The 203913-nt window shown below is 42.2% G+C and overlaps 7 protein-coding genes and 2 long non-coding RNA genes across 10 annotated transcripts; 4 read left to right on the top strand and 5 right to left on the bottom strand.

Moving 5' to 3' along the window:
• Nucleotides 1-2807: 2807 nt before the first annotated feature.
• Nucleotides 2808-58903, top strand: CDK17 (cyclin dependent kinase 17). Its single transcript, XM_081928510.1, has 17 exons — nt 2808-3055; nt 6779-6927; nt 13164-13328; nt 18157-18290; nt 26820-26945; nt 43258-43314; nt 45202-45316; nt 46207-46301; nt 48596-48658; nt 51430-51553; nt 52523-52643; nt 53138-53235; nt 53496-53601; nt 55270-55312; nt 56220-56310; nt 56873-56950; nt 57292-58903. Exons 2-17 carry the CDS (start codon nt 6810-6812, stop codon nt 57327-57329), a joined length of 1572 nt encoding a protein of 523 aa, XP_081784636.1. The 5' UTR covers nt 2808-3055; nt 6779-6809; the 3' UTR covers nt 57330-58903.
• LOC309379404 lies at nt 45361-51407 on the bottom strand. The gene is made up of 3 exons (XR_014172480.1): nt 49868-51407; nt 46299-46351; nt 45361-45748 (listed from the first exon to the last, which is right to left on the bottom strand). It is a non-coding gene; the product is annotated as an uncharacterized lncRNA (long non-coding RNA).
• A 3670-nt stretch (nt 58904-62573) lies between the features above and the next one.
• ELK3 (ETS transcription factor ELK3) lies at nt 62574-108850 on the bottom strand. The gene is made up of 5 exons (XM_081928511.1): nt 108412-108850; nt 77194-77402; nt 75387-76181; nt 70492-70614; nt 62574-65843 (listed from the first exon to the last, which is right to left on the bottom strand). Exons 2-5 carry the CDS (start codon nt 77398-77400, stop codon nt 65745-65747), a joined length of 1224 nt encoding a protein of 407 aa, XP_081784637.1. The 5' UTR covers nt 77401-77402; nt 108412-108850; the 3' UTR covers nt 62574-65744.
• A 23371-nt stretch (nt 108851-132221) lies between these two features.
• Nucleotides 132222-133453, bottom strand: LOC309379771. Its single transcript, XR_014172640.1, has 2 exons — nt 133330-133453; nt 132222-132374 (listed from the first exon to the last, which is right to left on the bottom strand). It is a non-coding gene; the product is annotated as an uncharacterized lncRNA (long non-coding RNA).
• A 187-nt stretch (nt 133454-133640) lies between these two features.
• On the top strand, nt 133641-150648 carry LTA4H (leukotriene A4 hydrolase; the record flags this gene model as incomplete). The annotated part of the gene is made up of 19 exons (XM_081929211.1): nt 133641-133793; nt 135444-135574; nt 136109-136229; nt 137597-137665; nt 141399-141503; nt 141649-141701; nt 142729-142801; nt 143519-143659; nt 143865-143888; nt 144809-144879; nt 144997-145108; nt 145589-145733; nt 145824-145927; nt 146559-146629; nt 147504-147558; nt 148291-148386; nt 149243-149325; nt 149925-150029; nt 150193-150648. The coding sequence occupies 19 exons, from the start codon at nt 133641-133643 to the stop codon at nt 150335-150337; spliced, it is 1857 nt and encodes a 618-aa protein (XP_081785337.1). The 3' UTR covers nt 150338-150648.
• Nucleotides 150649-153539: 2891 nt separating this feature from the next.
• On the top strand, nt 153540-167446 carry HAL (histidine ammonia-lyase). Its single transcript, XM_081929078.1, has 20 exons — nt 153540-153855; nt 154973-155033; nt 155195-155222; nt 155662-155736; nt 155984-156056; nt 156205-156271; nt 156486-156523; nt 156602-156727; nt 157214-157353; nt 158693-158740; nt 159579-159726; nt 160476-160571; nt 161156-161214; nt 161457-161537; nt 162283-162348; nt 162444-162609; nt 163663-163797; nt 165349-165457; nt 165574-165643; nt 167162-167446. The coding sequence occupies exons 1-20, from the start codon at nt 153609-153611 to the stop codon at nt 167318-167320; spliced, it is 1992 nt and encodes a 663-aa protein (XP_081785204.1). The 5' UTR covers nt 153540-153608; the 3' UTR covers nt 167321-167446.
• An 861-nt stretch (nt 167447-168307) lies between these two features.
• AMDHD1 (amidohydrolase domain containing 1) lies at nt 168308-178520 on the bottom strand. 2 transcript variants are annotated; one of them, XM_081929079.1, is made up of 9 exons: nt 178259-178507; nt 177361-177467; nt 175837-175901; nt 174344-174621; nt 172959-173184; nt 171430-171554; nt 170919-171012; nt 170067-170227; nt 168308-168649 (listed from the first exon to the last, which is right to left on the bottom strand). In XM_081929079.1, exons 1-9 carry the CDS (start codon nt 178393-178395, stop codon nt 168544-168546), a joined length of 1299 nt encoding a protein of 432 aa, XP_081785205.1. In that variant the 5' UTR covers nt 178396-178507; the 3' UTR covers nt 168308-168543. The 2 variants fall into 2 exon arrangements, with proteins under 2 accessions (XP_081785205.1, XP_081785206.1); XM_081929080.1 differs by lacking the exon at nt 170067-170227 and having other exon boundaries at nt 178259-178520.
• A 1271-nt stretch (nt 178521-179791) lies between these two features.
• CCDC38 (coiled-coil domain containing 38) lies at nt 179792-196389 on the top strand. Its single transcript, XM_081926638.1, has 16 exons — nt 179792-179948; nt 181460-181526; nt 183376-183458; nt 184664-184832; nt 185534-185601; nt 186228-186391; nt 187471-187551; nt 188235-188449; nt 189402-189512; nt 191192-191279; nt 191824-191896; nt 192461-192612; nt 193992-194127; nt 195028-195242; nt 195939-196032; nt 196250-196389. Exons 2-16 carry the CDS (start codon nt 181481-181483, stop codon nt 196355-196357), a joined length of 1803 nt encoding a protein of 600 aa, XP_081782764.1. The 5' UTR covers nt 179792-179948; nt 181460-181480; the 3' UTR covers nt 196358-196389.
• Nucleotides 196390-196514: 125 nt separating this feature from the next.
• Nucleotides 196515-202650, bottom strand: SNRPF (small nuclear ribonucleoprotein polypeptide F). The gene is made up of 4 exons (XM_081926647.1): nt 202506-202650; nt 201894-202019; nt 198003-198067; nt 196515-196764 (listed from the first exon to the last, which is right to left on the bottom strand). The coding sequence occupies exons 1-4, from the start codon at nt 202506-202508 to the stop codon at nt 196698-196700; spliced, it is 261 nt and encodes an 86-aa protein (XP_081782773.1). The 5' UTR covers nt 202509-202650; the 3' UTR covers nt 196515-196697.
• Nucleotides 202651-203913: the final 1263 nt, after the last annotated feature.

Raw genomic sequence — 203913 nt, 5'->3', positions numbered from 1 at the left:
ATGTGTTTTTGCGGGGTTAGACTTTATTGATAGTCATGTAACCCAAAGTACTGTAGCTAAAAAGAAACAGCAGCACTATGCATCTTTTATTCATTAGAAATCTGTAATATGTGTGTACATTGCTGTGAATGTCCAAAATATGGTGAACTGTGACGTTTTCAAGTATGAGTCCTGACAATTCCAGATGGCTAATGTTGACAGTGATCTAAATTTAATTTGCCAACTTGTGTATATCCAAAACAGCAGTTGGGGCGCTGTCAGTATTTCATAGATTCACTTGGACATTCACACAAACCAGTTGGGATTGTCAGAATTCACATGTGGAAGTCAATGTTCACTGTGATGTAGTATTTGTACGCAAGAGTAAACCAACGCAAAACAAGATAAAATGGTTCTCCTGCAGAACAAGTTAATAGAAAACTGAGTGGTAAAGAATAATAAGCACTTCTATGGATCTTTAAAGAAATGCCTCGGTTGGATTTGTTTCAGACTTGCATTGAATCTGGGAAGCAGTAAGTAGATACCAGAGGAAAATGTGCCGTAATGTGTAGGTTCTCTTTCAGCAAATCAGTTTTGCAACTAATTGCCTTTACATTTAAGTTACCATGAATACAAGTAGATTTCAAATTGCAGCTTTTTACCAAGCTGTGAAGTCTTGGAGCCAGAGCTTTAAACGAGCCCTTATGCTGTCCTAAAACTCAGTTTGCCTCTGGTGACTAGCCAATGTAAAGTTTGCAGAGTAGGCATGATATACTCAGACCAATAAGTAAACATGCTGCCTCCAATAGTGGCAGGTCTTAAGATCCCAACCTAATGCAAAACAAGTTAATAATCAAATCTTTCACAGGATTTTCATAGGTTTAATGGAAAGTGTGCAGTGGAGAACTGTTGTAAAGTAAGCAAGGACCTTATTTATTAGACTTGCCTGTCTTAGGTAGTTTGAAAGTGACCAATTTCCTATTATTAGTAACCTCTGCTAGCTGTAAAGAAGTAGTGATAGTTGGACAGCTAGATGAACGAGTCCCATTCTCAATAGATTTTAGCATGTATTCTCTGGTTTCTGTTTTTTCCTGAAGTTAGTTCAATCTTTTCGTTTAAAAGGGAATTGGTGGTAACTCTTAACAGCAGCTAAACCCTTTTTTGCATATATGTGCTACTAGAAGTTTTGGATTCCCCATGAATATTGAGGGAGAACTTACCTTTGCATTTTCTGGGTCTGCCTTTAAGAGACAGAATTTGTCTCATAGGGAGAATAGATGATCAAACAGATTTGCTGATTAGATCTGTCACACTTTGTTCTGCCCTTTGTGCAGACCAAATACCAAATTTAAGCAAAGTATGGAGCAATTAAGGGCACTTGGTGTCTGATCTCACAGCTTCTGGCACTGAATGGTAGGCAGAGGCATACGTAGGGATTGGCGAAACTGGCCCCACTGGGGACGCAAGCCGGCCCCCCCTACAAAGAACAGTCACCATTGGAGATTGACTGGGAAAGGAAGTGACTCTAGACCCCTTTTGGATTCTGCATCACCCGGCAACAGAGGGTGGGAGTCTACTCTGCTGGGAGGCTGGAAGTGCCATTGTTCTCTTCACTTCCCTCCCTCCCCTGCCACCAAGGCCACCTTTCAGCCAAAGCTAGTGAGTTGACAAAGCTCAGCAGTTGCAGCAATGAGCTCAAACAACAGTTCTCAGCTAAGCCTGAACCTCAGCAGTGCTACAGTGCCATTGCACTATGGGTCTTACTGTTGGGGTTTAGAGCTGCTAGGTAAGTAGGATTCAGTAGCTTTGAACTCAAGCTGTGAAGTCAAGGGTTTTATTTACCTTTACCTTTCAACAGTGTACAGGAGATTTTGAGTGGGAAGTTGGATTCAAGGAGCCTGTGCGTCATGTTGCACAGCCTGGAATCAATTCAACTCCTTCTATAATATTTTTAAGCAGTACTACTTACTCTTAGAAACTTTTTCGCCTTTATAGAAGCTTAAAGAGTCCCTGGAAGGATGATTAATTAGGATTGCATAATTACTTTTCTAATTAATTCCAGAACCCCCACCCAGAATTCATTTAACTTCAAAGAGCTCAAAGTCCTTGAAAGTTTATAGCATCCTGGTGTCGGGGTGGGGGGAGAATTATGGTCTTGGAATGCATTTAAATTGTTGGAGGTCCTGTCAGGTCAGAAGTTTCCCAAATCTGTTTACCTCTCCATACATTTCTGGACATATACTCTCCTTTTCCTCTTCCTCTTGGAGGGCAATAAGCATGTTTCACTGGACTATCAAGTTTGATATTAGCAGAAGTGAAATGATGATCAAGCTCACGTTTTATACATTGTCTCTCTCCACCTCTTTATATTGGGAATATGCACATCTCTTCAAGTACTAGGGCTTATATACAAAAACTTGCAGGTGGGCTCTGTCTAGAAGGCTACTGCCTCCCAAAAAGTTGCTGTTGATATCTAGGGGTTCTTGAGAGCAGCATACTGTGGCCTCAGGAAGTTGCAGTGGATGCAAGGTGTAGGAGGAAATCAGAGAGGCCATTTTGTGCCATCCGCTTGAAAAAGGGTGCCTTTGGTTCCAAGTGTGTGATTTTAGGGGTGGGAACCATGTTGCCATAGTTTCTTCTCATAATCCCATCAGATCTGGCAGCACACTAGTCATCTGCTGAAAATATGCTATTTGTTGCCTGGAAAGAACTTCCACACTCTGTTGGAACTGTGACATCATTAGAGGTGTGTGTCTGCTTTTACTGGTCATGGGTTTTCAAGTGTTCTGTTGCTGCCTCTGGTCATTTCTGTTGCTTTATACAGATGGCATGGCTTTCATTTACTAATTACAAGTTCTTCTCCTGTTTATTGTCACAGGCAGACATTAATACCCATAATTTTGTTGTTCTTCCTAGGACTGTTGTGTTAGGGGGTCTGATTTGTCACATGTATCAGAAATCTTCGTATCATCCATGCCTCCAGAAATGCATTGGACTGCCCATTTATCCTTGTTGATTTTTATATTGGTGTAAATTGTTGCACCCATGTTACTTCAGAGAGTCAGAGATCAGCCGGGTGAGTGAGAAGCAGGTGGAAGCAGGCTTATTTTGGCATAGAAATATAAAGGCTTTGCGCCAGACAGAACTGTGTCTGGCAGCAGGGACCATCCTGATTATTACCATTTTTGTTTTTTGTCTAAGGCTCTTCCTTTTTTAAATTTGAAAGCTGAACACTATGCCAGCAAGATGTGCTACCCCTCCCCGCAAAAAGTGTGATCGCTCCTGTAATGAAAGACAGCAGAGCTGAACATGGGCATAGCCAGGGGAGGCAGGGATGGGCACTTTCCCACCCCCAAATCAATAAAAATACATAGTAAACTGAGGTTCTGCCCCCCTAACAAAAGGACTGGCTACACCCATGGAGTTGAACTCTGTATCACTCTTTAGTTTACCCTGCTGTCTTTTTTCTGTTCAGAGGCAGCTATGCACTGCTCTGAAAATGGTGTGCGTGTGATTATTATAAAACTGTCCACTAAAGAGAGGGTACAAATACAGTACAAATACAGTGGTACCTTGTGTTATGTACCGTCCTGCTTACGAATCCTGCAGGTTATGCGCTCCGCTAACCTGGAAGTAGATGCCCCTTGTTGCGACCTTTGCCCCGGGATGCGAGCGGAAGTTGCGCTCTGGCTGCGCGGCAGCAGCAGGAGGCGCCATCAGCGAAAGGGCGCCTCATGTTACGAGCGGTTTCCTGTTACGAACGGACCTCTGGAACGGATTGAGTACGTAACACAGGGTACCACTGTAAAGCTGACAACATAACTGCCCATCAGCTAACATCATAATTGTATCACTGCAGGCCCTAAAAAATTGAGTACAGTTATCACATGCTGCCGATAGCTGTGGATGCCGTGTTAATGAAGCTTTGTCTGAAATTACAGCTGCCTCTCTTCGTATTTGATACCATAACTATTTGTGCTAAGAATGACTTGCTTTGTTAATTTTCGACAGCTTTGCAAGTAGGGAGAATGAAAGCCCTGCAGAAGAAGGCAAACACTTCCATGTAAAAGTGCACTGACTTGCATGACCCCGTCCTTTGCAGCCTGTTGACGCCAAGCATGAATATTGAAAGTGGCTCAGGTTGGGATGTACAAAAACACCGCAGTATCTTCATATGAGCTTTCTTTTGCTGTCTTCCAGCTTCTGGAGCTAGAAGTTGGCCAAGTCATTGTGGGAGAGAGGAGCATCTACATTGTGGGGATAGCTCAATAATCATTGCCACATGAGGTTGAGGCAATGGTAGCATGCAATCAGAGCTTCACAGAAAAGCGGCTATCAAAGTCAGATTAGAGTGTGGAATTTAGTGGGTTATATCCAGTGTTCATTGTGAGTTTTAAAGTTGCACAACAAAGGAATACAGCAGTTGTGCTAGCAGGAACTGGTTTTCCAACAGATTCTGCAAGCTGTTGCACAAAATCAGCAACAGCCAGCTTATGCTTTTTCTATCTTTTTGTGCACAGAATTTAGCTGGTGCAGAACATTTCACCAGTGGAACAAGTATACCTCTGCCTGACTTCAGCTTGTCGCTACATTGCACACAACCTTTTATGTTGGGTTTTGTGTTTGGTTTTTGGCAGTGAACCTTAAACTTTAGCCAGCAACAGTACCATTTACTATTGTATTGTGCCTAGAAATGGAATTAGTTTCCACTAGAAAGCAAATACATCTATCAATGTCTTAATATAATGAAGGGCATTCATTTTCAGGTTACTAGCAGGGGATGGTTCTTGGATATTACATTTGATTTTTGCTTAAATTTCCAGTCTTCAGCAGCATATGCCTGAAAAAACTCAGATGTAAAATGCTGCATTAGTTCAGTTCTGAGCTGCATTTGTTTATTTATTAAATTTATATCCCTACCCTTCCTCCCAAAGGAGCCCAGAATGGATTCAAAGCTATTCTTAAGCAATACATTTCGCTTGCCAAATTCTAATTCTTTTAGTTTGTGTTGGCATACCAGTGGAACAAATGTATCTTTGCCAGATTAGCAGCGTGTTTTTTGGGGGGAGGGGGAGCGGGTTGCCTGTAGTAGTCTTTTTATATTGCCATTCAGACTTTTGCAGAAAGGAGTATAATTTGTATGTGGTTATATCTACCTAAACATTATGGGTCCTTTGGACTAAAAACTATATGTACTCAGCCCATGTTCTGTGCATCAAAAACAATTGCAACTCAGAAATAGAATAGGTTTCCCCCTTGGTTGAAAGTGCCAGGTAAGGAAAGTAAATATGTCTTGCCTTCCCATTTCATCTCTGGGTTTCAAATGTTATTGCAGCAACATGGGAAACTAACAGAAGGGAGTAGCAACCATTCCTCTCCTCTAATGCAACACTTGGGTCTGAAGATGGCAGGATTCATAAATCAATCCTTAAAATACTTAAACTGGCCACAACACATGAATCGGATACTTTTCTGAAGTCTGTTTGCCAACACTATGAGACTCACACAGAACATCCCTCTGGACTTAATTTACCCCTTGGTTTTAGAATGCTGTCTTGCGCATTGATAGGAAGTAAGGAATAAGTCATACATTCCGTTGGTTCTGATGTGGAAGATGTTTCCACGTCATTGTACTTTAGTCCCAAAGATTTTCCATAATTGATGGCTCATCTTAAGCACAAGAACATTAACTAAACAGAAAAATCTTCCTGTTTTACTATTTTATAAAATAAAAATTTTAAAAATAACTTTTTATTGTAGTTCCTTATTTACTTTGCCTTCATATTTCTACCACTTCTGTTTGAAACATGGTCCAGTTTTGAACAGATCAGTCAAAAAGTGAGCAAATAGTTTGGAGAAGCTGGCCCAGCCTGCTCTCAATAGGATGTCGTATTATCTCCCCCCCTTTTTTTCCTTACCATGTTATTCTAATTGCTTTATTTGCTTTCCTACCACCCTGAGAGATCTCCCACCCAGCCTGCTTGTGTAGGAGAGAGGGATCTCACTGGAAAATTGTGAAAGGTGTATTCTGATTTTGCTGCAGAAGGCTGTTGCATGAAGTTTATCTAATACAGCAGCGGTGAACCTTTGTCTCTCCAGATCTTGCTGAACTACAGTTCCCATCATCCATTGCAAGCATGGTCAGTGGTCAGGGATGATGGGAATTGTAGTTCAACAACATTTGGAGAGCTGAAAGTTCACCACTTAAAGTTCCTTCTAATGTGAAGGAGCTTTAATTCACTTGCAATTAATCCAGTCCCAACAGAATTGTGTATAAAAATTCTCCTCCAAACCCAGCTTCCACACAGTCAGTTCTCCCAGGAAGTGCTTCTATTGGTTAGACCTCCCTTAAATTTCATCATAACCCATAAGGTGTACCTTTTTAAAATTACACCATCTACATATGAAGTTGGACAGCAGGAACACATAGATGAAGAATATTCTAGTTGGCCACAACACAGTTGTGGAACTACCATTTTCTAAAGATTTGTCAGTCTAAGCCTGTAAAACTTTGGTTGGTTTTAAAAAGTGGAGACTCTGGGTGTGTTATAATAAATGTGGAGTGTCTGTTAATGGGGTATTTTATTTTGTTACAACTTACCCACCACAAGCCGAGATAAGCCAGAATAGAACTGAGATAAACATTAAGCTGTATTAAATTCACAATTTCAAAACTTAGCTCTTTTGTTAAAATGACCTTACAAAGTTTAGATTGATACCGTATAAGCAATCAGCACTAAACACATTTTTCTTACGGTTGAAACAAGTGTTTAAAATAACAACTTTCTTATTTTAATAGGCTTCCGTGAGCCAGACGTATTACAGATAGAATGAAAAAGTTCAAGAGGAGACTTTCCCTAACGTTGCGTGGGAGCCAGACGATTGATGAGTCACTTTCTGAACTGGCCGAACAAATGACTATTGAAGAAAACAGCAGTAAAGATAACGGTAAAAATAACCGCTTTGCTTAAATTTTATCAAGTATTTATGAAAATGGTATTCTTTTAATGATAAAAGTTACTTGCTGCAAGAGTGATGAATTTAAATTGTTTTGATGTTTTAGTTTAGAATAACAAGTGTGTATCTTTACTTTTGGGAAGTAATTGCAAGTACAGTCATACCTCAGGTTACAGACGTTTCAGGTTGCGTTTTTTCGGGTTATGGACCCACCAAAACCCGGAAGTACCGGAATGGGTTACTTCCAGGTTTGGAGGGTCGCGCATGCACAGAAGCACCAAATCGCGCTTTGTGCATACGCAGAAGCACCGAATCGCAACCTGCATGTGTGCAGACGTGCTGCTGCGGGTTGTGAATGCTGCAGGTTGCGAACATGCACCCCTCATGGATCACGTTCGCAACCCAAGCGTCCACTGTAATATATGTTAAGCTCGAGTTACTACAGATTTGATGGGAATGCTTCAAAAATGCCTTTGCGTCTAGCCTTGTATTATTAACATATTAAGCTGCAAAAATATGGTATCATTTCATACTTAACTAGCAGAATTGCCACTTCTGTACTGTTCCAATTTACTGCCTTGTAAATTATGATATTCAGTATTGTGTTTATAACATTGCTTTCAATTTATTTATTTTTGCAGCTGTGTAAAATATCAGCTGATGCGTTGTTTAGAAAGCATAAGCTGAGTTCCCAAACTCATGGCTTCTGAAAAGCACTGAACAGTGTGCATGGCTTGTCCAATAGTGGTGTTTTGCAGTATAACAGATGAGATTGGTTGCACAACATCTCATTGATGATCATATGAATTGGGGCAGCAGGAATTGGTAGTCCAAGAATATTGGAAGGGACTCTAGTGTCTTACTGCTAGGAAGATTTCAGTATTTCAAATTTCTTTGCCAAGGTAATCCAAATTCTTCACACACCCCCCCCCCGGAATCCATACATGCTTCCTTGATTGATTTATATTTCTTTAAATTGCATCATATGGCAGAAGGACTGTCTCTCAGTGGTGCATTGCATTCATAAGGTCCCAGATCCTGTTTTTTGTGCAACTGGTTAACTGGCTTAGAGTGACATCTGCCTGGGATCCTGGCAAGTAACTGTTGATCAATAGCTTAGAAGAAGCAATGATGAAGATAATCTAATAGATTGAGCAATATATACAGTGGTACCTCGGGTTACAAACACCTCGGGTTACAAAAACTTTGGGTTAGAGACTCTGCTAACCCGGAAGTAGTACCTTGAGTTAAGAACTTTATCTCAGGATGAGAACAGAAATCGCACGGTGGTGGCAGTGGGAGGCTCCATTAGCTAAAGTGGTACCTCAGGTTAAGAACAGACCTCCAGAACGAATTAAGTTTGTAACTAGAGGTACCACTGTAATTATCTTGGTTTAGTTACTCATGGGGAGGAGGTGCTGAAACCCTATTTTGTGACCATTCAAAATTCTACGTGGCCCTTTCCCTCCTCTAGATTTGGATGCAGGAATTTATTTGCAAATAAGAGAACAGCTACTATTCAGCTAGAGGTTTGTTGGAGCCTCTTCTGCTGTTGTTCAGTACAGTGGTATCTCGGGTTATGAACTTAACTCGTTCCGGAGATCCGTTCTTAACCGAAACTGTTCTTAACCTGTGGTGTGCTTTCGCTAATGGGGCCTCCTGCTGTTGCCGCCGCTGTGATTTCTGTTCGCATCCTGGGGCAAAGTTTGTAACCCGAGGTATTACTTCCAGGTTAGCGGAGTTTGTAACCCGAAGTGTTTGCAACCCGAGGTGTTTGTAACCCAAGATACCACTGTATAAGAAATAGTTTACCTCTATAGGAGTAGAAGCTGCGGCAAACAATGTCAACAAAACTTTAGCGGTGTTTGTGGTTCCCTTAATTTCATGCAAATTATTTATTTGAGTAGTGGTCACAGTTCCTATGCATGTGGGAAAGCTATTTGTGATGCGTTATATGGAAAAGGAGAAGTTGCATAAAGGTGGGGCGTGCCTTCTTCAGACCTGAGAATGAGTCAAATTGTACAGTTCACTATCCAAAGGACTGTTTCTTAAGGCATGGCTTAACTTCTCAGACTGTATTATTCTGATATACATAATATCCTAAGCATTAAGTATAGGTGTGTGTGTGTTCAGAGCAGAATATCCTTCCTTGCTCACACGCTGCGTTTCCTCTTGCAACAATTCAGAATGAATAATATTGACTTGCCATTACGCAGCCAAATCCTGGCCCACATGTGTGCTTGTCTTGCTGTGTATCCGCCTCTAAGGAAAGTGAACTCTTATGTTTATTGCTGCTGTGTAAAAGGCATTCATGAAGTCATGGTTAGAACTGTCACCTCAGGCCTTCGAGAACAGAACCCTGCTGCTAACTCTCATTTTTAAGTAACTGTATGTATAGAGAAAGCAAAGCTTTGTGGGAAGAAGGAACAAATAGTAGCAGAAGGGAAGAGAACATTATGTGTGGGGCGGAAGAGTGTGTAGGAAGGGGGAGGAGCATCGCAAAGTACTGCAAGGAAATCATGAACAAGAGGGGCAAAGGACAGTGTACTCTTGGTGTTGTTTTTTTAGTTAGATAGGAAGTGGAGTAGATTTAACCCTGGCAAATGAGATTCTACATCACCGGTCCTATTGACTATGTGGCCTTTTAAGCCTTTTTCAAGTATACTGTTTATATTTACATATTTGGGAAGCTTCAAGCTGCACTGACCATCTGCGAAAAGCTGGTGAAGGGAGCGGAGGATACATTCCATAAATTTTAGGGATATAACTTACTGTTGGCATCTGTCTGTCTCAAGGGACAATGAAGTGCGCCTCCGGGGTGCAATCAAACCGCTGCTAACAGCACCAAAGTGACCTCCCCAGGGCACTGGTGCTAAGGCACCAGTAAGGACCAGTTTTGCTATTTCCAGTTTGGACTGAAGCCTTTGCTTATAGATCTTGAACTGTTGGCTTCTTCATGGTAAAGCATGCAACATAAAGCTTGCCTTGTTGTTGATACAAAGTCCAACACGCATATTGTACACAGCTAGATATAAATCCATATGACTACAGTTGAACATCACACCAGAGAGTTTCTTTGTCCCTTGGCTGCCAAGCATCTTGCTATATGAAATGCTTCCTGATTCTGTTCCTAAGCAACTGCTTCGTTCTGTATTTAGAGAGTGCACTTCTGTTTTTCTGGAAGTCATTGTTTATACTGCTTCCATCATCTACAAAGAAACTTAGAGCTGTGTTAATACCTGTCCATTTCCCCTTCTGAGATCTGCCACTGTTTAATTTAAGGCTCCTGCAAGTCATCTTGAATTGATTTCTCTTAGAGTATCCTAGCTGTTTTCTGAACAGATGCAAATTGTGGGTAGACATCACCCTCCTTTAGAGGACCAGAATATCCTGCTGTGGTGAACAGTTGCAAAGGAAAGGCTCTTGACACACAGAAATAAAGCTTATGACCATTCCCTTGATGGCTAGGTTCCAGAATATGTAAATCTTAATAATCTAGAGATGCTTTTGTGGGATCTGTGGGAAAGTAGTAAAATGATTTCATCATAAGAAGCAGCTCACCAAATATCAACAAGGGAGTTAAATATATACCAGTATGCTTGTGGGATTGCCTTAGCCCATATATGCCTATTTAGTCTGCAAAACTGGCACTGTTACAAGAGCTACAAAATGCTCATTGCGCACTTGTAAGAAATTGATCTTTTAGTGTGCAGTGCAGGAATCTTTTGCCCAACGTGGGGCACGAACCCACAATCCTGCAATTAAGAGTCTTGTGCTCTGGTGTTGGCATCTGTCTCGAGAGAGACAAAATTCTACTGAATGAGCCACTCAGCTTTGCTTCAGAGAAGCAAAGGGAAACCATGGACATGATTATTTAATGAGCACAAATGGATTGTGGTTGAGCAACAGGATGTTCCTTTTTATAAAAACCCCTGTTAACGTCCATCTAGCCGTCGGAAGCTTTTCACTATGGTCTGGAAGTGGTTGAGCGTAGGTGTTCACCCTGTCTTACAGGGCTGTTATGTAGAAGAGACAACACGAAGTAACGGTGTTAACTTTCGATTCCCTGTGCGTTACTCACAGCTTCTGAAAATATAGCTAGGCAAGCACAACTGCTCCAGTGTCTGCGCTGTGCATAAGTACGTGATAGCGCTGGAGACTTAGGAGGAATCGTAATAAGTGGAGAACAAAGGCCAGAGAGGTTGGCTGCCCTCGGTTCCTGCTGCCCCACATACCCCCTTCCCATGCTAAGTTGCCTTTCTCCTTTCTCTTTCCCTTGGTCCCTCTCCCTCCCCTGCCCTTTGACCCTGCTCCTTTTGTTCTTCCAGCTTGCTCCCCCTCCTTTGGGCTCTCTCGCCACTCAGTCAGTCCTCTCAGACATTTTCTATCAGCTTGAAGATTGTGCCTTTAAGCTTGGAAGGTTTTCTGTGGCCTGGCTTTGGACAGTGTGGTGCTTAAGAACCTCTACAACAGTGACAGTGCCTTTGCCTTCTTCCCAGCCTGCAGGAGGCCCTGCTTTCTGGAGGCAGAGAGGTGCTAATAAGTATATGATACCTTCAAGGACAATAAAGAATGGTTTGTTGCTTGGGTAGTGCTATTCAAGAGGGTAATATGTTTCATCCAGTCGCGCAACCTGTTTCATCCAGTCACATAGCTTAAAGTTACTTGGATTGTTTCTCAGGAAAGAGAAATGAATAGGTCTGTAAAAAACATTTCACATTCCTAGTTGCCATTATCACATTCCTAGGATGTGAGGGTCCTGGGCACAAGGTTAAACAATAATTGTTCCTGTGTAGAGAATTGTAATGAAGTGAGCTGCCCTCTGTTTAACTCAAAATAGAGAGTAGGTCGGTTCATAGGAATTATTTGTTACAGTTTTCTCGTTGTAGAAAAGGACACGTGATTTCAATACAACTATGTGTATATATTGCTGAAAGTAAACAGATCACACTTATGTGTTCCTACATGAGAGTAAAAATGTAATCAACGAAGTGATACAAAGCTATGCTTGCATTTTAGCACATAAACACTTTGCAGTTTAAAAAGTTCTTTTTTTCCTCATTGAGGAAATTTGGCTACTTATTTTAATTACGTTATGGATCCAAAATTCACAAAAGCTCGTAAACTTTCCACACATAGGATTGGACTTCTCACTGTTTTGGTCTAATAGAAGAAGAGAACTTGACAGTGGGATTACTTTGGAACAATCTGTTTCTTGCAGATTTGTTTAGTTTTAATCAAAGGTACTTCATGAATATCTTAAGGCTTTTTAACAGACAGTGTCGGCTCTTTGATGTATTAATTGAATAAATTTATGTAATTCAGTATCATCTGAGGCCATTTAGTTTTCTTACCACTTCATGTTTTCTCTATGGGTTTTTTTTAAAGGTACTTGATGATATATTTATTATGCTCTGCTTATGTTGGTGTATTCTAAATTCACAAAATGGAATATTACCCTTTCTGCATATATATGAGCTGTCTTAAGGATGGAACCTTTTCAGATGAGTCCATTAGGTAGCACTTTCAAAGAATGTGATTCCCTCAGCTTCCCAGCCACATTGTCTGAGGGATGATACACCGGGCTGCAAGTACCCTGCATTAAAAATGTGAATTGCCTGAGCACATAATTTTAACATTATTCGTCAGGAAAAGCTGGTGCAACCTGTTTAAATTTATGCAGATTCAGTAAAAATACAGATTTCTTTTTCACTGTGGACTCTATACTGTGATGGCTTTGCACTACCCCTGAAAGGAAGGACATCTGGTTATTTTTTTTTTGTTCACCTACTTATTGTTGCTGTCTTCAACCCTCTGCAGCAGCTGCTTTCTCTCCTTTAGCGATGAGCCAGAGGTGTCAGTCTGTACAAGACCTTGATGATATCGGGGTGAATTGCCTGCCTGTCTCTTGTACCAGCTCAGTGATTGCTGCATGCCTGCTAGGTTATACAATATTCTGGCTCTCAGCTATGCTTAGGGAGTTTCTCTGGCTCAGCTTCTGTGCACAGGGGGGAGTGAAAGCAAACATTTTTGTTATGCATTTTCTTTCGTGTGATGTGCTTCACCATTGATGATCTACCTTCCAGGTTTCAAATATTTTGAACCTCATTCAAATACTGCAGTAAGCAGACCGTGTGGTAACTCTGTTCTTTTTCTCTCTCTCTCTCTCAACATGTTCCTGAATTTCCTGCTTGTGGGATGAATTGGTTGGTGTTGGCAAATTTCAGAGCCTATTGTGAAGAATGGCAGACCTCCAACATCCCATAGTATGCACTCATTCCTTCACCAGTACACGGGATCCTTCAAAAAGCCTCCGCTACGAAGACCACACAGTGTTATCGGTGGCAGCCTTGGCTCTTTCATGGCAATGCCAAGGAACGGGAGCAGATTGGGTAATATGTCCTTATATTATCAATTTGTTATGTTATTCTATGGCTTCTGCACTCCAGAGTATCAGTAAGGCAATCATATTTCTAATATAGTAATAGAAATAAAACTGGTGGACACCATCTGTGTAGGATGGCATCCTAGTTAGTTGGATGCAAAACAAGAACAACAACTGTCAGCGGTAAACAAATCCAAACTGTAAGTATTAATTTATAAAACATTTCCATGTGAATGGCTAACACCTAGGAAGGTAGACTGTATCCCTCACGTAGACCACAATCCAAATTGTTTGCCGCTGCCGCCGAAATTCTGGAGTCATGGAGGTACCACCACATCCACAGCCTGGCTCCTCAGAGTGGCGGCAACAGAAAGGAGGTGTGGAACTGGGCTGATCAGGCTTGATCCCTGCACCTGCATGAGGCTGGCACAGCAATTGGGAACAAATCAGTCCTGATGCCTACCAGCTGTGAGAGCAGCTCAGCATCCTGCAAATCCCAGACTGATGTCACCTTCACTCCATTTCATTGCTATCCACTGGACTGTGTTGGGGATACCATTGGCGGCCTTCTGCCCACATGGCCCGTGGAGCAGCACATGTACCACTTTATTGGCAGCAGTTGACAGAAGCCCAGAATCGTGTATTTAAAGGCCGCTAAGATTGCAGTGCTATGCATACTTATGTGCGAGTGAGTCCCATTAAACTCAATGTGACTTACTTGTGAGTAGACATGAATAGGATGGCGCTGTAAAGCCTTATTTGGGTGTTCACGCCCCACGATTCAAGGGATACTGTCACCCTTCCAGAAAGGCCCAGTTAATCCAGACCAGAGTGTGCCACAAAGCATGTACACAGTGTTATGGTGCTTCACAAAAGAAGGCTTCGAGAAATCTCAAAGGTATACATCCTTCTGTATACTTACTCATTCTAAATGGAAACTGCAGTTATTGCCATCTTCTTGTCGGCTTCCTTCTTAAATGAAGCTTAAGATAGCAGTAACGTTTGGTGGTTGAAGCAATCAAAATTAAGGTGGAGTGTAAATAATGAGTCCCCATGATGAAACATTTGGGACTGACTGTTCTAAGTTGGTGGTGGTAGGAAGATGATAGTGCCAGACTTCAGCTCATTGGCTAGAGATGACAGCTGTGAAAAAACGTTTGCACAAGATTCATAACCAATCCATTCTTTACAGTCTCCTTCCTAAGTCTTATGGTGATCTCTCCTCCTGCAATTATTTTGTTGTCTGAATCAATTACATGCTTTTATGTTACTGAATCCTTGGAATATTGCTTAAATATTCATGAGTGCAGGTTCCCCTCCCCTCTTTATACGGAAATTAACTGGCAGGCTTGCCAGTTCTTTGTGTCTGCAGATGTGAATTAGGTTTCCCAGAGGTGTAATTTTATGTCAATAAGCTCAAGATATAGAAATCATTCCTATGAACAGAGTGCAGCATTGTCTGATAAGCAGAAGGGGACTTCAGTTGGTATAGTCAGTTTCCTGCATTTGCCACTACTTCACCCAGTCAATTGTATTAAATTCATTCTTTTGCATAATGGGAATAACATCTACCATGCATGACTTTTTAATTAATATAAAGTGCATTTTTTGTTTTATTTTCAAGTAGATACAAGAATATTTAGGGCTATAAAAATAAATTTCTGCAAACAAAAGCTACTCCAGCTTAGCAAACTGCAACAGTCATTATACCTAGCTTCTACTGAATTGGAAGCTTAAGCACTGTAATTGCCAAAATGGATGCCATTACTCACAGAAGAATCTTTCGTATTCATAACAGTGGAGTGATAGAATATTTTGTTGTCTGATATCAACCATTCTGCAACTAACTACTTAATCTGCAGATGGCATTTTTCAATAAAGCCTTCACCTTCCTCATCAGTCATTTTCCATATAATTTATTTAAAGCATGTATGTGACAATACACATACAAACATGTTTTGTTGTATCAAAGGCCTATTTATAAACCCTGTACCTGGATTTGATTTGATTTAATTCCTTTTCTTTAGTTGACAGTACTGGAATACATAATGGGAAATTTTAGAACCTCCTTTATTAGATCATTATTGGATAATTATTTTTAAAATAATCTATACACTATTAGTGTATAGTGCTAGAATCTAGGCTTTGTAGCATCAGGTTTATTTAATTAGTTATCCATTTCTGTTATGGGAGCATAGTGCTAAAGTAGCATTTATTGGGGGGCGGGGAATCAAATAACAAAGTAAATGTTTAAAATGGCACAAAGCCTATAGTGTCAGCAGGTGATTGCATCACCCTTGTCACCTAAACCTGAGTCAACATGCGTTGGATACGATACATAATGGATGCACTTGCACATAGTCTAATGTTGCTTTTGCATAACTAGGCCTATGTTGATTGGACTTATGTACGTACACAACAGTTTAGATGCACAGGTGGAACAGGTGTAGTCTTTCTCCTCTCCCACACATTGATTACACATGATTTGCCTAGAACATAAAGCATCCTGTAACCCCATACTAAAGGAAATTAGCTTCTGTCAAAATCAAATATATGTATGCATTTCCATAGTGGGTTAGATAATCTTCAGTAAACCCGAGCAAGGCATTTGATTTGTGTACTCCACCCCACTCTCCATCTGTGCAGCTGGGAGAATGCCTGACTAGTTTTACTTTCAATTTCAAAGAATCTTGACTTAGAGGAATCCTGTTTTAAAGCAAACAATAGTTAAACCTCGAGTGGGCAAAAGATCAGCCAGGTTCTGGCTGATTTGCAGTAGATCAGTAATTGCGGCAGGCAATATTTTTTCTGAATCCAAATATGTTAAAGAATAGCAGCAACAAAATGACTCTTCCCACCTTGATTTTGAGATTCAGTTTTGCATGGCTGTGAACTCAGCTCAGTTTTTGTACTCGACAGAGCCAGCACAAGATGTTCTGCTGCCTGAGGCAGAGCCTATAGTGTACGTGTCCCAAGTCTCTTCAGGGCCTCCAACCAGCAATGCCTCGCTTTAACAAAGTTTCCTAGGGAACATAGGGTCCTTCCAGAATGAGGCATTGTGGGTGAGGTTGCCCTGCAGCTGCTTTGCTGTGACAGCAGCAGTGAGTATTATTTAAAGTTTTGAGAAAACTATTAGACTTTAAACACTTTGTAACTTACGGTTTGGAGTTTGGAGATTGGATTTGATCCCCTGCTTTATCACTACCCTAAGGAGTCTCAAAGCGGCCAACAATCTCCTTTCCCTTCCTCCCCCACAACAAACACTCTGTGAGGTGAGTGGGGCTGAGAGACTTCAGAGAAGTGTGACTGGCCCAAGGTCACCCAGCAGCTTCATGTGGAGAAGCGGAGACGCGAACCCGGTTCCCCAGATTACAAGTCCACCACTCTTAACCACTACACCACACCGTGGATTGAAGTTGTCTTGTTAGCAGTTAACCTTTGTTTTAACCAGTATTCCAGGATTGCACATAACTCTAAGCTGAGTTTCTTTGAAACTGTAATTTTTCTTGGCATAAGTCTTGACTGTATGAGAGGAGAAGGGAGAGAGCATCACGCAAAGCCCCACCCCCTTCTTAAACTCACTGAGGCTTCTCTGTGTTGCAGTAAACCATGGTTTCATTTTACAAATGAACCAGACCATTGTGTTGCTGGATTATTTCTTCTAGGACAGTTTGTTTGGTTGTAGACTTGTGCCTTATTATGATATTTTTCATCCAGAGAAGTATGCACTCCCCCATTTTTGAAAAGGAATCTGTTAAATACTATGCAGCATGACAAGAGAATTCACACCGCTGAATTCTTCAGAATGGCCTAGATATGCCTTTTATCTTGCAGTCTTATGTTTCATCAAGAAAGTACTCCTTGTTTACTTTGAAAATCATAGATTTGGTGTCCCTAAGAAAAATAGTCTGTTCACATTTCCTTCACTGGAATATATTGGCAAAAGCATTGTTAAGCTCTCTTAACCCAACGTCTTTAAAAACAACAACAACTAGACATTTTCCTATTTTTCCTTCATAAAGTTGTCATTAGAGGTAAATAATACAAATCTCAATGTAATTTAGTCATCACTAGTTGTGGGTTCTTGTATGTTTTTCTCATTTCCTACTATCTTTTAAGAACACTAAAAAATACATGTAAATGTTGCATTCACAATTTGACATTTACTATTGCATATGCAAGGAGCTGATTTGCACTGCTACCCATTTCAAGAACACAGTGCCAATACTTGAAGTAGTTTGATAATTGAATATTACTCTCGCTTGAAATGTTCTTTCTTAGCAGCTTTTAAATAAAGCATCCTCTTAAATGTATCCTTAATATGAAGCTGTATGACTTTACAGAAGATTTTGACCATACAGTGGCATAGCGTGGGGGGTGCAGGGGGGGCTGGCTGCACCGGGCGCAACATCTGGGGGTTAGGGTTAGGGGGCGCACATCCATGGGTTAAGGGGCGCAAATCCACGGGTTAGGGGGTGCAAATTACTTGCCTTGCCCCGGGTGCTGACAACCCACACTACGCCACTGTGACCATACACATTCTAAACTCATTTTTCCTGCTATCTCAACTGCATATTGGTAGCCTTGGTATTCAAAGACAAACAAATTGAAGAAGTTTCAATTAAAAAAATAGAAACTCAAGTCAATAAGACTTGTTGGACCAAAATGGTGTCGTTTTATGTTTAGAAAGAACAATCATGTCGTGGGCACAATCTTATTGATAAAATGAGCACTACATTAGTTTCCTCCAATGCCTTTGGTTGGCAATAAAGGCATAGTGCTTGCTTAACTGAGAGACAGTAATGTGAAGTAATGGCTGGTTTTCTTTGATTTAGATATTGTACATGAAAATCTGAAAATGGGATCAGATGGTGAAAGTGATCAAGCTTCCGGAACGTCGTCTGATGAAGTCCAATCCCCTACAGGTGTTTGCCTCAGAAACCGGATACACAGAAGGATTTCCATGGAGGTAATACTCCCCCATGGGAAACTATATTATGTTAACAAGAGACTTGGGATCTGTTTGCCTGGTTTTAACTACTTCCTTTCTTGTCAGTTAGTTTTAGAGTAAATTCATTGATGTTCACTATAATTAGCTGGTAGTTACTGAAGTAGCAATTAACTTTTTTCATGCTTTTTCCAAATTATCTTTGATAGTGTTGTGAGAACTTCTTGTAAATAAATCATCTAACCCTTTAGAGAGTTGGTATGCGAATATGTCAAAGTGTACAGTGATTAACTCTCCTTGTCTGAAGGCTGGGCCAGTGTACTTTAATTTACCCTTCCAGAGAAGAATGGTCAACCAACTTGAATGGCCACGTTTAGTTCCTGAGTCTGCCCTTTTAAGGAGAATGATTGTTTTGCATGTCAGCTTAATTTTTAAGACTGTCTATTTTTTTTAAATAGCTTCGCTTTCAGTTTTCTCCTGTTCTCCTTAAGTTTTCCCTCCTTTTAGTTTGTTTGAATTAATGTAGTTTTTCCAGGGCTTATCAGTGCCCATAGAGCTCCTGTTCCTTTGCCCCCTAAATGGGTAGCATGCCCCCATCATAAGAATGCAGGAAGAGTCCTCCTGAAAGGATAGGTTTTCCTGATCTTTGAATTCAGATTCCTTCTATTCTTGCTGTACTGCAAGAGGCGTGAAATGAGTCGATGGAAGCATGGTCATTGACACCTTAAATCCTGGAATTGTCCAGCCATTCTGGCCATCCCAATGTCCCTCTGAGTTCCCTGGACTTGACAAAGGGCACCTCAAACAATCATAACCCTCAGAATTTACTTGGGGTTCCTGGACAAAGTCTAGGAAGTTTAAGCACCTTCTGGTGCCCCTCTTGGAGGAACTGAAGTTGGCAGGGAAAGGAGGTCGCAACATGACTGTAAATGCTTCTGCTCTGAGCGGGAAGAGATTTCCTCAGCTACACCTGTCTCCAAGATTGGAAGGGAATTTCTCTCTGGAAGGAAATATTGAAGTTGGTTCAATATTGAAGGTCTCTGTCTGGAGGCACCCACAGCTTTCCTGTTGCACAACAAAAGGCCACTTTTCTATTGGTAAACGTATTTACCTCCAGTGACTTGGTGAGTGTAATTAAACTGGGAGCAAGTGGGAGGCTAACTTCCAATGTTGTAATTCCAATCCTAAATGAGACATCTGCTGCTGGTGGAGAGAGCGTGGGGGGGGGGGGGAGGAGAATCCCAAGCACATTTAGTTTGACCCAAAGAGACATGGTGTTGAAAATTCCAGATGCTCAAAATTGCCCAGAAGCATCGTGAAATAAAAACATGTGAAAGATGTAAACATAATATAGGCCTGGGGGGGTGGTATTGATGATATATGTGGGTCCATTCCAAATCTATATCTGTGAGGTTAGAAGCTACGAGAGTAAACCTGGTCAGACCATAGGTCTTTTTCCACATCGTCTGGGTGAATGCCACATCATCCTAGGATGGAGAAGTATAGGTCAGGGGCTAGTTTGTGTGTGAGTTTTTGCCTGGGTGGAAACTAGACAGAAAAGCTTGGCTTTCCTGTGGACTGACTCCAAATCTATGGCTTTGAGAACTGCCCAGTTGGAGTGATAACACTGTGAGCCCTGGAGTCTCTTGCTGCTCGGAGACAGGGGTGTCTGATTTTGGTACCAGGGCATTTTAAATAAATATTCTCAGATTTTGTGCTGTGAAGAGCACCAAATGTTGCTGGGGGGAAAGCACTACACCCTAGTGTGGCCAGATTTTGGAACTTTCTTCAGGAGTTTGTTTTGCCCTCGTCAACTTTCATTTCCTGGCATGCAGACTCTTGAGCAAAGATGGGGAACTTGCGGCCTTCAGGATGTTGTTGGACTACAACATGTAATTAGCAGGACATGAGTTAACTGTTGACCATATAGTGATGGCCACAGATTCCCTTCCCTTGCCGCTTACTAATCTGCATAACACTTCAGAAACTAAACACAATGGGAGAGTTCTAGACTCAGCTTTTCAGTCTTCCTGTTTAACAAACGGAATCTTGTATGATGGTAAACAAAGGGAGGAAAGAATACTTAATTTCCTTCATTTATAAGGCTTTGTATGCATGCCAGCCATCCTACCTGGAGAAAAATTGCAGCAAAACTGAGATGTAACTAGTTGATATTTTTAATATACTAGGGCAAAACTTACTTTAAAGTCAACTTCTTTATTGTAGAACCTTACAAAGTTGTTGCCCAAAAGAAAGTCCAAAAGAACTTTGACAAATATAATTTTGCTTTTTGGATTCAATTCAGGACACATTTTTCCTATTGATTTGTGCGGCAACTTGCCCATTTCACCTGTTTGAGTTTATGTACTAAGAATGCAAAAAGCAGCCTTGACATTCACTTTAGTTATTTCCCTCCAAATTAAGTATCCAGACTGAAAGCCTTTTACATTTAGCAGTTTGAAAATGATGCACATAATTCTCATAATTAAGTTCATCAGATAAACTTTGGAAACATTTTCCTCACAGACTGTCGGTTCTTCCATTTCTTCCCTCCGCTACCAAATTCAAAATACGTGTTTCTAATGCCATTGAAATTAGAATGACATGATTTAATTACACGTCTGTTGGCAAGCACAATCAATGATGTCAGTGCTGGCAAGATGTCTGGGTACTCTGAAAAATGAGGCTGTTGATAACAAGTTAGAGATTGCAAGGATAAGTTTGGACAATATCTACTTTTCAGAATTATTTTATTGTATAATAGATGAGACCACTTGAGTGGTGACTCCTCTTATTGAACTGGAATGTCTTTAAATTGTGATGCCAGTAGCATGTATAGCAGTTAAAAGATTCTGCTGGGGTTATTACAGCAGCTTTCTGCAACCTGGTGCTCTCCAGATTTTTGGCTTACAACTCCCATCAGCCCCCAGCACTGGTTGTAGTCAAGAACATCTGAAGGACTGAAGGTTGGAGAAACCTGTTTTGTCTGTCCTACACAGACAGTAGTACATATACTATATGCTAAATAGATTGCTCACTGGGACAAGACAGTTTGAGCATATTACACTGATTCTGGTCTGACCAATCAGTTTCTGGACCCAATTCAAGGTGCTGGTTTTGACCTATAAAGCCTTAAACGGCTCAGGTCTGTAGTACTCCCTCTCTCCATGTGAACCTACCAGAACCTTAGGTCTATAAGGTCCTTCTTTGTGTGCCTCCTCCATGAGAGGTCCGAAGGGGGCAACACAATAATGGGCCTTTTCTGTAGTGGCACCTTCATTATACACCTTTAGGCACCAGGCGAAAACACTCTTCTTCAACTAGGCCTTTGGTTGATTGACATCCACTGCCCTTTTAAATGTGTTGTGGGAGGGAGGATTATTGGTTTGTTTTTGTTTTTATTTTGTATTTTGTTAGTTTTTATATTGTAATTTTATGTTGTGAACCACCCTGAGATCTATGGTTGAAGGGCGGTATACAAATTTATTTATTTATTTAATAATAATAATAATAACCAGTAACTTTTGTTCTAATCTCCATACTCCCCTTCATTCCATGAGCAACATACTGTCTAAGAAGGGTGTTCAGTCAGACTATGATCTTCTTTTCTCTTATATAGAACATAATTTTTCAAATGTGTAATCTTTTTCACATATCCACTAAGCACATTTTTTATTTAAAAAACAAACTAATTACAACTTAGTTTAAAAAATGTCTGTATTAAATTGTTAGGTTTTCATTCACAGTTTTGAGTTCTCTTACAGTTTGAAGATCTTATTATATTTAGCTTTCTGTCCATTTATGAGGTAATGATTTCTCCATGAGTGTGTTTGGAGTGTTCCGAAGTTGAGCTCTTAATGCTTACTGACCTTTCTGAGATGTGTTCTGCTTCAGATGTGTTAGAAAATTTAATTTATGCAAAATAGATTTGCTGGAGAAGGCTGTGTGGTTTAAAGTGGCTCCCATGTCTGTGAATGACATGATTAACTTGATAGGCAATGTGTTCCTTTGATCAGCAGTTTTCAGATTGTGTGGTGAGCCTGGGGATGAGGTAGTGAACATAAGACGCTTGGAAATGGAGTGAAGTTGAAAGGAGGGAAAGGATCCTTGAGCACATAGAACCTGAGGCACTTTACTGCCCAGCAGAAGCTATTTAGCAGTGCCTAGGGAGCGGGTGGTGCTGTGCTTTAAACCACTGAGCCTCCTGGGCTTGCTGATCAGAAGGTCGGTAGTTCGAAGCCCCGCGACAGGGTGAGCTCCTGTTGCTCTGTCCTAGCTTCTGCCAACCTAGCAATTCAAAAGCACACCAGTGCAAGTAGATAAATAGGTACCGCTGCAGCGGGAAGGTAAACGGTGTTCCCGTGCACTCTTTGTTTCTGTCATGGTGTCCCGTTCTGTCAGAAGCAGTATAGTCATGCTGGCCACATGACCCGGAAAGCTGTCTGTGGACAAACGCCGACTCCCTCGACCTGAAGCGAGATGAACGCCTCACCTCATAGTCACCCTTGACTGGAGTTAACCATCCGGGGGTCCTTTACCTTTTTTGCCTTACCTATTTAGCAGTGCAGCAGCCCAACCCACTGTGACATCCACTGTAAAGAGGAAGGGAACAGAGCTAAGTGTCAGCTTCTCCCCTCTCATGCCTTCTTCCTTGGCTGGCTGGAGCATGGGATATACTCTTCTCATGCTTATGTTACATAAGTGTCCCAAACCACTGATCTTTATCATGCAGCAGTGGACTTGCACATGTCTTGCGTGCCAAAGAAATAATGGGTGGTGTGTTCCAGGGCTTCAGTAACACAGAAAACAACTGTATCAATTTTTTACTGTGAAGTTAAGCTGGAAAGGTTCTTAGGACCCCTTAGTTGAACCCAATTGTAAATGAAAGCAATTTTGGGAAGATCAGTTGTCATCCACTATAAAAAATAGTAGAGGTGCACACTTATGGGAAGTTCAATGCAGCCTTTTTACATAAGGTGCTCAGGTGTGAAAAAGGCCAGAGGCTCTTGTACCTTTAATAGTTGCACAGAAGAGGCAGTTTCGCTGTGCATGGCAAGTCACAGTCGCTGAAAACACCTCTTCTACACATCTATTAAAGATGCATAAGCCCCTGTTTTCTTTTGGCATCTGCAAGACCAGAGAAGTTTGAGGAGCCCCATGCTATTTAATTGGCATGACCATTATTACTCTTTGTAGTATTTAATCCTCTCTTTTAAATTTTAGTAGAGCCCTTCATTTTTTAAAATTCAGCAGAACATTAAACAAGCAAGTGCAATAAACATTGTGATGTCAGCCACTCACAAGTCATTTTGTGCTGCAGAAAAATTGACTTCCTTCATGAGGGAAGTATTACTCATTGCCATTAGCTGAGTGTGTTCCTGACATGGCATGATACAGTAAAACAACAAAATGGTGCTCCATGATTCATGTTTGAAAATTGTCTGGTGCCTACACATAGATTAGTGTCATGGCCTATATGCCTTTATTTGGGCATCCTGATCTTTTGCTATTTTATTTACCTTACACGTTACCTTTGCAACAAAACAAATAATGTTTACGGTCCTTAAAACCCACAGTTGTTTGGGATCTGAAGGTTTCTTCTGCTCATACAGTTGCCATTTTACACCTTGCTCTGAAGTCTTGAGCAAAGTAAGTGAAAGCAACCCAACATTACTTTCAACAGTACAAGATTTTGTGTGTCTGCAAGTATCCTGAGAAAGGGCTAAGTTGTGGAAGTTACAATCCTTATATTTCAAAGACGGTAGAAGTTACTGTTCTTATGGTACAGTACTTTAATTTGTGCATCCAGTTCACTGCAAGTGTTCCAGTTCTGTCATGTTACAAAAATGCAATGTGATAAGTTAGCTTGGAAAAATACTGAGAGAAAGGAGAGCTCATGCTCTATAATAGTACATACAGTAATACAAAAACAGTAAGAAAAGTGGACCCATGTGTATGGCATGGACTCATAGTTTCTTGCCATGTTGGAAGACGCAATTAAATATTTACATACTATGTATGCTCTTATTTGTAAGGCTGTGGGGCCTTTAGGGTCAGCTTATCAGGAAATTAAACGGCAGAGCAAACAGCATCGTGGAACAAACAAGGCATATTAAATCCTCTTTGCTGAGCAGCAGCAGTGTAACTTATTAGCAAGCAGCTTGTGGCTGTTGCTGACATGATGTCTTCCTGATGCTAGTTGAAACTGGTGAGATGGCTGATTCAGTCTGATACTTACACAAGAGAGCAAATCACTTTCATTTGACCTATAATGGATTCTCTGGGCAATCAAGCTGACATCTACAAACTTTGAAGCTCAATCTTTACCCCCTCTTCTCATTGGTAATGTTACGGGATCCTGATGACCATGGCATGTGGGCATTCGCTTTCCATTTATTCTCTCTCTCTCTCTGTGATAGCATTGCAGTAGCAAGGACAATACTATAGTTAGAGTCAAATAATTAAGTGCCTGTCCTCATGATTTATTATGTGCTTCTCAGCTACTGTAATAAGGAAGATTTGGGAACCTGAAGCAATTATTTTAGGCTTCTAGCCTCTTTGCCAGTTGTTTAATAATTTATCTTTTTGTGCTTTCTGTCCAGTGAGGTGCACCTATATTATTAAAGCTTACATTGCACTTTTCTGGAAAGTGTATCCTCTTCTTTGCCTTCAGTCCTCATCTCTCTTTTACTTTCTGCTTCTATTCTTTCACATCTCTTCTTTCTTTATAACTTACTTTGCTGCTTCTTCAACAGTTTATTATTCCCTGGCTCTCAATAATTCTGTCTGACAGCCAAGAATATGAACTATTTTAAAAACATTGGATTATGTCTATAAACATCACTTGTCAGCTTCAGGCCAGGTTAGAGTTATGCCTTATATCTTTCCAGACAGTCCCTCTCGTTCAGTAGCAATTCAGGCCCAAACCCAATTTAAGCTTGAAGAGTTTGAAACTGTTATCAAGTGCTGATAATCCATTTTGAAAACTGTCGCAGTTTGGAAGAAGTTGCCAAAAACTGGTGTGCAAGTGTACCTTATTACTGATAAACCTTCCTAGCTGTTGGAAGCTGTCTAGAAGTTAACTGCTGCCTGCTGTCCACAACAGTGTTACGTTTATAAATCTGAATACAGTGGTACCTCGGGTTACATATGCTTCAGGTTATGGACTCCGCTAACCCAGAAATAGTACTCAGGTTAAGAACTTTGCTTCAGGATGAGAGCAGAAATTGTGCTCTGGCGGTGTGACAGCAGCAGGAGGCCCCATTAGCTAAAGTGGTGCTTCAGGTTAAGAACAGTTTCAGGTTAATAACGGACCTCCAGAACGAATTAAGTACTTAACCCGAGGTACCACTGTATAGGAATATAATTGAAATACTTACTGTACCTAAAAGGGCAGATAATATAAATCTGAACTTTGGTACAAGTCCATTTGGAGTCAGAGTATCAGATTTGACCTTTATCTTGTTCCAGGTTAAGTAATAGTTGAGTTATGAGAACACCTTTATGAGAACACCTAGGACACACTTCAGTGGCAGGGTGAGGGGAAGCCTAGAGCATGCCAGACTGGTAAATTACATTGCAGAAAAATGTGGTGCTAATGGACTCAACCCAGAACTTGGTCAGAATTTTTTTATTTAGAGAATGGAATATTAGGAATCTTGGGCTCCAGAGGTTACCTTTGCCTCTGCCAAGTATCGTCAGTCTGTGAGGTCCATTTGAGAGGAAAAGAAACTCAAGAATACTTGCTAATGTATGTCATCAAACTGTGAGTGTCTGAGAAGGTTTGAATATGACTCTTCTTAAGCATTATGGAGACGGCCTTCATGCCTGAGCACCTGCTGACAGTTACCATATTTTAGGTCTGTGTGTTTACACATATACCGCATTTTTCACTCTATAAGACTCACCAGACCGCAAGACGCACCTAGTTTTTGGAGGAGGAAAACAAGAAAAAAAAAATTCTGAATCTCAGAAGCCAGAACAGCAAGAGGGATCACTGCGCAGTGAAAGCAGCAATCCCTCTTGCTGTTCTGGCTTCTGGGATAGCTGTGCAGCCTGCATTCGCTCCATAAGACTCACACACATTTCCCCTTACTTTTTAGGAGGGAAAAAGTGAGTCTTATAGAGCAAAAAATACGGTATATGGAACACAACAGATTTCAACGATATAAGTAGTTACTTGGGTGTAAGTCTAGCTGGGCTTGATGGGGTTACTTCAGAATATGGGCTCATACTCTGAAGCACATCCTCTTTTGCAGTAATGCAAATATAGATTTGTTTCGTTGAAGCAGTTGAGATGTGTAGTGCAACTGCAGTTCTCTTTGGAAACAAGTTGTTTTGAGATTTACTGGTTCTTGGAGATAGTGTCCAATAGCAAGTTGACCTAACCTTGGCATAACTATTAGATATATGCTGCTTCCTTCACATTAGTATTTTCAATTATCAAACATTGAAATGTTCTTTGAATCAACTCTATATTTGATTGGTGTTTGTTTTTGGGGTTTTATTAATTACTTGTGCCCTTCTAACACTGGTTGTTAACTTCCTTAGGACCTGAACAAGCGTTTGTCACTACCTGCAGACATCAGGATACCAGATGGATATCTTGAGAAGCTACAGATAAACAGTCCACCGTTTGATCAACCAATGAGCAGACGATCTCGCAGAGCATCCCTGGTAAGTTGCTGCTGACTTTTCTAGTTGACAGATACTCTGGTAGCACCTGAAATGTGTTGTGGCATTTGATTGTAACTAGCAGTGTTTGTGGTCTGCTGCATAGCAGTGTGGCACATCTGCTACTGTCTTTCACATTGCTTGATTTTTTTGGACTCAGTTCCAGTAGTTTCTTCTGCTCCTCTCTATACTTAGGATACAGATACCTGACCACTTTAAGTGACCTCTTGCACATCTGCCATAGTGGTCACCAAAAATATGGTCAGCTCATTAACAGCTGCCAGAATAAATGTCTTTGTGTACATTTCATGTACTTATATCTTTGGTATATGCACAGGGAAGATAGATAATTATTACTAGTGTTATTTATAATTTAGACTTTAATTTAAAAAGAACATAATGCTGGGCTAGAAAGTGGGTTGGGTGATTGTGGTTGTGGCATTTGTTTTCTAAATATCACTGTTATTATTGTTCTTCACATCATCATCCCTTTCCCCTGCTGGTTTGTTCATGCTTATTTTTATTTGGAATGATGATGCCAAAGCTCTGTCTGCACCGTGGGTTCCTGCCAATGGTATACCCAACTGTGAGCTCTTCCCCGGCACCTCGCACTTGAAACTTCTCATATTATGTGTCCCTGTGGAATCATAAATTATTAAATGCCCTAGTTATAAGTATTCTGTGATTTATAAAAACATGCCTCAGACAAGGGGAGACCGCAGCAGTTGCAGTCTGCCTTCTATACCATATTAAAATGAAGTTCTGCTGAAAGCACTAGTGTCACAGCATTGAAAGAGTTGATAAAATGCAAAGCTTATTGTTTCAGGGTGAGCTTAATCATTGAGTAGAACTTTAAAAATACTTTTTTTGCCTAGAACATTGTTTCTTGTTTTAAGTCGGTTTTTATTCATAGCATTTATTTATAGCAATCATGCTGGCTTTGTTTTAAACTTGGAGAAAATATTATGTATAAATACTTACTTCTGCCAATTGGAGGTAGGGTAGCTCTTGTTTACATTGCAAGTTATCCCAGACATAAGTGACGAGGGCCTGCTCGTCATAAAATAATCAGTCTCACGCCAGAATGGATTGAAAGGGCCTAACCAGCCTCAAAGCTTAACTGCTCAAAAGCTGCTGCAGCCCAACATTTATTATGAACAGTAAAAAACTTACAACATTGTATCAACTCTGCAGATAAGTACAATACCATACATGGAAATCACCCAATTATCAGGCTACACTATGTGGACCAATCACTGGCCTAGCATGAGGTGTTCACGCGCTGATCATGCCCAGCACAGCCTGCCCTGCCAAAAGGTCAGGCTGCAGTAAATTTCCACCCATGCGCCTATTTTACCACATAGGCATTAACAACCATTTCCCTACATGCCCTCTTTTCTTACTTGTTTTATGAAAAATAAAAATTTTCTTAACAAAACCTAAGCAAAATCATTTGTCTCATTTTCTAAACGCTTATATCTTGCGACATAAATTCTTCTTGTCATCCCTGTGGCGGGTTGCGGCCTGCACCACCACGTGGTGCATTGGGCAAACAAAGAGGGTAGGCATTGAATGCAGCAACACAACACAATGAATCCTGCAACAAGCAAAATTACAGTTAGCAAAAGTTTTCTTAACCATGCTCTATTAGGTAACCAGGAAGACAGCCATTCCCATGGATCAAAACCTTCGGGTGGATTCAAAGGATTATGGGCTATCATTTGTTCCATATAATCAATAGTAGCAGAAATATTGGCCGATTGATCAGATATATACATACAACAATGGGAATGAATTAAGGCACAAACTCCACCTTTGGAAGCAAGGATTACATCTAAAGCAAAATGATTTTCAAGAGTCACATCTCTCATTTCTGACATTTCTTTGTTAATTAATTTTAAAGCCAAGATAGTAGATTTAAACAAGGCTTCAGTCCAATTAGCCAATTTGTGCAGATCACGGTAATTCATAGCTGCACCTAAAGAGGGCAGGAGAGATCTAGAGATGGCTGTCCCTGTATATCGAGAGATAGGTGAATGCACTTCTCTTTTATTACGCAAACGAACCACTGGGAGCTTGTCCATTTTATACACCAGGGGTATGACTACTCCTAAAGTGCAGGTTCCAGAAAAGGCAAAGGGGATTTCTTTGTAGGCTCTTGTGCCACAAAATAACCATAAATCAGATTGAAGCAAACATGTAGATTTACTGCTTTTCTTCATCCAATCAAACCAAACATAAAAATCTCTACACGCAGCCTGTTGTTCATAAGTCATGTTGGTCGTGACATTATTAACTAAAACTTTTGGCCTACCACTCATAGTGGTAACGTTAAGAAAACAATAAGATCCATTAACATACTCATAGGTCCAATTACAATATGGATAATGACCTAAAAAGTTACTACTATTATGATTGAAAAGAAAACAATAAGACGCCATTTCTACAAGTGACAAAAACACAGGGGGTGAACTAGTACGATTATCTTTCATATTATTACTAATCTTATATGAAGCATTTACTGGAATACCATGCAATAACATACCAGACCTCTTTGATTGAGGAGGGATATGCATACATACCCAACATTCAGAAAGATTAAGTATAGAAGCAAAATGATTTATCTCCCTAACATACGTATTGTTGGTCCAAATCTGATGATAAGGTTCAGGTCTCTGGGCCTTCTGCAAAAGAGCAGCATGACGAAAGCGGCGCTTCACAGTGTCCACAGAGGGGTGATTGGTAGTCATGGTGGCTTCCCAGGGGGGAGGAGGGCCAATGCGGTAGGGATGAAGATGGCCTTTCAACGTGCCAGGAAACACTGGAACAGCTGTGGAAGGTGACTCTATCCAGGGCGCATCAATGTGGCGATGTCTCCAGCTGCAGTGCGGGTTGAGATCAGGTGGAAGGTCATCACTGGCAGACAGCGTAGAATACGATTTCAAGGCGTTGGTGTCTCCTTGGGCGAAGACGAGGCAACAGAAGAGCGCCAAGGTCGAACGCACCGGGCTGGAACCCATCGTATTTCTCCGTCCACGTCAATGGCAGCGAATCCACGACCCCAGGAAATCAAAGAAGTTGGACCCTTCCACTGTGGATCTGGAAGCAACTTATAAGACACTAGAGGGCGCTGCAGTACTTCTTCCTTCCTGAAATGAAGTTCAGCAGGCGTAAAATTCCTATTGTGAGGGTACAACAGATGATTTAAGGTAAACAATACTTGATGTACAACAATAGGTATTTCAGAAACAGTAGCCAAGCGGCCTCCCAATTGCTTATTGAGAAGAGTCTTAAAAGTCAGGTGGGCGTGCTCGACGATCGCCTGCCCTGTAGAGTTGAAGGGAATGCCATGAGTCAACCTTGACCGCGACGTTGCTGTGTGGTGGATCTGCACTGCGCATGAAAATGGCCTACTTTGCCGCATCCAAAGCAAGTTTTATCCTTTGCAGGATTTTGGGACACAGTGCAGGACAAAGCCGTAGCTAAAAGGCGGGCTTTGTGCGTCTCAGTGCCCACTGACTGGCAGGCTTTAAGCATATCTGCAATGGCTGTATTTGGCGTTGTCATCAAAGGGCACAGTGCTTGCTTACAGTCCTCATTTGCATTATCAAACGCAAGCTGGCGGACAATCACTTCTTGGGCCGCTACGTCCTGAACTTGCCGCTTGAGGGTGTTATACAAGCGATCGACAAATTGTCCATAAGGCTCTGTAGGGCCCTGGCGGACGCTGCCCCAACGCGCACCGCACTCATTCTTATCATCAGGCACGGCGGACAGGGCCTCCTGAGCGGCAGCGGTAGTGGCTTCCCAATACATGGGATCAAGGGCTAGCGGCTGGGCGATGGTAAGAAAATTGCCCCCACCCGTCAACCCGTCAAAAACATCAGTATGGGTCAGCATAACAGGGGCTGGGGGTGCAGCGCCAGCGGCGGCAATCGCAGCTTGGTGAGCTGCCTGCGCAACGTTGTTGAGATTGTTGCGAATACCGTCAGCGCGACGTTGGCAAGCCCAGTGCCAAGCTTGTATGAACAAAATCATTTGATGAGGCTGCATTACAGTACGGGCCAACAATTTTATATCTTCTGGTACCAGATTCTGTTGAAAAAGAGTACCAAAAAGTCCCAAGGTATAAGGGGAATGCAAGCCATTGTCCCTGACAGAGGAATATAGTTCTTTTATGAATCTCAAATCAAACTGCTCGTGCCGGGCTGGGCCTCCCCCCGGGGCGCCAGGAACAATTACAGGAAAAAGATTTGGGGTGGCAGAATCAAAAGCCAGCAACGGAGCAGCGGCACGAAGAGATTCCTGAAGAGGAGTGGTAGAGGGCTGTGCAGAAAGCGAAGAAGGTGGTGGAGGTAGTGGTGGGACAGGAGGAGCCGAAGGAGAGAAATCCGGTGGCTTAGGAGGGACATAAACCGGAGGATTCGAAGAAGACAATGTGGGATGCAGAGGCGAAGGAGGAGCCAAAAGGACAGGTGAAACAGGCGACGAGGCAGCCAGGAGGATATTTGCAGGAGTTAAGCTCGACATAGCTTTTTAGACTTTACACCAGGCATGCAAAACTTTGACATTAATTTGAGGATGGTTGTGGAAAAAATGTCCTATTTTTCCCCAGTCTTTTAAATCCCAAGTGCCATCCTGAGGAAACCAGGGGCAGTGGGTGTCCAAAGCTTGAATAAGCGCTTTGAGGTCGGCATCGTGAATGGATCTTCATGAAGGCTTTGAAAATATAGCTTGCAGTCATCCCACACAAACATTTAATTACATGAATGAGCCATAAAAAGCTAAGAAGATCAGAAAGTTGTAGCAACAGCAGGCAAAGACTTTGGAATATTATTTGCAATCGAGATAATCAAGAGGAGCAGATTTTTGAGGAAGAGCTACCTTTTAGTAAGGTTGCTCTGTTATGGTGTTTTCCCCCTTGGATGACAGGAAAGTGAACAGCTAAGGAAAATTGGAAGGTGAAAGTAAGGCTTTCATGGGAGTAGATTAGCTGTTCTTAGCAACAACAGAGGGAGGACACTGTCCTAAATTGTAGAGGCAGAGGCAGGTTGCATATGGTGCCAGGTAGGAGAGTAGTAAGTTTATACCCAATGTTGGGTTTGTGTTGATGTTAGAAGTGTGTATTTAACAGTAGTTACTGATTCACAAATGGTAACTTCCTAATTGTGTGGATTGCGAACTGCCTTGGATTTTTTTTGGGGGGGGAGGGTGAAATGGGAAAAGAATAGAAAATTAATAAATTTGGTTACAGCAATTTTAAAGTCGAAAGAAAAAGCTAGGGTTCTTTTAAGATCCTTTCAGCTGCAAAGAAGTGTTTTTTTAGAAGGGCTGCTTTGTACCTGTCTTGGCACATTCAGATAAATCTATTTCTGTGTGCTTTATAGGATAGCTTGACTATTTCTCCTTCCGTCTCAAGCAATCCTTGTTTGTAGGAACCTGTTTTTCAAGCTGTAGTAGGAAAAATTGTGCCCTCTAATGAGCACAGTGTGCATTTAAAATGGACCATCTCTTACAAGACGCCTTTTCTGCGCCCGCACTCCCCCTTCCACATTTAAAGGAACTTGTAAGCTGAGACCTGGCAGCTGTGTTTGGGTTTGCGGGCAGTGCACGTGCTGCCTCTTTCCTTCTGCTCAGTCCGCTGTGCTCTTCTTTTGAGATGTGCAACAATTTTGTTTTCAAGAAACTCTGCATTCAACTTAGCTTTTCAGATGTGGCACAAACCTTGCTGTTAGCAGAGGGAATCAAGTGTTGTTGTTTTTTAAAAATAGAGTAACAATTTTATGGTCTCCCTTTGAAAACATTTGCATTAAAGGCCTAGCTTAGTGGAGTAAATATTTAATCAGCTTAGCATGTCCTGACAAGTGCAATGTTGTGTTTGTAGCAGTGTATCATCTTGGCACACCTTTAATTCATCTGTCACTTAAGAGCAAGAGTCTATACCTAATGTTTTTAACCCTTCTATGTTTTAGTAATCTAACACTGTGGTCAAATATATTCCAATTTAACCATTGGCTTTTTGTCACAACCACTAGTGGTGCAAGGATCCTCATGATCACATATCCCACCCCCAACTTCTCTTGTGTGGCTGGAAGAACTTCACCAATTCTTAGTTTCCCTTGCCCTGAATGTCTGATTGTCATGTTGTCCAGACCGGGGGTTGTGGTTTCAAAACAGGGTCAGTTTCAAAACGAGCCAACTTCTAACCATGGTTTCTGAAACTGGTTTGTTGAAAGCTAACCAGAGTTAGGACAGAAACCTGGCGTTCATGGAAAGTGCGGTTCAATTTGAGCAAAGTCTTTTTCTTGACTGTGCAGGAAGGGAACTGAGTGCACAATTCCAGGGTTTCCAGCGACTCCCTCCTTGCACACCCATGGTTTAGCATGACCTGCAAATATGTCCTATGAGCTATATATCCAGTTACAAAATTTCACTCCCTTTTTTTGGCCTTGAACAAGAGTTAAATCCAGTCCTCAGTTTCCATTAGTGTAAAATGTTATACAAGCACATGCCATTATTAGGAAAACAGTGGTGCTTCATTTAGCTATATGGGTGCCAATGCTGGTGCTGTCAATAAGGGAGAAATGTTGCCTAGAACGAAGAGAGGAACGTTGCGAAGTACGCAGTGCTTTTTGCCCATAGAAGGTTTGTTGGTTGCTTAATAGGATGCCAAGGCCTGTAAGAAAAGCCAAAAAAGACTTGCAGAAAAGGGTCACTACCTATACTTTTTCTGCTAGCCTGATGTGAGATACAAGTCAGTGAGTTGTATCTCCAATATTTAATGTAAAAAAGGTACTGAGAGCTATTGGTTGTACTGCAAGAGTGCACCTTACAGGGACGGTATCTCAAGACTGTAGTAGTTCCCAATCTTAATTCCTAGTCTTCAAAGCCTCAATGTTAATTTGAGTTTTCTTTCATCTCAGAACATCCTTGAGGTGGTAGTGGGTGGGGTGGGGAAGGAGAGAACTGAATAGTTCAATTCTATTTTATCTTACCTACATAATGTTCATGCAGCTGTTGCCTGTGTTGTTTAAATTGGAGGTTTTGGCCGTGTTGGGGTCATTTAATGGGCTGTTGTGATGGGATAATGAGCTGCTTGTGCGTAAAAGCTTGATCCCTCTGGTGTTTGGCAGTTCAGCCAAACCGAGGCACTAACGGAGCCTCCCAAGGCATGACTCCGTTAGTCGCTGGTAGAATCTGACAGTGGGCGTCTACGAAATTTACGCCAACATAAAAGTTGTTTCACGGACATGCGCCTTCGTGACTCTCTACGTGACAGCTTCCGGCGAAGGGTGGGAGTTGCCAACGGGGGTCTTGTTACCTCTGCACTATTCTCACTAGAAGTATCCCAGAGCCCTCCCTCCTCCGACTCCCCTTTTGCCGGAGCTTCTGCTCTCCCCCTGCTGGTTCCCTCCTCCGCTGCAGAATCTCTCCGAGTCTGCTGGAGCCTCTGCACCAACTCTCTTTCCGATGACAGTTCCCTGACATCCACCTCCCCCTCAGGGCCCCCTTCACCCCCCGCGTCCTCTCCCACTGGCGGTGAGGGCGGAAAGCCCCTAAAGGAACTCTCCTCGTCGTCCGAGGATTCAAACACTTCTAACCATGGCGTACCGTCTCTCTCCCCGTCTTCCTCTTCTTCGTCGGAGTCGGCTTCCTCACCCACCCCTGACTCTGGGAACCCTCCAAACTCTCCTTCCTCATCAGTGGTCCCAAAGTGTTCCCTTCTAAATCGTGCCACGGGTTGCGGGTTTTTTGGGAAACGCCGATGAAATGTTTCTATTAAAACCTCGTCATTGACTACCTCAGCGGGTACCCAAGTGTTTTCCGACTCTACTTCCCCCTCCCATTCTACCAGATATTCCACCTGATCCCCCTTCCACCTGGAATCAATGATTCCTGCCACGTTCATGTCGCGTTCTCTCTCTTCTATCACGGGCGTTCGGGAGACCTCTCTCTCACGCTCCCCCCCCCATTCACGTCCCTCTCGGTTCGGCGACAGTAATGACCTGTGAAATACTGGGTGCAATTTCATGTGACTGGGCAGTCTGAGTTTGAATGCTACTGGGTTTACCTGCTGTATGACCTCAAAGGGTCCCAATCTTTTGGGTTTCAGTTTCTTACAACCCCCCTTGAAAGGTAGTCCCTGGGTGGATAGCCACACCCGGTCTCCCACCCTTATAGTTTCACCTTCCCTCCTATTTTTGTCTGCTTGCTTTTTATATTCTTCCTTGGCTCTCTCTAAGTTAAGTTGTAGCTGACGGTGGATGGCTTCCATCTCTTCAACAAAATGTTCCGCCGCCGGCACACTCCACCTCTCCCCTCCTTCCCCTGGAAATGCCCTGGGATGACACCCATAATTTGCCAGAAAGGGACTCAGCCCTGTGGACACGTTCTCAGCGTTGTTGTAGGCAAATTCTGCCAGAGGTAACTTATCTACCCAATCATTTTCTCGGTCCTTTACATAACACCTCAGGTATTGTTGTAAAATCCCGTTTGCCCTTTCCGCTTGCCCATTTGTTTCCGGGTGCCGGGCAGTGGAGAAATTGATTTCCACGTGCAGTAAGCTCATAAGTTTCCTCCAGAACCTGGAAGTAAACTGTTTCCCTCTGTCGCTGACCACCCTCAAGGGGGCGCCATGCAACCGGAAAATATGCTCTACGAACAACTTGGCGGTTTCCTCCGCTGTGACCGCATGAGAACAGGCTATAAAATGACACATCTTAGTTAATAGATCTACCACTACCATGACCGCCGTTTTGCCCTTGGATTTTGGCAGGTCCGTCATAAAATCTATGGAGACTGCCTCCCATGGCCTTTCTGGTGTGGGTAAGGGTTGTAAGAGCCCCGCTGGCGCCACCCTCTCCCCTTTCGCTCGCTGGCACCTGTCGCAACCCCTGACATATTCCCGTACATCCTCCCTCACCTTGGGCCACCAAAATTCCCTGGTAACCAACCACATGGTTTTGTGCTGTCCAAAATGCCCCGCTGTGGGGCTATCATGCAACTGCTTGAGTACTCTGCCCCTCAGTTCCCCATCGGGTATGTACAGTGCCCCTTTGTAATACAACGCCCCACTCTTTTCTTCAAACCCCCCTGTGTTCTCCGCTGTCCTCCTGAGTTCTCTGAGTTTCTCTTGGGCGTATTCGTCGTTCTCCGTACCCTCTAACAGTTCTTTCTGCCCCACCAAAGCCGCCCCACACACCCAGCGGTCTTCAGGGATTACGTGCCTTGCTTCCGGCGCCCCCTCCCCCTCTAAGTACTCAGGCTTTCTGGAAAGAGCGTCCGCCCTTACGTTCTCGGACCCTGGCACGTAACGAATCTCAAAATTGAATTTGGAGAACTCCTGGGCCCATCTCACTTGTCTCTGGTTCAGCACTCGGGCTGTTCTCCAGTACTCCAGATTTTTGTGGTCAGTCCGGACTTGAACCTTGTGCTGCGCCCCAATCAGCAAGTGCCGCCATCTCCGGAATGCTTCATGAATGGCGAGCAGTTCTCGGTCGTATACTGTGTAGTTCCTCTCGGATTTGTTCAACTTCCGCGAGAAGAATGCACACGGTCTCCATTCAGACGCATCTTTCCCCGGCTGGAGAAGCACGGCCCCTACCGCTCGGTCTGACGCGTCCGTCTCCACTCGCATTGGTTGCCGTAGATCCACGTGCAAAAGTTGCTCCTCCGACGCAAACGCTGCCTTTAAGCGTTCGAATGCCCCTTGCGCTTCTTCCGTCCAAGCAATTTTTTTCTTGCTGCTAAGACAATCCGTGATGGGCGCTGTTAAATGGGCAAAGTTCTTGATGAACTTCCTATAGAAGTTTCCGAAGCCCAGGAACCTTTGCACGTCCTTCTTGGTCTTTGGTGTTTTCCATTCCAGTACCGCTTGAACCTTGCCGGGATCCATAGCCAACCCCTTGTCAGACAACCGGTACCCCAGGAATTCCACCTCCCTGCTATGAAACTGGCATTTCTCCAGTTTCACCCACAGCCGATTTTCTCGCAGTTTGCTCAGTACTTCTCTAACATCTCGCACATGCTGCTCCTCATTCTCTGAGTACACCAGGACGTCATCTAAGAACGCCACGCAGTTCTTGTAGAGCAATGGTCCCAGGACGTGATTCATAAATGATTGAAAGCAGGCGGAGCCCGCTTGTAATCCAAAAGGCATAACTAGGTACTCAAACGCCCCCAAGGGGGTGAACATAGTGGTTTTCCACTCATCCCCCTTCCTCACACGTATCAAGTTATAGGCCCCCCTAAGGTCCAGCTTGGTAAAAATCTTCCCTTTTCTCACCCGTGTCAGAATGTCATCAATTCTGGGCATAGGGAAAGTCACTGGTTCTGACACAGCATTTAGGGCCCTGAAATCACACACAAGCCTGGGTTTGCCCGTGTTTTTTTTGTCCACAAAGAACACTGGGCTGCCCCCCGCCGCTCGTGACTCTCTGATGAAACCTCGCTTGAGGTTCTTGTCAATGAACTCCCTTAACTCCTGCATCTCACGGTCTGACATGGCATACAGCTTGCCCACTGGCAATTGTGCTCCTGGGAGTAAGGTGATTTGACAGTCAAAGGGTCTGTGCGGGGGCAGTTTATCTGCTTCCTTTTCACTGAAGACGTCAACCAAATCAGCGTATTGTGGTGGCACCTTCCCCTTGTCAGTCACTTCCATCCCTGCTAGAGTGGCTCTGGCCCCTGCCTGACCCTCTCCCTCCTTGCAGTGTTCTAGGCAATGTGCTGAACCAAAGGAAACAACCCTCTGATGCCAGCCTACTAGCGGATCGTGTAGTGCCAGCCAGCTCATTCCCAGAATGATGGGAGCTCCTCCCAAGGTGGCTACATTAAACGCTATCAGTTCTGTGTGTCTTGCCACCCTCATAATCATTGGTACAGTCTGTTGGCTCACTTCTCCCCCCAACAGTTCCCTCCCATCAATCGTGGTTACTTGCAAAGGCTTACTTAATGAGAGAGTTTGTATCTGGTGTTCAGCAGCAAACTCCTTACTCATGAAATTACAGGAGCTGCCTGAATCCAATAGCGCTTTTATCTTTAGTGGGTGTCCGTTTGGCAGTTCCAGCAACACCTCTATCACAAGCGCTGGTCTTGGAGGTTCCGGCGTGGGCACATTCACTACTCCCTGGCCTGGCTGCTGTGCCCTGATGTTGGCAACCAGGCGTTGGCTTTTACTTGCTCCTCTATTTCTCCTTCCTCCTTTCCCCCAACAGTTCCCGCCATGCCCTGCCATTCCTTCCTTTGCGGACAAACTCTGGCAAAGTGCCCTGGCTGTTGGCAGAGATAACATCTCTTGGCACTCTTTCCCTCCTTCTTCCGCCCTTCACTGGTGTTTGAAACTGCACGCGCGCGCGCGCTGTTCCCAGTTCCATCGGCTCTGCGGGCGGGAAAGACTGCTCCGGAATCTCTGGAATGCGGAAGTCCTTCCAACGTTCCCCCTTTCCTTCCCGCTTTTCCAAAGCTCTTGCTTCTAGGCGCGCTCCTATGGACAGTGCAGATTTAGTCAGCTGGTCCATAGACTCCGCCCTGGGCGCCCGGGAAAGTTCATCTTTCACAGTCGGAGAGAGCCCTTCTTCAAATAACATTTGAATAGGTTCACTTGCTAGATCCCACCCCAGTCTATGAATAAGCATAGTGAACTCAGTCCAGTACTCACGTACAGATCGGCTCCCCTGTTTGCACCCCATCAACTGCCTCCGCACCACCCCCTGCTCAATCTCGCTGGAAAACATCAAGTCCATGGCACGAAAAAACTTCCTCGTGTCCTTTAAGATATCATTATTGGCTGCCATCAGGGGTCGAACCCAGTCCCTCGCCCCTCCCTCTAGATGGCTAATTACGTACGCCACTCTAGAGTTCTCATCGGTGAAGTCATCAAACAGTAGATTGAGAGCATATTGCATCTCCGTTCTAAAGGCTTGATAGTTCCTGGGATCCCCCCCAAATCTCTGCACCAATCCAGGCACCTTTCTGGCAAGTGGGGCGGTTTTCCCCTTATCCGCATCTTGAGCCCTCCTCTCCTCAAGCCTCGCCGTTTGCAGCGCGAGCTGGACCTCCATCGCTCTGTACCTTTCCTCCAGGCTTGGACCTGCGCCCGCTCCAGCTCCTGCGGTTCCGGCTGGTTCGCTCATGATGCCCTCTGCTTGCACAAGCAGCTTACAAAGACTGTCAGATTGCTGTGATGGGATAATGAGCTGCTTGTGCGTAAAAGCTTGATCCCTCTGGTGTTTGGCAGTTCAGCCAAACCGAGGCACTAACGGAGCCTCCCAAGGCATGACTCCGTTAGTCGCTGGTAGAATCTGACAGTGGGCGTCTACGAAATTTACGCCAACATAAAAGTTGTTTCACGGACATGCGCCTTCGTGACTCTCTACGTGACAGCTTCCGGCGAAGGGTGGGAGTTGCCAACGGGGGTCTTGTTACCTCTGCACTATTCTCACTAGAAGTATCCCAGAGCCCTCCCTCCTCCGACTCCCCTTTTGCCGGAGCTTCTGCTCTCCCCCTGCTGGTTCCCTCCTCCGCTGCAGAATCTCTCCGAGTCTGCTGGAGCCTCTGCACCAACTCTCTTTCCGATGACAGTTCCCTGACATCCGTGTATAGAGTTTTTCTTTTATTTACTTTCATTGGGGTCTACCTGTGTGAAGTTCCTTTTTTCTGTTTCCTTTCACATTGATAACGCTTATAGTGAAATCCTCACATTTATTTTTAAAAATTGAAGTTGAAACAGCCCTTTACTGTAGGTGAATGCACATTATGAAACAACTCTGGTTAGGAGGAAATGTTACACATATTTAATACCATTTTGGGGGCCCAACTAAGTAGGAGAGTTAAATGAGTACGATTAGTTCTGTTAACAGACTTATAGTAGATAAGCCCTGTTGATTATAAAGTAAGTTTTTGTCATTAGGAGAAAAATGAAAGCTGGCTCCATTTAAATAAATAGCAAAAGATCCCCACAATTAGTAACCAGTCATGTAGGGAAAATAGCTTTGAATGTCTGTCAGCATGGTTTCATCAGCCATTTGCAGATAATTGCTGACTTTTGCTTTATGCTAGACAGCCCTTACCTCAGCTGATTAGTATTCTGATAGCATTTGATGTGGGGACACAGCATTTCCTTGCAAAGGGTAGCAGCATCACATTCCCTCGCTGCATGGCAAGGCTGGTTGTGCTACCCCTCACCCCGCCCCCAGTGACTCTTGCTTTTTCTCCTGCTTATTCTTCCTCCTGCCAATAAAGTCTGGTAATAGATGCTGCAAATGTAGTCCCTGTTTAGGTGAACATGAAGGGTAAAAAGCAAATGGGCTAGCAGTATGCATGCATGAACATTTCCCATCTACACAGAGTGAGAGCTTTAACCCATAGGCCAAGGTTGGTGTCTTTCTCCTCAGGGCCTCATGTCAGGGCTAAGAGGCAGGAGCTGCTAGTATGATTCAGGGGCATCCATGACAACAGCAACTTCATTTCACTGACATGCTGTATCTGGGATTGTATAAAGCTCATTTGTAGGTACAGTGGTACCTCGGGTTAAGAACTTAATTCGTTCTGGAGGTCTGTTCTTAACCTGAAGCTGTTCTTAACCTGAGGTACCACTTTAGCTAATGGGGCCTCCTGCCGCCACCACGGCACCAGAACACAATTTCTCTTCTCATCCTGAAGCAAAGTTCTTAACCCAAAGTACTATTTCTGGATTAGCAGAGTCTGTAACCTGAAGCGCCTGTACCCTGAGGTACCACTGTACTTTGCTGCCCAGTCCCTCCCTGAGTGTCAGCCACCTTGCTGCCACCATTTGCATTGTTCATATCCCACTGCATGATTCTGCTCTAGATAATTAGTTCAGGATTGTTTTGCAGTGACCTAAGAGGGTGCGAGGAACTGACGTTGCTATTTGTCTTTCTGTGTTTAGCTTCCCATCCAGTCAGCCTTGCCAACTGAAGTGTGGTTAATGGGGGGCATTCAGTTGTCATGTTTATCTGGCCCCCTTTTTGCCTGATTTAAACAGGACCTTGTGATTGTTTTATTTCTGCAGACTTCCCCCACCCCCAAATAAGTCTCTGATAATGGTTTTTAGTTCCATATACTAAGTAATTTAAACTCTTATTTTTTATCAGAAGGGTCATCTGTTTTTTCCATCCTACTCTTTCTCTGCTGCAGTAAATGGAGCACTGTAGAAACCCACATACAACACGATCTTAAGCCTGTCACTAGGGCTCCCTCCCTAGGAAGTTGATTAGAATCATAGCATGGTTTGTGATAGGAGCACAAATAATGAGAAACATTTACTACCACTTTTTAAAAACAAAATTCTGTAAAACCTTCCCTAAAGGCTGGTAGTCTTTTGTTTCTCTTAAGGACTGTACTGTGTGCATACTATAGTTCCTTCCCATTTCCACTTTGTTTATACTTATGTATAAATAGATTCCCCAACAGAGACAGCAATAAAGCTTTGAGGCAACACAACATTCTCTGTTATGTATAGCTTCAGTGCACAGGAGAAGCAATATGCAGGATTACTGAAGATAATGAGTTGAAGTCTCTTAATAATGCACTTTTTGCAAGCAGAGTACAGGAATTGCAGTTAAGAGGAGGTGTGAAAGCAGGACTCTAGTCCCACTACTGGGTCGAGGGAAGAATAGCAATTACCCAGCAAAAGTTAGTTTCAGAAATGGCACTGAAAATTACCAGTTTTACCGGGCTTTTCCTGGTGTTCAGTGGTAAAATGGAAGGGTGGTGGAGGAAACTAACTTCTTGATTTGCTAGGGAAAGAGGTGCTTTTTAGCAGCATATTGTTCTTGGATGAAGTACAAAACACTCATAGCTCTCACATATATCATGAAAGACATGCAACCTACATCAAGATTCTTGTCTTTCTAAAACCAAGTGAGTGGAAAAGGCTTGGCCGACTGCTTGCATGTATTTTAAGTGGGAAAGTGTCCGTTTTAAAAAAATGTGTGTGTATGCCTGTGTGCGTGCATATGCACTTCATGTCCTGGCCTACCAGGGGGTGAAGCAAGCTAGCCAGCAATACTAGGCAGGGGCTTCTCTGTTGTGGCACCATGCCGATATAATTCTCTCCCCTGGAGGCGTGGATGGCAACTGCACTTCTGGAATTCCATTAAAAGTTACGATAACTTTCCAGGCCTTCAGAGGAAATTTAATGTGGTAGTTCAAGGTCTTAGGTTTTTAATCTGCACTTCTAATATTTTTACTGTTTGACCCCCAAAAAAGTTTTTATTATCAACCATATGTGCATGTTTTTGGATGGATGTTGGAAACCCTCCTGTGATTGCTGTGTGTGATGAATGGCGGTCTAAACATTTGGGAAATAAATGAATATTTGCCTTCGTGTGTATGCATTTTGTACCTTGGTATCTGTTCTCAAGGACCAAGCGCATGTAAGAAGTAGCCCTCAGAGTCCTATATGGGAAAAGAAAAGTGTGTGGGAAGGCAGGCCACATGAGGAAAGATTTTGCAACCTGCTGCTGGCATAATAAAGAAAAACCACAGCCTCTCATCCCAATCCAGCTAAGTAGGTCCGATAGGATAAGCTGACTTGCATGCACATATCTCTTGCTGGGTTTTCTAAAAAATAATAATAATTTCATTAGGTCAAAGTGTGGGTAGTGTCTATATATTAATTTGAATGGGATACATCTTCTGATGTACATTTCCCCATCCATGTTCTTGCATAACTAGGCATGCATTCATATCTTCCTTTGATGGGAGATGGATCAGGGCCCGTGATGACTTCTGCGGTAAATTAGCAAATCCACTTCCAAAGGACCTGGCACAAGCTCTGTTATTGGGCTGCGGGTAATCTCCTTTCACATTGCTTCCCAGAGCTCCTGTGGTAGTGCTAATATTTTGAACTGGGACCAATTTGTACGCCCAGAGTGGGGAAACTAGTTTTTACTGGGACATTCAAAGCCAGAGCTTAGATTCAGCGAGTGAGCCGGTGCTTCTGCAAAGGTGGCAAGGGAAGGGGAGTTCTGATCTTTGCTTATTCTTTCTTCCTGCTTCAGTTCCCCATTTGCCACATCTGTTGCTGTTCCAGGCAATCTTCTAACCCCCAGAAGCAGATTTCAAGAGGATAAGTGGGCTGCAGTGGGAAGGTGCAGGCAGGAAGTCCACTAAAGAAAGTGCAGCTCCAGGCCCTAGTTTTTATCCTGGTATAGCCTATCCCAACCCTGCTTCGACATGTTACTTCCTCAGTTTTGTTTTCCAATAGGTGAACAGTTCTTCATGAGTATCTCACTTATTACAGTAGTTCTAAATGAATTTGCCTTTTGCCTCCCCCCCCCTTTTATTACAGTCTGAAATTGGATTTGGGAAAATGGAAACTTACATAAAATTGGAAAAGCTTGGTGAGGTATGTATCCTATTCCACCCTACAACCCCCCCAAGAGATGTGGGTCTTGTTATCAATAAATTAATATTTACATCAATGTTTTCTTCAATGTGTAAGGTGTTTTATAATCTTGTTTTTTCTCTCACAAGAGTGACAGTGATAGATAGTGACTTGCTGAAACCATCAGCGTCAGTGCAGGTCTACAACCAACATTATATCCACTGCCTTTCATTTATGTTTTTAAATCCTTGACTGTTCAGGATAAGCAATAGGGCAGGCTGGAAAACTAGTAACTGTGCCTTGTTTGTAAAAGGCATGATGGTTTTCCTTTGTAATAACTATGCCTAACAGCTGTCATGTTCGGCAGTGGTTATATAGAGATGACTACTTGACAACACATGAAAGCTTGAGACAGGCATGACAGTTTCAATTGAGTCATCTGATTTGTGAGAGCATCTTCAGCATATAGAGATGTTATGTGGTCTGATTTTGCCTGGTTATACATCGCAGGAGTTGCCCTAAGGGAACATTATATTACAAAATATATACTTCTTACACTAATGATATTTGCACTCTTGTATTTGCACCATTACACCTTAACACTGTTATTTTAGGCCCTAGTGATTCATAGATGAGGACTATTTGATTTTGTCATTCTTTGCATTTTTTTTCAAAAATTAGTTTAAACAATTTTTTTTTTGTTATATCAAACTAATTCCTGCTCAGAGTAAGCTCATTGAAATTAATGCGTCAGTTACTCATGTCCATTAATTTTAGTCAGTCTTCTCTTGAGTTGCACTAGCATTAGCTACAACCCTATGTGTTCAATTCCCCCCCCAAAAAAATAAAAAATAAGCATGTAAAGGAGATCTGGTACCCTTGTTGCACTCACAGTTGCTTGACCATGGTTAAACTATCCTATGGTTAGCCCTTGATTGGCTCTTTTCCACCTCTGTTTGTATAACAGTGAAAACTATCTCTACTTGCCCTAACCATGCTTAAGTGCTTGTTTGGCACAGATTTTAACCACAGTGCCAACTTAACCCCTTTTGAAACTGCATAAGGAGCTTACAGATGAGCTGAGATATAATAAGGGAATGTATAATAAATGGAAGAAAGGCAAAATCATGAAGGAACAGTATACACGAGTAGTCAAATGTTGCAGAGAGAAGGTCCGGTGGGCCAAAGCTCAGAATGAACTCAAGCTTGCAAGGGAGGTTAAAAATGATTTTTAAAAGGTTTCTTTGACTATCTTCAAAGCAAGAGGAGGAACAAACAAGTGGTAGGTCCTCTGCATGGACAAGATGGAGAAATGTCCAGTTCCGGGCACCACAATTTAAGAAGGATATTTACAAGCTAGCATGTGTGCAGAGGAGAGGAATCAAGATATGATCAAGGGTCTGGAGATCGAGCCTTATGAGGAATGGTTGGGGGAGCTGGGTATGTTTAGCTTGATAAAGAGGAGACTGAGATATGATAGCCATCTTCCAATATCTAAAGGACTATCACATGGAGGATAGTGCAAGCTTGTTTTCTCCTTCTCCAAAGCCTGGGACCCAAACCAGTAGCTTTAAGTTAACAAGAAAGAGGATTCCGACTAAACATCAGGAAGGCCTTTCTGACAGGAAGAGCCGTTCAACAGTGGAACAGACTTCCACAAGAGATGGTGGGCTCTCTTGCCTTGGAGGTTTTTAAGCAGAATAGCTGTCTGTCATTTATGATTTAGTTGAGATTTCTGCATTGCAGGGGGTTGGACTAGATGGCCCCCAGGGTCCCTTCCAGCTCTACATATCTAGGATTCTATGATTTTTAAAGTAAAAAATCAAGGTTTGGCTTGCTTTTTTTCTATAGCTGGAGAAGAACTCTCAGTTTTTTGTGAGTGTATATATTTTGTCCTTTTCCTTACAGGGCACCTATGCAACTGTATATAAGGGAAGAAGTAAGCTGACAGAAAACTTGGTAGCTTTGAAAGAAATCAGATTAGAACACGAAGAGGGGGCACCATGCACAGCCATTAGAGAAGGTAAGCAGATTTTCTTTCTTTCTTTCTTTCTTTCTTTCTTTCTTTCTTTCTTTTGCATTTTATATGGTTCCACCAACTGGAACTCCAGTAGTATGTGTGTTGTGAAGAAATGCATCAAATCCTGAACCCGAGGGGAAAGGCCGTAGCGGAATGGCAGAACACTGTCTTTGCATGCAGAAGATCCCAGGTTCGAAACCTGCCGTCCCCAGGCAGGGCTGGGAAAGAACCTTGCCTGAAACCCTGGAGACTTACCTCAAGCCCGTAGATCAACTTGAATTCATGTGACAGAGAATTCTGCGCCCTGCCCATATATTTTTTTGCCAGAAATGCATCTTGTGACATTCCCAGCAGTTATAAATGATGAAGCATGCCATCTTTTTGCTTGCTTGCCCAAGTGTCAGACATGAGAAACAACTCCTCTTGAGCATAACCCTGTCATAGTAAAACAGTCTGTTATCTCGGTGTGACAGCAAATCTAAACCATGTTCCCTCCCCACACTTGAAATATATGGCATTTTTCATCCTATATTTTTCTCTCTCCTCTCCTCTCCCTCACGACTTCCATATGCCCCCTTTTGATCATCACCAAGGTAGTTCCCTGGGGTTAAGCCTCTGCTTTTCAAGCCCCTACAGATAAAAGTGTGCCTAACCCACTCACTCGGAGAAAACTCTGGGCCTTTGGATCCTTAGATTTCACCTGCAGAACATTATTGTATTTCTGCCTGGATCTGTAGCACATGAACTAAAATAATGGTGTGTAAAAAAATTATATAGCGTTCCAGACAGAGCTATTTTTAGTCCACTATCCATTTGACATGCTAATATCTGTACACTTCAATTTTTCCATTTATTTACCAGTCCTGGCTATTAATTTTGTTCTCCTTTTGCAGTGTCATTGTTAAAAGATCTAAAACATGCAAATATCGTTACGCTACATGATATTGTTCATACAGACAAATCATTAACTCTGGTCTTTGAGTACCTGGTAAGTTGTTTTCTTTCCCACTCAAATTTCTTGTTTGAATTTGTTTAACCCTAGAGAAGTATAATAATGCTGTTTCAGTATATGTGAATTGTGGGAGGCAGCGGCGTTAATTAATTCATTCCGTTACCACAATTTCTTGTATGAATTGTAGTAAGGTTGCTGCTGCTGCTGCTGCTGCTGCTTCTTCTTCTTCTTCTTCTTCTTCTTCTTCTTCTTCTTCTTCTTCTTCTTCTTCTTCTTCTGGCTACAAAACTCTTTAATTTGAGTGTTGATTCAGGTAGGTAGCCATATTGGTCTGACGCAGTCGAAATATGTAAAAAAATAAAAAAATTGTCCAGTAGCACCTTAGAGACCAACTAAGTTTGTTCTTGGTATAAGCTTTTTGCTTCTTCAGATACTTAGTTGGTCTCTAAGGTGCTACTGAACATTTTTTTTATTTTTTTATATAATTTGAGTGTGTTATACTTAATGCATTTGCCTTCTAAAGTTTTGTATGTACTGCAGATGTACATCTTCCTCATATTATTCTGTTACAGAAGCAGAGAGATCTGTTTTACATCCTAAAATAGCCCAAATGTTTCCTTTTTGAAAGCCAGTTGTTTTGTACTCTTTGTTTTCAGGATTCCAGCTGTTGTGTCAACTACTTTCCCCACCACCACCATGGGGGGGGGGCAAGGAACAATGCCGTTTCAGCACTACCTTAAGCTATTTATAGTATGACTTACCTTATTACATTGTGCTGGCACTGTTAAAAAAGAATATACAGCCAATCCACTCTCATGTTTGGGTGCCTAATTGGCATGCTAGAAAATGCAGTTGTTCTATATTAGAGAAGTTGGGCAATTAATCATATATTTGCTATGGGGACAAGGTGGAGACCTTCTAAAACGCAGTCTCTGTGCTGCTTCAGTGTCTGTGGTTACAAAAAAAGGTAAGCCTGACGAGACAGGGTGATTCATAGGGTCTGCAACCTGGGGCAGAAAAGGATAGAAAAGGGACTGTCATTAATAGGATTCGGTGATACAGCTTTGAGATTGTTTCAGGATCCATTTTTGTGCTTAAATTGTTCATATTTCAGTAGCAAGCAACCAGGAGTACTTCCCGCTCCCCCAGTCTTTTCTGAGTTTGACCTAATGACTTTCATCCATACTTTTCTGCAGGGATCAGTCCTGCAAAGTATTGGTTTGTGCTAGCTCGTCAGTGTCTTTCTGGAGCAACTCAGTTTTGGTTTCAACTAGTTTTGGGCATACATACTTTATTCTACCTCTTCCCCTGTGCTCCATCATGAACTTTTTGTGTCTGCTGCAAACACACACAATTCTTTTAATCTGTGCATACAGTTCAGATCAGGCATAGGCAAACTCAGCCCTCCAGATGTTTTGGGACTACAACTCCCATCATCCCTAGCTAACAGGACCAGCAGTCAGGGATGATGGGAGTTGTAGTCCCAAAACATCTGGAGGGCCAAGTTTGCCTATGCCTGGTTCAGATTATAAGGATGAACAGAGAGGTATTTTAGCTACTTCCCTCAAAAGTTTTACCTTCAAAGGTTCACCAAAGTCTGAACATAAGCATTTTCTAGGAGTAGTTTTAAAGCTGAGCTGCCAAATGATAAAAAAGAGTTGATTAATCATCTGCCTCTTTGCTGATGCAGTATATAATCTTGTGTGTGTGTGTCCCAAATCCTTTTTGACTATTGAAATGCTGAAAATGCTAAATGAATTTTGTAAAAAATAGAACGCAGCGTTGTGAGAGGTGAAAGCTTTCGTCAACATATTCCTCTTTCTTTACTTGCTTTAGGGGAGACCAAAATTCCTCAAAAGTGTGTCTGTTCACTGTCTATAATTTACCGTCTCATTCAAAACTGGACCTACTAAGCTTGAGCTATCTACCAATTAATGGTTCCGGTTTTAATCTGACGATAGTCCTGATATAGATTGGCAGGGTTGTAGCTATCTTCCCTGAGCCTTTTAGATTGTATGGCTTAGATTCTAAACTCTGAAAACCAAAAAGGCCTTTTGCAAAGAGCCTCACACTTCTCTGGATTTCAGGCAATGTTCATCGACAGTCAGAGCTTTGAGGCACAGCATCAGCCGAGGTCATAGTGATGGATGAAGCTGCCCACCTGTCAGATTTGGCCCACCAGGAGCAGGGAAATAAACATCTGGTCCATCAGCCAGAATAGGCACCTCTCTCTTCTCTAAAGGAATAAACACTTTAAGGAATAGCAAGAAATAAACATAACTTTGTATTCCTATTGTAGATAACTTCACGCCTTATTTTTGTTTTCACAGGACAAAGATTTAAAGCAGTATATGGATGATTGTGGTAACATTATGAGTATGCACAATGTAAAGGTAAGTCATAGTCACTATATTCCAACCATTTTGCTCTTTTTCATAATTAGTGCTCCTTAATATTTATATATTTTTCAGTGTATGTCTGGGGGAGCGTTCCTATTTGAGTAATTTCCCCTTCAGAAAGCAGGTTTAATTAGTAAACCACTGTGAAATTTGCATAGAAGCACTTTGCTTTATTGAAGAGAACCTCTTAACTGGCAAGTATTCAAGTTACATAGTTTTGCATGTAATTGCTTGCCTTTCAGTGGACCAAACATTTCGTGTTTCTCAAGCAGGAGGTTGTTTACTTGATGACTGATGGAGTAAATGTGAATGATCCTATAGCGTGCCAGAATGACATGAAATTTGGCTATTTTAAGTGTTCCTTTTATTTCATTTGGTGTAGCAATCCTCCCATATTTTTTTAACCCATCTGATTTAGCTCTCAAAATAATTTCCATTGGGAGGAAAAAACTGGACCTTTTAACCTTGGGGTGTGGACTGGTTTATCCAAGGGTTGAATGAGCAGCAAACAACTTTTAAAAATCGAGGCTGCTGCTAATATTTTGTAAGGGGCTTGGATTGATAACCTAAAGCCTTGCCATGGTATATGCAGTCATACCTTGGATCTCAAACGCCTTAGCTCCCAAACAAATCAGCTTCCAAACGATGGAAACCCGGAAGTGAGTGTTCCAGTTTTCGAACGATTTTCAGAAGCCAAACATCCAGCACGGCTTCTGTGGCTTCCGATTGGCTGCAGGAGCTTTGGTTTCTGAACATTTTGGGTGTCAAACAGACTTCCGGAATGAATTCCGTTCGACTTCCAAGGTACGACTGTATAGGAGCGTTTGAAAGTGGCAACCTACCCATCTGACACTCATGACTGTACGTCAGATGAAATAAAATCATTGTTTTTTAACACATGCAGGTTAACAATGAGCTGAAATAGTCTACAGGCCATATATTTGGCCTTTGCAGCTTATTCAGGACTTTTAAAAAATCTGAATCCATTATTATTGTTATTATTATTATTGTTATTATTGTTATTGTTATTGTTGTTGTTGTTGTTGTTATTATTATTATCATCATTAGTATTATGCCACTCTATACCTGCAGGTCTCAGGGTGGCTCACGGGATATAATCACAATATAAAAACACAGAATTCATAATCAAAATAAAAACAAGAACAACCCAATTTAAAAGGGCATTGTCAGTCAACCAAAGACCTGGCTAAAGAGGAATGTTTTTGCCTGGTGCCTAAAGGTGTATATCTTCATAATCTTTGTCTGCTAAAGAGCTACTATGCCCACCTGCTTGCATCCTTCCCTATCTCTTCAGTTTGAGGCAGGACTGTAGCAAAGTGGTGGGGCATCTGCTCAGTCTGCAGAAGGTTCCAGATTCAATCTTTGGCATCTCCAGGTATTGTTAAGGGCCCACTGAAGACCCCACAAGGCTATTATGAAAGTGGTGCTGTGACTAAAACATGGAGTTCATATGTAGGAAAGCCAGGTTCAAGGCCCTGCTCAGACCTGCAGTTCCCTCTGCCTAATCTACCTTTTTCATAAGGGAGGAATGGGAGGATAAATAAAAATAAAATTCCATGTACGCTGCCCTGAGCTCCTGGGAACAAGGGCAAGATTCAGTGACAAATAGAATATACTCAGAGTGCTCTGCAAATGATTAATAGCTGCTGTTCTGCAGCAGTCATCTTCTCAGAGCGGGATTTTTACCTTCGTCTCTTGATGCAAAAAATACCCACAGTGTGGGTGTAGACTGGGGACACGAAAACACTGATACTGAATATTCATGGAGGCAAGCAAATGTAGGCTTCCGATTGGACATCTTGCTCTCCTCATCCCCGGCATTGGGGAATTAAGGCAAAGGAGGATAGCCCAATGTGGTTTGGTAATGAAATTCTTAAAAGAGAGCCAAAGAGAATAACAGTTGTCCAAACCTTTTTTGAGGAAAAAACGGTTTGCAAAGCCACGAGAAAAGCACCACAACCTTTTTTTGGTTTGCTGTTGTTCAAAAACCATTTCCCAAACTGTTCCACGGGAGAATTCAGCAGTGAAATGTGTGGCAATGTGCCAAGGCATTGTGTGCGTGTTTCTCAGTCAGCTGATGAATAATAATAAGCTGGAGTGTGCTTGTTTCTTGTATGAAGAAATAGCTCTATGAGGACACTTTTGTCTTTAGCCAAGAACCTGCAGCAGCAGCAGCAGACACCTGCTCAGGCATAGAAACACACACAGAAAAAGACAATATGGAGGATATCAAAGGGTTGATTCAAGAGGCAAATTTAGGCGACAGGGGAAGGAACATAAGGAAACAGGCACGGGGCTATTGTGGTATCTAAATCGAAGTTCTCATGATGGGGAAAGTATGACAAATGTGATTAAAGATGCATTGATATGCAGAGCTGCCTTTTCATTTGCTTTAGCATGTCACTGGGTTAACCTGCAATCTCCTTTTCACTGCATTTGAAATAGAAGACTGCAGTGTAAGGGAAGGTAATTGGAGGCAGCAATGAGAGAGGGGTATTTTAAAAGAATTCACTTGAGTGATAAGGATAAGCTTGCTAATAACAATTAAGGTAGCTGGTACCTGAAAACAGCTTGCAGTTATAGAAGAATTTCTCTTTGTTTTCAGTGTACATGTTGCTTTTGGAGACTGGCAGTTACGATCAGATAATCAACCATGCAGTGGTTCCTTATCAGTTTTGAAAGTTTAATTTTGAATTAACCTTTCCCTCTCCCTCCCTCCCTCCCTCTCCTCTTTCTTTTTATAGTTATTTTTATACCAGATTCTACGTGGTTTGGCATACTGTCACAGGAGAAAAGTGCTACATCGAGATCTGAAACCACAAAATCTACTAATTAATGAAAGAGGAGAATTAAAACTAGCAGACTTTGGTATGGAGTGAATGGTTTGCTTCATTGAGGGGGGAAAATGTTCACTCTTTAGAATATCTCTCATATAATCACATGCAATTAATTGTGCATATATGCTCGAATGTCCACAGTGCACATACTCTAAGAACATAAGAAGAACTTGCTAGATCAGGCTGTTGGCCCATCTAGTCCAGCATCCTGTTGGCCAACCAGATGCCAGTGGGAAACCCCCAAGCACCCCTAAGCTTTAGTTCAGTTGGGTTAAGCAACTCTTCCTGCTTTGTCAGAGAAACTCAGGAGCTACATAGTTCCTATGGTTTTGAAGTTTGCCAGAGCTCTATCCTGTTGTTCAGTAGCACAGGGGCTGCACAGTTATTGGGAGCCTCAAAAACCACCCTTTGGAAGCATTAATATAATAATAATAATAATAATAATAATAATAATAATAATAATAATAATAATTTATTTATTATTTATACTCCGCCCATCTGGCTGGGTCCCCCCAGCCACTCTGGGTGGCTTCCAACAAATCACTAAAATACAATAACCTATTAAACATTAAAAGCTTCCCTAAACATTAAGGGAATTAAGCATTAAGTCACTCCTCAGAGCTATGATTAATTCCCTGTCCTTGGGTACAAAGCAGAAAAGCACTTCCAAGCCTGCGTATTTCAGCAAGTTGAATAAATTTGGGTAACCTCCCATTGAGATGCTGCTGACCTACAAACTCCATCCTCTCTGGCTGTTGGCCATGCTGGCTGGGGCTGATGGATGTTTGGACTTGAATAGCCCCTGGAGGGCCATGTGTCCCCCCACCCTTGCTCTGATTCTTCTACTTAGTGTGTTCAGCAGTATCTTCTGAGCCACACAGAATGTCTGTAGAAGCACAGATGAAAGCACAGATGATATCTATACAGTGCAATATAATATGAAATGCCAGCAGGCTTCAGAAGAGCTACAGAAAACTAATGTGACACTTTCTCATTGAAGGTTTGGCTAGAGCAAAATCTGTCCCTACGAAGACCTATTCCAATGAGGTTGTCACATTATGGTATAGGCCGCCTGATGTTCTCCTTGGATCTTCCGAATATTCAACGCAAATTGACATGTGGTATGTCTTTCTCAATTACTAACCCATGTTTGCTTTCAGTGAAATTATGCCTCCTACATGTGAATACGAAACTCAGTAATATTGCAGAGTGTTCTTAAACATTTCAAAGCACTTCTTTAGTTTACAGCAGCGGTGGAGGGAGGCAGGCAGGCCAAGAATAGAAAAATATATTTTAACCTGGATTTAGTTGTAGCAAATTACTTAAGAAATCAACTCTGCAAAGGTTTCCCTATTTAGGAACTCTAAATGTCAGTAGTGAGACTGATTGAGATCTATCAGGTGGAGAAAACTCCATGCATGCAGTTTTTGCCAATTGGTTCTTCTGGAAGAAAGAGAATGCGGTACCTTATTTTATATTATTGTTGTTTTGCTCTTACTGGCATGACTAGCACTATATGGGTAGGTCAAGAAAGCCAAGTTGCATTTAAGTACAACTAGACTGAAAACCAGAATCAGTATTTTTGAACTGTCATTTAATTTTTTCCTGTCTGTAGGGGAGTTGGATGCATATTTTTTGAAATGGCATCTGGAAGACCTCTATTTCCCGGGTCAACTGTTGAAGACGAATTGCACTTAATTTTCAGACTTCTAGGTAAATAGATTTTGCTTAGCTTACAGTTATGGGGTTATCATGCTTTCTAAGAGGATTTCTGAAAGTGTTCCATAAAGAGAGGTACTTTTATTTTTTGCAAATTAATCTACAATTTTATTGAATTTTACCAAAATTTAGTTGCTTGCTTACCATCTCTTCTTTCTACAGGGTGGGGGAACTTTGGGTTCAGATGCTATGTGTAATTGCTTGCATTTTGTTAGTCCATGTATGGGTGTGATTTGTTTTCTCTTTCAACTTAGGAACTCCATCACAAGAAACGTGGCCAGGCATTACTTCCAGTGATGAATTTAGGAACTACAACTTTCCCAAATACAAGCCACAGCCTTTAATTAACCATGCTCCAAGGTACTACAGTTATTTATGTTGTGTTTGGAGACACTGCAACATGTTGACAAATCTGTCTGAGTACATAGCATGAAAATATCAATTTAGAATCTAAAGCTAATTCTTCCCCAAAGGACTAGAGCACTTGGATTAGCCGTAGTAGGTAGGTAGTAAATTTGTAAAATACCTGCCTTCTAATGAACTGGCAGTGACTAACCAGGAACAAGACCTTGGGGTCACAGTATGTAACTCAGTGTGCAGCAGCTGTGAAATATGGCAAATTCTGTTAGGAATCATTAGGAAAAGAATTAAAAATTAAACTGTCAATGTCATAATGTTGTTATATAAATCCATTATGTAACCACATTTGGAATATTGTGTACAGTTTTGGTCGCCTTACCTTAACAAGGTACCTTAACAAGGAGGGACGCGGGTGGTGCTGTGGGTTAAACCACAGAGCCTAGGACTTGCTGCTCAGAAGGTCAGCAGTTTGAATCCCTGTGACAGGGTGAGCTGCTGTTGCTCGGTCCCTGCTCCTGCCAACCTAGCACTTTGAAAGCACGTCAAAGTGCAAGTAGATAAATAGGTACCACTCCAGCGGGAAGGTATACGGCGTTTCCGTGCGCTGCTCTGGTTCGCCAGAAGCGGCTTAGTCATGCTGGCCACATGACCCGGAAGCTGTACGCCGGCTCCCTCGGCCAATAAAGCAAGATGAGCGCTGCAACCCCAGAGTTGGTCACAACTGGACCTAATGGTCAGGGGTCCCTTTACCTTTACCTTAACAAGGATAGCTTGGAGTTGGAAAAGGTTCAGAAAAGGGCAAATAAATGATCAAGAGGGCGGAGCGACTCCGCTCTGAAGAAAGGTGGCAGCATTCATGTCGCTTTTTAGTTTAAAGAAAAGACGAGTAAGGAAAGGCGACATGATAAAGATTTATAAAAATGATGCATGAGGTGAAGAAAGTGAATAGAGAAAAGTTTTCCTGCCTGTTTCATAATGCTAGAACTCTAGGAGATCCAGTGAAGCCAAATGTGGGAAGTTTCAGATAGAAGAATGTACTTTATTTAAACACAGCACCTAATTAAAGCTAGGGTGCTTGCTCCAACAGGAGGCAGTGATGGCCACCATCATTAGATGGCTTTAAATGACTGGGCAAATTCATGGAAGAGAAGGCTATCAATGGCTATTACAACCACGATGGCTGCACTCTGTCTCTCCAGTTAGAGGCAGTAGTGCTTCTGAATACCTGGAGGCCACCGGAGGGAAGAGGGCTCTTGTACTCAGATCCTGCTTGGGGGTTCCCCACAGGCATCTCTGTTGGCCACTGTAAGAGCAGGATGCTGGACTTGGCCTGATCCAGCAGGCTTTTGCTATGTTCTTATGTTCCCAAATCATAACAAATACTTTTTTGTCCCTTATGATAAAGTGGGAATGAACTCGTTTCGTACTGGATGGGCATATTGGCAGAGGAGCGTTGTTAGTGGAGTTGCATAATTAGGGTCTCACAGTCCTTGTTTGTGTATAAGTTGTTTTTTACTATAGCTCCACTTCTTGAGTGATTTGAAATTTGCAGAGATCTCTCTCCACTGAAAACACGTACACATCACTTCAGTTGTTAGATTCTGCTTGAAGCAATGTTTTAGGAATGCAGAACTATTACATGCTAAACTTTGTTTTGTTTGTTTCCAGGCTTGACTCGGAAGGAATTGAACTGATAGTAAGATTTCTTCAGGTAAGCTGCTTTTATTTTTCTTTTTTACTCTTTAGACATCTGTACTGAGCTTTTCAGATGAACACTGAAAATTGAGTTCAGTGGGTTACTTGGTGGGTGATAAGAGTACAAAATTGAATGTGTGATCAGTTCAAACATGGGCAAGAACACTGGCCAATCAAATTTAAAAAAATTAAAAAATGGTTTAATTGACAAGAGTTCTTTGCCCCTTGTTGGAAACAGTTTTTTGCAGTGGTGGTGGTGGCCTCCCTTCAAATTTTAGCTGCTCAATGTTGAGATGATGTGTGGAGTCAGTAATAGGCTGGAAAAGGACCAATGAACATGATGGAAGTACTGTGTATAGGTGTTTCATCTGACTTGGGAGTCAGGGATGCACTCCCTCTACATGACAGTTTGTTTGTTTGTTTGTTTGTTTGTTTGTTTGTTTAGCTTTGGGTACATAATTTGGCTTTCTCTTTGAAAGCTTAGGTGGCTTCTCTGATGTGAAGCATCTTAGACTTGCCACTGGTGTACCAGCCGAAGCCCTTACTAGGCATAGTACAGAGGTAGTGTAGCCATGGTTATCCACACTTTGGTAGTATCATTTATGTTGTGGTCTTATAACCTGGGAGAAAAGCCCATTGAACTTCATTGGACTTGCTTCTGCAGAAACATGTTTAGGATTGTAGTATTAGAGCTGCATTGGTCCTAAGCTTGAGGATTGCTTCATTTGGTAAAAGAAATACCACAGAAATACGGAATGGACTAAAGAGGACACAGCTTACCTACCACACTTGAAAGAACTGCACTAGCTATTAATCTGTTTTTGAGTACCACTCAAAGAGTTTGCATTTAAATCCCTACTCAAAGCATGTGTGCAAAAACTCAGCTATGATCCGGGAGAAAAAACATCTGTTTGCTTTAACAGTATGAATCAAAGAAAAGGATTTCAGCAGAAGAAGCTATGAAGCATGCGTATTTTAGAAGTCTTGGAACAAGGATACATGCCCTGCCAGAAAGTAAGCAGACCACTCTTGTCATTGATGTTAGTTGGGCATTTGTTTGAGTGAGGTGACGGCTTACTTCCCTTGTTTCTGAATGTTCCTTGGATGATTGATCCTTAAACCACTAACATCTCTTAAGGCAGCACTGAGTCAAAAAGTTGTGTCTACTAGAGTCTGGTAGAGTAGGACTTCACAGTTGTTGACACCTCACCCAAACTTCAGACAGAACTTTCTCTCACATATGTGATCCTTGCATCTATCAGGGTCAATAAAGCTTAGGCTCTTAGCTCTCCCTGCTCTTGACCTGCTGCATTTGAAGGCAGCAATCGGGAAAATATATATTATTCCTTTCTCCCTATCATTTTTTGATTCCCTTTCATAATCTCTTCAGTGTTAGGAGCACCATTAGTAGTTCTAGCACTCCCCTAAAACTCCTTCATCCCCCCCCCTCAGTATTTGCTTCTTTCTAACTCCATGTGGCAGTCATTGTGGTTTCTTGCAGCTTCTGAGCACAGTGTATGTTTCTCGAAAAGAGGCTCTTAAGTGGGGAAAAAGACACTTCTTTATATTGTTTCAGGTGTGTCAATATTCACTCTGAAAGAGATTCAGCTTCAGAAAGATCCTGGCTTTCGAAACTCCACTTATCCAGAGACGGGTACGTAAGCGTCAAAGAATTTTTGTTGTTGTTTTTCAGGTCTGCAGTAGCTGGAGGGCTAGGAAACTGTAAAATCGACACCTTGTAAATGAATACTTGGAATTATTTGGATTCCTCAATCGCATGGTGTGTTTTTTAGCGTTGTGAAAGTACAGAGTTTTTGCTTACGAATTAAGCTTGGAGATGCCTGCGCAGGTTCATTTCACAAAGAAGTGATCCGCATCGCCTCTTTGCACGTCTGTTGCGATGCACAAGCCTTCTGGCATCATGTGCTGCAGTGGTTGGTAGGAGCCATAAACTTTGCTCAGATTCCTTTATACAACCCATGTTTTATGTTTCAGGGCATGGAAAGAACAGAAGGCAAAGCATGCTGTTCTAGAAGTCGGCCACACAGTTTCCAAGCCCAAGGCTGCCTTGCACCTATCGAGGACTCTAGCCTGAAGGCAGTTCCTTCCCTTGGTGGACTTGAAATCTTGTTTGTCTACACTGTCCTCCTCACAGTGCAGTCTTTTTATTTCAGACCTGCTGGTTATGTTTTTATATTTGTTGTCACAGTGTGACAAATTTTTGTACAGTCAATTTTACGGTCTCCTCTGCCATTAGAGCCAGTAGGTTACAACTGTTAATGTAACAGTAGCTGCAATTTTTGTGCAGGACTGAGAAACACAGTGCATTATTTATTGCGGAATCATTGCTGCTAAATAACTACTGTCTGTATAGTTAACAAACAATTGAACGCCTGCAGAAATTGCAGTGGCTTTATATAATATGTGAATGCATCTGTTTCTCCATGAATTATTGCTGCAGTTTTATATCTTATCTTATCTTTTCTTTTTTTAACTGCAATGTTTCCTGGAATGTAAACAAAGCTTTCTTGACTGTTAAATAGGTAAATTTGTCTTTTAATGCTCTTAAATTCATGGCCCTTCAACTTCTTATTTAATATTAGATGTAAAGTAACAAAACTTATTACAAAAGACCTTTTTTCAAAGCACTTAGTACTGACGTTGATCTGAAGAACTGGGGGGGGAACAGTTCCTTTTGTTACATGCTATCAGGTTCCATGTCTATTAGTGCGGATTGGCTTACAAATTGAAGCTTGGTATTATTCTTGATGTTTATTGAATGACTAAAAACAAAACGATGGGATCCGGGCGTCCCAGCCCCATGTTTCCATGGCTGTTCAGTGTCAACATATTTTCTGGAAATCCACTGGAAGAATGCAAGTCCATACTAGAGAAGTCAATCACTCTGCATCGCAGACTTTGTAAAGCATGAGAACTTAGAGGGTTTTAAAGATCTTAGATGTTATCTGTTTTTTTTTGGAGCTAGTCAACATGTTACTACTAAGCTTATGCATCTCAGTGAGTATCATAAATACCTCCTGGTGATAGTAACAGTATTTTTAAGCATTTGTGTTCCCCTTTCTGGACCTATTTGTTTAGTGCATCTTCAAGAGGCTGTAAATCTTTATTGGTATATTTTGAAATGGTTATGTAAATCTTTGGCTGGTATATCATGAAAATAGTCATAGATAACTTAATTTTTTTTCCTGAAGTTCACTGTAAAACATTCAGGGGTCCTACCATTTCTGTTCAGGAAATCTTGTAGTTTATTATTGTTATTTAACAGTATTAAGTGAAAAAATATTTTGTATGTTCCTTTAACTTTATTTGTGAATAGTGATTGTGGCATGTTTGGGGATGTTTTATTAATATTTCATGATACTAGTAAATTGAATTTGGGAACTTTTTTTTTTTTTAATTTTCTGGAAGAGATGACAAATTCATGTGTAATGGTGACTATTGGACCACTGCTGCTTTTCAGCATTTGTAAGCTGGTTTTACGTTAAAGAAGCCCTGTAGAGCTAACAAACTGCTGTTATTTCTAACTGATGGACCTGTATTAATATTGTACTTTTGAAAGTATAAATATTATATGGAAAATCCTCAATTGTGTTTGAATGTTTTATGACAAGCGTTCTGCTAAATTGATTCAGTGAAGTCTGTGCATAAACGAGTTTGTTCGTGTAGATGAGATGTAGACAGGACTTAATGTCCTGGACAGACGCCTGCCAAACATGCATTATTGCATTGTGATCCCTCCTTGAAAGAATCCAAGGGCGGATTCATGCCACGTTTTGTTGGATTAGGAAAGTACTGTGTCCAATCCTGGTTTGTAGGGAGCACTCAGACCAGAGCACTCAGACACCTTAGTTCAGCAAACTGTGGCTTGAAAAAACAGGAATTATTGTATTAAGCTGGACATGCAAGTGGAGGTGGACTGCGCAACAGTAAGCAAGAGAATGCAGGCATGCAGTAAAATCCAGATCCAACAAACCATTGTTTATTAAACGAGGAACATGTCCGATCCAGGCTATACTTTTCTGTTGTGTTCACTGTTTCTGAATCCAAGGCATAGGTTTCGTCAGAATTACAAGGACTGGTTTTGTACAAAGCATGGTGAATTCAATGTAGCTGGTTATGTGTTGGTTACTTTATGTCAGTAAGAAATGTAACAGTAGGATCCAATTTAACATGCAGTTGCTGGGATAGCTCAGAGTCGTGTGTTTGATGAACAAAAGATTCCTGCATTGTAGGGGTTGGACTAGATGTCCCCTCATGGTCCCTGCCTACTCTACAATTCTGTGATTCTATGTTTCATACCAAACAAGGCAAAATGGTTCAAGGGCAAAATCCACATCAGGAGTAGAATAAAAAGTGGGTCAGTTTCAGCAAAGGCAAATCAATTGGAAATAAATACACCACGAGATAAGTCTAACCTACCTAGTTTGTTTGCTTGTAATCTATGTGTCAATTTTTTTTAATACATTGGATGCCAATTTGCATTCTGTGTACTTGAGAAACTTGAAATAATGATACACACTTTTATGCGAAATGAACTGAAAAACAAACTTTTAGACTTTTATTTCCCTTCTTATTGTTTCTTACTGAGCTGCTTGCATTTTTTACTTGGACTTGTCAGTCTTCAGGGGTCAACAGTTCTTATAATGAAAGCCGAGACTCTTGAATGTCCATTTTAACAAAAGGAGCAGCCTTTTGTTTTTCAGGAAAACGCTGTTGCTCCTGTTGATACTAGTATGCATGTCATCCCAAAAGGTCTGGTTACAATTTAGTTTTAAAGAATTTGATGCTTCTGTTTTGACGAAGTTTTTCATTAATTATTGTACATAAAGTAGTGGTATGCTGAAAATTCTGCCCTCTGGTTTCTCAAAAGTTTTCTTGCTCTGTTAAAAGGGGCTTCTGTTTTTCTGCCTCATTCTCAGAGCACTTTAGAATTTCAGTCAGTGTCAGGTTTTTGACTGATCTTTTCTTTCTGAGGAGGCTGTATATATTTTTCTTTCCAGTAAACAATTCTCCAGCACTCTGTACCTTCCCTGGCTACCTATGCTTTCTGATCTGAAAAGGCCCCATGATGGAGCAGTTACCTCATGATGGCTTCCCCTGCGCTTGGCCACTTCAGAGGTAAGGTAAGAGTCATAAAAAGCCTGCACTCTGCTCATGGGAATTTCACCCCAATTCTCTCGTCACTTGGATAATTTTTCAAATACATTTTCTTTTCTCATTAATGGATGGTGAACATGTGGAAAGAATGTGGGAGGAATATTGGAGTATAAAGTACCCAAAATGGAATCGTACGTTCAATAGTTAAAATGCAGGTATGAGAGAGAGGATTTCAAAACAAAAATCCTCACAGCCAGCAGAGGGGGGATTGAGGGAATTATTATTACACATAAAAGGGTGGGAATAAATAATATGTTTCAATTACTCATTACATCTAGGGTTTCTCATATATTTACTGGGTTCTGCTTTATGCTTAATAATGCTACTTGCTGCATATGTAATCTTTTATTTTTTTTCTAAAGAATTGTACAAATATTACTGATCCTCACAACAGCCCTGTGAGGTAGGTTAAGTAGATAACTTGAAGATATTCCAATGTTTACACATGTAAAGAGTGTATTAAAACAATCAAAGGACTTCTGAAGTGTAGAGGACATTTGTGTTGGGAAAGCAGGATAGCTAAATGAATATTTTGGGCCGTTTCTACGTTGCTCAGTCCATCATATCAGCCACTAAAGGAGATCTTCAGAAATGCAACTTGTAATTGCAAACAGTTTTCTCATGTGCTTGACCTTCTCTGGACCACAATATGTGTTAACTTGTATAAAAGAACTTGAATTATGGAGCACATTTAAAGGTTATGGTGAACAACACATCTATTTCAGTCAGAGGGGCAAAGCCCTTGCATAATGTGAGTGGGAAAAGAGTTATATGCAACTTACTTTCACAGCTTTACGTCGCTTGCATGATTCTGAATGATGTACATTATCCCCAAGAGAAGGGAGAAAGACACCTTTTTACCTTAATGGAATGCCAGCAATGAATGTTATTACCGTATTTTTCGTCCCATAGGACGCTCCGTCCCATAGGACGCACCTAGTTTTTTGGGGGGAAAATAAAGGAAAATTTTTTTCCCTTTATTTCCCCCCCAAAAGCTGATCGGGGAAACCGAAACAGGTCGAGAAACAGCGGGATGGCGGCGCTGCGCCTCCCTGCTGTCCCCCGAGCTTGTGGGGCTGGCTAATGTCTGCCCGGCACGAGGGGCGCTCTGCTTCAGGGCGCCCCACCCACCGGGTGGCAGGCTGCTATCTGCAGCGTGGGGAGCCCTGCAGGGAACTCCCGCAGGGCTGCCTAGGCTGCGGATGTGTTCCCGAAGCACCGGGCGTTCTGCTTTCAGCGCGCCCGGCGCTCCTGGAAGCAGGCTACTATCCGCTGCGGATGTCTTCCTGAAGCCTGTAGAGAGAGGGGGGTCGGTGCGCACCGATCCCTCTCACTCTCCAAGCTTCAGCGAAAGCCTGCATTCGCCCCATAGGACGCACCCAGATTTCCCCTTCATTTTTGGAGGGGGGAAAGTGCGTCCTATAGGGCGAAAAATACGGTAAATGATATCCACTTTGACACATTAATGCAGAGCCACATCCTCTTGTGGCTGTTCTTGTGTCTCCCTGTATACTTCTGTCCAGCCCAGAGAATGAAAGCTCCACACTTTCTGCAGAAAACATGAGTGCACAGTGTACTTTGGTGTTTTACACAGCAAACACATAGACACACCTGTATCCTTAAATATTTGAAGAGGTAGGTGTGCCATTCACTTTTATGTGTTTTGCTGCACAAAATGCCAGCAAACCTGCAAAAATAATTTTTTGGTGTGTTCAGCGGAGCTGCTAATCTGCTCTTGTTCTTCTACTGCAGCATATTGCCACAAACCATGCAAAATAACATCTTTTGTTGAGGGGGCGTTTCCCAATGAAGGCGTAAAAGGTAAATAGGGCTGTTAATAAGTTGGTTGATAAATATTCCATCATCCAAGGAGGCTTCACACTTGTTACATTGTAGGACAAACGCCTTTTCTAGAGAAACCCAATGCTTTTCAGCACATGGTAGTTAAACAGCATGGGCCTTAGCAGAGACACAAAATTACCCGGTAAGTGCGGCATTTTGAGGCTTTTGGAAATACAATAGAAATTTAGAAAGAGCAGTAAGCTTAGTAGTATGACTTCAACTGACTTGTATTTAAGGAAATGAGATTAGAATTAAAGTTGGTTTGGGGATGCACTTTATTATTTAATGTTCATTTTCTGGTCTTTACAAAACTCATAAGCCCTCTTCAGTTCAAGGGAGTGAATACAAAGGGGCTGCAGGGCCATTCTTAAGTTTTTTTTACTTGTCGAAGCTCCCCTTGCAACTTAAGAACTGTGATCTTCCAAGAGTCTAAATCACAGGGTGAGCTTTCATGAGAAGCCTCTGAAACAACTGCAGCTGAACTTAAGAGTAACCAATGCTAGCAGGGCAAAAGTTAGGGAGAGAGTAAAAGCATGCCCCCTCTCTACTCACTACTCTGCTTTCATACAAGTAATGGCTAAAGAGGGACATAGAGCGGATGACATCAAGTAGTAAGAGCACCATGGCTGTTTGCAAAGGAAGAGTGAGATTCCAGTTCTTATTGAAAAGCAAACGGAAGGCTGCTTCGGTTATAAATTTTCTACAGGGCAAATCTTTTGACATCATAAGGCCACTTAAGAATAGCTAGAAAAGACAGAGGGCAGGTGATTTAATTAATCTTGGTACATTTGACCTGGAAGGGACTTCACTAAAGTACCTAGCCTGCATTTGATGAAAAAGTGGAAGAATGAAGTCTTGCACTGTCAGCACACTGATATTTGGTCCTGCTACCTGAGAGAGAGAAAGAGAACTAGCACAGAACTGTTTAATGTACTAATATGTGGCTTCCATTGTGTTCAGCTTTCTGCTCTTTACTTAATATAAAATTACCATTGATACAGAATAGTTGGTCTATGTTTTGCTTTTTCCTGTTATACCTTCTTAAGTTGGAAGTCACCAGGCTCACAGTTGGTGTGTTAGAATGCTCTGAAAAAGAAATAATTTTGTCTTACTCTTCCCCTGCTATGCTTTTCCTGCTAAAATTGCTGAGATGTGGGATAGTTCTTGCTTTATAGCATCAAACACAGAGAAGTGTAAAGCCAGGATAGAAAACCTGTGACCCGCCACTTGTTGGTGGACTCCAACTCCCATCAGTCCCAGCCACCATAGCCAGAGGATAATGGAGTTTAGCAGCAACTGGAGGGCCAACCCTGTTGTACAGATTATGCTTCGCCTTTAATCATTAAAACATCAGGATTTGGGGAGTTCTTTTATCAAGCTCCATCTTCCTCCAGAATTTAAGAATATACTATACCTACAAGATGCCTATGTTATAAACCTGGAAGACAGAGGTCGTTAATAGCTGTTTTGATTGCTTGCAACAAATGGTAGTCTGGAAACCATAATATTGGAAATTAATGTGGAACATAATTTTAGAAGGACCAGGAAGATAGCAATGTAAGAGCAGTGTGCAAAAATGTGGTATCCAAATCCCACTATAAATGGCAAATAGAATTTAGTGTGTGAGAGTGTATTCAGCAGTGATATGCTTTCCATTTATAGAGCTTGATAACTTTGGCCATTGGAAATGATGCCTCTTGCAGAGGTGGAAGAGGATTGCTGGAAGATGTAGAGGAGCGTATACAATACTGTGAAAACATGGAGGGAGCAGGATTAGTGGCTCTCTTGCCAAATAGCAAATGCTGTTCCAGAAAGAATAAATGATATACCTCACTGCAGTACAATCCTGAGGATATAAAGTGCAGTGGGAACCAGCTATAGGACAGTATTCCTTATTCATATTTTTATTTAAAAGCACACACAGGCTTCAGTTTCACAACCTGGAAGACCAACAGTTTATTATTTCTACCGGAGTGTCTAGCTGTTTCTCGAGCAATCGAACCAGCACTTTTCAAGTTAGATTGACTTATTAAAGTAGGCTTTGTGTAGAGTAGAACTGGAGTTTATATAAATTCTCAAATGAACTTTGGGAACATGACATAGGTTGGGATGTTTCATTTAATCTAAATATTTTCAGTGTTTAGATATAGTTAACATGTTCATAAAATATGCATGCATGAGATACTTTCCAGAATACAGCTCCTGGACACAATGCTCTTTTTATACAATGCCACCCAGACTTATTTAATTCTGCTTTTGCGTTGTATGTCACCTTCAGGAAACTATAGTCATGATATTCTAGAAAGTGACACAACCTCTATTTCTCCGTTTTCAGTATTTTAGCTTTCTGAGGAGAACAAACACCTTGGTGTTATTAAATCACAGCGTTCAGTAGTATTTTTTCTGTAGTAACCTGTTACTGAACACATTACACTTTGTATTGTATGTCTCTCACGCTCACAGACTTTTTAAAAAAAATGTAATCATGAGGGCTAGAAACTCTTCTTAAAATTGTCCAAAACTGCCTAGTTTTTTAAGCCTTTGGCCATGTGAAATGGGAGCCACTGGCTTCAAAGTACTGGAAAAATTAACTTAGAAGGTACAATACCTTGAGTATGGTCAGGAAAATGAAGATCAGATTAGTTTCTTCAGTCAATGAATACATGAAAATGAGTGGCACTGAGCAAGGCTATATCTTCTTAATTTAAGAATGTCCCTAAAATACATTGTAAATATTTAAGGCCATGTTCCTCTTACCACAGAGAAGAATTGAAGCACCTATATCTAAATAGTGTCCTATTCTTAAACACGCTTACTGGCCAAAATATTTATTATGGCCCCACAGTTCAGCAAGGAAATAGGAGGATTCTTTATATAAGTGGAAAGCACTTAATTCAAAATTACATGAATACACTGCAACATATGGCCTACCGCAAGGGTAATACTGAAATACTAGCATGGGGAAGGGGCTGTTCAATACTTGGTTCCTTTTCAACCTTTACCTTAATACTGGAAAATATATAAATCATTTATATAACATTATGCAAAAGAAGGCACAGCCGGTTATAGTTTATACAAGCATGGTGCATAATATGCAGAAATACAGGATTAAAAAGTTTCACATCCTTTAGATAATTGTCTTGAAATCTATTAAGAAAAGTACTTCATTAACAGTGTTCAACACTTGGACAGCAAGGATATAAAAAAAATTATAACTCATTTTAATGCACAACAGATTCTGATAAAAAAACACTGTTTAAAAATGCTAAATAAACATCATACAAGTAGATCATTCATGTAATGAAAAGTGCAAACCATAGTAAAAGAGGGTTTCATGATGTCCTCCCAGTGTCACCAGAAAAATGAAACCCATCAGAATGGCTGTGTAAAATCCAGTTTGTGAGTGAGTCCTTTAATTTGCTGAGACATCAGGATTTATGAGCATTTGGAGACAGGAGAACTGGAGAAGAAGTCCCATCCAAGCTGGGAATTGGCACTGGGATGTGACCATTGAGCAGAGTTGGAAACTGCAAAAGTGGAACAAATGAGAAATATTGTCTTTGAGATGTGCATTAATGTTCAGTCCAGAGATAACACTAGACTCTAAACCATAAATGCTTTTTTTTAAGTTTACCAAATAATTTAAAGATGTATGGGCAACCTGTGCTCCCTTAAGCCACATGCAGCCCTTGGCCTAATTTCATGCAGATGGCAAGGAGTGGGGAAGGGAAAGGGGCATTGGAGAGAGAGAAGGGGAGCCCATTTCCACTTTTAATTCCAGCCCACCTCTCATAGAAGCACAGCCTGCATCTTAACTGCAGCCCAAGCAGCCACCACTCTGGCACAGTCTTCATTGTTTCACTAGTGTAAATAGGGACACTTCCTTGAGTAGAAAGAGTGACTGTGGGAGCATGTGTACCCAAAAATAATGTGGCCGAAAGCTCTTCACCTCCATGCCGCTGTTCTAATTCTACTCCACAACTGACTGTCCTGTACTGTTTTAAAAGAAGCGAGGGTGTTGTTTTTGCTAAAGGTACACTGGAAAAATGTAATTGCCCTGTAATATGTTATAATCAACCAAGCATGTGAAATGGCAGGCTGTGCATGGGTTTAATTGCATGGGCATTAGAAACAAGATGCGACGACCCAAGTCAGATACTTAACTTCAGGAAACCCTCAGGGATAGGGGGCAGAAGAAGAAATGAACCTCCAGCAACTCATCCTAATAGGTTTTTGTAAATAGAGACATCTGGAACATACACGTTCAGCCTTCCTGCAATTATGCAAAATGCTCTGATTTGCTTAATAAATTAATTCTGCAATCAATCACAGCTTTGTGTCTTTATTCCTTCACTTGCCATGTCTTGTCAGAGTCCCAGCTCTTCAGAATGAGCTCTCTTTGTGTGTTTGTGCACTGCCTGACACGAAGGTTCCCAGATTCTTCCCTGGAACTGCTCAGTTGCAACTATTGGGCAAATAATATGCAAAACAAACAATGGTATGGATTCTGGCTGCAAAGCAACATCAGCCAGTGGGATGTTTGAGATGAATTCCAGCCGTGCTTCCCTGCTATTGTTTTAGACCTTTATTGCAGAGTGAACTGCAGCTTTGAACAAGTCTCTCATTGCCCTAATTATACTGCAAGCTTTCAAACCTGGAGTAAGTTAATTACATTCCTCAAGAGGCTCTACCAATTAACCTGATCCAGTGAAGTAAGCTGGATGCAGGACTCTCCTCGCCCATCTGCTGGGAAACAGAAGTTGTTCTACCTGTATGCCAACTTAAGAGAAATAGTTTCACCAGTCCAACTCCTTTGGCTTGTGTGCCAGAGTAGCGTGTCTTAATTTTCTGTAACAGCACCTGCATTCCCCCCCCCCCCATGCATAAGCTTCTTGAAGTCACCTGAGCAGCATTGTAATGCCCCATTTGTCACTTTACAACCTTTTTTTGTAAACCAAAGCACACTATCGGCTTAAGCTTTATAAATAAAGTATGTCCTCAAAAGGTGATCATAAGGAAAACCTTGGAAAAAGGTAAAGCGAGCTTACTTGGAGTGTTGATATCTGCCCCCCCCCCAATCTCAGTGTGTGTGTGTGTGTGTGTGTGTGTGTGTGTATTTGGAAGGAGAAAATCTGCATCCCATGTGTAGACAAAATTTGTTTTGTAACCCCTGTCCGGAATGTTAGTTGAGATTTCAGCACTCTGCCCATTCACATATTATCCTGGATACAAAACTTGCTCTCACAATATGCAGTGCTGTACTTTGCCCTCAAAGCACCCTTGATCAGGAAAGGCTTTACCTGTGAAGATGGAAGTGAGCGCAGTGAGCCCTTTAAAGAAAGAAACAAGTCAAATCCTTGGTGAGTTAGATCAGGTTCAGGCTCAGCGGCTGTTGCCACTTCTCATTTGTTTCTTGGGAAGAACACTTTTCCTATGCTAATAGATTTGTCATCTTGGCCTTTCTCTGAACCACACGTTAGTCAAATCAGGGCCCTTGATGTGACGGATCTGGATCCCCTTTTCACTTCCAGTTACCACTAATAGGTGCTGGATGCACTTGGCTCTCACTACAGGGCAAGTTGTGGGTGCTTCTGTCTGATCCTAACTGGATGGCTCTAATCAAGTGTGCAAAATTAGGAAATGCTAAAAATAAGGGAGTTCGTGTGAGGCGAAAGAGAGCCCTAGGAGGACTGCTGCAAAGCAGGTTGTGTTCTAAGTCAGAACAGTTGCTGAAGCTTAGTGAGGATATATGGGGAGTTGGATATTTGGGGGTTTCAGGACTCTAGTTCTTGAAGCTGTGCTGCACAAGTTGGGTTCCACCCCCAGATTTTGGTGGTAAGTATCTTCTTCCAAATGCTCTATATCTAGTGTTGTATATACTCCAAACTTTTTTCCTCTCTCCCTCTCCTTTTGTGTGCATTTTAGTCAGGATCAAGCCTGTACAACGACAATCTACAAAACACTGGACTATTTCACATAATGCATTACAGTATATACTGGATATGAATCTGGTTTGCATGAGGTGCATTGTATATCGACAACCTGGGAACAGCCCACAACTCCTTCCCTGCAACACCTTCTCCCCAACTTCCATTTCTGCTTAAACACTACCCAGTGTCACTTAGGGGGTGTGTGGTTTCTTTTCACCCCTCCTGAGTGCACACACTCAGCAGAAAAGCATTTAATAGGACAAAGAGGGAATTAATACTTGGTGGGAATGCCTTGAGCACACCAATTTGTACAAGCACACAATTGTTAATGGAATGAAAGAATGCAAGCATGTTTGCCTGGCTGTAGTAGGCAACAACAACAAAAACAATATTAAAGCCACCAGTTTTTAGAGACGTTTGCAACAGGACTCTGACCTGAACATGAGAAGCAGGTATATTGCAACCAGATACCCGTATTTCAGCACAAACCCTTCTCTTCTTTGTATGAAAAAAATCCTTAAACCCAGGAATGCAGATGGGAATGCAAGGTAGCACAACACAAACTTGAATATTTGCAGATAGCATACCACAGCACTGCTGCTACAGAGGTTTAATAAAAAGCCTACAGTTCTTATAGGCTGCATTTACGGACACACATTGAAGTGCCCTGTGTGGCAGGAATTTGGTGATCTCAGCCCCCACTCACTTCAGCGGCATGGTAACCCTGCAGTTATATCTTCCTTGCTTGCTCCAGGTGCTTCCCTGACATAAATTTACTCCTTCCTGTTATTGGTAAGTGTAGTTTTCCTGCGTCAGCCAAGGAAGCCAAATTCCAGGTGATGGTGCTAACATTTTCATACCCAGTATAATTTCTCCCTTTTTAAAATAGGGATTGAAAAAACCCCACGATACTGTACTCATGGAGCCAAGGTGCCCCTGCGATCATGCACGCTTTTTCTACATTTTTAATCCTTGTGATTTTAAACTGTTCTTGCGGCTTCCCTTAACACAGCCTGAGATAGGGCATGCTAATCCTCTTGAGAAATCTTAATATTTTGTGGGGGGTTTCTATTTTCCCATGCGCAGCTAAGTTTTGACGTACAGTCTCTTTGACATATTTTGGCTGAAACATCAGAGCTGCCAAAAAAACATAAGAGAAGCCTGCAGGATTGGGCCAATGGCCCACCCAGTTCAGCACTGTGTGGCCAACTGGTATACAGAAGCATACTACCTCTGACAGTGGAAGCAGAATAAAACCACCATGGCCGGCAGCTACCATGCTTGCATGAATTTGTCTACTGTTTCAGAGCCATCGGAGTGGGTGGCCATTGCTGCCTCCTGTGGGCAGTGCGAAGAAGTACTTTTTTTCATCTGCCCTGAATCCTCCAGCATTTCGCTTTGTTGGATGTCCCAAAGTATCTCTGTATGCATAATTTTACACATTTCTATTGGTGCCCTTTTTTGCTCATCTTTTCTCTAAACTAAAAAAGCCTTACACCGCTGTTGTTATCTTTCCTCCTAGGGGAGTTGCTCTATCTCCTTGGTCATTTTGGTTGGCCTTTTCCTGAACCTCTTTCTGAGTTGAGGCGACCAGAACAGCACACGGTGTATTCCAAATGCAGCTGCATCATAGCTTTGTATAATGGCATTATGATATTGGCCATTTTGTTTCCGATTCCTTTCCTAATGATCCCTAGCAAGGATTTTTGCCTTTTTCACAGGTGCCGTGCACTGGGTCAACATCAAGATAACATCAAGGTGTCTGGCACATGTGTTTTCACTAACTGTGACAGAGGGGGGACTTAGAATAAAAAAAAATGAGAGTTGGGACCACGAGGATCATCTAGTCCAAACCCCTGCAGTTCAGGAATCTTGCCTAACGTGGAAGTCGACCCCACAACCCTGAGATTAAGAGTCTCATGTGCTACCAACTGAGCTATCTTGGCTTATAATTATCAACCGAAGCCACCTCTGCTGCTGCCCTAGTGATAACAGTCACCTGCCCCTTTAGGAGGCTGACTCCAGAGAAGCAATAAACCTCCCTCAGTGCAATGTGTAAAGTTCCTGCCTTTTGGCATCTTCATTTATTTGTCTCTCACCCTGTTACTGAAGCTCCTTTCCTGAGAGAAGGTATTGTTTTTGCACATCTAATGTTATCTCTTTTCAGAATGGCCACAAAAAGGTTCCTTTGGCTACCTGGCCAGAAAGCGCCACCTAAGAGAGCAGAGTCATTGCTCCAACCTACCTGGAACAGGGTGTTTGGTCCTTGCAGCCTGGCAGGACTCAAAGGAGCGACGGGGCTGAGGCTGCTCCAGAAGTGAATGCTAGAAAGCAAGGGACTCGGGGTCAACAGCAATCCATTTGGGGTCTGCAAGACAAAAGACACATGGCGTGTGTTCCGACGTTCATCTACCCTTTGGCTTAGCCATGTCTTGACTCACATTGCCCGGCTGAATGTTACAGGAGGCCCTCCTCGTTGCTTCGCCCCATAGCTTTTTTTCAGAGAGATGTTTTATGCTTAGAAACTGTTTTCCTTTCTGAACCTCGGGATTTTAAACATTAGCATTTTAACAGGGATTTGGTGTAAGAATTGTCATTGCATGTACTGTGTTTTCTCTGGGTGAGCTCCCATGCAACTTCTTTCTAGCTGCATCTTCTTGGAAAGGGGAACTATGAGCAGAAAATGATGGAGAAAGAGGGTCCAAATATGCCCTTCTCCTCACAAAAGGGCTGTTCTACATCTCACACTGTGATCCAAAGCTGTGTGTGTGTGTAGGTAAAAGCACATGAACTGCCATAGAATCTGCCTGTTATCACACTGTGTGGACGCCTAAGCATTTGCAGGACACTCCTCGTGTCAGTTCCCCTTAGGGGAAGGGGCCATACCTCAGCGGCAGAACAATTGCTCTCCATGCATCAGGTCATGGGTTCAATTCCAGCCGCCTCCAGCTAAGGCTGGGGAAAGTTGTCTCTCAAACCCAGGAGAGGCAATGTCAGTCACCATAGATGGACCGCTGGCCTGACTTGGTATACGGCAGCTTCCCATGTTTGCAATCCTTTGGGTCTAGCTTTTCTATGCTAGTCCAAAGCACTGAGCAAAACCAATGTACTCTGCATATTCTATAGCCACTTTTAAGTGCGAACACATGAAAAAACAACTAGAATACGAAAGCTGTACAGGTCTAAACTAAGTCAGCCCTTGCTCCAGAATACATGACAAAAATCACTACTGTTTAGTTCATTTTTGCTTTTTGGCCATGGCAGAATCTCTATGCTGATGTTGTTGGTATTATTATTATTAATTACCTTTGAGCATAACACTCTCCTTTCCTCTGCTTGTTTACTCTGCAAGTTATTTTGTTTATTAACACTTCAAGTCAATGGTGCTGAAGGTGTCCCTTGTAGGATATGACATCACTCTAGAGCAAAGTACCTCTTTTCTTAATAAGGAAGCAGTTTCACTGCCTCATCGTGCTCAGTTTTGTTTTGCCACAATCACATGATACATCTGCCCAGCTGACAATGAGAAGGCACTTTGTTTTCTAACAGAGAAGGTTAAAAAAAGTATGAACATTGCTTTTCTCCCCCCATGCTGCATATATTCTGGACAGTTCCATACTGACTATCACATGATGAGGGATTTAGCTTGGACCCTTAAGAATATGCTCTACCACTGAACTATGGTTCTTCCTCATTGCTTGCCATCATTAGCTCACATGGAGCAAAAGAAATTACCGTAGTACTTGCAATGATCCACAAATGTATATTTAGGTGGAAGTTACCAAACTAAGGCAACAAAAATTTTCATAAATATCAGACATTGTTCTCACTTTTAATCTTTGAAGAAGAGTAGAAGTGGACATAATTATATATCATAAATGGTATATTTACCATAAAATGTATATTTACTGTAGGATGACAGAATAAGATCCCACAGAATGCAACCTTCAAATCTCCTAGCCACTGGGACTTACTCCCCAAGAAAGTGTATAGGGTTGCCACTTTACAGCTACAATTACAAAAAGCCAAGTGATGCCTTAAATATTGGCACATTTATTACAGCAAGTTTTCATGGACCTGAGTCCATTTCAAAGCTTATGCCACAATTTATGAACTGGCATTTAACATGCTGGAAGACTGATGCTTTTGCTGCAACAGACCAACCCAGCCATCCTGCTGAAGCTTCCTGCACAATCCTGTGCATGTTTCCGCCAAGGTGCATTTTGTTGAACTCCATGGAACATGCACCCGGGTTAGTAGTTTGTAGCCCAAATCTACCTAGCTAGGCCTGTGTCGATTTTCAGGTGCTATTTTTAGCAGCATGACTCATGAATGAATAAATCTGAGATTTCTTTTGCAAGCAGCCCACAGCTCAGAAAGCAACTGTCAGGTCATTTATTTTTAAAAGAACTGCAAAGTCTCAGGCTTTCATACCCAAAATAACTAGGTTTCCTTTTTTAGCATCATAGACCGAGTTGATCGCTGCTTAGTGTTAACTGTTCTACCACATGTCTTTTGGCTAAGCTCTGCTCCCTCATCAGCACAATGTCGGAATCCTATTGTTCTATACAAGGCTTGAGCAAAGAGCACTTTTTAAGCCAGCCTTCTCTACTCTGGCGCCATCCAGATGTTTTGGGCTACAATTCCCATCTGTTCCAGCCAAACGGCTTTAACCCCAAAAGAGGTAGATTTGGAATGTGATGGGCTAACATCCCAGCCAGGTTATTATGTGTTTTAACACTTAAAGAATGGATGCTTTAAGGTGCAGTGTCTGTGTTCCCTGCAGAGTTAGTTTGTCCGACATTTTAGAGTATTAATAAGGTTTGTTTTTTAAAACTAGACAGAGACACCTTTTCATCAAGCCAGAAAAGGTCATCAAAATAAAAGTGTCTTCAGTTATTTCCAGAAAGGACCAGGCTGTACATATCTTCATACTTAAAAGAATGCTGCTTTAAAATACATGTTCACGTTACCATGTTAAAATAGTTGTTTCTGAACTGCTGCTGGACTGAGTAACACATGACTCTTGCAAGATGGCAGTAAAGGAAGAGGAGGACTGCAACTGATTTCCATCAACAACCTCCCAAAGACAACCAAGAGAGCACCCAGTTCTCACTAGCACGATGTGTACCTTTCAGTGCTAGTGTAGAGCACCAACCTTCTGTTGTTACCAAATGGCTAATGTAAGCAGATGATGCCTGGGATTCAGTGACAGAGGATTCCAGACTTAAAGCCCATCTGATGCTTAATGCAAAAGGGAGAGACAGTTGCATAGACACTCATTCTGCCCTTAAGGAGTCAGCCTTTTTTATTCTGAATACCGCAAAACCACTTTATGATTAAAGAAAACAGCTTGACCTAAACATGTCATTTCATATTTTGTTTGAGAAAGGCCACGGTGCCAGCAAACTACAAAATGTAATTAAGCTGCTAACGGTCTATCCCACTCTAAGGTTATGATTGCTGACTAGCTTTGAAAAGGGCGGGAGGACGGACAGTCTGGCCTCTTGTTCATGGAAGCATCCAGATTTCCTGGCATCTAAAGTGTCCACTTTCTTAGAAGGCTTTTTTCAAGCCTAATTGTTGTGGAGGGGTGTGATCTCTTGCTTCCCAGCTGCACTCTCCAGCAAGATCAACACACCCACCCAAGATTTGGCTTGAAGAAAAGCAAAAGCCTAACTGAGAGCAGATGGGCAATAGTGGGTTTACATGTATTTGATTGCTCTCTTGCTCTCTCTCTCTCTCTCTGTTTGTGTGTGTGTGTGTGTGCAGTGCCCCCAACAGCATCTCCACTTTGCAAATGTGCCCATAAGCCCCAATGCTATGCAAGATTTGTCATGGGGAACATGTGCATAGGTTTCTAGCAGATAGTGTTGAGTTAAGTGTTGAGTTATCCATCCTGGAAAGCTGTTAATGCAGGGATGAAATTTACATGGAAGGCAGAGCATTACTGAGATGGGTCTTCTCAGTGGTGGTGCCCCTATTTGAACACCCTTCCCACAAAGATTTGGGAGGTGCCTAAACAACAGTCATTCAGATTAGGACGGTTTCATTTCCCCAGTGGTTTTTTATTTTATTTTATTTATTTAATTAACTACTGTCATTCAGGTTACGACCTTTTCATTTCCCCAGTGTTGGATGGATGGATGGATGACATTTGCATGCCACTTTTATCTTCCAAGGATCTCAAGGTGGTGTACATGGTTCTCCCCACCCCCATTTCATCCATACAACAACCCTGTGAGGGAAGTTAAGGGAAGAGTGTGAGCTTCATGGCTGAGTGGGGATTCAAACCGTGGTTTCCTAGGTCATAGTCCAACACTCTAACCATTATGCCACACTGCCTCTCTTTCAATTTCGCCTATGCTGATGTATTACCGCTTTTACATATTGTACTGACTGCTGCTCTCCTGATTTTCGCTCCTGCTGTATTTGTTTTATTTGTAATAGCTGCTTTTTTTAAAAAAGTAACTGATTGTATTTTTAATCTAAGGGACATTTTAATAGAAAAAGGACTCATACATTCTTAATAAACTACAAGCTGCTTTTTTTCTTTCTGTCCTTGGGGGATGTCAGAGAACTGCCATTGGAGCCAGAGACGGAGGGAAGGCTCCAGAGGGATGCCGCAGAAGGTCCCAGTAGGGAGAGAGGCAGCCCATCTGCTGGGGAAGGAAATCAGCGTAACACCAGTGGAGAAGGGGGGCAGATGGGGGAATCGGAGAGGAGGCTCCAGGACTCCTCGCCGGAGACCAGCGGGGAGAGCACGGGTCCTCCGCGCAGGGACTTCCGCACAGGGAGAGTAGGAGGAGACTTGGCGTCAAAGAACTTCTTTGCTGGAAGAAGTTCAAGAAACGCCCACTGACGGATTCTGCCAGCGATTGAGACAGCCACGGGTGAAAGGCTGTCCAGACAGAAAGGGTTCAACCAGGCAACCTAGCCAGGAGTAGCGGCAACTTACGCACGAGCAACCCCTAGAACCATTACAGGGGGGAAAGGCATGCTTTTCCCCAAGCGCACGCTATGGGCATCACTAAAAGGAACTCAGTTGGCAATCCTCTACACGGAGGAGTAAGTCCCACTACACTCAGCAGAGCTTACTTCTAAGTAAACATGCATAGGATTCCCCTGTCAAAGCCTTACCTGGGCAGTGAAGAAAGCAGGAGTCAGGGATCCTGAGGGGAGTGCTGGGCTGTTGAGGGCAATGGAGCCGAGGTCAGTGCTTGAAAGAACCATTGGAGGTGCTGAGATCTCCAAACCTTTGGGTTTCTTAGCCTTTGGGGGAAGAGAAGGAGATTTTGCCTTGGATCCTGACGAGAGGTTCAGTGGCTCGAGAGAATCAGAATCCTGGCAACTGGACTCCAAAAAGATGCTTCTGTGTTCTGAAGGGAGGGGTGAGTTCGGAGACAGAGACGGCGACCGGGAGGAAGATGGCGAAGCCGACGAGATGCTGGCAACATTGGGCAACATTAATGAGGATATTTTTGCAGAGACAGAGGATGCTAAAAAAGCAGAAGCAGCGGCTGCCTCGGATGTTGATGGCAGGGAGACTATGGGCCTCATGACTTGCTTGTCTGATTTGTTTGTCACAAACCTTATAACAGTTCGGACTTCTTCCAGAGGGGTGGGCCCCTCCAGCTTCTCCTCCAGCTTCTCTGTTTTGATCTGCTTGAGAGTTTCTGGCTGGTTTTGCAGGGAGTTGATGGTGAAAGAGGAGTACAACCCCGAATGGATATACTCATTACGGCTTGCGCCTTTCAGGGCCGCCAAGCCATGCTTGTGTTGCTCTCTACCTTCAAGAGGCATCTTGCAGTCGCTGTCCTGCAGCAAAAGGCTCTCCCTGCTGATTTCCACAGCATGAGGATCCATCTTTAAAATGTCAGGGAAGGACACAAACTTGTACACAAACTTCTGCCCAATCACCTTCTTGATGATGTTCTGCATTAAACAGCAAACCAAGTGTGACATTCGTTAGTATTTTCACAAAGTAGCTCAGTGAACAGCATCTCCTCTACAATGCGGGAGGCTCCAGGTTTGATTCCTGGCATTTCAAGTTAAAAAAATCAGGTAGCCTGTGGGTTTACTTGGGCCTGGCGTGGTTACTTAGGCCACAAGTCCATTTCCCCCAAACCAGGCTCACCTGTGTCATACCTGAAGCCCCTTGTGATGTCAGGTGAGAGGCAGGTGGCGATATGGCTGCCAATGACCAATTGGGAGCCTTTAAGTGCACTCGTAAATATGCACTGGCAAGGAGGCCAGCTGGGATTGGCTGCTTGTGGGGACTTCAGAGCACTCCATCACCTGACATCATTGTGACATCAGGTGACTGACAGGTGGGCAGCCCCCACCTTCCTGTCAAATTTGGCCTGCAAGTGCTAGAGGAGATAAGATCTGGCCCTGAGGTAACAGGGGATGAGAAAGACCCTCAGCCTGAGAAGCTGGAGAGCCACCGCCAGTTAGAGTAGTCAATTCTGGGTCCGACAAACTAATAGTCTGACATTCTATAAAGGCAACTGTCTAACATAATATAACATGTGGAATCTGATTAACACTGCTTCCTCCTTATAAACTGTCTTATAAACTCTCCTTATAAACTGTAGGCTGCCCTGCCTTTAGGTGGCAGTTTGCTGGGGAATTTACTGCTGCACTGTTTTTGACATTTTGAGGGGGTTGCTTTTTGCATTTAGGCAAGGAAAATGATGTGTTTGGGTTTTAGTTTTTTTTAAAAAAAATTAAAACTTTAAAATATATTATTGATAATATATGGCTGGCTGAAATCTTTGTAAGTAAGTGGTATTTTACTGTCTGAATTTTCTACTCATGTTAACTTTTTGTGAGCAGCCTTGGGGGGCTCTTTCTAGCCAAAGGGCAGCACTCCAACTTTAACAAGCATATTACTACTCTTTGCTTTCTTGTTTAAGCACTGCACAAATAGAATTTTTAAAATTACCTTGTCATAGTAGTATCTCAGCGCTCTGCTCAGTTTGTCGTAATTCATGTTAGTTTTGTTTTTTCTGAGTCCCCACAGCTTAGCCACTTCTTCTGCCTTAAGTAGCTTAAATTCACCATCATTAGATGTCCAACAAATTAGGTGCTCATGTTTCTGATCGAGAAGCAACTGCAACAGGAACTGCCACAATGTGATTGCACTCTCCATGCCTGCAATGGACAGAAAAAAACGGGGGAGACAATGTAAACATTGCCTAACCTGCTCATCTTAGTTTCAACCACAATACTTATGTAGGATCATATATGCAATTATACGTGCTACAGGAAAGTACAAAATAAAAAATGGATGTATAAAATACTGAAGAAAACACATTTTAAAATATCCCAATAAACCCTATTGTAAAATTATTCTGTAAAAATTATCTTCTTTTTTTTGCTAATCCTGTAGTATAATATTCCAGAGAGAGAGAGAGTAATATTCTAGCCTAAACCCAGCAAAGAGTGAAGCCCATTGATTTCAGTGGGCTTTGGCATTATTCCATGCTGGATTGAGGCATCCTTTTTAAAATATCATTTTTCACATTTAGCATATACTGAGATACATCTTATTCTGAATATCAAATGTCCCAAGGATTTTCCAATAAGCTACCGTTTTTGCACAATGGCCCATTGTTCTCTCTCCCCCTCTCTCTTACCTCTGTAATAGTCAATGGGATCCAGGCTGCCATTGCATGGTCTTTCTCTCTCTCCCTCTCTAAGCGTAGACACAAAGGGACTGCCTAACACTAATCTTATTTCTGTCCCGACTGTGTTCAGAATACTATTGTAATTCTGGGGTTTTCATTTTCCTGCTGTTGCTTTTGTATAAAGTTGATAGTGGAAGCAAAATATACTATGGCGATAGAGAACATCAAAGTTACAGTGATGTTCTTGTAAAAATGGACTGGTGTCAACACACCTATACATAGACAGAGTACAGCTTTCCTGGGACAAATACATGTCTGAATACACCCTGTACACATAAAAGTGAAAAGGCCACAGATTGTTTCCAGAACTTCTCACAGTTTACTTTGTTTAGAAAATGCTGGGCTTATGTTCGCTCAGTTCTGAGCTGGATATTGTTGTAATATTTCTATTTCATAGCCTCTCTTCCTTTTTGCTATTACATTTTTGGGACTACACCCTTCACACCTGGGCAGAGAGATACACATGCCCATCATCTCAGTGCTAAGACTTAAGGCATTTCTCAAGTCTAAGCAAACAGTTTGAACCATGATAGGAAAATAACTCTCTTTGATTGTTATTTTTATTTTTTAAAACGATAAAGAATTATGCAATATTATAGTTTAACTTAGGATCTTCAGTACATTGATGCTGCACCTTGTTATAACTTCTTATAATATTTTATTTATTTAAAACATGTACACACTACCCTTCATCCGATTTGGATTCCAGGCTGGTATACAACTAGACCTCGTATTACAATATCAAACGATAACAGGAAGACAGCAAATAAGAGCAAAACTAGGATTTACAGCAACCTGAAATGTATTGCCAAATAAAAATGTTTTTGCCTTGCACTGAAAAGATTGCTAAGGTTTTATTTATATGTATTCGCTTGCTTTCATTTTGTAGATGGGTGGAATGGCTTGACCTAGCCAGAACCATGTTGTGCTTCGGTAAAGTCAAGACACTTAAGAAACCATTTCTCTCTTGCTTCTTCGTTGCATGTGGTGCTTTTTCTCTTTGCTTCTCCTATCCAGATTACTGATTCCACCCACCTAGTAAACTCAAGCAGGGAGGGGGACCCGCTATAGTTTAGTCTTTCAAATTCTTGCTCCTTGCTTCAAAAACAGCATTGCAATTGTAAAACACAATGGCATAAAAGCCATTCTGTTTATTTCAGTGCAATTTGGACTTGTGATGGCAGAAGACAGCTAGATAATCCTATTTCATACATATATTTTTTGCTAACAGAATGAAACGATGCCCCTATTTGTACATCATTTTAAACCCTAGTTTAAAATAAATTATGGTTTAATGTGAACAAGCTGGTAGATGCTGCTAAAATGCAGGTGTTTGGCTCCTATCTCTCTTCCGCCTGGAGGATACAATCAAGATGCTAGCTTTTTGTGATGAACCAGCGCTCATGGTTTGTTTCCTTTTAACAATCCACAGGCACAGTAAAACAACATAGTTGTTGTTGCCTTACTAGTCACTATTTCTTTTGCAGCAACCAACTACAAGTGCTGTTCTGCATGTAACACAAAGCCAGGCTCTGGTTTGTTTCTTCCCCTGCAGGAAGGAGCGAGAGAGGAGCAAAGAACATGTTCAAATTAAACCATAGTTGATTTTAAACTTTAAAGTGACAAACCATGTGAATGTCTTGATTCAAACATCTGACCAGCTGTGTTCAATATATCAACCAGAGTAATTTGTACAAATATTACTTAATAGTGATGAGACCAGTAGATGCCTATACTGTGCGCAACCAATCTTGTACTGAAATTCTGGATAACATTATATGCTTCAATTAAGGGTGGAAAGGGGGCACACAAAAAACTCTGCCCCCAATATCCTTACACGTACCACCCTCTTCTCAACCCCCAACCTTCCTCAAGTTGAACGGGGAAGGTCTATAATGTCACAATTGCTTGGTGTTTTCATATTTTGTTATTTGAAGTTATTTATTTTGTGATCCATTTTGAGAACATTTCAACATAGCGGGAAAGCTAATTTAAATGAATAAAACCCGTATCTGTGCAAACGTCAAAGATCTACAAAGAATTAGCATCTATTGTTTATACAACAAGGAAAAAGTAAATTAGTAAGACAGTTAAAGCAATATATTTCTGTCATTCTATTAGTAAGATAGTTAAAGCATTATATAAGCAAGGTAATATTCAAAGGGAGACATATTCGTACTTCTTCCAGTCAGTCTAAAATATAAGATCATTCTAAATAATGTGATTTCAGAATATCTGTAAATCTACAACCTCTGCCTTGGAACTGGTCTACAAACTAACCATGCCTACTACTTAAGCCTAATTTTTAAACTTCCCTGCTTCCCTCTGCTTTGTGTACAATACCTGGGGAAGGTTGTTCAAGAGAACCTGGAAGCTTGCCACACTTTTGTGACATTTTCTCTGGTCCCAATAAAGGTGTTGCCCTGCTGTAGATTTCGAAATACAGTACAATGGTACCTTGGGTTACATACGCTTCAGGTTACAGAAATAACAGAAATCCGCTAACCCAGAAATAACAGAAATCGCGCTGCGGCAGCGGGAGGCCTCATTAGCTAAAGTGGTGCTTCAGGTTAAGAACAGTTTCAGGTTAAGAACGGACCTCCGGAACGAATTAAATACTTAACCTGAGGTACCACTGTATTTATTTTTATAAAAAGCGGCCTTATGTGCACATTTTCTGTATCTGCCACTAGGTGGCACACAATTTCTAAGTCTTCTTGTAACTCTTCCACATTGGCACTGAATAATTTCAAACGCTTCCTTGCAAAGTCCCAGATGAAGCTGTGCACAAGGAATCACCCCACAGGATTCTGTTTGCAAACCTATCAGGCTTTAGTGCAGCCTTATAAGCAGAATTTTTAAAAACCCCTTTTCTTTTCTAGAAAAACACATTCTATGTTATTAAACATTTTAATTCTTTTGAGAAATTTTGTATCGGCATTATGCACTCACGTACAGACACAGGTTTATTAACCTGAGGTGCATGTACACACAGCAACAGCCTTTTGGAAGACATGGGGTACATAATATTCCCACATCACAAGATATGAATCAAAGACTCCTCTGAGATGGGTTGCTACTCTTCCAATTTCACCAATATGAGAAAAAAGGCTATGAGGACCTCAGCTTGGAATTGTCCCGTTCTCAATTCCTCAACTCTAAAGTATGGTAGTTCACTACAGGCAGGCATGCAAACTCTCTACCACTTACCGTATTTTTTGCTCTATAAGACTCACTTTTTCCCTCCTAAAAAAGTAAGGGGAAATGTGTGTGCGTCTTATGGAGCGAATGCAGACTGCGCAGCTATCCCAGAAGCCAGAACAGCAAGAGGGATCGCTGCTTTCACTGCACAGTGATCCCTCTTGCTGCTCTGGCTTCTGAGATTCAGAATCTATTTTTTCTTGTTTTCCTCCTCCAAAAACTAGGTGTGTCTTGTCGTCTGGTGCGTCTTATGGAGCGAAAAATACGGTAATCAATATGAGCTACTATTATCTCATTATGGCAGAACATAATCTGGATAACTAGTGAGAGTGGCTACATGACTTTCCATGCAAAATAGCAGGGTGGTTCGTTTCTGCCTTATGCACACCACAGATTTAACACTTCATACTCTGTTTGTTTGTTTGTTTGTTTGTTTGTTTGTTTGTCTGTCTGTCTCACCTACCCACACTTGTTTCACTAGCATTCCTTTTTTTAAAAAAAAACGCTTTAAATATTTCCCTCTAAGAAGCAAGAATGTCTATTCTGTAATTCCCATCTATGCAACACTTATTACTGCAGTGTGGGACGGGGCACAGGTTCATGGAGAGTCATTCCAGACTTATGAGGAAACCCATATAAGTTTATGTAAAATGTATTTTTAGGCTCAACTATATGTATATTTTGGCACTTGTAAAGCCCAGGCACTCATTATGTCACACAATGTTTTTATGCACATCTTAAAGTGTTTCCAGATAAGTCCTTTTTTGGTGCAATATAAAATCAGGATAATTGTATAAATGCATCCATTTAGCATTTTGCTGGTAGATCCTTTCAAAGAAAAATCCCTCTCACTTTAAAAAAGTACTATTTGAAAATGCACCTTGCCCATATGATTCTTGTTAACCATCTTATGTTATTACGTTCACATATTAATTTTCAAGCATGCATGAAGCAATCATAGGCTACATACATGCAACATTTTATTGAAGAATCAATGGAGACCAAGTATTTTTTTTTTCCTGTAGTCCACAAACAATATGGATCTATTGCATATTTTTGTCTCCGAAAAGCGCTTATTGAGAAACTGGTTTCATTGCAAAAACAAAAGCTTATTGCGGATTGATTCAAATGGTGCGTCCATTTGAAAATGGAAGTAAACAGATGTTGGAGGTCCATGCAGTGGGGGTGGGTATATAAGCAAAGATCACAATCTCCATTTCCTTCTTCATTCCCCTGGGGCATGTACAGGGAATAAAAGGTATGGATAGCTGAATCTAGAGAAGGGTTTTCAAAGGCTTATCAAGTAACCACACCCACCCTGGTATCTAGAATCAATCCAGATGGAAAGCAGCATATTGAGGATACGCACAAACAATTCTGGATCGAGGGGGGAAACACAACATTTTTGTGCTACAGACAGGTTAGTCTATGCACGGCCATGGCCTTGTCACAACGAAGGGGGATCTGTGGGCTTCCACCCTACCAGCCCCAGTCAGCTCATGGAAGCTGTCATCGAACATCTGTAGGGCGCCAGGTCTCTCCCATCCCTGCTTTAACGCATTGTTTTCTCCAAACAAGAATTGGAATAGGTGCTTCAAACTGGCTTTCCAGTTGTGGAGCAGCATCCAAAGGAGTCATTCCACAAGTAGAATGACTTCTGCTCACTCAATTGAACTCTCCACCCACATGCCCCAAACTTGCTTTGAGGTCCCTACAACACTCTGGAATACATCTGGGTGAGGGGGAAGATGGGGACTCACACAATGCCTCTCTGGCTTGGAAGCAAAAGGAAGAGGTAACTATAGTCTGACCAGTTCAGATATAATGACCAACTACAACTGCCATGAACCAGGAAGCCATCATTACAGAATTGCTACCCTTTTCAGGTTTTTATCAAGCTTTTTAATTTCAGCCCACCATGGGGAAACTCCCAAAATACAACCGCCAAACTGGAAATCGGTCTGAAATATTGTGGAGGAGGGCCAGGGCGGTTGACTGAGCAGGAACGTTTCTTCCTGCAACATTTTGTTGCTGGATCCACTTGTAGCTAATATTATTGTTTCATGGTTAATGGTTTATACTTCTAATCTGTTATATTAAGGGGAGGGCATATAAATTGCTCCTCCCTGCTCAACCTCTTAGCTACAAGCTTGCCTCAATACCATGAAATGATTCACCACTCCCTGCACGGCACCTGAAAATGTGCCACTTTAAAGCTGCTCTGCAGAGATTTCTGCAGTCCTCCTAAACTGCATGTAAACAAGGACAACTGATTTCCTGGTGATGGTAGGTTATCCAGATATTTATTCTGATTCCGTATCATTCTGTCCTATTCTCCAATCATGAAGGTTCTACAGAACGGCTTAAAATCCTGTCATCAAATAAACCAATGATACAATAAATGGCTGTAGCACAGCAGAAATCTACACACACCTCTAGAAGTCCCAGGATATAGCCTGATGGTACATGAGGCTACCACCTGACTGAAGGTAAGCAAGTCTGGGTCTTGTCAGTGACTGGATGGTGACCCTCTGGAAGTAGCATGTATGGGCATCGCCCTGGAAGCAAGCCAGGTTATAAATGCAAGGGGCGGGGATGAATAAATGAAATTGAAGAGAAAATGCAAGGTCCATTTGTCAGAACATAGTACAGTATCTGAAAAGGCTGTGAAATAGATGGGCACCAGCAGTTATTATTATTATTACCCTGTCCATCTGGCTGAGTTTCCCCAGCCACTCTAGGCAGCTCCCAATTGAGTGTTAAAAACAATACAGCATTAAGTATTAAAAACTTCCCTGAACAGGGCTGCCTTCAGATGTCTTTTAAAGATAGGATAGCTGCTTGTTTCCTTCACATCTGAAGGGAGGGTATTCCACAGGGCAGGCGCCACTACCAAGAAGGCCCTCTGTCTGGTTCCCTGTAACCTCACTTCTCGCAGTGAAGGAACCGCCAGAAGGCCCTCGGCGCTGCAAAGATGCTCCTTCAGGTATACAGGACCGAGGTCATTTAGGGCTTTAAAGGTCAGCACCAACACTTTGAATTGTGCTCAGAAATGTACTGGGAGCCAATGTAGATCTCTCAGGACCGGTGTTATATGGTCCCGGAGGCCACTCCGAGTCACCAGTCTAGCTGCCGCATTCTGGATTAGTTGTAGTTTCCGGGTCACCCTCAAAGGTAGCCCCACAGTGGTTTAAGTTCCTATGTTTGCAAAGTTATCTTGTTAATGTCCTGGATGGTAAGACACAGATTTAGGGCAGCGTGACCAGGGCAGTGGAACTGGGCACCAAGCCTGGGGATGCCACAACTATGACATGGTGAACTGAGCAGAACAGAAGGGGAGGGGGTTGGCCTTGGCACAGGTTGCAAATTTTAAAGACCAAAGTCTTCCCTGACACAGGTGGCATTAAATATAAAAGGACACAGGTATGAGCTGCTATGAGTCATGGCGATTAGGCTTCCCGCCACACAGGCACCTTAACCAATTAGATCGCATGATTTAATGGGTAACTTTTGCTCCCAGCAAGGGTTGAGCTTGGATTCTTCAGGAAATGCAAAGGGGGGGGGGTTGCATTTTTAAAAATTAAAGTGGAACATGTCTCCTGGAGGGAACCCATCGCTCTCAAGGGGCAATAAATGGCCAAATTAGAGGTGCTAACATGCGCCAGGTATGCGAGAGGATTCATTAAGTTTATGCAGATTTGTTCACACTTGTGGCTAGAATGTTTCATTGCTTGCCCTAATTTCACATGAGGTGGGGGGAGATCTTTGGGCCTGCATACTACTAGCACATTGTCCCCCAAAACGGTTTCCCACGAGGGGTAGTGGCCTTTGGACTGGAAAAGTTTCCCCATCCCTGACTTATATTAGACCTACTTTCACTGATTTACTACAGTGATTCTTGTACTCGTTTTCTCAGAGCAAAGCCCAGTTCAGCAGTTTCTCAACTGAGCTTCTCTGGAATAGGCTCCACGTACCTCTGTAGCATCCCTCCCTCCAGCTGCCACAGACCTGGGCTGAGGAATTCCTTCTCCCAAGGAGAGGTCCCAGGGCTCATGCCTTGGGTGAGGGAGCTTTCCCCATCCTAGCTATGTGAGGAAGACACATTCCCAGCATGCTCACGGGCATCTCTTTCTAGAGCAGGCTTCCTCAACCTCGGCCCTCCAGATGTTTTGAGACTACAATTCCCATCATCCCTGACCACTGGGCCTGCTAGCTAGGGATGATGGGAGTTGTAGGCCAAAAACATCTGGAGGGCCGAGTTTGAGGAAGCCTGTTCTAGAGCCAAAACTTTTCCAAGGAGGAGGCAGGAGACACTCTCCTCCAACCACCGATCTGCCCAGGGCAGGTAAATTAACTTTGATGCAATGAGCCATTATTACATGCACATCGGCAAAAGGAAATATGACTTCTCCAGCTACCTACTGCACGGCTAATGTCTGTCTGTGTGCATGAGTGAGTGTGTGTCTGTATGTGCACATCTCTCCAAGGACACAACTTTCCACTCTTTTTTTTTCACTCCCAGGCGCTCTAAAAGGCTCTTGGGTATTAGTGCGTGAATATCCATTTATCGCTGCTCGATCTCGACTGTGTCTAGCAGAACTTTCCCCCCTGTCCCCCCGCCCAGCTGAATGACGTAGGGCATTGTTAGCTTCACATTCTCCCTAGCACTTCGCTTCCTCTTTTTCTGCAGGAAACAGGGGGAAACGGACCAGAGGAAACCTGGCCTTCTACATCTGTCCTTGTTTGTAATCTCAGCTCTGGCTTTATTTTGCTAAAGCACCGCAGGTTTCTTTTAACCCCTTAAATGCCAATTCAGCTTCTACCGAGTTTGTCATTCTCATTTGGGCTACATGGGGGGGGGGGGACAGATAATTTTACTACCTCGAAACTAATCAAACGAAACTCAAATTTTGCATGGAGCCCTAATGTGAATAAGTTTACAAATGTGTAACTGAATGGAGCATGTCTTCCCCCCTTATTTTAGCATCAATATGCAAAAACACCATGTACTCGGGTGTTTCCGAGACTTAAAAGCCAAGCTTAGAAAAAGCTCATCCCCTGAGGAAGGAAAAATGTTTTTAGAACAACATCAGTAACATACATGCTTACATTTCTGTTATTCAGACAAAATATGCATAAACAATAAAACTACAGTGGAACCTCAGTTTTTGAATGTAATCCGTTCTGGAAGGCCGTTTGAATTCCGAAATCTTCAAAAACTGAGGGGCAATGGGCAGTTGGCAAAATCCATTGAGAAAATAAAGAAAAACACACAGCAGAAGCCGTTCAACTTCTGAGGCGCATTCGAAAAGGGAAACAATTAATTCCGGGTTTTTGGCGTTCGGCTTCCAAAACGCGTTTGGCTTCTGAAACGCTCGAAAACCAAGGTTCCACTGTATATAAATTGGTGTGTGCGGAATGTTGTGTATTTGAATATCGCACCGCTGCTGCAGTACTCAAAGCATATACCAATTTTTGTTAAATTTGTTCCAACTTTGTTTTCCCCCTTTCCTCTTGACATAATAAATCAACTGTGCCATTAATATATATTTCCTTGTCTCACATCTGGGGTTGCCAATGTGGAGTCTTCCAGATATTATTGGACTCCAATTCCCATCAGCCTCAGCCACAATGGCCAATGACCTGGGATGGTGGGAATTATAGTCTGACAACATCTGGAAGGCCACAGGTTCCTCATCCCCAAAATAAATTATCAGCCTAGCGTCCTTTGCTGAATGTTTGATCACTTATCTAAGTAAATAAGTTTTCCCCATCTGGCAGAAATGCTGGGTTTCCCCCAACCACTTCCTATTTCTCATCCTTGAAGCATCTCAGAAGAGAATCATAGTTTTAAGTATGGCTCAGACACTTGCTTTCCTCCTTGAATATATATTATGCCCAGATGTTCCAATAGCATTTGCCACTCCCTTTAACATTTATTGATCTGGACAAACCAGCACTGAGGAAATGATCTTACAGATCTGGCTTACAGATTTTATGCATTAGAAATCAAATTGGGCTGGGGTGGAGAATGGGGAAAATGACATGAGGATGAATAATGAAAAAAAGACACATTTTCTGCACGGAGTTGCACTAGGTTTTTAGTATGAAAATGTTCAATTTGGAACAGTTGGGAATAACATACAGGGGTGTGTTAATTTATACTCAGAGTAAACCCAAGTAAATTAATGGATCTAAATTAGTTGTGTCCAATATGATCAGTGAGGTTTACTCTTGAGTAGGATTAATGCTTATTCTGTAAAATAGTTTTTTGATGTAAACTTAACAAAGAGGCTTGTGATTCCTTAAAAAATTAAGAGATTTATTGAGCATACGTAAGTGTTCATGGGCAAAATCTCACTTTGTTAGTGGAAAGTAAAACTCCCAGGTGGTTGTCACCAATGGAAGCTAAGGAGGTGAAAAAACTTAACATGGAGTCTAAATGGCCAAAATATTGTGAAATTTTAGAATATGATGGTGAAAAGGTTAAACTACAGAGTTATGAGAAATTAAAGTCCAAAGTACGAGATTGGTTGCATTACCATCAGATAAATGAGACATTTAAACAGGACAGGAAAATAGGATTTCAGAAGGAGAGGTCAAAGTTAGAAACAGAATTGTTAGAACCCAATACTAAGAATCTGTCAAGAATGTATAACTTGCTGTTGAAATGGAATACACAGGATGAAACGGTGAAATCAGCTATGATTAAATGGGCACAAGATATCGGTCATGACATTATGTTTGCGGACTGGGAACAGTTATGGACCACTGGTGTTAAATTTACGGCATGTAATGCCTTAAAAGAAAACATAATGAAAATGATCTACAGGTGGTACATGACCCCAGTCAAGCTTGCAAAAATTTATCATTTGCCCAATAACAAATGTTGGGAATGTAATGAGACTGAAGGTACCTTTTACCACCTCTGGTGGACCTGCCCGAGGATCAAAGCCTTTTGGGAAATGATCTATAATGAAATTAAGAAAGTCCTTAAGTGGACCTTTCCTAAGAAACCTGAGGCTTTTCTCCTGGGCATGGTTGGCCAATTGGTGTTGAAGAAGGATAGGACGTTTTTTATGTATGCTACCACAGCAGCAAGAATCCTTTTGGCAAAGTATTGGAAGACGCAAGAACTACCTACTCTGGAAGAATGGCAGACAAAGGTGATCGACTTCATGGGACTGGCAGAGATGACCGGCAGAATCCGTGACCAGGGGAAAGAGACAGTGGAAGAGGATTGGAAGAAATTTAAAATATATCTTTAAAATTGTTGTAAAGTTGAGGAGTGTTAAGATCTCAGGGAATAAGAAACAGAGAATTACAGCTGTAACTAATAAGTTAAAGAAAATTTAATGAAAGGGAATTAAATAGTTAATTGACTGGAGGAGTTGCTAAAGAAATGTAAAACAAGGATGTAGCGAAAGGGAGGTATAGGGAAGTCAGGGGAAAGAAGGTACACGAAAATAAGATTATGAAATTATACATGTTTAAATGTTTGTATGTTCTTGTTTTGTGTTTTGTTTGTTCTTTATTATGTGTTTGGAAAATGAATAAACATTTATTTAAAAAAAAAATCTCACTTTGTTAGATGCATGGAGTGTTTTCCACAGATACACACACATAGATGCACACACACACACACCTTCATATACGTGATGCATCCTGTGGCAGTTGCATAATATCTATATGTCACAATAAGGACATGTCCACAAGACAGCTGCCCCTATTCCCAGCTGGATACAATCTCACACAAGCATATGGAAAGCACATCCCCAGGAAAAGGTAGGGCTTTCCTACTGCGGCAAGAGGAAGTCAACAATGCAGACTGCTCAGACCACGCTGGTTCCTGGATCTTTCCTGTTCTGGCGTTTTCTCACCTTATGCAGCAACAAATACTGTTGCTGTGGGTACATGCATCTTTAAAAGCCCTGGCCCATGCACCCGACAGCTATCCAAAATACAGGTTTTCCTTTGATAGTATGGAAGTGGGAGTGATCAATGTGATCTGTAGTTTCTTTTGAATGGGAAACTGTGGCATATGATAATACTTTCTCAGGTATTTTCAACACCCTTCTCACCCTCTGCAAGACAAAGGCCTGCAGTAGTGAATAAATAGTTAAGGTAAGTAATGAGATCCCTAAAGGAAAGTAAATAGAGGGAACATTTATTTTCACACTGAATGGCTGACTACAAATGAATAGCTACCATTTTGATTTGGGGACGGGGCATTTCCCATGTAACGCCACTGCAGTCTGTGAATCCGAGGAGAGATTTCATGTAAGCATCGTAGGTCACAGGGAATTTGTTCTTTACTGGATACTGAGTTTTGCTGGGTGAGGGCTCAAATTGTCATCTTCATCCCACTATCAGTGTTCATGGTGCTTTACAGAATACAAGAGGAGGGGCCACGCAGTATGATTCAACTGTTAAAAGTTGGACTTGCAAGGAAATGTGTAACATGTGCAGTATATAACTACAGTGGTACCTTGGGTTACAGATGCTTCAGGTTACATACGCTTCAGGTTACAGACTCTGCTAACCCAGAAATTCGGGTCAAGAACTTTGCTTCAGGGTGAGAACAGAAATCGTGTTCCGGCGGCGTGGCAGCAGCAGGAGCTAAAGTGGTGCTTCAGGTTAAGAACAGTTTCAGGTTAAGAATGGACCTCCGGAACGAATTAAGTACTTAACCCGAGTTACCACTGTACTATATTTTTATTTTACTACCCACCCAGGACACAACAATTTAAAATATAACATTAAAAACAAGCTTATAACAAAGTAAAGTGAGTCCTAGGCAGATACATCTCTGTATTATTAATGCAGATTTTCATCTAAACTGGTAATTCTCTTGTAGGTTTTAAGATAGATTTCGCTGAGCTTTAGCAAATTTCTCTCTCTCTCTCTCTCTCTCTCTCTCTCTCTCTCTCTCTCTCTCTCTCTCTCTCTCTCTCTGGTAACTGACACAATATTTGATGATCCTGTTTTCCATACCCAGAACTGCATCATTTCCCAGTCAGTGCATCCTTATGCCTGCCCACCCCCACCCCCCGCCCCAATATGATGACACTGTATAATCTAAATCAGGACTTCCTCCTATTATATTTCAGAGGCGTCTTTCTGGGAAAGCCAGATTTTAGTTAAAAGGTAGGAATTCCTGCAGCACCACCCAGTGGAAACATTTAAGAATTTTTTGCAACTCCTGTTAAGTTTTCTAAGATGGCTTCAGAAAACCAGCAACAACACAGAAAAGTTCCGGAGCCATTTGGAATATTGTGCCTTTTGTTGCAGCAACTGATTAAGCAAGACAGTAAACTTTCAAGCTGAACTGAACTCTTCCAGGCAGAAGTTAAATGCATTTGCCTGTAGCACTTTAGAGCCTATCAGTCATGTATGTATGCATCACAGTATGCTTTCAGGGAAACTGCTGTGAAAAGATGAGTGATTAGGTATGAGGCTTAAATCTTAAAAATCCCATGCTATGTCCTTAAAAAGCTAGTGCAGAGATTAAACCATGGGCAGGCGAACTAAGGCCTGGGGGCCAGATCCGGCCCAATCACCTTCTAAATCCTGACCATGGATGGTCCAGGAATCAGCGTGTTTTTACATTAGTAGAATGTGACCATATATACATCAATGTTAGGGGTAACTTAAGTTTTGACTTAATATATAAAGAGGTACTGGATGACTTTTGAGGTGCCTGCCATAGCCAAAGCTGTGATGTTCCAAAATGTGAAGAGCTGCTTTTAAAGACAATTAAAGTACCTGTCAAATGTTCTTATATTTTCTGCCAGTTTAAACTTGCCCTATTCAACTTTCCTCTTAGCTATAACATTTCTCCTCTCCCTTAATCTCATAGGCATGCTTGAAATTTGCTCACTAATATTTCAAAATGTTATGCATTTCTCCCCTACACGCTATCTTCCTTTTAGTTTTTCTTCTCCCCTACCACCTTTTGAATTCTTCTGCCTCCAGATAGTTTCAGTCAAGATTTTGATAGCTTCAATAGCTATATTTGTTGCAATATCACCTCCAACAATGCACCCCAGGCCAGCCTTGTTAACGTTGACTTTACCAGATCCCTGTTGGCCCGGAGGTGGTGGTAGTGGAGTCTGTGTGAGTGTCCTGGTTCTACAGCATCCTAGCAGTTCATTTTTGCTACTGAGGTTTACTACACCAGTACTTTTATTTATAAAAATGTTATACCACTTAATTTAACAAAAATAATTACACACTTAACAAGCCATCCCTTAGGAGATGTGAATGCAAACCCAGCCCGGCAAGAATTGCCCTACATACCACCCTATAGGATGCTGAATGTAGGGTTTGCTCCTTTTTTTACTCTATGCATCTTTGCTATTCCAGGTCTCCTCAAGCAAGCCTCACATAAAAGCTTGAGTCTGCACACAGATTATTCTTCCTAGACTGGGGAAACTGCCTTCAGCAGGAAGGAAATGTTGCTAGTTCCTCCTCATTAAGGCTTTTAAAATCCAACCTGTTCAGATGTTTCAAAGGGTAACCAAAAAGCCCATAAATCTATACTGGTTCCAAAAATCTATCATGGGATGGAAATAAAAATGTGCACAGGCTCATCTTGCTTCCTGCCCCGCTCATGTGGTGAGCATCTGTGGCATATTGGCACAGCATTCGGTCCCAGGTTCAAAGCCAGCCCCAGCCTGTATCTTTATTCTTTCCATATGAATCTTGCTGTATTCTTCTCATGTCCGTGTGGCAGAGAGATAATTATTTTGCTGACTTACATAAAACTTGAGATGGCTACCCCTTCTTTAAACATGGAAAACTTAGATGTGATCAGGATGAAACAGAAACCAGTAACTGCTACTTGTATACGACTGCTTAGTTCATGGGTAGGCAAACTAAGGCCTGGGGGCCGGATCTGGCCCAATCACCACCTCAATCCGGTCTGCGGATGGTCTGAGAATCAGCGTGTTTTCACATGAGTAGAATGTGTCCTTTTATTTAAAATGCATCTCTGGGTTATTTGTGGGGCATAGGAATTCATTCATTTTTTTTCATTTCAAAATATAGTTCGGCCCCCCACAAGGTCTGAGGGACAGTGGACCAGCCCCCTGCTGAAAAAGTTTGCTGACCCCTGGCTTAGTTGTTCCCCCAGTAATATTTATTACACTCCTTCCTCACTGACAAATCTATACTTTGAATAGACTTTGAAGCTTCTATTCTCCCCACCCCTTCTGGACTCTCCTCCCAATGGCTTTTCTCACCAGAAGGTGGCTTGCTATACTGACAGTAAACAGGCTAAATGGGGCAACACATTTTTACAAGTCTATCCATCAGTGCTAGAAATATTACATAGCGTAGGCTGTACTTTTCAAGTATAGAAACATCCCTGATGTCACTGGAAGCTCAACCCAAGGGTTGTTAAAGCATGTAAAGGGAAAAGTCCTGTGTAAGCATTTTAAGTTTTATATTCCTGGCTGCCACTGCAAAGCCCTCTGTTGGGATTGAACGAGTGTACACAAATAGTTTGAGCTGTACACTCATACAATGATTTACATGCAATGTTCAACATGTGTACAATCTGTATACCTGTGTACACGACAGCCAAGCTGAACAAATCAACAAATGTATATACTCTTTCACACAAGCAGATGTACCTGTATAGAGATAGCTTGCACCTATGTTTGGTGTAACATGTGCCACCCCACTTAGCTGGGGCTAAACCCCATTGAATTCAACAGAACTTAACTTGAGTAGACATAGCTAGGACTGCACTGTGAGAAGCCAAATAACTCTATATTAGTACTGCGAAACTAAAATCCTTATTAGATTCCATTAAAGAAGTGAGCCTTGGTGGTTCTCTTTCTTTGGGTTTGTGTTACCCATTCACTGTTTCCCTATAGAAGGGGTGGAGATGGAAAATATTATGGGCAGCGCTTGCAGGCATGAACAGGAGCACACACACCTGAATCTCCCTCTCCAACATAGCTCCCTGTACAAAGGCCACTCTGAAATATGGCCCAATGAAGAACAAGGTGCAGTATTCAGAAGGGAAAGTTCAAAGAGCCCTGCTGAGCACACAGAAGCACTTGGGCACCTGTACACGGCTGCTTGGACATGAATCTAATTCTAGTGGGCTGAATTTTTAAATGAAGTTTAATCTCTCATTAAACACCAACTGCAGACAGAAAAAGGGCATAGACCACAGTTTTGTTTATATTTTATAGGTCAGAAGAAACAGTTAGTTTCTTCATGAAGTATTTGTCATGAAGGAATTGTTCAAAATATTCAGTACCTTGAGTCCTACAACTTTTGTTTGAGCTTGGAAACATTATAGGTAACACTGAGTTTATATGGGTTACAGGTCTAGGAATATGCTAACAAGTTGCTAGAGCCAGCTGCCCCCCCCCACAAAGCCCCTACTACTCCTACTACTACAAAATACAAGAGGACACAACACTTCTGTTTCTGGAGTAGGGAGACTCGATGCATGTAGATCTCCTGAGCAAAGGAATACAAGAAAACCAAGCGGTTCTAAAGCTGATGGTCTTCTCAATAGACTTTTTTCCCCCTTTGTTGCTTTTGTATCCCACCTTTCCGCCACAGAGTTCAAGGTGGCATACAAGGTCCCCCACAAAACCCCTTCTATATGTGAGGAAGGCTAGGCTGTGAGGTAGAGACTGGCCCAAGGTGATCCAGTAAGCTTCATGGCTGAATGAATATTTGAACCTGCACCTCCCCATTCTTAGTTCAACACTCCAACCACTACACATCATGCCAGCTCTCTTGATTCACCCTGTCACAACCACTTTTATAAACTTTAGCTATTTTTTACACTACTGAAAATCTTACCATCCTGCTAGGTAGATTGTTTGCTTATAATACTTTACATATGTTCAATAAACAATATCCAGTCCTCCTTATATCTTTCATCATTTTGATTTATTATTCTAGTGGTCACCCCTGATAGCTCTGCATAGTCCATCAGTTTAATATGCCATTCTTCTTTTGCTGGTACCTTATCTGTTTTCCATTTTTGCACTAATAACACAGGACACCTCAGCCATGAGCCAAAGCTCTATGGGGTTCTAATGTACACACAGTGCTTTGGTCAAGCAGGAGTTGCTCCATCATTTCTAAGGTTGTTTCAATTATGCAACATTCCCCAACATTTATCAAGATGTGGCAGGCCCTCCTTGCATAGATTTCATCTGGGTATTTGTGCTTCTACAAACACATGGGCTGCTTGATTACTTTATGGGGGAATGCAACCCACAAAAGACATATTGCTGCACAACTGAGAGAAAGAATTGAAGTTTTCTACACTTAGCACTATAAAGTGATATCCTGCATTAATCATACCCACAGTAGACCCACTGAAACCAATGACCTTAAGGCCATTGGTTTCAGTGGGTCTACTCTGAGTACAACTGAGTTGGATATCATCCATACTGCCAACCTAAATTTAGTAGGTCTCTGGCAAAGAATTAATCAGATCGACTAAGTTGTTCAGCATTTCGCCACTATAATTATACACTACCTCCATGAAAACAACAACAACATTTGTTTTAATTTGAAATAAGAATTACTAAGGAATTTTTCCATATGTTTCCTTGGGGAAAGGTGTTCCAGATAGTTAAAATAAACTGTGAAAGTTTCAAATTAACTTAATGGACTAACACCAGCTGATGACATGGCTCCCCAAATCAACACAGACTGTGGAAACTTTACATTGGACTTCAAGCATCTGGCATTGTGTGCCTCCCCATTCTTCCTCCAGACTCTGGGTCCTTGGTTTCCAAATGAGATGCAAAAGCTGCTCTCATCAGAAAAAAGATTTGGGGAGCCATGTCATCAGCTGGTGTTGGTCCACTGTGCTTCATTAATTCCAGGGTCAACGTAGCTGTCTACCAGGAGATTTTGGAGCACTCATGCTTCCTTCCACAGACGAGCTTTATGGGGATGCCGATTTCATTTTCCAGTAGGACTTTGTCACCTGCCCACACTGCCAAAAGTACCAAAACCTGGTTCAATGGACATGGGATTACTGTGCTTGATTGTCCAGCAAACTCGCCTGACCTGAACGCCATAGAGAATCTATGGGGCATTGCCAAGAGGAAGATGAGAGACATGAGACCAAGCAATGCAGAAGAGCTGAAGGCTGCTATTGAAACTTCCTGGTCTTCCAAAACACCTCAGCAATGCCACAGGCTGATAGCATTCATGCCACGCTGCATTGAGGCAGTAATTGATGCAAAAGGGGCCCAAACCAAGTACTGAGTACATGTGCATGCTTCTACTTCTCAGAGGTCCAATATTGATCTATTTGCAGTCCTTGTTTTGCTGATTTCATTTAATATTCTAATTTTCTGAGATTGTTAATTTAGGGTTTTCATCAGCTGTACGCGATAAACATCACAATTATAACAAATAAAGGCTTGACATATCTCGCTTTGCATGTCATGAGTCTATCTCATATATTAGTTTCACCTTTTAAGTTGAATTACTGAAATAAATGAACTTTTCTACAATATTCTAATTTTTCGAGTTTCACCTGTATTAATATGCAGCATAACACTAATGGACAAAGTTTGAAGAAAAAGGCAGATCCTTTGTTATAAAAATGTAATATAGGCTTCAGAAAAATATCTATCCCTGCACCATTCCGTACATAAAAGAAACCTCTTGTAAGCATTATTTGATTTTACAATAAGCTTTGCTATGCATGTTTCAGCAGAGTGGCTCATGGGATAAAATAATATAAAACTGAATACTGGTGCATTATGTGCAAAGAAAAACAACTAAGCTTACATTAAACTCAAATAAACATGATTGAGGAAACTAACACACATGCACGTTATCAAATTTTAAAATAAATTATTCAGTGCTTGTCTAATCGTAGTTAGCCGCAGATAAACCAACTATATGCTAGTAGTAATGTGCTTTGTAAGTCCTGGGTTTCTCATACCTAAATCATTCGCAGCAAATGCATGCCCAGTGTTTCCTCAAAGCATTCCTAGAAAGGCAATTCCATAATGTCTCAAAGCAGATTACTATGTATTACGGGTTTCTCTGACCTATGGCCAAATGAATATTGCACTGGTTTGTTCCACACTAGGTTACTGTATGTGCGTCCTTTAGAGTTCTGGTGCCTGCTGTGAAGGGCTTGAAGGAAGACACGGCACCCTAATTGGGATTTATGTTGGCTCCATACTTGTTTTCCAGTTCCTTGGAGTGTCTTCCATTTCCTTGTTTCTCTTTTTCAGCAGGATGCTAAGACATCCTGCAACTGCCTGTTCTAGCCTTCAGCTGCGTTTCAGTATTCTGTAGTGATGAGAGTGCTGCTGGTACAGGATGTACATAAACTGAACCATATTGACTATTAGTCAGTGTGTAGCTTTTTCCAGGCTACAAGCCCTATGTCCATTAATTTATGTTCATGGGAACAGGTTGAAAAGTTTTGTGTTTTTGATAACTCTTCCACTAGCCTGAGTTTATCCATCTGCTGCATATGTCCCCACCTTGTCTCCCGTCATACAAATACAAGTATCATCAACAGTTGGAACAGCTTTTAAGTGTCAGCACTTGAACAAATACTTTGAGAAAGTGTACCCCAACATCAAAATTAATCCTGTTCTCAAGAAAGAACCTATACAATCCAAACTATATACATTTTAAAACACTTTGTGCTTTAGTGTTTTATTTCAATGTTTAGTAAGCTTGACTTCCTGTTCCTACATCTTGACATTCCACTCTAAATCATGACTAATTCTGAAGTCATACTTAATTCAACAAAATTCTTAAGAACAAATATGCTCTTGTCTTTCTCTAAAGTCTCCAAAATACTAGCTGATTCATTAAAGCAAAAAAGCTTCAAATAAAATAAACATGCATCATCACTCAAATCTATGCGATATGTTTATTGTGCAAAACAGTGAAGGAGCAAACCGCAGAAAATAGCAGAATAAACCAAGAGTTGGCATGGGAAAGTATGCGTTTCAGAGCAAGCATGTCATCATGGCCTGTTGTAACTAGCATTGGGCGTGGCTTGCAATGACAGAGAAGAGCTCAAGGCCAACAGATACCTTTCTGGCAGGCAAGCGGTGCCCTTATTCAACGTGGCAAAAGCAAAAATAAATAAAGAACCACTTTGCAAAGTGCTCAGCGCTCCACTACAGCTAGGCCATGAGTCAGCATTTACGGAAGTGAAGGGTGTGTATAGTGTAAATAAACAGGCTACTTTTGACATGAATCAGTTGAAATGTATTCTGGAGTAGTCCCAACACAAATTACCGTAACCCAAAGGACACCACAATTAAGTATAGGAAATGTAAATAGAAGAATTATGGAGGCCCTTACCAGTCCATTTTTCAGGACATCTCGGGGTTTTTAACTATTCTGCTCTGCGCTGATATTCCACCAAGATTTCCCTTCTTCAAATGCATTATCTGCATTGCTTCCCTTCTTCAAATGCATTATCTGCATTGCTTTAACTTTTAAAATAGTTAAACTGTAATGGCCTTACTCCAAGCAGCCATAGATTATTTTATTTTTTTAATCAGGATCTAAAATATTATCCAATAGCAAACCCTGGCTCCCTATACCATGCAAGGGCAACAAACGGTTCCTTGTTTGGAACCATTAAGAACATAATAATTGCTCTACTAAATATCAGGCCACAGATTCATATAGTCCAGCTTACAGAAAATTTATAAGCAGGACATAGTGCAGATAGATATTGCTCTTTGTCAACAGCAGCAGATACCCAGAGGAATCATATTCCATTTACAAGTCCTCACGAGAGCCCCCCAGAGGGAGGTTCAGAGGTTTCTCTTGAATATAGGCCCCTCTATCGGTTAATCCCCCATCATTTTTAACAGTGTTGCTCTGCGATTGGAGTTCCCTGAGTCCCTTTAAAGTTCTGGATGGAAATAAAAGCTATGATTTTTTTTTTTGAAATGATTTCAGCTAACAGGGGAGGGGGGACTGTATTAGCATATCACATTCCAAAAGACAGTCTCACACAAAAGCTATTGGGGCACATTGGACCCCATAATGTTAATGGGAGAAACAAACAGAAGCAAAAAATGCTTAGATGAAAAACTGAGCTCAGAATAAATATCTGAAGTATTCCAGTAGTCTAACTGAGTCTTTGTTTTTAAAAGAAAATTACAAATAAGAAATGGATATTAAGGCTATGTACTGCTGTTCTTTGGTATATGGGTGTATCCACTTGTGAGTACACTGGTTAATTCGTTCTGGAGGTCCGTTCTCAACCTGAAACTGTTCTTAACCTGAGGTACCGCTTTAGCTAATGGGGCCTCCCACTGCCGCCGCAAGATTTCTGTTTTCATCCTGAAGCAAAGTTCTGGGATAGTGGAGTCTGTAACCTGAAGCGTCTGTAACCCGAGGTACCACTGTATATGTATTTATATATTACACTGGTACCTCGGGTTAAGTACTTAATTCATTCCAGAGGTCCGTTCTTAACCTGAAACTGTTCTTAACCTGAAGCACCACTTTAGCTAATGGGGCCTCCTGCTGCTGCCGCGCCGCCGCTGCATGATTTCTATTCTCATCCTGAAGCAAAGTTCTTAACCTGAGGTACTATTTCTGGGTTAGCGGAGTCTGTAACCTGAAGTGTATGTAACCTGAAGCGTATGTAACCCGAGGTACCACTGTAGAGTGGAACAGTACAGCTGCCTGTGTTCTTAAGACTCTCCTTGGGGATGTGGCTAAGGAGGTGATGCTGAAAAAGACATAGGAGCGTTGGTCCCTACTTAGCTCAGTGTCGTCCACCCAGATTGGCAGGAGCTGTCTGGTGCCCCAGGCACTGGTCTCCGCCAGCCCAAACTAGAGATGCCAGAGATTGAACCTGGGACATTTTGCATGCAAAACATGTCCTCAACTATTGAGCCATGATGAGCTCCTTTGCTTCAAGTTTTACAACTACAGCATTGCTCCTGCACCAAGGTGAAGCCAATTAATTAATTTATAATTAATTCCCTACAGCAAAATTTAATTCTGGGGGCCAAAGGACCCCTTCATCCCTCTCGTGATGATGTTTTTGGTACAAATGTATAGGTAAAAAAAAAAATGTACAAAATCAGAGGGGACTCTATTCTGGTGTCTTTGAAGTGGTGCAAGTTCATAAAAACTGAATTTACAATACAGGGAAACTGCTAAGGGCAGAAATTCTACATTGTGTTCTTCCTGTTGTTCCATCTGCACAAGCATTCCAGTTTGCCAATCATAACAATAGGTAAAGGTAAAGGTACCCCTGCCCGTACGGGCCAGTCTTGCCAGACTCTGGGGTTGTGCGCCCATCTCACTCAAGAGGCCAGGGGCCAGCGCTGTCCGAAGACACTTCCGGGTCACGTGGCCAGCGTGACATCGCTGCTCTGGCGAGCCAGAGCTGCACACGGAAACGCCGTTTACCTTCCCGCTAGAAAGCAGTCCCTATTTATCTACTTGCACCCAAGGGTGCTTTCGAACTGCTAGGTTGGCAGGCGCTGGGACCGAGCAACGGGAGCGCACCCCGCCGCGGGGATTCGAACCGCCGACCTTTCGATCGGCAAGCTCTAGGCGCTGAGGCTTTTACCCACAGCGCCACCCGCGTCCCTTACACCAAACATAGGTGCAAGCTATCTCTATACATAACAATACCCACTCCCAATTTAAAAAATTGGGCTCACAAAACTTTTTAGGAGTGACGTGGTGGCTTAGGCTCCTGCAGGTTCCGCGCTGCCTGAAACGGCAGAGTGGGACTTGTGTCTGCCTACTGCCTCTCCCTCAGCTGCCCTACAACTGAAGGGGAAGTGGCAGAGAGGCTCCAAGCGTTGGAGAGGCTCGCCCTGCCCCCAACTGCAGGACACGCCCCCGCACCAGGCACCCGAGCGGCTAGCTACACCACTGCTCCCCCTTGCGCTGTTTTTAGGATTCTTCCAACCCCACCCCCAAGCCAATATGGGGGGGATACAGGGGACAATAGGGAGGCAAGCAAAAGTCCTTGCATAAGTGAATGCTGCCCTAAGATCATCCATACCACACACTATTTCGACACATTGCTGGGGGATAGAAAGGATCCCAGTTAGCTTAGACATTTGGTAGTTTTGCTTTCTTATTTGTTTTGATAGAGGTGAATTGGAACCACAATGGTTTAGTAAGTTAAACTTTTTTTGTTTTTTGTTTTAAGAATTGCAAAGAAGGGAATGAAACACTACAGGACAACTGACTGCAGAATTGTTGAGGAAATCATGGAGCATGAAGTGTATCAGGTTTGCTAAAAACAAGGTTACATCTATTTCAATTAGAAGCTGGGGTCCACATCAACGTCATTCCCCTGCAAAAAAGAAGACTTTCAGGCATGTCTCTGATGCCCTGGAAGGAGCTGTGATCAGAAAAGAAAATAACATTGAGCTCACACTAGGAGGTTTGTTTTTTGTTTTGTTTTGCTCCCAGAAGCCTAAAGTTATACAGTGGTACCTTGGGTTAAGTACTTAATTCATTCCAGAGGTCTATTCTTAACCTGAAGCACCACTTTAGCTAATGGGGCCTCCCGCTGCCACCGCACCACCAAAGCACAATTTCTGTTCTCATCCTGAAGCACAGTTCTTAACACGAGGTAATATTTCTGGGTTAGCAGAGTCTGTAACCTGAAGCGTATGTAACCTGAAGTGTATGTAACCCAAGGTACCACTGTAGTATATACGTAAGTGCCTTGTGTCTCATCACTTATGTTTCAAGGATAAATTATTTTCCATCTCTTATTTCTAAGATAGTTATCTAGCACACCGTGGCACACATGGATTGAAGAACATTTTAACAACATACTTTTCTCTTTAAGAAGCTGGTTTTTTTCTCCACGTACGATGCTTTACATACAAGTGTGCAGCTGGTTTATTTGCATTTTGGCAATCTATCAGAATAAATTGTGCACTTCCTGATCCCGTGTACATTAGGCCTTCAAGATGCATAATTAGGAGCAGATAGTCTACTTAGTAGCAAAGGACTCCACCTGTTTCGGGTAGTCCAGACATAACACCACACCATGGTTGGTGTTACGAGAATCAGCTTTTAAGCAGCTTCAGGCACACCTGCTTCCTCCTACCATCATGTGAAGCAATGACCTCTTTTTTTCCCTTGCTTCAGGCAAAGAATACTCTGCCATCTCATTCAAACCAGCAAGATATAGTTGTGCTTGCCCTATAAATCAGAACCAGAAACTAGGATCCAGCTCTGCTTTTCAATCCTGTTTTGCAGGGCAATCATATAAAATAGTTTTTCCAGTTGAGACAGAATGATAAACTCTGGTTTGCCACAAAACCAGGAAAGAGACTGCTTCATGCTAAGAAGAAAGGAGAGGAGGCAGCAGTGGTAAAAAACTGCAAGGTTCCTCAAAAGATCATTCTCATAGTCTTCTTACATTTGTACCAGATCTCCCTAGCCCTACGTGGACACTGAGTCTCCTCAGGTGTAAGCAAACATGTAAGGATAAGTGAGGGCATGCTGCCAAACCCTACCACCACCTCCCCGAATATCAGCTATACAGTGGTAACTCTGGTTACGAACTTAATTCATTCCAGAGGTCCATTCTTAACCTGAAACCGTTCTTAATCTGAGGTACCACTTTAGCTAATAGGGCCTCCTGCTGCTGCCGCACAATTTCTGTTCTCATCCTGAGGTAAAGTTCTTAACCCAAGGTACTACTTCCGGGTTAGCGGAGTCTGTAACCTGAAATTATTGTAACCCGAGGTGTTTGTAACCCAAGGTACCACTGTACATCTACATCTACATCCTTTACATTTACATCATTTACGTTCACATGAATCTGAATATCCAAACAAGCAAACCAGGAAATTAATATAAGAATTACCTTGATTCATGCCAATCTCGTAATACAAAACTTTTCTAAAGCTATTTCACCTCTGCTTTAGCTACAACTGTCAAAGCCACTTGCCTCCTAGTCTCAAAGTGTCACTTCAATCCACACACAGCATCATGTTTTGGGGGGCTTGTTTCTGTATGCATACCTGTTCTGTAGGCATGCCCTCTCCTAAATATTTTGGTCCTGGGCCAGCAAACATTTAGCTAGCCCTGCTGCATCATTCTAAATCATGAACAAATTAAAATCAGGTTCTCATTTAAAAACAGAAAAAAGCAATAATATTTGGAGTTAATTCCTTTGTTTATAAGTTGGTAGAAATACCAATAAACAAAAGGTAGTCCATCATATATATGCCTACTTAGTATTACAATGTATTACAGAAAGATCAATGGGACTTACCATAAGAATGCTGCCTGAATCATTTAATTTATGAGATGTTATAGGAAATCCATGCATTCTAATCAGGAAATTCTAATCCCAAATTGTGTGAAGTGATTGTGATTGTGCAGTTTATGGTTAAAAAATACTCCTAACACTGCAGGTGACGTAAAAGTCAGAGGTTTCTATGCCCATCTTCACAGCTCTCTACCCTCCATCTATGCCAGCAAGCAAGAAACATTATCAAAGTTCAAGGCCACATTCCAGCCAGCCAAAAATCACTCAAGAAGGGTGCAGTCCTTATGCCTCCAAAGGTAATTTTAAAAATGCGCTTGTGCAATGCCAGGCAAAATTTCCAATGCTGCAAGAAGCAGCTGGATTTCTACTGGACTACTATAATGCACTTCACCTGGGTCTACCACTGAAGATGTTATGGAAATTACAACTAGTACAAAATAATGCAGCAATCAGGCCAATACCTACAAGCAGCAGGCCACAATAACATTACCCTCTTTTAAAAACAGCTATGTTGGATGCCAATTATTTTCTGGGCCCGATGCAAGGTATTAAGCCCTGAACACCTTGGGATCCAAATATCTGTAAGAATGGCTTATTCCATATTGACTGGCCCATAACCAACAGATGAAGCCCTTCTTGGGGTCCCCATGCAGGATGAGGTATGTGGTGTGGGAGCCTAGGAAATGGCCTTTTCACAGTGGGGGTTCCTCACCCTACTGAGGTGTATGTTGCCCCATCTCTCTATAGTTTCAGGTGGTTGATTAAGACACATCTTTTTCAGTGTTATTCAGTGGAATCCTTGCACTACCTGAAAGAGAGCTTTGGATACTGGCAGCAATGATTTGTTATTGTGAATGACTTTATCTAGTGTTGCCATATTTCTAGAAGTAAAATTCACGACACAAAAGTTGCTGAGATTTTTTAAGGAAGCTCATAGTTGCTGAGCTTTTTAAACTCAATCTCAAAATCCTGGACATTTTGCCAGTTTTCCAAAATTCCCCCTGGGTGCTATTTTCGCCTGTTAAATCCCCGGGAATTCCAGATGTACACTAACCCTATTTTATCTATTTGCTTTTGTTGCAAAGCTCGCTTGCAGCTTGTGCAAAACCACCTAAATAAATAAATAAATAAATACTGACTGGGAGTTCAACATTGACCTGAGTAATTATTCTACCTTCCCATAATTAACAAAACCAGAAAACATATTCAAGTATGCTTCATTTGCCTATTTCATACAGATGATAAAATTTGTACAGAATTTTTATTTATGTATTTTCGTGTCAGTAGACCTTATTAAAACCCTCCTGGTGCATAATGAAATCATCACTGCTGAAAATCTGAGACTTAAGTGGTTGAAAACATGTACCCCTACTCCCAACTGCATCACAAGCTAAACTATATGTGAAAGGAGTGCAGAAACACTTCTCTGTTTTGTTGTCCTGCTCCCCACATCTGTTGCGTAGCTTGAAAACGGAAGAGGTGGCAGGATACCCTCCCTGCCCGCCTGCCCCACAATTTCTAGTCAGAGGGTTGAAACGCTCCTTGCCTACGTGTTAGTAGTGAGGTCTTTTGTCAAATCCTGCTGTGTATGGTACTATGTTATTATATCAGCATTTCTGTTCACAAAAACAAAACAAATCCCCCAATATTTCTTTCTTATCAGAGCTACTGAATGCCTACTAACAAACATGGTGAATGAAGATATATATGGGTGTAGATCAGGCTTCCTCAAACTCGGCCCTCCAGATGTTTTGAGACTACAATTCCCATCATCCCTGACCACTGGTCTTGCTAGCTAGGGATCATGGGAGTTGTAGGCCAAAAACATCTGGAAGGCCGAGTTGGCGGAAGCCTGGTATAGATATACCATATTTTATTTTGACTGAGTTCTAATCAGCTTAGGTGTATACAGACAACCACACACCCACCTGCAACAAACAAGCACAGCAAAAAAGGAGGGGGTCTTATGCTTGAGCAGCATGTTTTTCTTTTTCTTTTTCCTATTACCCAAGTTTATGTTTTTACATGAGAACAGGAGGAGGAAAGGGGCTCCAGATTTCAGAAGCCACACTTCTACCTAAGCCTCTTACCAACCTGGTGCCTGCCTTTCAGCAAGAGCCTGGCGTCTCTGATGGAGGGAAGTTCCCACTTGCAGGCTGTTCAGCTCCACCTGCTCAGGAAACAGAGCGCTCAGGCGGAGTTAGGCTGCACGCATGTGCGTGCACACGATATCTCCAAGGACGATTTTTGCCTGCCACTGAGGAGGCAGGCAGGGGAGACCGAGAGCTAAGGCAGAAAGCCACCCTGCAGTGCACACACAGTTTATCAAAGAGCGAATTTTGCATCAGTCTGCTGCTGCCGCTACAGGAGGCACGGAAGAGAAGATGAGGCAGAGTTAGCAATGGCAACGGCTGCACAGGACAGGAAGAAGCATTGGCTTCCCAATTTTCACAATACAGTACAGTGGTACCTCGGTTTACAAATTTAATCCATTCCGGATGTCTGTTCTTAAACCGAGGCATGCTTTCCCTAATAAGGCCCCCCGCCGGCAGTGCCCTTCCACCGTTCGGCTTCCGTTCTTAGACCGAGGTAAAGTTCACAAACTGGGACACTACTTCCGGTTTTGCGGAATTCGTAAACCGAATGGTTCGTAAACAGGGCTGTTCTTAAACCAAGGTACCATTGTATCATGCTTTTTGACTGTCACACACAAAGATACACGCGATTCACAATATATTGCCAGGTAATTTAATTTTTTTAATTGTTATCATGATTTGCTCTTGATATTGATATAAGACAATATATTGACATATTGTCCGGCCCTAAAAGTGGAATGATATATGGATGGTTCACTATAAATCCACCACTATTATTGCATCATGACATGTTGCAGAATACACCTGCAAAAACCACCCGTCTGGAGTTGTGCTTCTTTGGGAATAATGTTCTAGAGCCAAAGTGGTACCCTCCAAATGTTGTTGGGACTACATCTTCCATCATCACTGAACACTGGCCAAGTCAACCATGGCTCATGAGAGTTGGAATGCAACCAACAACATCTGGAGGATGCCAAGTTGGTTGTCCCTATTCTGAAGTTTATGTACCACTATTCAAAAGGCTGTACTCCATCCCACCACTCATCAAATGTCTATGATCATAAGGGTCTGAGCATAACTTCTCCAGAAAACAGCAGACAGTGATAAAGTATTCACTGTATGCACCATTTTAAAGCTCAAACCCAGCATTTTGCATAGGTGCTCACAGCCCAAGATTGAGCCAAGTGTCAAAATGCCTGATAAATATGGCCATACCTACCTGTTCCTGGAAGGAGTTGAGCTATCACATTGTCCAGCACCTAGGCCTTCTAAACATTATTTGAAGGCATCCATGTTCAGCAATACTACAACAGTCAGTCCTTGAAGTTACAAAAGCCTGGATGGTAATTCTCAGGCCACTGCTCAAAGGTAAATAGTGAAGTCAACACAGAAAATGTAATTGACTTCACCCCCAAAGGTGCACCCCTCCATTGTCGCCTGAGGCAGACGGATGCCCACAGCAATTGATAGAAAGCACTCTTAGCCACTGCAGCCACCTGGAATTCTACAATTTATTGAATTTCTAAACCATTGCATATCAGGTTTTGCAGGAACATGGGAAAACCAAAATAAAAGTGCAATAAACCAATACCTATTACACTTTTTTCAAACACACAACGATTCTGATATTCTCCATTTGTATCCAAAGGGTGCCAATCCTGGATAAAATGTTTTTGGATATTAATGCAATTATGGCTAGGAAAATCCCCAGATGCCTGGTAACCTCATCAGTTAGAAATTTGATAGTGGTACACAGGAATGTGACAGACGCATTCAGCCCTAGACAGGACAGCCTCCAATCATTTGCATTCGGGGTACGAAAGTTATTTCAATACAAAAATAAGTTAAAATGCAAATGTCATATAATATTTTAAAATAATCACAAAATTGCACACATTAGTTGCAAGAGAATTTGGCCAAATGCAGTTAGCATATATTTGCTTTTAGATAAACATTTTATCATCCTCTATTTACTAAAAGAGATGGAAGGAAGGAGGTGGGAACTAATAAGATACGGTAGATCCCATTTTCAAATATTACACACCAAAGCCCTAAAACCAATAAAAAAGTATAAAAAGGCAAAATAAAGGGTAAAGCCCTTATTTTAGGAACATTAAAATGAAACCATTGTGTCCTTTGTCATTTAAAAAGCCATTCAAGATCACATGATAAAAAAGATGCTGCATTAAATTAAGTAGGTCCCACCCACCCCCACCCTGACTAAATAAAGATGTAACTTGTCTCGCTTTCAACAGTAGTGGGCAGAAAAGCTGAGAGGGCTTCACAAAACCCTCCTGTGTTAGGGAACGGAAACTCCTAATGAGATTAGTTGGTGTGTGCAGACATTACTTAGCCATGACTAAATGGGCTCTCTTCCTGCAGCCAGTGGAAAATTCAGGGAACTTTTTCCTCCTGCAGCATCAGAGTCCCTCTAACCTTCAGCACAGCCAGATCCAAAAACAACTCTCCAGTCTCTCCCCCCCCCCTTTTAAACTGACGGTGTAAAATATAAAAATGGAGTGGGGAGGGGGTTTGGTGGAGGCAGAGGGTGAGAGTGAAGGAAACTCTCCAGCTCTCGCTCTCTCTCAAAACTACAAAGGAAACTGTAAAAGAGCAAATACATAAACCTGAGAAGGAGAAAACCACAGAGTTTCTTTGTGAGCTGCAGTGACTCATTTTCAAGATGTTGTCTGCTGCCAGTTTCAAACCGGAAGCGCATGGCAATTAGTCTTGCTGTTTCCAGACAAGCCAGAAACTCTCCCAACACTGCCCCCCTCCTCCTCCAAAGCCCCTTGGCCGTTTCCTCCTCTCCTTGCAGCCCCCAGCAATTTGCGCTGCCCTTAAGCAAACTGCTCTAATTCCTCTGGGCTACAGTCTGGTGTGCGGTTCCCCCCACCCCACCTCGCCGCCCCACTCCTTCCTTCTGCGCGCACACACTCAAATTCATTGTCTTAATAAAACGGCCCATGTGGCAGCAAGAGCAGGGACGCCGCCACCTCGCTCCCAGGTTGTGGAAACACATAAAGGCGCACATACAAACTCTCTTTCCCTCTCCCCTCGCACACCCCTAAAGTGGTTCATGGCGACGCAGCGCCTTCGGAGAGAAATTAACTCTCGTCTCCTCAAGCCTGTCAGGCGGCGCGCGCCCCTTCCAGCTCACCCGCTTCACAAAGGCACTGGCCCCCACGCCGTCTCCCCAAACATAAGGCGACCCCTCCCCACCGCCGCGCGCGCTTCGAGAGGCGCAGCAGCACCCCCAGACTCCCATTTCTCCAGCCAAGTTGGACGCCCCTCCTCACACCCCTCTTCCCCGCTGGAGAAGAGAGCCCCTTCTTTAGCCCCCCACCCCACCCAGCATTTTTTTGTCAACGGCAGGTGGAGACTCCTCCACATTGCCATATGCACAACAAGTAGTTGACACAACGCGCGCCTCCTGCAGAAGCCAGGGACTCCTTTCTGCCCCCCACACCCCGGGAGTTCCCATTGCCCTCCCTCTCTCACGCACAGTCCAAAAGGGCGACGTCTCCCCAGTCTCTCCCCCGCCCCCCCGCTCCGCGCGCCCCACACACAACCCACTTTGCTCCCTCTCAGACATTTCCCAAACCCCCTCCCCGACAGATGGCACTTCTGCCCCGCAGCAAAGAGCTGCAACTGGGGCTTCTGGAGCTGCCACTGGAGCTCCCGGCACCCGGGACTCTTCTCCCGCCTCCCCCGGCAGCCCCAACCGGATGCCTTGTGGCGGAGCAGGGATCTCCCGCACCCCCCACCCGTGGCGCGATACTTTTCGCCTTTTATCAGGGAAGATGGGGGGGGGCCGCCTGAGCGCCATCCCATGCTGCTCCCACCTGTCTGCCCCTCGCCCTTTTCTGCCTCCCCACTCCAAACTCTGCCCAACTTTTAAAAAGCTTACATACCCGGAGTTTGGTGGGCTTCTCCGATCTCTCCTCGCAGGTTTAAAGGGAGCTGCGTAAAATCCCCCCGTTTTCCATACTGACAGTCCTCGAAAACGCTCTGTTGCTCTTGTAATGAGATCCTGATCCCCCCCCTTGTTTCTTTCTCTCTTCCACCCCCCACCCCCCCGGTTGGTGTGTGTGCGAGAGTGAGAGAGAGAGAGAGCAGGAAGTCGGAGCAGTCAGACAGCGAGCCGGCTCACTTCCTTTCCTGCATTATTCCCCAGGCGGTTTGCAGTCTGTGTAAACAGGCTTTTCCTCCCTTCTCCCCTCTCTTTGGCCACTGATGTGCAGCATTGCTGTAATATAAGACACACACATAGTAAAAGGGTAATGGCAACTTCACTCAGACGCACACACAAACCAAGGAACTCCAGCAGCTCCCTCTGACCTCCACCTCTTCCTGTTCTGCACCCCCGGGGAGGAGCTTCAAACAAGACCAACAAACTTGGCTCATCAGCCACAGCTACTAAAAACATAAGGTGGCTTCGCTGAAAAATAATAAACCAGCTTCCCCCCCCCCCAAAAAAAAATGCTGGGATAACAGCAAGCTGGAGTCATTTAACTGTTCTTGCAGACCCTCGCAGAGAGACCCCACATGGACACATCTGCATGTTAAATGCTGTGCTAACACAGTTATACAATAATAGATTTGAGTTCTATTCATAAGCATAGAACTCAAATCTCTACTAATGCATCTCTACTAATATAGTGTAAGCAACAACAAATATTCTGCATTTTCTGTTGTTGTTGATTAGGGTGTCTGGACTTCAGCTCTGCTAATTACTGTGGCCCTTATAACTTTTCACCAGGCTTTCTACTGATAGAGGTGCTATAAACTGCTAAATTAAGACACAATGGGACAGTTCAAAGGCAGCCTTCCGTCCCTTGAAATGCAAAATCAAACGGTTTCTGAGCCCAGTGACCCAGCAGAGAAGCTCTGCAATCCAGTACACAGGCCACTGAAATCCACAACTCTGATAAAATTTAAGGTGCTACTACCAACACACAGGACTGTAGTCTTAATTCAGTGCTATGACACACAGTAATTTAAGGAACAGCAAAATTAACCACTTAGAAGAAGTGAAGTACTATCAGATTCAGCATTTACAATCCAACAAAGTCAAGAATGCCTCAGAAAGAAGGAGGTCTGTAAATAAAAATGTAAGTTAAAAGGGCAAGAAAAGAAGGTCAAATATCTCCAGAACTCTTGCTGCTTATTCAAAACCAAAATAATGGAAAGAAAACTCAACCAGAATGTGCACTGCAGATTAGGAAAGGTACCATCAAATCCTAAGAGAATGACAGCATAGTTATAGAGCTTTGGCCAAGGAAGTTATTAGACGCCAGAAGGCTTCCTTCAAAAAATTGAAGCCTCCCCCAAATTAAGAGGTAAAGGAACAAATATATACCGTATATAATCTAGCCAAAAAATGGTAGCAGAGAGTAATGGGCTGGTGCGAGGGGAGAATTTGAGGAGCATATTGCAAAAAGACCATTAAGATCAATAATACAAAATATTTAAATTATTTAAAGACCTCAGCAATCTGGCTAGGAAGGCAAGCTAGGAAGCTGTTGAATGACACAGAAGTAAAAGGTGTGCTAAAGCAGGATAAATGGATTGACTAAAAGCTGGATGAATTTACACGTATTCACTGATCAGGAAGTATCCAGGACATAAAGGTAAAGGGACCCCTGACCAATAGGTCCAGTTGTGGCCGACTCTGGGGTTGTGGCGCTCATCTCGCTTTATTGGCCAGGTCATGTGGCCAGCATGACTAAGCCGCTTCTGGCGAACCAGAGCAGCACACGGAAATGCCGTTTACCTTCCCACTGGAGCGGTACCTATTTATCTACTTGCACTTCATGCTTTCGAACTGCTAGGTTGACAGGAATCCAGGACATAAGGGGCTGCTAAATTTAACACCTCCTCTACAACTATTGGTGAAAAGCATTATTAAATACAATATTAACAAGCACACAGAACAGAGTGGTGCTGGCCAGGTATTGTGGACTACAAACCTCATCAGCCCTGGCCAGCAATACCTATGGTCAGGGATAATGGGAATTTTCAACACTTGGAGGGTACCACTTTGGCTACCCATGATATACATGGACAAGTCTTGTTTGGGGTTTTTTTTTAAGAGTCAGCATGCCTTCTGCAAAGGTAAGTCCTGTCTCAGTAACTTTTTAGGGTTTATTGTAAGTTTCAGCAAGTAGAGGATGGAGGTAGGTGCAAAGTGATTTCTCCTAAAGCAAGAAAAGCCAATGTGGTGCCCTCCATACATTGTTGTGCTACAACTCCCATCATTTCTAACTACAATCATACCTTGGTTTTCGAACAGTTTATTTCCTGAACGTTTTAGCTCCCGAACGTTGCAAACCCAGAAGTGACCGTTCCGGTTTGCAAACTATTTTTGGAAGCTGAATGTCCGATGCGGCTTCCATGGCTTCTTGCAGCCAATGAGAAGCAAAGATTTGGTTTTCTAACGTTTTGGGAGTCAAACTCCCGGAACGGATACCATTCGACTTCCAAGGAACGACTGTATTAGCAACGCTGGCTGGGGCTGAAATAAATTGTAACCCGGTAATGTCTGGAGTACATTATGTCAGCTACTGCTGGTGCAAAGTGATTAGGTGAAAATTCCTGTACAGGGAATGCCATCAGCAACTAAGGAACTCTGTAGTTCTTGAGAATGCATCTGCCATAGGGAGGCACAAGTCTCTCAGACTGCAAGTTCTAGTGTTTCTTGTGCAACTTACATTCTGTGTGTGTCCCCAGCTTTGTTTAGATAAGGGTGAGCACATACTACTCAGAATGTTGTCTTTCTTGTTCTTACAATACTTATTGACTCTAGCAAATCTTACAAGGTCTGAACACCCCATATAAATTCAGGGAAATAGTTTTGCAATAAAATCCTCAATAATTATCTACAAGTTAGCCTCTTTTTTATTCTTTGTAGTAATGGGCTTGCAACATAGCTGTCAACCGTCCCTTATTTGGCGGGAAACACCCTTATCCCAGCGCCATGTCCCGCTGCTGTCCCAGATTGATGATGTCCCTTAAATTTCCTGGGTTTCATGCTCGCCCGGCTCGGGAGGGAAGCAGCGGCTTGGGGTCCTCCGCCTCAAGAGAGCAAGAGAGAGAGAGCGCACGAGCTGCTGCGTCTCCGTCTCTCCCTTTTCCCCCTCAGGGACGCGTCGTGAGGAGACGGGTGGCAGCGGGCGAGCGGGCAGCCCCTCTCTTGCGAGACTTCGGCCGCGCTGCCAGGGGAAGCCGGAGGCGGCAGTGGCGGCTGAGGAGACAGTCTGAGGGAGGAGGAAGTGGAGGGGATGGGGAGGGACGCAGAAGGGCGGCGCTTCAGCACCCGCCGTGGCGCCACAACCACCTCATGCCGGGCTCGCGGGTGGTGTGGGCGACAGTCTCCCTCCCTCTCGGGTGGGGAAGGGCTGATGGAACTCATAAGCTAAGCAAAATCCCTTAACTTGGCTGCTGATCCCTTATTTTCGAGGCTGCTGGTCCCTTATTTTCAAATCTGTAAGTTGACAGCTATGGCTTGCAACCAGGGCAGGCCCCAATGAACCTCTGAGGCCAGATAGAGTCCTCTTTTTCCACCCACATGCTTGGGCTCCTATGTTTGGATCCTGCTTACAGCAAGGTTCCTCTTCATACTGTTATGAATTGGTTTGTGTGTGTGTGTTAAATTGATTGCCAGACCCTTATAATCCCTGGATCCAGCAAGTGTTAAAAACTAATCAAGCCAGGCTAGCTTCCTGATGAGGTGATCGCCTTGATGATGGGCCATTAGGAGAACAAATGAAAGAGGGCTCTGTGCAAGACAACAAATGGGGGGAGCCCGTCCCACAACTCAGAGATAGTTAGAAGGACAAGGCTTGAATTTAGAGTTGAGTTTTGTAGTGATGGAAGCAAGAAGCAAAGCAGGACACTGGGAAGCCAGAGAGACAGAGCAATGGTTGATTTCTCTTTGAATCCACGGCTGCAGTTATGAGAGAAACAAGCCCCTTTTTGGGTGTTAATGCTGTGAATTGTAGGCTCAAATAGTATATATGTGTAAATAAGCCACATATCATAAAGACACCACAGTCTCATTTCCAAAAGGAAACACAAACCCCTGGAGGTAAGTGCATTGTGTTAGTTGTGCTGATCAGAGCAAGCACAATTAAATTTAAGCAGAAAATTCAGTGGTGGTTGTTTTTATGCTCCCTGCATGCAGTCATTCATATAATCATAGCATTAGAGGGCCCCTTCTTCTAAATCCAAATCTCTGCCATTCAGCTCATCCCGCATTTCAGCTGTCCTCTGTATTTTCCTGTAGTCTCAAATTTAGCATGACAAAGATGGAGTTCCTCATCCTCATAATTCCTGTTCTCTCAAAGAGATCAGAGCAGCAGTAAGGCTGAGGAGAGGAGAGTGGGGGTGTGGGTGTTTAAAACATCTCCCCACTATTTTCCTTATCAGAATTGCCTTCTTCAATTCAGGCTTCTGATTTTCCTGCAAAGAGAAGATTGCAAGGGAGCATTGTATGTTCCCCTTTTAGACAAAGAGCACCCTGGATGTGTGTGTGATTTTGATCAGGAAAATAGAGAGTGAGATTAAACACCCCCTTTCCTTGGGCTGCTGCTCTGACCAAACTGACATTCTGAGCAGCTGCATTTTTGGCTACAAATATGCCATACTTTTAGGGACGCGGGTGACGCTGTGGGTTAAACCACAGAGCCTAGGGCTTGCCGATCAGAAGGTCGGCAGTTCGAATCCCCTTGACGGGGTGAGCTCCCATTGCTCGGTCCCTGCTCCTGCCAACCTAGCAGTTTGAAAGCACGTCAAAGTGCAATTAGATAAATAGGTAAACAGTGTTTCCGTGCGCTGCTCTGGTTCGCCAGAAGTGGCTTAGTCATGCTGGCCACATGACCCGGAAGCTGTACGCCGGCTCCCTCAGCCAATAAAGCGAGATGAGCGTCACAACCCCAGAGTCAGTCACAACTGGACCTAATGGTCAGGTGTCCCTTTACCTTTACCTTTATGCCATACTTTTAAAGCCCATTTCCCTCAACGACAACAAGGATCCTGGGAGCTGTAGTTTACAAAGCTACAATTCTCACAACCTTTAACAAATTTCATTTCCCAACATTCTTGGAGTGTGTGTGTGTGTGCTTTAAACCGACACAGTTTATAAAAAACACAAACCACCAGGAGATCCAGTCACTTATTTGTGAAGATGTAGCATAAGCTGCAAGAGAAGCCATCAATGGTTTGACCATTCATTTAGAAATCTGTTTTTGAATCTGCCCTATCGTGGTGTGAACCCTTTTTTTGATTGATATGAGAAATACACCCTCCCAGATTCAGGCTCTGTAGTTCAACACCTGTGCTACTGGTGTCTAACTGGATTCTGACATGTCAAATCTTTATGGCTACCCCAATTCTGTTTTTGCAGTCTGGACCAGGGAGGAATCAAAAGGGGGTTCTGGGTGGCTGCCACACATGACTAGTTGACTGAGGACTCAGCTAAAGGTAAAGTTAAAGGACCCCTGACAGTTAAGTCCAGTCGTGGATGACTCTGGGGTTGCTGCGTTCATTTTGCTTTACTGGCCGAGGGAGCCAGCGTTTGTCCGCAGTTTTTCCGCGTCATGTGGCCAGCATGACTAAGCCGCGTCTGGTGAAACCAGAGCAGCGCACGGAAACACCGTTTACCTTCCCGTCGTATCGGTACCTATTTATCTACTTGCACTTTGATGTGCTTTCGAACTGCTAGTTTGGCAGGAGCAGGGACCGAGCAACGAGACCTCACCCCGTCGCTGAGATTCAAACAGCCGACCTTCTTGATCGGCAAGCCCTAGGCTCAGTGGTTTAGACCACAGTAACTACTTTTTGAACTGAACTATCCAAATTCTCAGTTTTTGAAGGGGTATTTATCACCACTTTCTGACTAGCCGAAGCTAAATTTTACTGCCCCCCTCAAAAAAAACAGTTGCTATATTTTTCATAAGAAAGATGAAGATTCAAATCTAATTAGGAAAGGACATTAACTCTTGTTATAAGTCCTACTTCCATATTAATTTAGGTGGGAGATTTAGAGACCACAAATAGTCATAGTAATGCCTGCCTTATGATTGCTTTAATGTTAAAACACTGTGCTCGTTCTAATCTTATTTGCTTTAGCGTGTTTAGCAGCACACCTCTGTATATGACTTTTTTTATATATTGACTCACACTGAAAGACTTAAGCAAAAGGAAATCTAACGAACTGCTGGTAATTTTTGGCCACTGTTTATGTTTGAACTTTCCTCCTTCTTCCTGTAGAAACTTCCGTATCCTCTTCCTGTGTCGCTGCAAAGGATTGTACAATGCTGAACAAGAAATGCTACATAGGCAGTGCTCCACCTTTCTCCTTCCTGCAGGGATATCCTTTTCCTTGCAGAAATGTTAAGAATGTAATGTTCCTATCAAAATGTTAGTTTATTATTTTGCCTCTGTCCATTTCTGAATTCATAACTAGATAAAAGTTAAATGTATATGCAACCACATAGCATTTCTTTTCCGTATGAAATGTTCACTGTCAAAATTGGATTTTAAAAAAAGAAAGAAATTTAATCAAAGTGACTAGAATCCCAGGATCTTATCAAGAATGCAAGCCCAAGATAAATGAGAAAAGGGTGGGTAAGCCTTTTCTCTTAATTGTTTCAATTGAATGAACAGGAAAAGGGGTTGAGGAGAAGGGTGGCCTTCTACCTATCTGACACCAGAGTGTTATTAATTAACTCCACTATAGATTTGTCGGTTGCAGGCTGAACTTTTAGTCTCTTACACCTCCCCACCCCACCCCCGAACCCTACAGCTTTTATCCGGATGTATTTTCAATAGCCGTTTCCACCATCACTCTGCCAGAGTGCGACTGGTTTGTTTGCACTGTGTGTGAAGCCTCAGGGGTGCTGTGGGGGGTGCTGCAACTATAATGTACAATGGAAGGCAAGAGATGGGGGGGTCATCAAATTTTTCGTTGCATAGGGCACCATGGAAATTTAAGGCCCCAAAATCTTCCACTGACTCTGCAGACAGTTTAAACCAGCGATAGGCAACCTAAGGCCCATGGGCCACTAGAGGCCCATGGGGGTCGTTTAACCAGCCCATAAGCTGCCCCCGAACTAAGCTGCTCACTTGGTGAGTCCCCATGTGCTATGCTAAACCGGCACAGCGCGGTGCGGGGACTCAATTCCACGGCGCCGGAAATCGCGTCTGCGCATGCACAGATGCTGGGAAATGCATCTGTGTAGACGCATCTGCTGGAAATCGTGTTGGAACAGACGCCGGAAATCGCAGGCACATACGCAATCCGGCCCACGGAGGGTTTCCGCTGGAGTGAACTGGCCCAGGTGAGGTAAACCTTGCTGACCCCTGTCTTAAACACACACAAAATTAGAGTGCACTGTGCATGTGGCAGACAGAAGCCTGAGTTGTTAACCACAAGAACAAAATAAGGGTTTGTACACCACTTCTCAGCTCATACTGGGATCTAGATATGTTTCTACCTTATGTGATCTATCCTAAATCCCTGCCAGTAGCAACACACTACTTAGATAATCATTACTGGGGAGCTTTCATTTATATCAAAGGAAGTTTCAGACCAGAAGGCAAAACAATAATGTATCTTAAATTAAGGTTATATGGAATATATATATTTAAAAGATTTATCATCATTGACAAAAGGGGCCGGGACCTTTTTCATACCGAGGGCCATATTCACTTCCGGACAGCCTTTGGGGTGTGGGGGGTGGGCAAATTATGTGCAGAGCAGCAAATATACATTTTACATTAAGCTAGTTTTGCACACCCTTCTGTATCCTCCATCTAGGCATTAATTATCAGAGTTCAATGACACATTTTAGCCAGGCAGAAACATTCTAGGAGGGTGCAAAGTAGGGCTAGTGACACATTTGGCCTGGGGCAGGAAGTGGGGGTATAGCTGAGGAGGAGCTTGGAAGAGTACCAATGGCTAGATGGAGAGGCCCAGAGAACTGCAATTTACCTCTGAATCTGAGGTTCCCTACCCCTGGTTGACAATATGTGATTTCTGAGGAGCTCCATTTTTCTCTTTTCCTTATTTGTTAAAACTGATTTGTCCTAAGGACTAATCTACACTGCTCATTTAAAACGTTTAAAATGTGTTATAAACATGTGACACCAGATGGGACTGTAGAGCAGCAAGCTGTCGTCAATGTAACATTGCATTGAGAGCTTTGCTACTTTTAAAAAAATAGCGTTTTCCAGATCAGTGTAGATACAGCCTTACATTCAAGTTACCCCATTCTTAGTACTGTATTGATCTGTAACAGGAATAGCAGTGACTAAACCAAGAGTTTCCTGGCCTGTGCATTGGAGTCCCTGACTTGCGGTGACTCACTCAGCAATGTCCTGCTTTGGGCAAATTTCTTTCGTGCATCTAGAGGGCATGACATTGCCTAACCCTTCTCCAGTCAAACCTCGGTTTTCAAACGTCTCGGCTGCCGAACGTTTTGGAAGCCAAACGCCGAAAACCCAGGAGTTAATGCTTCCGTTTTCGAACGCATCTCGAAAGTCTAATAGTTTCCGAGGCTCATTTCTCCATTTTTTCAATGGATTTTGCTGCCAGCCCTTTGATCCTCAGTTTTCAAATGTTTCAGAAGTTAAACGAACTTCTGGAATGAATTATATTCGAAAACCAAGGTTTCATTGTACTGTAGAAGATCTGCCCAACACGCCATCTTGACTATTTCTAATTCTGTTGATATTTACGTATATTTTCAGCTCCCCATATGCTTGTCTGCTAGTGACCTAGCACTCTTCTGTTTCAGCCCTAATTATATTTAGCTTTACCTTTTTTATCTGAGGCGGGAATTATGTTGTAAAGAAGCCCTGTTGCTTTTAATGCGAGCACTCAAAGAATTCATATCCAGAAAGAAATTAATTCCCACCTAGCACATTATGCAATGAAATGAAGAGGACTACTAAATCTGAGGAAGTCATATGAGAAGTTGCATCTTTTTCAGCTTAGAGAACAAAGAAGAAAGTTGGATGAAACATGATAAACAAAAAGCACAAGGAACAGGACAGTCCATTACATCAACAGTAGGATTTCCATGTTTTCCAGAATCTATCTTGTCTCCCAGCTTTTTGGAAGTCAGGCTTCAAATAAAAATGTAATACTCAGAAAAGACTCATTAAAATCAACGGACTTAAGTAAGTCATGACTCAACTAAACTGGTTTATTTCAGTGGATGTACTCTGAGTCAGATGCCACACATATTGTATTATTTATTTTTGTTTGTTGAAAGTATTTCTTACTTGCGAAGAGATAAAAGAAATACAGTGGTACCTCGGGTTAAGTACTTAATTCGTTCCAGAGGTCCGTTCTTAACCTGAAACTGTTCTTAACCTGAAGCACCACTTTAGCTAATGGGGCCTCCCGTTGCCACCTCGCCGCCAGAGCACAATTTCTGTTCTCATCCTAAAGCAAAGTTATTAACCCGAGGTACTATTTCTGGGATAGCAGAGTCTGTAACCTGAAGTGTCTATAACCTGAAGCATATGTAACCCGAGGTAATGAATGTGTTTAATGTAATTAAATGTGTTTAAGCTAGTTGGAAGAATAAAGTAGCGTAACAAGAACGGCTGGAAGTCAAGTCACTTGATGGGTGTCTGTGTGAGGTGGGTGTGTAGGTATGTTGATATGTATAGTATAGGTAGGTATTATATAGAGTAATGTAGGTATGTTTTATGTTATGAAAATAAGGTAGTGTGTTGTGTACGTGTATTGTGTAAATGTATATGTATGTGTTTTATATGTTAATAAAATAAAAATTAATTTAAAAAAAGAAAAGAAATAATTTCTTACTTGCTCCTCTCATCACTAAAGGTAATCCCAGGGTGGGTTGCATAAAAATTTAAAACATAATACATGATAAAGCAGAAGAATACAAAAATAACACAATAAACCATTTTGTATCTTTAACCCACTTAACTAGACATTCCCTTCTATGTTCTCATACAATCCAGTCACTTGAGATAAACTCTATACTCCAGGCTTGTACAGGATGCTCCAATCCATTACAAGTGCCCCCATATGAACACAGGGCTGTGTCCTCCTTCGCACATCAGGGCAGGCATAGGTTTCTGAATTAGGAGCAGTCTTCAAAGGGATTCTAGAGCAGACAAGCCATTCATTGTGGCATCTCCCCCTCTTCTCTGCCTTTTTAAATGAACTAACATATTTACATTTGTTTAGCTTCCAGGTTTTTGTGATCTTGGAATGTACGGTATTCCTTTCAAAGGTAATCTAGAGGGACTCTACTTTTTTTCGACATCAGACTCTTCTTACTTTTATCTTTCAGACTCTTTCATCTCCCTAGTCTTTTTTGTCGATTGGTTTCTTCTGCCTTTTGTTTTGCTTTACAGTGTTCAACGGTTGGCTTCTCCTCCCCTGAGCAGGAAGAAACCCACGCTAGACTCTGCAAGGTTAGCTCTCTTCAAAGTGGAGAGAAATGATGGTTCTTCAGTACATTTCACTATGTCAGCTCCAGTCTGTTGACCAACCTCACTCTGGAGATCTGCAATGCTTAGGACATAGCAGAGTGCTATTTAAGAAGGGGCCTATTGTTGAGTCATTGTGATTGTCCTCTCCACTGGATTTGAATCTGAAGCCACAAAATACTCTTAACAGGTTGTGATTGTAAGCAAAATGTTGAGTGTATTTTCTTGTTGACAGAACAGCTTGGGCACAAGTGTGTAGGAGGGTGGAGGCTTGCCCCCTTGGCCCAACCCCCAACATCACTGGACATACTCCCTCCATTCCTGCCCTCCATCTAATTTGTGTGGAGATCTGAAGGCTACATGCCCCCCTCTTGGTTGTGAGGAGGTTTGTGAGCACAAACCTCCTCACAACCAAGAACCCTGCCTTTTGAGGGTTCCTGATCTAGAAGGTGCCTGGAAGGTTTGAAGTGAGAACTACCGGTACTTACCAATGGGGCTTTTGTTAAATCGTGTCACTGCTTATCATGCTTGCAGAAAAAGACAGAGAAAAGGGCAGGTATGGAAAGAGAGTGACTGGAGAAGAGCAAAGAAGGATGGCTCTATCCACCATTATCTCCGCCTCTGACTACCATTGGTTCTAACCACTGACTGATGTTTCCTGTGGGTTAATAGCCCTACATAGAGTGGGAAAGACACAACAAATACTAATGTTCATAAGATCCAGCTGCAGATTTGAAGCATGCAGATGATCTTGCACCTGGGATTTTTTCTAGCTCTGATGAAGTGCATCCCGGAAGCCAAAACCAGGTCAAGATTCTAATGTATACACAGTTACAATGGGTGCCTTCAAAATATACGTTCTTGTCACCATTACTTAAATTGCTTTTTGAAGATGAAGGGACGCATACACATAATGCAATGTGATCTCATGGAGAAAAGGAGATGCTTTTCTGCTTCAAGCAATACATATTCCATGCATCTTTTGTAAGCAGTACAGAGAGTACCAGTGCTTGCTAGGAAACAGACACATGTCTTGCCCCTCTCCAGTTTGTCTGCACATGCCTAATCTACTCCTGTCTGTCAAATGAAACATTCTAAGAGGTCTGAAAGATTTGCATGGAACAGATTCTTGTGTAAGTGGCATGCTTTTTGGGAGGCATGCTAATGGAGGCATTTCTCAAAGATTTCTTCCAGGACGCAATTATTTCTAGCTTCCTCAAACCATGCTCCATGGCACTTTGTTCCTGGAATAAATGGTACTGCATGTAAAGGTATAATTATGTAGACATCTTTGTTTTGCTCGCATTGGCCAATGCTAATGTTAGAAAGCACTTATCCTGTGGGTAAGAGATGCTGGTGCAGCATCCATTGCCTGGAAACACTAGGCAGACGAACAAGGCCAACTTGCAGGGCTTATTTTCCCTTTCTTTTAAAATTGCAGACCACAAACACTGATAGAACGTCAACTGTTTTCAGTCTAGACAGGATGAAGAAATGGTGGTGCCCTTTCAATTTCTTCTCAGCAAACCAGTACCTTTCCTGCTAAAGTGGATTCATCGCTTTTTATAAATTACAAAAATATCATGCCTTACTAGTAGATTTAAATTATTTATGCTACCTGATGCTATTGCATGCTTTACTAAGAAGGAAATTTCAAGTTCAGCAAGACTTACTTTACTTAGAAAATGTCAGGTGTTGGGCTGATTTCCTCCACCCCTCCCCAGCCAGAGAGCAGGTACAGTAAGGCAAGTATAGATTCCTTCTTTACTTGCAATGATGGGGTGATGGGTTTCTGGTTCTGAGAGCATTTTATGTGAAGTATGCTACCAAATTGCTGGCAGTTAGAAGCACAAAACCCAAAGTTGACGTGTGTGAGAGATAGACGCTAAACAGAGGAGGCAGCCTGAAGCCTGTGAGAGAGAGACATGCTTGATTTCGGCTGGAATCCAAGGCTGTGGCTATAGGAGAAGCAGGATCTTGTTGGGGTGTTAACACTGTGAGCCCCTCCATCAGGTTGCATATCAGTGTAAATAAACCATATATCATAAAAACACTACTGTCTCCACTGTGCCTCATTCCGAGGAAACTGAACTCTGGGTAAGTGCCTCAAACACTGCAATCTCACACCACTTGGAGACTGGGGTGGTATGCAACAATATTTTGAAAATTGTGAAAGGGAGGCAGGTAATGTTAATCTCACTACATTTCAAAACACCCTGAATTATTTTTTTACCAACATGTACTTTCCCTCAGAATCAGGTATCCAGAAAGAAGTAAAGAGGTGGGTCTTTGTTAAACAAAAACAAAACCTGACAATAGTAATAGGGAGAGTTCCAGCTCTTGTCTCTTAACTTGGTAAGCAGGATACCCTCACAGCATCTCTTCTTTTTTGACTAATGTGGAGAGAGCTCCCTCTTCTGTCTCTGGCTGGTTAAGCTGCTGGTCATTCTGTTGTCATGTTGTGTTCTGGCAGCCAAAACTCTGGGACCCAGAAACTACATGGAAGCTTGTGTGATATATGTATAGCCACATACATTGTTAACATCTAGGTCTGTGTCTACATGCGAGCCTTGGGAAACCTCTGCATCTGAGTAGGTGCTGCCTGCCCTTACCAGGTGGGACCTATTTATCTGGATGCATTTGCAACTGGAATAGACTTGGCTCCTATCAGTAGCCTGGCTGAATATAATGTGTGTATATGTGTGTCGAATGGGGTGAGATGGGGTGCCAGGATATTAACTGTTGAGCAGGGTGAGATATGATATGAGAGGATGGACAGGTCAGGCAAGGAGAGGTGAGGGATAGCATCTGACAGCTGTCCTCTTGGCCAGTCCAGCCTCCACCTGGACCTAGGTGGCCCTGCTGTTCTGCCCTCTGTTCTGGCAATGCTCTTCTGTACAGAGCAGGCATAGGCAAACTCGGCCCTCCAGATGTTTTGGGACTACAACTCCCATCATCCCTAGCTAACAGGTCCAGTGGTCAGGGATGATGGGAGTTGTAGTCCCAAAACATCTGGAGGGCTGAGTTTGCCTATGCGTGGTGCAGAGTAAAGCATCTATCATGGTTGTGGGTCCAGTTTAGCAGGTATTACTGAGATCTGGATGGGTGAACTAGGCAAAGGAAATCAGACTAAGATCTCCCTGTCCAAATAAGACAGTGAAGCACCTGCTCCTTAAGAAACAACACTGGACCCAGAGATGACAACTACCAGCCAATTGCTGACGTAACACTCTACTGTTTTGAGTCAGGAGCGGATTTCCCTCTCTCTGAAGGAGCAGGTGCATCGATTGGAGGTGCTCTAAGTGCTGTCGTTGTCAACGGAGGCAGAAATGGCCTCTACAGCAAGGAGCGTGTTTTGCCAGCTTCAGCTAGTACACCAGCTATTGACATTCCTCAACAGGGCTAGCTTGGCCACAGTGATTCCTCACCCTGATAACCTCAAGAATGGACTACCGCAATGTGTTTTATGTGGGGACGCCCTTGAGGTTGTGTTATGCAGAGTAGGGGTTTAGCCAAATGGTGGGCTTTTGCTCTCTGTGCAGATAATGTGGCCATCCTGTTGTGCACTGAATTATTCTAAGAAGAAGAAAACGAAGTGCTACAACTCAAAGCTGTATGGTATCACATAACAGCAAAGCAATGATTATATGCTCTGATTACAGGGAAATTGAAACAAGGGGGGCTATAGTACTTTAAAGACTAGCACCTTTTGTAAATAGCTTGCAGATCAGGCATGGGTAGGGGGACACTTGCCCTGCAGAAGGGTGAAGTAGCCTGTTTCAGGCAGCACCGTGAAGGTGGGGAAGAATAAGTAAAGGCTGAACTTGGGGCTTACCCACACTTAACTTTTGCCTTGATTTTTCGAGGTAGAAGTCTCCAAAGTGTTTTTTGTTTCCTTGTTTGTTTTTCCCCAAGCTTTCCCCATGACAACCTGCTCTGAAGAGCTTTAAAGAGTGGGTTTTCATGGGGAAAGTTCTGGAGCAAAAAAAAAAGTGTGCTGGAATGCTTTAAATTGGGGGCCGTGCCTGGAAAGAGCAGAGGAAAGATAAGTGCAGGTAACTCCTTGATGTCTGAAACGTGCAGCAAAACTTTTTGAGGTGTTGGGCCTAGAGAGGGAATGGAGACTCTGCTTCATGTAGCAAACTGTTTTGACCAGCCATGTAAGCCAGCAACCTTTTTCAGCCGTGAGCCAGTCCATCATCCCTCAGACCATGTGGGGGGCCGGACTATATTTTTAGGGGGTGAAAAATGAACGAATTCCTATGCCCCACAAATAACCCAGAGATGCATTTTAAATGAAAGCACACATTCTACTCATGTAAAAACACACTGATTCCTGGACCATCCGTGGGCCGGTTTGAGAAGGCGATTGGCCACATCTGGCCCCTGGGCCTTAGGTTGCCTACCCCTGATGTAAGCAGACACCTTGAATCACACTATGTGTTACATACAGAGGCGGAACTAGCTGCTCTAGCACCCAGAGCAGCGCACATGCTGTGTACCTGGGGGCAGAGCTAACCACCCAGAGCGAATGGCGAGCATCCCAGGGGGGTGTCACCCGCGGCAAGTGGCGAGTGTCCTGGGGAAGTGCTGCCCCTGCCGAGTTGCGAGTGTCCCAGGGGGTGGGGCGGCGATGTCATCCCCCCTCAGGGATGACACCCAGGGCAGCCCGCACCCATCGCACCCCCTTCCCATGCCAGTGGTTATATACATTCTTTAGTACATATATAATGTAAATGGACCTATTTACACAATCATTATTAACGATTGCCAATGTTGCTTTTGGGTGACAAGCTCACCGCTGGAAGTAGTATTTCTATTTATAATGGTATCAAAACAGTGGAAGAAGATGCAGCCTTGTGGCTTCCCAGTTCATCTTCTACCAACTAGCTGTAGCAAATAGGACTCCCAGTTTCTTGCCATAGCAAGCAAGAAAGCTTCACAGTTTTTAACAGTGTTGGCAGCTCTTGCAATCTTCAGATTGTTTCCCCAACTTTTGTCTACATAAGGAGACTGCATACGCCTGGCTAACTATCTTGGCCTTTTATAAATCATTGCTTTTCCAGATAGTGTGGAGAATTTCATCCACCAAATACAATGCCTATAGAAGTGAGGCAGACATCCCTGATCTTGCCATCAAACCACAACCCTGTAAAGATATTGGAGTAAAGAAAAGTATTTCTGTATGTCTCTGTGTGCATGCAAAAGATGAAATGTGGCATGCAAATCAGATGCCTAGGGCACCAGGATAGGATAATTTTCCTATATCCTAGCACTGCTAGAATGTTTAAGAGTCACTCCAGTACATGGAAACTGTATGAAATGTTGCGTTCCCTCATTCCTCCTCTCTCTTATTGTATCCATATGGAGTGGTTGAATCAATAAGTGGCATTTAAGGGGTTAACAGCTATACTAGGAGAGGAAAGGGTGGAGAAGGGAAGTGGATTGGAGGGGGCTGGCAGTGGGGAGAGGAACAGTGGCACTGTTGCAATCATGAGATCAAATCGCAGGGTGGAGGAGGTTTTTCCAGATCCTCTGACCTTAAAAGTTGGGGAGTAAAAGGAAGAGGAAGCACATTTGCACAGGCCTTCTGTCATAGCTTCCTTAGGGAGGGGTGCCTGTCCATGCACACACAGAAACCTGAGCTAAACAAGTATATATATATGTGTGAAGTTGCAAACTGAGACACACAAAAGGACATGTAAACAATGGGAATATTTTATTCACAGTTCTGTCCTCAAATCCCTCACATGCTGAAAACCCAGAGCTATTCACAATGTGAAATACGTAAGTTAAAAAAACAGTAATAATAATATTAGTGGGGCTTTGCACTTCGACAGCACCTTCTCTGGTTCCCAAAATACACTATGTCTGCAATACAAAGGCACTCACTCATGGTCAAATAAACAACATAACTCGAGACTTAAAGGTTTTGCTCCACAGAGGGACCACTGAGACATGAACAGTTCTCTATGCAATTACGTATATCAGCAATAAATATTGATCTCAGTAGCTGCTTATTAAAAGTAATTTGTTGATATGTGTGCGATTCTCCAATGTAATTATAGAAAAAGGATACAATACTTAGAACATAAGCAGTTTTTTATTGGGTATGCATCTGCTGGGTCTCTCTGCTTTTTGAGTGATGAGGCATCAAGGCTCGTTTTAATATTATTAAAAGTGTGTAAGACTAACAACAAAAATGCAAATGAATAGCATTAATAATGTAAGATACCTATACAAAATAGAGCAAATGCTATACAGTACAAGAAATATTGAAATTGCCTCATACAGTACTTTCCATATTTGAGGGAACTAATATTAATTATTAACATGATTTAAAAACTGAATCTGTCTGAATGTTGAGCCAATCAAGTGATCTCATTGGGAGAACATTCTTTCTAGTATTTTGTATGTAGAATGTATTACAAATGATACATTTGCGGGTGGCGCTGTGGTCTAGGGCTTGCTGATCGGAAGGTCACTGGTTCGAATCCCCGCGATGGGGTGAGCTCCCGTTGCTCAGTCCCTGCTCCTGCCAACTTAGCAGTTTGAAAGCACATCAAAGTGCAAGTAGATAAATAGGTACCACTCTGGCAGGAAGATAAACGGCGTTTCTGTGCGCTGCTCTGGTTTCACCAGAAGTGGCTTCGTCATGCTGGCCACATGACCCGGAAAAACTGTCTGCAAACAAACATCGGCTCCCTCGGCCAGTAAAGCGAGATGAGCGCCCGCAACCCCAGAGTCGTTTGCGACTAGACTTAACTGTCAGGGATCCTTTACTTTTACCTTTATGCAGAATGTATTACAAATGAGGGAGCTGGGTATGTTTAGCCTGGAAAAGAGGAGACTGAGAGGAGATATGATAGCCATCTTCAAATATTGTCAAGGGCTATCACATGAAAGAGGGAGCTTGTTTTCTCCTGCTCTGGAGGGTTGGACCCAAACCGATAGATTCATGTTACAAGAAAGGAGATTCCGACTAAATACGTATCAGAAAGAACTTTATGGCAGTAAGAGAACATCAGTAGTGGAATGGACTTTTCTGGACTCCATATGCAATTTCATCAGTCGTTCCCCACTCCCACCCTAGCTTCTTAATCAAAAGTGTTACTTTACTGCTTTTCTTTCCAATATACTTTGACAGTCAAGGTAGCATGAAGTCTGTCTGGCACAACAGCTCCACTGTAGCAATTAAATGTCTGCCAGCCAGTCAGCCGACTTCCTGAGACATATTTCCAGTGTTGGAAAGTATACATTGTGTGGTATATTAGCAATTGAGTGTGCTGCTCCAGTCCGGTTCCTTCAGTGGTGCCAGTGTTTGTGATAACTGATACACCTGAGCAAATAAATGTGTGCTATTTTGTGCAGTTTCGAAATATATGACACGGTACCAAACGCATAGGTAATGTTATACAGTTGCCAGCCAGAAACCTCTGGTTTCTTTCTTCCACCCTGCATTGTTTTCAATCAGGAATAGCCAACATGGTGCCCTCCAGGTGTTGCTAGACTACAACTCCCATCAGCCCCATCCCACATGACCAGTGGGCAGGGATGATGGGACCTGTAGTCCAGCCAATATCGGAAGGGCACCAAGTTGGCTACCCCTGTTTTAAGTGGAGACACATTTTGTGGATGGGAAGGGGCAGGGAAGGTTCCTAATAATGTTTACCTGGACTATTAGCTCTGAAATTTTTATACCAGTTGTAGCTATGAGAGATAAACTACTTCCCCAAACCCCATAGAATGGAGGCAGAAGGTCCAGTGGGAAAAGAAGGCTGAGGTTGCAATAACAATAGAAATGAAATTTTCTTGGGTTAAATGTGGGTGTGCATATACCAGTATTGCAGGGTGGGGAGCTGGGTGACATCCAGGTGTTGATGGATTACAACTCCCATTATCCCTTATCCCTGACCACTGGCTAGGCTGACTAGGGCTGATGGGAGTTGGGTCTCCAACAATATTTGGCAGACCACAGCAGGCATTTAAAGCACATTTAGCACACCTTTAAGGCACATGGTTTCCCCCAAAGAATCTTTGGAACTGTAGTTTGTTAAGGGTACTGGGATCTATAGCTCTGCTACATTTCCCAGGATTCTCTGGGGGGTGTTGGGTGTTTTAAATGTGCTTTGAATGTATACTGTGGATCAGCAATTTTGCTGAATAGCCCTCGGGTCAGGTGCAAGTCTTTCCTGAGCTGTGGTCGGAAAAAATGGTCATGAGGAAATAAGTAGGGACAGGAAACCTGCTCCTCCTATCTATTAACTGAATCTTAGTCCACTTCCTAACTTGGATTTAAAACAAAAACAAAAAACTACTTAAGTCTGGTTAATTACATTAGTAGTGCAGAATGTACTACATACTATAATTCACCCTATTAGAATAGTGACTTCCTTCATATACAGTGGTACCTCAGGTTCAGTACTTAATTCGTTCCAGAGGTCCGTACGTAACCTGAAACTGTTCTTAACCTGAAGCACCACTTTAGCTAATGGGGCCTCCTGCTGCTGCCACGCCGTTGGAGCACAATTTCTGTTCTCATCCTGAAGCAAAGTTCTTAACCTGAAGCACTATTTCTGGGTTAGCGGAGTCTGTAACCTGAAGCGTATGTAACCTGAAGCGTATGTAACCTGAGGTACCACTGTATAAGCTTTGTTTTTCTTTTAACCACCTGCTTATCGGTTTCATTTACCTCAGTACATGCCACAAATTTACAAAACTTAACACACTTGCGGTAGAGACCAGACCTTGCAACAAGTTTCAACTCTAACACTGCTTAGCTTGCTTTTTTTTTTTTAACTGCCAGTTAACATTGTTTAAGTATTCTTGATGAAGAAGCTGATAGAAACGTGCAGGAAAACCTGTTTGCCTGGAAAGTAGTAACACTGAAGTATCTCTACCAGAAACTCAATAAAGTAAACAAGCAGCAAAGGGCTACAGAGGACAGAGAATACATATCGGAGCAAATTTGGATGAGTGAGGCTTCCCTCACAATCTAGGCCAGCCTCCCTGGATTTGTCATGGAGGGCTAAAATCTTGGTGACCCTGGGTCCTACCTCAGGACTGAATTCCCTATTACTGAAATTGCATATATTTATTATATTGTTACTTGTCACCCCAATCTCTGTCGAGAGGTACACAAGATTACAGGGGGTCTTGGAACTCAGCTAGGGTCTGTGTTCCTTTGGGGGAAATGAGGTGTGGTGCAGTCTACAGTGTCTTTGAAATATTATTTATTTCACTGAAAGCTTTCAATGGAGAGAGATTTCATGGCATCCACATCTCAGGAGGAGCCGAGCCTTCACAGCAGCCCAGCATTATCCCCCAGCCTCTAAATTTCAAAGGGACGCATTTTTCCTGTGTGACACCATGCCCTGCCTGTTACCCTGGCAACCTCCCATTCTCAGCTTTGCTATTGTCTCCTGTTGTCTTCTGCTAATGGGCACACAGCTGGGGGAAAGACAGCACCTGCCTGGGGCTACTTAGAAATACTTTTATTTCCCCCAAGGCCCAAGGACCCTCATCCCTGCCCTAGAATCTGCAAAGCTCTTTTTTGTTGCTATTGCTTTCCAGTTTGTGTAGTTTACTGTGGATGCTCTTCCGCATATTCCATGGCAGAAACAAGTAAGCAATGGGCTATGAAAAGCCATTCCTCAGACTACATAATAATAAACTTATTATTCACTTCAGATGTGGATGACTGTGAAAGGAATCTGACTCGAAATACAGAACTGTACACTAAATATCTTTGCAGGGTTACTAAAAGCTTACCACATTATTAATATTAAAAAAAATTCTAATAGTCTACCCTAAGGTTTTTAAGCTGGAACACAAATATGAATTACTGCACATTCTAAGTTTACCAGATTCTGTTCTTACTGTTTCCAGCTTCCAGCACAGAGCATCATTTTTAACTGTTGTGGATAATCAGTCCAGTCAGCTCGAAACCAACCAACTGCATAGCAGCCTGCTCTTAAGTGGAATAATCCCCCATTTGTGCCAGTGCCACAAGATAAGGGCATTATTGCCTTCCATTGTCTATAACCTTTTCTGACTCCCATTGCATTACTGGTAATAAATATGTAAATTTTTTGCTTGCTTTCCTGATACTCATTTTGTGTTTTTATGGTTTCATAGCTCACTGAAGAGAAACAATTTACATTTCCCTGTGAAAATTTGCTTGCAGTGTTGTTTTTAAATATAAGGCTTTAAAAGATTAAGAACTGGCGGGGAAAATACTATTGCTGCATGTCACATTTGCTTATCAACTGTATATTTTGGCAAGTTGTTTGCTGTGTATTTGGACACCTCTTAAGATATTGTAACTGAATCTTGCCTGATGCTTTCTGATATCAAAGAGATTCTCTTCCCCATTGTACATATCGCAGAAGAAGTGCCACACATAATAGCAGAGATGAAATTCACACCAGGATTTTTGTTTTATTTCCTATTCCAAATTTTAATTTGAAAAAACTGAGTTAGTTTTGAAACTATCATTTCCAACTCTCTCCTCTATTTTCACAAAGTATTTGTTTGTTTGCTTGTTTGCTTGCTTGCTTATTTGCTGAAGCATTGACAATGGTACACCCTAGTGGTTGGCAGCCAATTTATGGAATGCAGACTGGGGTGAAAATGACTTCTTCATAAGTTGAATTGAATCTGAGATAGTTGCTGTAGCCCCTCAAACAAACCAGGACTGGAAGCAGCTGTAACAGTTATTCTGAATCTATTCAGTTTCCTCTGCAAATAATAAATTGCAAATAATACTGGTGAAGATAATACCTGTGGTTGCAAAAGTCTCATGCAAGACATTTTGGACTTCAACTTTTATTAAACTTTTCTAAATATATATAAAAAAACTTGTACTGCTCCCTCTAGCAAGTCCACCTTTGTACCTAGAGTGCGAGGTGTTTAACTTGTACTCCTGCTTCTCCATTGCAAGCTGTCTCCAAATTAAGTACTTTTTTAGTTCCTTGTTTTAATTTGGCTTTATTTTATTGTCATGGCATTCTGTTAGCTGGTGTCTTAAAGCCACCTTGTAGTTATAATTGCATTTAACAGTGGCAGGAGAGACATGAAATAAAGGTGCCTGCCTTGGTTTGCTGGTTTTTAAAAAAGACCTCTATGATGACATGCAGGTTTTTCTTATTCTCCTATTTCGACTGGGCTTGCATATAAACAGCAGATGGTTAAGTAAATAACAAGCCTATTTTTGCTGCTAGCTTTTGTTTTGGGGGAGGAAGAAAGATGGAATGAATAAAGTGTGCAGCCAATGGTTGGGGAATAAACCAAATGTAGGTACATATCTCCTTTATTTCACCAGCTTCCAGCTTGAAAGACGTGGTTCTTATTAAATGCAAATAATATATTATATTTGGTGGAGGCTGCAACCACAAGTGTTATCAATGTGTCCTCTCTCTCTTTCTCTCTCCAGTAAAGGTCTTGTCACATTGGGGAGGGGGTGTCAAATTTATTTGAACCAACCAGTAACTGAAAGAGTTAGGACACAGGAAACTGCTTTGGGTTGATAAGACTATTGAACTCTTTTGCTCAGTATTGTCTACTAACCGTGACTTCCAGGCATTGAGAAAGGAGTGAAATTACATTAGCTTTTGAATTTCTTTTAAAAGCTTATGTCCCGCTTTTCCCCACTAGGTGGACTCCTAACAGCTCACAATATACTTTTTTAATGGAAGAGTTCACAGCCAATACAGAATCTTAGAACTGTAGAGTTAGAAGGGACCCGAGGGTCATCTAGTCCAACCCTTTGCAGTGCAGGAATTCTGCTCACAGCCATCCCTGGGTGTGCTTGAACCACCAACCTTCTGGTTAACAGCCAGAGAAACTGACCCATTGTGCCACAGGAGAATTTGTTATCCCAGGGGGGCCCCAGAAGCAACTTTAGTCCACATTACTTTTTTAAAAAATGGGTTGCACAACACAAATTTATGAGTGTTTTGTTGTATATATTTCAACAATCCCAAAGTCTGAGAGTCAGTAGCACAGCTGTTGTAAAGATGGTTGTGAACAGCCCCACTAAAGAAGCTAACAGTGGTTACCCAGACTTCATTGCTGGTTGCAAAGAGGCACCCATAAAAGCTTAAACTTCAGGGTCACAAAAATGTAGCTCTACCATTATTGTTAAGAGTGGTTTAAGTTCATATGGTGGTACGCTGAAGTGACTGCAGCATTGCCTAAAGGAAAAATAAGATGAAATGTGCGTCAGCTAAAAGAGTGATGCTCTGATGCAATAGTAGTTCCAGCTTGCAAGCAGAAATGTTGATGCATGCTTAGCACTGCGTGGGGCTGCCCCTTACACTTCAGCATGGAGGAATGAGGTAGCCACAGATTATGTGGAGCAATCTTGAATGTCCCTGTGAAGCTTCAGATCATGTCCTAAGTTGTTTGCTCTTGTGTAAGCTTTCAAAGGCAGTGCCGTCCATCACACCACGGGGCAATGATATGGTCAGATGGAACTTACAACAGCGCTTCTTTATGCTTGCACAACACCCCATTGCACTATCAAGCAATGAGAATGGGATGCAAATGTTAAAATAAGTGATTAGAAACTGACCCTACTATAAATATGCAAGTCTGCTTGAACTTGTGATGCCACATGCTTAAAGATCAGTATATATTTTAATGCAGTGTAGCAAGCAAGTTAAATACAAAGGGATGTACCACAAGAAAAAGGAAGTTATCCATAACTCTGAAGTTAGGAAATTAGTTCTGAGGAACTAAAACTAATGGTTTTGCAATGCATGGTCTTAGCACAGAAATTTCAGTGTTGTAGATCAACATGCAGAAAGCAAGATTAAGTAAGCAACTGGCCACGAATATAATGCTTTTCATATAAAGCTAACACAAGTAAGACCATTAATTTCTATAACCAGATTTGTGTGTGTGTGTGTGTGTGAGAGAGAGAGAGAGAGAGAAACACAGTTCCTTAATTTTCCTAAACTAGCATATCTTTGAACTGATAAAAGGGCCTTAAGAGAGAATAGGCTTCCATTTACAAGTTTCTCAGTACCCAACACCTAGGAAGAGACTCAGATGCCCGTGTCCAGGCCCTCCTTCCCCATAGTGACTTCACTTCAGAGTGGCATAAATAACAAATGAAATGAACACATGACAGATAGAGCATTCTATTGACAGGTTGTATGATAAACTGCCGTACTGGGAAAATGTTACAAAATGATACAAAAATTAGCCAAAGTCAAACACAACCAGACTCAACTCTTTACCAGAATTTTTGTGTGTGTGTGGCATCATTTTATTTCTTACACAAAAGCACCACATATCAATCTTCAGTGCCCTACATCTCAATCTGGCTGCCTCGAGTTTTCTTCTGCGCTGAGGACTCCAGTATAACATGGATTTTCAGACCTGCGCACAGATGTACCTAAACAGATAAAAGAATAGACTGTCTTTTTTTTTGGTTGTTTATATTTGTAATTTGCGGCTAAGATCAAGTGTAGAACCTTTTGTTAAGAAACAAATGAATACAATTTTTTTAAACAAGCAGACCTGATCCAAAGATCCATGTGGTTATCTATTAGCTGGGCACATGGGAACCTCTGTATGTGCTAAAAATCAATGATTTTAGGAAAAATTATAAGGATTGGTATTTTTAGATATGTTGTAAGCTGCCCAGAGTGGCTGGGGAAACCCAGCCAGATGGGTGGGGTATAAATAATAAAATTATGAGTTATTATTATTATTACTATTATTATTATTATTATTATTATTATTATTATTAACGGAAGAAGAGTCCCTCTCTACATTCAAGTTTCATCCCAAGCCACTCCAACAGGTGAGCCACACAGTCCAAGTGGACAGTTGGAATCAACTGTCCATTTGCCACGTTTGTGAACACTATTATTCATAATGAATAATCCACAATTAATTTTCATCACCGGTCATAATTATAAATTTTGAAATCACAGCAGTCTTGCAAAATTCCCCCATCCCTGATGAAACAGGATGGCACTTCTTTAATCAAGTAAAATGCACTAGCACTAATCTCAACCTAAAATATGAATTCACTTAATGATGCCACCCTAGGTTTCCTCTAATCGCCTGAGGTATGAATAATGAACTTCTATTAAAAAGCTGCTTTTCAGTTTAATATCATTAGCCATTGCTGTAAGCATTGCTAGTGCAAAACCGGCACTTACTCTGCAAGCAGAGACAAGTATTAATAAACCAGTAGGTGAATTGTACATGTTCGAAATAGTTGCTGTAAACTGTATTATATATACAGTATAGACAGAGCAAAGAAAGGAAGGAAAAAACATAGTACCTCCCCGTCGGGGAATCGAACCCCGGTCTCCCGCGTGACAGGCGGGGATACTCACCACTATACTAACGAGGAACCACTTGGTCAACCCTCTTCATCTGTCAATTTAAATTCTTCCTCCGGAGAATTTGCGGCGTGCCATAGGATAACCGGCCCATCCAAACAGAAGCCATTGAACGAGGCTTTCCCGTAGTGGATTGTGGGAGTGGTAGTCCGCCATCCGTATTTTCCTTAGGCTCTCCCCCATCTAAAGAACTGTCTTTCCCAGAATCCCTTTCCCTTGACCCCGCCTCACGAGGCGGGGCCTGCGGTCGGCAGGCCGGCTCTTAAGCGCCGTGGGCCGGCTGGCGTGAAGGCGAGAGCGCAGCCATGGCCGAGGAGGATCCCAGCTCCTTCGCGTCGCCCGGCTGCTGCCGCACCCACCACCTCCACCTGCGCTGCCGCGTGGACTTCGCCAGCCGCTCGCTGAGGGGGACCGCGGCCCTCACCGTGAGGGCGGAGAGGGACAGCCTGCGCCGACTGGTAACTTCTTCCCTAGACGGGCGAGGCGGGGCGTGGGGCTCTAGGTCTGTAGGGAGAGGGGAAGACCGGCCGCCCTCCGTCGTGGAGCCGGCAGGAGCGCAGGCCCCTCTGTGGGGCGGAGGGCGACGGCCGCCCCAGAGGGGAACCGGAAGGGACCCCTGGAAAGTTACTGGGTGACACCTTCTCCTTTGACGCCTCCTTCGTCCCAAGATAATATCTCTTTCTCTCTCCTCCTCTTACCTGGGGGCGCGTTTACCTTGGAGGAACCCAGCGGAGCTTCCTTTGGAGCAGTGGTTCCCTTTTTTTTGGCCATGCCCCACCTAAGTATATCTAAAATCCTGATGCCGCCCCCCCCCCCGTGACATATAATTTATTATTTAAAAATTGAACTCCTATTCACGTGGAGGAAGCCTAAAAGGCCACTAACTTGGTCTAAACAGGCTTCCAAATTGCCCCCCTTAAAAATCAAATTGCCCCCCTGTGGGACATGTGCCCCGCATTGGGAATCACAGCTTTGCAGGAAACGGGCGTAGGGATTGTGCGCAAAGCTGGCTTGGGCTTCTGTTTTAAATTGGTTTGTCTTAAGCAGATGCTCTTGAGGCTGGCGACTTTCTCTCGTGGCTGCAATATTCGCATTTTGTTTCCTTGGAAGTTGTACTTTGTCACGCTGGTATGGTAGGGGCTTGCAAAAGCAAGTTCCTCAAGGGCTTGTCTCTCTCTCTCTAAACTTAAGTGGCCGATTCCTTGATAAAGAACTGGCGGCGATTGCTAAAGTCTTTCGGTTGATTTGAAGTTGGAGAGATCGCTGGATGTTCTAAATTGTAAACAAAGATCCAAGTCAAGTTTCTCAGTAAAGGGAAGTTTCCAAGTCAAGTTTCTGTCAGTTTCTGGAATATTGTCCCTAATGATTACACAATATCCTAAAAATATTTAATGCACTTCAGGGACTGATATACTTTACTTGGTGCTGTTGTGTAAATAAATGTATGATTTATAATGTCTTCTACAAGTTGAATCTCCTCGCCACAGAAATGGGTTACACCTGGCCAAAAAAAAATCTTAAGTGTCTTTGTTTCATCAGCTGTTTAGTACTTTGGAACAATGTGAGTTTCTGTTCTTTGTAAGTACTTGAAGGCACAGAGACCCAAGGTTGTGGAATGAACAGAACATTTAAAGTGAAATACAGCTAACTCTACATACTGTGTTTTCCTACATCTTAAAAACAGATGTAGAAAACTGGCCACAACATAGCTGCAGTTGTGTAGCTCTGAAGCATATAATTGTTTGTGCTGTGCAGACAAAGCTTTGCAAGATGCTTGTCTTGTATTCATATAGCACCTAGAGATTGATAGCACCGACTGTTCTGAAAATTGAGCTGGGCAATGCAATCAAGTTCTGCTCAGTCCCCTTTGTCTTGGCAACATAATCCTTTTGCATGACTATGAGGAAAAGCCTGTTAACAACATGCAAGGAAAGGCTGGGCTACATTTTTGAGCCTTTGTAGATGTCTGCTTCTCTATTTCTTTGGGAATTTATGAACAGATAGAATTTATACTGGCCATTTGGCCATGTAAAATATTGAATATATTGATTCAATTTTCAATATATATTAGTGCGTTTGTCAATAATAGCTCATGAACTCACTTACAGGTTTTGGACACAAAGGATCTAACAATACACAAAGTGGTTGTCAATAAGCAAGATGCACAATTTGTTCTTGGGGAACGTCATAGCTTCAAAGGAGCACCGCTGGAAATCACACTACCTTTTGAGTTGGGAAAGTATGTGTGTTCAGTTTATCCCCCTTTTCTGGTCTCTTGATGATCTTATCTTAAAATGTGCTAGATTAAGAGGCTGTGTCATGCTAAACTAGCAGTTGCGCTTGTGTAATATCGTAGCATATGACATGATGCCATACTTGCAGAAATTTGCTTAAGAGTCTGGCAAAATATACTTACTTTGGGCCCGTATAGGTTTTTTCTTGCTATAAAAACTGATAAGACTTGTTCCTTGAGGTAGTTATGACTCATTGTCCTGAAATTCTAATATACACCACTCAATGTATTTGTGAGTTAGGGCTACTGTTGCTCATGCACGAACAACTTTGTAGTTGTTTGAATGGAAGATTATTTGCCCACTACATATTCTTCATTAACATAATTAAATTGCTTGGCTGTTAAAATTTTAAGAAAACGACTGCCTAAGTTTGTCCCTAAATTTGCAGTTACAAATTTAAAAGTTAGAACTTTCCAAAGATGATGGAAGTATCACATCTGACCTGTTCTCAAAAATGCACACTATTCCAATATTCACAGGGGGCAAGATGTGGTTGTAGAGATCACTTTTGAAACGTCTCCAAGGTCTTCAGCGCTCCAATGGTTCACTCCAGAGCAGACATCGGGGAAAAGGCACCCATTTCTCTTCAGTCAGTGTCAGGTGAGCAAACCATTGTTTTCCTTCTCTGCTATGGGCAACCTTTTCCCACATGTTACTTAGTTTTGTGTATCCTGCACTGCTTCCACTTGGCCAAACGGTGCCTCTCAACTGAATTGACTTGAGCCAAGACTGTCTGCCACAGACTCTCTTAAAGTATATATCATACAATCTTACAGTGTGTTGGGGAAGTGAGTAGCAGTCTGTAAAGGCTCTCAGGATCCCATTGTGTGATAACTTCCCATTGCATAGTGGGTACATTGGCTGGGTGCAAAGGCGTAAAAGGCCTTGGTTATATTGAAGCTGAGGAATTGATCCTGGTTGTTGCTTATCTCAAGAAATTGAACATTCTTTAAAAGAAGTTTTATGACCTGGTGGCTAAGAGAACAGGGTCATTGTGTCTTTCAAATCTTGTGTACTATCTTCTAAATGTCAGACATTTATGCTTCAACACATTTGTATGAACTATAATACTAAGTGCGACTGTTAATAGGGTTGTAATTCTTTACCAAAGGTCAGAAATAAGGTGATAATAGTGTTGAACAAGATTTGCAAAACGAAATCGTTTTGATACTTAGAACATCAAACCATGTAATTTCCACGAAAGTCAATTAATGATGGAGGTGCTGTCTAGACTTTCCCTGTGGTCTTTTGGAGATGAGCAGTAAAGGGAGAAAACTTTACCCATTTCCTAAAGTCCTTATCCTGGGGTATGAAAATAACTTAGTAGAACCATTCCTGTAAGGAGCTTGCTTTAGATCGATCCATTAGGTGCAGGATGAAGCAGATGTAGGATGTGCTACCAGGTAAATTCAGAGAAGCTCATAGAATTACATAGGAACAGATACGGTAGGGAGGGGAATGCTTGATAGTTGCTGAATTTTTGGATAGAACACTTTTTTGGTGGAAAGTCTAGGAAATTTCCTTTCCCCACCAGAAAACCCATATCACTGGTTACTGCCTTTTTATGATTACTTGGAAGCATGTATGTTGTATAAAGTTCTGGAGGGTGCTCTATTATGACATTTTTGAAGCAATGCTTATAATGTGGTGAGGCAATCACAAATAGTACATGTGCTTGTGATCTTACCGGTCCACTTGCCTTTCAAATGTCAAATTGTCTTCTAAACTAAGGGGCATTTGATTGGTGGACTTCATTAGGGAATGTGAAATGTATATATGAATTTGAAGCAGGCACATGAGCCTAATTAAATTGTGCCTAGATGTGGTTACTTGGGGGTATTATGCTTTTGATGGTAGCAGTGTAGTGCAAAGAAATTTAAAATGTAATATTAAAAAATGTTCCTTGTGCATTACTTTATCTGCCTGTAAGAATAGCAGCCTGTAATCTGTGTCACTTTGTTTTTTAGGCCACGCACTGCAGAGCTATTCTTCCCTGCCAGGACACTCCTTCAGTGAAGCTAACATACTATGCAGAAGTAGGTGAACCTGAAAGCTCTGTACCCTTGAGGTGCAAACTTTGCTCTCTTATTTAGAAGTCATCCATAATCTCAATTAGTGCATTGTTATTCATTAAAACCCTGCCACCAAACTGTGCAGCTTGAGTGAACATGCAGACTAAAAAACTGAAAATGTATAGCGGGTACCCAATTGTTATTTTGTTCGTAAAGCTTTGGTGCACAAATTTAAGTGTCTACTGCTTTATAAGATTCCAGTTGGTTGCCTTAATCATGCTCTATCTGGAAGGTGCCATTGTCTTTCAACAAATAGATGGGGTTTGGAGAAGAACTAGGTGTTAGTACAGACCCGGGTGCTCCGCGTGCTGATGTCACTCACACATGTCGCAGGGCGTGTGAACACCCAATGGTGTGTGTGCAGGGCCGCTGTAGAACTTGGGGAGGCTTGGCCCCCATGGCCCTGCATAGATGGTGCGCCTGTACAGACTAAACAGTAAGATTCTTGCTTAATCAAACTTGTCCATTTCTATAAATCATGGCTTAGGAAGCAAGGATAGTTATTTGATCTGGAGCCACTCTTGAATATGCAGAAAACCAGTTGGTTAGCCTCCACTGTAAGAGGGCGCCATGGGATAGGTTTTGACAGATTGAATTTGCAATGTTGGAAATAAAATAATACCTTGTTCCATGGAGGATGGCCCAGCAGGTGAGAAACCCTGCCATCTAGTGTCCAAAGGGAGGAAAATTGACTTCTGGAAGCAGCTGGTCTTGTGTGTCCCTTTTCCTGCCTTTTGTCCATGGTGGTTTCTCTTTTTAGCTTCAATTTTTTTCTTTCAAGTGGATTTTTTCCCCTTTGACTGCTTCTCTCTCCTGGGTTTGGGTGAGTGTGGAAGAAATGTTTGTATATAAAAGTGACTGTTTGAATCCAACAAGCACTTGTCAAGCTGTCTGTTTGTTCTAGCACTTGGCAGAAACTGCTTAGGATTCATAACACAGGAATCTTAACAAATTGGCTAAAGTAAATTGGCTGAGTAGAAGTTTTTCCCACTATAAGCTTACAGTAAAACCAATTTCTGTCTTCAGGGAAATCCTTAAAGAAAATGTTGCTAAATAAAGGAGGCTTGAAGATGTTTGTTTTCCCAGCCCAAGGAAGCCAAGCTCTCTGGCTTTGAAAACTTTCTTCTGAAATTGTGCTTATGCTCCATGACATAAGTCCTTTGAACAATTGAGCCGTTCAGTGAGCTGGGTAGAGTTTGATCTATTTGCTTATCATCAGACTTGCATGGCAAATTTGCATCAGATAATTAGGAACATATGAAGCTGCTTCATACAGTATCAGAATTTGGGTCCTTCTAGCTCAGTATCGCTTGCATCAGGGGTGGGGAACCAGTTTCAGCCCATAGCCACATTCCTATCTGGACAACCTTCCAGCGGCCACATGCTAGTGATTGGCAGGGCTGGAGGCAAAAGTGGGCAGAACAACACTGTGAATGTTACCTTTGCACAGTAAGCTAGTTTCTTTATACTTTTACATCCCTCTCTATCCTCCATCCATGAAAGCTTTATCAGAGTTTGAAGACACATTCCAGCAAGGCAAAAACAGTCAAGGAGGTTGCAGAGAAAGTCTGGTCAGGGGTGTTGCTCAGGAGGGGGTGGCTTGGGGGTGGTTTTCCTAGCATTCAGACAAGTGACTCTCCCAGTCCTGCCTGGAGATTTCAAGAACTGGACTTGAAATTGTAAAGCATGTTCTCTCTCACTGAGCCACAACCTCTTTCCTAAAAGAACGGGCACACTGACAACAGTTACTTGGCTGCATCTTTAACATCTCAGACTCATCTGGGCCCTGGACAAGGGTTTCTGGAGGGACCAGTGGGATAATTATGTATCAGTAGAGAATGGCCACAGACAGGTTTCATGTAAATTAGTTGCCAAAGCCTGCACCTCAGCAGCAGGAGCCGTGGAGTTCCTTGAACTCATTGCTTTCCTAAACCTGAAAACAAGAGGATCTGGCAGGTGAAAAGTCATGTATAGACTGGACCACATGACATCTCCCCAATCTGGCCTTAAGACAAATCTGAGAAAAGTAGGCATGTTTTTCCAAGATCCATGCAAATATCAGAATTTGGATAAAAGGATTAAGGATGCATGCACAAAGTACATTTTTTTAAAAAATAATCCCCTTCCTCCTTCCTTCCCACTTCCTTTAAATTCCTATAAATGTTAATTGTTATTGATACAAAATACCAATGCATGTTACCATACGTCATTTCATATCTGCAATTATTGCAATAATTTGGGTAGATACTTTGATACCACTTTGTTAATATATTCAAAAATGTTTATTTTAATTTTATGTAATTGTTGCATGTCATACGCTCTAATGTAAACAAAGGTAGATGGATATATCAATGCTGCAGCCATGTTAAAACACTGATAATGAATAAAAACTGTTACCAAGAAAAAGAGGGGACGTTAGGAAAGAAGAAAAGTGTAGGCAGATTCTTGAGGGTACATGTTGCAGCCACACTGCTGAACCCAAGGAGGCCTGGTTATGACCAGTGCCTGCTGGGAAATCACTGGAAAATTCCATGTGCACCACTTTGAATTCTGTAGTGGAAGAAGATGGGCAATAAATGTTACCAATAAATAAAGCAGAGAACATTTTACAACCTAGTCTCGTGCAAACTGTCTATGCTGCAGCCTCAACCCAGCAACTTTTCAAGTTGCTGCGGTGTTGCTGTTTGTGTAAATTGCACCTTAGAACACACTTAAAACATTCAAGGGTATAATTTACACTTGCCTATAAAGAATGCCGTAAGAAACAGATGGATATAAAGTTAAGTTTATTGGAAGTAAGAATCTCTTGCTTACCAGCCTCAGACACTTTATTACCCATAACCAGATGGCAGAGTGACAAGTTTTGCATCATTTGTGCCAGATTTGTCATGATAAGCACTTAAATAGCTTAAGAGGGAGGTTGTGAGAATGCAGTTTCAGCACTTAGAACTCCAGAATGTGGGAACTGTTGTGGCATTATTAACATAGCTGACTCAACATTTTAACATCAAATCCACATGTTCTCCTTGAGAGTATCTTTCTTTATGCATTGCAAAACATATCAGAGGTTACTTTTGTCAGAAATCTGGAGAGGGATATGTTGGTGGTTGGTTGCTCAGTGTTGGGTGCAGGTTCCTAGGCCTCTGTCTTATGGGCTGTTAAGCCCTTGCACAGCTTTTTTTTTTTTTTTTTTAAAGAGTTGATGGGGAAAGCAAAGCAGGCCAGGACCACGGGAGGCAGTTTTAACCTTAAATTCTCTGTCACACTTCCAGTCTAATTTGGGGCAGAGGACCTGCAACAGTTCTTACCTGCCAGAAAGTGTTTTACTGCCCACACAGCACTGCTCAAAGTGTACGTCTTATGGGTGTCTTTTTGCAGGAACAGTCACTGTTTATTCTCTCCAAGAGATCAGTATGTTACAGGGAACCAAAAGATCAAAATTGCACATTGGCATGTGTTACTTGTGATCAAGTAACTTGGTGTTTGTCATGACACCGGGGAATGTGTCACTTAACACTTCTGAAAAACCCAAGTGTGAACATGGCAGAAAATAAGGGGAGCTTTCAGGTAAGGCGAGAAGTGAATTATTTCTGAGCTGCACTGCTACGGAATTGCCATTCTAGGGTATAATTGCCTGCAAGGTGTGAAATAGTTAACATTATTAAATAAAAACAAATGTATTTTTGTACTTCACTAGATATCTGTTCCGAATGAGCTGGTGGCACTTATGAGTGCCAAGAGAGATGGAGACTTGCCTGACCCAGAAGAAAGCACAAGGAAGATATACCGTTTCATACAAAATGTAAGCCATTATGCACTTTCAGCCCACAATGGCTGGTTACATAATGTAGATATGCATCACTGGATAACTTCAGCCTTGTAGGTGTAAAATATGTGACATGTAGCACTGTTATTGTTTCTATTATTTTTCTCTCCTTTGGGGTTAGGTTCCAATACCCTGCTATCTGATTGCTTTAGTTGTTGGTGCTTTGGAAAGCAGGTGAGTATTACTCAATAACTGTAGTTACAGATAGGTAGCCGTGTTGGTCTGCCATAGTCAAAACAAAAAAAAATTCCTTCCAGTAGCACCTTAAAGACCAACTAAGTTAGTTCTTGGTATGAGCTTTCGTGTGCATGCACACTTCTTCAGATACCTGAAGGTATCTGAAGAAGTGTGCATGCACACGAAAGCTCAATAACTGTAGAAATTCCTCTATTTGTAAAGTGTAGAAATTGCTTGAGCCTGTCCTCTCTCAAGGGCTCGAGAGTGGGCTGCAGCCTATTTATCAATGTTACTACAATGTCACTTTGGAGAACAGTAAAAATGATTCAGTAGGATTCATATCTGAACAGGAATCTGAAAGCACACTTCGTCTGTTCTACATTGGCTGCTAACAAAATATTAGTTGAATCTAGCTTGTGACAGGCAAGACAACTTTCTACTTTCCCTTTCTAATTACTTTGTATGCAGTAAGAATGGGCTGTTTTGGAAGCGATTTCTAGAATTAGACGGTATTTCTTTTGTTGCTTCCTCACTGAAGAATATAGTTGAGCTCCTGGAAGAAGTAGAAGTTGCAAGACAGTTGTGCAGAAACTGACTGGTACATGCACATTGTTTGGGCAATGCATCTTTGCATCAGTCCTTCCAGGTCACTCCAATTGTTGTGCTACAGAATGCTTAAATAGAGAGGACTGTGAATATCATGACTAAGTATGACAAAGGCTGGCAGGGAGAACTTGCTTGCAAAAGGTAAAGTGTTGAAGGGTTTGGTGAAGCCCTGTCACCTTCTAATGCACAAACTCTGGCCAGGATATGAACATGTCTGCGCCAGTTTTTGGAACCAGAGGCAATTAAAGGAACTGTTCACATCCGCTATTCCCTTTCAATAATGCTTTCTACAGCCACTCGCTTGTCCCAGCTACTAAAATGTCCACAAACAGCTGCATTGAAATTTTCGCTAAGATATAAGCAGCCAGGAAATCCAAGATGGTATTCCTGGTTTTTCTGACTGAATTTTGTTCTTCAGAGAGATTGGTCCCAGAACTTTGGTGTGGGCTGAAAAGGAGCTTGTGGACAAATCGGCATATGAATTTTCAGAGGTTAGTGAAAATTTTGATTATAGGACTTTGGTATATTGTGAAAAGGTGAATACCTGGTTAGAGGCAGTGACCATTTTAGGTATATCTAATTTAGTTGCCGATGCACAGGTCCTTTTGGACCTGGAAGAAGGCAGAACGGGCAGGGCTTAGCTGATATTTGTGGGTGCTGGGAATAGAGCCCCTGTGCGAAAGGACCATTGCCTGTACTTAATTATTCCTTAGATGGCTGTACATTTTGCATAAGAAACACAAACTTGAGTGTTCTCCCAAGACCCTATGTAAAGCAAACATATAGCAAGTTTGAACATTAAAAGGTAATTGACTAAGCTGACTGCATTCCTCAGCTTCAAGATAGTCTCAGAGGATCGCTCCACAACTGTCACCTGCATATAAGATGACTTGAAAGTGATTGTATCCTACCTCTATCACAGTTGTGTTTGTATTACTGTAGTTCAAAATGCCACATTTGTGACAGGTTTGTAAGTTCTTTCCCACTTCTTAAAATATGAAGCCACTTGTATTATTTCCCCACTAATAATGACTTTACAGATTTCCTGAATTTCAAGTCAGGAGGGACTTGGTTTCTATTGTCTGAGTAAAATTCATTCTGTACAAACAGGTCAACTACAATCCTGCCTGTGATGTATCTTATCTCACTAATTGGGCATTGCATAAATATTAGAACCTATCTCAGTTTACTGGGCTCTTTTTTTTCAGACAGAAGCCATGCTGAAAATTGCAGAAGACCTAGCAGGTCCTTATGTATGGGGTCAGTACGACTTGCTAGTGTTGCCACCATCATTTCCATATGGTGGTATGGAGAACCCCTGCCTCACTTTTGTGACTCCCACATTACTGGTAAGTGTGTCTTCCTCTCTTATGGGTTACATTACATAGCTTTCCTTAGGACATCATTTTAAAGCCATTTAGAGTTTGGGACTTGCATGGTGGCTTTCATTTTGCTAAGTGACCTTAACTTAGCCTGAATTGGGAAATGATACTATATTAAGCTTTCATCTGACATGGATTAGAGAGGTAACTTTTTTATCTCTGTTTGCTGCAGGCTGGTGACAGATCATTATCCAATGTAAGTATAAGACCAGCTGTACTCAAGTATTTATACTGAAGGTGCTCTTTTCCCCTGAAATCTAAACAAGGTGCCTGAAACATTAGGTGCTATGTATGTTTTCTAAGCAGTAAGCATACTTGGAATAGACATAGACCCACTGAAATGAATGAAATTTATTTTAGAATTTGACTAACATTGGAGATCACCCACTATTTTTCACTGTTTACGTGTCTTGTAAGTTTTAAACTTCAATATTAAGAAACTGAAAACGTTGCAGCTTTATATAGTTCTGCGCAATACAGACAGTCTGCTTAGTTAACACTTAGACCAACGGTTCTCAAAACATTACGTGAATTTAAAAAGGCAACAAATTAATGGTGAATTAAAAAGACGACAATAACAGCAGTGGTAGTAGCTGCTGGAGTGGAGGTTGCTGGTGATTTGGAAACCAGATCTATGGAGCCTCACTGGGATATTGTACATTAAACCTGCCTTTCTTGGAACAAGTGTGGTTTTATTTTTATGTTGAAGTTGTTTTGGGACCCTCTTCTGTGTGTGAGAAAGGCCAAAAAATCTATTTAGGATCATGGGAGTTGCTGGTGCTCCCCCCCATTTTTTAAAAAAATCAAAAGGCTTCTCTATTGAAACCATAATAAAGCTGAAACCAAACAAATTTAAAAATGTTAGGTTAGATGCCACTAAAATGTGTAACAAATTAAACAGTATTTTAAATTTTGGGAGTTGATGATTAATTTCAGTGGAGGATAACCCAAGTTCCATGAAAACTGAAGCAACTTCTCCATGGTTATTACCATGTCTGCATGGGGCCAGTTTAGGGCATCTTTGCCACCTTAGTGGCACCCTTTTTTCTGTTACGGATATGTGTGTTTGTGACAAAAGAGACCGCTATGTGCTTATGCCACTTCTATACATTTCAGGTTATCGCCCATGAAATTTCTCATAGCTGGACTGGGAATTTGGTAACAAACAGGACCTGGGAGCATTTTTGGTAGGTGAAATCCAAGTGCTTTTAAGACATAATTGGCTTTTCTTTTGGTGTGTGTTTAACTTATTAAAAGATTTCTCTAATTTACAGAAATAATGACTTGTGCGCTTGGTGTTTCAGGCTAAACGAAGGGCACACAGTTTACTTGGAACGCAGGATCGGTGGCCGGCTCTTTGGTGAGCAGTTCAGGCATTTCCAAGCTCAGGGAGGCTGGAGAGAATTGCAGAACACGGTGAGTGCTTCTGGTTAATTTGAAGATTAACTTACACATAACTTTTCTTCAGAAACACTGGGCACATGTAAAATTAAGAGCAAATCTATTGCTTTTATCTGGTATTGCAGATAGAATTAATTTCTGCTCCATAGTGCGGTAATTATCTTTAGGAAAGTTCTATCCTGCCTTTTGGCCTCTAAGGCAGCTTCCAGATTAAAAAGCACAACTTCAGTAAAAATTGGAGGGAAATAAACAGTATATCAATTAAATAACAAAGCAGCAGTATAAGCATGGCATAAAATCAATGGGTAAGTTTTAAAATACATTCCAGTGCAGGAGATGAATTAGGATACAAATACTTTGTTACCCTCCGAAAACACACAAGAGGAACAACCAGACTTCTTTTGGGGCGAAATTCAGCAATCTGGTTGCTGGCAGGTAGAGTTCTGTTACAACTTCCAAGCACATCAGTTTCCAGCAATATGTGTTTCTTTCTAGATAAACACCCTTGGAAGCACAAACCCTGTGACTCACCTGATCCCTAATCTGAAAGAAGTAGATCCTGATGTTGCATATTCTTCTGTTCCGTATGAGAAAGGCTCTGCTTTACTACTTTATCTAGAACAACTTCTTGGAGGGCCAGGTATTGGTTAATTTACTTTTAAATATATGTGGCTTTTTTTTCCCTGTTGCAGCACTTTATTTCCTGTTAATGCATCTTATATGTTCCTAGATGTCTTCATTGGCTTCTTAAGGGCATACATCCAGCAGTTTGCATACAAGAGCATAGACACGAAAGACTGGAAGAATTTCCTGTACTCCTACTTCAAGGACAAGGTTAGGTGCTAATCTTCCAATTCAAGATGGAGTGTGTGGCAGCCAGCCTCCGATCCCTTTGGCTATGCAACAAATGTCAGCAAGTTATAATGTCATAGGAAAGTAAACTTCCACCTAAAAAAACTTGTACTGCAGGTATCCCTCTCTCCTAGAAGTTCCCATATTGCAGAGATATGTGTATCCTGATTAGCTGCCTGCTTACTTGTGTTTATCATGCAACAACAGTGTTAACTGAAAAGTTTAATCTGACAATGAGTCATTCTCCCTGCCCCCCAAAAAGTCCACTTTGCTGAATGATTTTTTTGAGAGCTTAGTCTTAAGTCTGTAGCTTTCAGTTTCATAAGGCCTTCTCAATTATGCCATCTTTGCTCTGTCATCAGTGTGACAAAATGCTGGTAGAACCACACATTACACTGGTCTTGTTATATGGAATTAAGCATGAAACGAGTAGAAGAAACTTTAGATTTCATAATTCAAGTTACTCAAATCATTTCATTGTATATGCGATTCCCATTAAAATTATCAATGAACAGTTAAAAATAAGTCTTCAAAAATATTGGAATCAATATGAGTTTCAAAGAAATAAAACACTTCCAAGATTTTGGATAATTTGTTGGTCTGTTCATTTTAGGTTGACCTTCTTAACAAAGTTGACTGGAATGCATGGATGAACACTCCTGGCATGCCTCCAGTAAAACCAACGTAAGCACATGATCTTTTTCTGTAACATTTCTATTTGTTTTGAAAGAGCACCTCTGTATAATAATAATCATATTTATTTAATTATAATATAATTTAAATTATTAAATATATAATTAGAGCTATTTATATAGCTGAATTTATTAGAATTTAATATTCAATTATATATTTAATAAAAATATATCCTTGATTATATTGGATCCTTAATATAATCACTTTTCCTATTTTTAATTTTTTTATTTATAGTCAATTTTATACACACACACACACACACACACACACACACACACTTTATTTAACTTGATTTGATCCTTTTGGACTGGGGTAAGAAATGTTTTAAGTATGACTATATCAAATGATCTAAATGCAGCATAAGCATGTCTCTTTCAATGATAAAAAATATTCCTCAAACACCTGCACAATTTAGGTTATGCCAATTTCTAAATGTGTCTGCTCCAAAAAATGTCCCTTTAGACTTCACTTTCTGTTTTCTACTGTTGGTTGTGACAGTAATATAGTCTATTCTCTTTCTTCAAAGCCAGATGTGATCAGTGAGGAGTATAAAAGAGAGCTGCTCATAAGCTACCGTATTTTTTGCACCATAACACTCACTTTTTTCCTCCTAGAAAGTAAGGGAAAATGTCTGTGCGTGTTATGGAGGGAATGCCTACGGGTGGCATGCCTACGGATTTTCCTCCTCTAAAAACTACGTGCGTGTTATGGTCGGGTGCGTGTTATAGAGCGAAAAATACGGGTATATTGTAGCTGCTGGCAAGATAGAATTTGGATGTGTGCTCTAGATACAAATGCATGTGTTCTGTGTATGTTCAAGATACATTTTCTAAACAAGACATACTCATGTTTATGTCTTCACTAGGTATGATTCAACACTGTCAAATGCTTGTGTTGCCTTGAGTCAAAGATGGGTCAAAGTGAGTTAATGTCTCATGTACATAACGTGTTAAACACATGTTGAGTGAATTACTTGTAAGTGTTTTATTTTGCATTGTCTTTCAACATGCATAACTAGGGATTCAATGCAATGTAGAATTTAGTAAAATCAATTTACAATTGAGGCAAACTTCAGTTTTTATTGATTTTTTTTTGTGACTTCAGACTTCATATTTTTTTGACATGAGCTTTCAAACTTCTCTTACATTAGAGGCAATAAATGTGGTATAGGGGGAGGTAGGGTGTTGGAGGTTGGGCAGATCAGATAGAAGGGGCTATTGCTCAAAAGCTAAGGCATTTTCTGAATCTTCCTTCAGGGTCGTGTCTCAGCCTGCCTCTTTAGTCTGGTGCTGTTTTAAGAACAAGTTAGTCATACTACAGTACTTTATTCATGATTTGATTATGGATTGGGGGATAGATAGAGGTGGGTTGGGCTGATTTGATCCACTTGTGCCCATCTGGGTATCTACTGACACATTAGCTGAAAGGTCACTGTAATTCATAAGGATTCCATGCAGATAGCATTCCTCCCAAGAGAAAAGAATCCAGAGCCCTTGAGTTATTCTTTTGACTTTTATGTATCCAAATGAGGTTTTCTAAACAAATTAAATTCAAATCTTAACTGCTGGTGTTTGGAATCAAAGACAATATCCCCCTGTAATTTCTTAAAGGCCTGCTTCTCCAATTTCCTCCTAATTCTGCTTGTCTTATAGGCCACGGAAAACGATCTTGGCTCCTTCAGCTCAGCTGATATAAAAGAGTTGTCTTCACACCAGCTTATTGAGTTTCTTGCACTACTGCTGCTGGAGGTAAATATAGGCGAAAGTTTTTTTTTTTACCTTTCAGGATAAATGTTTGTGGCACCATCTTGTTGCGTTTCCAAGTTTGTAGAGTGAAATTTAGGGGAGGTTGGCATCCATTTGTCTCGAGAGACAATGGAGGAGTGCTGTTGGAAGGTTTCAGTTCCTGTTGTGGCCATAGAGACAGATGCAGGAGAGGCGTGTTTCGTTGCAGCTGGGCCAGGTGAAGGCGTTCAGTTATTAGTCATAGCATGTTCATTTCTCTCTTCCAATGACTGTTAGATCTTGTCATCTTAGTAGATAAGAAGCTAAGTCTTAGTCATACCTTGGTTCACGAACGCCTTGCGAGTCAAATGTTTTGGCTCCCGAACGCTGCAAACCCGGAAGTGAGTGTTCCGGTTTGCGAATGTTCTTTGGAACCCAAACGTCTGACATGGCTTCCGCTTGGCTGCAGGAGTTTCCTGCAGCCAATCGGAAGCCATACCTTGGTTTACGAACGTTCTGGAAGTTGAAAGGACTTGCGGAACGGATTCCATTTGACTTCCAAGGTACCACTGTACTTCCAACTTATTGCTGTGCTTATATAGAATTGTAGAACCACTGTGGGATGTTGGTATCTTGTCCTACTGTTCTGACCACCCTGAACAGTATGCATGCACTTTGGCAGCAGACTACAGAATGAGTGCCATTTTGTTGCTTACAACTTTGGTCTGTGTGTCATTTCAGAAACATGTGGTCCTATTGTGCGGGCACAATGGCTTCTTGCTTCAGGGGTGAACTTTAGAGCTGGCACAATTATTTAGAAGTGAAGAGTTGATGACTTGATGTTGCTTTTATTTGTACCCCTCTTGTTTTATATTTTTAGAATCCTCTTCCAGTGAGCCATGTAAGACGAATGCAGGAAGTTTATGACTTCAATGCTGTGAACAACTCTGAAATTAGATTCAGGTTTGTAAAATGTAGGAATATTCTGAAATTTTACGAATGTAATGGATTGATACTATGTAGTAGTAACTTTTATTAAATCTTCAGTCGAATTGCCTGTTATATATAAAATATAAATGAAAGCACAAGTACATAGAACTGAGCAGTGATGTGTGTGCACATTCATACCTGAGGTTGTAGAACAACTGTGAAAACAAATAATCCTGTTCGTCCCTGGTATAGATCCATGAAAGTAGTTTTGAATACTGTCCAACCAGGAGCAGCTGGTTGCAAAGTTCTAAACTTACTTGTTTATTTAGAGATACATGCAAGCATGTGGTTTGTGGGGCCCTAACATCTTGCCAATGAGATCCAAATTCATTGAATAAGCAATCTTAGATGCAGAATAAACTATGCAAGCATTTTAAATATATATAAATTTAAAGATTATTACTTACATCCCACATTTCCTTCAAAGTGCAAAGGGTGGTGTAAATGGTTTGGTCTTCACAGAATCCCTGTAAGGCAGATTAGACTGTGACAGTGACTGGAGACTGCTTGTTGTTAAACTTGGATTTTCTTGATCTTGATTTAGCTGACTAAAGGCTAATTCTGCTTTCCAGATGGCTGCGTCTCTGCATTCAAGCCAACTGGGAAGATGCCATTCCTTTGGCCCTGAAGATGGCTACAGAACAAGGCAGAATGAAATTCACTCGTCCTTTGTTTAAGTAAGACAATTACCTAAGCAGGCAGGCAGTGGTTCAATATAAGAAGTTCTCTACATATTACATGTTAAATATGTACAAAGTGGTTCTTCAAAGATAAATGGTACTTGTCTTGATTTTTTTTTTTAAAAGTCGTTTAAAATTTATTTTGTGGCGTCTGTTTCAGGGACCTGTATAAATTTGACAAATCCCGTGCTCAAGCTGTCAGCACTTTCCACGAGCACAAGGCTTCCATGCATCCAGTGACTGCGATGTTGGTAACCAAAGACCTGGGACTCGACGGACAAACAGCCCAACCTTTGCAGACCTAAGGATAAACTCCGATAAGAAAACAAGTTTCTTCTCCCCACTCCCTCCGTGAAAAAGAATCATTGTAACTTGCATGCTTGATTACTGAACTAGCTTTCTGTTCTGATGCTGAATCAATAAGCGCCCCCCTGCCCCCGGCCCTGATTATTCATGCTGGCATCTCAATCTTGTGCCTCATTTAAAATTCTGCAAAACCGGGGAAAAATAAGATATATTTTGACACTGCATTTGGCACTTCACCACAAGTAGCATTCATAGTTTTGCTACATGTACTGCTTTATTTCAAGCAATAAATCTTTTATGATAAATCAGATCGTCTTTCCGTATATTTAATTGCTTCCAGTATACAGAGTAAAGGTAAAGGGACCGCTGACCATTAGGTCCAGTCGTGACGACTCTGGGGTTGCAGCACTCATCTCACTTTATTGGCCGAGGGAGCCAGCATACAGCTTCCGGGTCATGTGGCCAGCATGATGAAGCCACTTCTGGCGAACCAGAGCAGCGCATGGAAATGCCGTTTACCTTCTCGCTGGAGCGGTACCTATTTATCTACTTGCACTTTGATGTGCTTTCAAACTGCTAGGTTGGCAGGAGCAGGGACCGAGCAACAGGAGCTCACTCCGTCGTGGGGATTCGAACCGCTGACCTTCTGATCGGCAAGTCCTAGGCTCTGTGTCACCCGCGTCCCAGTATACAGAGTACTGACATGCAAAAAGCTACTGTCTAGCCCTTGCATTCCCAGTGGTGGGTGGGACCAGAACTGGTGTTGGGTGTGAAACACAAACATGCACATGCTCTCTCCCCCCTCCATATATATATACACTCATACATACCCTTCCATTCCATTCCATTCCTTTTTGTCTCCATCCCCCACCAAGCACTCACCATCCAGCAAGCTGCTAGCCTGCAGCAATCCAGTTGCCATAAGGAGAAAGTGACGAACCAGGCAGACACATGCAGATGCTAAGGCCTGAGTATGCAGCACAGTTGGTTTCCCCCATGCTCTGTTGTGAAAGGGACCATGACCTGAATCAGAAGGTTCTGCAGGCCTGATTTAGTCTCAAGGCTGCCCATTCTCCACCCCTCTGAGGCCTTAACACTGGACGATAAAGCAGTTAAGTTTCTGAACTCCATTTGATCTCACTTGCAATGTTCTCTCCATGGAGGTGACTTAATCTGTTTTGTTGTGTGTAAGCCACCCTGAATGTTCTTAATTGAAGTTTTATTTTTTAAAATAATGGCATCATCACTCTCCCACTGTTTTGGAAATGCTTATTATCTGAATTCTGCCATATTTGTTACTTAAATTACCTTGCCTACAGAACCCTGAATGGCTAACAACAAAGTATGAAATAGCAATAACATTTAAGACCTGAAAGTGCTACATAAAAGTTCAAGGTCCTTTACATGTATCACCTAGTTGTAATCGTTAACAGTTCTGTAAGGTAAGTCGGTGGTATTCTTTATGGCAGCATAAACACTATCCCCCCCCCCCCCCCGCATTGCAGAATAATAAAAGTACCAACAGGCACAAAAGCAACTTAATCAGATATAAAAAACAACTTAGTCAGACATTGCCTAAGTGAAGAGCAGTTCGGTGAGAGCAACAACGTATACTTACATAATACAGTGCCCAAAAGACACATCTAAATTAATGATTAATAGTTAGCCCGACTACAAACGACTCTTGTTCAGGTTGCTGAAGTCTAAAGGTTGTTAAATTGCCATGGTTGACCAGTGCTGATTTTGTAGCTGGGATTGCAGTAGCTCATAGAAGTAATAAATTGTAGATCACATCTCTGCAGCTTGTCCCATCTTCTTGATAACAGTGTGCAGTGGCATGTGTGGTTTACTAAACATGCTGGCTGCTGTAAGTGGTGCCAAAGGCTGAGAATCATGAGATGTGTCCAAAGGTAGCATCTACTACTGGGGACATAAGTAGTTGGGGATGGAACAGCAGAGGGAAGACTGGAGTCCTTGAGGCTATTACATTTGTCCCTTTGTGATGAAAAGTGGAGTGCTGGCATGCAGCCTCTTCCACATTCAAACTAATAATGTGCATAGCATGTAAGAAAGACACCCACCAGCTCTGACTTTGATGGTGAATAATGACATTCTCATGCTCACTGACTTCTTTCTGGTGCACATGCAGAACCCAGCTCCATTGCTGCCATTTTTTGTCTTGATTTGAGATTTTTTGCCTTGCCAGATGGCTCTGCAGAACCTTTAGCATGGCTTATAACAAGCATGGTAAACCTTTCACCATTGCTTTTGCCTAGCTGGAGTGTGTCCTTGAACTATGATAATTCCTCTTGCTCAGGTAGATTGAGAGGTGGGGGTGGGGGTGGGCGGGAGAGAGGCTTAAATGCAGCCTGCTCTGCAAGGGCAACAGATATATTTGCCCGCTATTGTCAGTGGCCCCTGAAGACTTCCTCTAAGGTGGTGGTGGTGGTGGTGGGGGAGAGAATAACTCTTAAGCTAAAAAAAATCCACATCCCTGACTTGCAATCTATGAATAAAAACAAAGTACAATGGTACCTTGGTTTGCATATGTCTTGGTTTGCATACGTTTTGGATTACAAACACATCAAACCTGGTAGTACGTGTCCCGGTTTGCAACCTTTTTTTGGATTACGAACAATTTTTGGGGGGCGAAACAGTTTACAACCCGTTTTGGTTTACAAACGTACCTCCAGAGCGGATTATGGTTGTAAACCAAGGTACCACTGTAATGGATAAAGACAGTAGAGCCATATTGGGCTATCGGGAAGCAGCATAAAATGTGAACTGCTGCTTAAATAACAATTTTTTGGAAGGGTCCATGGGTCAGGTTCAATCATGCACCCTGCCCCCAATGAAAAACATCTGAAGCATCTTCCTAAAACTGAAAACGGCTTGTTTGCCGAACTTATCAGGAGAGGAAGTTCTATAGTGAACTCAGTAGGGCAAGGTTGGAGTATGGATGAGGGACTGCGCTGAGTTTGGAATAAATGCCAACGTGTACATAGCTTTGGATTCGTCTTTTCCTGTTTCCTCATTGCTTTGTTGTGATAGTGGTGTGTCACCCGTGTGTGTGTGTGATTTGATATTTGGCTTAAATACACATGCTTATTTGCAGAGTGAGGGAACTTTCAGGTGGGTGTGTAGCTTTTTGGCCTTTTCTGATTGGGACAGTGGAATTCAGTCAGGTGGCATGTGCTGCAGATTGCACACCTATGCGGTGCTCACACCGACCCTCGGCAGTGGAGGGACAAGCCCAGGCGGAGGACAAGCATGCCAAGGTACACGGTGCATGTCCGAGGGGAATGGCTTGCCGTGCCTTGCCGAAGTGGCGCAAGCACAGTGAGGTGGCTGGGGAAAGAAGCCGTGAGGCGGTATATGAAAAACAAGCCTGACAATGGAGGCTTTGCTTCTGTGGAGGAAGTACAGTTCTACGTTCGCCGTTGCAAAGGCCTTGGATTGCTGGATCAGGACGATACTTTGGAAGATGCCCTCGAGGACAATGAATTTGTGGAAGTTGGTAAGTAAGCGGAAGACAAGTTGCAATGTTTGCACATATTAAGGAGAAGTTCATAAAGGGAAACACTTGGCAGGAAACAATGAAAATGTTTTGATATTGTGATGGGAAGTCTCTCCAAATACCATCAATGTCTAGGGGGGTCTAGCATGCATTTTAAGTGTGCAGTATTTCAGCCAGTTATTTTCACAAGGGTTGCTTAGAAAGCTGTTTCCATTTCCCATGTTGGTAGGCTGAAAGAAATCTCCACATGTATCCAGATACAGTGGTACCTCAGGTTAAGTACTTAATTTGTTCTGGAGGTCCGTACTTAACCTGAAACTGTTCTTAACCTGAAGCACCACTTTAGCTAATGGGGCCTCCTGCTGCTGCCACGCCGCTGGAGCAGGATTTCTGTTCTCATCCTCGGGTGCTTAACCTGAGGTAATATTTCTGGGTTAGCGGAGTCTGTAACCTGAAGCGTATGTAACCTGAGGTACCACTGTATACATTGGACTTAAACTGGGGTGTCTTCTGCATCTCATTAATTGTAACATCCCAGACTTTGACTATAGCAAACAGAGGAAGAGAAGAAGCAGTTGCTTCCATTTTGTGCTGTGTTATTTCTCCTCGTTTCCAACTCTCTGCCATACGTAAATTAGTTGACAGTGTCTTTGAAGCTGTAGCTTGTGGGTCTTTTGGCTTCTGCTGTAAAGCATCAGGCACCCCCACTGATATGGATCATATAGTAGATTGATCACATCCAGGCCTCATTGATATGTTGCTTACATACTGGAGTTGCTGGTTGGAAATCAGAAGTGCAAAGAGACTCAGGAAGTCGGACACTTGGCTCATCTTGCCAGGATTGTCTACACTGACCAGCAGCTACTCTTTGGAGTGTCAGGCAGTTCCCAGTCTTACTTGGAGATGCCATGGATTAAATCTGAGACCTTTTGGCATGTAGAGCAGATGGTTTCCCAGAGTACCACTGAGCCACAGCTTCTCATGTGAGAAAATGGAATAAAGGCGTTTAGAAGTGATTCGCAAAATTTCTGATTACAGGGATAGCCTGTGAAAGCATAACTACACTGGCCACAGAATAAACAAAATGTCATTGATGGTTGTCTCTCTTTCCTTTCAGTGATACAAGGAGATGTAATGTCCCCAGACTTCATTCCATCACAGCCTGAGGGTGTTCATTTGTATCCTTATTAAAAATGTAGTGGTTGTCTATTGTTTTTCTGAGGCCTCATAACTCAAGGGCGCTTAGTTTTTGCATGTTGTCTCTCCTATACCCGCAAATGTGGACTGAAATCTAAATGATCTTGTATTATATTATATATTTTCCTATGCTGTGCTTCAGATATAGTAAATATCGAGAACCAGAACAGGTATGGAGCAAGAGTAACTTATGAAGAACTGATGTTTGAATTATGTCTTTCCCTGTCCTTAATTCTCCTCCCTATGTGTTAAGTACTAAGTCTGCTATACATACTATGCTAAATGCTATGTGCCTGTACTCCTATTTAACACGGTGGGATTTGCTTCTGAGAAAACATTAACAGGCTTGTGCTGCACAATAAATAGTAACGAAATAGAACTTTAAAAAAAATCAATTCTGTAATGCAACATACAACATAGTCACAGATTTTTGAAGAGCTGAAAAATATTAACTGCAATAGATCTTTTAAACACTTATATGAAAATGTGATATTCCCATTGTAGCAACACTGACTGTACAGAGACATAAATACTGTGTCCACATAGCAAAACTGGTTATTTATGTTTATCCATTGTATTCTCTTATTCTAATGCTGTTCTTTTATACAGTATATTTATTTAGATGGGAACCATTTGACAACACAGGATTTAGTCAATTTAGGAAAGGGGCTGTATAAGATTAAGGTGAGTACTGGAAATACTATAACTCTAAAATACCCAGGGGTGAAATTTAGATGATTTTAGACCCTGGACCTTTGACCCACCTCCTCTTTTAGCCAGCCCTGTTGTATCTGGGGGTCCTTCTGCATGTTTTCCTGAGTGGGGCCCTAGACCTCTGCCCAAATGTCCTACAGTGACAGCACCCCTGTAGATACTTTATTTGCACTTTACTTTGAAATAAAAAAATATATAAAGGCAATTTTATTTCTAGTTAACCCCTGAAGCTGAAACTAAAGTCAGAGAATCAAGAGATGTTATTGAAAGTATTCTAAAGGAACAGAGAGGTAACCATTAATTACTTTATTTTTTAAAATTGGGTGTGAGCAGTTGGGAATACTGCAATATATGTAAAAGTGATTGCATATATTAAAATACAATTTTTATTATTTAAAATATGCAAGTAAAACATTTGTTTTATCATTCTTCTTTCAGTTGTCTATGGAATTACTACAGGTTTTGGGAAGTTTGCACGAACTGTTATTCCAAACAGCAAGTTATGGTATGTCTCTTTTTTTAAATTTACAAAAGAAACCTATAGAAAATACAGCCAAACAGATTCTAACATGTTTTATTTAATTAGGTTACTTTCCATTGGGTAAAAGTTCTGTCTAAAATTTTATTTGTTCAGTTTTTGCAAGAAATTTAAAACTTTGCCTGCAGTTGGAACTAATTGTATTGTGTTCTTTCTTTCTTTCTTTCTCTCTCTCTCTGAGGGAACTTCAAGTGAATTTGGTTCGGTCACATTCTGCAGGTAAGGAAGAGCAGATCTTCCAGATGCTTTCCTATGATTTATTATAGGCTATACTGAGGTGGTTGTTTATCCTTGCAGGTGTTGGGAAGCCTTTGATTCCAGAGAGATCTCGTATGCTCTTAGCTCTAAGGATCAATGTCTTAGCAAAAGGATATAGTGGAATATCACTGGAAACTCTTCATCAAGTCATTGAAGCATTTAACGGTAATGTAATCTGTGCTATGCCACATTTTTGCAGGGTTCAGCTTTCAGTGCAATAGGCATAATTTTGAAAGGGGATGAAGCTCCCATCAAAAAACCAATTTTGTCTCTTTGTGCCAAAAAAATGCAGCAACTTTCCCATTTGCACCTAGAACTGTGCAAAGAGAGGCGGTGACATCCTGCGCCTTGCAGTTTAACCTGCACCTGCAGCTTCTAAAGAAAGATTGATTTCAGATTACACTTTCCAAGAGAGGCAAGGCCTATGCAATGTGTTGTGGACTGTCTGCTTGAAAGGGGCAGTGCCATTTGGGATATTGGTGGTCAATAGAATGTTGTAGCTGTGAAAGGCAACGGGCAAGTTTGGTTTGCATAAGGCACTCTTTCTGGTCACTGGGAGTAAAAGTCACTGCTAAATTTAAAGGGGCAGGGTGAATTATGGTATGTGTATTTCTGTAACTCTGCTTCTCCCTCACCCTCTTGTTCTTATAGCATCCTGCCTGCCCTACATTCCTGAGCAAGGGACTGTTGGAGCCAGTGGAGACTTAGCACCTCTTTCTCATCTTGCTCTGGGACTCATAGGAGAAGGGAAGATGTGGTCACCAAAGAGTGGATGGGCTGATGCAAAATATGTAAGAGACAATGCTCTGCTGCTTCCTTTTGGTTTGCTAAAGCATTCGTGAGAATGGTGGAAGGTGAAGAGGGGTGTTTCATTCTGATGCTTTGCGGATTAATGATTTGTAATAAATTTAGGCTTCTTACAATGCAATCCTATAAGTAAATGTAGGGTCTCAGTCCTAGATTTTAATGGGGAACAGTTACTGACCAATTATAACAGATGTGCAACAGGTATGAGGGCTTTGTGTCACAAACTGAATGTTCAGAATGTATTTTTAATGCTTGAGTGGCACGCGACCATCCACACACTGTCCGCTGCCCTACCCCCCCCGCCTCCCACAGAGTCTTAGAGCTTTCATAGATTGTCCACTTTTTCTTTGATGGAATGTTTCTAAGCTGCATTTTCTGCCTTCTCCCTTCAACCACTGCTCCCCACTTTCAACTTACTTTCTTCCATTCTGGGCATGTGCAATGGCATTTCTGTACCAGTGTACCTTTTAATCCCCCCTCCCCCCAAAGGAAGAGTGCAAGAGCAAAAAATTGATTGGGATTGCATCCAGTCTTTTAGTATTCTAATGTTACTGATCAATATGTATGGAGAACTGCAAGTTGAAGAACTGGAACAGACAGCAGTAGAAATAATCTATCCTGAATTGCTGGCTTTGTAGCACGATGGGAGTGGCAAGGTGCCCTTCTGTTGTTCAGTGACAGTGACTGAGTGCTGCTCGTGATTTTCTGGTAGCACGAGCAAATGATCCTGCACAATGTCTACCATGGTTTTAATATAGATGCCATAACCATGAGACAAAGCAAAGGATTTGTGTATTCTTAGCATGCAAATGCTGGAACTTTTCTGAAGCCAAAATGTTCAGGGTCTGTTAACTTCAGATGGTTTCAAGTGATGAACATAAATGAATTCTGACAGCAACTGTGGTAATGTTTCCTTATAAGTATGTCCCACTGATTTAACTGGGACTCACTGCCAAGTGAGCATGCATAGAATTGCAGCTCAGAAGGAAACACAGGGTCATGTTTTTAATTAATTTTTATGCTGGTAAGGCGATATAGGGAGAGGCTTCCTAAAACGAATATGTTGTTTCCGGTGCAAACTAGAGGAACTACATGAGCCTGAAAGGGCATGTTAAAAGAATGCAGAAGTGGGATTCCATGTATGGAACTGAAACTACTACTAATTTAAACCATTAGTTTTTTAAAACTATGGGTGTCGAAACATTCTTGAAGCCACTTCTTCAATTCTGCTCAGGCATCTTCCTTCTCAGTAGAGTAGTTAAAAATATTTATGGGGTAACAAAAGATAAGCCCAATAAGTTTGTTACTGATACTGTTTTACAGGTGCTAGAAGCTCATGGACTGAAACCAATTACACTGAAGCCCAAAGAGGTAATAAAATGCATAGAATCTCAGCAATGGTCCAGTAGGCGGAAGCATGTACTATGTAGCTAGACAATGTCATACGTACCCTCCAATATTCTGCTGATTAAAATCGGGGTGCACATTTTTTAGTGCCAAATGCACATGCGAGCTGGCTGGGGTTTCCCCGCCCCAGCCCCCTGTCTCCGTTACCAGCAGCATCTCCTTCAGCGAGCCCCGAAGTGGCTCCCCCCCCCATTGCCATCCCTGTCTTTGTCTTCTCCTCCATCAGTGTTGATGGCCTGGCCTGCACCACCAGCAGCTCCCTCTCCCCCCCCTCTCCCTTGGGCTCCAGCTCAGCCGCCTCCTTTCGCGTGAAAGAAAGATGTGAATCTTTCAGTATCAAACTCTCGTGGGAGCCAGCTGACTCTCAAGACAGAGTAGAAGCAAAAATGGCACATTATGGGATCTAATAAGAAGCTGGGGTGGCTTCTATAATTCTGGGATGTCCCAGTCAAATTGGGATGCCTTGACAGGTATCGTGATGGCGAAGGGAGCATTTCTAATTTGCACTGTTCTCTAGAAGGCACTTTTACAGTGAAGCGGCTTTAAGTCAGGAGAATTTTTTTCACTCCAGTGGCCACAATTGTGGGCGGGGCCAGAGCAACAGATGTCAAGTTCATAAACTCCAAATGTCCCTATTTTCCAGGGGCTGTCCCAGAATTACGAAAGCAATCCCAGCTTCTCATTTGATCCCGGAATGTCCCTATTTCCCCCCAGCCACTGCCTGTGAAGGGAGAGGGGGAAAATGCATGTGTCTTTATACAGAGAGAGTCACTGAAAATTAATGTTTTCTGTTTCTTTGAAGGGCCTGGCTCTTATAAACGGGACACAAATGATTACTTCTCTAGGATGTGAAGCAGTTGAAAGGGCCAGTGCAATTGCTAGACAAGCTGACATAGTGGCTGCCCTCACACTAGAAGTTTTGAAGGGCACAACAAGAGCCTTTGATACCGGTTGGTATTGCATTTTCTACAGTCACTTTAACAGAACATACTTAAATCTGGGACTTTGGGTATTTGCTTTGTCGCATCTCCCACATTTCTGTGACGACGTGATTCTGATCTTCACGGTGCCAGCAGAATTGTGACCATAGGAACTACCAACGTCTTTGCTTTTAGTGTCTGCGGTGCCATATGGGAAACCGTTTAAGTGATCTATACTGCTTTAAAGCCCAGTCATATATACTAAGCTCCAACATCTCAGTCTCCAAGTGTGGATTCTTCAGTAGCCAAAATGGCGCCATCCACACATAATATTCAGGTACTAGTAGGCTTAGGAGAACCACAAAGTCTGCAAAACCACCCAAAACAATGTAAGCGAGAAAGACTGAGCATGCTCAGTGTCACAGAATGTTGCTGATATAGGCTGAGAGGCAAATAGAATGGAATATACTGTATGGAAAGGGCATGGCTGGCTAGAATCCTGGCCAGAATACCTCCACACTGTAGCATTTGTTGCAGATGCTACTTGCACTATATATCTTGCAGATCGTATCTCTTCAAAGGAACAGGGAAATGCTGTATATGTATTAAATGGCTTTTTTAGGGTTTTATTGTATGAATTGAAAATTTTGCTGTATATTTCACGTAACTATAGTCCCAGGCTTAAAACACCTGTCCAAGTGTTGCTTGCAAGACTGTCCTTAATTTGAAGAGAGGGGATAAGTGTTATGCTGTAACTCTCTGTCTTTATTTCAAAACAGATATTCATGCACTGCGACCACATCGAGGGCAGATAGAGGTGGCTTTTCGATTCAGGTCACTTTTAGATTCTGATCACCATCCTTCTGAAATAGCAGGTGAATGGCCATTTTGGGTGATACGTACTTGGCATATTCGCTTAGAAAAGAAGCTGGGACAATCTGATAATTTCAACTCGGTTTATTTTTAAAATGCTGTATCTAGCCCTCAAAAGTATGTAAGAAAAAATAATTAAGTCCTGGGTATAATTTGCTAAAGGCCCAAGAATCCTAAGGAATGTCTCTTCTTCAGCTGGGTAATTGTTACAGCCCCTTCCACAGAGTTTTCAGCACTGGTCCAGTCACCAGAAAGGCTTTCCCCATTTCTTGCTAAAATGTCCCAGATATTTAAAAAATATGCAATTGTTCATTAAATATATCCAACTGTCAGACTTCAGCCTGACAATATGCAAATCTCATTTCATTTTCTTTTTTAAATCTTGTTGTAAAACGTTTAAAACAGAATACACTATAAGCTACAAAAGTGGAAGCAGATCATAACATTTCACATTATCCAACCATGTGATACTCTAGGGCAAATCTCATATTTTGACTTGTCGCTAGAGAGGTTTAGTATTACAATACTAACCTTGCTATGTTTTCCTCTTCTTAAAATAATAAGTTTTCATTTTGCTGTGTTGCAGAATCCCATCGATTTTGTGATAGAGTACAAGATGCATACACACTGCGTTGCTGCCCTCAGGTAAAGCTGAATGTAAACTTGGTTCTGACACGTGTAGCCAGGAACTCAATTATCACTTCCACATGTAAAGAAAATGGTTCAAATCTACCAGTGAGCTGAATTCTATTCTTGTTAACAAAAGTTGGAACCGTGGAAGGCAAAGCTTGGAGGTCCCAGGAGCAGGACAGAAATAAAACTAGGTATTTAAAACAGTAATTTACAAAGATGCAAGATATGTGGCTAATATCTGAAATTTCTTTTAGGTTCATGGTGTTGCGAATGACACGATAGCATTTGTCAAGGACATAATCACCACAGAACTCAACAGCGCAACAGACAATCCTGTATCTTTTTCGTATAATTCTGCTGCCTGAGTCAAGTTTATGTTTTCACATGGTTCCCCATGGCTTTCAGTGTTTCTGTAGGAGCTGTCAGACAAAAGTAATTCTGCATACTTGTGCATTTAGGTTGTAAGTTTTAAAGTGTATTGTTCTTAACTTACCTGAGGCCTATCATCTTTAAAGCCCTAACCTAAACAGCTTAGGACAAACAAAATAAAAAAAATCTTTCCAGTACTAGTTTGTTACTAGTATGAGCTTTCATGTGCATGCACACTTCCTCAGATACATAGGCTACCTACCTGTAGCTTAGGACAAGGATACCTTAAGGACCATCTCTTCCCATATGAGCCTATTTGCTCATTATGATCTACTAAGAGGTCTTCTCTATAATCTATTAGTATTGGAGTGCAATTGGCAGGATTGTGGGAGACTGTGCGGCCACACCTAGCCTTTGGAACTCCCTGCCTCAAGAGGTTTATATCAGCTCCCTCTCTGGTCTTCCACTGTCCCATATGAACACCTTGTAGTTTGGTGGTCCAGATGAAAAATAAAGTATTTTGTTGACCCTCTGAAAATATATATATTCTTTATCATACATTATTGGTTTAAAAACATGTTTAAACATGTGCCTTTTTTGTAATGGAAAAGTAGAATAGAAATAATTCTAACAAATTCAATAATAAATGAATAACTTGGGCTTTGCTATGGCCAACCTCACTACTGTTGAAGCCTTAATGTGTTCCTTAAGATGGTTTTTGCTGAGAGGAAGGAGACAATTTCTGGAGGAAATTTCCATGGTGAATACCCTGCCAAGGTAGTTAACAACATTCTCCCCCCCCTTTTTTATTTTTACTTTTTACAGTTTAGGGCTTTAAAAACCATCACTAAAAACCAATATATATCTTTCAGGCTCTGGACTATCTTGCAATCGGGGTCCATGAACTTGCTGCAATTAGCGAAAGGAGGATCGAAAGGCTCTGCAACCCATCCCTCAGTGAGTTGCCGCCATTTTTAGTCACAGAAGGAGGTCTGAACTCTGGATTCATGATTGCACACTGCACAGCAGCATCCTTGGGTGAGTACAAAATGGCTGAAGGGGCTGCCAGAGGGATTGAATACACTGACCTCTCAATATCCCAGAGTTAATCTGCTGCTCGGACCAGTCTTCTTGCATTTCCCTCTCAGGTATTTGAGTCTTGGGCTATGTACACATGACCATTACACTTGGGGTGTGTCTCCTAATTCCTAGATCCAGCGTGAATTCAATTGCTGGAATAGCCAGGCCATTTCTAGAATGCCAAGGCATTTAAATAAATCACATGCAACCAGTACGTTACAAGAAACTACCGGATAGCTCTAGATATTCCCTAATGTCCTGAGTACGCAGATTCAAAATTTAATGGAGGGAGTGCACTGGAGCCAGAGTTAACAATAATGTGTACATGGCCCATCTCTGGTTCAAATCTCTTCTCTGCCCATTTATTCTCTTAATTCACAGTCTTGGCCTTTCTCCCATTGGCAGCACAAGGATACCTTGCAGGGCTGCTGTAAGCATTACTGTGATAAACATTGCTGAGATAATGTATAGGAAGCTTTGAACAGGTAAAAAGAACCCTGTTAGGTCTGACCCAGAAGCTCATCTGATCCAGGCAGATGCTTATGGGAAGCAAAAATACAAGGCTTGTGTTCGTGTTCCTCCCCTGTTGTCTTCCTCCTTGGCAGTGTGAGCACTTTTGGAGTGTCCTCTATATTGGGGGGAAAGAAGGTTTATGGGTGCTATATATTGATATTACGCTGCTGATCTGCACAGAGTACTGTTACAAAAGCGTTTTGGGGTTCCTCATTTCCCTTGCTGATGGCTGCTCAAAGTGGGGCATTGTTTACATCAAGCGTAGTCAACCCTTTTATACCTACCGCCCACTAATGAATCTTTCTTGATGGTAAAATTTCCTTGCCACCCACCAGTGCTCGATGGAAGGAGGATTCAGCTTGTGCCGTAGAACCCCCTACCGCCCACCTAGAATCCTGAAACGCCCACTAGTGGGCGGTAGGGACCAGGTTGACAACCATTGCTTTACATGGTGGTTTGCCTCAGAGGCTACCATTTATTCAAACTGGACTTTTGCAGTTTCCGAGAACAAAGCCTTGTGCCACCCGTCTTCTGTGGATACTCTTTCGACCAGTGCCGCTACAGAAGACCACGTGTCCATGGGAGGATGGGCTGCGAGAAAAGCACTCAAAGTCATTGAGCACGTTGAACAAGGTAAAGTCATAGGCACAACTGGATATTAACAGTGGTCACATCTATGCCACACACTGAAAGCATAGAGCCTCAAAGAATCCTGGGAACTGCGGTTTGTTAAGGGTGCTGGGAATTGTAGCTCTGTGGCAGATAAACTACAGTTTCCAGGATTGTTTAGGAGAACCCATGTGCTTTAAATATGTTTTAAATGTATAGTGTGGATGTGACCAGTGTTTCATACCACCTTAAGCACACTGACTTGGATGTAAGCTTCATGGAAATCAATGGGAATTGCTTGCATTTTAAAAATACATTTGACTGGATTTCACACTTATACATATATGTATTGCAATTTATATATAAAAAACCCCTGTAGAAATGAGATGAAGATGATAATAAGTAGGAACAAATATAAATTATAAAGAACAAATAATTTCAGAAAACGTTACAGAGGAACTGCTGTGGATTGTCAATAGCAAGACATAATACTAAGAATTGCCTGTGTTATTTCATGCCAAAGTGCTTAGGGTCAGAATAGCAAGAGACTTAATGCAGACCCCAAAACTATTTAAGAGATCAGGAAAGGCCCTGCAGTACAACAAAGTGGAGCAGCCTCCCTCGGTTGGCTTCTTGAGGGGAAGATAGATGAACGCAGGAATTGGTGTCAGTGCTGCTACATGTATTTTTAAACTAAGTGTGGGGCTCTAGCGGATTTGGGCTTCATTCAGGCAACAAAATTTCTTAGACTGACACTGTAAGAAGAGATCCTGGTTCATTGTGCTTCATTGCATAGATCAGTGGTTTTCAACCAGTTGTGTTGTGGCACCCTAGGGTGCCGTGGGCAACACGGGCCTCTGTCCCTCTTTCCTTCCCTCCCTCCTTTGATGCTCTCTTGTGTCTCTGCCTCCCAAAGGCTTGCACAGCTGTTTGTTGTAGCAGCCCTGGCTACAAGCTCCACAGGTGAATGGTGCCTCTGGGGCTGGCCAGGTTGCCAGGAGCTGAGGCGGCCTCAAAGTAAGCAAGCAGGCAGGCAGGCGAGGGAGCCCAGCCCAGCCAGTCCACCAGCCCTTGCTGTTGGGAATGGGCAGACGAGTCGTAGGTCCCTGTGGCAGTAAGGCAAACTAATCTGACTTCTGAATTTAGGAAATCCAAGCCACAGGGAGAAGTTAATTCTCCTGCCTTTCAAGCAGAACCTCACCTCCACCTTGGCATCACAATTCCTCTTTCCAAGGCTTCAAGTCCTGACTCAGTAAAACTGTTCTAGAATCTTTGCATGCTTTTCATGTCATGCTTTTGTGTTGTGTGTGTGTACATGTGCATATATATCTGCACAGAGTGCCACAGTATTAACACACTCCATAGGAAAGTAGATTTAAGTTTCTTTAGTCTTTTACTTGCATCTAAATTCATAGAACCATTTCAAATATAAGATTCTGCATTTCATATATCCAGTCAATATTCCCATTTGATTGTGAGCACTAGTCCCAAGATCTCATCCTCATCTGTTTACATCGAACGTTTTAAAAATGACCAGAATTTGCCATGGTTTTTTATGTTGCTTTTGTTTACTAGTATTGGCTGTAGAACTTCTTGCGGCATGCCAGGGCATTGAGTTTCTACGCCCCCTGAGAACTACGACCCCATTGGAAAAAGTCTATGACCTTGTGCGCTCTGTTGTCAGGTATGTCAAACAAACACTTGCCCAGAGACGGCAACTTCTGAGAACATTGGCCAAACATTAACCACTTACCACCACTACTAGCAGATTTAGAAGTTGTTCAATTTGTCTCCTTTCAGGCCTTGGATGAAAGATCGCTTCATGGCCCCAGACATTGAGGCAGCTCACAGACTGCTTGTGGATCAGAAGGCAAGTGTTGATATTGGCAGCTAATGGAGTCTGATGAGGAGACTCCATGATTTTTAAAAGTTCCTCTGTGTGTTTAGCTACTAGCTGCATAATATGTGCCCTCATGCTTATGATTTATTCCGACATGCTATGAGGAAGGAAAACAATCTTGTACCAAGAAGACTTAATTTGCTATCTAGGAAAACAGGTTGGAGGAAACCATATCTTTGACACTTGTTCAGCACCACAAGTCTACCACCAAACATTTGAGTGATTGGGGTTAGAGAAGTAAATCTTATCATAAGTGAAAGACGGATTGTAGCTGGGCAAGCGAACCATGTTTATTTATTCCAAATATTTCTTTCCCACTATTCAAAGCAGCTCACAATCAAAGAAACTGAAAGCATGCAATAAGTACACAATACAATAAATAATTAGAAGAACAATAAAGCCAAATATTAAGACCAGAGCCAGGTCAGATTAAAACAGCATCTAAAAAGCCTGGAAGAATAATTCACCTGGCAACAAAAATAACAAAGCTTGAATTCACGTGATTGGGGGAGAATCTTCCAAAAACAGGGCAGGGTGGGAGGCAGAGGTGATTAAAAAGGACCAATCAAAGGTCACCACCAATCTCACTGATGATGGCCAAGGGACTCAAAGAAGGACCTCTTAGGAAGTTTAACATCTGGGCAGGTTCATGTGGGAGCCAAGGGCCCTAAGACACAAAGGGCTTTGGAGGTCAAAGCCAACACTTCAAATTGTGCTTGTTAGTGGACTAGAAGCCTGCGCAGTTGTGTTACAAATCGCAAGTCATATTCTGTATCTCTGGCCATAGACCACATGGAATCCACAGCTGAATTAACATGCATGTCTGCAGGAGGCTTGAGCTTCTGACAGGAAGTTCATAATAAAGAAATGAGAATCTTGTTTTTGATCATTCTGTGTTGAGTGTGTTTTATTGTTCAAAAAGAACATCTTGCACATGCTCCATCTGGCTAGTATACATTTTTCAAAGCCATCCCTCAGCATACCTGAGTCCCTGACAGTCTTCTAAGGCCAAGTACAGCCTCTGGATATATTTTTTCTCAAGTATTAGTTCCAGCATGTGAGAAAGGGGTGGGTGGAAATGATAGCAGCCTCCTGTGCTGTGTTTGGCATTTGTTTGCTAAAGTGGGCCCACCATAAAATGCAGCTCCCTCTTCCCCTCCCTCCGTCCCTCCCTCCCTCATAGAGCCGGTCTTGTGTTTCCTTGTAGAGAGTGATGGAATGGAGTATGAAGGCAATGTACATTGGACACACATCAGTCCTCTTCAGAAACCACCATCTGGGCATGCCCACAGGGCCTACTTTGTCCAGATGTTTGCACTGTATATTTCTACTGAAAGTAGTTTTTTTTTTGCTAACTTGCACCAATGGTTTTTAAGTATATGATTAGGATCATGTATGAGAAATGTTGTCTGCCAATATTTTGGTCCATAATCTAAGTCTTTGCCTTTTGCTTCTGACACCACTTTCTTTCTCTCTTCCTACCTGTAGGTTTGGGAAGTAGCTGAACCATACATTGAAAAATACAGAAGGGAGCACCTTCCTGAGTCCAGGCCAATCTCCCCTACTGCCTTTTCATTAGCAGCAAGTGAAAACGCCTCACGCTGTCGCCACCAACATCATCATAGCGACTCAGAAGAATTTGATTAAGAGTAAATGCTATCAGAAATGAACCTCAGTACTTCAGTTGATAGCAAAATCCTGTGTTTTCAATAACTCCCGTATTCTGTACTTTATGCCAAAGGCCAAAAAATAAAGATTCCAAAGCCGAAAATATTTGTGGGCACTGAGAAAGTGCCATATCAGTTTGAATGATTTCACAATGGCTGAACTTTGTACAAAAACAAGGTGAATGTTAAATTTATCTGTAGCAAATGGGTGGGTGCGACAAAACCTGTGCAGATGTGACTCATTTTGTGAGTTAAGTTAACCACACTAACATCAAGCTATAATTTAGCCAACTAAAATTAGCTAGCTTTTTTTTTAATTTATAAGAACAATAAATCTAATGTTGCAATCATTACAGAGACTCCTCCTCCTCCTTATTGCATTTTTATCTCACCTTTTTCTCCAAGGAGCACAAGGTAAGTTAGGCTGAGAGTCAGTGACTGGCCCACGGTCACCCAGTGAACTTCATGGCCAAGTAAGGATTTAAACCCTGGCCTTCCAGATCCTAGTCAGACACTGATGACTATACCATACCAGCTTTGGTCTCTTACAAAAAAAAAATTAAAAAGCCAATGTGCTGATTCCTGGGCCATATAAATCTTGCTTTGTGAAGTCATCTCTATAAACGACATATCATGCTGTGGAGAGGAGGTTGCTACTCAAAGGAAACACACATTCATAAACCACCTTAGGTAGATGGAAGTAGCTGGGTAGTTATTCAAGTCCAACCCACTGCGTAAATGTTATCTGTGAACTCCCTGCAGACATCGGGGCCTGCTTGTGGGCTTTCCAAAGGCACCTGCCTGACCACTGTGAGAACAGGACGCTGGACTAGATGTAGCAGAACTCTTCTCATGTTCTTAACTCTGGTTGTGAAAAATTATGAGGTGTATGTAGGCACACTGCAATGCAGAGCTTTGATTTCTTTATACAAGAGGACCTTCATTAATGGAAAAAAACCAGGGTTAATTGTTTGCATACATGTAGGTTTATTTTCTAGCGGACTATGAAACTACCAAGCAGATGAACATGGCCTAGTCTTCCTCATGCGAATACAAACGAAGAACTAAAATAAAAACCAGTGAAATTCTGAGCTTTGACCGGTAAGGAAGTATGATCTTATAGATGTGAGTCCCTGCCGATTATCATCCTGTGTTTGCCTCAGAGAGTCTGCCAACTGCTGTATTTCTTCCTTCTGGAATTCCTCAGTAGCCCAGAACACTGTCGTTTTTATAAACAACTTTTCCTTTAACAATTACGTATTCAATCAGTTCTTGATGGCCGCCAAACTGGTAAATCAGGTGTTCCCATCTAAAGATTTTTAAAAGGTTACAATCATATTTTAGAAAAACAACAATCTCTCATGTGCATAGGACTAAAATATAAAGCATGATAGATAAGCTGCATGTTCAAAGTAAATAAACAATGCAGACAGAATAGCGTCAAACCAGCCTCCTTGCCCATTTAGCCCTAGGTGCACAATAGGAATTTTTGTTGTTTCATATAGCAGAGCTATATGCTATTATCAATTAAACTTGATAACTTAAAACTGACACACAGTAGTATCTTTTATATCAGGGGTAGGAAACTGGATCTAGCTAGTGGGATGGATCCCTAATTCCTCACTCTCCATTGGCAAACTTTGACAGGTGGGTGGGACTGCTCACTTAGACAATCACCAGGCAGCATAATGACATCAGGTGACTGACACATGCAGAAGTTCAAAGGAGCTCAATCACTGTAACTGTTGATTGGCAGTTACAGGGAGCCCTTTTGAAGTCGGTTTGGGTTCCAACTACTTCCTCCAAACAAAGCAATTTTACCTCTGCAGTGGAAGAAATGCTCCATTTGGAGGAAGCAGTTTGAATCAAAACAGTTTCTTCTAAATTGAGATGGTAAGTCCCTCTGCTGCACTGCAGAGTTCTCCACAAGGGTTACATGGCAGTGATCATCAGCACTAACAGGGAGCCAAGCTTGCTGAAAGAATAATTGGGAGCTCACATTAAGCTCCTGGTGGTTCTTTTGTAACTGCCCCATACGAAACCTCACCTTCGACATCAGGAATGTGGCAGGAGGACTGTTTTAAAGCATATAGTTTTAACATAACATGTTGAGTGATTAATAGAAAGCAGGAGCCAATTGCTATCAATTCATATGCCTGTTTTGTAAAGACATTGTGAATGTTTGTAGTCATTTATTTATATGCTGCCTTTTGGGGGCACAGCCTACCTACTCAAGGTGGCTCATGGTATATAAAAAAGCACAATAAACACAAATAAATCTAACATTGACAAACGTATCAACATTAAAATATACTTGAAAATATAGATCAGTTTAAATACAGTAAATAACAAAAACTGATGGCATGTTTAGTTCACAGCAATATATGATATGAAATTTGGGCTCTGGCATGGTGCCAGAAAATTGTTACCTGAACAATTCAATGTTTATTTTTAAAGAACAACTTTCAACTGACATGGCTGTAAGGCAGACTGAAAAAAGTCTGAACTGGGGATTTAAAAGCATATAAAAGTATGACTTTTTTAAAAAGGATTAAGGTTTCCCTTTATGTCTGGTCAATATGTTCTGTATTGGGAGAAGATTCAAATACTGCACTTGGATTGAGCAATTATTGCTCATCATAATGCATTTAATTTATTCCGAATGTTAGATTCTCATTCCAACTTATGCAGAGCATTAGGCCTTTAAGAGCTATTTGCATCCTCACCTTGGTGAGTTGATGATAATGAGGTCTCCTTGCTTGCCAGTTTCTATGGAGCCATGCATGTGCGATTTCCCAAGAGCATAAGCTGCATTGATGGTGGCAGCAGCTAAAGCCTCTTTCATGGACATCTTCATGTTTACACAGGCCAGGTGCATAACCATGAGCTAGTAAGAGAGAGGTAGTTAAGCCTGAAGTCACACATAGGTGCACAGAAACCAACAGTCTGTCAGCCATTGGAATTGCCATCTGAAAGCCTGAGTTCACTGTGACAGGTAAAATTAATTTAACTGTAACACTCTTCAGCTGTTCTAACTGCAGGTGGGGCTGTGGAGACAAACTCACTAGCACGCTGTTGCCTTCTGTGATCTGGAGATCAAACTCCATGGACTTTTGAGAATCCTGATTCCCCAAGGTTTTAAAAATGAGTTGGGGGACTTCACAAGCACAGAAGGCCTCTGTTGCAGACAGCTGCCCTCTACAAGTTGACAAATGAATGGAAGGGTGATGCGTATGTCTGTGTGGAATAAGTATGCTTGTTTCTGCTGTCCGTAGCTCATGCTTGAATAGGGCTCATGTCTGCAAGAAAGACAGGGCTTATCTGTGCTGAAAGCCAATATCCTGCTTGATAACCATTGGCTCCAAGCAGAAGCTGCTTTTCAATGGCCAGAGTTTACGTGTGAATTCAATAGTGTGTGTATTTAAATTCATGTGGTCTACTCAACTGTCCTGCTAGTACAGAAAATTAAATAGGATTCCCAAGGAATAAAGGCAATAATCAATACTCCAAGCCTGACGCTCAAACTGACAGAAGAAAATTAACATTAATTTTGCGTCTGCTCTAAGGAAACATCTTACCATGGAACAGCAATAAGCATTTGGGTTAAAATCACTGCCAAGAGCGACAATCACTCCTTCTTTTAACATTTTTCTAGCTTGAGGCTGCTTTAATCTGCAAAGTAAAAAAAAAAATGGTTACTACCATTTGAATTGCAATGTAAAATGCAGCAAACCACTTCAGCAATATTATATGATTTTATCAGAATCCAGGAGAGGGAGATATGAAGAGAGAGAGATGAGACTCTAGGTTTCTCCATTGGCTCTGTTAAGAGACCAGCTCCATTAGGCTCCTCCCTAAATTGTCACTCATAAGCAGCTATTCCACCAGGAGGGAGAGAGATTGAACTGCAAAGCATCTCCATCGGCTCTACTAAAAGACCGGCAACGTTTTGCAGCAGCCTTGGAGGATCGCACTTAACAGCCGTTGTTCAGTGGATGCATTCTTTCAAAAGATAATACGTATTTTCCCAAAGGCATAGCAAATGACAGTAAAATACAGCCTAGCAATACATATTAGAATTATGATTACCTCAGTATATAGGCAGTGGTTGGTAACAGGACAGCTGCACACTTCGCCTGGGCCATTGCAGCAATACCTTCATCACTGATTTCTTCTAGATGACTGACAGCCTGAGCTCCTAGCTCAGCTCCAAGCTAAACAGATGCCAAGGCAAGGTTTGAATTAAAAGCCAGTCACATAAGAACCTCCATTATCCGTAAGGCTGCACACACAATAACCTGTTTATATAGCACAAAAATGCAGTTCTCCTCAACCCAGAATCATTGATGCTCAGCTTCAACTTGCTGCTTTCAATCTAGGTTGAAGTGGGGCTTAATGCAGCAGTGTAACCAGAGCCCTGCTACGCACACCAGTCAGAATGGAAAGGAGGATTGGGGGGGGGAATCTATTTGCTACACCAGCCCGTGCAGCAAACAAGCTTGGATCATGCCCAGTACCATCATGTGACAGCAGCAGGTCTGGCTCAGGATCCAGCAGATCCTGTGCTGGCTCAGCACAGCCCCTTCACTGCCCTGAAACACCCCATTACTGCCAGTAGCAGCTTCCACCTGCCTGGGCAGGAGCATTGAGGCATTTATAAATGCTACAGCTCCCCTCCCAGTGGGAACAGGCAAGACTGGGAAGAGGGACAACTATGACACTTCAAATCCCCTCCAGCATCGGGTTTGTTCATCCTGTCTTGACAGAGTGGCTGGAGCAACCCAGTAAGGTGGACCAGGTACAAATAGCAAAATTAATAATAATAATAATAATAATAATAATAATAATAATAATAATAATGAAAAATACTATAGAAATATTAGAAGTTATAAATACATTGTAATCACCACAGGTGAAACAAATGTACCCTATGAAAGATATTAAAGACACAAACATTAACTATTAAAATGTGTATGTGTATCTAGCAATGTTATCACTAATGAAAGAGTTCATCAGATGCTCCTCTTTTTATTTTACATCACAAGGAAAAGATAAGCAAAGTCAATGTTTGAATGGATGTAAAAAGCAAAGGTCAGAAAGTCCATCTCGCTAACTCCATCAACCTCACATTTTCTTTTAACTTTACTGCAGAAACAAAGAACTGTGCTGTGGTGCTTCCAATACGCTAAGCCCAAATCAGAATTCGTGTAAGATTTTTCCTTCAGTGAAGACGACCACCTTGGCTGTGAGTGCTGGAAGACCTGTTCCCTGCCTTGCAGGTCTTTTTCCGCCTGGCCTGGGTGGGCAGGACCCTGACTGACTCCAGCTTCAAAAGCTGCGGCTGCCGAACAGATTCTTGGGGTGGGGTGTTGTTGGTTTTTGGGAGTTGTTGCTGTTGGGGTGAGGGTTTTTTGTATCTTTATTTTAAATTTTGTTGTGATTTGTGTAGTAATTATTCAATTTGGTTGTGTCTGTTTATAACGTTTTCTTTATTGTTTATTACTATTTTGGTCGTGTTGTGGTATGTATTTTTCATGTTGTAAGCTGCCTAGGGCATAGTTTGAGCTGTGGAAAGGTGACATACAAATAAAATTATGTAATATAATCAATATAAGTACCTCGGCGCTTTTCATTGGATGCAGTTCATCCCCATGGAAGTTGATCTGTAACCCTAAATCTTTCCCAGCCTGAAGAATTCTTCGGGTTGAAGGCAGATCAAAGACTCCCTTCTCACAGAAAACATCTATATTGTCAATATGAATTTCACCATTAAGCTCCAGTTGCTTCAATTTAGGAAGGTGGATGCTAACAATGTCATCTGTGGCTTCAATGGCACTTTTCCCCCTATTCAACAGACAATGCAACAAAAACCAGATTAAATTTTCATGTGGCCTGCAAAAGTTCTGGGGTGGTCTCACTGTTTCACAACCAGTGCATATCCCATATAAAAATCCTTTAAATTTTTATATCGCAAAGATTCTAATTTATTTTTGTCCTGCTTTTGTTGCGCTGTAGCCCCTCTGGATAGCAATAACGTGGGAAATCACTGAAGCACAAACTAAAGCAGAATAAACCCACGACTAATGCACTATTATTATGCTAAGAATATGATGCAGGATACACCCACATAAAGCACCAATCTGGAGGGGGAGCGGACTCTGGCCCTTTGTGGATAACTTAGTTGTTTAAAGCACCATCCCTCTGGCCAGAAATTTGGGGCTACTTTCTGGTGGATATGGCTGGGCTTGTGAGCTACCCTGGGTGGCATTTGGTTCTTCACATTCAGCAGAAACTGCACCTGAGGGTCCGGGCTTTGTGTCCACAGGCCCTGATGCTATGGAAGGTTGTTCTACAGGTTCCTGCCTGCCAGATTCTATGTCAGAGATCTCACAATCTCCAGCAGCAGGCTGAGAGCCCTGAACCTGGTCTGGCCCCTCAGCAGAAAGCACTACAGGCTCTGTGTCCTGGTCACTGACAAGAGCCAATGCACTTGTATATCTGCTTCCTTCTCTCGTGATTGTATGAGAGTTCTGTGATTTCCCCAACTGTGAGAAATAGCTGGACTGGGGCAAGGATTTATTCCCCCCTTAACCAATATCTTTCTCTTTTAAGTCAAATTATTCAAGATTCCCTTTCTATGTTCTGGCTGATTTTGAAAGAGGTTAGGGTAACACTGCAAACACAAGTGGTGCCTTAAACTTCCTCTCGCTGTGTTCTCCTCCGTCACATCTGAATTAAATAATAATAATTATTCTCCCTCAGATGCTTTACAGGAAATGTCAGGCACACCTCAGGCTTTCCACCCTCCCTCAGTCTTCATTATGCTTCAATACTCTCTTGGGGCACTTCCACATATCACTCTAATAGTAGATGGCAAACAGAAACGCTGCAAGAAATAGGTATGTTCTGTTTTGCAGAAGAATTGTTCAATGCGTGGCCCAATTAATCTTCAATTGTGTTCTAGCACAATGTTTAAAATGAGAAGACAGAATAGGTACATTACTTAGGAACAGAATGAGCCCCGCAGTAAGTAGAGGAAATGCCTATGTCCAACTCCCGCCGAGCCCGTTCAATCACTCTCAGCATCTTAACTTCTGTTTCCAGGTTTAACCCATAACCACTTTTGCATTCAACCAAAGTGGAGCCTGCTCTGAGCATGCGTAGCAGCCGGTGTCTGAAGCTGCTGAAGAGCTCATCTTCTAAGGCATTCCGAGTGTGCTCCACGGTGAAATGTATCCCTCCTCCTGCTTGATGAATATCCATATAGGAAGCTCCTGCCAACTTTAAAACAAAGTTATCTGTTAAACGTGCGTTAATGGGCAAACTATATCCCTCATGCAATGAAATCCCAGAAGTGCAATGGCTCTCCAAAAGTGCCCTGGTAGGGGAAGGATCACAGCTCAGTGGCAGAACAGTTGCTTTGAATGCAGAAGTTTCCAGGTTGAATCCCTAGTATCTTCCGGTAGAGACAGCCCTTTCTGAAACCATGGAGAAACAATGAGGGTCACATTAGACACTACTGAGCTAAATGAGCCAATGGTTTGGTTCTGCGTAAGGCAGATTTCTTCCTATGATCTTATTAGAGATCAATTTGCATCTGAGAAGGGGCTGGAATGAAGGTATTTGTGCCTTTTACAGAAGAAGAGAAATAATAATAATAATAATAATAATAATAATAATAATAATAATAATAATAAATTTATATCCCGCCCATCTGGCTGAGTTTCCCCAGCCACTCTGGGCGGCTCCCAATTGAGTGTTAAAAACAATACAGCATTAAATATTAAAAACCTCCCTAAACAGGGCTGCCTTCAAATAGGATAGCTGCTTATTTCCTTGACATCTGATGGAAGGACGTTCCATAGGGCAGGCGCCACTACCGAGAAGGCCCTCTGTCTGGTTCCCTGTAACCTCACTTCTCGCAATGAGGGAACCGCCAGAAGGCCCTCGGCGCTGGATCTCAGTGTCTGGCTGAACGATGGGGTGGAAACGCTCCTTTGGGTATACAGGACCGTGGCCATTTAGGGCTTTAAAGGTCAGAGCCAACACTTTATGGAAAGTTTAATCTACAGTAAAGGAAGGTAAAAAGGTAAAGGTACCCCTTCCCGTATGGGCCAGTCTTGCCAGACTCTAGGGTTGTGCGCTCATCACACTCTATAGGCCGGGAGCCAGCACTGTCCGCAGACACTTCCAGGTCACGTGGCCAGCGTGACAAGCTGCATCTGGCGATTCAGCACAGCACACGGAACGCCGTTTACCTTCCCGCTGGTAAGCGGTCCCTATTTATCTACTTGCACCCGAGGGTGCTTTCGAACTGCTAGGTTGGCAGGCGCTGGGACCGAACGACGGGAGCGCACCCCGCCGCGGGGATTCGAACCGCGATCGGCAAATCCTAGGTGCTGAGGTTTTACCCACAGCGCCACCCGCGTCCTTCTATCTGAAGGAAGGTAGACGCAGGTAAAAGAAATGCTTTGCAATTACAGTATGTAAGTTTACCTTCATCGCAAACTCATGGACTCTGTCACCAGCCCATACAGGATGTGTGTGTGCATCTACCAGACCTGTTTAAAAAAAACAACAACACAGCAAACTGCGCAATCTCAGACATATCCACTAGGAAACAAAATCAGGAAACATTAACAGTTAATAATTTTATCTATGTGCCCTTGGAGGAGCATTATCAAAAAGCATGATCCTTCAGTATATAAAATGCTATAATGAGCCAGTGTGGTATAGTGGTTAGAGCACTGGACTAGGTCCTGGGAGACCAAGGTTCAAATTCCCAGTCAGACATAAAGCTCACTGGGTCATTCACCATCCCTCTGGCTAACATACATCACAGGGTTGTTGTGATGATGAAAAGAAGAACGCAAGAACCATGTATGCCACTTTCTGTTTTGCTGGCTGCTTCATCGTATTGGGCTGGCTACCGAGAGAAACCCTGACCTACCACAAGATGAAACCTGAAATCAGATTCAGCAGGACTCTTCACATACTCTTTCTCTCGGGATTTCCTGGGATTTTGACTGGAATGCTTCCAGATGGGAGCTTGGTCTTTTATTTTATGTCATTGACCCTGTGCCTTCAAAAACTGCCTGAAATACAAACATTGAGCAACAGGCATTTTCTCCACCCCTCACTTCCAAAAGGGAACACGAAAAAAGGGGGAAAAGCATCAGATGCTTAATTTCTGCATGTTGTACTGCTGTTGACATGCACCAAAGCAGGATCAGGATCTGCTAAACTGCACCTTTCCTGCAAGAAACTCAGCAAAGCGTATGAAGCCCCTTTCCCTTTATCTTCACATCAACCCTGTGAGGTAGGTTAGGCTGGGAGAGACTGCGAGGCAGCAGCTGAAGGTCATCCTGAAAGATTTGTGGCTGTAATTGCAAAAAGCGCCCCAAAACTTAATTGTTTGAGGGAAGGGAGATGTTCCCCTAAAAATCTCAATAACTTTGACCCCCCCCCCAAGCTGACTTTTCACTTTGGGGAATATGGCAACCCTATGTTAGGCACTAACTTGCACTTACTTTTTGATAAGATATGGTGACTGACAACCTTATTTCTAAACTGAGCTTTGCTTAAACTTCAGTGACTAGTTGTACTAATTCAGGATACCCATTACTAGAAAATTATGTGGGGCTGTCCCATTGTCCATGCTAGATCAAACAGTACTTTGGAAAGAAGTAGGGTCATAGACTTAAGTCTCTCAAAATCCAGGCTAATGGCTGTGTACACACCATATGTTTAAAGCACACCCCTCCCACAAAGAATCATGGGAAGTGTAGTTTACTACACACAGAGCTATAGTACACAGTCAATACTTATTTTCTTCAGAAACTACCCAGCTCCTTGTCCTCACTTGTGTGCTAAGGTAGCCCAGAGGGGGAGCCATCACATTTTATTCCAAAGGAAAATAATTCAGAGGATGTTAGACTACCTGAAGCTGACAATCTCTGCCTATGTAAATACTGCATATTTCTGCTCGGTGTGTTGAACTCTGAAATATTGGACACCAACCTGGTAAGATGCATTTTCCTGAACAATCAATGACTTTTTCAAAAGATGCTCCTGAAAATTGCTTGCGAATGGCTCTTGAGTCGCCCACAGCCTTTATACAACCATCTCTGAAAATAAACCGACCAAAACGCTTACCATTACTTTCAAAGCAGGTGAGACAGAATTACTTTTTATACCCCGATCTAAAACTTCTTTTCTGAAGCAAATGTGCTTAAAACTTAAACCAATGTCTTCTTTAGTAAGTTATTTAGCTAGCATCATTGTTGGATTCTTCAGTGTAGACAGGAAATTAAAATTCATTAACTGTCACATTGTTACTGGCCCAAAGTAACTAACTACTTAGTTCAGGGGTCAGCAACATTTTTCAACCATGTGGTGGGCCGGACTATATATTTTTTTTTTGGGGGGGGGAAATGAACAAATTCCTATGCCCCACAAATAACCCAGAGATGCATAAATAAAAGCACACATTTGACTCATGTAAAAACACCAGGCAGGACCCACAAATAACCCAGAGATGCATTTAAAATAAATGGACACATTCTACTCCTGGAAAAACATGCTGATTCCTGGACTGTCTGTGGGCCGGATTGAGAAGGTGATTGGGCCGCATCCAGCCACCGGGCTTTAGGTTGCCTACCCCTGACTTAGTTCATCGGCTATAAAAAAGTTAATTGTTTTTTGTATTTCAAAAGCCTAAGTTTTGGTCAGCTGGTGACTGTCAGGAGACAGAAAATAATTTTATTTTTTCTGTAAAAACTTCATTTATTTTCCTGTCGTTAGAGAAGGTCAGTACAAAAACAAACAGAAACCTTCCCATGGGAGAGAGATTCTGCTGGAGAGACTCCTCACCCCACCCCCAGCAAGCAACACACCCCCTCCCGGGAGATTCACTTACTTGCCAATCACCACACTGCCGTTTTCCAGCACGGCCAGATGTTGCATGCCAGCTTCCAGGAGGTATTTCTCACCTTTGGTGCAGACAAGCACCAGCTGTTGGGCGCCTTCAAGCAGGAGCTTATACTCACCAGCCATGTTGCTCTTTCCAGACAGATACAAAAGAGCTTGGGAAGTCCGGGACTGGCCCAGACAGCGTCAACAGGGCAGAGAGAACGCTCACGAGTTTTCCAGGGCAAGGTCTTTCTCTTTGCTCCTGGAATCGTCATCATTTCTCTTAGTTGGCAGTTTTCATCCAAAACAAGCAAACACACACGGGGTGGGGGGTGGGCTTGGACTGTACAGAATTCAAAAATGAGGTGGTGCAAGTCCTGAGGTGGTTATAGAGAATGGACCCCTAACTATTTCAATTACAGGTAGGGGAATCTCATTTTTAATGCTCCCCAATAGTCCAGATGATGCTTTGGACTCCCATCAACTGCAGCCAGAATGGCAAATGACAAAGGATGATGCAAATATCAAAAACATCCCAGTGGCGACCAGGCGTCAGCTTGGTCCAATAAGGCTCAGCTGGTGGGTTGCATGTCAAGGTGTGAAGCGCGATTGATTGCAATCGGGAAAGCCTGAGATAAATTTGCATCGGGCAGTAAAACTAGACTTGCCATACGTCAGGAAAAGCTTAAAATCTCTAATTTTGGGCTAGGTTTTTTTTTGGGGGGGGCAGTGAGAGTATATGGCAATTACTTTCCCGTACAATGACATTTGTACAATGTCTTGGGTGGGACGCGGGTGGCGCTGTGGGTTAAAGCCTCAGTGCCTAGGGCTTGCCGATCGAAAGGTCGGCGGTTCGAATCCCCGCGGCGGGGTGCGCTCCCGCTGCTCGGTCCCAGCGCCTGCCAACCTAGCAGTTCGAAAGCACCCTCGGGTGCAAGTAGATAAATAGGGACCGCTTTCTAGCGGGAAGGTAAACGGCGTTTCCGTGTGCAGCTCTGGCTTGCCAGAGCAGCGATGTCACGCTGGCCACGTGACCCGGAAGTGTCTTCGGACAGCGCTGGCCCCTGGCCTCTTGAGTGAGATGGGCGCACAACCCCAGAGTCTGGCAAGACTGGCCCGTACGGGCAGGGGTACCTTTACCTTTACCATGACATTCTGCACATGCTCAGAGGCACTTTTCATTATGTCCTGTTTTAGATGTAGCATCTAAAACAGACCCTGGGACTGAGCTTTGGCTCCTGTTAAGCCTTCACAAGATTTAAAAAAACAACAACAATTTTGGTGGTTTCCTTTAAAAAAAGTTCAACTATTTTGAGGGTGTCAGAAGCAGAACGGCAGTGCTATGCATGTTGGGCTGGAAGGAAGGAAGGAAGGAGGCAAATGTGGAACTCTTCACTCAAACACGTGCACAGGGTCGGTGCATTGGAGGAGGAGGCCAGCTCCGCTTCCATCCCAACGGTGTTTGGGCTGGCGCGAAGCAAAGTCTCGGCAAGCTCCTTGCAAGCTGCCAAGGCGCGCGCGCCCCGCGCAGGGGTGGGCGGAGCTGCGCCGGCGCTGAGCAGCGTTTGCTTCCCGCCTCGCGCTGCCGGGGGGGCCTCTTCTTCCCAACCGCCTTCACAGCCCGGGAGGCGCCGTTGCTGCGGTGGCGGCTCTCGCATGTCTTTAGCTACCTCCTCCGACTGCCCGGGCGCTCTCCGGTAAGGAGGAAGTCAGACTTCTCGAAGAAAGGGCAGGGGCTGCATGTGGGGGGGTTTGGGATGCAGCCGCTGTGCGGTGCATTGGTTCCTCCCTTCGCCCAGTTTTTGCAAAAAAAACAACCCCAAAAGCCCACATACATAAATAATAATAAAAAGCAACAGCTTATCTGGAAGAAGTCACTTTCTTCTCCGGAAACCCGTAGACCTCATCTCAGAAGTGGAAACCAGCTGTGCGTCACATCTAGCGCTCTGCACATGCATCAAGGCAGCTTCGCCTGTACACGTGTTACATTCCGCGGATTGATTGCTTATGTATTTACACACACCCGTACAGTCGTGGACGAATTTTTATTCAGTGGACCCAAAATAAAATAAGAACTCTATGAACCTGCTGGCCATAACCTTCTTTCGATCTAGCTATGAATAATAAGTTGAGAGAGATTTCAAAGAACAGATGAAGGGTTGTACTGGTACGTTTATTACTGGTACTGGTATTATTTCCTCGGAGCAAGCCCAGTGAAATAAGTGGACTTAAGGCCATTGGTTTTAATGGGTCCGTTCTGACTAAAATGGGATGTCATCCAAGGGAAACATTGTACAGTAGAAGACATAGGTGTGAGCCCAAAGCTTGCTTTTTAATTTTCTCTCATAAAGGAAGAAAAAAGTTATATCAGCAGAGTTTCATACTTTCACCTGATGAGTCTATTTTCATCTATACGCAGGTCTAGGCCATTTCCCATCCTGCCTCATTTAAAACAAAGCTAAGGAAATGTAGGGACGTGGGTGGCGCTGTGGGTTAAACCACAGAGACTAGGACTTGCCGATCGGAAGGTCAGCGGTTCGAATCCCCGCAACAGGATGAGCTCCCGTTGTTCGGTCCCTGCTCCTGCCAACCTAGCAGTTTGAAAGCACATCCAGGTGCAAGTAGATAAATAGGTACCGCTCCGGCGGGAAGGTAAACGACATTTCCGTGCACTGCTCTGGTCCACCAGAAGTGGCTTAGTCATGCTGGCCACATGACCCGGAAGCTGTATGCCGGTTCCCTCAGCCAATAAAGCAAGATGAGCACCGCAACCCCAGAGTCAGTCACCACTGGACCTAATGGTCAGGGGTCCCTTTACCTTTACCTTTAAGGAAATGTAACATTGGAAGTGGAGGGGGGGACATTGTCCAGCTTCCCCATTTATTTGTCGTGTAATCCCTTCTCCCCCACCCCCATGGTAAGTTTAGCATTACCTTGAAGGCAATAAATATTCATTATAATACACAGGGAGATAAATGTAAAAATGTTTTATTGATCTAACATCTCTTGTCTAGCAAGCCTCACATTCATGCATTATATCTAAATTTATATGCTAAGTCTCTTTGTTTCATTCAACTACTGCTGAATTTTGTCAGATTAAACAGTCATTTGCCTTTGTTCATGCTGTTGTTTATCCCTGTATTGAATTTTAAAACAGCTAAAAAGCAAATGTGTTTTTAAACTTTCTTGCAATTATGTTTCTTTCTAGATCTCGGGAGGGTGTTAAAGTATGGAGATGGCTTCAACACAGTGTTTGGGATCAAAAGTGGATATGGGTAATTCAAAATATCAAATAGCTTTAGAAACTGTAGGTTGAACTGTCAGGGGCTCCAGAAAATCAACATCTGGAACATGGGGGAAACAGTGAATTCTGTAATGGGCTCTGCGTGGTGTCTGGGCATTCATTGGACCCAACTCTAATGAGGTATTCAGATGTGGAGGCGATTATCTTTATAAAGCAAGCAATGGCAGACCAAGAAATTCAGGATGGCCCTACACATGCTTGGTGCATCTAGGAGTTCCCATAAATAGATACTTCCTTAGATACTTCTGCATTATGCAAGAGTGAAGTGGCACCCTTCTAGCTGCAGGATTGTACTTTACAGAATGGCATGATGTCAGGAACCTCCAGGTTCGCAGCAAAAGCCCCACAGGAGCACATGCACCTTCTAGGGGTAATGCTGCCAACCCAGACCCCCCCCCCCCATCTGACTGTCACCACATCCCTATCCTGGTATGCCCCGCAGAGGACCTTAAGGTCCATGAATAACCATAGTTGAGAGGTCCCAGGCCCTAAGGAAGTCAGACTATTCTCCACCAGGGCCAGGGCCTTTTCAGTGATGGCTCCGACCTGGTGGCATGCTCTGTCCCATGAGGCTAGGGCCCTTCAGGATTTAACCTCCTTCCGCCGGGCCTGTAAGACAGAGTTATTCCGCCTGGGCTTTAATTTTAATTCAGCCTGATCTTTTATTTCCCTTCTCTTCCCTCTCCCTCCCCTTTTATGAAGCTTACCCACTCTGAGACCCCACAGCTGATTCTCCCCTGGCCTCATTGCTGGCCCAAGTAGGACTAATTCAGCCAGCTAGCCCTGGTGACTAGCCAATGTTTATCGGATGGATTTCCCCCAAATTGATTTTTGAACTTTGGATTTTCTTGTCATTCCTGCTTTTATACTGTATTTTATACTGCTTCTATGTTATATTACAATTAAGTGTTTTAAATTTGTTGTTAGCCGCCCTGAGCCCGGTTTTCGGAACTGGGAAGGGTGGGGTATAAATAAGAATTTATTTATTATTTATCCCTGGTGCAACGAGTGCAGCACCATCACTAGAAGAGCACCACTACTACTTTGTCCCTTGACATGCATCACTGCTGCTACGGGCAGTGATTTGTGTTTGTTTTCTTCCCCATTGTTCTACACATGGCACATGTATTCAAATTGTTCGCTTATTAAATTTCTGCTCCATAACTCATTTTAAATTAAGCTCACAGAAGTTACTACCTTGTACACTTTTTTTTTACTAACCTGCCAAAAGCCTAGTACACTGTGCTAGCTTCTATGCTGGAGGAAGCCTGGAAAGGCAGGCTAAGAAAAATATTCACCTTCTTCCAAGGCAAGGAGGAAGACTGTGGTCTGTTCCTTCTCTGCCAGCCTGATGTACTTCTTGGCTGGTTGCGGAGGAAGAGACTTTCCTTTCTCTGCCGGGAACATGGAAAACAAGCAGGTTGGCAGAAGAGAAGAGTCATCTGCTCATTGCCTTTACTACTTGGAATTCTAGGCACTCACTGGCATGGAATTCCTAGGTGCCTTTGGCAGCTAGTCTGGTACTTAAATATAAAGCAGTCATAAACTTCAGCACAAAGTGCTCCCAGAACAAATAATATATATCATTTTATGCTTTTTTCTTTTCTTTTAAAGGGATGTGGGAAACTCACAGAAGTGATGAATGAAAATCAAAAGCCATTCTCATTCCTGCTGGATAACTCTTTAGCTGGGTTTTCCTTGAGTTGAGATTTGCCATTTTTAGTGGTTTGGGATCGTGGGAGGGCTGGGAGTTGAATGCTAATATTCCTAAATGGTATTAGAAAGCAAATAGTATTTTCTTTCATATTTTATGTGGCAAGATGGCAAACCAAAGAGCCCTTTCAAAGCCATGGATGCTGAAATATATCTTTATAGAGATATTGAGTGCACAGAAAAAGAAAAGGTATGTATTTCCAATTGTCAAATATCTAATTGACTATAGTTGCCATTGTAATTGTTTTCATTAGTTGTTTATTTTTATTTTTCAAACTTTAATTAAATGAAAAATCAAGCATAAATGAAAACATCACAGGAAACAGAAATAACAGAGCGGAGACGCAAAAGTAGGCCAGAGGTATCAGTAATACCTTCCAGACTTTTAGTATAATAGAAATTATAACAAGTCTAAAACATTTTTAAAAATTCAATTAATATGGAGATCCCTTATTTTCCAAGGGTTTGTGAAGCTCCACAATTTCTTATTTTATTCTATCATCCACAGCCATTTATAGGCCAGGTGAGCAGTTTGATTTTATTGTTTTCGTAGATAATACAGAACACAACCAAACAGAAATTTACTTTTTTGACCTCTAGAGGCTCTTAGTTTATAAGTCACTTTTTCTGGTAGAATTCCCATACCTTCATGTACTTATTATTTAAAATGTTTACCCGATTAGGTTGGAAAAGTGGGGCAGAATGGTAGTTATGTGTAGAGATAGTACATACAGTGGTACCTTGGTTTAAGAACAGCTTAGTTTATGAACAACTTGGATTAAGAACGCTGCAAACCCCGAAGTAGGTGTTTGAGGTTGTGAACATTGCCTTGGAAGCAGAACACGTTCTGCTTCCTGTTGAGTGTGTTCCATTTGTCCCCCGCTGCTATGGGAAAGCACGCTTTGGTTTAAGAATGGACTTCCGGAACGGATTAAGTTTGTAAACCACTGTAATTCATATAATGGCAACAGTTGTAAAACAATGCTATGAGACAAGTTCCTCTAAGCATGTAAATCTGTTAATTGGATGTGTATGGGTGGCTATTTTTTTTAAAAAAAAATTGCGTGAGGCTCACTCTTCTGGGTGAAATGCCCACACTCATGTTGTATTGGCTGTCATTTAGCTTCTGGCATCATTCAAAGTTCACATTTGTTTGGACTTGCATAACTTAGAGCCTTTTCAGTCAGTGAAATGATGCGTGGAAAAGTTCACACACCCACACCCAGCACAGTGCCTTTGATGCATTTTCCCCTCCCCCTTGTCTACTTTTATACATCACTCAGTAGATCCAATCATGGGTCTCGCGTGTCTCATCTAGTTCAGTTAAGTGTGAAGTTTAAGTGAGAGAAGAGATTACCTTTTTCAAAAGCTGGATAACATGGATTTCAATTTCAGGTTAGAACAGTTCAACACAATCTGAAGGTGCATGAAAAGAGCACATTTTCATCCAGAGCTAGGTCTCGAAAGGCTCTCAAAAAGCTGGAAGAAGCCATTGAAAGAGAAACAAAACAAGAAATAGAGAAAGAGACTTCTGCTCTGGACTGGACTCTTGCTTTTGCAAAGTGTGAGTAAAATGAGTTACAAAAATATAAATCTGAGTTTACCAGATCTTGTATTTACCAAGAATTTTCAACTATTCATATGCAGGATCTTGTGATTAACTGGTTTATAGATTAATTTATATACTATAGGACCTGTAGTACAGGTCATACATAATTTAAGATATATATTTAAATTCAAAAGAAGGTCCACAACTTGTGATAATATAGTATTGTCCTTTTTCTTTTATATCATTATTAAATGATGTTTCTGTGATACGTTTAAGTCCTCATGCCAAATCATGTTTGTGCCAACTGTGGTTTAGAACCCAAACCATATGACAAATCACATTTTGTCTGCTTTCATTTTCAGCACTTTTGTTTCTAGATTCCTGCACCTTAGAGCCAGAGCAGCAGCTGTAGCTATGGCTTCTCAATTCAAATATCATGGCAAACCTCTTTCTGATTCTAGCTTGCTGACTCATCACAAACCATGGTTCATTGATTCAGGTATCACACCAAATCATAGCTGCGTTAACCATGGTTTGGCATTGGGTCCAAATTGAGATAGTATGCAAAACTAGTGAATCCAAGATAGCCACATAACGTATGGAAAGATGGTTATACTTCAAATGTTGTTTGTAATTGAGTACACATTTAAGTTTATTTAAACCTACAAATTGCAGAGGTTTGAAGATGGAATCTAACAATTCTAACTGTCTTAAAGGTATTCAGAGTGATAAGCAGTCTATAACAGAATACATCAGTGAACAGAAAGAGTTGTTTCTACTGGAGGTAACCATTTTGTTTCGTGTAGTTGGTGCACTTAAAAATGGGAAAGTTCTAGTTACAGTAGCTTCAGCTACACACTGGAACATTTATGTTTAGTTCAGAACAGATCACTAAATCAAAGCAATTGAGCACGAAACATGGTGGCTGTATGGCACTGATTTTGTTTGGAATAAATCATCCTTTTATACGCACTCACTGTCCTAATTCTCAACTATCCCTTCAATATTTACTAGTGTCCTGACTAATTATATTGGTTAGTGAATAAGCCTGAGTATTCCATTCTGACCCCATGCACCATTAACAGCATAATAAACCTGCCCAAGGGAAGACAGAAAAAAGTTTCTGACTAAAAACCCAAAGATTCTGTTAACCCCGATTTACTCTTAAGTTAAGTTAATGAGAATATGGTTTCTCTGTAGCATGCACTAGCTGTCTGATAGGACTATTAACTTTATTGCTGTTAGGATGAGAATGCTTGATCAAAAAGCCTTCAGGGTAGTAATCTGAAAAAGTGGTGACCAGGCCTTGCACAGCCTTTTTATGCTATTGGAATGGCATTCAGCTTTGCAAGGCGCTTGAATACGAAGATCCTTTTGTGCTTAACTTTTTGCAATGTTTCCCCTTCCCAGTATGCGGTTAAAACGAAACAACGCACCATAGCCAAGCTGGAGGAAATGGTATCGGAGGAAGAGAGGAGGGCCAAACTTGCCGAAACAAAATTAGAAGAAGATGCAATAGCATTTGATGAGTTTCTCAAAGAAAACGACAGACGTTCTGTTGATGCTCTTAAAACGTTAGACACTTTGTTGCAATTTCTATTATTAATAACAAGCTAGATGGTTTGACTGCGGGGCCTGCACACGGAGAATTCTCATAGGGCTTGGTGCCCTCCTACCTTCCCACGCAAATGTGCTGACACAGGCTGCCCCAGTAGCCATTTGCAAAGAGCAGGAAGGCCACGTGGGCCCGCTGTATTGCTGTAGCAGACATTCTTCAAGCATGATGTGACCCAGCCAATGTTTTCTTTTCTTGCTAGTACGCTCACAAGTAAGAAACCTGGGGACTTTACATCCAAAAACAAGCTTTCAACCACCCCAGATCATTCTACCCTGCCACTAGGAGATTGCCCCCATCAGATCCCAACATCATGTCTGACCAGAGATTACTTTTTGCTGATGTAGTTGTCGAAATGTGATGTCTCTGCCCCAGTTTTTGCTAATATACCTAAGAATAATGAATGGGGGGGGTCATTATACTGTACCTACAAATAAGGAACTGACAACGGCATCAGACGAATTATATATATTTAAAACAGCAGTTCATCAAAATGTTAGCAGCTCACATGAATAGTTCGGTTTTCAGTAGCCATCTGTGTGCAGGAAGAGGGCAAGATGAATGGGTGTCAGCAGGGAGGGTGTTATAGGATTTGGTGGGAGAGAGCAAGGCCTCTACCTCAAGCCTGGGCATAATGGCTTTGACGAGATGGGTTGGTGGGTTGGCATTTGCTTCATTCTCTAATGTTATTTCCTCTAGTCTGTTGACTTTTGAGAGGTGAGGAATTTCTGGTTGATTCTTATGGCTGCAAGTTTCCATGCCGACACTGAGAGGTTTTTAAATGTGCTGTGCAAGGTGTGACTGTCATTGGCAGAATAATTCGTCAGTCTGAAAATGTTCGTTGGTTTTGTAATGCACTGATTACTAAGGAAACAGTTTGAAACTGGTTTTCAGAGTGATTGCAGATTTGTGCTACTTGTGGACAAAAGCAAACCAGACTGTTCAGCTATTTTCTGGGGGGTGCAGGCAGAAAAATGTGTTTCTATTTTAAAATCTGCCTATATGCACCCAGAATTACAACATCTATATTATTTTTAGTGCAACTCATGAAGCAAAAGCTAAAATGGAGGTGACAGCAGAAGTGAGGTCAGCAATGAATGAGCTGTTCTCTCTTAAAAGGTGAGTTCTTTTTTTCACATATTTAGCAAAGCATAACCTAGGCTGCTGCCAGGTTTTTTTGGGAGGTGGTTATGCAGCAATGAGTGTTCATCCTGATTTGCTTGCAGGGTGTTTATACATCTATGTGTAAGTCATTCACTTATTCAACACTTCTTATTGCATTTCCTAATAGGTTTTCAAACTACAAGAAGTCAGATAAGGGATAACTTCTATAGCAGTTTTCATACTACAGCTTGCGCAAGTGGAATACTAGTTATGCATTTAGTTCTTTCTTATATTGCTCAAGGCCTGCACATATGTCAAAGCCCTTCTCTGAATGGAAAATACCTCTTGTAGGCAGGATAGCTATGGATTCAATACTTTCAAAATAATAGAATTTAAACACTAACACACAATATTGTTGCACGCTGCTGCCACCCCGCACACAAACAGCAGGTAGAGAAATAAATTGTGTGTGTGTGTGTGTATTAAGATTCAGACTTACTTAGAGTTAGCATTTTAGCTCAAAATATTAAGATGAAACAAACCTTAATGTGACTCCCATAACTGATAAAAACTCATTTGCTTTTGCATTGTTTATTACAATAATGTCAGTTTATTTTCTTTATAACATTTGGCTGTTGTACTTCACTAAAATATGACTGTCTGCTTGCTTATAAACGATCATCCTTTAATGTCTGCAGTGAAATTGCAAACAGTGAAGATAATCTGAGACTGTATTTATCCTACGAAGCTTTTTTGTTGAGTGTGTCTCCTAAAGAGTGGCAAGAACAACAGATGGCAAAAAAGAAGCTATTGAAAAAGGATAAAAGAGACGTTTCAAAGTCTTTGCTTTCTTTTCCTGCTCGTGAGAAAACCAGGATGGGGTCTACTTCTTTCATATTACACCAAAAAATAAGTAAGTATGTCATTTAAGTACTGTCCACTAAAAACTTATATTGCACTGCACCCCTGCATGTTAGAAGTCACTTCAGTTTCCCCTTTTTTCAATTCTCCCAAAGTGGAAACTGAGAAACAATGTCTAAGGATTTTTTAGGAGCCTTAGTTTTTCTCATCGTTTAACTTGTATTAGAGAGATTAAAGAAAACAACTTTCTAGTCTTTGTTTTGTGTCTATTGTACTGTTTCCCTCCAACTTTTACCTCACAGTGGTGTCTCTGCTCTCTGTGAACCTTCCTCCTTCCTTCCTTTTCCCCCCGCCATCAGTTTGGCTCTGGTACTTGAAGGATGTGGTCTTATTACACCAAGTTAGACTATTTGTTCTATCTAGCTGTCATCACCCTAAACAAATTAAAGTTCCTGGGATTTTTTGAGGGAAGCCATGACTGTTAAACCAGTATACAGTATGAGTGCTTTAAATGTATGGTGTGGGTGTGACCCACTCTGGTTTGGATTTAGCAAGCTGGTGTGTATAAATAGCCTATCAAGTTAAAGGTAAAGGTAGAGGTACCCCTGCCCGTACGGGCCAGTCTTGACAGACTCTGGGGTTGTGCGCCCATCTCACTTAAGAGGCCAGGGGCCAGCGCTGTCCGGAGACACTTCCGGGTCACGTGGCCAGCGTGACATCGCTGCTCTGGCGAGCCAGAGCCGCACACGGAAACGCCGTTTACCTTCCCGCTGGTAAGCGGTCCCTATTTATCTACTTGCACCCGGAGGTGCTTTCGAACTGCTAGGTTGGCAGGCGCTGGGACCGAGCAGCGGGAGCGCACCCCGCCGCAGGGATTCGAACCGCCGACCTTTCGATCGGCAAGTCCTAGGCGCTGAGGCTTTAACCCACAGCGCCACCTGCGTCCCTGCCTATCAAGTTACTTACTACCAAATATTTCTGTGCTGTTTGAACCGCATCTTTAGACAAATGGGCTCATGTCAAAGGGCATCAACATTCCAAGAAACCGCTACCTTCATCATCGTCAGTATTTTTTTCTGAAACTGATGTGAAGAAAGACCATCAGAAAAGCCAAGGTAAGGAGCCAATGGGAAGAAGGACTTTCTTGTAGGAATATCATCTTTGGCTGCACCAGATATTCCAGGCAGGACCGTATTATGAATGGAGGAAGGGCTGCGAGAGCCACAGTGGTGTGTAGTGGCTAGAGCGGGGTTGGCAACGTGTGGCCCATGGGCTGGATGCAGCCCACAAAGACTGTTTTACCGGCCCACAAGCCGCCCTGAACCACCTGCAGGGCGAGTCCCCAGTGCAGCGCGGGCACTCGCCGAGCGGTGCCAGAAATCACATCTGCGCATGCGCAGATACCAGAAATCGCGTCTGTGCAGGCGCGGTTTCTGGCGTCTGGGCATGTGCAGGCGCGATTTCTGGCGCCACAGAGATGCGCAGATGCAATTTCTGGTATCACGCTGTGCCAGTCCAGCCCACGGACGATCTCCGTGGGAGTGATCCGGCCCATGGCAGGTAAACCTTGCTGACCCCTGGGCTAGAGCATTCGACCAGGTTCAAATATCCACTCAGCCATGAAACACCCACTCCCCATCTGGGCTTCTGGACAGTGTCTTCCTCCCAGATCCCCGGGGTACGCTGACGTATTGCACTTGATCAAAGGCGGTGATGCATCACCTCCTGGGAACAGACTAAGGATTCGACCAAATGCCTTATCCACCATTGCCAGCCAGGGCAGTCAGAAATGGGGCAGGTAATGGAGCTTTCCCCTCTGCTAACTTCTGTATGCAGCTTTTGATTCCCCACCCCCACTTCTGAAGTTGGCATAATGTTATGCCAGTGTTGGGGATGGGATCAGTCTCCCCCGCCCCCCTCCACTACATTTTGGTCACTCTGCCAGTTTGCAGTAGTACCGGTATATCTGTGACGTTCTGCTGGCATATCATCATTGGGAGAGACATATTTGGGCTTGTGATGGAATTCTCTAATTCGTCCCACCATCCCTGCCACCAAAGTATATTGAGTATTGGATTGTGTCCCAGCTGTATATGATCTAAGAGTCTTAAATTGTGTGCTGTGAATCATACGCCCATCTGTACAGCAACAGTTTGAGGGAATACATCGCTCTTTCCACCAGGGCAGCTTCTGCTCTGTAATTTAAGTGTCGACTGGAGTTTGCGCACAGAGAGTAGCTGAAGGAAGGCGATAAGGAATTTCAGCCACTCACATTATGGCAAATGGGATCAGGGACCACCTCTTATCTAAGCAAAACTCAGGAAGTGATACATAAGGAATGATAGGGCGAAATAAGTTAAGGCAGACAAAATATCCCCACGCTCTTACCTTCCCCCCCCCCATGGTAAATGCTAGTGGCAAGGATGCCTTTCTAGTTCTGAATACAGGCAACAGTTCATTTGGGCAAAGTTTAACAGGCACTAGCTGCACAACAAATACTTGTATGCAGGATCCTGATGTCTTTCTTTAAGGCAGCTCCACATCCTGTCTTTAATATAAGGCAAGGGTGTCTTAAGCTGTGGCCCTACAGATGTTGCTGGACTCCAGTTCAGAGCAACCCCACCCAGCGTTACAATTAGGAATTGTAACCCAGCAAAATCTGGATAGCCACAGGATAGGCACTCCGATATTAATGAAAATAACGTAAGATATGTAACATAGTTCTTATAACCCTGTTGCTGAATAATAATTCAGGTAATAATAGGTAATAATACAGACTTGTTAATTTTTGAAGGAGGCGACTACAGGTTTTTTAAGAGGGCATCAAGAATATCACTGAGCAAAAGATTCTCAGTAGAAGGGAGAAAAAAATCGCTGGCAAGGTACTCTGAAATTTAATTGCTTTTAAAAGTTCTCTCCGTTTCGGGTTGTAGATGTAACATAAAGAGCTTCTCTTCAAGAAAGAGAAGCGCTTATCCCTTTGGGGCACGTGGAAGTACAGTGGGTGCTCTGGTTGCGAACGTGATCCGTGCGGGAGGCACATTCGCAACCCGCAGCAAGTGCCGAAACCTGAAAGTAACCCGTTCCGGTACTTTCGGGTTTTTGCGCAGTGCGCAACCCGAAAACATGCAACCTGAAGCATCTGTAACCCAAGGTACCACTGTAGTTGTACAATTCTGCTTTTGGGCGCCAGCTCTCCCATCTATCATCCCCCTGGCTACTGGCATGTGAACTAGAGTGTCAGCGGGGACTGCGGGGAGTTGGAATCATAACATCATTGGGAGCACTGCACGTTGGTTAGCCTGGGCTTACAAAGAACAAGGTCTCAATTTTATCGAACACAACGTTCCTTCCACCACTGAGCACTGACTTGGCAAACTTCAATGTATAAACACAAATCTGAATTAATTTTTCATTTTATAACAGCTGTGCAAGTGAAAAAAGTATCTCTGCCTCTTCAGATGATGATATTTCGCTTGAAGATCTAGACACTGACGAGGTGATGAATTAATATTTGTTAAATACAACATCATCCTATAAAAATGGGACCTTTTGTTGCTTTTCATTCAATTGTACAACATCTTCACAACCTCTGGGCCAAAACTGCTAGGAGGTAGCCACTGGCTGCAAGCATGGCTGTAAGATTCCTGCATGTATGGATTCCATCCATATGTTGAAATGTAAATTCTTCATACCTAAGGGAACTTTCTGTGTAGATTTCAGTGTTCTTGGCCCTCTAGATCACAAATTTGCATATTCATATTCATACCTGCAAGTATGCGGTGGACTTGCATTAGGGAATCTGGCTTCAAGGCAGTGTTCTGAGATTAACGTGCAGCAGAAAAAGAACTTGTGAATTGGCCTTCACTTGGACAATAATTTTTAACACTTTTTGTTAAAATTTAGTAGCAAGGCTAGTGCATTCTGTCATACCTAATGCAGCCCAGTGTTAAAAATCTCCCCTCCCATTTTTAACAATTTTTATTTTATCAAGAACTGTTTCCAACTGCATTGATATAACTCATTTTTCAGCAACTCTATAGTATTCCTTCTCCTGCATTAGGAACCAGAGATATATTTCAAAGAGCCAGATGAGTTGCTTCAGATGTACAGGCATCTTGAGGAACAAAATCTATCACTGTTTCAAAATATTCAAGATCTCAGTGGAACACTAGAAGACGCAAGGCAGAGAGAACACGCCATTGTTCAGGGAATGTAAGTTATTTAAAAGTGAAACGTTTTGAAATACGCTGCTTCTGTTCCTCCTCAGGTATAAAGTGGGTCCCCTTCGCTTCTACTAAGACGACTACTACACATTTGTTTAGTGAAGCCAATATGTTTGCCACTATATAGAAAACTAACATGACAAGAGGATAGAGCTTTGTAAAGACAGAAGTAGAGTTAATGTGTAGCAGAAATCTCATCAATTCAGGGAATGCTTTGCTGGGCTCCGAAAGAGGAGAGTGAAGTGGCTTTGATGGAATGAGATGGGAATGTTCTGTTCCCCACCACAACTGAAGACCATGGATTAGTTTAGGCTTGAGGTTGGTAGCAGCTGAAGCCTTTACACTGATTCCTTAAATCGGAGATACAGTTGCACAGACCTGGACTTTGGCCATGCTTGCTGGGGCTGATGGAAGTTATAGCCCTAAACATCTGTAGGGCACTAGGGTTAACAGATCCCCACATGGTGTCCCTTAGAGAAAGATTGGAAATAATTTTCCTTGAAGCTTGAATTTGCTTTATTCTGGATTGTTTTATTTGATGTTTTAATGTCTTGCAAACTGCTTTGAGATCTGTTCTTTAAAATATAAAGCAGCATATAAATGAATAATATTAGCAGAGTTTATTGCAAAAAAGGCACCTAGACATTTCATTCTGGTGACTGTAACCTAGGTTTAAGGTGCCATTTGGCGATTAGATTTTATATCTGAGTTTTTAACATTGAATATTGGTGGAACATAGTGCAAATGATATTGAAAATATCAATGTTATTGGAGAGGCGGGGTTCCCCCCCCCCTCCATTGACCAGGAGGTAAATACTGCTGGGGATTGTATGTGTTCAGGATGAGGGTTAGTACGTTTCAACTTTCAGTTTGTTGTCGAAAGCATCTGAACAATTTCAATGCCATCATCAGTCTTTTTACATCTTTTTATTTAAGATGTATATGTGTTTCCATGCTAAACGTTTTCTCCAATATCAACATCATTTGCACAAGTATGTCCCTGTTGTTTTACAGGTATCTTCAATTTTTAAAAAAAGAAAAACAATGGTTTTTCTAGTCAAGGGTGAGTGATTTTTAATGAGCTCACTCCCCTTGAACCTATTCTGTTTCTAGAAGTAGGCCACTTACAAGCGTTAACCATCTTGTAGGAGCACTTGCATAAGCTCTTTGCCCATCATCACTTAACTACGATTCTCAGAATTTCCTGGGGAGACAGAAATCCTATTAAACCTGTTAAAAGTCTTTAGAATAAAAATGCTGCTTTGCCTAGAACAGCCAGAATATGAGAGTTGGGTTATTGCACAGAAAAACTAATCTACAAAATAGTTTTGAATCCTAGTTACAACTTTTCACAGCCTTTTTTTATAGAGAAAAAAGGATAAATGATATAGTAAATGAGAAAAAAGCTCTTACAGCTGCTCGCCTCAAAGAAGAACAGAAAAGTGCTGAACTGGAATTAAAAATCAAAGTATTTTCTTCCGGAGACTATAATCCAATATCCATGGTAATTTTGTATATTTATACAATCTTTATAATAGAATAGCTCTCTCAGTTCTAAAAACCTTGACAGGCTACAAAACCACAGCGCCAGTGGTATTCTGTGCTTCTCCTACTCAGAATAGACCAACTGAAATTAGCGTCATTAATTTCAACCGGTCTACTTTGAGTAAAGCTGTTTAATACTATCCCTAATGACTTGGGTAGAAGTATCACAATTTGTCTATGTGATACCACATTGCCTATCTGTAGCAGTTTGAACTAGGGCCAGTATAGCTAGGGGATACAGTACAAGGGAGCCCAACACTGGCATCCTACCTGGTGCCCAAAAAGTGAACACAGAAGTAGTGGTGTAGGCATATACTGGAAACAGGAATGTGCACCGGCTCCATGTGATTCAGGGGTTCTGCTAGTTCTGAGTTGCACCATTAACAAGACATCTCAAGGCGTATCAGGGACTCCCTGAGCTGGTTTAGTTTCTAATTGCAGGAAGTTATTTTCCCAGGGTACTCCAATGACAATGATTTGGAGGAGGGATCTACAGGAATTATGTCCCTATAGTATTGTAAAAACACTTTCCCCCCCTGGAGAGCCCCCAAAAGCTCAGAAACGCATTGAACTATTAGATTTATTTGTGCCTTTATTAGATTTAATCCTACTTGACATTCAACACTGCACTGATGGTTCTGCCTTATGTGCTGAATAAGTGGCCATCACATTTTCAGGACTGTTTCCCTTTTTAGGACTGTAGAATGAATTGTCTATATTATATTTAAAAAATGGTTATATCTTTTATATTGCTTGCGAGTTCATCTTATTTTAAAGTTCCAGTGTTGACTTTTTTGTTGTTTAGTATAATGTAAGCATTTGCTGTGGTTTACATAAAATCCCTTTCTTAAATCTTAAGGATAAATCGCTGAATACACTTAAGAAAAAAATAACAGAAGTCTATAGGGCTTGCTGTGGAACGATTGAAGTATCCAGCATGACCGCCTTTCAAATGCTGAAAGCAATAGAAATCAGAGTTTCAGAACTGTGTGAGATGTTGGAAATACTTCCACCAGAATACCTTGAGACTGTTGAAACTATGGAGAAACTCCGAGCAAAACAAAGGCGGCAGAGGTAACCTTAATGCCAGTGCTTAAAGAAGTATGCCAGTTATGTATTCCCATCACTTAGTCACGTCTGAGTTTGCAACACTATCTTCTGGACCAAACTTTTGAGACAACAGTCACCAGTTTTTAGCCTATAGGCATTAGTTTCACAAAGTGAAAAAGATTTCTGTTTAGATGGACATCCCGACTCTAGTGTTATAAGTATTTTATAAATGACTATTAGTTGTCCCACCTTCTTAGGGCCAGACTAGACATAACATCATTCACATAATTTAGCAATTACGTAGGATCTGGGTAAATAGCAGACATGGAGGTGTCAATCCAGGCCCGGTCCCTGGGGCTTGCTATTTCTAGCAATACAGTTATTGCCAGTGCTTTCCTCTCAATTCAAATAGCAAACACTAGTGCAACAATTCAGACTAAGGCTGGAGCAGGAGGGAAAGAATTGAAGTGGATCAGCCACTTTTAATCAATTCACCAATTGTTCACAGTGCGAACGGTGTTGCAACTAGTTTATCCCTTAGAAATTCTGTGCGCAAAACTGTCTCTAGCTCCCTCATTTTTGTTACCACAGTAATGCTGAATTTTACAAGCATAGGCACAATTCAAGGCTGCATCACTGGAGGGAGAAGATGTGGACACCTCCCTCTCACAATATACTAACATCCTCTAATTCCTAAAATCTCTCTCTGATTCTTAAAAGAGTTCGTGAAGATAAACTGAAAGAACTGAAGAGAATCCAGGAAGAACGGCTGAAGCATGCTCTGGAAAGAGCAATTGCAGTACCAAAGACAAGGGTTAGTAGGAGTGCTTAAAAATATATCTTAGGCTGTACATCTTACTGAACTCAGTAGTACCCAATACTGAGTAAAAATGGTTAGGGGCATACTGCAACATGGTGATAGTGTGCAGGTTAAAAAGAATCTAGAATCTGTATTATAGAAAAAAGTTTACAAAGAAAAACTTGCATGCTGATTTAACAAAGTAGGTTTATATTTTCTGTCTTCATTTTAGGTGGGAAGAAAACTGGTTTTCCGCTCCCAGCCGCCAGAAGCTAAACAAAAAGGGGTACAAGTTGTAGATTTAACTACAAAAAGTGAAGATGATTACTATTTCTGTTGAATTCTTCTTGTTTCATGACAATTCTTTTTGGAATAGCACTAGACCTTGATTCTAGCTCTGTTTAGCAGAGTTATAGTAGGTAAACTGTGACAGATGTTTGATCCAGTTTCCTTTTAAAATACATATTTGTTTGACTATAATATAATTATCCTTTAAGAACTGTCGGAAATAGTATGTTTATTTTTCTTCCATAGTGGTAATTTTTCTTCAATGACAATGTTTATTGTTTGGCCATAAAAAATGTTACTTGACAAAACTTGACAAAAAAAGCAAGCAAACAAAACCGGACAAATAAATTTCTTAGCACAGTCAAAAAACAGCAACTTTCTCCCCAAAATAGTTATTCTCTCATTTCTCCATCTTCTTCTTCTTCTTCCACACCCCTTATATAAAGGACATTATTGCACCTGCAAATCAAACCAAAAGTTACTTAGTTCTGCTGTGATCCACATGAGTTTGGAAGATTGTTTTCTAAAGCTAGTTACACATTCCCTCTATTTCATATACCAAGTTATTTTGAAGTATTCTATGTTTGCTGCTATGTTCAATTAATGGTATTAAATAAAAATTTACCTTTGTTCATTGCATACATCTTGTTACAATTTTTTTCCAATTGCTATCATTGGTGTAGGCTTAAATAGTAAACTTTATAGGTTTACTATTACACAAATGCTTCTCTTTCAGTTGCATAAGAAAGCAACTCTACATACAGGTAGCATTCAGTACAGTGGTACCTTGGTCTACGAACTTAATCTGTTCTGGAAGTCTGTTCTTAAATCCAAGGCGTGTTTTCCCATAGAGCAGGGGACTCAATTTATAAATGGAACACACTTAACAGGAAGCGGAACATGTTCTGCTTCCAAGGCAAAGTTCACAAACCCAAACACCTACTTTGGGGTTTGCAGCGTTCTTAATCCAAGTTGTTGATAAACTAAGCTGTTCTTAAACCAAGGCACCACTGTATGGTCTTTCTAATGACAGAAGTAATCCATTGGTACAGGGAACTGAGACAATTTTCAGTGCTCTCTGCCACCTCACCCATCACAATTACACTGTCAGTGAGACAAGGAAACCCCCTGCAACATACTGAGAGGAGGTGCAGCAATCGGTATACTGTATTTTTCCGTGTATTGGACGCCCTCATGTATAGGATGCCCCCTATTTTGGGGGACTCCAAATTAAGAAAATGGGGGGGGGGAATTGCCCTGACTTGTTGAATTTTTGGGGGGGGATCCCCAGAGGATAACAGCCGCGCACACATCTAACATGCCACCTATCAGCTGTTCCCTTGCCAGCAATCACTGAGCTTGGGGGGGGGGGGGAGAGTGGTGAATTTTTTCCCCAATTACTTTTAGCACTTTTCACCTATCTTGCGGGGTCTCCATATTCTGCTTGCCTCCTCCCACTCTGCCTGCCCTACAGCTGGGAGGGAGGCTATAGGCAGTCCGTTTTTGTGCAGTGTTTTTGCGCGGCTCCATTTGTGTGCAGGCGGCGCAACGTTAGACAGGAGGAGTACGGCGATTGATGTAATACTGCCCCCTCTGCGCCTTTCACATCAGTGAAACATTGCACCTTGTGCTCCTACTGTGTAACGTTGTGCCGACACACACAGCGTGTAAATACCGTTAATTCTAATGTTAGTTACCTTATCAGAACTTCACCAAGATGTCCAGATAATGCACCATCAATATATTCTTCTGTATTTGCAAGCTAAAAAAAAATTGACACAATTTTATAAGGAAAAGAAGCTACAAAGGATAGCATATGTTCCTATGCCAATAGAGGTTTTCCACAAGACTTTCTTACATCTAATATAAATTCAAACATTAAATATTTGGATCAGAATCGCTTCAGCAAACAAAAAAGCATGACTTAATCCTACTCAGTGTCAATAGTCCTCTTTAAGTCATGAATATAGCACTGTTGTTGTTTTTTATAATTTTAGATTATAGCAAGAAAGAAGAACATTTCACAAGTCGTTCAACAATAATTTTAACATTTCAAGCCTTGAATTCTCTCCCTCTTTCTGCAGTTCCTTAAAGCTATTTTCATCTTTCCCTGCATATCCTAAATTATCTTGTCTTAATTCTTTTTATATGTAGCACTGTTTAAGGACAGCCCCTTGTTTTCACATAAACTTTGCAGACTGACAGCTACAGAATCCAAATAATTGAGCTATGGATCTGCTTAGTTGCAAATCCAGCACTCTGTATTTTTATTTATTTAAAGTATTTTTATCCCACTCTTCAACCAAAAAAAGGCTTTGAAAGTGACTTACAGATATCTTAAATGAGACAATCTGTGTGCTCAAGCTTACAATCTAAAAATATGAGCACAAAAAGAAAACAGATTTGGAAGGAGGAGATTAATAGTTACAAGTTATTCTGATGACCAGCTGGGTTGGAGAAGCTCAAGAAGAAGCAGCAAAAGCATAAATCTAGATGTGCAGACAGATGTACAGCCAACTGCTTGCCCAGACAGCAAGCATCTATTGTAAATAGCTAGAACTACACTGAACAGTTTGAGATGCAATAAAGTATCCCTTTAAAGTCCATATTTATTGCTGCAATTAGCACAATACATTAGGTCTTCCCTTTGTTCCTCTGTTATTTGGGCAGCCCAGTCCTGTGTGGCTTCAATGTTTATCTGAAAGTAAGCCCTTCTGAATTCAGTAGGACTTACTTTTGCATAAAATACATAGAACTGGGATACTAACCTGCTTTCCCTAGTACCCAATGTGGGAGGCCATTCTCTCTTTTGACCAAGCAATATATATAAAGGCACAGAAATGAGAGGAGTGAGTGAAGAACAAGTAAAAGTAAACAAAGCTTCTAAATAAAGAGTAGAATAATGACTTCTATAGAGGAGGAGAGTAGAGGTTACAGCAGTGTTAAATAAAAACAGCTTAAAGGTAAACCAATTAAAGTTGTATGAAAGGTCACTTTTTTAAAACGGCCTGTCTGCTTTTAAGTGAAACCCAAATTTAATATAAACATGACAAATTTGAACAATTCTAAAAACTATCACACAATGATTTAAAGTCAAAGGCTATGGGGAAAGTGTGGTTGGTGTCAAATGTAATAGCTATGAAACAACATAGGCAAAATTACTGTATTTTTTGCACCATAACACTCACTTTTTTTCTCCCAGAAAGTAAGGGGAAATGTCTGTGCGTGTTATGGAGGGAATGCCTACAGGTGGCGGGGGGGATCTGCTGCAGTCGTGAGCAGAGGATCCATGGTTCCCCTTCCTTCCCTCCTCCATGGCTCGCTTTGAAACAGCAAAGCGGGAGAAGAGCCACTGAGTGGGGAGGAGAGAGGGACAGAGAGCCTGCTTCTTTAAAGGAGCAAAGTGGGAGAGGAGAGGAGCCGCTTACACGAGTGTAAGTGGCTCCTGTCCAGTTGGTTCCTTTAAAGCAAGCAGGCTCTCTGTCCCTCTCTCCTCCCCACTCAGCTCGCTACATAGCAGCAAAGTTTTTCAGCTAGCTAAGCCGGGGATGAGCGGGGAGGAGGGAGAAAAGCAGAGCCTGCTTGCTTTAAAGGAGCAAAGTGGGAGAGGAGAGGAGCCTCCCCCCCTTAAACCCCTCTTCTGCATTATTAGCAGCATCCTTCTCCACACACCCCATGCGTGCTCCTTGTCCCTTGAGTGCTTTTCCTTCCCTCCCCACTTAAAACGTGGTTACAAAGCACGGATCTACATGGATCCTCAGGATTTTTGCACTGGGTCACCCCAAATTCACCATCAGATCACATAGCATGTCCATGGCTACATCTTGCACCAAAAAAAATCACGCACCCACTGTTGCCTGGGGCTGCAGTGGTGCAAAAACGTGGTTAGAAAGCATGGATCCACATGGATCCTCAGGATTTTTGCACTGGGCTACCCCAAACTCACTGTCAGATCACATGTCTGGGGCCACAGCATGAACCACAAAAATCATACATCCACTGTTTCATTTAGAATAATTTTTTTCTTGTTTTCCTCCTCTAAAAACTGCGTGCGTGTTATGGTCGGGTGCGTGTTATAGAGCGAAAAATACGGTAGTTTTGTCTGCTTTACTTCCTTGAAGTTAAGGCAGCAGTCTAGTTTAGAGTTATAGTTATGGGCAACATGGTCAGTGTTTTTCAAAATAAGACTCCTAATCTTGAAAAATCCTTGCACATGCATAGAAAACCAGATTTCAGAATTTGTCCTTTCATATACAAAATGATGTAACGCAAAGTAATAAGATCTGCATGATTAGAAATGTCAGATTATACTTCTAGGTAGAAAAAAGGCTTGTTTATTAAAGTTTGAAATCTATATAAAATCACCTTACCATCGGAGCTTTTGTTGATCCAGCCTAATATTATCAACATTGAACAGCTGCTTTTTCCCATTAACTTCTACCAAAGAACCTTTTCATTGAAGATGCCAGGAACTGTACCTCAGATTTTCTACATGCCTAACAGAAGCTGTACCTCTGAGAAGTGGTCCCACCCCACTAACGTTCTATCAAACAACTAAGCTGCAATCCTTATACACACTTACCTGGGAGTAAGCCCCATTGAACTTCAGAGTAGATATGCATAGTATTGCACTGTTGGTATGCACTCTTTATTCAGATAATCAGCCTGATTAAATCATCTTTATTTCAAACCAATCCACCCTGAGTTAGCAGTAGACAAGTGAATAAAAATCCCTTGCTGACAATGACAGTAGACGAAAACAGTGAGAAGGCTGGAAAATGGGGGGAAGCAGTACATAGTTTTGAGTTTGAAGTGAAACTGTGTCATGAAATTCTCTTTCCTTTTAAGTAAGAATTTACACCTGCGTTTTATACTGCTGTTTCTATGTTAAAGGAGAGTATACTGAAATTTTATACTGCCTGTGAGCCAGAATGGTCAGAATGTCAGACTAGGCCCCTGGGTTCAAATCCCCACTCGGCCATGAAGCTCACTGGGTGACCTTGGACCAGACACTCTCAAGCTTCATCTATATATAGCATTTAGCACTGGGTGACGTAAAGAGTACTTAGAATAACATTGAACATAATGACCTACAACATCGAAGTTGAAAGTTCCTTCAAAGTCATCAATATGACAATTTGTGTTTCCCACTGCGTTCTGCATTTCAGGACCACATATTCTACAATGATGGGTTGTGGTTCTTTTTTTAATACACAGGCACATCAGTGTGTGTTTTCTCCCTGCTGCACCAGCTACTAAATACCTAAAAATGTTCAAATGGCACAGGAGCTACAAAATAGCCTCCCCAGACAAAGGCACAGTCTTGACTGGATTTTGTGTGCGCGCACCAAGAAGCTGTTGAAACATTTTCCTGTAAACTTTTTATGTTGTAAGGGGATGCTTTGTGTCCAATGTTAGGGGAAAAAATTTTTTTTAGCTATCTTTGCTGTGAATCGTCACCTTGAATTACATCACTACAAGTTTTCAACCTTGTTCTAAAATGCTCAAAGAGACCTAATATTTAAAGCAACAGTGTGTGTTAATTAAAGAGCGGTCGTGCAAGCTCCCCACCAGCCAACCTTGCTTACCTGCATGTTCATGTAGCCATCGACGGAGACGAGGTAGCCTTTGTATTCCATCCCCCACTTCAGCTTCACCATCACTGGCTTCCCAGTCAGCCCGTTTAGGAAGGGCTTTGGATTGAGAGGCAGACTCTGCGCGGGACAGGAAAAGGAGCATCATCGTGGGGGGCTTGCGACGTACAGTGGTGCCTCAGGTTAAGAACTTAATTCGTTCCGGAGGTCCGTTCTTAACCTGAAACTGTTCTTAACCTGAGGTTCCACTTTAGCTAAAGGAGCCTCCCGCTGCCGCCGCATTATTTTTGTTCTCATCCTGAAGCAAAGTTCTTAACCCGAGGTACTATTTCTGGGTTAGCGGAGTCTGTAACCTGAAGCGTATGTAACCCGAGGTACCACTGTACAACCTCCTCGTCCACGCCCCCCCCCCCAGAAGCGGGGCAATGCCAAGGACTGGACATGGGGACCTCTGAATGCCCGGCGACCCTTTCCCCCTCCCAAGGAACGACCCTCCTCTCGTTCTCCCTCGCCTCCCGCCCGCAGACTCGCCTGGGACTCGCGAGCCGCCAACCTCCCCCACGTCGCGGCTCAGCTCACGCGCGACAGAGACACGTTTCCACTCACCATAGCAACCAGACCAACCTAAGGGCGGCTGCAGCAACAAAAAAATTACTCGCAGGCAGCACGTGTGCCCGCCAAAGCTCTAAAAAGAAAAAGCACGGAAATGACGAAGAACGCTTCCGCTTCCGCTAGTCTCCGAGCGGCTCTTCCTGCCGACCTTTCACCTTAACGGCGTGTCCTTCCTGCATTGCCGCCCATCGGTTCATAGGTATTCGTTCATTTCTCTATGGTCCCGACCCAAGGAGCCGATGGGAGAACAAACTCTTTTCTGATTGGGGAGTTTTTCGAGGGAAAGGCGGGGACTAGAGCCGAGGAGGAGAGATAGAAATAGTAGAGTGATACTCAGCCAGGGATGGAAAGGCGCGGCCGATGCAGAGCAGCGTCACTCTAGGCTTCTGATAGCTCCAAGGTGGAAACTCTATAGTACCTTGCCTTGGAATTCAGAGGGGGAAACCGACTCAGTTTAATGCAAAGGTTAGATAGCGATGGTGGGTAACTTTCTCCGTGGTTCAGAGTCATTCCGGCAGGACGGCTCCTCCTTCTTCCTTGTTTGCGGGTGTCTGTTGCGCGGAAAACAGAGCCAGCTGTAACCCTCCTTGCTGCGCCCTTCGATCTTAATTCTCAGTGCTGTTTATAAGTTCCAAAGGCTGCAATCCTTTGTGAGCGCTTATTAGGGAGTAAGAACTATTGAACTCAGTTGGGCTTACTCTCGAGTAAACACGCACAGGTCAGAGGTGTGCTGGTATTCTATGGTGCACTTGGAATACTGTGTCCCCTCACTTCAAGAAGGATTTTGCAGAGCCGTCTGGAAACCTATTGGATCCATCACCCCATCTCTGCAGAGGAGAAAACTAGACCAATTCGTGGAGGAGGAGGCTATTAATGATGGCCATGATGGATATGCTCTGTCTCCACATTGGGAGGCAGCAATGCTTCTGAATACCAGTTGCTCCCCTCCAGGATGCGGGAGTCCTCTTGTGATTGGGTCCTGCTTCCCAGTTTCCCACGGGCATTTGGCTGAACACTGTGAATACAATGCTAGAACTAAATGGACCACTGGCCTGGTCCATCATCCTATTCGATTTTTGCATGAGACCCTGTGAGGCAGAAGGAAGAAGCCAATAGTTGGCTCTAAAAGGGATAGGGGTGAGAACTGCTCTCCAAGTGCAACTATCCAGGCAATCTGTCGTAGTGATGGAGACAAAGGCTGAATCAGCCCCCTTTGACTGGGTTTCTTTCCTTAATACACTACCTATTCTTTAAAGTTTTCATTATTATTTTTATAACGTGACATTAAATTAGGAGACTGAAGCAAGCTGCTGCTACCCTAAACACACTTAACCAAAGAATAAACACATTTAGTTCAGGCAGACTTACTTCTGAGTAAAGCTTGAGGTATCACTATTAATCA

The sequence above is a fragment of the Podarcis melisellensis genome (assembly GCF_964234715.1).
Source record: "Podarcis melisellensis genome assembly, chromosome: 10".
NCBI classification, from domain to species: Eukaryota; Metazoa; Chordata; class Lepidosauria; order Squamata; family Lacertidae; genus Podarcis; species Podarcis melisellensis.
The sequence above is the reverse complement of the archived record's forward strand: the minus strand, read 5'-3'. Positions and strand labels throughout refer to the sequence as shown.

Bases quoted from the DNA above. Each gene is read 5' to 3' on its own strand.
- CDK17 (XM_081928510.1), top strand. From the start codon at position 6,810: ATGAAAAAGTTCAAGAGGAGACTTTCCCTAACGTTGCGTGGGAGCCAG. The intron at 13,329-18,156 runs GTAATATGTCCT...TCTTTGATTTAG, and splicing joins AAGGAACGGGAGCAGATTGG to ATATTGTACATGAAAATCTG. The intron at 26,946-43,257 runs GTAAGTTGCTGC...CTTTTATTACAG, and splicing joins GATCTCGCAGAGCATCCCTG to TCTGAAATTGGATTTGGGAA.
- ELK3 (XM_081928511.1), bottom strand. From the start codon at position 77,400: ATGGAGAGTGCAATCACATTGTGGCAGTTCCTGTTGCAGTTGCTTCTC. The intron at 76,182-77,193 runs GTAATTTTAAAA...TGTTTAATGCAG, and splicing joins TGAGATACTACTATGACAAG to AACATCATCAAGAAGGTGAT. The intron at 65,844-70,491 runs GTAGGTTGGAGC...CCACTTTTGCAG, and splicing joins GACCAAACACCCTGTTCCAG to TTTCCAACTCTGCTCAATGG.
- HAL (XM_081929078.1), top strand. From the start codon at position 153,609: ATGCCAAGGTACACGGTGCATGTCCGAGGGGAATGGCTTGCCGTGCCT. The intron at 161,538-162,282 runs GTATCTTTTTCG...GTGTTCCTTAAG, and splicing joins ACAGCGCAACAGACAATCCT to ATGGTTTTTGCTGAGAGGAA. The intron at 162,610-163,662 runs GTGAGTACAAAA...GGACTTTTGCAG, and splicing joins CTGCACAGCAGCATCCTTGG to TTTCCGAGAACAAAGCCTTG.
- AMDHD1 (XM_081929079.1), bottom strand. From the start codon at position 178,395: ATGGCTGGTGAGTATAAGCTCCTGCTTGAAGGCGCCCAACAGCTGGTG. The intron at 170,228-170,918 runs GTAAGATGTTTC...CTCTCTTACTAG, and splicing joins ATGCTTATTGCTGTTCCATG to CTCATGGTTATGCACCTGGC. The intron at 168,650-170,066 runs GTGAGGATGCAA...AAAAATCTTTAG, and splicing joins ATTATCATCAACTCACCAAG to ATGGGAACACCTGATTTACC.
- CCDC38 (XM_081926638.1), top strand. From the start codon at position 181,481: ATGGAGATGGCTTCAACACAGTGTTTGGGATCAAAAGTGGATATGG. The intron at 183,459-184,663 runs GTATGTATTTCC...TTTCAATTTCAG, and splicing joins AGTGCACAGAAAAAGAAAAG to GTTAGAACAGTTCAACACAA. The intron at 191,280-191,823 runs GTACTCTGAAAT...ATTTTATAACAG, and splicing joins AGAAAAAAATCGCTGGCAAG to CTGTGCAAGTGAAAAAAGTA.
- SNRPF (XM_081926647.1), bottom strand. The intron at 198,068-201,893 runs GTAAGCAAGGTT...ATTTTTTTTTAG, and splicing joins ATGGCTACATGAACATGCAG to CTTGCAAATACAGAAGAATA. The intron at 196,765-198,002 runs GTAACTAACATT...TTTGATTTGCAG, and splicing joins CTTGGTGAAGTTCTGATAAG to GTGCAATAATGTCCTTTATA.